Source organism: Pseudoliparis swirei, chromosome 6 (assembly GCF_029220125.1).
Source record: "Pseudoliparis swirei isolate HS2019 ecotype Mariana Trench chromosome 6, NWPU_hadal_v1, whole genome shotgun sequence".
NCBI lineage: Eukaryota > Metazoa > Chordata > Actinopteri > Perciformes > Liparidae > Pseudoliparis > Pseudoliparis swirei.
The window spans coordinates 15,908,758-16,126,571 of NC_079393.1; the positions used below are offsets into that span (position 1 = coordinate 15,908,758).

Sequence of the window (217,814 nt, forward strand, 5' to 3'; positions counted from 1 at the left end):
CCTTTACCTCTGCCTTGCTCTTTCTCTTTTCCTCACTCTTGTATTCCCCTAAAACATCCCTCCCTCTCTTTTCTCCTCCCTCTACAGTAGCTTTCCATGCTTCGCATTACTGGCGTAGTTGTCCCCACATTACCACCGTCTCGTCTTCTGTTTCCTCCTTATTGTTTTTCTATCCTCCATCCTGCTCTGCCCATACCTAGAGGTATTTTTTTCCAACATTCCTCGACTCCTCCTCCTCGACCCCTTGCTCCACTCACCTCCCTAGCTCTCCTCCCTCTTGATAGTGTGATGAATCTGTAGACGGGGGCTAATAATTGTACTTCAGCACAAGTGCTCATTTTTCTTTGTGTTTGAAAGCTGTGACAGGCAGGAGCTCTTTTTTCTCCACCCCCATCCTCTCTTTCTCTCTCTCTCTCTCTCTCTCTCTCTCCTCATACAATGGGTGAGTAAACTAACTCAAGGTTTACAAGGTCATGCTGTCTAGCGGTGAGGACACGCTGGGGATTTGGGGCTGGGAGGATTTCCTCAAAGGTGCCATGTCGAGACCTCAATAAAAACAGAAAAGTTATAGATTGCACAAGCAGATCTACAGGGGGAAATAAGTGCATTTGATAGTGAACAGGCTCACTGAATCACAGCGATCTGGATCCAAATGTTATCAATGCTGCCTCTTTGAAAAGAAGAAAAAGGGAAGTGGAGGGAAACGTCTCCTTGTAGCTTGTGCCAACAGCTCCAGCATCTTCACATTACACAATGTTCATCATTGGCAAAGACAAAACTAATTAAAAGGTTATACTTTCTTTCATATAAAACACCCACATCTTATTTGTAGTGTGCTTCTGAGCAGTGTGTTACTATTTTAGTGCTACTGGTTCGTTACATCTCAGAGAGAAATGCATCCGGCTCAGCGAGACGGGCCAGCCCGGCTGCTCTCGTATCCCTGTAAAGCCTCTCGCGCACGCACACACATATTCAAAAAAGACTACAACACAGGACTCATAGTATAACGATATTTTATTTGGACGAGCAGCCTTTTTTTTTTTAACGTATTAATTAAGTGCAAAGGGAGTCTGAGGAAAAATGAGCATTTTTTTTTCTATAAAACTCCAAGCACATGTGCATATATTGCAAAGAAAATAATATTTCCATCGACTCTGCAGTAACACTTTATGAAAATTGATCACAATATCATCCTCAAAAGAAAGAGGTGGAACGAGAGCACAGGGTAGGGAGGAGAACAGAGAGCAACACTTTATTGCCTGCTGTAGTTAGATGGTAAATTTCCTCCTGGCAGATATTTATTGAGTTAGTTGAGTCTAGAGAGAGCTTTAACATTGATTGTGATCATTAAATATATCCGCTAGAAATGGCAACATGGCATTCCCTCAGTCAATGGAGCCAATAGGAGTAGAACAAAGGCATAATCAAATCAATCCTCTCATAATTATTCTCTGAGAGCTGAAATTAATCACCAGAAGAAATAAAAACAATAATGGAAAATGAAATGGTCAGTCGTAAACAATTACGGCCAAAATTGAAATAAACTCTGTGAAGGGAAAAGAAATCAACTGTAAATCCAACTAATTAAAATAACATTCAAATGTATATTGGTTATTTGGTTTGCAGAGGCTTTCGGTTATTATATTGTCTTGTACTGTTATTATAAGAGTTAAAGTAACAGAGACATGAAGAGCGAAAGGCTGAACATGTGGGTGTATGTGTGTGTATTTGTGTGTGTGTGTGTGTGGGGACTGGGGGGGGGTCAAAGGATCAAGGTCCTACTCTTGTGAGAGCCGTGCTTCTCTCTCCCCCGTGCTCGCTGAGAGGAAGTGTAAGTTATCGATTAGCTATCAGATGATTCCGATAGGCCTGATCGATAGAACTTGGTATGAAAGCCAGGCAGGAACCTCCCTCTTCACTCAGGCACACACCCATGGATCGGCCACTGCAGTGCACAGACATCTGGTGTGTTTGTTCTCCTGAAGATCCTCCTTTGTGTCTTGAGTCCGCCCCTCCAATCGAAGGCTTCCTGAACCGCTGTTTTCTGTTTCCTACAGCTCCGCTTTCATAGAGATGTTGTTGATAAGCTAGACCCTCATTTATAGACACACATATATATATATATCTATATATATATACTGTATATATATATATAGATACATATATATCCACAACCCACCTTGCTCCTTTTACAGGAGGTGGAGGGGAGGAAAACATATTACAGAAAGCTCAGATGTTGAATCGCTCTCTTTAGAACCGTCACAGAAGCAGGTTGTGAGACATGGCAACACAATAACCATCCTAAAAAGTTATTCTGAAGAGAAATCATTTGAATAAAAGTGTGACACAATGCTGGAGTGAGACCCAACATGAGAGACCAGATGAGGCAGGAACTGTGTTTTAGTGTATCGAGTGGTAGCACCGCCTAAGCAGGAAGTCTGCAAATGGAAACAATAAACACACAGCAGGGCTGTAAGCCGCTGGGTCTCACAACAAGCAGAGGGAAACTAAACAGGCTAGAAACTTAGACAAATGTCAGTTTAAAGCTGAACCGGGCCGATCCTGTAGAACAGCACCGTGTTGTTTCACAGAGGTGTCAGGGTGAGGTGGTGCCCCATTAGTAAAGAAAAAGCAGGCACATTCTCAAGTGTGCCAAATGTTTTCATGGAGAGTTTACAGGAGATAGAAGAGACACGAATGAGCCAGAGCCTGAGCAGCACCACGGACAGCGACCGGTGGAATCCTTTGTTCTCATCAGAATGTTTAACATCTTAACAGCGCTGTAGCGAACCCTGTTGTTTACTTTTTGAGTGGCAAAATCACTCGCTGCGCAATAGATTAATGTGATTGTATTTAGGGATGACACCACCAGAGTGAACCTGGACAGAAAAATGTGCTGTTTCTCACTCAATATCCTGCCGGGTGTGTGTGTGTGTGTGTGTGTGTGTGTGTGCATGCTTTATCTCAGTTCCACGTGTGTCCTGTGCTGTGAAAGGACAGTGATAAGACACCTGTCGTCTGGGTACAGTATAGATTATGACAAGGCGGGACATCGGTATCAGTTTCTGGCTGTGTAAAGGCACATCATGTTTCTGACTGAATGTGTGTGAGTGTGTTGGAGGGAGAGAAAAAAAAGAGTCCGGTGAAAGACTGTATACAGAAGAAAAGGAATGATAAAAGACGTCCTAAATTGTTCAGCAGCTCTCTGTGTGTGTGTGTGGGGGGGGGGGGGGGGGGGGGGGGCTACAAGAAGAACAGCAGTTCTGCTGCTTTTCTGATTGGAGCAGTTCAATTCTGAAGGTCGTGTGGGGGCTCGGCGGGTTGACCGGTCTGAGCACAGGGGTTGGACAAGAAGCAAATGAACAAAGCAAAGAGAGAATGCTTTTTAAATTTATTTTATTAAATGTATCATCAAACACAGTGCCATGTTTTCTTCTAAAGAACTGCCCTACTCAGACTTCAGTGTTAGCTAGTTAGATATTTAAACTAATGGCCCCCAAATAAATGGATTTCCACTTTGTCTCAAAAATGATTTCACACAGATGTTTTTGTAAAACAGATTTGCATTAAATGTTCTTTCTCTTTTTGTTCTTACAGATATCATGACACTGGAATGCTGATGTTTCAAGAGCAACCTACGGCACCCGGACTGCCATAAAGCACAATGTCTCCAAAGCGTCCACACAGCAGCTTCAGGGCAACCAATCCACAGCCAACCCAAAGCCAGAGTTCAATATTTAAACAATGATGAAAAAACAACAGCAGGAGACTGAAATCACTCACATTCTTCTCCTCAAACAACAACAAGAGAAGAAACACAGAAATTAAAGATCCTGGACTGTGGAAATAAGATTCTCCACCATCTGTATTTGCTATTCAAATGGACTCGGATCTTCCCAAGAACAACTCCAAATTGTTATTTAGATTTTCCAGAGTATAGATTATTAATACGTAGGTTGATTCAAATAGCAAACATCAAACAGTATGATCTCCTCACCCCTTTAGCACATGCCCAGAAATCAGGATATTGTAAATACTGTACAGAAAACAAATAGGGACATTGATAAGAAATACGATTATTGCAGAATAATGTATATAGCCATGAGAATCATACCCAATGTGTTTATATATCCATGAGTGTCACATGCCCAGTACTCCTTATTTCTTTTATGCCCAAAAAGATTTAGCACAAGATGAACGCTCCCTCTGACGTCTACATAGAACTAGACGGGATCCTTTAATTTGGGAATTTAATTGCGATCACAGTATTCGCCATGGAGTGCACTATTACTGGAAACAGATGCATATGCCAGAGAGTATATGCTTATAAGGTAACCCTGTATTGCGAGATATGAAAGGTCACAGAGACAAACAGAGAAAGAACAAACATTAAAAGATCCCTGAATTCGTCCCAAATATTCTTCGTCCCCCACCTCCCATTGTAAACAACCACAGCAGAGCTGAACATAATTTAAACTTTAATTTATTCAGTCGAGTGTATATGAAATCCCCTCCTGTACTGTATGCGTCGTGTGTTTTAGCCCCCGTAGTGATGTTACATATCCAGATGGACTTGGCAGCTCCTTGTATTATGCAGTCAGAGGACAGTTTCAGACTGAACTGGACATCCCCGTGATCCACCATCTTTGATTCCTGTTTGGCGAGTCCACGTCTTCCTCGTCCTCCTCGTCCTCCTCTCTATCAGAGGGCCTGTATGCCTGCTGACCTCTCTGCAACCAGGCGCTCGCTCAGCTCCCACAGGCTGGCGGCGCTGCTCTGGTCCTGGGCCTGCATGGACGGCAGGCAGCGGAAGCAGTTGTTGAAGTACATGCCGCCCACCCCCTCCAGCTCCGGAGCGACGGCACAGTACACCGTGGTGGCCGCGCCTTGTTGCTGCGGACAGAGGAGCACACGGAAAGAGATGCGAGTTCAGCGGGCGACTCGCGAGACAACGAGACAGCATCGGCCTGCAGGAGGAGACGGCATACAGAGAGCCCGCTCACTGAGTCCTGTCCAGACGGGAGCAGAGAACGAACGGCGGACGCCGACCGCACCGCGACGTCCGCTTTGAGAAGCAGACATCGACACGCGCGCAGAAAGAGAGATCAACAGCGAGGAACAAAAGCACCCGCCGGCGCTCCCCTCTCCCTGCAGCCCATGGTGACTGGGTCATATTACCATGGGAACAGCATAACCCCTTCCTGTACATATATTTATATACATATATTTATTTATTTATTTCTCTACCCGGTGTGTACAGGACCTCTGGCGATATGAGACCATGAGAATGCTACAGATGTAAAGACTCACAGTGGAGAACATGAAAGTTACACCAGCTCATGTCTGGATGGGAATCACGAGGGAAACCACAGCCGTCACGTAGTTTAGTGTAAAAGAACCGGTTTTAATGCCATGGTTATGAACATGTATATTTTCACACGATGTGTATATGGGTTCAGCCAGGCGGTCATAGTTGAGGATACGTATTGAAACGATGCAAGTACACTTCTGTACCTGTTTGGGCTAGAAGTTGGTTATAGATCAGCATTATTTTCACAAACAATAGACAAACATGCTCACGCACACACACACACACACACGGCTTTCCCTCTGGCTCTCTCAGTAAGTCCTCTCATTGTTTAGGCAAGTTTAAATCTGAAGATCACTCAAGTCTCCACTCAGAATTATACTCTGCTTCATGTCTTCTCAAGCTGAGACGCACTAGAGAAGTAAAACAGTCTTTGAACGCAACCTGCTCAGTTCTCTAATACACTCTGTCCCATCAGTCAGTAATTAGTAGGGATATTCGTAGAGGAGGGAAATGTATGTGACATTTGAAAATGAAAGTTGAAACTGCAGCAGAATAAACACGTCAGAGAGAATTACACACATAGCCCAGCTGCTCAAAGAGGGATCTTTCATGTTGCAGCTCGGGCTAAAAGCTGCCGTGACAGCTTCCCCGCGAACTCCGGGCCTGGAGACGACTTCTATACGGCCACATGAAATGGCTCGCCTCTTTATCTCCCAATGAGAGGCAGCAAAAGTGAGATGGAGGGCAGAGAGAGTGAGAGGGATCACTGGTGTGGAGGCTAAGGACTAATGTTTAGCACCGCACTGGCAAACAGTGAGACGGCCTCATATACGCAGGAGTCAGACATGAGCGAGACACACACACATGATGGAGCCACACGACATGCCAACTGTTTGATGAGCTTCTTTCAGCAGCTGTGAGACAAACAGACATGAAGTGGAACGACCCATCCAAGTCTAAAGCATCCACACCGTCACATGCGATACAAGAATATGCACAGAAATGTCAATTGCAATGAATGAAATCCACACACCAACCAGATTCTCAGAAATATGTTTTCCCGTCAACACACACACAGACACACAACCCCCTCTAAGCTCGAAGTAAACTTCCCGCAGGAGGAGCCCCGGTGTGTCACGCCGCCGCAGCAGACTGAGTGTGTTTGAGGTGCGGTGTGACGGGAGAGCTGGTAAACAGCAGATGAAAAGGCAGCATCTCTCTGTGCGTCTCGCCTGCCACCGGGCCGATAACGTCATCCACATCACATGCCGCCATATCAAAGGCAGACAAATGCCAAGCAGTGTCTCGGAGTCGCAGGTTCACACGCGCTCAGTTTAACTACCGTTTCTCAGTAGCCATAAAAGTTAAAAAAGAAGAAGAAAGTAACAGTTCAGTTAGCGGTGCATGGAGCAGTCCATCCAGCCATGTGCTATCTTATTGGTGTTTAGCTCATCCCCCTCACCACTTGACCCTCTGACCTCTGGAGAAGATAAGGCTGATGAGATTAGGCATTAACATTCTCAACCACCCACCACAGCCATCTATCATTGTGTGTGTGTGCGGGTGTGCAAGTGTGAGTGTGTGTGGTAGTGAGAAAGAGAACAAGAGGGGGTGCAACAACCGTAATACACTTACATTACACAATTGGACATACACACATACAGTCTCCATACGTGCATGCCTGAACACGAGCATGCGCCAGCACACGAGCACGAACTGATACGCAAATTAAAATGTGGGACAATCTATATGAAAGGTAATATCACTGAACTAGTGTGCATCATACACATCTGTGGTGTAATAGCCATTTCTAACCCATGTCGAACTGTAGATTATGCTCGTACATTTAGCTGTCTACCAACTGATGGGTTTTGCTGTATGTCTTTCTATCTTCTGCAACTAAATGTGAATCATGCCCTTGTGTACATCGTACAGTAGAGAGTTGTTCTCGACCACCCAGAGCTGTAGACTTTGACAAAAACATTCACGGTTCAAACTGCATAACTCAATGATAATATGTCACAATTTGCCATGTTGCAGGTTAGGGAAAAGGTTTTGTAGCTGTACTAAATAAAGTGCATTTATTTAATAATTGTGAATACATTTATGATTGTTGGGTAGCCCTGCCAATTGCTGTGCAATCGGCCTATTCAGAAAGCCAGTCAAACGGATGCACATGTCCATGTATAGCTATTTCTTCTTATTCTTTCAAAGATCCAACACATGACATTGGGCTCAGCTGTGTACAACATTAATTAAACATGCAATTAATTAGTACAGTCTATATTCAGAGAGACTCTGAGAGACTCCAATGAAGACTTCAGACTTGACCAAATCTTTTTGGAATTCCTTAAGACTTAGCTTGAACATTCCCTCAAAAAGAAAAAACAGCTCTTCTTCTTTCACTCTGCGTTTGGGAGGGCAGCAGGTGGGACAGATGACATGCGCCAAAACACACCTAAATCCAAAATGATCCTTTATGCTAAAAATTAAAGAAAAAAACCAGACGTGACCACAGCAATATGCCAAACCAAAGGAGCAGAACAGTTATTCTGCGTGTAACTGCTTTTGTGGGTAACACAAACACCCAAATGCTGACAAAACACACCCTGCAATAACTGTAGATAAGCAGCGATGAGCCTGCACTTAGCCTGGGATCCACTTCAACGGCTCTGGAACTATTCTGGGATCAGATCCAAGTCTTCCAATCTCAGTATTGACTCAATACCCATGGATCTCATGGACTCGCAATAGAAATGTCCTTGTACAGTGTTACGCAATAACCAGTTGCTGAAAACTCCTTATTGAGCGTATTCAAAAGCAAAAAGGGTACGTGGGGAGATGTGATGTTGTTGATGAACAGTATTGTTACTTTGCCGTGTTCTGTTCTGTGTCTTCATAATACAAGTTGTACTCAACCGTATGAGCTGTTTCTGACCCTATGCATGTGACCCTTCACCCTCACATCTGTAGTTATGACATTGACCTTTCCCTCTGACCTGGATGTAAATAAACCCAGTACTGTAGAGCAGTCTGTTTTTGGCCCGTCCCTGTACATACGAACATGTAAATACAAACAGCTATGCATGCTGAAAACCTAGCAATTCTTTCAGGTACTTTTATAATCCCCAAATTCTCATATGGCATGTGCTGGAAAAAAAAGAACGAATAATTTAAAAAGAAAAAAAATTAAAGCAAAAAAAAAAAGAACGCAAAAAGTTTAAATCAAATGAGTTGATAAAATTGTCAGACAATATCCTCTCATGGACAGTGTGTGTAGAGTCTTCCTGTTTTCTTACTCCTGTGGGTGGTTCTCTTCCTTTGCCTGTCTGTGTTTCTGCTCACCATCTGTGTCAGTTGTTGTCAGTTGGCATTGTTACAGCAGCGAGGGTTGAGGCAGAGCACCGAGAGGGGGAGTGTGCACCAGCTGACCTGTGTGATGGCTCTCCAGCAGTGCTCCATGTTGGCAAAGCTATCTATGCCTGGGACACAATTTGAGAAGTTCAGCTCCTGGCATGAACCACCACTCATTACAGCACATGTCCATGCTCGACATGTGACGGCCAGCTGGATGTGCAGCAGCTCAAAAAGAAAGTTTAGGCTGGAACCCAAAAACATTTTTTTAAATAATTGTTTGTGGCCTATTTGAATTTTGGCAAGCTGTCAATCAAAGACAAGTGACCTCCTTTGATGTGTATACCCACTGTGTAGTTTTGAAAGGTGAACGATTTCTCAGCATTTGATTGCAGATACTATTTTACCCCTGAAAAAGTCACATTTTATGACACCAGTGAACTATAGATCTTTCTCTCATCTATAAGTGGTAAAATACTTGAATTCAAAACATACTTGATGAAGAAAACCAGTTTCCTATGTAATACGGCTACATCATGCATTTGGAAAGTATTTCCTGTCTTGTATCTGCAGAAAAGGGATCAGGAGTGCCGTGTTTGCCTCAGCCCTCTGCCTGGCCTCGTGGACGAGCTATGCTGGAAGTGGGATTGCAAAGGGATTCTGATTCTGTTACAGCCTGTGTGATGTTTCAAATTGATGGAGGTGTCTGATTTTTAATCTGTGCTAAAGATATTTTACATTTAATAAATAACCATTGAAATCAAAAACTTCCTCTGTGTGCAGTTTTTCTGTGACCGTGTGTGTGTGTGCAGAGCCGTCTTTGCCCCACGGTAATCTCTGCGAGCCGACAGCTCAGCTGAGCGTGCCGGGCCCAGCTGTAGAAGGAATCCTGGGTAACGTGGTCCCATCAGATAAACAACCTGTCCCCCCATTCAGCTTGACCACTCAACCAACAGGAGAGTAGATTGGCACCTTAAACACCTCAGCGCACACTTCAGAAAGTACCCTGACACACCCCCCCGAGACTGGGCTGACCTCTGTCACCCTTACTGACGTAGGCCAAAGATCACAGGAGACATAAGCCAGTAACGGCGCCGTGCGTCTTTTCAGTTTCAGCATGATCAAATAATCCACAAGCACTCAACAGATGATTCACCGCTCCACATCCAACAGCACTGAATAAAAGCTAAGGCCTTTATTGGAGTGGGAGCCATGTCCATCATCTGACTGAGAGCTTGTTTAGACCCTCACATTGTGACCAGCTCTCCTCATCATGGGTCTCCCCAGTGATTAGTCTAGCCCTGGTCATCTGTATGGACTAAACTCTGTTTCATACCCTCCATTAGCTCAGTGGCGGATGGCTAATACTTACCTACAGGCAGTTTTCTCCCCTGAGGGGCATTAGGCGTAGGATGGAAGGACACGCCTCCTTTTCTATCTGTTCCTTCATCATGCCCGCTCAATCTCTTTCAGGCTGTCAACCTTGCCCCCTGCTCCTTCCTTAGCCCGGTTCTTTTCCATCAACCCTCCTCAGATCCCTTTTCCCCTGCAGCCCCATCCCCCTCCGGCCTCATAAGTTACAGGACCGGGCATGGTGTAGCCCCGGTCTCATGGGTAAACGGTCATAGGAACGCCTCTTGGAGGTAAATGGATCTTTTTCCCTGGAGTCCCAGATCACAGATGAGCCCTGTTGACATTCCTCTTTCTATTTAAGCAAGGAGAGTGATGTTGTAGAAGATGAGAAGGCAGAGAAAGAAAGGAGTGGAGGAATAAACTATGTAGGAGTGACAGGAACCCAACACAAAGCACAAGAGAACCCCCCTGCGCTATTTCTCTCTCTCTTTCTCTCTGTGGCCATCCCTTTACCCCTTTTGCACCAGATAAGATCAACCGAGTGTCAGTCATCAACAGCCTCCTGTCCCATTGTGATTGTTCATCTGTTTGTGTGGGTGTGTGTGGGTGTTTGTGTGTGTGTAGGTGTGTGTGTACGTGTGCAGGTGTGTTTGTGTGTGTGTGTGTGTGAAAATGTGCAGTCCAATGCGACATCGCTGCATACATTTAATGCCTGCACGTTCGAGGGAACAATAGAAGAGAAAGTGAGGAACGAGGTGCAGGGGATGCAAAGGACAAGAGGTAGAGGAGGAGGGAATGCATAAAGATGAGAGGAGGGACAAGAGGAGCATAGAAGGAAACGAAGGAAAGGAGCTGGCGAGGGACCTAGGACACAAAGCATTCAAGGGGAAAACGACAAGGAGTCAGAAGGACTTGCGCAACGACTGTGAAACTATCTCATTTTTATCTGGCGAGAGGACTTCCGAAGTGATCCGCACAACCTAATTATTTTCCCCTAATAAAAGCAACATATGCTAAGACAATAAAAGGCCTTATTGGACACCTATTCATTAAAGAGGAGCAGTAAAAGGAGCAGGACTCTGGCACAGGGATGAGCTTTTAAAAGGGCTTTTCTCTGGTTGGAAATGGCCTTAGTCTTCCTTTAGCATGCCCATTTGGGTGCATAGCCCATCATAAAATATCTGAATTATACATGAAGAGGCCTGGCTGCTTTATTGGCTGTGATCGTTTTTTTTCATTCTCATCTGATTGCGTCAGTGCACGATACCTCAACGTTTGAACCAAATCACTTGTGGATCTCATCTGCGGTTAAGAACACAAGAGTCTGATCGAAGAAATGCTCAGAAGTCAATATTGGTAACGACAACCATTCAGCTGCAGTAAGATAACCCATAATTCACAAAAGTTGGTCAACTTAGTAAAACACCTGGTTGAAATAACGCATGCTGGTGACTCAAGTCTGACAGTCTGACACAGTGAAGTCATTATTCCATATGGTCAATGTACTGTAAGTGTCAGTAGGTTTCTATTACGAGCATAGCAAAGCTGTCTGTGTGTCGCTGTGTGAGTGTGTGATGGGCTGCTGTAATAGGGCCACACACAGGTGTGTGTATGTTCACCTCCTCACTGATGCACCAGCTAATTGGTCTCCTGCGGCAACCTGACATATTCACACACTCAAACTCTCGAACACACAAACATTTTCAGGTGTGCACATACTAAAAACACACACACACACACACTGTCGTGTGCAATTGTTACATTCACTCATGTGTACAGAGTTTGTAAATAAGCACACATGTGCATACACAACAATGCATGTGTCCACATGCACAGGCAACCCGCAGAGTGCATTTTCCAAATGAACTCATTATCACAATACTGACTCCAAGTGACGACTGACACCGTCACAAACTGAACTGTACACGCATATATACGGTAAAGTACTTTAAAAGAAAGAACAACAATGACCAGACATAATACTGTAATACACAATCTATGAAATAAAATATATCCAAGAGCCAAACCTGTGATGATCACCTTCACTTCCAGAGCAGACCATTACTGCGAATACTATCCCAAAATGTGGGAAAGAAACTTTTGTAAGTAAAGGAAATGTATTTTTATTCAAATGACTGACATGGCTGGTAAATAACTGTGGATGATAAGTAGTATTGTCCCACTGAATGCACAGAAAGTGTGTTACAGTTGCTAATAAAAATGTGTCCTCATTGGCTATATGTTTTATTTTTCTTTCATCATAATCTGCTAATCTTAAATTCCTCTTCCTCTTTGGCTGTAGTAGGAAATAAAAAATAAATCAGTTCACATTGTCTATCCTGCTCATAACAACCCCCCCCCCCCCCCTTCCCTCGTGGTGGAGGTCGTGAGAGGGATGTTCTGTTTTAAATAAGAAGGCAGCGCTGGCCCATTAAACTCTGATAGTAATGATATTAATTTGGCAGGAACGTGTCATTTTCACAGGAGAGCAACTAGCTGAACTGTCATTACGCACACACTTACACACACACTTACACACACAGGCAAGGCTTTCTTTCTCATTCACACCGTCTCTTCTTACACATGCACAATCTCTCTCTCTCTCTTGCCCCCCCGCCCCCCCCCCCCTCTCTCTCTCACTTTCTTTCTCCCTCTCCCTCTCACACACACTCCAACCAGGAACATGTCACAGGAGAGCAGCTAGCGGTAACATTATGAGAGAGTCGGGGAGATCTGCTAATGGGATAGATTAGTGTGTCCTTGGTCACAACGGCTACAATGAAGTGACTGGAGCTGTGACTTATATCCACGTCCTCCCTCTTCACCCCCTTTTTAACCTCCTCTATAGCACTTTCTCCGGCTTCTCTTCCTCTGACCCCTTCTTCCACTCTTCCTTCTGACACTTCAGAGCTTCACATTTATTTTTCTCTTTAGCCTCTATGGGGAAGACTTGTCATCAGCAGGTTTATGAATGGGCGCTGGACACTTCATCAGAACAGAAGCTGCAGAGCAGTGACACATTACTTACATTGTTTTCTTTCCTTTTCCATTCATAGATCTTTGTTAATGGGGCCTAATGAGCAGCAAGGACCTTCCTAATCAATACATGAATAAAAGTGATGGCAATCACAAAGTGTTAGTTACATGCTGAATGAAAATCTGTTACAATCAACAGGATTGCAGTAAATGTTTTTATTATGAAGTATCTTTTATATTGTTAGTCACATTTCAGTTGAATAGATTTCAGATTTACTTTTGTTGACATCTATTGCAGACGTTTGGGTGTGGTCGTGTGTGTGTGTGTGTGTGTGTGTGTGTAAGTGAGAAAACCTGAGAATGAGAGGAGATTGGTCATTTAAATGAAAGAACACATGGTCTCAAGGAAAAATTTGTCATTATTAATAAGAAAACTAAGAAAGCAATAAAGTTACTCTTGGGGCAAAATCCCCAAAGGACTGCAGAGTGCAAGCTGCACGCCTCTGAACGTTGACCTTTACTTGTTCTAAATAATGTAGGCTGCTGTTATCCCGACCAATGAACAGTCAAGGTGGGTTCCTTTAGCTTTAAATGCCTTTTGCGTCTCTGCATGAGAGAGTTTCCCATCAATGATGTCTTCAATAGGTAGGATTGGTATCAATGAGAAAAAGGAAGACTACTACAGCAAAAACATTCACATATGATAACAATATTTTTCTCTGTGTGATCATTTAAGGTCTGTATTTGAGTAACTCTGTTGCACTTATCAGACTATGACACTGATTAGATCTGTTTATTGCCTGTCCCTATAAAACTGCTAATAAATAAATAATGTGTGAGTATATACAGGACTGTCTCAGAAAATTAGAATATTGTGATAAAGTTCTTTATTTTCTGTAATGCAATTAAAAAAACAAAAATGTCATGCATTCTGGATTCATTACAAATCAACTGAAATATTGCAAGCCTTTTATTCTTTTAATATTGCTGATTATGGCTTACAGCTTAAGAAAACTCAAATATCCTATCTCTAAATATTAGAATATCATGAAAAAGTATACTAAAAGATATTAAACAAATCACTTGAATTGTCTAATTAACTCAGGAAACACCTGCAGGTGTTTCCTGAGTTAATTAGACAATTCAAGCTGTTATAAATCTTTTTTATACTTGGTCTGATATTCTAATATTTAGAGATAGGATATTTGAGTTTTCTTAAGCTGTAAGCCATAATCAGCAATAAATCAGAATAAAAGGCTTGCAATATTTCAGTTGATTTGTAATGAATCCAGAATGCATGACATTTTTGTTTTTTTTATTGCATTACAGAAAATAAAGAACTTCATCACAATATTCTAATTTTCTGAGACAGTCCTGTATATGACACCCAAACATGTGACATGTGCATGCTTACGTACATTCAAACACACATTGAGCCTCAAAGAAGTAAAAAACCCACAGAGTGCCACCGCATTGTGCAGGAGAACACACTGGATGTATTTACCTATTTGTATTGGTATGCTGATCCATGTACGTGTGTGTGTGTGTGTGTGTGTGTGTGTATTTGAGCGTGTGTTTCCCAATATGCCCCTGTGGGCATGTTGTGTATGGGTGTGTGTGTGTTTCCTTGTGTGTCCACGCTGACCCCATCTCGGTGCTCCTGACCGGTTGAATGCGGGCTGCATAAATTAGTGCTGATGCTCTGCGATGTAATTATGCTGCTGTCACTACTGCCCCTCTACTCAAATTCATTTTAATAAAGTTGGTCTCCAAGGTTACCGACCAGGGGTCACCTTCGATGTCAGCCCCTATGGATCGCGCCCAAAGAACATTCTGAAAGTCTGCGGTCGGACTACGTTAACACCTTTGCACGACAGCCTGAACCCCCATATCAAAACACACACCTACAACTGACTTACTCAGGATGGAGAGAGGCAGGTGGCAGAAAGGAGCGGGAAGGAAACAAGAGTGAAGGAAATGAAGAGGTGGTACACAGCGAGAGAACACTGTTAAAATGGAAAAGTAAAATAGAAAATGGGGGGTGGGGAGGAGAGAGAGCGAAGGTGTGAGAGGGTGATAAGAGAAAAGTGGGAGAATAAAGGAAGGAATAAAATGAGACCAAAAGGGTAAAAGGAGAGGAGGGGGACAAGGGTAGAGGGACAAGGAGAGGGCGAGGGAGTGTCTCTCTTGGGCAGATGGCGGGGTGTATTCTCATTTGTCCTGCTACAGTGTGTGTGTGTGTGGTTACACTAACCTCCAGGGCAGAGCTGCAGCACAGAACACGCTCTCAATTAGCCAGAAACACAGACCTGCACACACAGCTGGCACGGCTCTGTCTCTGCACATCAAATAGTTAAACACACAGGAACAGCTGTATGAAACCCCAGATTGATAAATCCGAGATTATTTTATACTTATTTAGGATTGGGTTGTTGTGCTTCATGACAGTCGAGGTTATGGGGTGTTGTTCCTGATCCGATGTGAGGTCCCGGGACGGGGTGTCATGTACACACTTGTAAAGCCCTCTGAGGCAAATTTGTAATTTTCTATTCTGGGCTAAACAAAATAAACAGAATGTACCTTCAGCTTTACCAGTCATGCTTGAAGTGATTGAGACAAATACGCCATCAGCAAATATGTTTGCATAGAAAAATTATATATATATATATATACATATATAAACCAGGTTTCTTGTGAGAAATTGTGATGAAAAATTAGTCTGTTGGATGTTCTCGGTGTAATTGAAAATCTAAATGGACAAATGCCGAGCCTTTTACGCTGTATTCATCCTTTTATCAAGTTGTATAATGCTTTTCACAGGTTTTAATGTTTTTAACTTGTTTTACTACATTTCTTCTACTTGCTGTCATAAGTACAGTGGGATATGCTCAGTTTAACATGCATTATAGATAACAGGTTATATTATATAAATGGCAAACAAACAATTCTGTTCTTAAATCAGATAAAGGTTTTGCTGCTTGTTACTGATATAAAGTCATCATCTTCTTCTCTGACTGCACATGTTTCAAGTTGGATGCTACGAATATTGAAATCTCAGATTGCGACCGACCGTTTTCTCTCTCCCTTTGGTCCGCTATCATTCAGTGTGTGAGGAGCTTTAGCCCGGCCGTGTGGGCCGGGGTGACTTTGAGTGCCCGTGTAATAGTTACGGCAGCACGCTTTGTTAGCTGCAGGTAATTTATGGTGGAACTGGCCTGATAGTCGGATACGATCGACTGCCCCGACTGTCTTTACCAGCCGGCCCCAAAGACACAGGGGGAGTCTAAGAAAGAGACCCGGAGGGAGAGAAGACGATTGTAGGGGGCAGGGCCACTTAAACTCTTGCTACAGTATGGAAGAATTCAGATTTACACTAAAAGATGCAGAGAAATAATAAAGCAAGAATGAGTGTGACAAAAGCTCGCAGAGGAATGAGTAATGCAGGTGAAATGAGGGTGAGAGAAATGAAAGAGTTGCAGAGCAGTTAAGTTCTCAACATCTCTCTCGAGGTGTGCTGAGAATTAGATTGCATTAAAGACTGACAGTCCATTCATCTGAACCATAACAAGAAGGAACATTTAGTTAATTGAATGATTAATAAATTCAGCTCAGTCACACTATTTCACTCTGGTGTTGGCTTTGGATAAAAATGTCTGCCAAATGGGAGACGTCATATATCACTTGTTTGAAACCCTTTGCCCCAACTTCAATATAACTTCAACTCGTCCAGCTGTGTATAGAGTGTGAGGCCGATCCAGCAGCAGCAGTGTGACTCGTTTAACCTTGTGCTCTGATCGCCTGTCTGTCTTCCCCTCTGTTGCATCAGAAGATTGTGTTTCGGCATGCGAGGGTTTTTCATTTTGTTGCTGGCTCATCATTTTCTGTGACGCGAGTCCTTCAACTCAAACTAAACTGCAACTGGAGAGCCAACGAATGCCTGTCTTGAACAGACGCACCAGCCTCCACACCCACTTCTTGACACCTTCCATCCCTTAATAAAGACAGGCACAGAACCATGCTCTACATATACCTTTGTTTCACCCCCCTCCCCTAATCCAGTTAGGCAGGAACATCCTCGCCCTTCACTCTCCTCCGCCGTACCTCTTCCTCCAGGATGGGCTCGTCTATTACAGTCAGTCAGGCCAACCAGGTCCCTGACTGCTGTCCTCCTTTCATCGCCCTTCTTCAAACAGAATGAGAATACTTTCACAACGCTGGGCGAGTGACAGGTTGAGGAGTCAGGCCCGTGATATGGACGGTCACTTTGTCCTGTTTAAATACACTAATGGAGGATAAGAGGCCCGTCACAGGCACAGGTGGAGATGGGGCGGGACAGAAGACACAGACACTCATCTTTAATAATGGCCGATTTGTGGATGAAGAGACAAGGATGTGTATTACATCAGATAGCAGAGGATTTTGTACCTGCAGTCTCTTTCACCTTTAAAAGACTGATTTTGCATCCCCTCCGTGGATGATGATGTGAAGTAAAACTAAATTCAATCCTTGTTTGCCGTAAGAGAACGAAACAGTTTCTTAGTTAGCCACAGCACAACTGACTGATGTTCTCAAACACAAGAGTCCGAGAACAGTGTTTCTCTTATTCCTTGGTGGACCACTCCAATTTCCGTGTTACATTAACACACAAATCACTGGCGAACACACACACAGACAAGCACACACGCTGAATCCCGGCGTACACACCCAGTCGGCAGCCTTTTGGATAGATGGCACCTGCATACAAGAGGAGGGGGCACACACGTAGGATTGGAGAGTGGAGGGGGGTGCGTTGTGGGGGCGGGGTGGGGGCCAGTCCCTAAATAGGATTGTGTAGGAAGCAGGGCAAGCTAAATAGGATTGTAATGTACAGGAAGGGATGTATAAATAGGATATGAGAGTCAGAGCTGTGTTCTCACTAGTTCCACGTCCCTGTAGTATAACAGTTCTCGTGGACTAGCTTGCCCTGTGTACGCATGCATGTGTGTGTGTGTGTGTGTGTGTGTGTGTGTGTGTGTGTGTGTGTGTGTAAAGGCCATTAGTGTGGAGGCTAATCTTGAGGCACCTGTCTCCTCAGGCAGCATGTGACCTCCACTAGCTAGGTTCACCCATGTTTGTCCTCCCATTTCTCATCTCCTCCCCCTCCTTCCTCTCCTCCTCCTTCTTTCCCTTCACCTCAATCCTCACATCGCTTTCATTTTTAATTTCTTCTAGCTTTGCTTTTCCCTTTTCATAAATGAGAACGGGTGTGTTGTGCTTCTCTTTCTTACCGCTGGCCCTGTTTGAACAGGTAACCCGTGGCTCCGAGCCTGCTCCCTCCTGCAAGAGAGGTCGGCGGTGAAAGCTCCGTCTCTCTCTCCCTTTCTACTTTTGGGGTCAGTGGGCTTTGGGAGCTGTCAGCTCAGTGCTGGTGTCTACTGGCTGACGGACTACGGTCAAAGGTCAGAGGTCAGGAGTTAGAGGTCAGGATGTGACCCTAAAGACAAACCCCCCCCCGAAAGAGCCTGTCATTCTCCACACAGGGGGTAATGAAGTGTGCGCATACATACAGCGTGTGCACGGAAGTGTTTGGATCTCTCATATTTACACGTTGCTGCCCTCTCTCTCTTTTGCATGGACTTGCACCTGACCTCAACGTACAGTGCGTGTGTCTGTAGTACGATGTGATGTGTGAGACGTGTCATGTTCGCGTGGCATGCATCTATTAGCCTGTTTATGGTTGCTTGTCAGAGCAGCTCCTCTCCTACACTCACGATTACATTACGAACCCCTTTACACGGCCAAGGTCACAATGAAGACATCATCTTCTCCATGAGCCAAGGCAACAACGCATACGAAACTGACAAAGAGACAGGCAGTTAGTCACACGCAGTGAGCAATATATACATACTCCCATACAGCCATATCATCATATTTTAAGCGCCAAGGTAACGGTGTATGTTTGCGTGTGTGGCCCAGGAGAGCCGCTGCCTCCTCATACAGGTAATGGATGGGAGGACTGAAAGAGACTGAGGGGAATTAAGATAAACACACTCTGATAAAACTAACCTGCCCGGCCGGCCCGCTGTCTGTTTACAACGAATTAAAACATATCACATATGCTGCATGCACACACAAGCAGGCAAGCATGAGCACATAAACATAGTTCACACTTAGGGTTTTATGATGGATTTATAAATAAAGGCAGGCTTAAACAGTGGAATAAATGTTTGGACAGTGGTGGCTCTTTGAGTAATTGATCTATGAATCACACACAAGAGATCTTGTAAATTATGAGGACAAATAAACCCTCCATATATCAGGCCCCTATTATAAAATGTTAAGCAGATTTAAACAGATAGAAATGTATCTGCTTAGACAAGGGCATTTCATTTTTGCTCGAAGGTGTCCTGCATACAGATTACTGACCGGGCGACAATCTTATTCTGGGTCCACAGCCAAGCCCGGGTCAGAGGAAGAATGAAATTGCTCCCAAACACATCCTGGAGTAATAGCAGGTGAAAGAGCCCTCACTGTCACGCCACTGTCAACTGTAGATGTTAAGAACTCTTACATAAAACAGATTTATGCTCATTACATACTGAGTATTTCAGAATGTAATGTTATTATCAAACAATATAGTCTGGATTATACATTTTGGGTGACAATAAATAAAGTATATCTCAAAGAAACCCATTGGCCGACCATGGAAGAGCGAAGTTTTGCCAACAATGTGTATAATCTTACACTCCCAAGTGCAAACATACTTCACACGTGCACGCGCTTTATCAAGTTCACGCACCACTGATCCAACTACATAATGAAGTGTGACATATCAAGCAAAGGCGCTAATGGGGTGTGAAGTCATTAGTGAACTCTTTCCCTCACACACACATAAGCAACCTAGTGTGTGACAACAACGCTATCCTTCCAGTCTTTCCTTGAAGGTATGGTTGTGATAAGCCCTTTAGGCCATCCCAACTCCGGGGCAATATCAGTGAGTTATGTTTTACAGAATAGCCTCTCAAAAATAAAATGTACACAGCGTGAACTTATAATAAAAAAAACTTTAATGCAAGCTCTGTCATGTGAAGTGAATATGTGGGAATTGAGAATTGAAATAGTTGCAGGGTTTTCCCTCTTTATTGGTGCTCAGGCACCTGCCACTCAAACAAATGTGCCTGTGTGTTAACCTGACACAGCTGACATAATGTTGTCTGACATACTCCACATTGACAGCTGGTATAGGAATGAGAATGAGAGGGAGAGAGAGAGGGGGGGGGGGGGGAGACTCTAGTCTAAAAGCTTGTCAGTCCCTCTTAATTATTCTAATTGCTGGGCTAAAGCTTCATGCCAAGGCTTAGCCATTCCCCTGGCACAACAACACAAGCCCCCCATCACACACACACACACACACACACACCACAAACACACACACACACAGTCAGTCACTGCATTGCCTTGAAACCTCTCCTTGCTCCTCGTTTGGTCCTCTCCCCTCATCTCCATACAGAACTCCCTCATCTACCTCTTTTCCTCAGCTCCCTCTATCAGCATCCTTCCACCCTCAGAGCACCCTCTTATTCCTCCACTCCTCCTCCTCTCCTCCCATCACAACAGACCCTTCTGCTTCCTCTCCCCAGCCACTCCTCTCCTCCACCCCTTCGTTCCTCCGAACTGGATTAAAAGTACTTTTCATTACCCATGCGGGAGATATGGCACTTAAAAATCACCCCATTATCATTTTTCACCCAGCAAACAGCACATACTCTCACAGAGACATAATTACCACACCCTGTCATACCAGGGAGATGGAGGCTGCTGATTTCCAGCCAGGCCGTGTGTGTCACTCTGTGTGTGTAAATGTGTGTGTGGGTATAAGAAACTGCTGCCCGTCCGCCTGCCTGCCTGCTTCTCTTATTGATATTAAAAGCGCTGCATAAACGAGTGTTTAAAATGGCTGTCAGAGGGGGAGAGAGAGAGGATCCACTCCAATCACAAACTGCAGCACACATCACTGGATCTCTTTCCCGGCTTGGCACATGGTAATGGCCTGGAATAACAGAATACTGCAGGATGATTCCCATTCCCACATTCCAAGTCGTGCTTGTGAGGCTGCAGAGGAGGCAGTTGGAATGGGAGGCGATGAGTGATAGAGCTCGCTTTAACCAGTCAACACTTAGCACATAATGAATTGGGAGTCATTTGATGAATTGGATTTATGGCAACGCTTGTTCTTAATGGCTGAAGTGCTTCAAATTGTAAGGCTGTGGTGGGAAGGGGGACCTGACTCATTCACACTAATATTCATTTAGGAAGCCGGTCCTCATCTAACTGTTAGACCAGTTCTGCAGGGGCCGTGCCTTCACTCACAGCATTCACCAGGGGGTGTTAAGTATATTCGTGTTTAAAACACTCCCCGCACCCCGAAGACATTCATCACTGTGACAACGCTGCGTAGCGGCCCCCCAATATCACTCCGCAGGGGCCTGCCGTTGGCCTGTCACAGGAATGGGTGTCTATAATTATGCCTGTAGATAAAGCAGGGACAAACGTGGGTCCTGCATGATTAACTGGGTTGCTGTTTGATCACATTTGACTAATTTGTGGCATAAATCTTCAGGCTGGCGCCCCTGCTAGAAGCCATTAGCCCTGACACTGACATCCCTGACACACACACACACACACACTAAACCACCTATACACACACACACATGTTCAATACTCATACCTTTAAGAGGAAACGCAAAAAGGAAGGGGTGTGCTGCTGGCCTTTTATTGCTGCTGCGTCGGTGGGGATAAAATGTGAAAACCAAAAACATTCACTCCCTAACAGTTTCAGGCAACATCAATTTCAAAACTCTATCTGCATGAGGTCAAGGGTGGGGGAGTGCGGGTGTAGGTGGGGCAGCTGGTACACCTTAGCACTATAGAGAGGGAAGTGCAGGTGTACTGGATTATAATATTAAGCAAACATGAGCTCTGCGGTCTAATTATGACACAGGGGAGGGTAGAGAGCGCGCGTACGAGAGAGATGCAGTACTGTGTGTTGGAGTGGATGCTGAAGCCAGCAGAACTAGCCTGGTCATTTGTAAACAGGTAACGATGCAGGCCAGGTGTATGAGCATATGTACCAATGAGCAGGGGAGGAAATGGGGGAGAGGGAGGGAATCAGAGGAGAAAGGCAAGACGGGGGAAGAGAATGGGAGGAGTAGAGGGAGGATCTAATTAGGGTGAATTTACAGTGCCCTGTGCCAAACAGCTAAAATGGCCAACTGGGTACAGAGATTTATTACTGGGTTAAATTATGTTGTCTGGTGAGGGTTGGTGAGGCCATCTGCAGCTGTCAATTGTCACAGTGATTATTATAACTGCGGAGAAAGACAACAGTGATGCAACACAAACAACATATGCAAAAGTGCATTGTTACAGATGCAGGCTCAGGAAGAGAAACCAATATTCTTTTGTGTTTAGGACAATATCAATTGAGTGATTAAGAATGATGCTTGAACCCATTTAGCATGAATCAATGAACCTCTGGACAGAAGGTTTCCAGTGCAAGGAGCCTTTGCCTCCATTTGCATCAGTATCCGTGATCAAATCTGCAAGGTAAACAGGTTTAAAACCTGATGGGGGATATTAAACTTGCAGATTGAGCCCGACTCCCCCCTCCCCGGGCTTGTCTGGAGCGCTGGGCTGGCGTTTAGGCCTCTGCATTTGACTCTGGCTGTTGAGTGCAAGGACATGGCACAGCAAGCCAGCCCTGAGCAGCCATACTTTCATGGTCGGTTTCCATTTAAATATCTGACTGACAGGGAACATGGCGCCATTAAGGCGTCCCGAAGGCCCGGCACGAGTGGAAGAAATGGGCAGATAAAACCCCCCCAGGGGAGAGGAGGGGGGTGAGGGAAGGGCCACGCTGCCTACAAAGCCTTTAACAGTAGGACCTGCTCTTAAAACTGTATCGGCACCACTCCATCCATCCAGTCCTCTGTCCCTCCACATCCAAAACAACCTTGTCTCTCTGGAACAAAAGCAGGATTTATCTAGCATGACTTACGGCCCCAACCTGTTGCCAGTATGAGGTCATAGTATGTGTGAGTGCACGAGTAAGTGTGCGTGGGTGTTCACATAAAAAAGTAAAATATTTCTCCAAGCCCCAACTGTACAGTAACTCTCAAACATTCAATACATTGGAGTACAGAGTTGTTGTTGTTGTTGTTGTTGTTGTTGTTAAGACTGGTCATTCGACCAGTCGGCCCCGACGTTGTCTTTCTCTTCGTCCGATTTCCATTTTGGCTCAGTTTCATCTCAATGTTGAACTCAAATTGCGAAATTGTGAAACATGTTTGTCCATCCATGAAGGTAAAAACACCAAGCAATCCCTGGATAACGGGATCTAGACAAATCCATCTCGTCAGGCATCAAGTATTGTGTTTGCATCTGATTCACTGTGGTTCAAACCAATCAGCGCCGTGTGAGGAGCTCGAGGCAGCTATTGGCGTGGCACAGGTGTGTGAGACGTGACACGGAGAGACAACTGTTTGTTCAAAACAACAACGGTGTCTGCTGCAAGAGCAATGGAGTCGGCCTTAGTCTTAAGCAGTCTGGTCTTAGTGGTTGTGGGTCTTGGTCCCATTGGATCATGTCTTGGATACAACACTTGTGTTAACTATGCTGAGCTCCAGCCTTTTAGGTCAAGAATGGAGACTGTGGAAACTGCCCGGCCTAGAGGTTAAGTGGCTGCCAGAAAGGGTGAAACCCCCGCGGCTAATGGCTCTGACACACAGACACAAATGAGCAAAGCCAGCCGGCCACAAGGCAAGACAGTGGCACCATGAAGACACTTAGCAAGACTGAGAGAGGAAGCGATTCAGAGAGAGGAGTATTGTCTGCCAGTGATATACTTTTACCTCTTCACTTCCCACAATTCAGCTTTCAGAGGCTACACTCTACCCCTCCTCCCTCCTTGCGTGCCACTGTCCATACTGCCAGGCCCAATAAAGGTCAAGTCCCTGCCTTCCTCTTAAGGAGCTCATTTGCATCCCGCCGGCAAACAACCAGTCATGGCTTGTTCAAAGGATCTGCTAATCCAATCAGATTGCTCATCTTTGAGGCCTTATCGCCACGGACACCGGCATCTGTGGGAACCACATCACAGGGCATCATGGGGCTGCTGGTTGTGATTGGTGGAGACAGAGAGTCAGAGGGAAGTATGCATCACAAGGCTTCAACACGGCTCGGAGTTAGCCAGGAGTGACAGTCAGAGAGCAGGAAAGGCTTAACCAACACTTCCCATGTGATGACTGCTGCCCCAGGAATGGCACAGATACATATTGGGTGTGAAATATGAATTAGACCAGTAGGATTTCATCTTTATCTACTGTTGAGCACTGAGCGAGCAACCTGTGTGGTGTATGAACAGTATGTAAACCCAAGGATTTTATAGCATAAGTAAATACCCCAAAAGCATTTTTCACAACATACCTTTTTACATGTATTACAGGTTCAGCCAAAAATATTAACAAAGCAAAAAAGTAGGTAAGCTAAATATAATTAGAAAAAGTAAAGATAAAAACACAAAGTCAAATTGAAACACATAAAGAAGACAGAGTATAAAACAACTGAGTATGAAACTGATGTATATGTCCTTCAGCCCTGAAGGGAGGCAGACAAACCTTGCTTTTGTAGGTTAATGTCTAACTTTCTCACACACACATGCACACAAACGCACACACGCATGCACACACGCACAGAGAAATATCACCAGTCCAACAGCCACAAGAGTAAAAACATAGTTTGCTCATAAGCTGCAGAGGTGATCTGACTATGAGAGTGACTTTGTGTCCGGGGACACGGCTGGACATAAAGGTACAAGGGTGGGAGACAACAACTTGGCCGTCCTTGCACACGATCCCACAGAGACCACAGTCCCATCCTTCTCTCCATCCCCTTTTCTGCTCCAGCTATTTCCCCTTCTCCTCCAACTCTCCTGCCACTTCTTCCCATCTTCCCTCTCTCCTGCCATCTGCCCTCTACCAACCCCTCCTGCTTCCCCCCGAGCCAGCGATTGTCTCGCCCTCGCACTTGCACTCGACCCTGGCGATGTCACTATTAGCAGCATCACACTGGGATCACATGGCTGCTGAGGTATGGAGGCTTAGTCAATGGAGCGTGGCACACAAAGACGTCCATACACCCCATCGCTACTGCCTCCTCCTACTCCCTCCTCTCAATAATTCTCTCTCCCGCCTTTTCCCATTCCTTCCCGATCATTAGCTTGGAATGCAGCCAGATTGGATTAAACCAGCCAGACTAACTGTATTTTGTTCACTGTATCCTGTGCTGTCCTCTGAATCCCTCCAGCACATAACTACATACATCATGTTTAAACATCCTGGACCTCAGAAGTAAAACAATTAGAGGTTTTAAAACAGTGGGAATATTATTGTGTAACAGAAGCACAGTTTGTTGGTTACGTGACCTGCTCTTTGTCCCAGCCTCGGCAGACTATTAGACCTGGAGCAGGGAGTCAGAGAGGTGAGACAGGCGTGAGGAGGAGGCAGAGGTGGATCTATAACAGCTCTCCAAGCAGAGCGCTGCTCCAGGAGAGGCAGCTATGGATTCAACCCATCCCTCTCTTTTCTCTTACAGTACTCTCTCCTTTTGTGTCCAAATGTATGAGGCTCATGTGTGCAACGTGTTTGCCGTGTTTGGCGCGTGCGGGTGTGTGTGTGTGTGTGTGTGTGTGGGTGTGTGTGTGCAGCCCGTGCATGTGATAAGCCTGTGGTAGTAGTGGTCCTGTGAGGGACCTAAGGCCCTGTTCTCCTGATTAGTCATTTATCAGGCCTGGCAGCTCAGACCCACCATAATCACTCTTCTCTTACCCCTCCTCCTTTTTCTCCGCTGATCCCCCTCTATCCCCCTAGATCTCCCCTCCGTCCACCCCTACAACAATGCTCTGCATCCCCCCATACCAACGTCTGTACGGCGGTGCATGTACTGTACATGTCTATCCAACTTCTACCTGCCTCTATCCAAGCTGCACCACTCCTTCCAACTTGTCCTCTAAACTCACTCCTCTCTGCCTGAGTGTGTCTAGCTAAGAGCCCCCTTTCCTTCTCTTCTTCGCCAACTGCAATCCAATTTCCCTCCTTGTCTCCCTGCATCGTGCATGAGCTCAGGAGCCAAAGCTGCAGCTAAAGACAAATTTCCAATTTGTCCGTTTGAATTTTGCGAGCTGTGGCTGTTTAATGCCAAAGAAAGAGAAGAAGGGTACATGATGAGAGTACGATGGGAGGGCAAGTGTCGGAGCAGCAGGAGGAGCTCCCTATCAAGCAGCACCACACTCCCTCGCCCTGCCACGTCAACAGAGAGGGATTAGGGTACCAGACATATTGAGGAGTCCAAAATGAGTTAATGCAGTTCACCAGCTGCTTCTTCCCAACCTGTCTTCCCTCGGTTGGGAGAAATTGGAAAAGCTGTCTAGCCAAGGAGAGGGAATGTAATCTGGACGATGCAGACCGGAGGATACGAGCACATGAAAGGCCTGTCCTCCGGCTTCCCATCCCTCTTTTCTCTTTTCTTGACCCTTTCTTACCGTCATTCCCAGTCTCTCTTCCTATCTCTTTAAGAAAGGGAGGGATGAAGAAGAAGGAAGGAGAGAAATGTGGACAGAAAAAAATGAACACATTCAGAGCAGACTAAACCAAAAATGAGGTGAAGACAAATTCAAATAAAAAGAAGGAAACTGGGGATAAAGGGGATGCACAGATATGGGGATAGAGAACAAAGCAAGTGTGTGTGTGTGTGTTATTACAGTGCATGACAGCTGTTTGAACCCTCAGGGAGATAACAGCTGGGTCTCCACCACAAACACACACTCCTTAACATATCGCTCACTTCATCTCACCCTAACCATCTCCATATCCCTCCATCCCTGGTCTCATCTTTTCCTCCAGATCCTCTTTCCATTCATTTATTGGTGATTGCCTGATCAAACTCCTCCTCTGGTTTTCTTGTGGCCTATTTAATGGCTCCCCACTCATTTGATGTGTTTTTTTTAGTTTTGTATCTCTTTTTCCCCCCAATATAACATGTTGTATAAAAGCTCCGCCCTCTTTGTCTCAAATGAATAATAGAAAGCCAGTGAAATGTAGATATCAAATATAATATTAAAATACAAAATGCAGGTATTGTAAATGTGGTTTTTTTCTTGCATTGTGGCTTTATTGATATTATAAAAATGTTGTTTCCCCCAATAAGTATACCATACAAAATTACTGAGATCACTAAAATAAAGCTCTGTGCAAACAACGCCAGTGGTGACAGAGTTTAAAAGGAGGGTGTCGCACTACAATTACAAACCAGGCCTTTAACCACACCTCTCCCCCGCTGACTGTGTCTCTGTATAGAGCAGTCTGCGTAATAGTGTCTCTCTTATAAAACACAGCGCCGTGTCACACACACATTACTCAGCCCACCACCCCTTTAAATGATCCAAAGATGTATGAGGCCATCTGTGGGCCGCAATTAAATACCGACCCTTAATTCAGCTGCATGCTACATTACCGCCCTCCGTCCAAAGCCCTCTAGACCAGTTACGGGATTAAGTCACACGAGTACAGCTAAGTTAGTTGCACTGCCAAACAAAATATATATTCACATATATTTCTGTTTTCAAATACTTTCAAATGACAAAGAATTGACCAATGATGAAATCCCCTTTTCAGTTTTAATTCAAGTCCCTTACTCCTCTCCATCCATGCAAAGGCAATCAGGGAAAGAGCTTCATTAGTCTGCGGTTGAACACATGCTTCCTCTTTCTCTTATTTCACATTTTCGTACTCATAAAAGTATCTCTCTTCTTGTAGTTCATCTAGCTTTGCAAATCTAGAAAGACCATTCCCCAATTATCTGTCTCTCCTTTTTTCTCTCCCTCTTTCTTCCTCCGTCACAATATATTCCTCTGCTAAATTGTCTCTCCCCACATTGCCATTCCTCGTCCATTGACTGCGCTGGCCTTGTCTCTGAGCGCTAATTGTCCCATTCTGAGGACTTAAGGATGCTAGATGGGTGCAAGATGTGTTAAAGAGACGGACTGTGAAACCAGTGTGTGACTGGCAAATTACATCCTTGGCCTTTCTGTGGTTGGCAAAGACACTTAATAAGCTCTCAATGTGTTCAACAGCTAGGTGAATAGTTCACTGGCTCCACTTTTAAATCGGAACATTTCAGAAATATGCTGCAAGTGTGCACTCATGAGGGGAGGTGTGTGTGCATTCAGTCAGGTGCTGTTTGTTTTCTCAGTGCAGTCGACCCGGCGTTCATCCCGGTGACAGGATCGAGGCAGATCAGCGCTCACTTACAGAACAACTCACCTGAGGAAAAATTCTCAGCACGTCGCCCTTTTCTCTGTCTGCTTTCTTCTTCTCCTTTGCTCCCTCTCTCTCCGACTCCTCTGTCTCTGACCCAGACAGAGATCCCCCTGAGCTACTGCACTCAGCTCTCCCTCTCCCCCTTCTTTTTCAGTTTTCGTTCTCTAACCCTATCTGTCTCTTTTTATATCATGCTCTCTGCAAAGAAACCCTGTGGGAGGGCAGTATCTAACAAACACAACCACACACACTGACTCTACTTTGTAACACTGACACACAAACACACACACACACGGGCAAACATGGACACATACAGTATATTCATCACCTCCAACACAACCTTCCACTATAGCTTTCACGGAGAGCAGTGACGGGAATTTAAGATTCTCCCGCTCTATCCCTATTTCTCCCACACACACATGCACGAACAAACACACACACACACACACACACACACTCCCACAACCACACATACACAGACAAGAGTCCAAATGCTCTATTTTCTGCTACTGTGTGGTGATTTATGAAAGGTGTTTCTCACAGCAGGCAGATAGTCCTGTTTGGAATGCTTCATTTCATAAATCTATTCTCCATTCTCATTTCTCTGCATCCCCTCCTTCGCCTCCTCTCTCGTATTACCCCTTTTCTCCCCTGTGCAGGACTCCCTCAGCCTCTGTTGGCACTGTACCCTGTATGTGTGTGTGTGCGTGCGTGCGTGTGTGTGCACGCGCGTGTGTGTGTGTGTGTGTATGGATAGGGAGGGGAAAGAGAGACATAAGTTGGCTTTGTCTGCAGTCAGGGTAATGATGCAGGAACAACCAAAGCCGGTGCAAAAACCCCATTCTCCTGAGGTCTCTCTCTCTCTCTTTCTGTACTCTACTTTCCCCCCCCCCCCCCCCCCACACACACACACACACAGAAATGCCGGCATGCCTCACACAGAGTCAAGTAGCATTAAGTTGTGTAAACAAAAGTGGAACATCAACTGAGATCCAACTCCCCAATGAAGCCACACGTGTAACTAATAAACACACACATTAATAACTCGACATAATACAGCACTTTTATCAACACACACACATTCTCACGAAGAGAAGGACAAACAACAGTGTTTTAGGAGAACAGTAGCGCTGTCACATATATTGGGAATGAGGAACAGCGAAAGTGATATCTGTTTTAAGGAATGTTCAGGTTATTCGGATGATGGAAATAAATACAAAATAACACAGAAGGGAAAACAGCAGGAGATGAAGTAGATGATTTATCAAACAGTCTCTGTTAGACTCAATGTAATCTCTCATTCAGGATCCATCTATCTAGGATGTTTTAGTCAATGTAAAGCAATTAATTAGATTTAACATACAAAAAAAACGACAGGAGCGTTTAGAAAAGTCGCTCACGAGATGTATTGCCTCTTTTGTTAAGGACATTTAACATGCTGACTGACAGGGAGGAAAACACGAAAAAAGGTTTTCTTACTTTTGGAACAGAAACTGTTTTTGTTTTTATACTATGGAAAATCCACTAAATGCATAAGATAGATAAGATATCAAGTTATCAGACGAATGCATATGCATGGGTGAAAATTGCAATCAACAGAAATTGAAGTTATTACAAGGTAGCCATATATAAACCGATGATAACGAGGGTCATTCTGTGGTCTGGGGCTCTGGAGAGTGAGTGCTTTGTGTAAACATGCAGTCAGTTGGGATTTTACAGTTTTTTCAAACTGTTGCACATTTTGCATTTTCGAAGTTGAAGCAGGCATCCTCCTCCACAGTAGAGTGTGTGTGTTTATGCCGGGTTCATCATGGCCGTTGGTAATCAGATCGTGCCACAGTGGTGAACATGGTGGGAAGGAAAACACTTCTTAAAAGCCCAACTCTACATCTGCAGCAGCGTGAGTGTGTGAGAAGAAGAAAGAGGAGAAAATGGAAGAAAGAGATGGGGCCACAGTGTAGATAAGGCAGTCTTGTTCCTTATTTATGTCTTATTATAGCTACAGCGGGGCCAGGCCACAGACACAGTCACCGGGGACACAATGATGAACTACTCGACAAGGCAGCCTGCTCACTCCTGGGAAGACACACTCCCTCTATTCCCCACTCCTCCACTCCTTCGCCTTTAACACTTCCCTCTCCCTCCAGCCTCCTGCTCGGTTTTAACCCTTTTGCTCCCATTCCTTTCAACAACCTCATTCTGTCTGCGTCCCTGCTCCACCTCCACAACTCTCTACCGATTCATCTCAACTCCTCTCCTGCTTTCCCATCATCCTCTCCCCAGTCCTTCTGCAACACCCAGCGCAGAGAGGATGCTCGTGTAAACAGGGAGTTAGCCAAAGGTGCTGCAGTCGAGTGGAACGGCAGGCAGGTGACATGATTAAGACGTCCCCGTTCTCCCTCAAGCACACACGGAGTACCCCTCGCTCTCTCCTGTTACACTCCCTCTGTTGTTTCTAATGCTCTCTTTCTCTCTCTTGTGAGGTGACCTGCAGAGGTGGATGTGACTGAGCTCATTACCTGCTTTAATGAGAAGAAGACAGCACCACAGAGGCAGCAGCTGCAACTTACCTGAACACACACACGGGAAAACGCATGTAAATACCTGCCCCTAACCACTGAGACGAGCAAATAGAGTTGATTATACCTCAGAGAGACAAAGACTCAAAAAGAGTGAAAGAGAGATGAAGGAGGAAGGTGTGTAAAGTCTCCCAGGCCTGCTGCTGATTCCGCCGGCTTTCTGCTGTATCTTAGTTGTTGTTTTATGGAATTACCCTTGTACCAACAACATGCTCTTCCTGTGAGTAAAGCTTTTCTTTTTTTTGCCTGGTTCAGGAAAATTAATGTCTATGAGCGCAAGACAATCCATCATATGCTGAAAGCAGAGGTCATTGAGGAAATGATAGCAGGCAAGATAGGCTTCTCCTCCATGTACAGACACACACACACACACACAGATGGAGAAAGAGTGTGTGTAAGGGGGATATAGAAACATGGGGGGCATAGGATCCTTGAATCGCCAAAACCTACTCTTTGACTTTGGTAAGTCAGAGAAGTTGTGTTTGAGCATGTGGATTCCACACAGGAGAAAAAGACAGAGTTTTTTCTCTCGATAGGGGGGGGGGGGTGCGAGTGACTTTTTCTTTGCTCCGTCCCGATGCGCGCAGACCGGCGTCGGAGTTCTGCGGACGTATTGAGCACCCCTGTATTCAAACATTGAATGGCCGAGAGTTTTTTTCAGCGTGAGAAATACGATGTGTGGCAGGAGTGCGGAAGTTAAGACCGAAATGCGTGAGTCTCACACTCAATGCGTGACACTTGAGAGCCCTGAGAATGTTTAATATTAATTATTACACCATTAGACCACCATTACATTTTTCCTCTCGCGCACCCCCTAGAGACAGCTCGCGCACCACACTTTGGGAATCCCTGGCTTAAGCTGATCAAAACGGTGTAATGGAAACCAAAGTCCTCAAATATCCAATGCGATCTAAACACAAGAGATAAAACCAGAACCTTTCGGAAGACAAATAGTCTAAAATTGACAAATGTTTATTATCTAACAATAAAGGAAGACAATACAAGGAGCCATACACCAGCAACACCTGAGGCTCGTCTTGTTATGCGTTGTCACACGTCAACTCATCAGGATACAGCCAGGTCAACGCAAAGAGTCATTCACAATGCTCACAACGGCTTCACGCTGATCAACAGTTGCCTCACGCGTCAAGAGAGGCAACAATGTGCCAACAAGGCAAAGGAAGAAGAAGAAGAAGAAGAAGAAGAAGAAGAAGAAGAAGAAGAGCGAGCTAGCAAACATCAATGTGAAACCATACTTAGGTCCGCTTTTTAATTAGTTACGAGAACAGAAATGCATTCAACACATGTGGAAGGTCTCAAGGAAACACACGATACCAAGACGAGTAACACTTTTTTAACTTTGCTAAAAGTCAAACCTCATTTAATAGCAGCATTTCGGTCAGCACCCAGCACTCCAAGTGACATTGCTTGTAATTTATTTTCAGTATTGACCGTGTCATCAACTTGGTATGTACAGCATGTGTCCATCTTTCTGATTATTGATGAATGACTTAAATGTAAAAGCTCAAATCAGACGTGTAATGAGAGTGCCATCAGCACATACATGTGTGACTGTCATAAAGTCCCAGAGCTGCACTCTCTTGTGGGAACTCAAGGGGGTCAAGGCCACACACACACACACACACACACACACAAAAGACACCCTTCTCATCCCCACGTGTGAAGTTGTTGACAGATTAATCACATGCATTAATTATTGACAGTAACTTCAATGTGAAAAGCAAACATCTGTCACCCTCGCCCTGTTTTAAATCATTTATACCTTCCCTACATGGATAATCATATGGCTATTGATTAAGATACTTATAGCACAAGGGCGTATTGATAACACATACATGCACACAGCATCCCAGATGAGCTCAGCAAGAGGAAGGAAAAAAGGAGAGAATCCAAATGTGTCTATGTGGACACACATCTGAGCTTTCATGGAAACACACACATACCTGCGTGTTGGGGAACACACACTGATTCACACACAGAAAGCAAAGCGGTCCTACATAAATAAAAATCTGTAATCTTTTGAAAACTGTGTGACAGCGTGACATGGAAAGAAGGACATGTTGACGTGGAGATAAAGACAGACGAAGAACGCTAAGCCTTGTCCTAAAAATGGACGAATGATGGCCTCTCTCTCTTTCTCTCGCTCTTTCTCTCTCTCGCTCTCTCTTTCTCTCAGGGATGGAGCGGTGGGGTTTTATCTGTCTGACAGAGTGAAGGATGTGCGGTCAGATTCTACTCTGATGCTCCTGTCCTTTTAGTAAATCAGCCTTCAGTGTTGTCACCTGGCCGACCCATGGTCACACATCACTGGTGTCACCCTTACATGATGTCGAAACGCCAAGCCCCCCCCCCTCCCCCTCAACACACACACACACATCATATAGTTCCCTTGACTTAATGACATGGAAAGAAGCAAACCAAAGTCACAAACTGAAGCCACAGCGTAAAGGAGCAACAAGATGGAGGTCTGCTTCAGTGTTGAGGTGTACAACTTACAATCCTGTAATATTTCACAATTTCTTCAATAATGTTTCACTCTAAAAAATGTCCTCCCACTTATGTTAATGTTTCTACTTAACCTTAACAGAAGGTGTATTCAGCGGCATAAGCCACACATAAAAAACACCAGCTGGATGATCTACTATACTCAGAGTAGTCCAGCCAATAATTACAGTGATAAAGATTCCACAAGGACCAGGAGTTGTGCAAAGGAAAATATTCTTTTCATTGATCTTTTTAATTGAAATATAACTAGTTTTTAAAACCTGTTAAATCTCGAATTTTAAATGCAATGTATCAATTTATCTCCAAACAAATACTGAGGTCAAATGAAATATGGAGAGAATAATACAAGTTGTTTATTAACATTTTTCAGATGTATTCAAGTATGCAAAGAACTAAAGCACTTTCTTATCTACTTTTCCAATTGAATATTTTACAGAAAATGGTTCTTCTAAAAATCGAAAATTAAATCAATAACAATAAAAAATATGTTGAGAAAAACAAATTGCAGCTTTAAATGCATCTAGTGTCTTTCTTTACAAGACCCTAATGAAATATCCCACGGTAAAAGACAGTAAGGAAATTACGAAAATCACATTTAAACTTTTAAATATCTGAGATATAGATATAGAAGAGATGCTATAATTCGATAAGTGCTCCTCAGACATCAGTAATCTATCCGAGCTGCAGATAATCCCAACAATGGGAGAGGGCGGAGGGATCAATACAGCCCTCTAACAAGATCTATTGCTTTCTGATCGATTTCACACTCTGATCAGACTCTCTGAGATCAACCGTGCTTCCTGTGCAAGGGTCCTGCAGTCTACAATCAGAAGTGAGGAAGGGGTAATACTACTCTTCCTCACATTACATGATGTCTTCACCTGTTTGTATCTTTCTCTTTTCTGCACATTACTGGGAAATTAACTTTGTCACCTTGAGAATGTGATCAATGGAGGGTATTTGAACTCACCATGCACACGTACGTGCAACACTAGTTGCATTCACTGTATGTTGGCGTTTTCAGTGAGATGATGTTTGTTCGTACTGAACCAAAGACGCATCATCAGCTCAGACCTCAGAGAAGCCCTGCTCCTGCACAAAGCAGAGCCCAACATGTGACTTGTATTTTGCTGCAGATACATTCATAGATGTTGAATATGTTTTTCAAAGCAGCATTAATCATCCTGTATTAGGAGTTTTATATCTGGTCTCTATATATTTTTTAATCTATTCTAATTGTAATTGCCTGGCTTTAGTGGTGTTCTGTTTCTTCTTGCACTCCTTATTTGTTGCTGTTCTTCTTTGTTTTGTTGTAGTCTTTACTTTCCGACTACTTCTTGATATACCTCTTTAAAGCGCCGTGTGCCTTTGTTATAAGCTGCTGCGTGCATCTGTCTGTTTCTCCTGTGAGATATGAACATGTGCAGGCTGTAGAACAAATGCCCCTCCATTAAAGGCAATCAATCTAAAATAATAATTATCATTATTATGCATGCATGCGTAAATACTCAGTGAGATTAACCTCATGATCAAAACTTTGGCTGAGAGGTTTCTAACCAATTTTTCATGCAGCTCCCAAATACAAAAGCACTTAAAACCGACCAAGCAACTTAAAATGTATCAAATGATATTAGATTTGTAATCAATAAAGCATGCATAGCTAATCAAATTAATGCTGCTCGATGTCCTGAAATGCAGCCTAAATGTCGTGATTTTGTACTAAACATTAATTCCCTTTGAACCAGTTGTGTTTTAAATGGAAACAAATAAAAGCTGCCGAATAAAGAGTCATTAATGTTCCCATAAAAAAGACCGGTACACTGCCCAGTACAACACGGTACCAGTTACCTATATGACTCCCCCGCTCGTCTCATATGCATCCTGCAGGACAAAGTCATATACACCCCCGCCCCTCCTCCTCCTCCTCCTCCTCCCCTGGGCTCTCTGTGATTGGAATGAAAGGTAATGGTCCTGAAAGATGAAGAAAGGAGACTTTCCTCCACTCTTATCTCTTAACACTGACAGTCAATGGAGCAAACTCTCCACACACTCAGTCAGATGCATCGTTATGTATGTGCGCGCCCACACACACACACGCGCGCACACACACACACAATGTATATCTGCTGCAGGATGATGGCAGAAATAACATTGGTTTAATTGTGAAACACATCAAAGGAAAACACATCTTGCATGAGGCATCTCAGAGGATGAAACTGTATCCTAATAGCAACAATGTTGTCTCTTTGAGAGAAAAAACATTTTAAAAATCCAGAACGATGTAATGCTAAACAGATACAAAGTAATTTAATAGGAAGTTTAAAATATTCATAAATATTGAATTAATCATTTATAACCGATCTTAAATTAACTGCCGTCCTTGAAGTATTAGATGTGAGGAGAGAAGCAAGAGGGAGAAAGTCTGTGATAGAGAAAGAGAACGATAAAGAATGAGCCCTCTAGACATTTTTCCTTCCCTGTACCAACATCTCCTCCGTCTGATGAATGAATATTCATGTTTGATCCAGACACTGCTGCTCGACAAAGCAGGGAAAGCCCTGAAACAGGTCTCGCTCCACTTCCCATGTAGCAGCACCACTCAGATAGCCTCTCAACTGTTAAGTAAGTAGGCTGGGCAATAAGGAGAAAATTAGATAGCACAATATGTTTAACCAAATATCTCCATCACTATACTGTGACGACATTGCGGAGTCCACCATTTGTGCTTTTACAAAATATTAATAATTATTAGTAATGTTGATATAATGACTGAGTGGGTTACGGATAAGGAAACACTTTCGTCTCATATCATGATATCGATATATTAAAGATATACTGGCAGGCCCCCGGTTTAGTGGAGATCAGATAAACATTTCTCCTGCATCACTGTGTGTACTGTGTGTGTGATGTTGTCTCGGATGGTGGATAAGATGGTGCTCTATCAATGGGGCCTCATAGGAAAACAGGGACGACACATTTTGCTGTGGGTCATATGTATTTACATGCTCCTCTGTACCTGTGTGTGTGTGTGTGTGTGTGTGTGTGTGTGTGTGTGTGTGTGTGTGTGTGTGTGTGTGTGTGTGTGTGTGATGGGGGAGACGAAGACACAGAAGAGTTAAGGACAGTGAAGGCCGCTCACGGCCGCTCACGGCTGTTTCTGCTGACACAGCGTCCTGCTCCTGGAATCTAGCTGGTGACCTGAAACTATTCACTCACTTCCCCTGAAATCCCCCTGCGTTAGTGGAACATGTGTGAGAGTGTGTGTGCCTGTGTGCGCGTAAGGATAAAGGCTGAGTTGGCGTTTTGTGAGCCTCTCAGAGATAGCAGTGTCTTACAGTAGATTACAGTGGATCCAATCCATACGCCCACCAGGCTCAAGCAGACCAGCTCTCTATTCCTGTCCATCCCACAGCATTAGGAGGATAATAATGGGGGAGAAGACACACATATTTCCAACATGAATCCTCAAAAATAAGGCTGACAACAGAAGGTGAACTCATCAACAACTGGAGTTGGAGTAATAAACTACCAGTTACTGGTAAAGTAAAACATAAAGAGATGAATATGATATCAGTTATTGGTAGTGTGGCTGTCAGTCTGAATGTGTACTGTATTCATCATGGCTCACACACTGATAGAGGGGTGGAATCTTTCACCACTCATCACATACAGTTGCCTCCCGTCTCCTGAAGAGGAGAGTGAGGATAACAATGACTTTCATGTAGGTAACCTCAACATAAGGTGGATTTCAGTCATGGGACCAAACATGATCATTTGAATCATTGAGACACTCTTTACAAGATAATTGCTATTATTTAAGGATCATAATTCATTAGTAAAAGTTTTTTTCCTGTCTTCAGATGAATTCTTGCTTTTCTGAATGTCTGATCGTTGATTGATGATTACAAGAGTAATTGGTTCGCTAATTTGAGGTGTGACTCTGGCCAACTCTGTATCCTGTTGCTTGCGTTTCCTTATCTCCACTGTGTGTCACCACCGTAATACTGACAAGAGCCGTCTTCAAGAAGTTAAATCCTTCTGGAGACTTTCATGCTATTTCATATACTTGATGTGCTGGAAAATAAGTACACATGGAGGAGGAGTCACAACGACAAGAGAGTGAATGTAAAAGAGTAAGAGAGAGGGAAACGTTGACGTCTTGTTCCTTGAAAGACGTTACGTGTGTGTTTTTGGTGTGACAGGAAAACAAGAGGTGTGTGAAGAAGAGCTCAGCTTGGTTTAGATATACATTTCATCTGGGAGCGCCGAAAAGAGAGTGAGGAGATCGGGTGAGAGCAGAGGGGTTAATAAGGCAGTTGGAATAATACAAGCGTTGGCAGCTCAGTGTGTCGCTGCCCCCTGAAAAAGAGCAGGACACACACACACACACACACACACACACAGCAGGAGAGAAGGACACAGACTGCTCAGTATGCAGCCCTGACATTGTCCACATCTGATACGGGACATTAGCCCCTAACTCCCTCCATACACCGCTGCCCTTCACTTTATATTACTTTATGTTAATAGAAAAATATTACATACAACATCATTTGTCTTTGTTACCACGGCACCCCACAACTGATTTAAATGCATGTGTTTACCTCTGCAGACAGGTGAAGACAGGGGGAAGGTGGGTTACTGACTGTGTGTGTGTCTGTGCCTGTGGGTGTGTGTCTGTGTTTGTGTCAGTGTGTGTGTGTGTGTGTGTGTGTGTGTGTGTGTGTGTGTGTGTGTGTGTGTGTGTGTGTGTGTTTGTAATAGGGAGAGTACATATACACGCATCTTGTTCCGATGTATTGATCCTACCCACCTCTCATCAGGACTATGTTTTAACATTTGTGTGTGTGTGTATGTGTGTGTGTGTGTGTGTGGGTGTGTGTGTGTATGTGTGTGTATGTGTGTGTCTGTGCCTGTGGGTGTGTGTTTATGTCAGTGTGTGTGTGTGTGTGTGTGTTTGTAATAGGGAGAGTACATATACACGCATCTTGTTCAGATGTATTGATCCTACCCACCTCTCATCAGGACTATGTTTTAACATTTGTGTGTGTGTGTATGTGTGTGTGTGTGTGTGTGGGTGTGTGTGTATGTGTGTGTGTGTGTGTGTGTGTGTTGCTGTGCAGGTGGTTGTTGAGTGCAGGACTCGGACATCAACCTGCCATCACCCCCAACTCTTGCTGTATATTGATGACTATCTCTTTTCAGCCAAACAATAGTGGCAAAAATGACTTTGTACACCTTTAAGTTAAATGTGTTTAACTCTGTATGTATATATATATACACACACACACACACACACACTGGTATTCAGTGTGTTTTGATCTATATCTACAAAAATGTAAATATATGCAATGTGGGTGTACAGCAGATTGTTGATTTGACGAGTGACAAAAATAAATATGCTTGTCCTCCAATAACAGTGTAATAAATAAACTTGAATATGGGTGGACAATAATAAAACTTCACACAGTGTTGACTTTTACATTAAATTAACAGCAAATTTAGTAATTTTTTGAATACAGGAAGGAAACATTTCACTCCAGTGTGTCAGCGGTAACTTGGGTTTCTGTTGAGTAACTATGAAACACATCAATGCTTCAGGTGTGAAAACTAACGAACAAAAACTCCCTGTCAACATTCGGCATTAGTCGTCACACAATAGGTGGGGGTAAGACATCTGACAGACAGGTCGATGTCAGACTGTCTCCCACCACACTCATGTCCTCTTTGACCGGATGGTCTCACCTTGGAAGCTTAGAGGTCACCTCAACCTGACTGTCTGGGATTGTGTATGTGACTGTGGGAGTATGTATGTGTGTGTTTATACTGTTTGTCATTACCACATTCTCTCTGGGCTATAATCAGTATTACCATTAATCCATACGTCAATGAATCAATGTTGGGCTGCAAATGAGGCTGAAAGCTCTCAGCCATATCGACCTGTCATTTGAAACCTTGATGATCACTGGACTTCAATGTAAATGCCACCTTAACATCATTCAGACTCACAATGTAGGTATATGGTATCTATCCACGTGCTTTAAGGTGGAGGGGCTTTCTGCTCCAGATGCAGCAGCATCCTCACTTAAAATTTAAAAGATCATTATTTTGACCTGTGTTTTGGTGGTCATGGGTCCAAAGGTGCAAGGACATGCACCTTCTATCAGAGCTGTATGGATGCCATACTGTGAGGCTATTGATCTTGCAAGCGAGTAGATGTGGGAACATTGTCATGCATGTAAATGTTGTTGCATTAACAGAGTGCAAGGGCCTCCTGCTGTAAACGATCCTGCACTTTGTAATCTCTGGGATGTCAAGGCTCATACGTTACACCGTTAAAACAACCCCATCACTCTACCGCGCAATGCTGATCCTATAGCACACTAATATGTACGTGAGTGTGTGTGCATGTGTGCTGTGTGTGTATACTGCATGTGTGTGTGTGTGTTTATACGACATATTGCTCAATCCCTTTAGTGCTGATTATGAAGGTGTAGATTGATAGTTGGCCTCGTCACGGTGTTTAATCATATTGGCATTCCAAAGCAAAGAAAAATGGCAGTTGTAATGAATTAGCACGGTGACATCATGTAGGGGTCATTCATTAGCAGCGGTTGAGAAACTGAGAAGAGCTCCAAGACTGAGGAATTGGATGGATGAATTTAGAATAATGTGAAGGGTAAGAGGGGTCTACTTCAGTTATTCAGATGAGAGGGTTTGACCTTAAGTGTTAAAACACAGTCCAAAAAGTGAGACAGACGGCAGGTTTGTGGCGAGCAGTGAAGTCTACAACCATGAAAGATGAACTCAAAACTCAAGTGTGTTCTAGAAACAGTACGGCAGTCCTGTCGATCAGAGGCAGAGCGGTCTGAACAGGCATCGTGGTGCATTGACACATCAATAAGGAGAATGAATCAGTGGCAATCAGCTTTTCAATCCCCTTCCAACGTGGCCATATAGAGCAGCTTTAAACTCTTACCCCTTGCAACGTCGTGAGCCAGGCCTCCTGCTATGGTTGGATTCAAACAAAGACTGAACCACATCGAACCGGCCTCAGAGCAAAATTGGACATGAGTCTTTCATTTTTAATTCAATTCAATTCAGTTTATTTGTATAGCCCAATTTCACAAATTACAAATTTGTCTCGGAGTGCTTTACAATCTGTACACATAGACATCTGTAGCAGCTCCATGGCCACTACCCGTGGGTTTCCCCCCCCAGCACCAAGGATCAGCCCGGAACCACGAGGTTTGTTTGAACGACATGATTTATTTGTCAGCAAACAACGCACCAGCAGACCGCACACTCTGCGCCTCTGCTCCCTCTCTCTTCCCTCCAGCTCTGCTGCCCTTTTATACAGGCAGCATCGGCTGCTGACTGATTGCCAATCAGTCAGAGCAGCTGACTGATTGTCAACCAGCCAGCAGCCGAGGCCAGATTGGGGACAGCTGCCACATATCCCCACCACCCGATTTAGGCCGGGGCTCCATCCGGCCTAACCTACTCCCCCTCCCCCCCATGAGATCTTGGGCGGAGGAGGGGGCTCTGGGGGACCAGGCTCGGGACGTGGGGGCTCTGGGGGACCGGGCTCGGGACGTGGGGGCTCTGGGGGACCGGGCTCGGGACGTGGGGGCTCTGGGGGACCGGGCTCGGGACGTGGGGGCTCTGGGGGACCGGGCTCGGGACGTGGGGGCTCTGGGGGACCGGGCGGGGGGGGCGGGGAGCTGAAGCCCGCTGGGCCGGGGAACGGGGAGCCGGGACCAGCCGGGATGGAGCCGGAGCAGCGGTAGATGGCACCTCCGACAGGGCCCGGGGATCCGGAGCCGGCCCTCCACCGACGGGTCGGCTCGGGGGTCGACGGCAGCTCCGACGGGTCCTGGACCTCGGAGGTCGGCAGCTCCGACGGGTCCTGGGCCTCGGAGATTGGCAGCTCCGACGAGTCCTGGACCTCGGAGGTCGGCAGCTCCGACGGGTCCTGGGGAACGGGGTTCAACCGCAGAGCCGGCGGGACCAGCAGGGCCTTGAGGAACTGGCGGTTCTCCTCTGCCTGTGCCCGCCCCATCTCCTCAATTCTGGCCAGAATCTGGCTCAAGGTGCTCATCAGCTCCTCCTCTGGTTTCCCAGACTCCATCCCTTCCAGGTGCTGGGTTTCCGGGGGCCCCACGTTGGGCTCCAGTGTAGCAGCTCCATGGCCACTACCCGTGGGTTTCCCCCCCCAGCACCAAGGATCAGCCCGGAACCACGAGGTTTGTTTGAACGACATGATTTATTTGTCAGCAAACAACGCACCAGCAGACCGCACACTCTGCGCCTCTGCTCCCTCTCCCTTCCCTCCAGCTCTGCTGCCCTTTTATACAGGCAGCATCGGCTGCTGACTGATTGCCAATCAGTCAGAGCAGCTGACTGATTGTCAACCAGCCAGCAGCCGAGGCCAGATTGGGGACAGCTGCCACAACATCCCTGCCCCAAAACCTCACATCGGATCAGGAAAAACTCCCAAATAACCCTTCAGAGGTTTCCCAAAAGTGGCACAGAATTAATCGTACAACACTTGAGCCTTTCAAAGACTAGTGAGGATGTCCAGACTTTTACTGATTTCCGCAGCTACCCAATACTCATGTGGACACAGAAGGAATTCATGTCTCCCACACTGCTCCAAACACACGATGAAGGAAACAGGAAGAAGACAGAGAGGATGGGATACTGGGAGGAGGATATAAGAGCTTGTGCTCATTACAATCAATTAGGGTCAAGTTGAGAGCAGTGCCGGGTGGTGAGAGGGGGGAGGGGAAATGAGAAGCAAGCAGAGGGGAAGGACGAGGGCTAGGGGGTGGCATCCTGGCAAATGTGGAAAGAGGGCCAATTAAAGTGAAAGCAAAGGGAAATATGAATGATTTAGTGCTTAAACACGCATGGGGACATATCTGTGTAAAGCACACATCTATTGAATGTAATGTCAAGCTCAGTGTAATCCTACAGGAGCAGCAGTGCTGTGTGTTTTGTTGGTCTGGACATGAAGCCTAATAACTAAAGGATGAGTGAGTAGCCAACATGAAAGGCCTTCTCAGCATCCCCCCGTGAACGCTCCAACTCTTGGCCCTGCTGCCACACATCCACTGCCTGACTGTACCGAGAGTTTCACAATCAGAAGTTGAGGGGAAAAGAGAGCTATTGACGTGAGCTCCATCTCAAATGATAATCTTTTAACTTCCATCACCTCCTTCGGCCATTGAGCTGGATTTCCAATCACCAATTGAATGTGAAGCTTCTTCCTCATTCAATGGTCAATTGAAGGTCTGTAGAAACACAAAGTCAAGTATTTTCCACAAGAGGTTCCCCCAAGGACATTGGTAAATTGGAGGCAGTAATTGCTCCATTGAATCGACTTTTCTCAAGTTGTAAAAACTCAAAAGGTTTTCTTTTCCCTGGCATTGTGACGTACTGCACTAATACATGTTTGTGAAGATGAGCATACGATGTGATCAATCACCTGCTGCGCTGATTCACATCACATCTGAATTTTAATGGAGTGACTTGATGAGTGATTAAACTATCACTGTTGGATATGTAGTTTTTGCTGTTTGACGAAAGAAACCTTAATAACAATCTATGGTCAAATCTGCAGCTGGAAAAGCTTTATTAGTAGTTCATAACCTCAATTGTGAAAAGCTGTGGACTTAAAGAGAAAAGGATACACGTTACCTCGCCCTCATACATCTCTTTCTCTCTCCCACAGCGACACACACGCTCACACAGAGTGCAGCCCGATGTTTGTTTGACTCATCTAAGTGAGATAATCCAGTTTTCCGGATGAATTCGCCTTTGTGTCCCGAGGGCAGAGATTAAGATAAAGATATTAAACAAACAAGAAGCCCAGCTCTCCTCTTTCCCCAGCTGCCCAGCTCTCCCCCAGTATCAGCGTCTTCCCTCCTCTATCACATCCTCCAGTTCCCGCGGATGAGACAAGCTTGTTGCTTCAGTTTTCCGCTATCAGGCCGGATGAAGCCTGTACTTGCCCCATGGAGGTGCAGGTCCTGAGCAGTCAGTCCCATAGTAAGTGAGAGAGGTGAGTGTGTTGATCTGAAGTGACGCTCCCCCCCCCCCCCCCCCCCCCTGCTCTGATCTCATGGCTGAGTTGACAGGCTCCAGATGAGAAGAATAAGAAAACATGTCAAAACCATTTTAAACAGCGCATCAGCTATGATTGAGCTGCCTTCAGAAGGGAAGGAGAGAGGAGCTCTGCGGTCTTTAGTTCCATGTTGCATTGTACAGACAACAGCAAAAGCACCGTGACTGACCGGAAACACATTAAAGACATTAGACTGAGCAGAGCCCGGCCAATGAGACCAGATGACATGAGCACAAAGAAAAGACATTTCTGCCAACAAGTGCTTGAGAAAGAAAATCACTTCCCGCTTCTGTAGTCTGTGAAGTCAGGAGAACTAAGTTATTTACCAAAATATACCTCAAATACAATACTTCAAATCACTCTTAGACTAAAAAAAGTCAATAGAAACGTGTAGGCGAAACATATAAGACTGAACTTTGCTCCTTTAAAATCTGCCTCTCTCCTTTTTATATTTTGATGGTCTATCTCTATTATAGTATACTGTTTAGTGTTTGTTTTGGTTTCAGTACAACTTAAATGCAAATAATAAACGCATTGACCAATATGACAGCTCAGGCATGAAGCAAATTCAGAAACACTGCAAGTTGTCCTTAATCATAAAACTTTACACCTGATGAACTTAGTTAGGAGAAGGCTACTGCTAGGTGTGAGGCCAACAATATCTGAGTCCAACAAGGCTGTTTAACCGACCCAGACCTCGACACATATGATCAATTTAGTTAGTTATGCGGCACATGCTGCCTCTCCTCTCTTTGAACATGAGGTCAATGTTTTATTTCAAGGCAGGAAACCCTCAACTTGCATGGAAAGTGATGGATATAAGGCTAATTTGAATTTGAGAGGCTTTGAGTACCAGCTTGAATTCTTGAATGCCTTGAGAGACACAGAGAGGTAACGGGTGAGAGAGGGAGATATAGGGATGGGGTTTGAGGGGATAAAGTCTTTGCTGAAAACCTCTCTCTCTCTCTCTCTGCAGGAAGACATCGAACAAACACACCTGCCCCCCTGGCCCCGGTCCAATCCCCTCACCGCTGCCCCAACTCTCTTCCTGCCTCCACCATAGACTCACACACACTCCCATTCCTCATTACACACAAAACACATAAACGTACTACACACACACACACCCACACACACACACACACACACACAGTCCCATTCCTCATTACACACACCGAGAGCGGAGCAGTGAGAGATCGCGGAGAGCGAGCGGGAGCGGTGCTTTGGTGTAATGGGAGGAAATGTTGGTGTTTCATCTGGAATTGATGAAGTCTTGTTTCAGCGGCTCTCCCTGGAGCAGGGCCGCCGAGCGCCAGCTGTGTAAATGAAAGGAGCAGCGGAGACCGGACCGGAGGAGCAGAGAGCCAGTCGATAGAGCTACTGGAGAGTAATACTGAGCTGCTTAAGAGACCCGCAGCTTTAGGAGCAGGAGAGGGCTGTTTCACAAAATAAAATGTCTTCATTGGTAACTGACTGGTGGTACAGATAGAGCAGTTTTAAAGAAAAGGAAGAAGCAAGACATATAGCATATCAATGTGGGACACGCTTTGTAATGACATCAGATTGTTATCATCCCAGTAAACATGATCTGAAACACATAAACACTGCGGCTACAATACAAACATAGTTGGTGATGAGATAGAAAACAGAGGGCTGTGGCAATGACGCGCTGAAGAGTCAAAGAAACTCCTGCCCAAACATGTTACCTTTTTCCAACAACATGTGTAGGACATTTGAAAAGCTGCTAAAATAGGCGACAGACTTTCCCATTGACAGCAGACAAGTATATGTATCGCTTCTTTTTTTCTTGTGTATCATGTACAGCGTCACAAACCCACCGGAAAACAGAGTTAGAGTTGATATCTCTCTCTGTCTTGTATCAGTAACTCTGTGCCGACTACTTGGGAACGTTGTTTGAGCGCTGCTCGGACGGAGACGGAGAGCATTTGTCGCTGAGATGACAAAGAGTCACAGAAGTTAGTGCATCGCATATGGCCTCCATGGAAAAAGGGCCAGAAATCACACCCACTAGATGTTAGTGTTTTTGCCACTCAGAAAGGGGCTATGTATATAGTCTGTGTATATATTAAGAACATTTCTCATGCATCTGGTGTATGCATTTTCATGTTTGTAAATATTTCATAACTAAAACGTTTTTTTCTTCATTTTTTTACCTCATCTCTTTTTACCTCAACCCGGACCTGGTATGTAAAGATGAGCGAGAGAAGACTCGTGCATGAGCACGTATCTTCAATGATGTAAGAGGTCTTAGATCTAATAAAGTCGGTGTGGAGGCTGATGTAAATGCTTGTTCTAATAAAACCCTGGTGTTCAGGGGTGTGCAGAAGCAGATCTAAGTGCTTGTTATAATCAAGCTCAACTGTACTCTCCAGTCAGAGAGTGTTGTCTCAGGTTAAGCAGACAGAGATGAAAGGAGGAGGAAGGGGTCACCTCTGCAGACAGACTGCAATCTATTGAGTACTGAAGAGATTCAAACTTGACTTGTCAAACTATAACGTTCAAACAAAATTGCAACAATCTGAATAATTGATCGCTTTTTTGCTGGCTGTAGTGAAAAAATAAGGAGTTTATAACAAATTCAGATGAATGTATGAATTGTGTTATACTATTATACTATTCATACATATTAAAGACAGATTCTAGAAGTATAGAAGATTAGAAATGTCACAACAGGCTTCACAATTCAAGAGAACAACAATAGACATGAAAAGGTGGCACAATATAAAGGTGATAAATAAACAGAGATGGAAATTAATTTAAAAGGCCGACAAATAAAGGAGTGCGCATGCATTGAAAGTATAGGAACAAAATAACTTCAAATGCAAACTCATGTCCTGGACTTTCTAATCTCACATTCACATTGTTTTAGATGAATGTTAAAACACAAATATACACACAAGAAGAGAACCCACAATCATCATTAATTTGCATCGTGAGTTAGAAATAAACAATGTCAGTGTATAGTTTGTTCCGATCAAACATTTTGGACTGGGCCAAATAGAGATGTGCCGAGGAGGCAGACCAAACATTGAGACAGTCCAACAGCGTTCACACACTGAACAGAACAGCTGCCGTGACGGATGGTGAAGACTGACAGAGAGAAAGAGAGAGAAAGAGATAGAGATGATGGGGAGAGCCTCAGTCTCTGAATCCTCACTCATAACTGACCCAACAAAATGCACTTTAGTCGGCACACACACATAGATAAACAGTACATTAGGCCATCGCAGCCTGACTGGGCTAAGAGAGGAAAGATTAATTAACATTTTTATGTAAATGAGGCGTTTGTGTCTAATTATTTCTGTTATTCCAGCGGCAGCAGGCTTTGATGTGCCAGCGGTGGATTTAAATAGAGGGAGATTTCCATCACATCCTCCCTCTGCGTTACAGCCAGGCAGGAGACAGCGACAGCAGAGATTACACACTCCTCTGGGACACACACATATACACACTGTCTTGTCTCTCAAACTCACACACACACACACACACACACAGTTATTTTACCTCAGAGGAAAAGTCCCTCTGCGTTTCTGTGTATTTGTTGCCAATTCTCACAGACCCACACTCCCCCGCTCCTCCCAGCTGAAGCAGTCGAGTGTTGGAGATGGGGAACCCTTAATTGGCAGAGCATTCATCAGTGTGTTATCTATCTGAGGGAGAGAGGGCCTCTATTGCCTGTTTGGTGCTAGTTTATGAGCTGATATTAAAGGCTGTTAAAGTACATAAAGGGGATAAACTTTTACAACCTGAACTTATAGCCAGAAACACAGGCAGCGTCATAAAGGGTCTACATGTACAGTAACTCTGGAGCATCTGTGGATGAAATGACCCAGCTTTATCTGAAGGAATGAAACTCTCAAAAAAAACAAAAAGTAAACGGTGTGGCGGCACCAAGGCAGTTTGAACTGAAATTCATTTCCTACTTTAATGCAAGATTAAATAAAAGTGAAAAGGTACCCTGTAGAGTTTTTTTGTTTCATGTAGTGCTAAGGAGCAATGCTTTCACGAGTTGTGTTTGCACAAGTACACGTGAAGAGGAATGAACCCTGCAGCAGGAATGTGAAACAATACAAATTCCTGCTGCTGGTTTCAGGCTCTGCCCCGATCAACAGTTGGCGCTGGTAATGTGCAGAGAAGTGCAATCTGCTTTCAGAAACCATTTAAATGTACATAATGCAAGATTTTAAATATTTTCAAATGAAAAACACATCTTTAAGACCTAATGAATACACACAAAGTGTGTTAGTAAAAAAAACTACATTTAAACACAACTATTATTTGTTTACAGGTTTAATTGTACATCTTTAAATGTGTTACTATGGACTGATACATGTCATTGATATGTCTAATGTTAATATGTAAATCAATCTCAATATTGAAGGAAAGTCATGGTGAAAACTGGTTGACAAATGTCCCTTTAACTCACTGGTCTCATTCTGATGAAAGCTAGCTTCATTCACAATCTCTTTCCTTGCCCATTGGCTTTTAGTCATGAAGGTGATGCGTCAGGAGATTAGTTGCCCTTTTAAAAAAGGAGACACCCAACAATATGGCCCGGCCTGTGAAGAGCCATGGAGGAGAAGGACAGAGGACTGCCGACAATGAGGCACTCTGAGTTAGAGAGAAAGGCCGACAAGTGTCAGAAAAGGAAGAGGACTGTGGGAGAAAATACATCTAAGAACTGTACAAACAAGTATCGGAGAGGCAGAGAAATGAGGGTTATTCCCAAGGGGGCTTTTGCATCTAATCCTACAAGTGTTCCCTCCATGCCCACTATAATAATGTAAAGGCCATCACACCGTGACACTGGATGCTGTCACTCGGGGCCTCAGGGAGCCAAAATACCAAATATCCTCCTCCTCTTTCATAACTCCTGACACCGCCTGCTCTCCTCCAGAGTTCTCCCAGCTTACATTCATCCTTACATCACTGTCAGATAACACACACTCAAACACAGAGACGCATACACACATGTAATTATATGGCCTAACATGTTCTCCACTCACATACTGCTGCATGTATCTGCTGCTGTTCATAACATCCTGCAAATGTTATGGGAAGTTATATTCTCCACTGACTCTATAGATAAGCACTGTACTTCAATTACATGTAGTCAACCCGTCAGGGCTCTGATCTGCATGTTAGCAAAGGGATAACTAGCTTTCTCTCTCTGTCCAATCTCCCCCTTTTCTTTTCGGTCTGACACTTGTCATGTACTGCTGATAGGATCACAGAGTGTAATATCACAGAGAGTATGCACTCAAAAAAACGATTCAAGCCCTTCTTAGAGGTGACACATTTAAATATTGTTTGATACATTTAAATAAATCAATTACAAAACGAAGATATTTATTTTGAATGGGTGTAACACAAAATGTATGAATACTTTCATTTATTAGATTTATTTAGGTTACACTCACAAAAACGATTCAAGCCCTTCTTCGAGGTGACACATTTAAATATTGTTTGATACATTTAAATAAATCAATTACAAAAATAGATATTTATATTTAATGGGTGGAACACAAAATGTATGAATACTTTCATTTATTAGATTTATTTAGGTTAGATGGTGTGCATATCAACTCAAAATATATGTGTTTCATTGAGGACTACCCTTTGCGCATGCGCCAGCTGAAAATCAGTTGTTTACAAGGTGAAGACACTATCAGGGCTGTACGGTGGTGTAGTGGCTAGCACCGTCGCCTCAAAGCCAGAGGGCCGTGGGTTCAATTCCCAGTCGGGGCGTTCCTTCTGTGTGGAGTTTGCATATTTTGTTAGTTAGTTAGTTTATATTTTGAGTTGGACAAACACAAATTAATTTAATTTAATGAATATCGTTATTTTATTTCAGATGTATTTGATACAAATGAGTTGGACTAACTTAATTACATTTTATTGCACTGATGTGCTAAATTTGAGTTGGAGTTGCATATAATTATTGGATGGAAAACCTACCAACAATTTAATTGAGTTCATCCAATGAGTCATTTCTTTGAGTGTGGGCTGTGCAGTATTACTGGCTGTCTGTGCATGTGTGAGCACATGGCATCTGGGTGTGTGTGTTTGTGGGGTTAATAAACACACTCTCCAGTTCTTGCCTTAAAGGCCCTGATCACCGGCTCCTTAATATTGGCTTCGCAGAACGAAGGTTTATGGTGACATCTTTTTCCAACCCCCTTCAATGCTTTATCGCTCTGCATAGTCATACGTTATTTGGGGGGGGGAATCTGTCTTGTTAAAGGTCTTCCCACTGAAATATGTGCAGAGATTATGTCGGCTTTTTTAATACCATTCGAAGAGATTACAAACATGACAGGGCAACAGAAATAATGTCTTACGAGAACACGTATGATGCAAATAGAAATCCAGGTGTGAGGATCCTCTCTCTGGAGTGTCTGCTCATTATGGGATATGTTCAGCTTTTCTGAATGGTCCATTTTCCATTTCCAGTGTTGAAAACTGCTCATAGAGGCCATTGATCCAGACAAGCTGCCTTGATTGATTGTTGGGAGGAAACGCCTGGCATTATGGGCATGTGTGTGTGTGTGTGTGTGTGTGTGTGTGTGTGTGTGTGTGTGTGTGTGTGAGAGAGAGAGAGGTGTGTGAGAGTGAGAGAGATAGCCAGAGAGAGAGAGAGAGTGTGGAAGGAGGAAAAGCGGGTATTAGTCTGATGAAGTCATACAGGAAATCAATGTGGTATTGAAAGGAGAAAAATGCCCTGCCCAGGGGTGGTTGCACACAGGCCCGCACACAAACACACAGACACACTTAACAATGAGACAAAGCGTGATGTGTTATGAGCAAAAAAGACAAACGGCTTGAGATTGAAAAATGAGTTGGTGATATGTCAGGTTCAAGTACGATGCTAAGGAGATACAGGACCAAATGGGCTTTCAGATACTTCTGTCGGTGGGGAGCTGCATCTGAATGTTGAAGCCATTGTGAGTGTGTACATGTACTTCAGACTCTAGGTTTCCATGTGAGAATCTGTGTGTTTTAGTTTAGTTTAGTTTAGTTTATTTCGATCAGCAATAATATAAAAAAATCAAAATTTCAACAAAAGAAGAAAGTGGCTGACCGAAAGGGTCAAGGCTGAAGCTATCAAGCTTATAAGTGCCCTAACCTATGTTTTCATGAAAATACTTATTTTAGAGAACCATATACATATACCTATATATATATATATACATATAAACATATACACATGCATACAAATTCACACACCCATATAAACATATATACACACACATAAAATACACATACCTACATATACATAATGTGCATTCTGTATATCAAACATCTCAGAGTGCAGGGCCGGCTCCAGGAGAACCAGCGTTTAATAATGTATAGGGCCCAGAAACAGGGCCCTATAGATGGAGATGGACTGGGTGACTGAATTGTCAAGACACACACAGATCTGCAAACACACAAAAGAAAACACACAAACACACACACACACACACACAAACTATACTCCACCTTGCTCTCACTCACATACGCACATAAACATGCACAGCAGTCCATCTTAGCCGGGCTTCTCTTGATCTCCACTCCGACCACATCAATTGTTAATAAAGCCGGGGCCTCAGCTGATTACTAAAGATTATTCTTCTGTTTATTCTGATCAATAGAGCATTTCTATTCCTGCAGGCCCTCGTAGAGCTGTTTGAAGGAGTGAGCGAGGGATGGAAGCAAAGACAGCGAGACAGTGAGAGAAAGAGGTGGGCCCATATCTTAACGACTTTAGTCGCAGCAGTGTCTCCAGTGCCTCCTGGAGCCCAGAGCTCAGAGGGGAAGTTAGGTAGATCTTAGCCTTGGGCTACAGCTCATGATTCCTACCAGCAACTTCAGGACCCGGAGCCCGGCTTAGACTCGAGTGGATATTAATTTCACTGACCAAGTAGCAGACAGGGGTGCTCCATAAAACCATCAGTCACCAGCCCTGAGCTACTCAGCGGCTATTACTATGGTAATCTGTACCCCAGGCCTGCGTGTGCACGTCTGCTTGAGAGTACACAGGTTTGGTGTACACGTGTGCAAGAGGACGGGAGAAAGACAACAGAGAGGGATTGAGCAACTACTGCAAGCGTGGATCAACACTCATTAACAGAGACGCACAATGACGCAGTCCCACACTTATGTTTCTGTTCAACCGGCATATGATGTTCACAGAGTAATTAATCATAAAAGGCGGAGAGAGGGAGGAGATGAGGAAGGGGGCGGGGGTGGGGGGGACAACATTATGAGCCTGGGTAATTGTCTAATTTTCCTTCAGAGAGGCCAACGAGGAATTAGAAAACAAACTGCGAGAGCAGTTGTTTCGTTCCACCGTTGAAGGACGAGGAAAGATATCAAAGCCTCCCCATATTCACAAAGTATAACAACAAAAAGACGTGTTAAAAAGTTACTGTTTCCCATTTGGTCGCTAACGACTGGACCTGATCTACACCTTCGTGTGTGGGTGTGTGTGTGTATGTGTGTTTTTGTGCGGATGTAAGTGAGAGAAAAAAAAGTGAACGCAAGATGGAGTGTAGTTTGTGTGTGTGTGTGTGTTGTGTGTGTGTTTACACTAGGGTACGTTTTTGCACAAACATGCAGCTGTGTATGCGTGCACAGACCAGCTGTCATACAACAACAATGCTAATGTGCTTTTGCACAAAAAGGTACCGTCGCAGCATTGAGGGTTTTGTGCAGCTTATTGGGCCAAGAAGTCAAATTGTCATCACATCTCATAAGAATTACGACGAAATCCGCCATCACTGAAGGAGAGAGGAGGCTGAAGGACGGGCCTCAACGTGACAACTCAGACAGACTGACTGACACAAACTTGTTAGCCTTCCGGTCACCCATACCAAGTTCTGCTGACGGTAGCACTTTACTTTAAAGCGCTCCCTTTTCAGCAGGATAAAATAACAAGGGAAAAGTGTGAAAACAACCTAAAGTTACCTGCACTTCAGTAAAAGCTGTTTCTCCCCCTAAAATTAATTGCTTCTTACTGGGGACATTGAGTGCACATGACGGTGAAAGTCAAAGAGGCAGGAAGGCATCGCCTCGGTCCTCCTTTGTTCGGTAAATGACTAAATATTTAATGTTCCGGGGCTCTTAAGATTAAAGGTAACATGTTGTCAGTAATAGTGGAGCTACTTCAAAGGATGTAAATTATGCATTTCTTCCTTTAGCAGAGAAATCAAAGCAGGTAATGAAGATTAAAGTTTGTGGACCTCCATTCTCTCTCCGTTTGAGGAGAACGCAGGAGAGGAGACGAAGAGAGAAGGAAGAGGACCTGCGTTAGGAAGGTTAATCTATTCGGAGTGTGGGTTATCTGATTAAAGAATCATTGTGTTCATTTAATCTGTTCCAGTGTAGCTGGGTGCTCGCGGTGGGGCAGGGGCCCAGCCGACAGCGTCACGAGGCGCTGAAGCCAAAGCAAAGTGGCAATCAAAGAGCTGCGTGACTTTGGGGAGACGCACACAAACGCACTACGTTGTTCAAAGTTCACTTGTGTTTGAAGTCGACGGGTTGGAAATGGTCAGGGTAGGAATAAAAGACAGGAGGAAGAAGGAAAGAGCTTCCAGTCACAACAGCATTCAAAGTGCAGTTATAAAGCATTTCCCAAAACACGCCATTTGACACAATCCTCCCTTTAACCTTTTCCGCCTTTTGATGTATCCGTGTGTACAGATGGAGACGACACTGCTTCTCTCAGTCCTGCACATGTTTTAGTCTGTGCAGAGCTGTGCTTACGAGTCCCCCGCGGGGCTATATTTTACTCCTCTCCGGCTCGCTAAGACACCAGTTAGAGTACAATCCCACTGGCCACCAGGAGGAGTTGACATTTAGAAACACTGGATTTTTTTCTTGTTCTCTAACAGTCTGTGCTCCTCCATGAGAAATGAGGAAAAAGACAGGAGAAGCTAAAAGGAGAAGAGAAGCGCTTAGCCCCCTCTTCACACCCATCCGCTCTGCGCCAGCCATCATTTAGGCTATCCCACAATGCACCTCACACAGGCCCCAACAGAAGAGTCAAGCCCATTAGCCTAGCGACGGGGGCGCTAATCGTCACATTCCATTACAGCTGATGGCAGCCTGGTGATTCTAATGTCCATTTGGAAGAAGTCACAGAAGGGCCGATGTTGCGTCACCAGAACAAAAAGGGTGACCCAAGCCAGAGAGTGACTTTGAGGTGACTGAGGCTCGGCAATCACAATTATGTATTTACTATTATTACTATTTGAGTGTTTGAGCCTTTAACTATGTTCCTCATGATTTGAAGACACTTTCCTCACACCTGATTCCCCCCCCCCCCCTCCCCCCGATCCAAACCAGCACAACTACAACCCTCTACAGTGTGTTACTACACACAGTGTGTTACGATACACACAGTGGCGGTTCGTCCATAGGGGGCGCTAGGGCGCCGCCCCTCTTAAAATTTGGAGATGAAAAAAAAAGAAGAAGAAGAAAAAAAAAAAAAAATCTGTCAAAAAACATTATATGCCAAATCATTTAAATAGTAAATATACCGTGTTGACGCGCTAAATGTGTGTGGGAGACCGTAAGCCCCGTCAACAACCACTTAAGTTAATGTGAAAAATATAATATATCGCCATTATCATGGAGAGAAGCCCTCGGAGAGAAGCCTTCCGGGGCGCTGGTCTAACGTGTGTACGGCATTGATACAACATTTCAGTCGTTTTGGCAATGACCGCTTCACATTGGCGGATGAAACCGAATCTTGGGGGCACAACAAAAAGTACATTGCGATTGATTATTCGGCAGATCAGAGACCCGTATGTTCCTCAGCCCATAGAGCAGTGTTGCCAGGTCCGCGGTTTTCCTGCGGAATCGCCCACTTTGAAGTTGCGCGGTGTTGATTTTTTTTTGTGTCCTTGGTAGACCTATTTTGCATGCAAATTACATGAATATCTTTAAATAAAAATCCATATTTTAAATGAAATAATTTATTCATACCCAAATCCCCAAACTGACTCCAGATCAGCACGTACACATTTTATTTATGATAATATACTGTATCTAATTACACAAGGCCATTTTAGGACATAGGGAAATAACTGTTTAGGAAAAACTGCTTTAATGCTGGCAAACTAAACATATGTTGTTACTTTGTAGATATTACAATATATTTGGCAATGATAGCAATGCTGTTGGACTTTAAAAGCAGTGTATATGGTTTGGCACGGGCATATTTTGAGTTCTGATATTGGGCTGGTTTTGGGCTGGTTTTGATTGGCCATTGGGCTGGTTTTGTCACACAGACCTGGCAACCCTGCTCACAATGGTTTTATATTGCTGAGGGTGAGTTGAGTGAAAACGATGTTGCACTATTTTGGCTATATTCTTTTATAAAATTAACCGTTTATGTTACATACAGTAATGGTCGCAAATACGATCACGGCGTCCAGCTGTCGTGTCATTTAGACCGTCAACATATACGTTTGGTGGCGGTCTCATTGAGCCACTTTGGCACCGTTTGTTTAGCTACATCAGGTCGCCCGACGTATATTTTCCTTGTGTAAATTGTGTTTTGCGTGTCTAGGAAGTGGAAGTGCAGAGACAGATCAGAAGGCAAATGTGTGTGTTCTGTTGTCTTCTGCAGGTATGTTTTTCTTTGTTCAAAGTTAGAATTTTCTCTGTTTCTGCTGAAATGACTCTAGCTCATGTAGTTATTTATTTTGTCCATTAGGGTCTCTGTTTCCCCTTGTATGTTACATGGCATGGTTTTTGATGAGAATTGTTATTATTTAGATTTAATGTGGTCCTGTCTTCCATGGACAATGGTTTTATTTTGCTGAGGAAGTGGAAGTGCAGAGACAGATCAGAAGGCAAATGTGTGTGTTCTGTTGTCTTCTGCAGAATAAATAAGTGCTGGGAAAATCCACCATCTGAGCCGACTTCTTCCATGCCCGTTCCACATCTGTAACATCTGCTCTGAACCTCTTTCATGTGAGGTGAAACTCTTTATTTTGCAAACCTCTAAAACCCAACCCAATGTTTCTTAAAGAATTCTGCTCTGAACCTCTCATGCCCAAAGTTACAGTGTGTTGATAGTTGTTATTGGACAGTGTTGATGAGCACGCTGTGTTCTTGAAATAAAGCTTTGGTTTTTACAATATTCTACTCAAAACCTCTTTTCTTCTCATTGTTGAGTGCTATTTAAACCGCGTCGCCCAACTGCGCCCCCCCAAAAAAAAAATTCACCAGCCGCCACTGGATACACAGTGTGTTACGATACACAGTGCACTCTGGTGAAGCTGAGACAGTGTCGAGAGAGGCACGCATGAGAAGTGAACAAAGCCCAGCATTATTCTATTGGAATCAGATTCCTCTTTAACTGAACATAGACTTATCTATCACCACGAAACTACACAAGAGCGCTTCCAAATGAAGGAAGGTGTGTGTGAGACAGAAAGAGAGAGAGAGGAGGGAGAGAGATATAAAGAAAGAGAGAGAGAGGAGGGAGACAGAGGGAAAGAAAGAGCGAGGGAGTGAGTTAGGGGTAAATAACATCTTCATCTCCACTCGCGTCTGCAGCAGCCAGTCAGTCAGGCATCATTAATCCAGTGAGGAGCCTCATCCGTTGTGTATTGGTTCACTTTACAACACCATAGTGCTGTCAAAATATTGACAGAGCTCTGTTGTCCGGGTTATTGACTGCCATCCAAATGCTCCCCTTCAGAGTCGAGTGTAAAAGGGAACCATGAAGATCGTATGTGTGTGTATGTGTGTGCGTGTGTGTGTGTGTGGGGGTGAGGTGGGGGCTGCACATGTAACAGCACAGGTTAGCGCCCACAGAAGACGCACACAACGCTTAAGACAGATACCTGCATTGTAGACACAACAACTTACACACACTCAATCGTGGGCGCACAATGAAGGGCTGCAGCTTCTCACAACTTGGCTGTCCTCTAAAATTCACTCACCTCAAATGATTTCTATGCAAATAGAGCTGCAGAGAAAAATGCAGCAGCTGAATTAAATCCAAAACACATTTGGTCAAAAATCAATTCCTGTGATTCTCCCCTCATCCACACAGACAGCCCACTCTTCACTCGCTATCCCACAGCACACAGCCCTGGACAGCTGATAAATATTCATTTTTTTATATTTATGTTACAGAAAAAAGCTGTGATGGGCAAAACAGGAAAGCCTCCCGAACAAAAACCTTCTGCAAACATGCACGCATGAACACACACACATGAGAACACACGTAAAGATGGACTTGTTATTTACAAATAATCAGATAACAACTGAAAATGAACAAGAACATAATAACACTAGATGTACATTGTGGCTTGAGTGTGTTATACCTTAAACAGATTGGATAAAGTGTGATAGCAGCTTTCTGACCTCTGGGCACATGGGGCTTTTAAAGTCCTTCTCCAGCTACCCTCTGTGTGCCAGAGCAACCACAACTCTCCCAACAGCACTTGAAGATTCTCTTTTTCCAAAAAGAGATGGGAATTACTTGACAAACCACGGCCTCTTTTATGTACCAGATGAAAGAGTGTAAATGGAGGGAAATACGCTGGAAATGAAATAAAATATATATTTTTTCTGTTCTCCGTTAAGTGGCCGGAGAGGGAGAACTGGAGATATTTAATGTTGCTTAAATATGCAGTGTGATTCCACCCGCTGATTAAATTATAGCAGATGAAATCTTCTGTTGGCTGGAAACTTGAAAAAGTCCAGAGCTGTTTAAAAATGCATCAAACATGGTGTTGGATTAGCTCTCTGTCTCTGTCTTTCTCCGTCCCACTGACGGGAGGGAGGGAGGGAGGGGGGGCCGAGCCATGCGGAGGGGGAGGAGAGACGCGAAGACAGAATCTACTCCTCTCACAAATGAGACTAATGCCGGTGTGTATGACAGAGAGCACATATGATAATAAGTCAGAGCACACTTAATAATGAAACGAATGGAAAAGGAATTATTTGAATTAAGTCACCCCACTGACAAATGTGACAAAGTGTCTTTGTGTGTGTGTGTGTGTGTGTGTGAGAGAGAGAGAGAGAGAGAGAGAGGATTAATTAGTGTGTTTGCCAAATGGGCCAAGTGAGAGCCCACTGGGTCCTGTGCTCTGCACTTTTTTGCCCTATTCCTCAACTCTCTTCCTCTTCCTCTCCAGAGCCAAGATGGTGCATATGTTTTGGCTGCTTGATTTTCTCCGCTCATAATTGGGCTGACCTGCAGGGGGCCCTCATCCACTGGGACAACACTGTAAACATGAGTTTACTCTCCCTAGTTCTCTCTGGGTGGGAGAGGTGCTCTCAGCTCCCCCCCCCCCCCCCTCTCCCTCTCTCTCTCTCTCTCTCTCTCTCACTCACACACGCTAAAAACACAATATAGCCAACTGATCAAACAAATAAACTACCAACCAAGACGACTATAAAAGGGGCTTTACTCCGACTCTGTATTTCCAGTGATGAACAAAGAAACACAAACTGCTCCGAGCGCTGCTCCTGCTATGTCAATGACAGAAAAAAATAATAATAATTGAGCGCAAGAGAAACTGTTTGAAAAGTCAGAAGCTTCTAGCTCACCACGTTGCATCAGAGGGCTTTCCTGCAGAGAAGGGTAATGAAGGCGGGGGAGAGGGAGGGGAGGGGGGGGGGGAGTTATTCATACAAATCTTACCATGTAAGCACTTGTGTAGAGACATGATGTTTAATTTGTAGTTTGAGCAAAAGAAGTTTTCAAGTCCGGCTGCATACACGGCACAGTAATGTCACACTTGAGTGGGCAAACAGGTCAACCCACCTCCATTGTGCTCCTTCGGGAGCAGCCAAAATGCAGCGTGGGACTGCGGCCCGCGGAGGGTTAACGGATTGAATGAGCTTTGGAGCGGTAATAGGTTGTCCAAAAATGTACTGCTTATCTTATATAGCATATTTCCACAATTTAGATGCTGTTTGCATGTCTGTGTGTACATGTGTTCATTTGTTTGTGTATGTGTACTGCATGTGTCTTGGTGGGGGCTAAAAGTGGTCCTGCCTTGTGTCTGCGCGCGCTGCTGTCTGTGATTGCGCGCTCTTGTGTGCGCGCGCTCCTGTCTACGTGTGCAGGCTCCTGTCTGTGTGTGCATGCTCCTGTCTGTCTGCGCGCGCTCCTGTCTGTGTGTGTGCGCGCGCTCTTGTGTGCGTGCGCGCTCCTGTCTGTGTGTGCGCTCCTGTCTGTGTGTGCGCGCTCCTGTCTGTGTGTGTGCGCTCCTGTCTGTGTGTGCGCGCTCCTGTCTGTGCGTGTTCGCTCCTGTCTGTGTGTGTGCGCTCCTGTCTGTGCGTGCGCGCTCCTGTCTGTGTGTGCGCGCTCCTGTCTGTGCGTGCGCGCTCCTGTCTGTGTGTGCGCGCTCCTGTCTGTGTGTGCGCGCTCCTGTCTGTGCGTCGCGCTCCTGTCTGTGTGTGTTCGCTCCTGTCTGTGTGTGTTCGCTCCTGTCTGTGCGTGTTCGCTCCTGTCTGTGTGTGCCGGCATGCTCCTGAGTTCAGAGGTAGTGACAGCTTTGACAGCTATACCTGCCAATGGCCAGATCCCTGCGATAACCCCTGCTGTCGCCACAAAGCCGACAGAAAGGCTCCAATTCCCCCCCCCCCCCCCCCCCAGACACTAGGCCAGTCTGTGGAGGCAGAATGGGGGGTGTGGGGGGTGTGGGGGGGGGGACAATACACTCTCCTCATTCCACCCCACTAACACATGAATGGGGCCCAATTGATTCTTTTTCACCCCAGTCCATTTTCCCACCCAGCCTGACACAGAGAGAGGATTTTGGGCTCATCTGCCCTTCCTTGTGTACTTCATATCGGGGAGAAGACTTATAGAAAGGGAAGGTAAAGAGGGGGGATCTTTATCAGAAAGCGAATTAACGCTCAAAGTGCTCCATTTGGAAGGTATATCAGGCCAATCCATTAAAAGGGCCTTCAGAAAAGAGCCGGCACGGAGGACACCTTGAGAATGAACAGAAGACCTTGCTGAAACAGCACTCTTTACACAGAGGAGAGAGAGAGAGAGAGAGAGAGAGAGAGAGAGAGAGAGAGAGAGAGAGAGAGAGAGAAAGAAAGAGAGAGAGATAGAGAGAGAAAGATAGAGTGTATTGGGGTTGTGAAATGTGGGGCTGCATAATCACCTGCTAAATAAGGGTTCTACTTGTTAGCTGAAGAAGACAGATATGATATCAATAAACTTGCCTTAAAATCAAATTAGATGAAGAAAAAAATACTTATCAATGATACACTGCTCAGAAAAACTAAACAAAAATTAATTTAAAACCATTCTTTTCTTTCAGATGTTATACCATGAGTAAATAATTTCTTCTCACATATCCAGTCCACATTCTCACTGACACACACACACACACCGGCCGGTGTGCATTTGTTCTCTCTCGCTCTCTCACACTTACACCACCACACATGCACGGACACACCTGCTCCAGCAGTGAGCTCCATTAATCTTCTCCCGGGCCCTGTCCTCTGCGGGCTGACCCAGGTGAGGAAGGGGGAGGCTGGGTTCAGAGGCTAGAGGGGTCCCTCTTTCTGGATGGGGGCCTCGTGAACATTAGCCCCTGCCCAGTGGGGTGGGGGGGTGGTGGAGGGACCACCCCATACTGACTGGGAGGGGTCGGCGATTAGAGAAGGAAAAGTGACTTCTCAGAGAATCTAAAAGGTGGAAGTCACTAAAGACAAATGGAATTACAAATTAAATGATCTGCAGCATGTGACGTTAAAAATAATAAAGACAACATAACAGAAGAAAAATACAGTAATGCTCAACATCCTTTTACTTAAAAAAAAAAGTATTTTTGTGCAATAGGGCCGTGAGGTAAATGTGAGGTACGGTTGGTCCCCAACACATGCAGACCTCCCATGAAGCCAACAGAACTGCATCCACTACTCACAAGCGTCCATGTTTCTACTTTACCCACTAAGACCACACGGTACCCTGCGGTGCTGACGGATGAAGATCACGTCTCGGCTGTTTGATCGGCCGATAGCAGGAGTTAATCCAATCCACACAGATACGTTTCAGCGAGAATGCCCCCAAAATGATCAGATATGGCCTACAGGTGTGCTAGAAAGCCACATTAATAACGGCCATGGTTGCCAGCTTAAGAGGGAGATCAGCAATTCAAGTCTTCAGTTGGATGCATTAATAATGCAATCCTGTAATAATCAATACATACCATGCTCATAATTGATCAATAAAGCTGTCTTATAAAAAGTCAACTTCAATTAAAATATATCTCAGATACAGATTGACTTCATGTATGAAGCCTCCATTCAAAACCTTGATGTATGTCCCCGCGTGACTGGTGGGGAATAAGCAGCCACCGGCCACTAGCCAATAACGATAGCTTGTAGAACATCTTATCAGCACACATCGGCAAAACAGTCATTATTTACCCAAAGTGCTGAGATCACTCATTGATCGAACATGTCTCTGCAGATAAACAACAATAAACAAAGTACCAAAGATGGATCAAGCTAAGTGGTTGTGTCTCTGACAGATAGAGTCTGTGCCACCATGCAGATCCCTCCAGAGCTGACCTCATCCCCGGCTGGAGAACAGAGACCCGGCCCCAGGGGGGATCCTGCCTTTCTGTGCCTCCGCTCCCCCCTTTCTTCTCCAGGGTGAGACCCCAAACAAGCAGCCCCTCTGTCTGGAGCACCTACCAAGAACAGAGACTCAACTCTTCCCCTGGCATTATCAAAAAGCTCAATGAACTGGGAGGACACACAAAAGTTACAGAGACAGGTGAAGGGAAAGAGAAGAAGAAAGAAGTCTCATTTGTATTAGCGTACACACACACACACACACACACACAAGAGACTTGGCAGCAACATTTGAAAGCAACTCTGGTCATTAGGAAATGCTTTATTTAAAAACTCCTCTCTCCACACTCCGTCATGCTGCAATCTCATATTCACTGCTAGGTGTTGACGGTGATGACGGTGACGATGACGCTGGCTGCATGTGGTGTGTGTTCACTGAGTGTTTCTCTGAGGACCGCAGTGATGTGCTGAGAAGGAAGACTGCGGGTTCAAATCCAGAAGTAAGATACCAGACAATATTATGAAAGCAGCGCATAAAATCTTAAAAACACATACTCATCTATTCCTGACTACTACATATCCTCTCAACTACTGCTCAAACACACACACACACACACACACATACACACGCAAACAGAAATGAAAGTATCTGATATGCGAGGCGTGTTGACTGTTTATAATGGCGAGTTTCCTGGTGTAAGCTGTTGGTCTCCCTCTTCTCTCAAGCCCCTCATCTCTAATGCATGAGCCAGGCAGAGAGTCCGCGGAGGCCAAAGAACGAGCAAAAGGGAGAGCGAGGGAGCGAGAGCGGACAGAGGGAGAGGCCAACGCGGGCACTGCGGCGCAACACTTTCATATTCTAATAAACCCAACATGAATACACCCAGACACAGAATGGGAGGAAATTGCATTTCTAAAACTCTCTCTGTATCAAAGGGCATTCCGCTGAACATCTCTCACACACACACACACACACACACACACACACACACACACACACAGACTCAGACACACATAAACATGCAGTCCGGCATTTTCCAAACCGAAAAAAAAAGAAATAACACAAACATACACGAACGCACGCTGTCAAACACAAACACGCACACGCACACACACACACACACACGGGGCAGGCTCAGAGGGATTACAGTCTGCTGACGACAGCAGTTGAATACACACACACACACTTCTGAGGAGAAGTTTTGTTTGAGGAAGTTATAAACACGTGTCAGATGCGTGGGAAGAGTGGGAAACAATCACTCTTGATTGTAATAATGGATCTCTGAGAGCATGTGGAAACAAGTGACAGTTGTGAAACCGCTAAACGGAGAGGTAGACTGAGACAAAGAGCAGATCAAAAAGCAAAGGTCTGGACCAGAGAGGCAAAACACGTACACCGAACTCCCCGCTCAGACGGTTGGCTCATTTCTGGCCCCATCTCCTTTAGAGCAAGCCATTTAATTTCAGGCCGCTGATACCCATCCCTCCTTTCACAAGAGTTAATATCCCATTCTCCCTCCTTCTCCCTGCTGCCGTGTGATGGAGTCTCAGTGACAGCCTGTAATGCAGGCCTGTATGCATTGATTATATGACACCCTCCATTCAGGTGTGCTATTAAAGTTCCCCTCCTCTCTTCCTTTCTGCTCTGCCAGTGGAATAATGTCCAATAATAAGAGGAGCAGGTGACTGGAGCCGAGCGAGAGTCAGGCTGGCCCAGACAGAAACACTGGTTCCCTGGTCAGGACGAGATGAAGACACGCCCATGTGTTTCACCCCGGCACCGAAAGTCAAAGAACAGGGTGGGGGAATGCATAATTGCATTTAAATTACATGAAGGAAGCTTTGACTACCCCTTGTCTGGCTGCCACTCCCCCTGCATATCTGCACCCATGTCAAATCAACCCATCCCACCTTCTGTACAGCTCCCCTCCCCCAGCCCTCAGTGAGGACGCCCTCATGTCTGTCCCTCACATGAGCAGCAGAACAGCACACAGACAATATGCCTTCAATAAGTGTTCAATAATTAGTGAGTCTCTGAGGAAGAACTTGATATGGCAATATAACGAGATGCTCTTGGGGAATGGTGAGGAGGAATGCTGATGGAGGATAAGGTGTTTGAAAGGTGGCTGAACAACAAATACATATGAAAGAATGGATCACATTAATCAAATGAACAAAACTAATTGAAAAAACTGCAAGAAAATAGAGGACCGGGGCCAAATCAAAAACTTGATAACTCAAACAAAACTTGAGTAAACAACTGCACTCATTATGAATAAGAATAGAGCTGTAGAAGGTTATACAAACCTTTTCCCCACCGATACGAGACGGAGATTAGTCTCTGTGTTTGCACGACGCAGTGGAGGACGAAAGAGGGAAGCTCCTCTTCCTCCAGTCTCCAGTGTACCGTAACCAGTGCATTAAACTCTAAACTGGACACAAATATAAAACCAAAAGCAAGGGTCATTGTGGTGAACTGCAAACACAACTGCCTCAAATAATGGAAGAAGTGGTATTTTCTAGCAGTCACCACCCAGCATGGAGCCTCTGATTGGGCGAGTGAGACGGTTAAAGTACCGGGTCATGTTGGCGGCTCAGTGAAGAGGTACATCCTGGAGACAGTACCGCTAGATACCCATTATATACACAAGAGTTACCTTCTCGTCATGAAATTAAATGTTAACACGACATTAAAACCAAGTATTGGTGCTTTTCTTAAATGTAAAGATGCACCATCTCTTTTTAATCATTTCAGGATTTCTTTGTAATCTTTAGAGAAACATTCTCTCCCTTCCTCCTTGAGTATGTTTACGGATTTTAAACTTAAAACATAACAAAGGATTTCATATCCATGTGATTACCTAATGAGGCAATGATGACATTACCACTCCTACAATATTTTAGAACCTGACTGGAAATCGGTCTCTCCTGCAGGTTGGTATATGAACCCATCATAGTAACTAAATCAGGTCATATTATTCCAGCTGTACCAAGCCTGAGACAGACGACATCTTTAAGCCCTCTCACCCACAGTGTTCCTGCTGCAGAGCAAAGCGGTCCACCTTCACCATCTCTGCCTCCTCTCTGTCTTTCTGGGAAGCTCCGGGCCGAGAATAGAGCTCAGAGCTCTATGGTTTACATAAACCACAATACCTTCTCGGCTTGGTGGGGGGGGGGGGGGGGGGAGAGACACAAGCATCTGTTTTTGTTTGCATTTTATTCCAAAACATAAAATTGAATCAATCTTTTAATACTCTGGATTGTATAAACATGGGAGAGAACTGCTTGAATAAATATCAAGAATGAAAATGGATTTCTCGTCGCTCACTATTATCTATCTGGTTTATTTATGAATACCACGGCTGGTGCCAAAATAGGCCAGACATAAAAAATACAGAGATAATGTGTTTAGGCCTTTTTTCATTTTCTTCTTTTTAAGTGAAAGAATAAATATTGGGATTTACATCACATTTACATTTTTATCAAAATCAAGTTGGGTGCCACGAAACCTGTGCGCACCAGTTCCATCTGTGGTTGCCAGGACAACTGTGGAAATAACAAGAGCAACATGACACTGACATCTTTAACAGGAAAATCATTAAAAGCAACATGAGGGGCCAGATGATGCTGTCTGTGCCACAGTCAGTCTGTGACTGATAAACACCACGCTGGATCCATAAATAGACTAATAGCTCTTTCACTGCTCCCACTACAACGCACTCAGTCAGGACGGTTAGTGGGTGTTTTTGTAAAAATGATAGATAAAATCCTCTCAATCACAGAGACTCATAATAGTGGTGTGTAACATCAGACACAGCGTGAGCTGCCAACACACACTCACACACACATAGAAAGCACACACACACCTCAACATATCCCAGGGCCATCTCTCGCTGGCCACAGAACACCCGCCAACGCTTAACTACTGCTCATACACACATATATTCAGAAGGTATTATGCAGAATAACAGTTTTATGGATTTTAAATGGCATTCATTTACGAACACTGTGGCTAGCCATCACATGGAAGGAGTATTTTATCCCCTCTTAATGTAGATTAGTCTTCTTGGGTGAGATGCAGAGGGAGGTCCAGGACATTAGGGAAGTTGGATCTGTCTTCAGCCCCTGATTAAACACTGGGCCGAGGTGAAGGAAGAGAAAGGGATCGCATCAACCGGGACTGAAGCCCGAATGCATAATGGAACCATCACATGAATGCCGCGCCCCCATTTATATCTTTTGAGTGTGAGGATTCTAGATAACAAGAAGCCTTTCCCATCCATATTTCTTCTACCTCCGATTTTTACGAGCAGCGCACTGGTTATTACCGTGCACCGCACAGAGTGAAACAAACCTCACACAACCGCATTGAGAACCACAGCAGATCCTCCACGGCCAGGGAGACGACTTTCTATAGTCTGTGCACGCTCCAGCGTGTGTGTGTGTGTATGTGTGTGACAGGTTTATAGGAGTCATTTATCCTGCTCAGCGGGCTAGTGTAGTGCCGAATGGTGGCCTGAGTGCCAGGCGTAGCTTATTGTTGTGTAGCCTTTATGGGCTACATTAAGTACAGCTGAGTGAGAGGGAAACATACAGTACAATACCCTGAGCTCACACATGTCATACACACAGAGATTAACTACCTCCCTGGGCCCGAGGCAGGCCGACATCCACTCAGCACAAGACCCTGCTGGCACACTCCCTCCACCTCCACGACAGACGTGGGTCAAGCGAGAGGGTGAGAACGTACTGGACGTGCTTCCTGAAACTAATTACAAAACTTTAAGGAGAAGTTCAGTAAGCGTTTGAACTGAGAATCTAAAAAATCCTTCTTATCAATACTTGGTCTTCTTGAGAGCATGGAGACAGTATTTGAGCCAGAAGCGATCCAGATGGTGGGAGATCAGAGCCGGTCATTAAAAAGCCTCCCTCTCCACTCCTCTGATCTATCTGAGCTGTTCTGGACCGCTCACGATTGGCTTTTTGTAATAAATAAATAATAAATAAACACACACGCATGCGCACACACAAACACAATACACACACGTGTTCACTTGTTCTCAGACACACGGGCAGAGACAAACGGGTCCAACAGTTAGGCGATTTGAAAAGCAGTTCTATTCTCTCACTTACCCACTTATAAACCCCCCACCCCACCCCAGCATGTCTGCTTTTTTGAAAGCTTCATAAGCGTCGCCTCTTCAGCTGTGTTCCATCGTGTAAAAATAGAGGCCATTATATTGCCTAATGCCTACCTGCCAGCCCTCGATGCTCCCTCCTGTACACGGAGGCTTTTACATGATGAGGTGGCTGACATGTTCCACACACACCATCCATTACCATATGTACACTGGAGGAGACTCAGCCTGCGCAACTTATACTAATGCATGTTTGGTATGCCCTGTGGGGGTGGGAGACATAGGCGCGCACACACACACACACACACACACTTGAACAAAGGGGATACGCAAACTCTCTCCCATACAAATATAATGGCAGCACTGTGATACTGTGCCACTTGTATTAACAGCAGGACGCTTTTAAAGTAAATAAAAACATTATAGCTGGCTCTCTGGGTGAGGCTTGGTCCTGCTTCTCAGAGGCTGGCTCTGTGTATGTGCGTGTTGGTGTTTGTGTGTCTGCGAGTGACTAGAAGAGGGGGGCAATCCTCTGCTCTGGGGCGGCGGTTCCTCTCTAATTGCCCCTCTAGGTGCCTGTGTGCTGGAGAGCTGAACTGAGGGTAAACACAGATCTAGAGATGATTAATAGCCAGAGGTCAGAGCGGAGCACAAACAGGCAGTGAGGCTGAGACCTCACTCCAGTCTTCCTCGGTTGTCCAAACCTACAGACGCAAACGCAAACGCACACGCGTGTGCGCGTGAGTTTGCGTGTGTAAGCAGATCGCTACATGTGTTCACACTCACATAAAAATCCCAAAACATCCATCCATCCCCGAGTCCTCTGGGCAAAGTGGAGGAGAGAATGGGGATAAAAGAAGAAGTAGAATAAGCAGATCAGTCGGGGCCGAGGGTGAAAGGTGGAGTTGAAGGGTGAAGGGTGAGGGTCACCGCATCCTGATCAATACGTGACCATGAAACCGTGAGGTCCTGTTCCTCCTGCAGCCCTGTGCAGCTGGAGGTGGTCTTGCACAGATTCTACACTGTAGCAGAGAAAGACGCACACACTGCTCTCATTACCTGCCCACTTTGTCTTCTCTGTCCCCTGACAAACACACACACACACACACACACACACACTCACACAATGTTCTCTTCCCTATACTGCATGCACACACACACGTCTATCTCCAGCACCAATCTGCACACAGAACACACACAGCACATCCCTCGCTGAATGGAGTCAGGTTGGGCGTCCCTTCATTTTTCATGCAAACGGTAATTTAGTGAGACTGCCTATTGATTGAGCGCCGCTTGTCTCCCAAACAATGCCACTTCAATCAGCGGACCGTGGGGGGAGGGGGGCCGGGGGGCAGGGAGGAGATGGAGGGGGGGGGGGGGGAGCGGAGGGAGGGCTGCCGATAGCTGCAGTGACTGATTTAAGAGATGGATAAAAAGCAGATACGTCCCCCGCCCCTGTACTGATTAATGACAGTGGCCAGAGCAGCCCTGGACTATGCATCATGATTTAACCACCAGCCCCTCATCTAAAGATTAGCGTGCACGCACGCACACACACACACACACACACTCGATAAAAGACACAGTCCGTACTGTACCACACAGAGACAAGACATGGAAGGTGTGAAGGGAAGAAAGGGAAGTGAAGCAGAGAAAGACAAGTAACAGGATAATGGGGTGAAAGGAGATACTGTGTGACTGTGTTGAGTTGATTTTTCCTCAATGGCAGAAATATGCCTTTCAAAAACCAAACTAACCAACTGTCCGGGGTATGAGGAGACAGATGTGTCCAGTGCATTTAAATAACATCACAATTTCTGGCAAGGAGTTGTTATTTCCGTAGCAATGTAATTTTCTTGCCAGTCATGAGGCTAATTGTGTGCACAGTCAGCTGGACATGACACAAAGTTCAGGGAGAAGAGTGCAGGTGTGTGTGTGTGTGTGTGTGTCTCCTCCGCTAGCCTCTCTGGCGAGTTAGAACTGAACTATGAAAGCATTTAAAGGAGCACTGCAACTGACGGTCATTCTGATCATTGATTGATCTGCAGATTATTTTCTTGATCAAATGGTCTAATCTAAAAAAAATATCAGATTCCAAGGTCACGTCTTCAAATGTCTTGTTTTGTACAAAGTAATGCGGTTGAATCAAAAGCAGAACATATTTTAAATTTATGGCAATAAAAGAACCATCTAGAAAACAAACAACAACACATGATAACATGGTGAGGGTCGTAGAAACTCTGTATTTATATTTGTTTTACAGTTTTTTTCAATCGCTAACAAGCGCTCACCCATACTTCAGATACTTTTTCGAAACTCTAAACACAGACTCACACCTACAAAGCACAATTGGCCAAATGGATAATTTTCTTGTCAAAAGCACATTTTGTTAAATATATACTAACTCTTCATTTCAAAATAGAACACATCTTTTTCTGCAGACACTAACTTTACCAAAACACTGGAAATCTGACTCAAAATGAAATTATTCTGTCAAAGAATAACTAGTTTTCACTTCACAAGCTCATTCCAGTCAATCAAGTTCACCAGGTTTCACAACAATGGCTGTTGCTGATATTACAAAAACTGCATAGACTTTTATGTTTCAGTTTTTCAGGTATTTGCATGGAAAACATGCAATCCACTGTTTTTAAACAAAATTTCTTGGTTGGGAACTGTATGTCCACATGTAATGTTCACATTCAAAAGCATTCCAGTAAAAAACTAATCAGTTTTTTTCTCTTTACTGTTTACTACAGGAGGTATAGTATAAATACTGTTTACAGTCTGATGGAACAGAAACAGTTTTACAGTATTGCTTACAGTGAACAAAATATCCAAGAAACACACAAGAGCAATCTGAACAAAAACACAACGGCAACAAGTCCAGATAAAAAGGGGGGGAACTATTGTTCCTTTAAAAAAGTTACAGTAAATCCAAACTATTTTTTTAATTTTATTTTTTACAAATAAACTTTTGGGGCAACGGCTGCAATAGATGATTGAACAACCTTCGGTTAGTCAATGTAGGCGGTGTCTGTGTGATCAACATCTCAACCGGTCATAATCAAAATGTAAATTCTAATCCAAAACTTGCTAAAACATATTTCACAAAAACATTCCAAACTTACCTACCATCAGGAGGAGATGGAGAATCACTTGTTTGTTTATTATCAGCTGAGATATATTGTTTTAGAACTGATATCATTGCAGAAGAGGTTTTTAGACTGTATCTAAGGTTTGGAATATTGTGTTTGCCATTGTGGGATGTTGTGTGTTAACATTCGTAAATAATACAAAAACAATCCATCGTTTTGTTGGGAGGTATAGCTCGTCTGTTAAGAGAAGGTAAGCATTGTGGAAATGTGTTCACTGACTGCATATTGTTTGAAAACGACATGAAATGTGTGAATGGTACGGCCACAAAACACCGATGCTGTGCTAATTGTGTTTAGAGTTTTGAAAATGTGACCACTGTTTGGACAAACGCTTGGTAGCGCCTGAAAAAAACTGTAAACAGCTGTGAATTGGTATGCTGTATTGTTTCAGGTGAACAGAACATGTGCTGTAGAAATTGCATTTCTCTGTGGCCCAGAAGTTAATCTTTATGCCTTTCCATACACTCATCCCTGAAATCACCTCTGACAGAAACCCATGAGCAATGCCTAACGACAATTGTTCTTCTAATTTTGTGATGCACTTGAATGAACATTCCTCTCGTTCTACATTGAGTCTATTCAGTCTTTGACGATACGGTGTGAAGAAGGTTGTGAAAATATATATCTTGACATCAACATGTAGAACAAAGTACAGCCCCAGTGCCAATCAATGCCGGGGTCCCTAGCCCGGCCCATCGCTGCTGGCCCAGGCTGACACAACCTGTACAAACCAGACAGGACGCAGTCTAATGTCACAGTTTGTGCTCAAGTTCAGTACTAAAACCTAGAGCGCGATGTAAAGTTGTGCGAAGGAAAACACTGACTCTGGTCTATTAGTTGTGTTGGAAGCCGTGGAGGAGGATCGGAGCCCCTCCCTGTGGCTGCTAAAATATTCATCAGACTCCCTGAGAGCATGTCTGCTAATAGTTATACATGGAGCAGGAGAAAGAAGTGAGAAGGAGGAGGAGAGGAGAGGGGTGGGAGCGAGGCAGGAGGAGGAGAAATTGGGGAGATGAGCGATGCTCCCTGTGTGCATGTCAGCTAATAGTCAAACATGAAGCGCTGGGAAGGAGGGGAAAAAACAGAAGAAGAAAGAGAGGGAAGTGAGAAAAGAGGTTGTTTAAATAGTCTGTGGCTGAAATCACAGGGGATGAACCACGTGAAATGAAAAAGTGCAGGAAGAGAGAGAGACAGAAGGAGGAAGAGAGAGAAAGATTGAGAGGGAGTAATCACTCCTTTTCCTCCTCCCCTGCCATCACTCGCTCCTCCGAGCTGCATTCCAGATTGATTAAAAGCCCCTCTTGTAATTGTCAGATCTTGTAGGAACCATCTCAGTGTTTCAGTGTATGTGTGTGAGAAGGAAAGGAGGGGGGGGGGGGGGTCATCTGTGTGAGCACCCAATTTCAATCACGTCAAGCAGTGTAACAGTAGTGACTTCAATAGCCACCAGTCGCCACCACATCAATCAGAACTCCTACTCAAGCAAAGAAATATGGTTGATGTTGTTTTTTTCTCCACAAACAGCAGCCCAGGTAGCCGAGCTCCATCTCTGTGTCTCGCTGAAAGAAGAAAAACATACATGTGCATCAACGCGGACACACTCACAGTCATTTCTCCAGTCATTAAAATGAGAAACGGCCGATGGTGTGGAAGCTGTTGAGATACCATTAAGAAATGGAGACAAATGCAGTGAATCCCAGCCTGCTGTGGGCAACCTTACTACAGTAAATCAGACAGTGACGAATAATACTGAGACCACGCCGCATGCATATGCACACACACACACACACACACACATACACACACGCAGACAAAACACATGTGCAAACAATCTGCGAGGCACCTTCTAAAAAAGCTCCTTCGGTGGATTAATGAGTAATTATCCTAATTAAATGTTTCCTGATCATCCGTTGTGATATATGGATGATTATTATGCTCAGTGATGATTAAATGATAGTAAAACAGAGCAGTCGGATATGATTTCAAATAATTAATGAGCACATGTTCAGAGGAACCTTGTGGAAACAAGGCGCGAATTAAAGATTGAATTAACGATGATTTAATTAATCCTGGACTTATTGTGAGCCGCAGTAATAGAATACGTTTCTGAGATTTAATCACAGGTGGAGATGCGTGCTCTGTGCACTTCTTTTTAAAGACACAACACTGAAAGAGAAAGTTCAACATTTTAAAAAATGCACTCAAGGGCAAAACACTTTGTTTTACGACATCACGGTGCACTTTAGTAGATAGTAACTACAATGTAGAAAAACAATCCACGATATGATGTTCAACTAAACACTCCCACGCAGACTGTACAACAATATAGTGTGAGATGGATGTCAAAATGTACTTATTTTAGTTTTTCTTGAGATGAGCTTGTGAACGGCCTTATTTATATGTTATTTATCCTATTTTTAAAAAGGTTAGATAAAATAAAACAACTGTCTTTCAACCCTTTGAAGACATATCTGCTCTTATGACCAGCTGATTGTGTTACTTAGTCTAATGTAAACCAATAAACGAGGCTAACCTTGTGAGCAGGGTCGATGCTTATTTAAAAGCTCATTGATTAACAGTTGTGATTATTGATCATGCCATGTGGCCCAGACAGGATTGACGGCTCTGATAGGTCAGGGTCCAGATTCACACAGACAGGACAGACGGACAGAAAGGGGGACAGAGAGGACCGGGTTGGCAGGCCGAGAACACAAACACACACACACACACACACAGATACAGTTCCTCTACATAATTCTGAACTGACTTGAAGAGATTACTTGTCGTATCAACTTATTATCTGCGTAGTACTTGAACGGCTTCAATATTTTGCCCTAACCCCGATCTACCGCTCCACCGCCTGATTCACTTCTCAATACAGTTCACGGTGCAGAGCTGAGTAGTTGCATGTGAAGGAGATAGTAAGCAGTAATATTCAATTATTGTATGCACGGCGTCCCCGTCCCGCCCTAAATTGATTTCTTACAGAACGGGAGGCATCGCTCAGCACTGACACACAGCCATGTTTCCCCCATCTACCACATCCCACGCAAATTACTCCTCCATCTGCTCTCCCTCACCGCATCGCGCATTTACCCCTCTCCTCCCTTCTTTCCTCTCCTTCTCTCCTTTCCTCTCCTCTGTCATCATCTCCTCGCCTTCCCCTCTCCTCTCGCAGTCAGGCTGCACAGCTATCGGCAGTTGGCATTGGGCCCCAGCTCCCATGCAGGACGTTTAATCTGTCTTTAATCTCTTTGCAATGTAATGGGAAATGGTTTTGTGTTTTACTATTTGATTGGAGCTGCGAGCCCGCCCCTCACCACCCTGGGACTGAGTGTTTAGGAGTGGGAGGTGTTTTCAATTTTGCCCTTGCCTCAAATTGTCTTTTATCAAAGAATTCATATCAGTAATATGATTCTACATATTAACCAGGCTGTTTGTAAGTGGCCTAATAGGGGAGAGTGGAGAGAGACAGATAGAGCCGGAGAAGAAAATGAAAACTGGCTCGCAGCAGAAAAAAAGGAAATAGACTGAATTAAAAGGCTGCTGAAAATACCCACATTTCTCATCGCAATATTACAGAGAAGCCGAAAGAAAAGGTTGATAAATACTTGGATTGTGGCTCATCTGTTCAAAATAGAGCTGAAGCTGGGACATAAGAGTTGTGAAAGTTTTCTCCTGTCAGGTTATGCCATCATCATAAAGACCTTTACAATTGCACCTTAATAAAGCTCCACAGAGAGGGACTAGTAGGTATAATCAATACTTCATATAGTGGGTATTATTGTTATAAAAACATCTTGGCTTGATTGTCATGTAAAGCTATAATTGATTTGTTCATATAAGCAGTGAAAATGTTGAAGTCACATTTATGTGTTTTTTTCTTCCCAGCATCACATTTTTTATTCAAACGCACATTGTCACTTTAACAAAGAACAGGCCTGCAGTTAACGATGAACGGCATTTACAGTCACTGAGGGTTAAATTCAACACATCCAACATATACACATGCACAAACACACATAAAGGTATGCAGACAGAGACACAGACACACACACACACACACCCTCCAATCTCCTATTCTAATTAAAGGGACCTCTCTGCCCTGGGTGTGTGTGTGATATTGACACTTAGCTCCGTACAATAAACTTTATTGGCAAGCCTGCTTGATTACAGCACTAAACTAGAATAACAAGGAATATGGGAGGAGGGGACGTGGATTATATACTAAACAGACATTAGCAGGCTCCATTCAAATATCTGGTGCATTCTAATCGTGAACCCTGGACCCTGAAAAGCCTCCGCCTCTGAAGAAAGCCTCGGTGTGGACACCAGCAGTGAGATGAAGCAGAAATATACTGTGCACAAATAAAAAAAAGGACATGGGTGAATTATGGTAAAGGTAGAAAAATAGAAAGAGTGGAGATATATATTGTAGGATGGAGGAAGGGAAAGAGGGATAGATTTCCCGTCATTAATGATCTATGGAAAATCCTCTGTCTATTTTCAGATATACTGTTAATGGCTGCTCGCTGCCATTAAAATCGTTGCCGTCCTGAACTCAGCTATTCACATATTGGCTGCTGCTTCATCTAATATTCATCCACCGGAGGTCAATGGCAGTGGTGGCATGCTTAATTTGTAAACACAAATTAAGGGTGGAGCATAGGAGCTTCAAATGAGAATTGTGTTGAGATTCAAATAATTAATTTATTACACCTCAAAATCCTCCACAGTTCCTGTCACCGTTTTTACAAAGAGTTTAACAAAATAATGTGTTTTTCTTTGAGTGGTCACTTAAACAAAAATACTAGATCCAATTTTAACATATTTAAAGGAGTTGGAGAAGTTTATGAAGACGAAACACATGAATGGACATGCAGAGCGGGAGAAAGGAAGAGAGTGTGTCTCTCCTCAGCAGCCCTGTTGAAAGAGACTCTGCAATTATTTCCTGAACAATGGCGTCTCAAACTAAACCTGAAGCAAAGTGTTTGCAAAGCCCTCTACTTCCTGGACTTCAAATTACCAGCCAAAGTGCTAAATCAATTAGTGAAAACCAGGTGAAGCAGAGAGTGGTGTTGTTCATTAATAAGCCTAAACCCGATCTTATTCTCCTTGCACTTCTGGTAACTTGTGTGAGAGCATAACAAGGTATCATAAGAAATCAAATGGAAAGACGCGCTACGCTCTGTAGTGCCATGACTTCAGTGAGTGGCGCACTGTGCATCAAGCCGACTTCAAATGACCCGCAGCGGTCACCAGCTATTAAATGTATGCAACTCGTCTCAAAAAGATGAACAGACTGTAGAAAGATTAGAAAATACGTGCAATACTTAATTAATTCCATACACTCGGTGCCTGTGATACCAGAGCTGTGACTTCGGAGCATATGAACTGCTGCCGTCTGTCCCGCAGCTTCACGGAGTCTTGTTCTGCTCAGTCAGTTGAACTACAATGACCCCTACTGGCCTAAAACGGTACAGGGACTGATGCGCTCCTCAGACAAAGACCTTGCCCTTCAGTGAGAACTTGTGGCTCTAACTCTTCAACACGAGCAGCGCGGTCAGGAGGAGGAAGGACAGAAAAAGGCCGTTCTGTTGTCCTCTGTGGAACATGAACTCCTCCAAACTACATACCAAAGATACGTTTTAAAAGTTTTGAATGTCTTTCTCCATTCTTGATCTCTCTCACTCTCACACTTTCCTCCCTTCTCTCTCTCTCTCTCTCTCTCCCTCCCTTGGCACCCTTGGCGGGGCCTCTGCCGCTGGGCGTGTTGGCAGCGCTCCGTCTCTGATTCACCCACAGCGTGCCCTCTGGCTTCGCAGGCTGCCACAAGGACATGGAGCAGAGTTGAGAGAGGAAGCCAGGACAGTGGCGTGAAGCTGCAGACTGATGGAGACGTGCATTGCTGAGATAATAATCGGTGAGCGCTGTGAGTCGAGTTGAGATCTTAGGCCGGAGGTTTCTGTGAGCAAGGCACACAATGGCACCACTCCGTTCGGTTTGCACGTGTGTCTGGAGCAGAATGGAAGAGCGAGACACACATGCGGCCTCACCTTGAAGAACCACTGACCCCACACACCTTTATTGCATCTCCAATTAGAGGAGAGGGAGGGAGGAAGGGAGAGATACAGAGAAGGAGAGACAGAAAGAGAGAAAGAAAGAGGGGGAGAGATGTATTTCATAAATGTAGTTCCATAAAGAGCACTGACCCAAATGGCATTCAGTAATTCTTCCCTGTGCCAGAGGAGGTGGGATAATCAGAAACTTCATCAAGCTCACTACTTCCTTCTCTCCTTCCCTGCGTCTGCAACACCTCCTTCTGTCCCACCTTCTGCTGGAACCTCTTAAACAAAAATTTCATGTAATAACTGCATAACGTATACATTGCATCCGGAACGCGCATCAAAGAACATCCCTCCATCCCACTTCATCACTTCGTTTTAATTAAACAAGTTTCCTCACTCAGTCTCGCCTTCTCTCATCTCTTTGATCTGTTCCCGTCCGCCTCACAGTATGAGAAACAGCCCTCTCCACTTTGAGAAAGTTGTCAGTGTTTGATTCGGTAGACTTCCAAGCAGCAGCACTACACACTGATGTAATGTACACAAAAAGGCAACAGAGCACTTGCCAAAAAATGTACTGAAAACATTAAAAGACAATTCCTTTGTCGAACACGGCGCTATGACTCCAACCCCTCGTGGTCCGTATGGGTCGACTGGTAGAGGGAGAACAAATTCCTCTTTGAAACTGTTCAATAAATTCAAATCTGTCTTCATGACAATGTCGGCAATACATATCAAATCTGTCACTGCTTCGTTGAGATGGATATGGGAGGGCAGAAATCCTGAAGAAAATAATACAATTAAAGTCTGTCTCAAGCCCCAAGTCCCTATTGATCCATTCGCTCTCTTTTCCTATACACTATGGACTTTACATGGACTTATTCTTTCTTAAGCACAACTGGGACCACTCCCTCCCCCAGGGGTGCAACACTCACACAATGCTTCAAAAGAACATTTTGTTTATATGTTCAATACCAGAAACATCAATGAAATTATCCAATCATTAATTTCCTATTCAATACAAATTTAATGCAGAGCCACGGAGTAGCCAGCTCATATCCAATAAGGACATCTATCCCCAATCACTCAGTTCTGTGCTTCACACACACACACACACACACACACGCATCAATGGGACTGTCCCTAAATAAGCCATTCCTCACAGACTGACTCAATACTGTAGAGGGGGGAAAGAAGGAAAAGAGCAAATAAGGAGGATGGTATGGTATGAGGGGGGATTTATTGTTTCTTAAGCACAACTGTCAAGGTGAGAATCTTGACATTGGATGCTCAGGCACCATTTTGTCTTCTAGTCTACAGACTTTATTCATTTGGAGAGGCTGGTTTGGTCACTTAGGAGTACGGAGCCAGGGATGTAGGACGTATGCAGAGAAGTTAAGCAAAATAAACTGAAATATAAAAAATACTCTATCCGAGAAACAGCCCTGCACTCAAAAGCGTACATGTCCTAAAAGTATGAAAAGTAAAAGTAGGGATAATGCATTTAAACAGACACCGAGTTAGACTATTACATATGACATAAAATGAATATGTAAAGCATTTTAGATTGTAGCAGGTTGTGGCAAAGCTCTTTAAAAAAAGGGAGGTGCGCCAATGTTCTCCCGTCTTGTGAAATACTATCGCTAATGTGAAATTTTTTGCATGAAACCTTTTGTGGACTCACAGCGGGCGAAGAAATAAAAAATGAAAAAAGCCACTCTGTAGCCTCGCTCCTCCGCTCTACGTGAGACTGGAGGCTAAACTAGCCTCTTGCTTAACGCAAGAAATCTCTAACTGAACTGTTGCCCGTCGCGGTTCATTGTGGGGAATGTAGGCGCCGGGTTGTGTGTTGTGGAGAGTAAGAACTATCAGCGTCTCCATCTATCTATTACTATACTATTACACTCATTTGTGAGCCTGACGATGTTGAGCGAGGCTAAATAGGGGGAGTGGTCTTTCAGACACTTTATACCGTTGGGTGGTTTAATTTTGAAAAATTCATTATTTACTGATTGTACGTAAAATCTTCATCTGTAAAGTAATTAAGATGTCAGATAAAAGTAGGGAAGTAAAACAACACAATAAATATGAATACATATACAATAGAAATATAATTAAGTCAAACAGAAGTACTTACATTCCATTACAGGTTTAAGTATGTACAGGAACACGGAGGAATGGGGGTTGAGAAAGACATAATACAAAATAAAAAAACACTCAAAAACCTTTTATACATGGTGGTTTCACTGTGACTTCTTTAAGGAGCTCTTATGCACTCCAATCAACATGCTCATTCCTGGAAAATGTCTAGATCAATGGCAGGTTCAACAGTTCCACGCTCCATGATGCAATCTATAGCTCTCTGATGCATGTGATTAGGAAATGCGTGGAAACGCTATCGGTATTGATAATCATACAGGTAGTGAACCCCGCTGAACCCGCACCTACCAAAACCTCCGCCATGATGCACAGCAGATAGAGCGGTGAGCGGCTTGTGTGTGTTTAACATGTTAGAGCTGGCGAGATGGCGCGAGAGCCTGGGTTCACAGGTCAAGTGGAGTCAAACCAGGTAGGCGATTGGCTGATCAGGTCTGAGTGTAATGACTAATCAATGGTTGAATGCATTAGCCTAATCTAATGGGCCAGGTGGGAGAGGACAACGGCAGACGCATGGAACACATGATTGAGCACAACATGCAACAGCAATGCAATCAATAACACATAGAGTGGTCTAACCCCAGGGGGGGGGGGGGTCCCCACTACTAGAACGACCTGCTCCACATGCATTTAAAACGCGGTCTGTGAGTGTGTGTGTGTGTGTGTGTGTGTGTGTTTAAATATGTATGGTTGGTTGGTTAGGGGAGGACAGAAAAAGAACCAAGCTGTTTTTGTCTGATTGATTGGATTATGAAATCAAATCAAAGATTTTTTGTTTCTGGCCAGCGACCTCAGACGCATCAGTGAGTAGCTAGTGTGTGTTTCTACCCAGCTGAGCGAGAGTGATGCACTAAAAGAAAGAGTGAAAGAGAAAGTTGGATAAGTGATGGGGTGATTATAGAATGCAAAAATGTGGTGATAGAAAAAAAAAGAGCTAAATCCAGGAAATGAATCGGTCTGTTTATACAATCAGTGGAAGAAGAGGTGAGACGTTCTTCATGTTTAGGTTTGTCCCAGGAGATTTGACCTTCCACCATCACTCAGTGACGAGCATTATGTGAACCTGTTTGTGGGTTAAAAGCATTGCGCAGCTCACAGGCACGAGTGTGTGCATGACTGAGGTCACTCACATCTCTCACCCCTATCAGATGAATGAGTTTAATGGAGACGAATAATGCTCACAAACTACTTAAAATACTTATCAGGGACTGGAATTTGTTGAATACAGGACAAAGCCGGCAGATTAAGAAAAACTCTTTTTGAAAAGTGTTAGATAAGAACTATTAAAAGGTGTCAGAACATTGATCAACTCACAAGGAGATCAACCACCAGAGAGAGAAAGAAAGAAAGAAAGAAAGGGAGAGAGAGATAACAAGTTAGGGACAAGAGCCAGTCAGAGCAGAGGACAGGCCTGGGTCAATACTTGCTGCATGCTGCTGACACTGCACTGCTCAACACACACACATGCACGCAAATGCATATGTGCGCGCCACACACACACACACATTTCCACATGGACGTGTACACAAAAGATAGAGAGACATCAGACCAATCAGTCAGCCAGTGTCAATAGTCAAGAGGAGGACAGAGAAAAGGCGAGAATGCAAGTGTGTGTTTGTATATAAGAGAAAGCCAAACATCCCCCACAATTAAGTCACGTTTATAGACTGAATTAGGTCTTTGTGACACCCGTCGTCCTTTCTTATCTTCTCTCGGTTTATAGGAAATATTTACTGCAATGTTCAGCCAGACATAAAAAAGAAACTGTTAGAAGAAGATCCCGCCATTAAAGGGCCAATTGGCCCAAATTAAAACAAAACATGTTCTCACTAAGCTCTGGTGATGTAGCAATGCAGTTACAATTATTCATCTATTTCCCTTTAAATTGTCAAGATATTATTTATCTTGATTAGTTGTTCAAAAATGAAAAAAATTAACTAATTCTAGTATTTTCATGTAAATATTTGGTGGTTTTCTTAAGTCTTTTTATTTTACATATTTCCATTTTTATTGTATTGACAATTAATCAAGTTCATAAAAGGAAGACTCACTACTGAAAATAATAGTTAGTTGCGATCCTAATCTCATGTGTGCAGTTCTGTACGTCACAAACATGAAACGTCAGGTGACTATTTCTTTAATATCTGTGATGCCGTGGACCTGCAATTCAATTCATCTTTATTTATGTTATCTGTCCGTATGTGTGTGTGTGTGTGTGTGTGTGTGTGTGTGTGTGATAGGGGCCTCCATCTTTGAAATGAATTAGCGCGTGGTGCCGTATTGAGTGAGGTGCAGTGTTTAAGTGAAACTGATGAGAGATGTGTGAGCAGCGAGGACTGGGCTATAAGTATGTGGCTGGGGTCAAAGGTTAATCCCTATTGATTTACTCCACAGTCTGCATACAACCACACAGGAAGACAGGGAAGGAGAGGCCTGCGTTACCGGCGATCACAAACGCAGGATAGAAATCACTGCTCCCACACTGTCGGTTACCTGATGCTAAGTAGGGTAAGGACAAGAAAATGAAGTATCATTGAATCTAAATAGGTAGTTAAACACCTTCTACTTAGAAAGATTGCAGGCCACGGCCTCCTGGAGATCAATGAGAGATATGATCAGCGGCCTCATTTACCCGTGATTATACGATCAGGAACACTTGTCCACATTTCTAGCAACATATAAAGCTATATAGAGGTTATTTTAGGTAGAATGTGTTGAACACGAACACGGGGACATATCTGTCATTGTCAGATTTAAATGCTTCCTTCAAACTGTAAAACCGCAGCAACCAAATCACATCGGACCGGAGAGCACTGGATGAGAAATGCAAACAATATCCGGACCCAGCTGCATTTATAAACAAGCTCTTCACAATCTCACCCCAGAGGAGGAAAGGTGAAATATTACATTAATATGAACAACTATTAATAATAACCCCCCACCCTTACCCCATCACTCCTTCTCTCTCCATCTCTATCTCCCTCTCTCTCTCTGCCTCTAATCCTATCATGCGGGCAATAAGTGTATGCACCATGAGCACATTTAATTTTTGCGGTTGGTTTTCAGCGAGCCCAGAGGTGAGCCTTAATAAGGATCAATGGCACTTTATCTGGGACAGCACCCACTTCACAGCATGCAAATTACACAGCAACCCTTAAAAAAAGAAATGGATTTAATTAAAAAATGTAGAACCACGGGCTCTGGAAATTCAATTAAAGGATTTATGCAAAGGTTGGCTAGCTTTTTGTGTTGCAGTTCCTGCTTATATAATGAGCTTTTCATATTAAAAATCAATAGGTAATCTGGGCTAGGGGATCGGCTGCTTATGTACATTTTTGAAATCAATTTGAAAAATAGTCCATCAGCTCCATGTCACAACAAAGAGGGGAGGGAGTGGTGTTTGCGTGTGTGTGTGTGTGTGTTTGTGTGTGTGTGTGTGTGTGTGTGTGTGTCGAGGTGGGGGGTCACAGGAGAAAAAGCTCTAAAGCTCTAAAGGTAAGAGAGATGGAGGGTGAAGGAGGCAACGTGGAAGAGTAGAGGGTAAGTGAGTAAGGATGTCTCTCTGGCCAGGTCGGTTTCTGGCTCTTTGGCCTGTTCTGATCCCTTATATTAGAGAGAGAGTCCCTTGGCAATGAGGGTCTTGCTGGCTCTGACCTGTGGCTCTGGGGTAATTTAGCCCAGCCTCAGCTCAGACTCAGCCCAGACTCAGACAACCCAGGCTGGGGAGAAATCCTAATGGCCTCCCTGAGGTGTCTGGAGCTGGAAGAGCTTGGAGGATGTGGTTCAGGCTTTAACTAATGTAACAAACAAAACTGTCAAAGTCTGTCACAGAAAGACATCTTATTATTATCTTATTATCAACAATTTAAACATTAAGCAGCTACACAGAATTAAATTTATAGAAATGTGGAAAATTAACTAAACTTCTTCTGCTTTCAACGCGGATAATGTTCGTACCTCCTTCACACTCATGTTGTATAACTGTACGCGGGCAGGAGGGGTGAATGACTGCATACAGTAGCAGACTGTCAGCATTTGATTGGTTCTTTATTGATCCAGACACGCTCTCCATCACATCAACTCATCCACAATAAACCATTTACACAGTTTCCCTGTGCAATGGACCACATAACCAGGCCTCAGGCCATCTCTGTTCACCCACTGTGTGCGTGCGCGCGCGTGTCTGAGCACGCGTGTGTGTTTTCTTTAATGAAATGGTATCTCCGTGGACAATAATCCCATAACAGGATTGGGCAGGAACACACATGTCAATACAGCCAAATGGGATTGTATGCTTTTGTCCATCCCCGCACCAACACATCTTTCTCTCCCTCCGTCCGTCTGTCTTCCTCTATGTCTGTCTCTCCGCCTCTCTCTCTGTCTCCCTCCCATTCAGTGCATGAGTACAGCAGGGAATGTCTGGCTGGAAATGCAGGTTCATTATATCTAGTTCCTCCGATATGTTCTAAAAGGATATCAGTGCATCTTCAGTCAGGTCCACTCTGAGGATGTGAACCTCATACCAATTGGCATAATTTGTAATATTCTGTCTCCTCCACCGAGGAGAAACCTACACAGCGTCTCCAGTCAGGCTGGAGCTGACCCCCCTCCTGTGTAGCTCCTAATCATCCAAGAGGACTCTATTACAAGGACCTGGCAGCTCATCTAACCCCACAGAGGAGAAGGGGGGCTGGCGGGGAGATTGGGACCTCTGCTCCTCTTTCTTTCCACATGGTTGAGCACCACACACAACACCAGAGCACACGTACACACTCAGGTTGCCTGGGTGTGCAGCAGAGCCAAAGCGTCTGTGTGCTACACTAGATCACTAGACTCAGAGCACCTGACCTTATGTCTGTCTGCAAGAGAGAAGCTGATAAAGAACACTGTGCCCGCATAGACCACGACGTCTCGCGGTGCGTCTGTTTTATGTAAATGCTGACGTCTTCGTTGCAGGACCTGTCTCTGGGGTTAACCCGCGAGATGCAGGAGAGAGCTCCTGGACACAGTAGGCAAGGCTGTGGCGGTTCCACTGCTACTGACTGAACAACTGCTGCTCTAATACAGTCCCGACTGCTGGTGCTTGGTCAAAAGTTCAGCCTGTGCATATGTAAAAAGGTGGCCTGGTGCCCGAGGCAGGATCCTGAGTAAAATAATCATGCTAAAACGCTAAGAAGCATGGGACTAGACGAGAGCGCTGGTGAAACCGGCCCCTCGGGGAACTAAGATGTCTGATTGGACCAGCGGAGCCTCTTAGGCCTGTACCCACAAAAGCTCCCTCCCCTCTTTCTATCCATTATAGTGGATGATGAGATACTGGAGCTACTGCCCACACTGATCTCCATTCAGCTCAGCCCTGTCTGTGCCTATAGTTAAGGTATAGATTAGATGAGTATAGGCTGAGCACAGCTGCTCAGAGCCGGAGGGTACACTGATCTTGAGGGAGCAATCAGTCAGTCAACAAAATGTCACAGGGTCAGCGTTACAGCGTGACAAGACGGTGACAACTTCACAAAGGTTACAGCCCAACTAATAACTGCAACAGTCACTGAAATTCATTCTGTGCTGGGTAAATGTCTGGGTAAATGTTCAGCTTGAGATTAGATTCAAAGTGTACTGTGTAATAACTTTTACATCATATACCGTATGTTCATAGTCAAAAGCCCAAAATACTATCCTGGAATACTATCCTAGATCAAATAAATCAAACAGAATCTATGTCCATCAAGTTTTGAGCATTAAACAGAACTGTGAGAACGGCTGTTTTTTTCCTTAGTCTCGCTCTCAAACACACACACACACACACACATATACTGTAAATCTGGGCACATACACTCACAGTTCACACCACTGCAGGCCAGATCATTCAATGCTGATAATCACACCAAAGGACACAGGCAAAACTCCCCCTCTAAACACGCTGAATTAAAGAACCAGGAGTTACAGGCCTGGTTGCTCAATCCCTGATAAGCAGATCAAGGCACGGGGAGGGAACATGATGTTAGTGAGAGATAGTTTGGCTGATTAAAATGTCATGGCTCTTTATAGATGCCTTTCTCAACTCAGCAAAATAGAATCCGCTCTGTACATCCAGAGCAGAGTGGGCTGTGCTCTCTGCTAATAGAGAAGTTCCTTTGCCTTAAGTAGAATCTACAACACAAAGGATGCAAAATGTATTTCGGTAAAATACAAGCAAAACGCAAAGATAAAAGTTGAGGGTGAAAGTGAAGAGCTGGTCAAATAAGAGCATGAAGCACGCATGCACATGATTGGATGACATCGGATGACCAAATGTGGAGATTATGGCCTGACGTGACATCTCCTCTCCTTTACTCGACCAATCAAATTAAAGATGTAGGACCACATGGAGCTCCAGCTGTTTCAGTAGTTTACATGTTGTGATTTCATGCGTGTGCGTGTCCATGTATGCGTTTGTGTGTGTGTGTGTGTTTCTTCTCGTGTCGGGCAACTGTATATCACTCCACCTGTGCTCCTATAAATCAAACCTGTGTTTTAAATGAGAGGCTGCTTATTTGCGCAAGAACACACACTGGGGCTTTGTGATTGTTTTTTGGAGTCGACATTCTGCTTATGTTTGCATCCCAGAACAATCTCCATGGATCCCGCAAGCGTACGCAAGCAATTAAAGCGATACAATCTTCATATCCCTGCAACCAATAACTGAAATAATATCACTGTTTTATTAAGCCCTTAATGTGGGGGGCATGAGGAGTGAGGAGTGGGGTGTTAAAGAGGAGACACTTTCAGGGGCCTTATCAACCCCAGATTTAAATAAGAGCAAATGCTCAGCTAAAGGGTGTGCCTCTCTATCTGTGTGTGTCTGTGTGTCTGTGTGTGGCCTTTATCAGACACGAGTTTTAGCTAATCGCTGTGTCAGCACACCAGAATTTAATTACTAGCTCTACCTTTGTCCTTTAATATTTACTAACATCCACACCACGTTTAATTAACCACGTGTAGAAAAGCCACAGCCCCATTCTGGGGGGGAAACCACTCTGCTAATTGCATCTGTGCGCTCACATCCAAAGTTTTACACACCCCTCTCTTAGACACACAAAAAACACACATGTGACATCCACTTCAGGGAACACTTTCAAATATGATTAAAAAGCCTTTTTAACTTTTTAACGAAAAAGAGCGAAGACAAATGCAACAGCAGGTAAAGAGGGAGTGGGAACGGAGTGTTTTGTGATAGAAATAGTACATTGAGGAAATGTTCTGCTTGGCATTTTGCGAAAGGTGCTGAGGAGCAGTTCCTCTCATCTCTCATCCTATGTCAGAAAGAGGGGAGACAAATGACGGCCTGAGGCCTTGTGTCTGTCAAACATGATGGATCAGAATAACGCTTCACTAAAACTCAAACACGCTGCCTTTCAACACATCACACTTTCCCTTCAGTGCAAACACTAAATTGATAAAGTACGAAGAGTAGCTAATGGGAAGATTTAATAGTCAAACTAAAGCATATATTAGGAGGCCATGGAGCCTAAAGGGTAGAGAGGGGCTATCAATTGAAAAGTCTTACAGAGCAGAGGACACAATATAGACCAAGATAAATCATAGTGTTGGATTTTTATCGTTCACACCCAAGGTGTGTGAGAATGTTAACCTCAGGCACCTAACGTCACCTCATAAGTGCACACATGGGCGAAGAACACTTCCATGTGGTCATTTAGTGTACGCCCACACCAGATTCAACCTCACACGCTTTACTCTGAGCTGCACTATCGGGGTTATTGCCTTGAGAGGAGACTATAGCAGTGTGCTTTTATATCTCGTGATCTAATTAGATGCCATTGACAGCAATAGTGACTTTGTACAGTACAAACATGGTTTCACTAAAAGCTGTTTTATCAAAAGGAAAAAAGCTTCATCAGATTCACATCATAATTTAGGAGTAAATCCAGTAAGTCCAATATGAAAACCCCACAGAGGTTCAGATCAGGCAGGCTGCCCCTCCCGATCACCACTCTCCATAGCGTTCTCCACCATTACCCAGATGGGCATTGAAGTACACCCACAGCACCACGGTGGCCAGTGGCCTTGCTTGTGACCACAAGCAAAGACCACGAGAAAGCTGGATCCTCTAAAGTGCACTGGTAAGTGCAAAGGCATCAAAAACAGAGAGGCCAAAACACAGATGAAAAGAGGCCAAACTCCAATCAGAGGAAGACTCCAAACTGGTGCTGCTCAGTATCCCGACACTCGACTAGCTGCTGTCTATTAAACTCTTTAAAAAGAGAAGGTGCTGTACTGTGTGTCGTGGTGACCCCTTTGCACCCCTTAACTGGGACCAGTTGGCCAAAGGGAGAGCCTGCTAGGAGCTGTTAGCTCCAAGGGTCATGCCAACTCCCACCACCATCACACTAGGGAGTTAAGTATCTGATCGAGTTGTATTGTTCAAAATCAAACCTGTAAACAGGTACAAAACAACACAGGTCCCTCTGGCACAGCACCTGGCCACCTCTTTGTATTTCCTAAAAGCAGCCCGCGAAGTAATGAACTGAAGATATTACATCTGAAAATATCTGGTAATACTTTATTCTGATGGGAAAGAGGTAAATGGTGAAATATATTTGACAGAGAGCTTATTATCTTAGTACTCGAGAGTACATGACTGCATAGGAGTAGAGACTGGAGTTTGTGCAGTGCATTTACTGTAACCTGATCGTTGCGGTATACAGGATCTGGAATACCGCCTACCCTTGTGAGAGGATGAGGGAAATGCCTCACAGAGTTAAATAAACAGTGACAGGAGGAAGAGGAAAACAAACCGCAGACTATCTCTCTATCTGTGAAACCCAGACTCTCTCCGTGAGCCTTCAGCACTCAGCAGATCAACCCCTCTCCATCCTTTTCCTCCCCTCTCTCCCAGGAACGTGCCAAGACAAATATATCGGCTGAGTAAAGGACACTTCAGAGCCAGAGCACGAAGATAGTGATACAGTGTGGTGAAGGCAATGACTTGACTTCCATTGAGAACATTACAACTAGCTACAGATCAACTGAAAAGAAAAGTTACCAAACATCAACCAATCCACTGTGGTGGTAATCAACATCTGTAGGTATAATGAAATGACCAGTCAGGTCGTGCTTCCGTATGTGAAGTCACAAGGTTATAGAACTCTTCAAACTGGGTTTGTCTCTTACCATGGACTTGGTGAACGGTCTGGCGAGAGAGAAGACAAAGGTCATCAGCCACCAGCTCCGGTGAATGGAGGTGTACATCATGTTCCCAGGATGCACTGCGTTGGAGGTGACGCCGTGAGGTGAGAGGCGCCGGTGGAGCTCGCTGCTGAAGAGGACGTTACAGAGTTTGGCTCGATTGTAGGACAGCATGGACCAGTACTCCTTCCTTTGGGGTGACAGCAGGGCCAAGTCCACCTTGGCACATGAGTCCAACAGGTCTGTGAACCTGAAACATGGTCCAGACCAAGAGAGGAGTTAGAGTGTGTGTATGCGTGAGTGTATGTGTGTGTGTGTGTTTTCTCCTGGCAGATGTGTGGTGCGGGCTGCATACAAATCAAAGACGTGACATGATGTTCTTTAATTGCCTCCGACAGAGCTGTTAAACTCCAGATGTTTGACAAGGCCCCTTAAACATTACACCACTCGTTGTGTTATTATGCAGTCACGCAATAACATCACAATACATGGGCGCCAAAACTGCACTCCCTGTGTGTCGTGTGTGTTTGTGTATGTGTGGGAGACGTAGGCTCCAAACCGGTGGAACACAGCATACATATTAATCCAGTCATTAGAAAACAACCAATCAAAATGTCACCTGGATTCCTTGTTGTGATTTTACAAGCTCGGCGCCTCTTGTTTACTGTCGCCTTCCGCAACATCCTTGCTTGGCTAAATTACAACATCTGCAGGCTTTTCATTTCATGTGCTGCAACTTTATAACTACTTTAGCAAGTAGAGGTTAATAAATCAATCACTTGAGCACCAAATTAATTTTTCTTCCTCCAAAATGTGTTCACATCTGATAGTGAAGTCGGTCCTGGTTACACCTGGATGTGGTTTTACAGTGAACTGCACTAAATGAATCAGATGCTTCACACACAATTTGCATAATAACTAGGGCTGTCAGCGTTAACGCGTTAATCTATGCGATTAATTTGGCCGCGTTAACGCACTAAAATATTTTAACGCAATTAACGCAACTTTGTTTACTTCCGGTGTTCGTTGAAGTTTTTACACTCCCCTGAGTGTCAAACCGCGGCAGTACGGTTTAACACTGTTTCCGCTTTTAAAACAATTATTTCTCCGCGAAAATAAGGAGCAGAAATCAGTTTAAACTCGTGGATGAATCAGTCGGGTTTCCTCCTGCTCCTCCTTCCTCCCGTCTCCCCCTCTGATACACAGAGGAACGAAGGGGCGACGTGTCGGGTGACGCGGCGCGGAAAGAACTCGTCACACGAAACCTTCACCGTGATTGGTCAATCCGTTTGTCTGTCAACATTTTGTGAAAAAAACAACCAATGAACACTCAGTAAATCACAAAGGACCTCCCACCTCACAGGTGACGCTCATTAGCAGCCTGTCAGTCAGAGAAGACAGAGAACACGGCGCGAGGACAATGAGCCTCATTGAATAGAGCTGAGATTGTTCTGGAATGTTTGATGTAGAACACGTGGGTATGTGTCATATGCAAACGCCTTTAAAAGGTGAATTTACATTTTTTTGTAAAATGGAGAACATGCCCCCAGACTCCAGAGGGTTAACGTGACATATGTATGTCAGTCAGTCACCAAGGCCACTGGTTCTGCTGTTCAGTGTTAAAGATGACAGGACCAATGGGGTCTCAATATACTTCTTTTTTTTACTAATCTGGATGTTTCACTGAAGAAACAATTTATCATCCACAATATTAAATACCTCGCTGGCACTTTATAGGTAGGAGCCTCTTTGAAAACACAGCTCTGTGTGAAGTTTGGTCTTTAAAAAGAAAAGAAACAAACTTTTAATCGCGATTAATGAATTTCAAAATGTGCGATTAATTAGTTAATTTTTTTTAATCGATTGACAGCCCTAATAATAACATATAGAGATTTTGATATAGCCACAATATCTGGTATGGAGCCCGAGTTGCACCGTAGATCTCTCACAGGTCATTTCATGAAGAATATCATCACCCCTTGTTTGACCAGATCAGATGCCGTACGAGGGCAAAGTAAACCACATGGTGTTTCTGTCCCTACTCGCTTCCACTCTTTATCCCACTGACTTTTGAGTTTCATGCGGTGACCGTTACTCATCCGGTTCAACTTCACATTGTTGTTCTCTACCGTCCCCCTGGTTCTTTGGGAGATTTCTTGGACGAGCTAGACGTCCTCCTATCGAACTTCATGAACACGGCCCCCCGCTCATCCTTCTGGGTGACTTTAACATCCAGACAGAGAAGTCATGTGATCTCTTACTCTTACTGTCTTCCTTTAACCTCTCACTCAGTCCCTCCCCTCCTACTCACAAAGCCGGCAACCACCTTGACTACATTTTCACAAGAAACTGCTCTACCTCTAACCTCACTGTGACTCCTCTCCATGTCTCTGACCACTTCTTCATCTCTTACTCTCTCGCTCTCTGGTACTGACAACCCACCCATATCTACAGACTCTGCACCTGTACGCCGCAACATTCGCACCCTCTGCCCCTCCTCTCTGGCCTCCTCTGTCCTATCTGCTCTCCCCTCAACTGACTGCTTCTCACTCATGCATCCTAACTCTGCCGCAGACACTCTCCTCTCTTCCCTGTCTTCATCTCTTGATTCTCTTTGTCCTTTTAAGACACGACCGGTTCGGAAATCCTCTCCGGCTCCGTGGTTGTCGGACTCGGTGCGCCGAGAGAGCCACCCTGCGGCGGAAAGAAAATGGCGCAAATCGAATCAAGCGGAAGACTTGCTCTTCTATCAATCTCTCCTCTCCTCCTTCTCTTCCTCTATATCTGCAGCCAAAAGCTCGTTCTACTTGACCAAAATTCAGTCTTCCTTCTCTAACCCCAAAAAACTCTTCTCTATCTTTTCCAACCTCCTTGATCCCCCCTGCCCCCCCCCTCCTTCCACCCTTTTGCCACTTTGTCGACTACTTTACAAACAAGATAGACGACATACGCTCCTCCTTTACAAATCCATCTTCTATCACCTCACCAACACTAACTTCTTCATCCCCCTCTCTTTCCTCTTTCACCCCCTTGTCTCCCAATCAAGTTCTTAGCTTGGTGACCTCCGCCCGACCGACCACCTGCGCCCTTGACCCCGTCCCGTCTCCCATTCTCCAGGCTATTGCTCCTGACCTTCTGACCTTCCTCACCCATCTTATTAACAGCTCCCTCTCAACTGGCTGTTTCCTAACTCTCTGAAGGAGGCGAGTCAACCCTCTCCTGAAGAAACCCACGCTCGACCCGTCTGAAGTCAGCAACTACAGACCGGTCTCTCTTCTTCCTTTTCTCTCCAAAACTCTGGAGCGAGCTATCTTGAGCCAAGTGTCCTCCTATCTCCACAGTAACAACCTTCTTGACCCTCACCAGTCTGGATTCAAGGCCGGCCACTCGACAGAGACGGCCCTCCTGGCTGTCTCTGAGCAGCTTCACACTGCTAGAGCAGCCTCTCTCCTCTGTCCTTATCCTTCTCGACCTTTCTGCAGCATTTGACACCGTGAACCACCAGATCCTGATCTCTTCTCTTCAGGACCTGGGGATCTCAGGCACTGCACTCGCTCTTTTCTCTTCCTACCTTAAAGACCGCACCTACCGGGTAACTTGGAGAGGATCTGTGTCTGATCCTTGTCCTCTCACTACTGGGGTTCCTCAAGGCTCCGTCCTGGGTCCCTCCTCTTCTCTCTGTACACAAATTCTCTCGGCTCTGTCATTCGTCGCATGGCTTCTCCTACCATAGCTATGCTGATGACACCCAACTGATCTTCTCGTTTCCACCGTCCGAAACACAGGTGGCGGCCGAATCTCTGCCTGTCTGACTGACATCTCTCAGTGGATGTCTGCTCACCACCTGAAGATCAACCCTGACAAGACTGAGCTACTATTCCTTCCAGGAAAGGCTCCCCACCCACGACCTGACTATCACCTTCAACAGCTCTGTGTTGGCCCCTACCCTGACTGCCAGGAACCTCGGGTGACACTCGACAGTCAACTCTCCTGACGGCCAACATCGCTGCGACGACGCGTTCCTGTAGGTACATGCTGCACAACATCAGGAGAATACGTCCTCTTCTTACTCAGAAGGCGGCGCAGGTTCTGATCCAGGCTCTGGTCATTTCACGCCTCGACTACTGCAACTCCTCCTGGCTGGTCTACCTGCTAAGGCCATCCGACCCCTGCAGCTCATCCAGAATGCAGCAGCTCGACTGGTCTTCAGCCTCCCGAAATTCACCCACACCACTCCGCTCCTCCGCCTCTCCACTGGTTACCGTGGCTGCTCGCATCCGCTTCAAAACACTGGTCCTGGCGTCCGTGCTCTAGACGGATCGGGCCCGTCTACATCCGGGATATGGTCACACCGTACACCCCGCACGTTCGCTCCGCCGGCAACAGCCAATCGACTTGTGACTACTGCACCTCGAGCTAATCACTCGAAATCCAGACTGTTTGCTGTCCTGGCTCCTCAGTGGTGGAACGAGCTCCCCACTGACATCAGGACAGCAGAAAGTCTCTACATCTTCCGTCGGAGACTGAAAACACACCTTTTCCGACTATATCTGGATTAAAACACAGATTAGCACTTCAGTGGCACTTAGATAGCACTTACTTATGGTACTTTTGTAGTTCGACTATGTTGAGGAAATGTTACTTCCTGTATTCTTGTTGTTCTTAGTTTGTACTCTAGGTTGAAATGCACTTATTGTAAGTCGCTTTGGATAAAAGCGTCTGCTAAATGACATGTAATGTAATGTAATGTATCGGGCCAATTCCCCAGTAAGCCCCTGTGGTGGAAACTGATAAAGTGTCCAGCCATTCCCCGTGTGTCCATCTCTCCCAGCCCTGTCTCTTATAGGTCAATGCTTTACCAGCAGACAAGGGGCTGAGGGAATACAATATGCTGCCAGGTCAGGGGTCACACACTGCTTGTGAGGGGAGGCTAAGTGAATAAGCGGAAAATCAGCGGATAGTGAAAATAACACAAACAAAAAAGGGAGCAGCTTCAATAGATGTAATATAGGTCTGGAATGAGGTGGACAGAATGGAAGATGTAATATGAGATATTGTCTATTTTCGCTCCTTCTTCCCCTCCCTCTCGTCAGTGTCAGTGTGTAACTGACTCTCTCTGGTCCTGCCTAAGCCCTCTTTGAAGGGGTTAAAGCCACTGCTGCTTGAAGAGGAGAGGAGGAAAGGTGAGAGTATGTGTTGGGGAGGCAGAGAAGGAGAGAGAAGAAGCTGTTGGGCAAAGAGTGAGGAGAATACCTGACCATTCCTAGCCTTTCAATATGTTTATATCGTACACACTGTTTCAATAGCAGCCTGACATTTTTAATACAACGGAAACTTGTGTGACCTTCCCGCTCATACTGTGTCGGAGAGTCTCGCATCAATCAAATGCTGTCAATACTCCCTTCATGCCATGCCTTCTCTCGATAAGCTTTTCCTACTCTCTCTTCCTCTTACTTTTCCTACAGCATGTAATAGCAGTGTGACCCCAAGTGAATCTGAGTCAAGCCTTCCCCTCTGCTGCTCCTGTGCTCTCATGCACGGCAGTCTGTGTAACATAACTCATACGAGGGCCCCTGTAATAGTGCCGCTGTTTGATCTGCTAGAATAACTCTGCGTATGTTCTCCTTGTCTCAGGTCACTCTGCCGAGCTTCAATCAATCACTCTGCTCGGCCGTCTGACTGACTGAAGACTGGATCAATGTTGCGCATGCACACACACACACACACACACACACACACTGACTCTGAAGCACATGGCTCAGGGCTTGGGCTCACAGATCATGCCTGACTACTGAATGACAGGAGAAACAGAAGCCTATGGAGTGGAGTTAACGAAGACTTGAAAAACAATAGCTGGCAGAAGAGGGGAAAAGTAGGGAGAAAGGGGCTGAGTCAGGGGGTCAGACAGAACAGAGCGGATACTTGATCAAAGTTAATTTTAGCTGATAAGTCCATCCATCATGTTGATGATACGTTTAATTCACAGTGACGGCATGTGGAGGGAAATGAGTTTTCAGTGAGTGAGGCTGTCATGTTAGACAATATGCATTAAATCTGAGCTATCAGTTTGTAGTGAAAACTCACCAATGTAGCAGCTCTGACTGCATGACTGGAGATGAAGAGTTGTTGACTTAAATATGGTTTACCACTGTGGAGGGGGGGGGGGATATTGTGTGGTGCTCACGTTTAAAAACTTACCAACTTGCCAGGGGGGGTCATTTATATTATGGCAACCTGTCACATCAGCTTGGCCTAGACACATGTTTTGTCAACCAGGTATGAACCTCTGAAACAATATTTTATCTTAAGAAAGACACCTAAGATTATCTAAGGGTTAAAAACAAGATTCACTCAAAACTGAAAAAGAGGTATTTTTATTTTAAACCACATGAATTGGGATTCACGGATCAGGTAATTACAGCTTCAAATGTGTCTGGCCTTCTTGCATAAGACCAGTTCTGCATGAGTTATAGGTACCCTGTGGAGTCTTTTCTTTCCTCTTAAAGCGCTATGGAGCAGGTTTTTTTTTAATTGGGACCAGGTGTGTGTGTTTCCTCTCAATCCATTCTGCACCATCCTCTGCAGAATTATGAACGCCGCTGCTAAAATTTCACACGACCATTAACATCCGCTGTGTTTCTCGGAGTGAGGGGCTCGGCCTCTGCACACACATCGGTGCTGGCACTTACTCCTGGTGTTCTTCACCACTGTTTTGTGAATAAAAAGTGCTATAAAAGTGAAACATTCTTCCTTTTGAAATAAAAAAATGTTGTGCAAGGATCTTATCTTATTTTATCCCAATGTGAAGAGTGATTCATTTGGATTTTAAAAAACAACGGCTGAATGCTTTTAAATATAAACTTTAAAATGTTACATTTAAAGACGCTACATGGTGTGGTGGTAGAACGGGTGCCACTGGTGTGTCTCGTACATCCACACGTGGACGCACATGTACGCGTGGATGACACCAAGTTTACTTATGTACACAATCGAAATATCATTTTAACAGTCTCCTGTTGAGAACATGTTGATGCACTCACACATCGTCAACTTTATTTTACCTGTGGGACTCAGAAGATACCACCACAACACGGGCGGGGGCGGAGCTACGCAGCACATCCTCGAGGCACTGGACAAGCAGGAAGTGACCGAGATGGCAGATCTGGAAGGTGGACTCCAGGCCGTCCTCCGACAAGCTCCAGGGCTGAGTGCACACTGCTGCATTACACACCAGAATGTGAAGGGGCCTGTGCGGGAGGAATGCAGAAAATGAAACGTGTTTGATTTTGTATTGATTATAAGTGAAAACAAAGAAGACGCAGCAGCATAAAAGCAGGATTTTTATATCATATTAGAGTGAAGAAGAGGTAAGGAGAGACGGGGAGAAGAAATTTAAAAAAAGAAAGACGGAACAGTGAGAAGCGAAGGTATAGAAAGGAAACGGGGTGTCTTATTCCACAGCGTGGTCGACTTTAGAGGTCTACAGAGACGGAGCGTCAGTAATGCTGATATGATACAGAGGTTTCCAGTGCAACTCCCCATGGCTTGACAGGTACTGTAGATACTGAATACAGCTGGCTGGAATCCAACAGCACCAACACATTGAAAAGCAATCTCAAACCGTTTCAACACACTAGGGTGAGGAAGTAATGGGTGTTGATACAGGCTCCGTGTAACTACTCTGAGTAACTAAACCCACCAACACATCGACTCAGAGGCTGAGCAGAACAGAGCCGATGAAAGGAAATACACACACTAGTCATGATATTAAAAACAACCGACTTAATTCAGGGGGCAACACAAAAAAAGCATGCGCTCCAACACACACATGCAATGCATTTCCATTCTTGAAGACTTCCTGTAGGCGAGTGACTAACACTCCCTGCTCGCGTGCCAGTAAATGGAGATTGCTGGATTGGCCAGGGCAGTGAGAGATCCTTGTCGGTGACAGCGTCGCTCCAGCGAGCTCGAAACCACAGTAACACAGCCGAACAATCCAAACACACCCCACCAATTTTTAATTTCTTCCATTAGAATTAATTATGAGGCCGAAGGCAATTTGTGTACCCTGTGTTTAAGACTGCCTACTGGATTAATTAAAAACTGGATGCTGGAAAATTAATGTGTGAATTGTTATGCCTTGCTATAATGAGCCATCCCGTGCTATTACATAGGAGTGTACTGTACGATCACCTTCAGGCCTCCGAACACACAAGGTTCATTAAAGAGCACAAACCTAGTCACAAGTCAACTTGGAGAATGCCGACCACAGCACATTATCAACAGAGCACGCATAAGCAGCGAGATATTGAAAATTTCACCCACAATACAAACGAGGTAAGGGCATCGAACTTAATGGCTTGGTAGAAGAAGAAAAAATGAAATAGATTACTTTTGTGACCTTCACTTAAACCTGATAGAACGAGATAGAGGAGTAAATCACCACAGTTGCTGTGATGTCAAGTTCTGCTCTCAAACAAAACAAAAAAACAGCTTGGTTGTTTTTGGCCCAGTGATCCCCGGTCTAATAGAGTGTGAAGTACAGTAACATTGTGCTGTACAAGGCAACACTCCTGGGTCTGGTAGCAATCTACTGGCTTTAAGATGCTCAATAACCACAGGTATGAACTCTTGACCTAACTTGACTTAACCTTCCACTGTAGCCGTTGTTTTAAAACAGTTACAACTCTTTACATTTATTTATATTTGGTTTGTGACCTTACACTACAAAAGAACCACAGTGTGTCACTCAAAGTATATCACAAATCTGTGATAAAAACTCAAATAACCAACTTTTCTCTGGCCAGTAGAGCGATTTCCCCCACGCAGCTCAGATGGGCCTCTGGTGAGTCTGTTTGTAATGTAAAAGGCCTGTTAATTCAACTGCCCACCAGTTAGTCCCTCTCTCATAAGCGCAGGTCTAATGAATGTCTTTAATAGGCCTATTGCCGCGTACCACAGTCCCTCTTTCCACATTAGGACCTCACACAACACTGTGTGCACTGTGCAATCTTAGCGCTGGTCAAACGAGGGTGTTAACTACCAAACAGGGAGACATCAGTTTGTATATTTACTTTAAATAACCCCCCTGGGTATGACCCCTGACCTCCATTATAATGTGGGCCAGCAGGAAGAGATTGCCTGTGTGAGCTAGGCTCAGACTACTGGTCATTAACACTGCACTTTATTGGCTACAGGAAAAGCAGCACTGGCAACAAACCTATGGATATGTATGCAGCACTCATCCTAATCCATATTCAAAATCACACATCAGAAGTGCATACCTGAAACAATCTGACCGTGTTTCGGTCACCATAAAGGAAAGCATGCGTGTATTTAAACAGACACCAATTACATATAATATGCTTGAAATTAGAACAGGATAAATGCAGTTTAAAAAAAAAAAATCTCAGGTGAAAATAAATTGCATGTGTTAATTACGGGTCGTTCAGTAGAAATTGTATTAGGGGCATTCTGTCAACGCTATCCTCCGTCAATTACATCCCAATGAAATTGCACTGCATTCAACAATATCAATATCCAGGTAATTTCATTTCAAAGGACAGGCAATTAAAGCAGAATCGGGGTCAATGGAACACAAAGCAGCGTGAAAGCCACTGACTAAAGCACTTAAAAGCAAGGGAGTGAGAAACGAGAGAAGGACTCTGATTACATTTCACCTGTCAATGACACGCTGCAGGAACATTATTGTGCGTGTGTATGAGTGTGTTTGTCTCCATGTGTTTACAAAACTCTGTGTGTATGCGTCTGCACACGGAATTGTCTGAGTGTGTGTCTGTGCGCGTTCGCACGCGTGCGCGTGTGTTGTGTGTGCGCGCTCCGGCGGGTTATATGCCTGAAGACATACGTGCAGTAATAGAGTGGTGGTAGACTCAGACAGCTGCCCAGTGCCATTCACAGCTCAGAGCTCCCAGCCTCCACTCTGCTCTGTTCGCCTTCTGATGAGAATTAATGTACTCTGACGTCCCCTGGGAGTCCCCCCCTCCACCCCCGCCCCCCCAACAGCACAGCTAATGAAGAAATACAACCTTGCCAAAATACTGAGGTAGAGAGAGAGAGACAGAGAAAGATGGAGAGACATGATGAGAGAGGGAGAAAGAGAGAGAGCCGAATGCAGATAAACAAATTGCAAAAAGGAATATGCAAAAAAAAATGAAACCAGGCGCAGGGTTCTGGGGACAGCAGGCTGAGCGGGAGGTTAATATAGTGGCGTGTGGATGGGAGGGATACGTGGAAGAGATGGGAAGGGCCTATAGGACACAGGGTGAGGGAAGCCACCGCGAGGTTTGGCTTTGACCCAAGACACGTGTCCTGGACGGCCATACCCTGCCCCAGGGCTGCTACGGGCAATGACTGCCCTGCCTCTCCCCAAGGGGCTCCCCTGACACCAACACACACACACACACACCTGCGGGTGGATGACAGAATACATGACCCCAAAATAGCAACTGAGCGAGCGGCCACGAGACGCAAGACACATGCGCTAAAAGCTGACCACCACAAAATAAGTGCCCTAAAGTCTGGTCGTCCGTTTCCACCAATGTCAAGCAAATCGACACAAATACACCCACTGCCTCCTGGGGCCAGGTCCATATGGTGTCCATCAGGAACAGTGTGTCCTTAAAGTATGGCGTAAGTGGGAAGTAGTGGTGACAAATGCATCGGGTCGAAATGACAGACTCTAGTTCAGTCCTCATTGCTTTTTCATGATGTGTTTCCTTATTTCTGTGTTTCCTTATATTAATCTATTTCTGAGTAAGTATAAGGAAAAAACAGCTTGAAAGTGTAAATGGAACTGAAGGCTACTTAAAGTTAGCCTTGAATAACTCACAGAGTCAGTGTCATGATGTGTTAGTTGGCCGTGCCGCCATACATTTAAATACCAGGTTTCTCTTCTCAATGAAAACTCTTTCGATGGTCTTTCAGATCCAAAAGGTAATTTTCAACTTGTGAGCTTCATCTTAAACCCGGCTACCTATGGTATAAGAGGGACCAGGCTCATTCGGATATTAGTCCAAACACACCCTTGCAACATTGCATCGCGCAATTTTCAGTCACAGCGGTGCTCACTGTTATGATGGTGCCAACTGCACGAAGAGAAAATAGGTTATTTTAAAGGTTTGTCTACTCTTTTACCTTTCAAAACCTAGGTTAAGAAATCTAACGAATGGCAGAACATATTAAAGAAAGATTTTTTTTTTTTATACTCACAGTTTCTTTGCCTTGTAAGACTCAGTGAACTCCCTGACGCTGCGGATGGAGGCCAGGTCGCACATCATGGCTTCTACTCTCGCTTTGTGCTGGAGAGACAGGAAACAGAAAAGCACCATTTTACTAACCAAAAGCAACAGAAAAGCAACAGGATCAGCACCATTTACAAACTGTCATCATCACTAACAACACATCAAAATAAAAAAAGGATGATCATGGAGGCTGTGTTCTGTTTCACCCTGTTTTGAAATGCATTAAATAGGTCTCCTCTGTAAAAATAAAGATCTAAAAATCTCCCTTATTTGTGAATGGGAAACATGTCTGTCCTCCTGAAAGAAGAACCCATAGCCTACTTTAAGTTTTTTTGGAGGAAGATTTTTGGATCAAAATCAGGTGTATATGGATAAATTATGTTTATGCACAACACAGACTGTAAAAACATTCAAAGCAAACTTATTAATTCGTGAATTTATGGTTTGGGGCTATATAAAATAAAATTATTGATACCAATATCATAACATTCATTCAAACTGGTAAAAGAATATCTAAAAAGTGCTGACACGTACTCACAATTCTGTCTGAAGATTTATAAAGAACTCTATACTGTAGCTGTTAACTGCATGTTCTCAGCACAGTGTGTGTGTGTGTGTGTGTGTGTGTGTGTGTGTGTGTGTGTGTGTGTGTGTGTGTGTGTCATCTCACACCATATGTTAGGAGACAGGGAGAGGATAGGAGAGGAGAAGAGAAAGATAAATGACTTTAGAAGTGAATGCATAGCTGCATTTACACACTGAGGAAGAGGGGCTAAATATTCATCATCCTCTCCAACCCACTGTAGCGTTCTACCGCGGGGCAAAGGCCTCGACAGAGTGGAGGCCTAAAGGAGCATATCTCTTTAACAACAGTATACGTTCATGTTTATTTTTGTCCGTGATAAAGCATGTCAACTTAGACCCTCTCCCCCTTCCTGCACTTCTCTACCTCTTTATCAACTCACAACCACGGTTTAATCTCCCTGCAACATACGAGCTCACGCGGGACCGCGGTGTACGAGTGCGTGCAGCGTGAACCGCGGTGGAGGGTGTTCTGCTCAGACTAACGGTCCATTAGACTCATCCCTCATGCTGGGAAAGGGAAAGGGAGTGAGAGATTGCTCCCAGGACTCCCAGCTGGGCTCTGGGTTCAGTACCACCAGGTACTCCCGCTGCTACCTCTCCCCTCCGTCCTGCCCGCCGTCCCCGAGGAACGCCGTCAGCTCACATTACACCCCGGAACAGCGCTCAGCGTTCTGCCCCCCATCCGCCACCAACGCCGCCACCGCTGCTCCTCCGTCAGCCTTTTCCCTGATCTGATCTTCAGTCTGCGGGCGTCATATGGGAATGTCTTTCCTCTGCGTGTCTGTCTCCACAGAGCTAAGTGTACATGACACTCACAGCAAGGACGCTCCATGGAGCAGTGAGCATAAAGAAAACAAGAAAGGGTTAAGAGTGCCTTCTGATGGAAATGTGATTCTTCAGGCATTTTACAGACACCTTAACTGCCCCCGGGCGTATTTATGCATGCATACACAGGCGCACGGGCGCACACACGCACACACACACGCACACACAACAAATTCAGTGTTGTGACTCAAGGGTAAAACCACTCTATCACACCATTATCTACGCCTGAATTATTCTCTTGATGCTACTCTATACCATTATATGGATGCTATTACAAAACATTAAAGGGCTGATTATAGCCATTATAGATATGATTATAGGGTACCTGCTTATATGATCTGCACACAGCAGTAATCACAGGTGAGAGGAGACAACCGTCTAATTTAATGACTTGTGTGTGAAGCATTTACTTTTACACAGTGCACTGACACAGAAATGCAGGTAAATTGAAAAAGGGTGAGCTGTGAAAGAAACGTGATGTCACCGCGTATTCAAACAAGCATATGAGGAGGATGTGTGACATAATAGGAACACTTAATGGTATGAACGTGCGGTAAAAGTTGTTGTGAAATGGGAGAATATAATTTAATAAAATTGAGACAGTCCTTCCAAACAAGGTCAGAGAAGGCAGCAGTGTGGTAATTAACAGGTCAGTACACGGCCTCCTCAACAGGGTAGCCCTCCATGAGGGTATGACCAGCAGAGAAGATGAGCGCAGGTGTCAGCTTGACGAACACATATCCCCTTCTCTGGAGACAGGGGGGGAAAGGGAAGGAGAGATGGAGTAATGGGAGACCAGAGGGAGGATAGAGGGGGGTTGAAGTGGGGCCACTGGAGCAAATCCAGCAGGGAGAAGGTGAGCAGCCTGCCTGCCGGCCCATCTACCCTCCCCCTGCAGATTGAAGTCTTGCGAAGAAAATAAAGTTTATTGCCTGGAAAGAGGGGGGGGAAAGCGTGTAAAAAGCATTAAAGCGATGGAGGTGAACAATTAGACAGATGGCCAGGTTTTGGAAGGAGAAGAGGAAAAAAAAAAGGATAGAAAAAGAAGGGAAGAACGCACGGACGCAATCGTTCAGGGTTTTTATGAGGACCCTGACAACTCCTGGTCTCTTCAAGGGCGAAGCAAAAGTGAGAGGCAGCGAAGCCTCTCTGGTTAACTCCGGAGTAATCGCTGAGTGTGCAACACCACAGAACCCGGCTTGGGGTGACAGAGCTTACCGCCCCCAGCTACACACAACCTATCGCTCCATCGAAACGCAAAAGGCTCATTATGAATGAGACACGCATTGCGTGTAAATAAGCTTTACGGCTTGAAAAATAGAAACTGCGGAGACTGCGTGTCGATCGACGTGACCGAAAGCAGCAAGGTTACCATGCTGAAAACATGGGCATCAGATCCCTCAGCTGTCGGGAACATGACAATGACCTCTGTGACTTTCCCCAGGAGGAGGTGAAGAAGAAAGGAGCAAAAGTGCCGCGTGAGTGGCGGAAGTTGGCCTCTGCAGAGGTTCTCCTCGTCTCTCCTGGTGTTTTCCACGTGTGTTGGGGAATGACATGTGGCCACTGCTGTGGAGTCGGAGTGGGAAGAGCCCTAATACAATTAGAACTGGGGCCATCCAATCCAATAAAATGAAGAGGTATTAGAGCAGGGGAGCCCCATCCTGTTCAATAAGACACTCGACCACTCGACTAACTCTTAAAACACACACATGTAGGCATGCTCACATGCGCACACACAGGTCCACACACTTCACTGACCCCTTTAATAGCACAGCAGTCACCCCTAATGGACGCAAGCAAGTGGAACCGCCAAATAATACACTGTCTTAATGCACTAGGCTCAATCTCATCCCCTCTCTCCTTATCCTTCTCAGCCTTCCCTCTCACACTCTAACCCCCGTTTCCATCTTCACTCACCTGGCGCTGCCCCCTCACCACCTCAGCTCCCCTTATAGATCACCAATGCAAGGACAACACTTAAGAAATCAAAAGTACCCCCATATATACAAAACACTTAGCCTGCAGCCCCCGGTTAACACCTCTGGCATGGAGAAGGATGGTAAAAGAGTCAGTCGGAAGGCAGAAGAGTGTACTACTTGGATAGGTTGATGTGGTTTCTATTGCTCCCTGTGAATACCTGGTATCCATAAAAAGCGACAGCAATGTTACATGACTGCATTTGAACCGGCAGGTGCGGAGTTAAGGTGTTGTAATGGCAGTGAAAGTGAATGAGCAGGGAAGACACCATGTGAAAAGGGCACCTTATAAAAGCAATTAGAGAAATGACTTTGAGCCCCTCTTCTTGCTCTGTAGATTAGAACAGGCCTCGGAGGGAGGACCGCGGAGGAACTCAGATCTCCATGACCTTGTCCGCAACACGCCACACTAAATTGGTCATCAGCTTTTAAGGCTGTATTTTATCATAGATATATTTTTTTTGCAAAAAGAAAAAAGAGAAAAGGACTGAGGGACTGTGGAATGTGCTGCTCGTATATCATCCTGTCACAATTATGACGTTTGTTCATAAATAGCAACCAATCTCCTCCCCACCTGGCTAAGTCACATGCGCTTGTGCTTATGCACGCACAGTACACCAACAAAGAAATATGGACACACACCACGTGCAGTGAACGCACATGCAGTCCGCAAATAAAGAAACAGACACATCTGGCTGGGTGCCCTAGCAGAGGTCTGAGAATTGACCTCCACACAGACAAAGAGACTGAAAACACATTCAGGAAACATGCATTCAAGCACCAAACACACAAATTAATGCACGCGCGCTACACATTACAAACACACACAAACAAACAAATGTGCGTGCACATAGACATCCACTTACTCACAGACACGCACACACGCTGCAATTAATAGGGAGGCAGGTCTCTGGTGAGGAAGAGAAAGTGCCTGTTCAGCACATACAGTACAAGCAGAATATGCAATTTCCTCCAGTTAAGTCTGTATTAAATTGATTTCTTCTTTCTCTGACACGGACTGGGTTTTTCCCCCCTAATGAAAGCTGGATCATCTACAGGTTTTCCCTTTCCTGAAATCAAGTTACAAATCAAGCAATTGCAGGGGCAGATATGAGAAAGGTGAAGGAAGGACACGGGATGATTTTCCAGATGAGAAACATGGAGAATAAGGCACATACGTGCTGATACTCTTAACACAGACATCTCTCTCTCTCTCTCTCTCTCTTCTCTCTCTGTTCTCTCTCTCCACACACACACACACACTCACACTCAAAGGCCAGGCCTCGGTTCAGTACTTGCCGACATTTGCGTTCAGTGACGTAATAAGGCTTCAGCGGGCCATGTTAGTAAACACAGCATAAGTGACTGTAATTAATGAAACATATTAATAAGTAAGCACTTCAATTAGTTAATCACTCAATCAGAGCTGACATGGAGTCGTGTGGAGGCTGCAGAGCAACACTGAGCATGCTGAGAAAAACACAAAGGAGGGAGGACTTGGAGAAAAAAAAGGGGAAATATTTACAGGTAACCAGTGGAGGAACAATAATGTAGCAATGTCACCTATTTCAAATCTTATTTTTAAAAAATTACTTATGCAAATATATTGGTGAGCAATATGTACTTTAAATAAACCAAAAGTACTCATTATGCAAACAAACCGGCAGTGATACATTTTATATTATATAATTATTATTTCTGATGTTTTAATATATGAGCAGAATTTTAATGTTCTAGCTTGTCGAGTTAACGCAATGTTTTACATTTGATGTTACTGAATCATTTATTTTAAACTAGGGATGTATTATATTTGATACCCTCATTAAAAGTTTTACAAATCTTAATCTGCAATGAAGTTATTAACTTTAATTGTCAAATAAATGTGGTAAAATAAAAAGTACATCCCACCCTGTAATGTGGTGGAATAGACGTATATGCTCAAATGGAAATATTTAAATAAAGAATAAAAGAGTAATCCACCACGACATGTGGTATATATTTTAGGCCTTGCTGTATATTAGTAAAAATCAAGCAAAAAATACAATCATATACAAATTTGGTAGGACACAATGTACACAATTATCATTTTAAAAAATCATGATCGTAATAATTATTTATATTATAATTTTATTATTGTTTGTACGAATACATAAACTGCTTGAATAAGTCTGTTGCCAAGAAAGAAAAAATAAAAGGAGAAATTCAAGCGAGAGGTGATGCATGAGTGTGTCTGTGAGTTAAAGGTGCAACAAGAAGCCCGTTATTCAGTTGCTTTTGAGAATTTCTTTACCTTTAAGAAAAGAGAGGTCAAAGAGATAGAAAAATAAAGAAAAAGAGATGGAAAGAGCGTGTGAGAGCCCGAGACAGAGAGAGAGCGAGACAGAGATGGGAAATGAAAAGGACAGGGCGGTCATCATAATTGCATAGTTTGCTTTTCGGATGCAGACAGACCAGGGCCATGGGGCCTGGGGCAGATATCATATTCCACACAAACACACACATACACACATATGTATCAACACACACACTAAATATCCCACAACCTGCGTGTGTAAAGTGTTTTGTCATTACGGCAAAGGACAGCTGATGTCATTTTAAAAGTGTTTTGTGTGCATTTGTGTTCTAGAACAGTGAACGTGTGACTTGAGATGGTGACATCCAGCTTTCAATCCCATCACTGTTATTTTATTAAGCTGCTCTCTGTCTTTCTGTTTCTATCAGTGTGTGTGTGTGTGTGTGTGTGTGTGTGTGTGTGTGTGTGTGTGTGTGTGTCTTCATTTCAGCCTCTGCTTCACTTCTCCCCTCCTTCGTCCAGTGCAGAGTATGATCAGATTTACATTAAAAAGTGATGGAGATTTAAATAATGTGTCTATGTTTTCAGAAAGACATTAAGAGATTTTCATCTTCCTCTCTTCTTCCTCACTGTCTCTTCCTCTTCATTTCCTCACCCTCTCTTGCCCCTATCTCCTCCCTCATCTCACCCTCTCCATCTCCGCCAGATTCGCAGACAGTGCACATTTTTCCTGCATGTCTTCAGTGTAACCGATACCCCTAACAACCAGGATTTTAATGCGATCCATATTGCTCCCTAATATTTCAGATCTCAGAAAAAGCACTGGCAATTACACCCAACTTATTTTGCAATTCTGCACAGGGACTTTAGTGTCTGCCTGAATGGCACGCGCAGACTTAGATGCTGATTATATTGTGGTAAAATAACAATATATTCCTAGACCCTGTGCACTTATACTGTACATACAACTTTCTATTTGGCGTGTCAGCAACAAAGCCCAACACTCGCAAGTAAAAAATAATGTGTTCTTTTCAAGTGTGTCGGTAATGTGATTGCTTTATCTAAACCTGCTAGTTTTACACAGTTTAATTTCTCCTGAAACCCTTTGCATCATCTCTGTATCTGGAGGGCTGGAGGTGGAGCACACACACTTGCAGAAACGCATCTACACATATGTACACTGTTGTGCGTGAACACACATCGCTGCACAGAGATGATACATGAAGCTCCTTTGATTTGGTTACGAAAGCTCTTTTTCTATCAACTTCATAAAAACAAAAGCATCACAGAATTGAATAAGAAAAGAATCTGGCAATTAAGAAACATGGAGGCCTTTGATGTGAGTAAGTGTATAATAGGCCTTTTGATGAGGGAGTGTTTTATACTCCGCAGGGTCTGGTATGCACTTTGATTAAAAGCTCTTTTGTTTGGCAATATTCTAAACTGCTTACCATTTTCCACTGTCACAATAGTTTAGCCTGGAATTACCTGAGTTTATGCTTTTTCTTCTCTTCTCTCTGGGATGAAGTCTCTTGTTTTCTCAGGTATAGAATCACTCATGAGGAGCGACCTCAGATCAAATGTTTTAGAAGGGGAGATAAAGAGCTAACAGTGGCAGTATCAGATATAAAACAATGATCATAATCATTATTATTATCTGGTCATTTTAATATTCATAAACACATGAATTAGTTGTTACAGCACTATTTACATGATCTATTCTGTCTGTTGATAAGGTCATGTCCTGCATTCTGTTTCAGTGTTACACAGATTTGAATAATAGGATTCTCATCATGCGTCTTTAGCCCCTTGTCGCCTGATAATAGCCTGGAAGACGCTCGTTGAACAATGTAATAAATGCATCACGTGACCTCGGCAAAGGTCGGGGGTCAGCGAGCCACGGATTGTCAACGGAGCGCCGGCCTGACAGAGGATAAATGATGCCTTGTAAAGAAATTGAATTATTGCTTTAATTCATGCAGTCTGATTAAATTTGCAGAGAGAAGAGTCCCCCACGAGGGATCAGAGCATCGGAGGAATGACAGCAAAGATGAAGAGAAGAAGAGGAGGAAGAGGAGGAGGAGGAGAGGCAGTGGACGACGGGACGTGCACAGACACCTTCTCCCTCCATCAGTCCGTCCCACTACGTCTCTGGCTCCACTGAGGGAGTAACTACATTAACAATCCCGATCAGCTCACGAGACTGTGGGCTGAGTCTTCCTTTAGTCTCCAGCTAAATGTGATCAGGTTGAGCTGAGGCCCGGCCCTGATGCACAGACGGCAGTTTGTCTGTTGCACAAACATTTTCGGAAGTTTAGATAGTGGGGAAAGAAACGAGTGCGTACATCAGGGTAAAACAGACTGATCTCAATTAGGCTGCAGCTGGGGATTGAGGATGTTAAACATGAAGAAATCGTTTGAAGAAATTTGTGTAAACTTATTGAAAAGGGCAAATGGGAAAGCCCATCTCCTATGGTACACCCCATGAACTTAAAAAACGCAGAATGAAACATCAGTATTAAGTTTGGTCTATCACCCAAAGCTGCATTAGGTCTCTCCTCAGTTTGCTCCTTAATTCCATCCAAGTAATCCCACATTATTGCCCTCTAACAGTACCCTAAACGGAGAATAAAAAGTTTGCTCCCCTCTAGCTGTGTATTACCAGGAAACAACAGGCCCTCTCCTCATTAAGTTATAGATATAAATGCTCCAAAGCATGAAATTACCCCCGAGCCTCCCTCTCCAAATAACCTGGTTTGCAAACAAATGATCCGAGCACAAGCAGTAAAAGGCAGATTATTAAAATAATAGGAGGGATTTAAATTTGCATCCACAGAACAATTCAGCAAAGGACTGTGCAATTACTCCTCCCCCTCCTATTCCCTTGTTCATTCCACCTTTCTACTGGCAAGCTGAGTCCCTCGCACCTTCTTGTGTCCGTCAGGGCAGAGTTTGATATCTGCAGGTGTGTGTGCGTGTGTGTGTGTGTGTGTGTGGGTATGTGTGTGTGTGTGTGTGTGTGTGTGTGTGCATGTGTGTGTGTCTGTGTGGTCATCCACAGGAGTGTGTGCACTTATCTGACAGTATCTAGTTATACCACAGTCTATTTACATGCTCATACGTTCATATTCTCCTCGGCCCTCACCCTTATTTCTCGACCCTACCTTACGCCATGATAAATATCTAACTTTATCTTGAGACAATAATAGTCCCTCCTCCTTTGCTGGAGTAAATGGGGACCGATGAGAGAGTGAGGTGAGCAGGAATGGACGAGGCAAAGGGTGCTCAGGTCTGCATTACTTCTGAGTTATGGCCCCCATTTGCATCTCAATCAGCCTCTTTGGAGAGCCCACCACCTTGGTAACACCCCCATCACACCGCAGCCACCCCTGGTAATCAGGGAGATTTAGTGGGACCGGCAGCCTACCGTGGGCACCCCCTGGCCGGGGCTTGCTGCTCATTCCCAGCCCCTGGTCTCGCTAAGGGCCCTCTGGGCCACATCCAAACACAGGAGAATGGCAGCACTTAACAAGACTGAGGAAGACCGAAATAGACGAGCAGCAGGAACAGGCCATAAAACAGAGGCAAAACAAAGCACCCGCGTGATTGTAATAGATGTTCCTGCATAGATGTCTGCATAGTGTTCTGTATTGCTGCCTCATTACAGGAGGAGAAAAAAAGGAAAACTTGAACTTGTGACCTTAAGTGAGAACATTTTATCTCTGAGTTGATGATGGCGCTGACACCGTCCCACTGTTCCCCTGCAGCAAACACAGGCTCGCTCTGACATGTAATAGGAGTACGTGCACCCACGAACACACACACACGCACACACACGCACACACACGCACACACACACAGCTGCATGGTGTGATTTGCAGATAGTGAATGCTCCACTTGAGAGTTGCCTCTCTAGTTAGCACTGTCTCATGGCTGAACCCTGCTACGGTATTATTACTTACACTCAGCCCTATTGATATTGTGACTCCAGCATCTGTTCACCTCCTTGTTACTGCCTGGACCACAGCCTTCTCTGAACCTGCGTGCGAGTGTGTGTTTCCCGGACCTCTGGGGTAGAGAGTAGTCACTGTGCACAGGAGAAGACTCGAGGCTGAGGAGGCTAATAGAGAAACACTCAACACACCAGGGGCCTAATCAACTGCAAAGACGCGGAGGTTTGGACGCAGAGCTCCAAACCTCTCTCGAACACAAACGCTCTCTGGCCTTTCTTTCTCCCTCTAATCTCAGGAATACTTCAAACTCCACTCTCCACACGCCGGCGCCGCGTCGCACATAGCTTATAGAAAAACAACAATGAAAGGGAAGGCAGGACTAGAAGCCCAACGTAAGCTGAAAACACAGATGGTTCAGGTGAGAGGAGCAGGAGACCAAACAAAAGGAACACAGGAGGAGAGAGGAGAGAGGAGAGACTCAGGATGAGGACCTGAGTTTCAGTTATCAGAATCAAATATTAGTGAGAAAAAAAAACCAGGGAGTGGGCAACATTAATCAAAGTGTTCACCTAGTGGGCAGCCATATGGCAGATCAGCACGCCAACAGAGCAAACTTGCTGATCTTCAGTAACGGGGTGCAATTAATTCCACTGGCTGCATTCATCTCTCCCTCACACACTGAAGGAAGGGAGGTAGAAAAGAAGGAGAGAGAACTGAGGAGGGTTTGTTATAACCCTTTACTCTTCCTCTCTTCCTTTTTCTCTGTGTCTCTCTCTCTCTCTCTCTCTCGGTGCAGAGGAATCAAACCCAGGTGATGAATGAGGTGGACACAAGGGCCTCAGGTAGCCGATGTGGCGATGGTGGGTGGAGGTATGGGGGCACGGAGGGGGTACGAAAAAGTGGATAAATTAGGAAGCTGAAAGAGAAGGACAGCAGTGATGAGAGGGGATTGGTTTATTCTAAAATGTGGCCGAGGCATTTGTAAAATCTTAAAATCCATAATGATGTGCACGTTTATTTTCCCCACCAAGACTTTTTTTCAATTCGGTGCATAATATCAGATCGTTGTCTATATATTTTAATTAAAGGTTATCCTCATTTAGTATCTGCCATTATGACTAAAATATTAAGGATTGCATTTTCTAAAGGTTTATAAAGGGACGTGTATCCACTAAGTCCTCAAAATTGTCATAATGACTATAGAACCATCCTATATGAGCAAGACCACTGTTCAAAGAATAATGCCTTATAAAGTCAATATATTTCCAATTTACTGGCCCACTTAATAGCTGTTTCTACACAAGGCTGTGCTAATAAAACACTGTCCATTAACACTTATCAAAAATCCCTCTATTGCCCATAAAATTCCTTTAAAAGCTGGCAAAGAAAACTTTTTATTAAGGTAATTTGAATATATATGTCAGAGAGTAGGAGCTAAAGTTTCCACTCTGAGCAACTGAGGCACAAAAGAAATGTGCAGTTTACCCTCAAAACACAACCTCAGTTGATTTAGGTTGAAGTCTCTTTGCAAGATACTTTTTATCAGATATAAATTCATTAAAATGTCAGTTAAACGTGCAACATGATAACGATACGTGACGTCATTCTCGGTCAATTCTTCTTTAGTTGGAAAAGATGGTCAGTGCTTATGAGTTCACTTGGTGAGCCGGCAGAATAAAGTGAGCACAGCTTGACCACACACACACACACACACAGAAAAATACACCCACGGCTCTCAACCTCTTTTGATTTTATGTAAAATTAGCTTCTCCCCTGGCTCTTAACACAAGCTCATCTCCATTAGCCGCAACCTAGTAAAACTGACTCCTGCAAATGAGTTGTGGATATGCATTCCCCCGGCCCTCTCATCTCTCCCATCCATACAAATATACTGCATCTGCTATCTCATGTCCATATCTCCGTAACTCAGCTCATCCCATAGGCCTAGTCACCATATCACCCATACCAATATCATAAATGACTGTGGGGGAAGCCTTCATTAGGGCAGCGATGCCCCTCCACCCCTCTAATCAGACTATTTTCCTTGTGCGTGTTGGGATGGTGCTTTATGGCCCAAAAGGGGCTCTGTTAATGAGGAAGTACACATGTCTCCATTTCCTGTCTAGCCAGGTCGGCAGTTCCTGTATTTGGCCCTATTATAATCTTGAGGCTTTTTTAATGAGCTATATTCATCTTGGTCATGCATCAAACACCATGTAGACATACAATAACAGGATAAATGAAAAGACACACAGAATTAATTACACTAATACTCTCGACAAACATCGTGACATGGCCCTGGCCATTATTACCAACCTTTGGATATGAGAGGAAATAAATTACGAAATGGGTGTCGGGAAATAATTGTAGATGTCTTTTATCTCTCTCAAAAGGGAATGAACTATTTAATGCACTCAAAGCAACATGGGTTTAAACCCACATGATGACAGTAAACTACGTTAGTGTTCCCACAAACTCTCAAAGCTTTTCCATGTGGTGCTCTCGGCCAGCTCGTTCTTCTCCAACGCCCTCTCTGTACCTCTGATCTCTCACTGCTCCTCATCTTTCTGTCCCTCCATCATCCCCTCTTCCCTTCCAGGCCTCGTTGACATTAACCTAGAGCACTCACATGTTCCCATGGTTCACCATGTTGCTCTCCGCGTGTCAGAGCGGGAAGCTTTATGGCCCACATCCATCAGCGTCACATGCCAGGAATTATGGGAGATGGAGTCCAAACCTGATCGCTCTGAATCAGTGTTGCTGAAGCCGACCCCTGGGCAGCTGTGGGACGTAATGGATGAGCATCCTCGCCTCCCACCTCACCTCTCTCTGCACACACACTCTGGATTCCCTCTTCCCATCAGTCCAGTCCTCTTCCTTGCCCTCTTTGGCTCGTCTTGGTCATTCGTTCAAACCTAATGAACATTTGGTTACCAAAAGAAGTAATGAGGCAGACCCACTGAAGTGCACATGCACCGCCATACACCCACACAGACGAAAGCTCATCGTTCACTGCTGTGTGTCAGGCTTTATTTGGGCTAATTCATCATGGCACTGTATTAATAGGCAGCAGTGTCCTTCAGACGAGAGATGAGAGGCACCAATTAACTCAGACAGACCTGTAGGAATGACAAGAGTTTGTCAAATGACTCTGTCCTGCAGCAGCTTTGTGTGTCATCAATGTAACTGACGAAGGAGAAGAAGCTTAGGGTGACCAAGTAGAGATCCAGATCCCATACTTTTTCAGACATTTTGAACGAGAAATTTGTACATCTGCAGCAGCTCTCTAAAATCTCAATAGGATTTTTAAATCTTGTCTTCTGAGTCCTCTAAGCCCCGTCCTGATGGTTACTGTTGCTAGGACCGTCAGTAATGCATGCCTCATTGATCTTATTGTTTCACGTCTAAGATAACATGTTAAAGCCAATATGACGCTACACAGAGCGAGTTTGGATACATTTTCTAAAAAGTAAACTTTTTTAACCTTTTTTTAACCTTTAAAAAATAGATTAAAAAAGAAGATGCCACCAACCCATAGCTGTCCCTCTGCAAAAGGCCATGTAGTGACTATTAGTTTTCGAATTGCGGAAAATAAAAGTGTGGATGAGTTTCAAAGCTGATTTCCTTATGTTGCCATATAGTGTCAGTCATTTGTTTTGATCAGCTAATTATGCTTTAAATATAATTGTTAGAACTTAATTAACCTAACTCTGTGCTCTGTGCTTTTTGCATACAACCAGGAGGCGACCTCTGATTCTGAAAAGTGTAGGCAAATGCAGAAATGCCTTAAACTTGCAGTGGCGACTGGTTAAAAAAATAAGTCTGATTGTATAGAAGTATATGAGAAAATGACCCTACTTCTCACTTGACTAATGACCTCAACAAACAAGGTACGCATGAGTGTATGGTCTTAATCGCTAGGACCAAGTCTTCTTCAATACTGCTTCATGTTCATTTAGTAAATGATGATCCACCAGACATTCTGCCTCTTGTGCTCTGCACACGGACTGTTTACCTGCATTCAACCAAAACCTGTGAAAGTGGTTTGTGGTTTTGAAAGACGAGTCAAATCGACGATAAAGCAAGCTACTCTTTAGGGCGTGGCTACCTTGTGATTGACACGTGGCTAAACCATTGTTGTCTTGGAATTTTAATACTTTCAGTCTTTTCAGGTCATTGTAAAAAAAATGTCATCTAATGTCTTATTCTTCACTGTTCAATTGCACATAGATCAACCCTCTCGCGTCACTTCTAGTTCAAAGAAACCAACAGGGCGACAGCCAGAATGAAGACCTGGAGGATTGAAAATAACAGTCCACAAACCACTGGATGATGTCACAGTGACTCCGTCCACTTCTTAGATACAGTCTATGTGTCCAACTCTTTTACTGGAGCTCCTTACACGTCGCTTAGTCATGTGGAGGAACCCGGAGCTTGTCAGGACTGCCGTGCCTCGTCACAGTTGCTCAGCTATGATTGGACATGTACCATTCGGGGGACAGTCAATTACCAAAATAGTGATTGAAACTGTCAACTCAGGGAAAAAAACAATACATTATAACAGCATTGGTGGAATGAAAAAAGCTCAGGGAAGTTTGAAGCATCATGCTTGCTCCTCATGGCGTCCAGCCCTGTGCAGAATGATTAAGCTGAGCCCCTGTGGTCTACATATAATGACTGAGGGAGCTCGAGGTTAAATGTCAAACTGTGTTCACTGGTTTACAGCAGGTTTTATTACAGTTATTTGATATATTTACTCAACCTGTTCACCTCCTAACCTGCCTTTATATAGAGCTGGTGATCTAAAAGTTGCACAACACACACACACACACGCTCATTTCTCAACTGAAACACACAACATAATATTGCCCTGCGGCCCCCCAAACAGATTGGTACCCTAATAAAGGCTTTATACTATGAAAGAAACACAGTGAGGCAGCTCCGACACCTCCGAGCCTCCCTCAGCGTGCGCGAGCGCATGCGCGAGTGCACTCACTCACTCACACACACACACACACACACACACACCACGCGCTGGGCCCGGTCACAGGTCAGGAGAGCCTGTAGCTCTCTGTGGTGCAGGGGAGCAGAGCGGCTTGAACCTGTAATATGCTCCTCTCTCCCCTGGTGCCACTTGTTGGGGTTTTAGTGCAGGGGAAATTACACCTGCTTTCTAGCCTGAGACGAGCCCTCACACACAGAGACGACTGAACCTGGGGATTACGTTACGCACTGACACATGAACACACCTGAGAGGAAGACAGAGGGAGCAGATGTTGTGTGCATGTTTGATGTGGCGTTTATGGCCCCAAATCAATGATGAAAACACTTTACACACGCCATTAAAACGAGTACTGTTTTGAAAGTGTGAGCGGCCCAAACAGCAATAATTAACACCTCCTCCCCATCCACCATCCACACAGGTGACCCACCTCAGTGGATGAAAAGAATAAAGACGTTGGCCTGGCTTTACCATCCAAACAGATTGCATGGCAGGAAAATGAAGTAAAACATTTATGTATTCACTTCTTACACAAGATCAATCATTTGTAACAAAGCACGGTACGATTAGGATGCATTATGCTGCTAACACTGTTCTGTAGGCCTAATCATTTGCCAATGTGTAGGCTTAATCACTGGTTAGACAGGGAGGTCGTTTCATCATTGAAATGTTCATCTAAAATGAACACAACATCCAGCCTACTCTGCAAGTCAAATGTGAGCTGAGAGATAATCATTGATATGGGGCAGGAGAGAATGAAACTAATAAAAAGGCAGTGTATCAAAGTATCGCAGTTAAGCATTAGTCACGTGAGGGCAACTACGCCACAACTCTGGTGTTCTCTAAATGAATCCCCCTCGTCCCATGCTTGATTTATGGACCTGTAAAAACACACGTTGTTTTTAATCTACTGCTGCCTGAATCTGCCCCTCTAATGAAATGTGTGTGTGTGTGTGTGTGTGTGAGTGTGAGAGTGAGTGTGTGAGTGTGTGAGTGTGTGTGAGAGTGAGTGTGTGAGTGTGTGAGTGAGTGTGTGTGTGTGTGTTTGATAATGATGTATGGGCTGAGGTCTGATTCTTTGAACATGAATTTTCTCTCTGATAAATATGCATTCAGTTACACAGACTGATTAAGTTGTAAACCAGTGTTAACTCTGTGTCAAAGCACATACAAACACACACACACACACACACATATACATATGTATATGTACACACACAGACACTCACACACACACACACCCCACACACGTAAATGCACACAACTTCCCAGAAAATAATGATAGCTGTGCCTGGGGCAGGATTGTTTGGATGCCTGGAGCGGTTCACTGATATCAAGTCCATGAGACCTGACGGCAGAGGATATCCTATCAACACAGGACAAGGCTCAGAGACACAGCCATATCAGCAAGAGACATGTTACAGAGTCAAGAATGCTGTTTTGCACCTACATGCTATATATTGATCCTGGGGATGAACAAAAAGTATCACTTTAAAAAACCTACATGTAGAGATGATAAATACATGGCAAGAATAACAAATTGACAAGATCCTCTGGTTCTTTTTTGTTTGAAGAATCAAACTGTTTCTGTTAAGCAAAAAAACACTTAAACAGAGAGTGTTCAACGGCCCATTCTTCTCCTGTTTCTTCTAGAGAGCACTTAAATGTGACTTAGTCGGACGTGGCAGCTGTTGACTTGTTGTGACGCAGTTGTCTGTTCATTAGCGGACAATTCCTCCGTCCTTCACAACAAACACAAAGTGACAGCAGGGTGCGTACATGCATGCACACTTTTCATATGTGAAACGCAATCAGACATGGATGTGTAGGCCACAATAATGCGAGCATGTTCATACCCACACGTACGTCGGAATATTCTCTTGATGAGTTATGAAAGACGATGATAGACAGCATTACACGATTCAAATCTCAAAGAGACATCCAACACAGAACTACATCTAATTAGGCAATTGCATCTTCATTCACTTTATCGTGGGATCTCAGAGGCTGTGCTCATTTCAAACTGTGCTAAAGATGCTAAAAAGCTCCGGGTAGTATCGGATAAATGTTATAGCCAGTTGCCAGATGGTTCCTGCATTCGACATTACTGTGTTTGCTCATTTGGCAGACATCAACTAAGCCTCAGACTATTTGGCTGCAGCTTATTACAACTGGCTCCTCTCCTGATTTAAAACATTACAGTGTGTGCTGGACTTGTCTCTCTGTGGTCAGCACTTCTCAGACTTCAATAAAAAACATTCTCTGCTGGCAGAGAGGAAAAGAGTGAAAGAGATCCAAGCAACCTCTCACCTCTCTCATCATAAGAAGCCCTCATCCCAGGGCTATGCGCCCACCTTCAGAGGGGAGAGTGAAAGAGTGAAGGATGAGAGTCTGTCAGGTTCAAACAACAAAGAGGTGCTGCCTTACACATCCTCCTCAACTTGTCCCCTTCAGTGGCAGTGACATCATTTAAATCATTTAAATCCTCCCCAACATGACCTATGGCAAGTGACCCGTCATTCTAACGCTCACACCTCCATGTGAGACGGCTGCCGAACTGCTTATTTAGCAAAAAATACCACCCGGCTAACAATGTGATTTATTCAAAATTATTCCTCCATGGTGCTCCTTCACACGGAGCACTTGCCCATAGTTCACTGTGGTCCAGGCAATTAGGAGCAGGCCACACCTCTTCAGGAGACAGAGCACCTGGCTGTAGCAGACAGACATAAGGAGGAGGCGAGCTGAGCGGCGCGCAGCTTTCCACGACAAGCAGGAATAACTATGCAGAGCAGTGAGGGAGAGTGAGGAATGCAAGCCAGGCACTTTAGGATTCATTTAGGTTCCCCATCTCCCTGGTCACTTTATTAGCAGTCTGGGAAGAGTGATGCATGTCCCAAAGCTATGCAAAATGCATAATCAAGCATTTAAATCCACACCATGTAGATGGGCGTGTGCAACTTGCATGCATGTGCACATACTTGTGCAAACATACTGTACTTGTAGAGAGTACTACATAGATGCACACACACACACACACACACACACACAACATGCTTACTACTGTAAAACCTCAAGGTATTCAACTCTGTCACATTTATACTAACAGTCTTTACTACACAAAGCCTCCTTTAGTATTCCCACGAGAAGCATTAGAACAGTCACCTGTGTAATGTAAACAAATCCTCAATGGTATATTAAAGTAAATCCTATTGTAGTTCCAGAGCCTTGTGTGGTCGTTTGTTCGAGGAATCAGAGCTGGATGGATTTGAGGGAAAAGGGGTTCCCTCGTCAAATTTACATATTCCACTCTCATTCCATCCATCCTGGCTGCTCTCTCCAGGACCAAGCCAATATAGACTGTCGTAGGAGAAGTGGGAGCTTTTTATTCCCAGTCTTCAGACAGATTCCAGGTAGGAAACAAACAAATAAGTAAATAAAAAGAGATGATAAGGGCTCCCAGGAGAGGTGGACGTATGCTACTAATATGCAAGGAAAGAGATTTGCACAATGCCTCATCCTGGAAATAAGTGGGAGCCGCCACTCCGTCAATGATTCAGTGGCAGAACCTGAGATTAGAGGAGACGATTGGGAGAGCAGCAAGACGTGGAAGTGCAGGTGTAATGTCGGGGAGTCCTGGGACGATTTGAAAAGGGGCTCTAGGGCTGTTTAAGTACGAGCGTCGGCATCACCAACAACAATCTACACTGGATTTATCTGAGCGTAAACAGTGGCGTGTCAGCAAAAACGCATGCAAAAAAATTACTTTTGCCTCTGCTTTTTAATGAAAGAGAGTCCAGGCATTGTAAACCATAAAAAAATGTGCATGCTTTGATCTAAACAATTGACCATATCAGTTCCTTTTGTTTTGGTTGTTGGGAAACATTGGAACATTTTTCGGCAGTTCCGATCAGGAAAAGAAACAAAAGTTTCAAATCCTGCCAGTAATAAGATGTAAATATGACTAACAATGATCTACTGGGATGTCTGGCAGCAGAGAAGAATGGTACAGACCTGCTCACTGACCTGGGAAATGGGCTGCAATTTCCTTAATCATTGTGGGAGGGAAAAAAGGCACGGCATCGAAGGGTGAACGGAAGAGGACAAAAGTCTTTTGAGGCCTTTTGGGAAAAAAAAGGGAAAAAAGGTGCCAGTGAGCAAGGAAGGAGAAGGGGAGAGTGACTAAAAGAGCTGCATCCTGAGGCCCTGGAGGGAGCTGCAACCGACCAGGTCAGCATTTCACATGTGTAGAACTTATCAACTATAACTTTACCAGCCCATGCTATAGGATTGGGTTAGCCATGACGCATAAACATTCATTCTTGGGTATGTGAAAACAGTTTATGTACTGACGTCCTCAAGAAGAGAAGCTTTCCGCCTGTCTTTCAAGACCTTTTCCACCTCTGCTTCATTTCCCCTGATATGGCCGACGCTTGGAGAGAAACATTGTGTGTCACTGATTCTGATGTTATCTTATCCTACAGCATGACAACCAGCGCCAGAGTATCTACAGTACACATATATATGTACACACAAATACACACAGACATGTATATATCCCTCTAGATTTGAAGCTTGAAAGAATATACACTCATCATAACCCATAACAAGCAGAAGAACCGTCGGCCTGTATGAGTGACCGTTGCTCATCGGCTCTCAGTCCGCTCCGCCTCTCCGGCCTGTGATAATGTTGCTGTTTGACATTGCAAGCAGAAGGCTTTTTTTTTCTTTCTCCAGGCATCCTCAGTGGACAGTGGAGCTTTAGCCTAATTGGTTCCAGAGCAGACCCTGACAGAACCCTCCTCAGCAGCACACAGCCATATTAATACCCCCCTGCCACACAAACACACACACACACACACACAACAAAAACAAGCGCAGCAATCAGTGACTCGCTCGCTAATTAACGCCCTTACAAAGCATCTCATTAGCATGTGTTGTAGAACGGGGCAGTGGGGGAAATAAGCATTTTGGATTAAAAAAGGAAAGAAATTACAAAATACGGCCGTGCTGCACAAGTGTGTATGTGTGTGTATTGTATTCTACTCAGGGGCCAAGGGCCTTGGTTGGCCCGCTGGATCTCAGGGGAGTCCATTACAGCTCTCTGAGGGAGACACTGGAGTCAAAGATAAGCAGAATTTTAAAGGCAATCAGGAAGAATAAATCTCTGGCACGCAGGCAACACTTTGGTTGTTAACCAGCAACTTAACCTGTACTGTGAGCGGAATAGGAGATGGATAGGTGAGCGTCTTTGGGAAAACAGCATGCAGTTAAATCATACGGCAGAGGACAAGCACAGCAGAGCTGGGAGATCTGCACACTTGAGTTACCTGATGGACTCGATACGACAAGAATAAGATGTAAAAATAAGTTATAATCAACTCAGTTTAATTTGTTAGAGGACATGAATCAAAGCTGTTGGCTCTGCATGCGTACATGCCTCGTCTCTTTGGTGCAAAACACTTTACTCTTCGTATTTCCTCTTTCCATCTCCTTCTGCTCTCCTTCCATCTCTCCCAGCACCCATCTGCCGGCTAATCCTCCCCTGGTTTAACTGTGGCTTCATCACAGCCTGTAAACACAGCCCCCTTTGAACCCTATAAAGGCAACCAGCATCAGGCTTATTGTAAAACACAATAATAAGGTAAATGTTTATCCCCTCTCCGCCACTCTAAACTCCCCTAATGAGCCTGCTGGAGGGGTTTCTCCTCCCAGCTAGCAAAGAGGGAGAAAACGAAGAAAAACATGTTCTGCGCAGATTAGGCCTGCGGAGGAGATGCAGCTGAAGTCCCATCATGAAAACAGTATGTAGCATAAACACAGCAAGAAACTGATTTTATAATAAAAGGTCAGCAAAAACAAAAAACAGGTGCTACAATCTCAAAAGGGCCAAACAATCTATGATGTCAAGCATGTGTTAACGGTGTGAGTTAAATGTGTTAAATATAGCAACACAGACCTTACATCATATAGAGACGAGGTAGAAGTACCAGAAGCCAAGTGCACTGTGTTGTTTATACTGTAGCAGTTCCTGGCAGAGCACCGTACGATTGGATGGGAAGGATACGCCCTCTGACCCTGCACTTCCTAACAGCCAGTGGTTGTTCTGACCTGCCCATTATCCCTCGCTGACCCCGCTATTATCCCCACTGTCGGTACACGACGCCACGCTGAACGGCACCGCCCTGCGCCGCAGATGAGCCATCACTTTCACTTCTCAACAGCACCGCTCGCCCACACAGACCGAGAGTTAAGAGAAAGAGAGAGTTCAGAGTCAGAGTGAGCAGGTAGTTGGAGGTCAGAGGTCCTGTGCAATCGGGACAGCAGTTCCACTCCTGGCAGCCGGAGCGGAACTCTGCAGGAGACCTGGAAGTAGATATGATGACCTTTTGTACAGAAGACCCCAAAATATACCTTCTTATCAAAATGACCTTAACGCAGGAGCATGGGAAGGCGAGCAGAGTACATCCATCATTTCAAAGATTAATCCTCCTCTCTATTCTTCTGCTGAATCTATTAATAATGTCGCCAGAGGGAAGAATTTGCAGCAAAGATTTATTCTGATATTGTGACTTTTATTCATTAGCCTATAAGAGGGGGATTCCTCGAGAAGGAAATATGACGTGAGCTCAGGGCATGCTAATGCACTGCTCCTGCTCTATTTGAACGACCCAGAACTGTATTCAATCAATCCTTTAATTTACTGACAAGGGAAGATTATCATTCACACTATGAAGTTCACCCAGCATTTTATCTTTTGGAGCAACTCTAAGCAGCTTCCATTTGATAATTCGGAAACATTTAACAACATCTTGGGTAATTCTGTGGCAGGTGTGAAGCTTGAAAATCAATTTGACTACAAAGTCTGGCACTTGGATCAGAGCTTTTCCTCACTCATTTAGACAAAGCAGTTACATTAATAGATCTGTACACTGGATTTCGCACTGTGGAGCAGCACTAACAGCCCCAGGGGCATACTTCAATTAGAGACTTGGGTGAGTTTAAACACTGCAGATCTACTCTGGCTCAAAGTGTTTGTCTCCCTCTTTTCCTCCCTCTCAGCCCTTCTCTCTTTCTCTTTCTCCCTCTCCATATCTGCGCTGAGCACTCACTCTCCTCCGTCTCCTTCGTCCTGCGCTCTGTAATCAACCCAGTGCTAATGGCTTATTCTTTCTGCTCCAGCACCCACATTTCACTTGTTTATTTTCCCACACTCGTAAATCTGGGGACACGTCACAAGCGCAGCGATATTAGAGCAATAATCTCAGGTAATTATCAGATGCCCTCTCTCACTTTCTCTCTCGCTCTCCCCCCTTTATTGCGCTCTCTCTCTCTCTCTCTCGCTCTCTCTCTCTCTTTGCTCTCTCTCTCTCTCTTTCTTTCTCTTTCTTTCTCGCTCTCACTCTCTCTCTCTCTCTAAGCAGAGACATACATAAGTTTCTTCTTCTTTCCTGGGTAATGGGCAGTTTGTGAGAACCTAGATATGAATACTTTTTCTCTCAATCAATAAAGAGGTTCTCTTTCACATGGGAAGCCTGAATATGGATAATTTATTTCTCGTCACTGACGCGTGAATTAATGTAATAAATTGTACCACGCATCTGCTGGTGACATTGAAGTCAAGAGTATTTTCATTTATACAGCCACAGATCAAATAAATAGAGCTTTGTTATATGAACATACAACATCCACTATATTTAGATTCTTCCTTTGGTTCAGGAAAAAGTCGAGAGTCTAAAAAGAAAGACATACTGAGAAAATGGAAACCTCAAAAAGGGGCGGAATCATCACTTATTATTGGGATCAATTCATTGCTGCTCTCTTCATGTAAATGTTTAAAATCACTGTGGCTCAGTGGTGATGAGGGTCGTCCTTCAATCAGAGGATCGGCGGTTTGATCCCCGGCTCCGCTAGCCCATGTCGATGTGTCCTTGGGCAAGACACTTAACCCCAAAATTGCTCCGGTAGCTGTGCCTCCGGTGTGTGAATGGGTGTGAATGTAAGTGACTCCTGGTGTGTCGGTGGAACCGTAGCTCCTCCCATCAGCGTGTGAATGGGTGATGATGTCATGTAGTGTTAAAGCGCTTTGAGTGGTCGGAAGACCAGAAGAGCGCTTTACAAATACAGGTCTGTTTACCATTTACAAGACTTCTACTATCAAGCACAATATTGGGCTTAAAGGATCGCCACTTACCCACTCCTGCTGGATGAGGCCGACTGCCTTGATGGCCCGGGACAGGTTTCGGCACGCCAGGATGACATGGGCGCCATGAAGAGCAAACGACCTGGCTGTCTCAAAGCCTGAGACACGATCATCGAGAGACAGACACACAGACAGACAGACAAAGACAAGAAGAGGAGAAAAAAAGAAGAATAAAAGCGAGCAATGCTTTAAAGATTCGTTTTTGTGAAGATAACTTTGATTCTCAGGGGTTGAGTCAAATGGGCTGTTGGGGGTGGTGATGGAGGGAAGGCAAGTTAAAATCCCTATCAATTTTCCATGTAATTTCTTTCATTGAGTAACCCAGTGGTCTAGTAGAGGGAGTTAATCATTTCTCTCTGAAGTGATGAAACTGATTGAATTATGGTGGTTCAAGACTTCTTCCCCCCTTCTTAGATAAAGTTTTGGATCTGACTGCCAGCTGTCAGGAAGGTATTGCTGCTCACGCTGGTTTGGAGGAAGAGAGGTCAGCTGTTAATTATGTCGGGAATTATACAGTGATGACAGTAATTATGAAAACATGGCTCTTAATGGAGGGAGTCAGATGAACAATCGAACAGAGATGACATTCAAACTGAACCTTGGGGTGATATTTCCGCACATCAAAGTGCCTCTGATAAGGACATTATCCCATGAAACGAGGTCCGCGGATACACACAGAATTTATCAGTCCAAGACTTCATGGCTCCAACCAAATCACGGAGTCACGATAAAACTGACAAAACTGAAGATGGAGGGAGAGAAGTTCATTTCTAAATTACAAGTCTAAATGGGTCATTTCAACCCATAGGTTGAATTAATTTATGAGATTAACTTTTTTCCTTCACCGCATTTTTATTTCCTGTGACATTTACTACCATTTAAAGTTCAACAGCACCGAGCGGCCACACATTTTTCAGTCACACCTCTCCAGTAAATATAACCCTCAGTCTGATACACTCAGATGCTGCACAGAGGGAGGGTCCCCACTGACGGGCACAATAACTGATTGTGGCAAAGAGGGTCTGAGAGGGAGTGTATCAGAGGGTGGATTAATATGAACTGTAATTAGATTATATGTCTTAATCTGATTTCCATTAGGAGCAAAAATGGGAGGCCTAATTGTGAGGAGAGTGTTAGAGACTAATATCTATTAAAACTCAAAATTGGAGTCGGAATGGAAGCCCTCCCTGACGAGTGAAGCATGGAATTAAATTATATGACACCTTATTAGGTGTAATGGAGGGACTGTGGCTTTGAGCAGAGATCATTTCACTCACAGGAAAAGGAAAAGGAAATGAAAATAAAAACAACATGACACCAAAACAGGAACGTTGTGACTCCCGGAGTTAAAATGCTCTTTGAATTTGCTGATGGAGCATCTGTAGAAGACAAATGTCCCAAACTGTCTTCACAAAGTCATTCAACATATTCACTATAATTGAGTAACTATAATGAAAATGAATAGTAGTGAACTCTGCAATACTAAGAATGCTATAATAATAATAATAATAATAAGATCACAGAATAAGATCACAGCATATTTAAAATGTATGCACCAGAAACCATCATAGCAGCTAAATGTGCAAATGAGAAAAAAAGGATTACAAACGTGCCATCATTTAAAAGCTCAATTTGTGTTGCCTTTATAAATTGGACAAGAGTACTGGCTGCTGGTAAACAACAACACCTCACACTCACTTGTTCTGTGTACAAACCATGAAAGTGAAATTAATCGACGCCAGTGTTTCCCATAATGGAGAACAAATTAGAATATGGCAGCAACAACAGCAGCAGCAGCGAAGTCATGTATTTCCAATGACAAATAACAAGGGCTTGACATTAATTGTGAAATAACGAGAGTGGCGTAGCTGTAACAGAGACTCCACGCCCTCTCGCCCATGTTGCCGGTAGAGAGGGCTGCCCTGAAATGAGTTCCTGGTCAGGTGTACAACAATGAGAGTCTGTTTCAGCTCCGTGCGCTGATGGTGGAACATGACAAGAGGTCGGACAGGGGTTCCTTTTGCTCCGGTGGATCGGCAGACGCCACAAGCTGTTTTATAACACACAGGAGGCCCGACTGTTATGCCGGGCTGTAATGATGTTTCAGGTTCTTTTGTCGAATCAGACAATGACTCAGGAAAACAAAAGCTGGGAAATTAAGTTACACAATTCCGCCTGTTCAAAGCGGATCCTTTGCTTGTCTGCTCGTTCAACCTGAATATTCACAACGTTACAAAAATACAGTAAGTGGCTCAGCTATTGTTGAAAATGGGTTTTAGTGTGATGTATAAAATGCATCAAAAATTGTGTAAAATGTCCATTAAGCAGTGAATGCTCTTCATGGTACATTAGGATCCTGGCCCTACTGATAACCCCCAATAATGAGTGTGATTTAGTGATTTCACGCTTTGTTTGTCCTCCCTGGCCCGCCGCCCCTCTCTGGATCCCCCTCGTACACAGGTGTATTGGCTCAATGTAATGAGATCATTACCAGCCTCGTCAGTAAACGTGTTTATTTGGCAAACGAAGCTGCCTGCTCCTTCTCTCTCTGCATCCAAAGAGGCATTTAACTAAAATAAGCTCCATAGTACAATTGGGCAAACAGAAGTCAATTTAGATCATTACAAGACCTTTGGGTAAACAAACATGGTTCCCACAATCCCCATTCGACAGAGCTCAATTTGTGCTGTGAAAAGAAAAACACAAGAGCAACACCGATCATGAACAGAGTACATACCCCCCCCCCCAAATGAATTATATGGCATGTTTAACTGTAACACACAACATAAAAATATGTTGTGTGTTATATTTCTGAAGCAATGAATAATATGATAAATATGTGACTAGTAATTACACAGTTTATGTCCGTGCATCTCTGACTAGTTTGATTCGGTGCAGTCAAACTGATTTATGCATTAAAATGCATTGGTTAGTTTGTTGTTTATACATGTTTATAAATGTGTACATTTATTGAGGGTGATGTGGATCACGTGGAAGTTGCAGTCCCCCTCCTTATTGTCCAATAACCCCACTGCACTGTCACTTCCTAAATCCTACCCCAAGATTACATCTTATCCCCTCCTAACTCTATGGCCGTGTCCGAAATCCACTATATTTACAGCCGAGGGTCATAATTCAGAGAGTGAAATGCAGTAATAGTACCGACAATGGAATGAAAAAATTATCATCCAAATCATGTCGTTCTGCAAGACCCCCAAATCCACAATAAACTGAAAAGGCCTCCCAAAGTGAGCAGAAGAAAACCGAAGGGGAGATGTAAAATGCAGAGAAGTGAGTTCACACATGCAGGTACACAACGGCGTGGAGAACACAACACGGCAGAGTGGAGCAACATTGAGACACACTTCAGGCGTCAAGAGGTCCAGACTGAACAATATGTCTGTGAAATTGTAAATGCTAAACAAAAATGGGACGCTGCTTACATTGATCAATATTAAGCATATGATCCTAATATTTTTATTATTTTATTATTCATGCCACTGAGCGCCCGTTTTTGTGCATATATTTAGTCAAATAAAGCTTCTTCCTTCTTCCTTTGCATTATCTATACTTTAATTGAACAATTCTACATTATATAAGTGCAAATATTACAGTTTTGTAATGAAAGATATCGATTTATAACTTAATATATAGTATTGAAAGACTTTTTTGTAGAACGAGTGATTGAGTGAACACAGTTAGAAACAGGACAACTCTGACTGTCCTCGTGATTAGTGCACCTGTTCCTGCTGCTGCTGCTGCTGCTGTGTATTTCTTTCCCCAAGAAGTGAGGAACCACACAACCCCCCCACTCTTTCTGACTTTTAAGATCCACCTCCCCCCCCCCATTAGTCCAAGAGGAGGGAGACGTCACCCCAAAAGTGGGATGTATTGTTCGTAATTACAGCCCAAGGTTGAGCTGTTCCAGGCCAGAGCACTGGAGTGGTTCTATTGCCCCTCCCTGTCCCCTTCTGCCTCCTTCCTACCCCCCACCCCCTCTCTTCCCCCCACTACTGTCACACCCTCCATACAGCCCTATCTGGTACCCACCCACCTCCCTCTATCTCTGACCCTCTGTGTCAACCTCCAACTCCCTACACAATCTCTCATTATGGCCTCTCGTCGCATTGGTCACCCCGGCTCCTCCTGCGGCCAGCCTTACCTGACTACCTCACACACACACACACACACTGCGGCCAGTAAACTTGATAAACACATACATGCACAAGGATAAACACAGACCCCAGAAGCCTGCTCATGCACATAACTCCTGAGCATTGAGGCTATTTTCATCACTGTCATCAAAATCCGCCCCATCGTGTAACTTTCATCCCATTTTCATTTGCAGACTTTAAACTCGATAGGTCTATAAACTACTTGACTACACACAATAACCCAGTACCCTTTCATTTTATTCTACCTACAGTCTTCAAGCACATGTATGTATTCCATCCTCTCTCTCTAACCACTTGACTTCTATTATATTAGAGCTGTAATCATTATTGAACCCTTCTGGCCTCCAGCATAATACTCTTTGCATGTTACACCAGTTTTGGTCTGCATAGCAAATTCCATCCAAGGTTAATACAGTTAAATAATTTGACTAACCAACCATAACTGGTTCTCATTACGTAGCCAATAAACACATTCATCATTCATCAGAAAGGACATGAAAGGCCCGTTGAGAAAAAATAAATAAAACTCTCCTTGTCTATTCTCAGTGGCTCAGTTCACAAGCTGACACGGAGGAGACGGAGCAGGACACGGGCCGGCCGCTCCCCCAGCGGACACACAAAATACTATCAGACTCCTGGATATAAACACAGATGCACTCTGGATGTCATCTAAACCACACGCAGCCACTCAGAGATGCTCAGAGACACAGGCACCGCATGCCACCCTCACCAGGAACATCTTTTTATCCATCTAATTCCTCCCACTATGAATAATGCATTTCCCTCCTTACCGAGGCTCGGGTTTAACGCATCGCTGCGCGGGTCTTTAAGGGGGTCCTTATTCATAAACAGCAGCGCAGTAAATACCAGAGCTTTGCAGCCAATTTAATGGCAGTTATGCTTAACAAATCTGCCTCAATCTAATGATCAGCCACAAAGCTAGGCTATGGGTTTAATCTGCACACAGAGGCTCCCCCAGCTCTGCGACTCACTGAATATGCTTGGGGATCTCTCCATCCAGAGAGAGGAGAGCACCGGCCTGACACTTAATCCTCCGAACACAACACTGGGATCAACACAAACATGGAACAATGTTAGTCTTTCATGAATAAGAATAACATTCAAAGTCCTAAAACACTGCAGAGACAATGCATAGAGATACCGATACATTATGAAACGCTCATTTCCAAATCCTCGCTATTCCCTGTGTGGACCGCCTGAGTCTTTTCTGCTTCCTATTCCAGCACTGACCCTGACCCTCAGCAGCAATGCCATGTGCAATCTACTGCATGCATTAGATCGAGTAGAGCTTCGCCACTGAAGGTATTGCTCCACAGCGAGCCACTGTACAGAAGGGCCAACGAGTTCAGATACAATTCTTAACATGTCGACATAAAAATAATAAACACTCAGAATGTAGAATAATATAAGTTGTATAATATAAGCTCTAGAAATCGAAAAACTGTTAAAAGTGAAATCGCCCCTAGACATAGTTCTTCGGCCATACGTCAGATATACTGTCCTGCAAGTGAAATAGACATGGAAAATAGTTCTGTCAACATTAATATTTTATTTAATTGAGACAGAGTGTCAATATGTTATTTTTGACCGCTACTCAACATACATTATGCTGACAACATGGCACCTGCTGTAAGAGCCTACGACCGGCGCTGCTCCCCAGGTAGGGGGACACATCTGTATGTAGTTATAGGTCCCAAAAGACATGTCCCAGGGCAAAGATAGCTGCATGTGCAAGGAGAGCACAATACAAATATAGCCAAGCTTTAACCGAAAGAAATATGAAGCTGACTCTAAACCCGGGTTTCGGATTTAAGGATAAGTGTAGGAAAATAAACAATGTCAATTTTAGATTTAGAAATCTAAAAACAATGTTGTGCATTCATTCCATATTTGTTTTTAAGTATTTTGTCTCTGAACCCAGTGGGTGCCCGAGATATTATGACAATGGCCCTTTAAGCACAACTGTTCCATGGTTCCCAGTAAATAACTTGAGAGTTAGCTGATAGGAGGGGAATTAGAGCCCGAGCAGGAGTGTGTAATGGGGATGGATAGGAGGCTCAGGCCTGGGTCAAAGCTGCTTAGGAATCAATGCAGAGGTACAGGTGTACAACCACAGGTCTATAAGAGGAAGAAAACCTTTAGAGAGAAGGGGGAGAGAGGTAGAAATAGGGGTGGGGGTGAGAAACCGTGATCATTCATTTCCATTATCACAATTACAAACACCATTCAGGTTGGTACTGGTTTTTAATTTACAAAAGAAAGCAGAGAGAGGAAGACTAATGTTGTGAACCGAGCGCGGTGATCACATCGGAAAGACAAACCGCATTACTGTCTGGCCTCCCAGCACTATTGCAAAGAGCCTCAGAACTGGTCACAAAACCAGACACTATGACATTTCATGCATAAATAATCTCATATATGTGCATTTCATGTTAACGTGCATTAAGAACTAAATCAAAGAGCTGAAATGTAAATTTGCTAATTAAATAATATCCCACCATTAGTAATAAAAATGTCACATTTCCTGTGGGGGAAATAAGCACTGAAGAAAATGGAAATAGCCTTGACACTTGGATTAAAACACTATTGATGCCATTAAAATGCTAAGTGGGTCCAACCAATTGGCATAACCACATTTCACTAGTGGAATGTCAAAGGAGCACACGAGTAGTAGCAATTACTATTAGAATACAGTTAATTATGGGGGCTGCATATTTAATATGTAATAGAGTAAAACAAAGGTTATGTTAATATGGGTTTATTAAGCATTCATACACTATAAAGATGCCTATGCTTTGGAGCCATTTGATGCTTTATTTTGAGAAAAGCAGTTGTTTTCAGATGAACACATTTTCATAAACTGAATACAACTCAACAAATCTTGAATATGGATTATCTTTTTCATTATATAGTTTTTAAACTAAGGCAAAACCCGGCACATGTGAAGCACTTAATATGATAACGTTTTAATACCCCAACAGCAACATCATGGACCTCCTGTGCCCTCTTGTGGTGAAAACGACATGCAATTTTCGAATTTCCCCCTACATCATTTGTTTTTCATCCCCTTTAACGGAAAGGCCTAATCATTTTGTTTAATTTCAGAATCAATAATATTTTACCAAATATTTCAGAGCATCTCAGAGACCGTCTTGTTACATCGACCCTGCGCCTTTATCTTTTCCCTTCTCCAACATTCTCTAAGATAATGATGGAGTTGTCTGTGACTGGCAGAAAATCTATTTAAGTTATCATTATCTTTCTTTATTCTTAAATTCAAACAGGTATTCCTAATATTTGAGGATTTGGGCGGGAGGTGGGGGGTTGTTTTGCTGAAAAAATATGAATTAAATTTTACACATCACACCGGAAGAAATTGCTGTAGTTATTTGTGTGCAATGCAATACCCAAGAAGGTGAAACATTAACACAAATTAATTGTTTCCAGTTTAAGTGTTTACACTTGCATGCAGTAATCTCTACACAAACTCTCCATTTGCAACCACAACATTCAAGTTTCATTTATCTGACTTTCCCTCCATTTCTGCCAATTAGATTTTGCCAATACTACACTTTTGTACTCGTTATTAGAAACTCTGCTTTTTGCTCTATGTTTAATACATTGGTATTTGTTATTTTCATGATATGTATCTGGGTACAACTAAAAACTAAATGGTTGTCTATATGAAGGTGCCATGATTAAGACTTACTGAACCATTTTCTACACTCCATAAAAATCTGTTTTTTTAAAAGTACAGCTTGCTGATCGAAAAAAAAATGTGGATTCTGTCGAGTGTTGTAATAAATTAAATAATGACATACCTTATTTATAAGTAACTTTCTGTCTGTGTTGTACACTGTATGTTAATAATAAGAATAAGAATAGGAATATTGAACTGTTTATAGTGCAGAAATTTAAAATCATACATCAGGAATTTCTCGAGGACATTAACGTTCCAATATTTATTACTTCTATGTGACTCCTTGAACATGCACAGAGATAAAGGGACTGATAGATTGAAGAACATCAAGGTCAGGAAGGCATTTAAGTTCACAAGCTCAGTGTGGGTCCCCCGGCTGCTGTAAATCTACACTACAGTGCTGCATCTCTTAACACACACACAGCAATTACACTGCTGTGACTTTCCTTGGGACAAAGAATTTGAATATAAAGACAATTAACAGTTTTATGTTTAATTAATTTCTCTCATGCTGTCATGATCTATCCTGAACAAAGCAGCAACTCTGAATAAATGGCCTCTACTTGTGCTAATTTAAACTAAAGGAAAAGGAAAATACATTTGTTTCCCGACATTATAAAGTGAGCAATGCATGTGCTGGGTACAAATGGACACCATTCATTACAGTTAACAATGACATCCAATTCAGCCCAGCTTATGAACTTCAATACAATCATGTTCAGTATTAACCAGTGATTTGTTGAGTCTAAGTGTATCATTTTGGAGGCTAATGTTGATGAATGTCTGGTTGTGGAGAGATGGGGACTTGGAGGGAGCAGAGAGGCTCATGTCAAGCCCCTTTCTACAAAAGTGTAATACCACCACCTAATGGTATTGTCATGGAAGCACACTTTACTACACACTGGCGTTGTTTCGTATAGCTATAACAAAACATTATTGACTCGATAAACAGATTAGGGTTAATGAAACTTACCAATTCCAGAGTTGCCTCCAGTAATGAGGACAACCTTGTCGGAGAAATCACGACCCTGCAGGATCTCAAGGGCAGCAGTGTTTCCATCATACCGTTTTGGCTTCAACACCACATCCTCGACTGTAAATGCCTGCCGCGGGTCAAAATAGGTGGTCCGCTTGTTAATGTGACTGAAAATGACAGAGGAAATAGGATGTTATAATAAAGAGTTCATCCCTGATTTGAACACTTCAGCATATTCTGTGTGGCCAAAGAAAGCAAATTTGGTTCCTCTATTAAGCAAACAGAGGCTCAATCATCAAACTACGTACTCAACATAGATCATCTGTCCTTTTTCGTCTGTTTCTTCCTCCCAACCATATGGCAAATCTGTGGAAAAAGAATAACTCTATAAGAACAAGATGAATAGCTTTGCCGCTGGTGGCAGTTACATAACAATAAGAACAAAGTTTGAGGAAAAGATACACACACAAAAAATCTGATAGTCAGATAGTATGTATGGTTAGAAGAAAAAGGCCATTTGAAAACGTGAAAACATTCCCACATGCCTTGCATGTATGTCTGTCCCTCAAGCAGATCAAATAAGACCCTGAAAAACAAGTGAAAATACAAACCTCCAGCACAACGCTTTTTCTTTCCTGTCTTCGGGTGTTCCCACTGTGTCTTCATCTCATCATGGCTGGGACACAAAGAAAAAATAATTTTGGTATTATTTACCCCACCTTCTTCTTCACTACACGTCATTTATTTATCCAAATGATATCTATATACCGTCATTGGCGTGATGTAATGCAACATTAATATGCCAGATTCAAGTTTCATCGATAGCCTTTTGTTTGGTTGTTTGGTTGTACATTACAAGAAGAAAAAAGACCAAACAAAACATGTTAAATTACATCTAGTTACATATTAAACACAACCTAAATAAGTTATTTAAAATGGCACACACAACAGCAGACCACAAATCCACATATCAGTGGAACACCCTGCTGGACGTGATGAAGAGCTGCAGCTCTATCAGCACTTTTAAAAATAGTCTAAAAAATCAGTTGAAAGCTGTGCTCATCGAGCAAAATTATTATCGTTCGTCTTACTTACTTTTAATGGTTTTATTACTTACTTTTGACAGTGTGTATTACTTACCTTAAATGGTTCTTATTACTTGCTTTTAATGGTGTGTATTACTAACTTTTAATGTTTTTTAATACTTACTTTTAAATAGTATGTTCTTCTTAAATTTAAAATGCTGTACTGTAACTTTGCATTGTGTGTATTTATCCTGTACTATTTGTAATTGTTTAATGTTTTATGTTGTAAGGTCTGTCAGGGGACTACAGACGCAAATTAGCTGAAGCTACACTCTGGTACAGTGCATTGAATGGTGACATTCATGTTTTAACTGTACATGGTCCCTTTTAAATAAAGATAATCATAATAATAAACAAGACAAAGTATTACAAATGACAACAAAAGTTTGCAATTCAAGAAAATACTACACATAACACATTCATATAACAAAACAAAATCAAACAATAAGACAAAAAAAGCCTTTATAAACTTCCCAAACTAGGTCAATGCAAACCAACTTTGCATATGTCTAATCGGTCAATTATATAAATAAGTGTAAAGAGCAAGATTCAATGCAAGTGCCATGTTGGCACTGAAATGTTCCAATCATCAATGTTTTACATTTCCTATGTACAAAACCGGCTGCTGTCTACTTCCTGTCCCACCACCGATGAGAGATTCAGGATGTGATATTCAAAGTGCAACTCTATCACTAAGTTATGGCTCTCACTTCACAGCCTCTGAGCTACAGGGAGCATCTCCTGCAGCTAAAGCACGGATGGGACTCCCAGAGTCACAGTCTTCACGTTAAACGTGTTGCTAAATGTGCACTCGAGGTCTTTATAATCCATGATATCAACTCAGATGTCAGTTTATTTAAACTGGTATGTCGTTAGCTAGCACGCTGTGTGAGCTACAGGCTGAGAACACCTAGCTGTGTGCCTCTGGTCGTGAACTCCTGGATACAGACATTTCGGTGTTGACACATTAGATGAAGGATTGCTCTCACTTTGCAAAGTAGACCCAGCCGTCTTTCGTGGACCTCTCTTCCCATCCGGGAGGTAACTCATCCTCGCTATCGGTATCGTCCATACCGGTGAATTTTAGACCTGCCATAACTGACGCGTTGTAGTTTTATAACGACGGCGTTATAAACCCAAAACCTTTGAGGAATATTTGCTTTCAATAAAATGAATGCAACTGTCAGAGCAGAGAATTACAAACACAGCATTTCACCGGCACTTCCGCAATAACACGCGGTGACGCTAGCCGAATGGCATTCTGGGAAATTGAGGCTAGAGAAACGTGCGGCGTGCGGCCTTTGATTATAACGACCGTTGCTATTTTAAAGATATATAACCGTATTAGTTTCAACCAGAAAGGCAAAAATTCAATTGAGCATTTCTTTAACGCATAATTATAATCCTGAAAGCCAGTGTTGATGTTCTGAAAGCACAGGACGACGCCAAAGGCAGAGCAGCATAAACACATCGGAACCATCAGAACTCAACATACAGAAACAATGACGACTGCTAGCTGACCAAACACAAGCCAATAGGCATGCATCAGGGCTCTCAAGTTTTGAAGACAGGCAAGAGTGACATTTCCATCATATAATGCTTCAAATGGCTCGCATTAAATGAAAGGGAGATAAATAGCCTCCCCATCGTATACAAATATTATATCTTTCGATAATATGTTTGAGAACATTGTTTGTCTCTTTATGTCTTTACAAATCAGCTTACCTTAAACTGCTCCTTGAAGTACAAGTTAAGATTTGCATTGATATATTGTATTTGAATTCAGCCTGATAAACCTGCTATTGAGACATAACCAAAGAAATGGATGGCCATAATCAGGGTCAGAGATTAAACTGCTTCTTCTTCTTCTTCTTCTTCTTCTTCTTCTTCTTCTTGTGCTGCTCTTCTTCTTCCTCCACACTATCAGGTCACTGAATAATTTTACTGGACACATTTTTTTTGCTGTCACTTTTAAAATCTTGTATGTTTTATAAATGTAAACACTGAGTAAATGGTACCAGATTGTAGAAATACGGAACATGTTATGTAACCCTAATCTTTGACTCTTGTAATTTAGGAACTGCTCTTTAAAAAATAAAAGTTCTGAAAATAAGGGGAAACTACCTGCCATGGTGGCGGGTGTCCTGAAATGTGTATCTACTTCAGACAACATGTCCCCTGTATTTGGCAGGTTCCGGTGCTAATTTAATTTTTGGGTCATGACAACAGACATCCCATTAAAGTATATGATGCCTTTTTTTTGTTTAGTCTGGCTTTAAGGCAAACAGTATAGCAGCAGTGAGGGCCACATGAGCATTTACAAAGAAGCTTTATCCAGCCTGCTTTGGAGCTTGACACATTCCCCCGAACAAATTATAAAGAGTGGCAGTATCCAGAGTGAAGCTGCTCTGCACACTTAGCTACTTTTTTCCCTTCTACTCGTGCAACTCCTGTTTTTTAGAGTTGTCATTCAACTAGTATACTGCTTTAAGTAAGCAGTTTCTGCAGAGACAGGGAGAGTGGTCAATATAATGACTTCCAGAGAAACTTGAAATATGTGACACTTGCATGCTTTATTGACTGACTATGAAGAATCTGCTGACATAGGGTCAGCAGGCACCTGGTTTGGTATAATTGACTGCAAAGATGCTTAAGTTCATCCTCCTTATTGCAAACAGAGTCTGACAGTTCCTGCAGATCCAGTTTTCCTTTTCAAAGAATGACCGATGAGCTTCCCTTGGCTACTCCTACCTCCCCAAAAATGTGGAGCAGAGGCCAAGTTGCTGATTAACTAAAGCATGAGGGTCTTGCTGTTATCTAGAATACTTCGTCATGGTGGCACAGACACAAGAATGTATGATATTTTTAGACTGTGCAAATGGTGTGTAGAGCTTGAGATCATTTAGTGGCTGGAAAACACTCCTTGACCTGGAAAAAGTGTACTGCAACCCGAATTACTGCTCACCTACATAGAAACAAATGTTAGAAATCATAAATTGCAAGACTGATGAGCCATTTAACATTAAAATCAGTATTATTTATCAAATACTACAATGTAAACTTGACAACGGCCATTCTCCAGTATACTTTTGCTATTTAGCAGTATCTTTACCGAAGTAAGATATTGAATACATAATTTTCCATTTCTTATGGTATTGCTGCTTTTATTTAAATATAGGATGGGAATTGTTCCATCACTGGCCAATACGCTATAGATGTCAACAGTATCTGGCTTCAGACAAAAGTACTTAATTAATTATGAAATTCAAGAAAATGTATGTTTCACTTTTCATAAAAAACTAACCTTCTCTGCGAAGAATTAGAAGATGTAGGCCGACCATTAAAAAAAAAATAGATTAAAGAATTGGAGGGAAATTCATCTGGTTGTAGATATTTTCTATGACGGAGGTATATGCTCCTGTGTAAGATGGGTTGTGTTGACTTGAGTCTTAGTTTTGGTTTTATTCATGCTGTGATTTTGTTTTGTTTTTTATATTGTCTATCACTGTTTTATGTTGTATTATCTGAAACTTTGTGTGACGTGCTACTGCTGCTGTCTTGGCCAGCACACTCTTTTAAAGGAGATTTGTAATCTCAATGAGGCATTTCCTGGTTAAATACATTTAAAATATTTTTTTTTTTTTTAAAGAAAGCCGATCACAACATTGAAGATCTCGGGAACTTGACAGTATGTGTTCCTCCCTTGGCACAATATGTCCATCTCCCCGGGATGTAGGTGACATCAGTGTGATTCAAAAGGACTATAACGGAACGAACAAGCCATCCAATGTAATGACATTACTTTCCTCTGTGATGGTTAACTGTGGATCCTCAGCCCGGCCACAGCGCATGCCCCTGGGCGGCAGAAGGGGGAGGGGCTAGAACGTGGGCCGACCAACTGTAGGCAAGTGTGTGCGTGCGTGCGTGTGTTTGTGCGCGTTCGTCTCAACGAAGCACGAAATGTGTCTCCTCTCAGCAAAGACACTCAGAGTAACGGGAGACGTGCTGATCAACGGTTATTTTTAATATTCAAAGTTTTAGTTTTTGTCGCCTTGAGACTGTGTCGATGTTCCACTCTGTATATTAAAACATTTCGCCTGTGAAACGCAATATTTATGAGAGCTGCCGACTTCGTTTCTACCAAAGAGTGTCTGCTTCCCCTCCACTCGATGAAGCGCTGCGATGCCCTCTGATTTTATATCCCTCCTCAGCTCGGACCTCGACCTCAATTCTCCCAAATCTCTATACTCAAAAGGTAAGACTTTCCGAAACGCATCATCGGGGCAACGCGCCGGTTGTTTAACTTGACGTGTTGTGAATGTCTCGATCGCTCCCGTTAAGCTGCTAGCTAGCAGGAGTTAGCTTTTCTGCCGTTAGCCGACCAAGCTAGCAGTCAGTTAGCCGCATTTGGCTTGAGCGTTGGCGAGCACCTGGTTGGCTGGCGGTGTCACATGCGTGGAAGACCACGGCGCGTTAGGCGGCTCGTCGAAATATATCAGGCGATACGCGAGATGCCATCGATAGTAGTGGATTCGTCATTTATGTGCGGTCTCGTCTGATGGCGAGCGTTAGGTTAGTTAGGTACGCGCTACCCGCTCGCCACAGTGTCCATTGGTTGGATGTGCTAAATGCCCTGGTCGGATTCTGCGGAGAGGTGTGTGTGTGTGTGTATTCTTATATCGCGAGAAAATGTAGTACATGCATGTTTTGTGTCTTTCTTGGGTGATGGTCCCTCTGGTTTAAAATCATGTGCGGAATTGAGCCATAGTTTGTCCGCCTCTTAATTCAATGCAGTTTGGGGCACATGGCGATTGCCACTTGACAGGGTAAAGGGTGCTGCCACTCGTGCCAACATTTAATCTATAATACATTTCGGACACATGTCAGCCAGCTCTTAATTTTATTTTTAGGAGGGTGTTGCTACATCGATCCAGACCTAGACCGTTAACTCTTAGGTTGGTGGATGTGTGCTGGCTTTCAGCAGCACTCCGTCTCCCCTTCTGTTACCCAGCATATCAACTTCATGTGTAAGGGAACTGTCTGTGAATCTGCCCCTCAACACGGGCATCTATCACGCCATTGCTTATTCATGTACTGGCCTTGTGTGCTATGTGTTGTTGTTGTTTTGTTGCGCTCTTAAAGTGGTAACCTGAAACTTACAGATTTCTGCATTATGATTGGACACTGACTTCCTGTTATTTTACCACCTGGTTTGAGATGTAGTTCACATTGTGATGGTTAACAAATAACATTTACACCGAATGCAATCTGTACCTGCCAGCTGTTGGACCTGCTGTTCTGACATCTGTCTATCTGCTATGTATAGGGTGCTCATGAGCTAGCAGAAAGCACTGCTATCATGTGACCCTGAAATGCTCAGTTGAGCCTACCATATGGCCACACTGTCTCACGCTTATTTATATCTCAGCAATTGGGTGTGTGTTTGTGTAGATTTATATCTCAGCAATTGGGTGTGTGCTTGTGTAGGAGTCAATGTAAGAGGCATGTTCATCAAGAATCTAGTGGGAGACCTCTTGTACTGTATTCCAGCCAGTAAGAGAGACGGAGAGCGTTAAATGTGAATTGTCAATAGTTACTCAAACCGTGATCGCTTAGTAACATTGTACATTTTCAAATGTCATATCTTTTATTTGCCAACTCTGGCTCTGGGGACCACTTTCAGGATTTGTGTCGCCTTGCATCTATGTGAGACACAAATGATAGATTTATGACTGACTGTGTCAGTGAAAATGACATAGGGGCTCTCAAATAATATACATTTCATAATGAATAAACCCACAGCCTATTTGTATGCTATATTGTTTAAAATATAAATTGGAATACCAGGATATTATAAACATGCTTTTATAAATAGTTAAACATGAAATCAGATTTTTGTTTTGGCTCTGTTGTTGTTTAAGGAGCCTGAATTGAATGTATTCACTTCCGTTGATGCATCCATTAGGCTCAATTTACTGTCAGCCACCTGAGACCTATGAGAAGAAATGAAAGTGCCCCCTGGAAAGAATCCTGCCTCATAACTTGTATTGACACATCATGTATATTTGTTTATTCACTGCCCCTTGGTAAGCTAGCCCAGTGGTTTGTTCAGGCTAGGTTGACTACCACAAAGTTTGTGATTAAAAATCAGATCAACATGCATTACTGTAGCTTTTTACGGACATTACAACTAGATGTTCAAAGAAGTAATTGGTAGTAAGCGGTAGTAGAAGTAAGCGGGCGACTGTGGGTCAGTGGGCAGCAGGTCCGTCTTTCAATCAGGGGGGTTGGAGGTTCAATCCCCGCCCTAGTCGATGTGTCCCTGAGCAAGACACTTTACCCTGAATTGCTCCCTGTAGCTGCGTCTACGGTGTATGATTGTAACAGGATTGTAAGTCGCTTTGGATAAAAGTGTCAGCTAAATGACATGTAGTGGTTCATATCTTAAGCTGGAACCACTGATCTGGTTTATCGGCTCTACATAAGCAGGAGCATGGAGAGACAAATATAGCATCTAGTCATTCATTGCCAGTATAATTCAGTGTCGAGGTAAAAAGTGATGGTGTAAATATCCCAAAATGGCATTCTTTGTGTGCAGGGAGCAGCGTGAATTCAAGTGTGTAATTAAAGGAGCCATGTTTGGACACTGAGACACATTCTCAGCCTGCATATTTTTTTAATTTGCAACAAAAACATGGCCTCATGTATTGTCTATTCATCTGTCATCCCCCATCTAAGCCAGCTGCAAAGAATAAAAATGTACTGGTGACCTTGCCATTTGGGAAAACCTTGAAGGCATGTGTAATGTGAGTGCATAACTTAGAGATGAGGTAATTGAATTGTTCTAAGTGTATGTTCAACACAGTCCACCCTCTGGCGAGCCAGTGTGTTGCAGCCTACTTCAAGATTCAAGATGTTTTATTTGTCACATACACACACAGGGTGTGCAGTGAAATGAAAGTGGCAATGCTCAGCAGGAATGTGCAAGGGCAACAAGTACACACTATTTACAATAAAAAACAACACAATATTTACAGTAAGTGTGTGTGTGTGTGTGTGTGTGTGTGTGTGTGTGTGTGTGTGTGTGTGTGTGTGTGTGTGTGTGTGTGTGTGTGTGTGTGTGTGTGTGTGTGTGCCTAAGAGGGGCAGTTGTGTGGGTCTATGTGGGGGTCCTGGTGAGGTCGGAGTTCACAGTCCTGATGGCCTGAGGAAAGAAACTCCGTCTCAGTCTCTCTGTTCTTGCAGCGTGACTACGGAGGCGCCTGCCTGACCGCAGCAGCTGAAACAGTCTGTTGTTGGGGTGGTGAGGATCCTTCATGATCCTGCCGGCTCTGGTTCTGCACCTCCTGGTGTACAAGTCCTGCAGGGTGGGAGTGTAGTTCCAATAGTGCGTTCAGCCGAACGCACTACTCTCTGCAGAGCCTTCCTGTCCTGAGCGGAGCAGTTGCCAAACCAGGCTGTGATGCTTCCTGTCAGGACGCCTCTACAGCTCCAGAGTAGAAGGACTGAAGGATCCTCTGGGAAACTTTAAATTTCCTCAGCTGCCTGAGGTGGTAGAGGCGCTGCCTTGCCTTTCTCACCAGAGTGTCTGTGTTCGTTGACCATGTCAGATCCTCGGTGATGTGGACTCCCAGGTATTTATACCCGCTCACCCTCTCCACAGTAGTCCCGTTAATCCCCAGTGGTGAGTACGTCCTCTGTTGTTGTACCCTCCTAAAGTCCACAATCAGCTCCTTAGTTTTGGTGACATTCATGATGAGGCTGTTGTCCTGGCACCAGAGTGACAGATCAGCAACTTCCTCCAGGTAGGCCTTCTCGTCGTTGTCGGAGATCAGGCCCACCACCACTGTGTCATCCGCAAACTTGATGATGGTGTTGGAGCTGAACCTGGCCACACAGTCATGTGTGTACAGGGAGTACAGTAGGGGCTGAGGACGCAACCCTGGGGGGATCCTGTGTTCAGGGTGAGGGATTTGGAGGTGTGTCTGCCCACCCTGACCACCTGTGGCCTGGCGGTCAGGAAGTCCAGGATCCAAGCACACAGCTGGGTGTTCAGTCCCAGCTCAATCAGCTTGCCGGCCAGTCTGGAGGGGACTATGGTGTTGAAAGCTGAACTATAATCAATGAACAGCAGTCTCACATAGCCCCCTCTGGCTGTCCAGATGAGAGAGTGTGGTGTGCAGTACCTGGGAGACAGCATCATCCGTGGATCTGTTTGGGCGATAAGCAAACTGCAGCGGGTCCATGGAGGAAGGGAGGAAGGCGCAGATGTAGTCCTTTATCAGCCTCTCAAAGCATTTCATGACCACCGAGGTGAGGGCCACGGTCGGTAGTCATTCATACATGCTGGAGAAGCATTCTTGGGCACAGGGACAATAGTGGATCTCTTGAAGCAGGCGGGGACCACGGACTCAGCCAGGAGAGGTTGAATATTGTGGTGAACACTGGAGCTAGCTGGTTAGCACAGGTCTTCAGTACTCGCCCAGATATGCCATCTGGACCTGCAGCTTTCCTGGTGTTCACCCTCAACAGAGCCCTCCTCACACTGTGCTCGGTCACAGAGAGTGTGTTCATCCCCAGCGGTAGAACTCACCTCGGCTACGCTTAACGGTGTTGTTGTTAGCGGCGAGCTAGCGCTGTTGTTGCTAGCCTCAAACCGTGCATAAAATGAGTTCAGGTCGTCCGCTAGGGATGCGTCGGCACTCACCATTGCGCGGGTCTGCTCTGGTAGTCTGTGATAGTCCGTAGCCCCTGCCATAGGCGCCTGGTGTCGCGCTGCTCCATCTGTGATTCCACTCTGTCTCGGTACCTCCTTTGGCGTCCTTCACCGCCTCCTCAGTCCATAGACCGCTGCCTTGTACTCGTCCATGTTGCGGATACAAGACCGGAGTTATAGGCAGCAATACGGGCGTTCACAGCTTCACGGATGGATCTATCAACCCACGGCTTTTGGTTAGGAAAGACCCTAACTTTTACCGTGGGGACGATGGTGTCCGCTAAGCGTTGCTATGAGGCTCATTGCTACTTCATAAACTCGCTGGCGTCACTGGAACTGGATTGGATCATGTCCCAGTCGACGACACGCAGAGCGTCCTGTAGCTCAGCCTCTGATTGGTCAGTCCACCGCTTCACGTTCCTCGTCACTACCGCTTCCAGCGATCTTTTCCGGTACTCCGGAAGCAGAAAAATGGCGGCATGGTCTGATTTGCGAGCGGAGGAGAGAGACAGCCTTGTAGCCTCTCTTGAATGGCGTATAGCAGTGGTCCAACGTTCTTTCCTCTGGTAGCACACGTAATGTGCTGGTGAAAGTTCGGCATGACTTTTTTAGGTTTGCCCTATTAAAGTCCCCAGCCACCACCACAGCCGTCGGGATACTTGTTCTGATGCCGACATAACACATCATGTCGGTCCGATAGTGCTACGTCGGTGTCCGCTTGTGGTGGAATGTAGACGGCTGTGGTGATGACCGAGCTGAACTCCCGGGGAAGGTAGAATGGACGGCATGAGATCGTCAGATGTTCCAGGTTCGGCGAGCAGGAACGAGAAAGAGTCTTAATGTTCTTGGGGTCGCACCACTTGTTGTTAGTCATGAAGCAAACCCCTCCACCCTTAGATTTACCAGACTCTTCCGTTCTGTCTGCACGGAAAACAGAGAAGGACTCGGTTGGGCATATGACTCGATCCGGCACCAGCGGGGTCAGCCATGTTTCCGTCAGACAAAAGATGTTACAGTCCCTTATGTCCCGTTGGAATCTGATCCTTGCCCTAACATCATCCATCTTATTTTCCAGAGACTGGACGTTAGCAAGAAGGATGCTGGGCAGAGGTGGACGGTGGGCTTGAACTCTCAGTCTGTTCCGAATTCCGCTCCGTTTCCCTCGATGTTTTCGTCGTCCCCCCGTAGTAGCGGCTCCACTGTTGTTGTTGTGGTTCGCTCGTACGATCTCGGCCGGCCACGCTGGATCGATGGAAAAAGTGGACAAAAACCCTTGTTTTGCGCAAAAGTTTATGTCCAAAAGTGTGCTGCGGTCGTATGCTGTTAGTGCCGATGTGTTTGTGGCATACTCGGTCAAGCCTTTAGAGTTGTGCACATAAACTGCACAAATGTCATCTAACTTCTATAAAAGCAAATGCAGATCCACGCGCTCATCCCTGAACAGATCCGTGTCAACAATTCAATTGGGAACAGTGAGAAGTTAAACTTCATATTTATTTCCCACTAGGATTTATAAGTATGGATAGCATTATATTTTCTCTTGATAAGTAACAATGCCAGGATGTGTGGTAGTGCACTTTTCTGTCCACAAAATAAAAGACACTAAATTAAGAGACTTTGATAGTTTAAAATGTGTTCTTGTCGGTGGATAGAGCTTTGCATTGAAGCACTTCTTTAAGTCCCAAATGTAATTGGACGCATTGTATACAAACACTGTTTTGTCTCTTGTTCCCTCCCTGACCGGTCTTGCACACGAGTGAATTCAAAATGCTGAATGAAATCCAGACTGTTCATTTACATCTGCAAAAAGCCTTGATTAGTGACGAGCACGTATGCCCCATTTAGACAAACACGTGACACCGTGTATCCCAGTGTAGCCTCCTTTTGATCTGTCATCCAACCTGGACGCCCAGTCCAGTGAACAGGCATCTTTATTATGTAATAGAATTACGTTTTTTTTTTGCACGAATATATAATAACCCACTGCTGCAGATGTCGTGTGGGTCTGTGTGTGGTGACGACATGTATTTATAAGCGAATGCCTGTCATTGCATGTGAATGAGCTCCAGGCAGGTTGAACACGCTCTCAGTCCTGGCGTCGCTTCATACACACACCTCCTGTGTGAAAAGGGTTCTATTCAAACCTGAGGTCACGTCTGGTTGACAGTCGATCTGTAATGCATCCCTGCACAAAGACACTCTCTCTTCTCAGCGTGAACGAAGTGCAACAGACACAGGTGGAGGATTATCGCACACTTTGCTCTTTGTGTAACTACGCTGTCGTGATTTCTTACACGGTCTGTAGGTGTCTTTGTGAAAGTGTCACTGAGACAGGTTTGACTTTATTTTCTGCACACTCTTCACAGCGAGGTCTGTGAATAAGGTTATCGCAACTCTTTCTATCTTTGGATCGAAACATTGCTGATTACATTTTCAAATAAAAAAAATGTGCACTTAAAACCTAATGCCATTCCGCTCCATATTCTACCCATTAGCTTTGGACAAAGAATGGAGCGTGGAGCTGGCCTCCATCTCAGTGCTTTAAGTTTGCCTCTCTGTGAATGAGAGTAGTGTGTGGCTCTTTGTGTGAACTGTGGTGATTTCTGTGTTGTCACTCCCTCGACAGCCTCATTGCCAGATCATGTGTCGAGTCAGTTTCACCGTTCTGCTGGTGCAAAGTCATCGACACATGCCGGGTGCTGGCGATGCACAGCTGAGATATCCCTGTCAGGGTTGGGCGGGTTCCTGTTTCTTAGCAACCACATCATGTGTTTATCTGCAATCGAGTGCAGTTAATTCCAGTGTAGCTGCAGTGGTTGGTAATAAACTACTAGGAGTCATATTACCCATCAAATATCAAGACTCTCTGTGGGTCGTCTTACACTAAACTCGTGGAAGGCTAATTTACATAATTATAAGATGGCCTGTGTTGTGTTACTGTTGAAAGCAAAACATTTTTGTCTACGTAGGAAAAACTGATCACGGGACCCGAGTATGCTTTCATTCCTACTTAAGAATTGCGCACTCTGTTGGGCCTTGAACATTTGTTTTGCCGGTGTCTTGCTGTCTTTAGTGGTACTTCTGTATGCTTTGTGACAGCACACGCAGATACCTCTCTGTCCTCTAAAAATAAATGGTGGGTAATCTGACCATAAAGGTTGTACATGTAAATGGGCTCCATTTCTGAACAGGCTTAAACCACAACTACTGAACTCCGAACATTTCTACGTGTGAAGAGTGAATTATCTCTTTTATTTGTTTGGCCCTGTAGCAAACAATAATCTGATTTCTGTTTTTCAGAGCCTAATTTGTCTTCTCCCGCTCATCCTTTATTACAGAGTCGGTATATGACCTCCTCCCCAAAGAACTCCAGCTCCAGCTGTCGTCCACCCAGACAGACCCACCACCCACCATGAGCCAGAAGAGTGGGGGAGAGGCGGGACCTCCCCCCTCGGCAGCCTTGGCTTCAGGTGAGCTACCTGCGAAGTTCATGAAAACCATGATCGGGTGTCACCCTTCACAAACTCTTCCCCAACTCACATGGTCTTGTTTCAGTGTCTGGGGGCAACTTCACCAGTTCCAGAGACAATATTTGTGACTCTTTGAGATCATAAGATGCTAGTATAGTATTTATCTTTATCAAGTACTTCAATATTGCTCGAATAGCAAGGCAGGGTGATATTAGATTTCCCTTGGGTTTTGCTGGTTCCATGAGGTTAGGGTTGTACCCATTGGAGGGTGGTGGCAGAGTGTTGGAAAGGGATTTTTACAGATGGACTTGAACTGTATATGAATATATTTCGGGCTTCTCAAGCTGTATCCAAGGAACCACCAATTACTTCAAATCTGTTGTCATTGTTTTGCTTAGTCCTGTCTGACTTGTCGATGTCAGGGGACCCTGGAAGATACTTTCTTTTTCAATTCTAGCAGCGTCATAGGAAGAGGCATGGCTTACCATGACTCTGTACGTTAGGGCTTTGATATTCACTCAAGCTGAAACTTCAATACCTGCCTGCAGCTCTTTACCCAACCAATTCACTTTCAAACAATTGTATAGTTTTAGTCTTACTTCTAACTAACCTCTACCTAGATAGTGTTAGTTCCTATAATGTAAGAATCTTAATTGCTTCTATGTACCGTATTTTTTGCACTATAGGGCGCACTAGATTATAAGGCGCACTGTCAATGAATGGTCTATTTTAAAGCTTTTTTCATATATAAAGCGCACCGGACTATAAGGCGCATTAAGCGGAAAAAAAACAGTCAGATAAGTCAGTCGATCAAACTTTATTAAACGCGTTCACAATAATTCTCAACATTATTCAAACGTTAATGAGTTAATTACGTCTTTTCATAAAACGAAAGCACCAAGAAGGACCGCCTCGAAAGTCATTGATATTGTAACGTTATGGACTGATGACACGGAGACGGGACAACGTTCTTACTCCTTCTTTATTGGGCATCCACCGACAGCGTGCTTCTCTCAGCTCCGCAGCTCCAACGTCAACAACCACAGTTCTCCGTCAACCAACCTTAACTTCCCGTTTCCCAACAGGTTAACCCCGCCTCCCCTCTACTCCGCCAATCACAGGCCCGCCCCCTCGACCAGCACCACGGTGCCACACTGCTTGACAGCCACTTCACAGGGTCGCTACAATATTCATGTCCCGTGCTAACGCTGTTGCCTTCAGTCGAATAGAGACTGTAGAGACGCTTCTACCTGCTGCTCTCTGTTCAATAACCCACTGTTCAATTTTGTCCTCTAACTGTGGCCATCTCGCTTTGTTCCCGCGGAAACTCTGTGTGGTCTTCTTTACTTGGCGCAGGTCATCTTCTTGCTTCCTCCACTTCCGTACCATTGATTCATTGATGTTGATTTCTCTCGCAGCTGCTCTATTCCCATGTTCTACTGCGTGACTGATAGCCTTGAGTTTGAAGTCCGCGTCGTAAGCGTGTCTCTTGACAGGTGCCATTTTGGGATCCTTATACACACACTGTAATATTATGGTGAAGCACAGTATGTATTACTCCGCGACGCTCCTGGCTACGGTAGCCGTAATGCTGCAAGCGGTGCGGCTTTGTAGTTTACCAAAGTCGTACTAAAACATTTTGACTTAGCGCCGTGAGCGCCTTGTACCACACAAAATCGCTTAGGTCAGTAAGCAAAACCAGAATTAATCCATATATACGGCGCTTCGGATTATAAGGCGCACTGTCGTTTTTTGAGAAAATTAAAGGCTTTTAAGTGCGCCCTATAGTGCAAAAAATACGGTAGTCAAAGTCATACACAGTCTTTTCCTGGAAAACGCAGCTCTGAATAACGGCTCCAAGTAATGGTGACTGTGCATTAGCTGCATGCTAACACAGCTCGTTCTTTCTCATTTCACTCGTTTCTTTTAGCAGCACTTTGTTTCCATTGTGATGCTTTCATTTAAGTCTGCTTTTTAGCCAGTTAAGAAATATACAGGTGCATGCAGCTTAACCGATCCATGTATTTCCCTTTGGCTTAAGCAGTCATCTCTGACATCCCTCATGTTGTGACATTCTGGGCTCCACAGTCTGTGTATTAGCATTTTTTTTCTTTTTACCAGCACATCTCTCTAATGTTCTTAAATATTAAATATTTCAAAGAGTGCCTGAAAGAGAAAACAGACTGTGGACATTTAATTTCTATGTGCATTGTCATCCACTCATACTCTTTTACACACGCATACATCAGTAGGATATCAAATTCTGTATTGAGGTGTCAAGCTTGTGGAGCTTTGCAGCCAAATGATTCATCTATTCCCGTGTTACAAATCAATCGATTCTCTCAGTAGTTATGAAGGTTCTGTCTCTTTATGAAATGGTGAAGTTGCCCCTAAGAAGCATTGGACTGTCTTTTAAATATCCTTTTAGAAAGCCAAAATAATATGGTCTGATCTTGGATCATGGTTCAGGGAGCCAACATCAGCTGAACTCTGAGGGATTCCAGTCTTGAGTTTCCTCTTGAGAGCAAATTAACTGACGTTAATTCTACCTCTTACCGATCCTGTTTGACCCAGCTGGCCCTAAGCGGTGCTGATCAAAGCACGACGACGTTGAATCATTTCTAACTCGATACAAATGCTTCAAGACGTCTTTAAATGATCAACTTCTTCAGTATATACACTCATCCAATTTACTGATTGGCAGAAGTTGAATCTTGAATGATCAGCTCTCTTGTTGCTCATTGGCTGTCTCGTTTTTATTGCAGGAAGTTCCCTCTGAGGCAGGGAGTGTCTGCATATAAAATGGTCTGCAGTTCACTGCTCCATAGGTCAGAGGCTTGTTTATTCTGTCTCCATGGTTACGCTCAGTCCCAACCAAATCTTCCAATTGGCATGCGCAAATTACTGTTTACTACTGAATGCACATTGCACAAACTGTTCTGTAACCCTGGCAAATTAAATTTGGTGCCACTTTACCAGCTTGCAAATTTGGCCGTACAAGAAAGTTTGACCAGATTTTGTTATGTTTCTTTCTGGCAATGTGTATGTAACAATTTGTAGCTTGCTTTTGTTTTTGTAAACAAAGCATGTCAATTTTGTCACATTGATTTTAATTGAGAATGATTTTGTAGGATTCAGAACATTGTGGGACCTAAAGTACCCTTCTCAACTTTAACTTCAAGACATTTGATCAATTCCTGACAGCTCTGGCATGCACAGTGAGAGCATATGACCCACAACAGTCTGTTGAAATAATAGTTGGGAAGAGGGGAAATCGATACAAATCATGCACACATTCAGCTGCTTGAATCGGACTGCTCGCCTGCTCTGTGCTGAGCATATGTGCTAACTTAGTTATTTGTATATACTACTACAGATGTCAACTCTTCCACCTCCAGCCCTTCTGTCTCTTCATCCTTGTCCATGGGAGACCCATCCACTGGCTCCTCTAACTCATCCTCAGACCATCTCAAGGCTCCCCAGCATCTCCGCTCCACCGGAGGGGATGGGGCTGGAGCTTCAGAGATTCAAGGCATGGAGGGTGCTGTATCTGCCCCCAGCAGAGGCAACAGTGGGGCAAACACTGCAACAGGAGACGTAGGGCCAGGGCTCGGAGTCCAGCAGCCTCAGAACACCCCATCAAAACGGAGGCCTGTGTTGAGCATATCCCCGCCACCCGAGGACCTATTTGACGACAGCCAGATGTCCAGCCAAGACGAGCCTGCCATATCTGGCCCCACAGGTCCAGACTCTGAGCATAGCAGCAACATGTGGGCGGATGACTCCGTCTCCAACTTCAGCTTGAATAGCTCCGTCTCCTACAACGACAACACAGAGGTGCCGCGCAAGTCTAGGAAACGCACCCCTCGCCAACGACCTGGGCCCAAGCCTGCTCCTCCAGAGGACAGCATGGATGTGTTTGGTGCGGACAGCGCCAAGGCCCCTCACTTTGTCCTCTCTCAGCTGGGCACAGACAAGAACAGTCCCATAGTCAGGTGGGGTGACTTGCTTTTAAACTCATTGTACCTCTGTGGGAATACAGTAAATGTCACGTATTATTGGTTGAGTCGGGGGTAATATTAATTTGACCATGGGATTTATTTCTGTACCGCAGCTCTCTTGAATCAGGACCGGCGGGGAAGGGTGGCTCACTGTCTACTCAGTACCCCCCGAGGAGTGATGTGAAAGAGCTAAAGATCCTGGTGCAGCCGGAGACCCAGCACAGAGCGCGCTACTTGACCGAGGGCAGCAGAGGTTCTGTCAAAGACCGCACACAGCAGGGATTCCCCACTGTCAAGGTTTGAAATAGAAGTTCACCAGCTGATTCTTCACACAGAAAAAGTATTATCACCGAAGTTAGAGGTTCTTGAATGAGGCCAAAAATACACAGGACATGTGGTGTGGAGTACTGCGCTCCACATGAGAACGCTCATACCAGTTCAGAAGCATTCACCCACCAAACAATACCCATATGAACATTTGAGTTTTGAGCCACTTTATCTTACAATGGTAGCCTGCTGTTTCCTGTGGTACAAAGTTATTTGGCAGCCCAAATGTACACGGGGCAAATAATATAAAAACTAGATCGTTCTATTGTAGTTGTTGCTGCTAATGTGTGTCAAATACGAAGCGCTCAATAGAACAACCTTGACATTTCTTGGCGTACATGTAGCAAAGATATTATAAGTTTTTACTTTGAACAAATTATTGTTCTTGTCTTATGTGTGCCTTGGGTTTAAAACCAGCTGATTCTATTATTAGGGAAGGTTGTTATTAACACACAAATTATTTATGTCTGTCCCCAGTTGGAAGGTATGAGTGAACCAGTTGTGCTGCAGGTGTTTGTAGCAAACGATGCAGGCAAAGTGAAGCCTCACGGTTTCTACCAGGCATGCAGAGTGACAGGCCGCAACACCACTGCCTGCAAGGAGGTCGACATAGAGGGCACCACGGTCATTGAGATCCCGCTGGAGCCCAGCAATGACATGACACTTGCGTAAGGGGTTCTTTTTGGAGGATAGTTGCAACCAGGTTATGCTTACACCGGGTTGATGTTCAAGCAGTTAATAGTGTGTCATGTATTCCCCATCCATGGCTGTTTTTACAGGGTGGACCGTGTAGGGATTTTGAAGCTCCGTAATGCAGATGTGGAGGCCCGTATTGGTGTGGCAGGGTCCAAGAAGAAGAGCACAAGGGCCAGACTGGCATTCAGAGTCAATATCCCCCAACCTGATGGATCAGTACTGACTCTACAGGTTGCCTCATCGCTCATCCTCTGCAGTGAGTAGTTCAAGCACAATATGAATACAAATATTCTGTAAACACCATAACCTACTCGGGTAACAGCCACTACCAGGCCGCATGAGGCTAAATGCTGAGGGATGTTGAGTTTCCAGTGATTTTTCCCGGTGTTTTTCCGTTGTCAAGCTTTAAAGAGGATGGCCAGAGAGTGTTGGTCTTATCAGACTGTAGAAGTGTTTGAGTTAGTCTTCCACATGCCTTCTGGCCAACACTAGCCTAGATGTTATGCGAGTTGTGATTCATTGACTGTTGTGTCATTCTCCAGCCCAGCCAGCAGGAGTTCCAGAGATCCTGAAGAAAAGTCTTCACAGCTACTCAGTGAAAGGAGGAGAGGAAGTTTTCATCATCGGAAAGAACTTCCTCAAAGGAACCAAAGTTGTTTTTCAGGAGAACATTGCAGGTGCTGTAGCCAACTTGGTGTTGTTAGTGTTTATCTTTGTCTCATTGTAATTTGTGTGGATATAGTTGTCTGCATGTAAACCTCTGATTAAAAGAAGACAAATATTTTGTTTTATTTGCAGATGATAATTCCTGGCAGGCTGAGGCCAAGATCGACATGGACCTTTTCCATCAGGTAAATTAAGCTGCAGTATCAAACCTGCCTGCTTTCTTCGACCATACTCTTCATGGGATGTTACTGAATTTGTGATTGACCTTTTGGATCTTTTTTTTCCAGAACCATTTGATAGTGACAGTTCCGCCGTTCCACAACCAGTCAGTCACTTCTCCTGTTTCTGTGGGGATCTTCGTGATGACCAACGCTGGTAGATCACATGACGCCCAGCCCTTCACCTATACTCCAGACTCAGGTACAGCTGTTACAGCAGATGTATTTACAGAAAGGTGTCTGAAATGCCAGAAATCTTCATCCACTTCCCAGAAAAACTTAAATCACAAGAATCGGTGTTTCCTCTTACACACAGCTGATAAATCAAATGTCCAGACAGTAAAAACAGAGGGGCCCTCCATGGTCAAGACGTGTAAATTTGATGGCCAGATCAAATCTTTATCATCTGAGCAAACTGACGGCTCTGCTGCTCCTTCTAAACGGCTAGAGGACACACCAATGGAAGTGTCTAGTAATCCACCGTGCACTAATGTCTTTAAGGTAAGATCCCATTCATTCTCAATAAAAGAGGAATACAAATATCTATTTCAGAAATGCCGTTTGTAACATCTCTGTTTCCTCCCATAGTCATCCCCTGAGCCCCATGTCACGGTGCAGCAGACACTGGAGCTCAGCTCTAGTCCTCATCCAGGTGGAGAGTCCTTTCAGAGCCCAATGCCTCTCCAACCTGAAGATGTGGAGCTTGCCCAGACACCCCCTGTGTTCCCTAGCCTAGAGTCTCTCAGCACCATAGAAAAACAGGACATTGCCCCCACCACCTCCTTTCCAGTGCCGGGCGATACTACAATCCCCCCTGTGACACCCGAAGTCCCCCAGCAATTCCTGCGAGATCCTCAGGACAGCTTACCTCCTGAGAGTTCCAATAACAGTGGAGGGGTGGTCGTTGTGGCCATGCCCCAGATATCAAGTCCTTCTCAGCCCCAACAGTCCCAGGTTCCCCTGTTCCCCCAAGAAGAGGTGGCCCAGCTGGAGAGGGCAGTGAGGGAGCTACAGGCTGGAGGTAGCACCACCTTCCAGCAGGTGTTGGAGGCGGCTGTAGCCCAGCAGCAGCTCAACTCTGTGCTGTACAGCCCCACCCCCTCTGCAGACTCCCTTCAGCAGCACGTCCAGGAGAACATGAATAGCCTTAGATTGGGAACCACAGATAATTCACTGTCAACACAGCTACAGATACAACAACAACATCAGCTACAACAGCTACAGCAACAACAGCAGATACAACAACAACAACAGATACAACAACAGTTTCAACAGCATCAACAACTGCAGCAACAGCAAATCCTCGGTAACCTTCAGCAGCAACAGCAGCAACACATACAGCAACAACAGCAGCAGCAGCAAGTTCTTGACAACATGCAGATCCAACAGCAACTTATATTACAGCCACAAGACCAGCAGCAGCAAATCATGGAGAATATTCAACAACAACAACAGTTGCAACAAAGTCAGACACAACAAGTCCTTAGCAACATCCAACTTCAGGATCAGCAACAACAAAATCAAATACTTAACAATTTACAACAACATCAGCTACAACAACAACAACAACAGCAGCAGCAGCAAAATCAAGCGTTGAGCAACTTGCAACAACTACAAGAGCAGCAGGTGTTGGAGAACCTACAGCAGCACCTTCAGGCTGAGTTGCTTCAACCCCAAATCCACTCCTCCCCCCAGGTCCAGCAGCCAGTGTCGCTGCTTCAACAGGCTGGAGAGCTGCTCACCATTCAGACCAGCTTCCCGACACAGCCTCCATCACACACCTCTCCCCCACAACAGCTCTTTCATTCGCCCCGGCCCCTGGCCGAGGCCCAGGGCTCCCAGCAGCAGGTCCAGGCCGCTCTGCTCCAGAATACGCTGACAGTTCTGACTAGTGGCAGCCTCAACCCGGAGCAGCAGCCTACCGGGTCGACCCTGTACCTGTCCCCAAACCCTCAGCCCCAACAACAGCAGCTGGCATTCATCTCCTCAATGGAGACATCCACCGGTCAGCCCCAGTCTGTTGCAATGTTTCAGAACCAACCCCAAGCTCAACTTTCCCAAATGCAGCAACAGAGCACCCCCATGGAGCAGCAGCAGTCTCCGCAACAGAATCAACAACAGCCACCCCAACTCGCAATGGGCCAGCAGAGCTCCTTGTTCCAATGTATCCCAAACCACTCCCAGGCCAACCCCGTCCCTCAGGGCCAGCTTTCCCAACCCCAACAGACCGGTCTCCTCCTCTGCACCACCGATCTTAATCCCCAGGCTATTCCCCCAACTATTCTCTTCAGCACCCAGACCCAAGGCCCATCACCTATGGGGAGCATCCGCGTTGGAATCCAACAGGCAGACCCAGCAGAGCCCATGTCCTTCCAAGACCAGAGCTCCTCAGGCAGCAACTCGACATCCACTGAGAACCAACAGCAGAGTCTGTTCCAGGAGCAGCAGCCAATGCAAGTGGGCCCAAGTTCCATCAGCATCCAGAGCACTCAACCCGTGGAGCTGTTCTTGCCACAGACGTCTCTGTCTAGCCTGCAGAGCACGATTGGCTCCCAGGAGCTGAACAACCAGGCTCCGGTCCCTGGCACAACCATCTTTGTGGTCCAGGGGGGTGTGGGTGTGGTAGCCAACCCTGGCCAGCAGCCCCCGGAGCAGCTTTTCCAGACAACTGTGGCTGGGAATGTGGCTCCACAAGGGCAGGCCAATCTATTTGTGTTTGGCATCCAGAATGGTAAGATGATGGTGGTCTTGTCCACCACGACAGTCCAGTAAATCAGAGTTTACTGTGTTGATTTTCTTTTGTAATGCCTTTCAATACTGTTTTATAATAGTGAATATTTCCCTCTTCTCTTCCTCCCAGACTCACCCCAGCTGCTCGGTTCCTCTGGACCCCCCCTTCCAGCTCAGGGCCCGCCCCAGAACTCCAGTCACATGCAGCCTCTGTTGGACCAGCCCATGGTCCAAGCTGCCTCCACAATGCCGACCGCCATGCACAGCAGCTTACAGAACAGCCTTCAGGCCCAAATGCAGACCAGCCTACAGAACGCGATGCAGGCAAACACACAAACTGCTTTGCAGTCCAGTTTGCAAGCGACCATAGAAACGAGCCTGCCGACTCCAATGCAGACCAACCTACAGACACAGATACAGAGCAGCTTACAGAATCAACTGCAGGCTTCGATATCGTCATCCTCCAACATGGATAAAATGTAGGACCTACTGGAAAGCCCACAGAAGCAATGGTTATCGCTTGGACCATGTGGGCGCTATGGAGAGTGACTGACTGATATGTAGCCGTGTAACGTCCTCACGTCAACAAACCCAACACTGGTGTGTGTGATGTTTTGTGTCAATGCCACAAAACGTAGAAACTTTCAAGTATGTAAGATTGAAATGCCCCTTTTACCTAAACCCCAAATTCTGAGGTCACGTAGCTCAGTTTGTATGGAATATTTATAATTAAGTATGGCATTCATACATCCATTGTCCTTGAATTGAAGAATTCGCCTTTGTTATTACCCCTCTTGCAGGATCAGAGAGGCCTGTAATAACTGCTTTATCCATCCCTCTCCGACATGCAGTGTTTTGTTGAGTGTTTTTATTAATGTGAACCTAAGATGATGATGAGGAAGATGATGATGATAAACAGCCTGCCAGGTTTGGTGGAAAAACTGGAAAGGGATAAAGAATGTCAGCGACAAGGAACCCGGGGAATAGTAATGTGATGAGGTGAGTCTGTAAGAGCAGGCAGAGCAGATAAAACCTCCAGAAGTGAATATCAGATTGCCCGTCAGTGTCCGATGGAGGCGGAATCTTATTTTGTGAGCGGGCGAACTCGTCGCTCTGAGGAGCAGCCTGCGAGGTGCGTTTAGGTGTGTTCATCGTGTGGAAATGGGGGACGTTACATGGCGAAAAAGCAGGGCTTGAATAATGTCACAACTCAGTTTAAACTTTTGACATGGATATGCATACGTCAGCGATTTGACTAAAATCTACTCTGAGAGTAAAGACTATTAAATTATACATTTGTAGAATGTTTTGCCTCAATCATGTTTCGGTAGGAACCCGTGCCGACTCGTATCAGGAGTGGTCAAATATTGGTCAACTCCCAAAACAAATCGCACACCAAAATGGTGAGCAATACATTCTGGTGTGCAGAAAGCGGAGGAACTATTTAACACTCACCCTTGTGAATAATGTGACTTGCCTTTTGATTTGGCTCCTCCCAGTGTTGTCATAGGTTACGGCCTCATGACTGGGTTTGTAGAAGCTTTGTTGGTGACATTTTAACAAGCGTTCAACTATATAATGTGTGTATCTTTTATTGTTTTGAAGAAGTTGGTATCACTTACCACTTTAATGTGGATAGAAAGAAACTTTCCACCAGTGAAAATGGAGTATTGTGTGGTTTTATAAACATTTTATCTCAAGCACTTTATAACCTCTAGCTAATCCTTAGGCCTATCCACAGCTCCCTTCTGACCTGGCTGAATTTGTACTTTGTAACGTCCAGTTAAAAACCGAAATAGCATACAGCAGTTGTCTTTGTAAAGGAAAATGCATCTTTACCGAGCATTAAAAAAAGAGTAATTTCTGAATCTGTGTGAGGTTTCGGACGGCTTGGTAGAGAATGTCTCCTTGCTGTGGAGTTCCTCATGTTGCATCTCAGTGGTCCGTCTCCTCAAGCAGACATTCACACACACACATTGTCGTTTTTCAGTGTTGGAGTGGCAAGTCGGCCTTTGTGTTCGTCACACTGACTAAACACCCAAATATGTAACGATGCATTTAGTCTGCAATGAAATGAAGGATTTTATTATTATTTATTTCTGCACTATTTACGGTTACTGTTTTACCTGGTGTTGTGGTAGATATTTTAGTTTGTGTCTTGGTACCGTGTGAAGTTGGCTTCCAGTAACCGTCCCTTGTGGGCCGACTGGTCGAGGAAGCCTCTGTTACATGGAGGCTGCCATGTTGGTTCTGTCTATGGTGCTAGGTGCAGGAAGCCACATTTCTTTCTTCGGCCGGTGAAGCCGTGACCGGCCCGTCTGTCGCAGGTTGGATGCGCCTGTTGCCTTCGTTGGTTGGGTTCAGGCACAAGGAGTGAGATTGGTTCGGATAACAACGTCAGGGTAGGGGGGGTCATGCCTTTGCCATCCTAAAATAAAAAAATGTTAAAGATGCGCAGGAATAGTGGGCTCTTCTGATGTATTTCTAGTGCATAACAGTTTGTACGTATATCCATATTCCTGACATAAACTGTTAGTTTTGAGGGTCAGACTGGAGAGCACCCGGCGTACCAAAGCTCCCGTTGTAAAGCGCGTCATCTTGTCTCATACGTGTCGTCGCAAACGCCCTCATAATGTTTACTTGTTTGTACTCATTTAAGTTATGCAGCTCTTTACGTGGATAGTGATTCAGCATGTTGGTTTAAGTACAAGTTTTATAAAAGTATATGTAACGGTACTTTGTTTTATGGATCAGTTGACCTCTCGAAAACATTTCGACCAATTTGATACATTACTCTATTTTATTATGAACGCAACACTGCTGTACGTTGCATATCTACAACAGTAGCCAATTTGGCGTTATCAAAAAGCCAATTTCTGAGAATTCAACTGTTAGAATAGCATTGCTCATGTGCATTTGTTTGCATTTTCATACTCATACTATTTTGTCCTGCAGCTATTAGTGATCCATTTTAAAGTAACTTATCTTTTTTAGAATTTTGTATCCATGTATCAAAATAGAGTATTTTTGTAAAACTAAACGTTTTAGTTTATGCTCATGGCAAAAGAATATCATTGCTGGTCTGTTTTCCTGAAATGAAGCGCAGGTTCATTGTGGTTATTGTTGTTATAAGTGTGCGACTGAAATTAGAATCAAGCAAATGTGTTGGAACTGAACTCGAAACTGTTTTAACATCGACTTGACCCAACTACCATAATACACGGGCGAGGTGTTTCTTTTGTGTGTGTGCATGTGTGTTTTTCCTTTTTCTTTTTAAAATGTCATGCATCTCAAACGGCACTTTGACTCATCCATTAACTGTAGATCAGGTTCGAGCGCAGTCGTGATGTTTCCAAGCATTCCACTCCTCTCGAGGAGTTTAAGAGCACATGATGTTGTGTCACAGCAATGCCTCTTAAAGCCATAGCAACACAGAACGCCAACCTGTGACTTCAGTTTCATGAATGTAAATGTTACCTCGTGGTGTGGACGTAGAGCTTGCTTTACATCGAGCATCGGACCAATTACAGTTTATAGAACATATATGTGGAGGGGGAGGGTGGATTGGCACCAGCTGTCATCTGTGTCACTGTACATTCGTCAGATTGTTTTGTCTTGGCTCGTGGTGTCATGTCATGTTTTTCACATCCAGTTGTTTCATGTTGAGCAATCCAGGATGCTCAGTCTGACTCTTCAAATAGCCACTTCCACCTGAAAAAACCATGTGAAACATTCATTTAATGGTGGTGAAGATAGCACACGCATCTTTACAAAAATATCAGTTTTGTCCTCGAGTCATGTAAATGAATAACCTTGTATATTTAAATGTGAAATATACTGCAGGGGTATCTTGAACTTCAATTGTGATGCTTTCAACAGAACTGTGTGTGCCTTGATAACTTAACTGTTACTCTGTCGTGTTTACTGGCGTCTCCTTCGTGTCATTTCCCTTCGGCTCCCCGTCCTTTGTCTTCACGAGGACTGTTGAACATCGGAACAATTTCCGTTGATCAGTGAATTATTATTTCTAAACGTAAGCGTAACCCATACAGATATATTTTCATTTCTCATTTTCTCCTTGGAAATCCGTTCCAGGATATCGGTAAGTACTCACGACTTAATATTGTGCAGCGTCACGAGTGAACTGTCAACTTGTCTGTTACTTTTTGTTGAAAATGTTTTTCATGCCTCCTGAGATTTGTGCATGAGGTAAAAGGGACGAGACCGCGGAGATTGTTTTTATGGGAGAGCTTTTGTGTGTTGATGTGCTTGTCAACATTACTATTGTTGCTGTGAAATGCTTGAAAAGGAGCAATCATGATAAATGAACTGTTAATTGCCAATAGTGTGAGCTGTATCTTGTGTGTAATCAGTTTGCTCACTTTTCCTAGTTTGCTTTTTCACATCCTCCAACGGTTCTGTTGTATCCGTTCTGTGTAGCTTGAGCTTTAGTATCTGGCCTTAAGACCCTGCAGTCGGGATACAGGTCAACCCCAGTGTGTTATCATACATCTGAACTATTATTATGTACTTTGCCTTGGTCTGGACATTTGTATACTCTTCTGTTTATATGTAATCCTGCTGCTACATTAAATGAATTAATAAAAATGTAAACATCTTGATTTGCTCCTTAAGCCCTCCCTCTTCCTTTTAGATGTACTAGTTATGAAAAGCTATATTCTTTAGTTTACACACAATGCACCCATCCTCACAATTAATGCTCTGTAACGATGACAAATCTGGCATCAGGTGTTTCTGTATTCGCACAAATGCACTACAGACATTAGGAAAGTGGCTCTTCATAGTTTGCTGGTTCTTTGATGTAGAATCTGTTGGAGGAAGGATAACGGTTCCTCAGAGTTGAAAACATCAAACTCGGGTGTTCTCCGGAGCGCCAGGACAGCAACCAAGATGGCAAACATGGCTGTGAGGCCCCATATTTGATAGTGGGTTCCTGAATCGGGATCCACGAAATCAAAAGAGTGAATCATCCCAGCAGCATCGTGGGCGGCACAGTGGTCCTTGTCACTGGTGAAGAGGTCCAGAGGGACTGTGAACACAGCGCTGACCTCGGCTGGGTTTGGACGGGGTCGAAAGGCCTCGTCTATGAAGCCCACCACCGGGGTCACCAGCAGACCACTCTGGTAAAAGAGATCAACAATGAGAGTGGGTGAGATGGAGAGAAGCGATGGACCCAAGGCAGCCAATGCCATGAAAGGAAATAATTGGTACCGTCTTACCTTGATAATACATTTGATTTATATATTCAACATGCTCAGACACTTTACAAACATTTAAATCATGAAAGAGCTAGACAATAAAAGCATAGAACACACAATCACACATTAAAAGCAGTTCTGAAGGTGGGTTTTAATTTGAGATTTTGAATAAAGAAGTCAGTGCAGTCTGGATGAGTTTGGGGAGAGAGTTCCGGGGGGGGGGGGGGGGCTATGGAGAAGGCTCTGTCACCTTATTGATGATGGGGACCAATCTGCAGATCACCTGAACATCAGCAGGTGGGAGACCGATCTCCTCCTCTGCCTCTCTCAGAGCGGTGTCCACGTCATCTTCATCGCTGGGGTCTCTCTTCCCGCCGGGGAAACACACCACTCCAGGACTGGTCCTCAGCTGCACGGACACACAGGTCAGTCCACCGTAGTTACATTGAAGAAGACGGGCCAGTGCGCACACGCGACTCACCTCCTGTGAGCGCAGGGTCATCAGGGTGCACAGCTCTCCATTCTTCACCATCAGTGGGATCAGCACCGAGGCTTTGCGCAGCGCCGGGAGGGAGGCGAACTTGTTTCCGATGTCGAACTGCTTTAAAATGGCTGTCGTCTCCTCTTTGATATGCATTGTGGGAAAGGGAGAGGACAGCTACACACAGCTCGCGCTATCCCGCATACTCGACGAACAATGATCTAACCGTGGCGCATGTTGCCGCTACACAACTGGGACCACAGATGTCCCTCTCGCTGCTGCGTCCCATCGACTTCCTGCACTATCCGCCCGGTGACGTAAACAAGGGACAACGTGTCATAACGTATATTGCGTTGAGACATCTTGGGGATCTTATTTTGGGACACCAGGCAGCCCAACCTGCCGGTTTGGATAAGGTTTCACACGTGTTGGTTACCATCTAGACTCGACCACCACAATAACGGTGAAGATAGCGCAAAAAACGCTTACAAATGACGTCATTGAATGCGACGAGTTCTCTTGCTCGCGACGTTCGGCTTCCGGACACTGCAGTGATGCGTTTGATGGCAATTATACATTTGCTTCTCAAAGATAAAAACGAGCGTGTAATAAATGTGAATCCAAACAGTCGCATGGTCAGACGGGTCAATCGATGCCCTGTTTGTGTACGTGGTTACGGCTTTAATTGTTTAACACGGTTTAGTTCCCGTTGCTCTCCCGGGATGACGTTAAAGTGCAAAAGAAAAAGGAAAAAAAACTAAATTCAGAGATTGGACGAGATTTATTTATATATTGCTGTGTACAGGTCCTCGATGAAAACGTCACATATGAAATTAAACATACAGTACATTCCAAGTCAGTCACGATCTGGCATAATGCTAAATCCATGGCATGAAGATATATCCGCATTTTAAGTTGAAAGAAACAAACTGAAGGCTCCTTAAATTTGACTGACAGCTCACTGATAACAAATGAATGACATTCTTCTTTCCATCTCCAAGATAAAACTGCAATTTACAGGAAAAGTATACACAAAAAAATAATAAATAATTTCAAATTTAACAACCAAAATATTCACAACACATAACTGATCCCATGTATAGAGGAGACGTTAAATGTTCTTTAGTTATTTACAATCCACAAGTCACATTTTGTGGATTTCTATGTAGAAAGTTAAATAAGATTCAGAACACAGCAAAGTTAAGGAGGGGCATCACAGTGGTCCTAGTCTTGATTTCAGTCATCGCCTCTGCAGCACTTTATCTGCTCATACTTTGTACTTCTCCTTGGCTTGATCATTCAGTATACAGATGTGCTGCAAAACAAATAAACATGACAGTGAATTCATGTTTTATGAATTTCCATTTTCCAGGGATTCTATTTTATACTTTAAGTCAACACATACAGCCTTGCTGTACCCATCAGAGGAAACCAGCTATGGCCTCTGTACTGTTTTTGGGAAAGCAACTTTAAAAAATAAAAGAACTGACGAAGTCTTTACATTCTACACTCAACCACAAAATAGACATTCAATTTAAAAAGACAGGTTTTAAAATAACATTTTTCCTTTCAAAGAAAAAATGGTATTAGACTTGAAAGACATATTTAGCATGTCTCCACGACAGCAGCTTCAAATTCAGCCATTATTATTTTTTATCATTTACACCTGCATCTTTCTGACTTGTCACATCTCAAAATGGGAGAGGGCTTTGAAGCTGCATTCAAAGAAACAATATATATGATGACAAAAATAAAATGCTAAAATGTTGTAAGCTACACCTTCAGTCATCCCTGAACAATGAGAATGCTACAAAATATGTTGCATGTCCCAATGTTATACTAAACACTAATTGACGCGTATTCACACGAGAAAAGCTACAAAATCGATGCTTTTATTTTTTTCTTCTTCCTTCAGTTATTCTGCTAATATACATTATTCTTTCATAATGAAAAAAAGGCAAAATGCAGCAAACTTACACTGAGATCTCTGAAGTACTCATTGTAGTCCAAAGCATAGCCCACCAGAAAGGCATCCGGCACCTCAAAACCAATGTCTGAAATAAATGTAGAGACGACATCAGCGAGTCATAAAGAAAACAAACTACTTAAGTGCAGTGGAAGTAGAACTCTCAGGCCGATAAAAAATGATGAAGAAACATTTCCCCATTATCCTAGGCTGAACCAATAGATGTTGCTCTTACCATCTGTGTGAAGTTGTACTTAAGCCATCAGTGTAGTGGAAGTCAACATGCTTACACAGCGGTCCTTGAGCAACAATCTTAAATAGATTATGAAACTCAAACCTAAAAGCCTTACATAATCAGAGACCGTGTGAGCAGGGGGCTATCAGGCATGCGTTAGTGCATAAGTGACATGCTCCGCTACATTTGGAGTATGTTTTCATAAAATGACTTTTAATCCTGCATGGAAGCTTTAATACCACTTTCACCACCTTTTAAAGAACCAGGGACACATGTGAGTGACGAGCATGAAATGAGCACCGTTGTATACACTTCACAGAGATCGTGTCTTAGTGTGAGTAGAGAGGCACTCACAGTCTGGTCTGTACCCTGAACTCCTGGGGGTCCGCTTCACCAGAAGGCTGGAATTACGAAACAAACAAAATATAGTATACAAAGAAACAAGAGAAATGAACATGTCGAAGACAATTAGCAGTTGTCATAAGCTTTTCATTGCAGGTTTTAATACAGTTAATATAAATAGTATAACGTTAATAGCAAGGCCTACATATGGCCTACAATGGGCACTTTGAGTTCTTCAAACGTAAATATTCAAAGCTTTCAGCACCACGAATAAATACTATTCAGCCATGTTGTATTGAGGTGGCAGACATGTCAGTGGTAGATATTGCTAAATGTCAGCGGCATGAGGAACTATGCATTGCTACAAGCGGAAATGGTTTTTTTGTTAAGCGTGGTGCAAGACATATTCGCTATAAATACAGGGCCAACATCAAAGCAAAATAAATAACGCTACTCATATACAGTTGATCAAAGGAAAAGTATCATCTGTTATGGAAGTATCGGAAGAAGCAAAAATTGCTTCAACACATTTCCTGATTCACCCAGCCATCAGGAATTCATCAGAGAAATGGCCTCTTACGCCACAGCGCAGTTAAACTAGTGCGGCAGATTAACCTTTAAGCTGCTCCCTCCCTCCCTCCCTCCCTCCCTCCATCACATCTCTAATGCAGTGCTAAAGAGGAGTGTCCATGAGCCAACAGGACTGTTCTATGCACTCTTGTGCAGACACACCAGCCAGTTACAGCGGCGGTCTTTTGTTCAGCCTCCTGGACTGTAACCGGTCTCCGACGGTGCCTACCTCACAACTTTAACCGTCTTTGGATTGCATTCACTCAGCAGGGAAAGTAGCGTCTCCATCGTCCTTCCCGTCTCTACAATATCCTTTTTATAATGCACGACACAAGAAGAGTGGTCACATTAAAGTTGAGGCATAAAGGAAAAGCAGCACGGCTTAAAACATGACTCGTATGCCAATCATGTATCACTGTCCGTGGAGTTTTGTATTAAATTACTTTTACTCTCAAATTATGTCTGAGATGTCATTTTTAAAAGATGTACAAATGCAATTGGAATGTAGATCATTACAAAAGGGTTCCAAAACATGACAATTTATTTATATATATACAGGACTGTCTCAGAAAATTAGAATATTGTGATAAAGTTCTTTATTTTCTGTAATGCAATTAAAAAAACAAAAATGTCATGCATTCTGGATTCATTACAAATTAACTGAAATATTGCAAGCCTTTTATTCTTTTAATATAGCTGATTATGGTTTACAGCTTAAGAAAACTCAAATATCCTATTTCTAAATATTAGAATATCATGAAAAAGTATACTAGTAGGGTATTAAACAAATCACTTGAATCGTCTAATTAACTCGAAACACCTGGAAACACATTTTCAAATGTTTGATTTTGTTTTGCTGTTATAAATCTTTTTTTTTACTTGGTCTGAGGAAATATTCAAATTTTATGAGATAGGATTTTAGAGTTTTCTTAAGCTGTAAGCCATAATCAGCAATATTAAAAGAATAAAAGGCTTGCAATATTTCAGTTGATTTGTAATGAATCCAGAATGCATGACATTTGTTTTTTTAATTGCATTACAGAAAATAAAGAACTTTATCACAATATTCTAATTTTCTGAGACAGTCCTGTATATATAGAGAGAGAGAGAGAATAATCAGAATAAAGAAGAAACCACTTACCTCAACAATCAAAACATTCTGCAGAAAAACAAATGATGAAGTAAACAACCAAACAAGAATGTGTGGTTTAAGTATTTCTGCCCCGACAAACTCCAGCGGACTCACCTTCCCGGCGAGACTGGACAGCTCATCCCATCCTATGACTTTGACGCTGTTTGTCGACTTGTCATTCTATGTGAAAGAAAGAGACAACATGATCCATCTCAGCAAACCTAAATGACATTAAACATCTGTACATTGCATTCAGCATCGCCACACTTTGAATACTGCAGTGGCCCATTTCTGCTTGAGGAAGATGGTTCTCATTAATCACACACACCTCTCACATTAGCACAAGTGGTTCCTGGGAATGAAATGAGAAAAAGCGGCTTACGCAGTAGCTCTTCACCCTAATGAAATCCACTGTCAGGGGGAGTGATTTATCACTGTTCTGGTTCAGTACTTTAATGTAGTCCAGGAGGTCTGCAAAGAAGGTGTAGCCTCCTTTCAGCACACACAGAGCTACGATGTGGTGGCCCCCCATGTCCCGGATTATGTCACGGGCCAGACGCTCAGTCCTGCGTCAGAGTAAAGAGAACACAAGGCAAAGGTGAGCGCACTTTGGACAGGGAGGCTTACAATGGCTTACAATGCATTTCACAAAACAGCACGTTCAACTCCCAGCCTCCTAAAGCCACATTCAAATGCACTTCATGATGTGGGCACCAGTGATTTGTTAAACAAACACAGTACACTGCTGTAAACGCACGAGTCTGTGAGTCTGTGAGCATCCGGGACAGTGAAATGGAAAGACAGAAACGATGACTAGACAGAAATGTGAGTCGCTTTCAGTGTTGGGTGCTGGTTGGTTTACCGGTCCATGATGAGTCCGTGCGGGATGATCACCTTGTCCAAATCGTTCTCATAATGTTTGGGGATACAGAAAAGGTCCAAATCGTGGCCCTTCTCATCGTCAGCGATCTGGAACAAGAAGAAGACAACTCTTCAACTCAGAAGAAGACACGCGTGTTGGCTCTGGCGGATAACGTGCGCCAAAGAGGCATTTAATCTCAGTGGAGCCATTGCCCCCGCAACACGGAGCCAGCTCTCAACCACCTATACGCCCCCCCCTCCCCCAGCACACACATGGCTGACACATGGCGGTGTACAGGACACCAGGCGCTCACGCGGCGGAGCACACATGAAAAACACTCAGACATTGATTGGAAAGGTGAAGCTCGTAACGCGCCACCTGCCGCAAATACAAGCAGGCTTCCAGGACACGGTGCACGGAGCTCCACCAGCAGCACCACCAGCAGCACCACCAGCAGCACCACCAGCAGCACCACCACCACACCTTGAACAGGTGAACAAGTTATCGGATCACCAAACAAATGGCCGAACAAGCGAGGAGCAGACAGTTTAGTCTCACCGGCAGATACGAGGCCATGTTGCCGCCCGTCCCGTTCAGTCGCAGTGGCGTGTCTGAGAAGTCATGCTCCGAGAGAGAGAGAGAGTGCGAGCGAGAGAGAGCTGACTGAAGGTGGAACGAGCTGCACTCCTCCAGGAGCGTGCGCGCGAGCAGCACCCGCGATGCTTCTGTCGGGTTTAAACCCTTTACGTCAGAATCCAGTTGACCGAGTCAATAATCTGATTTGCCCGACACAACCTGAGCCGTTCAGAAGCGCTGTGCCGCTGTGCGACCGACTGCTCCCCTCGTTCACCGCGATGCCCGCGAGCCGTTTGGAGAAGCTGCAGATGACGCAGTTTGTTTAAATATAACGGTTATTTCCGCCTGTCGTCGCTGAGATGCCCCACAGTGCGAGTGGTTGCGATGCCTCGGCTCTGTGGTGAGTTCAAGGGCAGTCTGTACATACCTGAACCCGCTGTGCACGTCTGAAGCCCACATAAGTCAATATACGTAGCCACTATTACATCACATGCCATTTTAATACATCTGGTTATATAATGTGTTGCGCTTTTTTTTAAACCATTTTTATTTTGGCGTCCAATTGTGTGACCACCATTTATCTTTTATTGAACTGTTGTGGAGCTTTCACTCTTATCACATGACTCTCATCCGAAGAGGTGGGCTGCCCAGTTCTCAAATGTATTTTAATCAAGGAGTCACTTAAAAACATATTTAAAACGTCTGGACAGTTAACCTAAACACAACCACTTTTGCAGGCCTGTATTTAATTAGCGTGTCAATAAAGCAAATGTGGGTTCATTCTAACTGATTCTTCTTTCCATATTTTAGTATTCTGTTATAGTTTTGCCATTTGTATTATAATATTCATTCATACACAAACATGACAGTAAACTGCCTTTTCATTGCCGTCTGCTCTCTCTCACACCATGAGAAAGGTGCTCTCAAATCACACATCAGTACATAGGCCTACAGACATGTCTATTATACAACAGTTTATACATTTAAAACGATACAATAGGAACAGTGAAAACTGCAAAAACAACCCATTTTTAATATGATCCCAATTTAATGAGTAAAACAGAAACAAAAGTTTTTCCATTATTACAAAAAAGACACCCCAGGTGTTATACCAACACCAGGAGCATGACAACTATGAAAACAGAATAAACATGTTTTCATAGTTCAGAACACCAAAGACGCATACATCATCATCTCTGTACGATAATAACAGTCTTTGAGTGCCACTTGTGACCATGAGGCCAAATCTCAAATGACACCCTTCCCCATATAGAGTCCTACTTTTAGCCTGAGACCCACATACAGAGCTGTGACTGTGAAAGTAGAGCACCATCCAGGTGAAGATGGCATTATTTGAGAGAAGACCTTTAGGGAGAGCACTCATTTCTTCTTCTTCTCATCTTTCTTGACACCATCAGCTTTTTCCTTCTCCTTGTCTTTGTCCTTGTCCTTATCATCTTTTTTCTCTTTGTCATCTTTCTTCTCTTTCTTGCCTTCTTCCTTCTCCTGTCCTTCCTTTTTTTCTGCGTCACGGTTGGAAATCTTGTTGTTGATCAGGTTGTGAAGCGCCACCACAGAGCGTATGAGCGAGGCAAGGTAGACCACCAGCATCTGGTCGTTGGTCTTAAGGTAGAAGGCTTTGGTGAATTCCTGCAACGATAGAAACGTAATATTTAAACTTAATATTCAGGAACACAAAACCATGTCTAAAGCACTACAACAATCTACATCATGTCCATATGAAATTAACACGAATCTGGTAGCTATATAAATTTTTTAATAAGGTGTACTGACTTCTGTTATGCAATTTTAGACAGGGTTGCTGAAACCGTTTGACCAGATAAAAAGAAACCAAAAGATGATCAAATGCAAAACTGGTGGTTGAGTATTTTAGAAATCAACTTAGCAAAGAAAACTTATAAAAAATGAGTTTAAAGTTCAACACAAAACCTATTTTTGAAATCATTTCAGTAAACCTGAACACAAACACAATCCTGCCACCCGTTGACACCTTTCATTGTTGGTTGTTTCATTGTTCATGCTGGTCAACATTTAAGCACAAATTTGCCCTTAAGCAGCGGCCCACAACCCGCGGGCTGCACCCCGGTACCAGTCCGCGGCTCGGTTGGTAACGGGACGCAGAAAAAAAGTGAATACAAAAATTAAAAATCTGTTTTTAAAATCAGTCGAAAAAATACTTTCTTTTGAAAAAGGACCGGATACACACGTGTGTGCGCCTGAGCCGCATTTAGGAGTCTTAAAGTTCGGGTTTATCGCTGCAGGCAAGTCTCATGCGCCGAATCCTCTGCTGACGGAACATTTCAGTGACAAAGAACGGGTCTTAAAACATATGCAACCTGCTCAATGAACTCTGTCACTTCAGGGGAATGACAACTGTTTTCAAGTTGGCCGATAAAGTCGCTGCTGTGTGAGCGAGTGAACAGAGGAACATGAGACATGTTTCACACGTTGACCGGTGGAAGAGGCTTTTAAAGAGTTCGAGCTGTACTTCCCAACCACAAAAGACCCGACTGTCAAAGAATAGACCCGCGACCCATTTGTAAACAAACACACCAGGCGAATCGAGCCCGAAGAAGATCGGCTCGAGATCTCAAATGAAGTTTAAAGTGACATTTCACGCAACAACTCTGCCGCTGTTCTGTAATGACAGCGACCAGAACCAAGTTACGGAGCAGACGTAACAAACACACGTCTAAGTTATTGTCTCCCATCAGTGGCTCGTTGCAGACAAACAAGCGCAGGGCCCACACTAATTCGGCGTAATGGTGAGTTGTATTTTTGCAATTTATGCCAGTCGTATAATTTCATGACATCATATTTATATTGCCGGTCTATGACAATAATTTCTGACACGCTGGTTGGGGACCGCTGCCCTATAGAGACTCAGTTTGCCCTCTAGTGGATACAATTAGAAGCTTCTGCCCAGATAGAGATAACGGTTTAAAAAAGTTTTTAGTTAAAACAAATTGTGCATCAGTTGTAATTTTACAGTACAAATTAAATGACAGGTGTGCCAAAGTTTTTTTTTAAACAAAGATTAATTGGCACAGCTTTAATTCATAGTAAAAATCCAGCTCTTAAAATACAACAACCGATAAGCAAAATAAACTAGATATCAGTTCTGATTAAAGTGACCGTACAATCATTACAATTCAAAACAACTTTCTTTAGAGGTATTACTGCACACACACACACACACACACACACATACATCTTAAACACAAAACAACTTACCAGTAGATTTACATCAGGCAGCAGATTGAAGACATCCTGCAGCTGGTAGATAATCTGGTGGTTGATGGGAAGTTTTCCTGCCGTCACTCTCTCCAGGTAAGAGCGGATTTCCAACAGCTTCGAGTTGAGTCCTTTCAGGCCGTGAACCTGATTTGTGATCCGCTGCGACAGAGTGCCCACTGTGGTATCCTTGATATCTCTGGATATATAATGGGCATCATTGTGAATGTCTTAAATAAATGTATTTATAATGAAGTAGCAGTAGAATTGCTATCATTCATACTCTCTAGTGTAATGACTAAAACGGCATGCATTATTAACAGTGTAGCAAAGTGAGTGAATCAAAGGTTTTATTTGTACCTGAGCAGGTGCTCCACACCCACTTCCTCTGCCTCCTCCGCTCCAATCTCACTGGTGACATGTTCAAATGTCTTGGATGTTGGTGTACCATCCTAGAAATAGTAAATACCAACAATGAAAACAATTCTAAATTCTACTTTAAACCAAAGTTGGTTTTCAACTAATAAATAAAACCCCTCAAAAGAAAAGTATTAGTAGTGTTTGAAGCCAACAGAAGTAAATGGACGACAGCACTGCAGTAAAGACGGTCAACTTTCACTGAAAACCGTTCTAAAAACTCGGAAAAAGAGAAGAAAAAATATACAGTATTCAAATGGCCTTTCAATTTAGTCTCGTTCCCAAATGACCTTGCAGAGAGTCGAAATTGTAAGAGTAGTCGTAAAGCATTATTAATTGTAAATCACCAAACTTATGTCGAGGTAGCCCTACGCCATCACCAAACTCACACAAATGGAAATGTATCATTTAATATAATAATTCAATAAATCAATGCTTAGCAGCGCAGCACCCCCATCCCTTTTTAGTTGAATACAATCAATGATCCACTCACGTCATGAATTTCCTCCACGGAGATGTATGCTTCTGTGGGTAGACCGAGATCTTTGGGCTTCACATCTATAATGACTAACACCTTGAAGATAAAATACAAATATGAGCGACTTTTCTGACATCAGAATGAATATGAGGGGAACAACATGTCCACCTTCAAAAGAGGAAAAAAGTTAAGCAGTTACATACCGAATTGGTACAGTACTGTTTGACGAGCTCATTGATGGCAATGTCATTCTTATGTAACTTGGGTCCTGTGTGGTACCATCCGACTATTCTTTCTCTGGCTGAAGACACGGAAGACAGTTATTAACAAGTATCAAATTAGGGCAACACCATCACATGAAACACAACTGAATCCCATAGATGTAGGCAGTGCATTACCGTTAACTTTCTTGAACATGCCATACATGTTCTCCAAGTAGTCATGATCCAGGAACCACACCGAGTCGTCCCTGTCATCTTCATCAAATGGCACTAAAGGAACATTGACAATGAATTCAAAGAATTTAAAGAAATGGACTTTGGCAAACTAACATTTTAATTAAAATAGTGCTGCAGCAGGAAATGCAGGGTTCCACAGTAAAACAAATTAAGTCTAAGGAATATTGAAAAATCTTAAAAGTGGGCGACTGGTTTTACACATGATTAGCTTACTTATATTATGATAAACTGTGTAGTGTATTCTGTGGTTTTAGAGGAAGCCATCTATAGTTGACACTGCTGATGATGTCATCTAGATTGTCATAGTTTAGGATTGAATAGTTTAGGATATCAGTTATGTGATAAGGATGTGTCACAGAAAGTCAACATTACAACTTGAGGTACATTAAGTTTGAAAGATTAGGGTATTTAACCGGTTGGGTGAGTTAAATAAATGACTGTTGAGTTGCATTATAAGTGAAGAATTCAGTCTTTTCAGAGGTTGTATCACATTAGTGACTAAAACTAACTCTCGGTCACTCTCTCTATTTTCCTGAACTAGTTTCTCCGAAGCCCTCTTAATGCTGTCTTTGTGTCACTCACCTGCAAAACTATTTGAGACGTCAAGAACTTTTTTGTGCCATGATCCCAGAAGGACACCAACAACTCGTTTCTGGTTGCCAACTTTTCCTATCCTGTGGATTGAATTGTCAAATGAACAGAAAGTCTGGTTAAGATTCCCATAGTTCTGTCCATAGAATAACATGTCATATTTATATTCTTTTTCCATGCGTTTCTCAGATATAAACGCCTCGACTCATACAGACTGGGTCGTAAGCTAGCGTTAGGTTACTTGAGGAAGCTAATGCCCACATCTTCATGTAATGAAATAAATGACACAATTACATCCTCAGAGTGTGATCTCTCGTAAACCATAAGCAGCAGAGTCTGCCATTGTTGATTAATTTAACCGTTGTTTTCCGACAAAAGGTGACGAACTAAACAGATTACCCTGCGCTAACTTGGCGTGAACTAGCTCGCTGCTCTCTGCGTTCACTCTCAATGGGGCTCTGACTCAGCAGGGCTAACAGTAGCTTAGCTTAGCAGCTACGTTACGCTTCTGGACATGTGAACATCCATGTCTGTGTAAAGAACAACACACACGCGGAACCACTGACCTGTTAAAGTGATCGACCACGCTGAGCAGTACCAGGGGGTGAACGACCACATTTTCTACTGCTAAATCCGGCATTTTCTCAGTGAAGACACTCAGCAGCTCGCAGCCCACCTCAACACAATGACGGCGACGCTTGACTTCCGCTTGCGTCCGACGTCATTTCCGTTTCTCTTGGCAACAGAGAGATGCGGAAAAGAGTAGAAGAAAAGTTCTCTGTTTCTCAGACAGCCGTGGACACACACCATGGCAGGGATTGGCAACGTAAACTACCGGCTATTAGCTTGTTAAGCGCTTTATGTCTCTTCACGAGACACTTATTGTAGTTTATGTCAACGTTAGATAACCGCAAACCGAAAAAATATATGTGTTATTAACTTTCAGCTAACTTGACTGAAATCAAATCAAACATCTTGTTGCTGTTTATGTAACTGTTTAATTAGCTGTATCTACCAAACGTAAGTCTACATTTCATTGTGGTGGTTTTATTAAATATCTTCCAACTATTTCATTCTGTCTGCAGGCTGATGTTGAGGAAACACTGAAGAGGATCGAAGCCCATAAAAGTGTGATTGGGACCATAGTTGTCAATGCAGACGGTGAGTCAACAAGCAGAGTCTACATCTCCAGGAAAACTGGTCGCCTGTATGTAAAGGTTTTTACTAACTGTTTTATCTTTTCAGGTATTCCCATCAGAACAACTTTAGATAACTCCACGGCAATTCAGTATGCAGGACTTTTTCGCCAGCTCACCGTGATGGCAAGGAGCACAGTGAGGGATATTGACCCTCAGAATGACCTACTTGTTCTCCGCGTCCGCTCCAAGAAACACGAGATCTTGGTTGCACCAGGTGAGTTTGTAGTAGTTACATTTCTTTTGTTTACTTAATGATGACCACAGGAACAGGTATTTATGTAATATTCAACAGCTGTTACTTAAAAGAGGCTGTATATTTTAATCCCCCTTCTTCTCTTGTTTCATCGGTTTCCACAGAAAACGACTTTCTGCTGATAGTCATCCAGAACCTATGTGAATAGCTTCTGGACATTTCCATGAGTCGCCCTTTGTTTTGTCACATGATAGTGCTTTATCCAGGCAAAATGTCATGTGTTATGTTATATAACTGCATAATCCTTGTTTTTCTGCTTTTAACTCAAGTATGTCGCCTCAATCATTGTTTTATCGTATGTAGTCCTATTTCTTTCATTATATTTTTTATATTGAATATGTCTGTAAAATAAAACTGCTGGTGATTGTACAATACTAGATCATCCCCGTTTATTCCGATGGGTGACAAATGCAATTAAAACCCTGAATAAATAGGAAAAGAAACATAACTGCTGCAGATGTTTCCATACAGACAGACAATTAAGAAATGAACTGTAATGTATAAAGATGTATTACTAATCTAGCTTTGTTTATGACTAGATGGCAACAGGAAAACATTTAAGTAAATTAAAAAGAGAGATCATTATTGAGCTTTAGCTACAAAGACTGCTACGTTGACTTCAGCTGGATAATCTTTGTGACTGGAACTCAACAGGAAAAGAGACGAAAGAGCACGCGCCTGAATGCTTGACCCAGTGTGGTTGCTATGGGTTACATTTTCTTGGAATGGTGAGAGTCCACTTGTCCTCTGAGAGACAAGGGTCCCTGAAATCAACGCAAAGTGACTGTTACTGAACACTTTTATCTAGTTGTGGAAGGAGTAGGCTGTGCAATGCACATGTGACAACCTTTACGTGGATGTTGTTGAACCCGTTGGGGCAGGAAAACATCCCCAGTTACTATTCTTAGTGCATTGAATCTGAAGAAACCGCCTGACACAGAGAGATCTTATCAGGTAATTGAAAACACCTGGGGTTGCATAACCTTTATTTGCAAGCTGCCAAATAAATGTAAGTAAAAGATGCAATGTTTTCACATGTAATAGAAGAAGAAAAAGTAGAACAACCCAAGTTAAGTAACTACTAACTCTCCATAGCTGCTTTTGTTCCATGTAGAAACATTTATATCTGGGTGAGCGTGGTCTTTTCCAAGATGACAAGGCTCCCAGCCACATGACTGGTTTGATGTGTATGACAACTATGTGAATCATATGCCTTCCCAGAAACTTGAGCTCAACCCAATCTAACACCCATTTGGGATTTTGGAGCAATTTCTTTTTAATCAAAAAAGACAGACAGGAAACATAGTATGATATGAAAAAAGGGAAATAAGGGTGACATGTAATATGTGTCAGATGTGACAACTCTGTCCCCCCTGATAAATGACAATGACCAATAAGACATTTTACAAATATTTTAATGTAAATTTCCATCAGAATGTACAGCAATATATGTTAATAAATAATTCATCACAATTATACAGCCCAAATAATACATTACATGACAACTGATTGAAACAAATATGCAGGATTTCACAGCAAGATTGAGGACACTTAACAGGTGATGCAGGAAAGTCAGGTGATTTGGGGCAATTGCTACTAGTTTGTGCTTGTAAGAATTGGCTTCTGGGATTTTAACATTCAGAGGGAAAGGGCCAGAAGTTATGCATTTGTGACATTTGTTTTAACTGGCTTGAACAAAAACATCTCATCAAAAGAAAAAGAGAGGAGGAGGTGTTTTGTTATCCACAGAGGGATACTGCCATTCTGATGTTTATGTCACCCATAAACAGTTATAGATATGTTTCAAGTACTCTACCAGTATCAAGTGAAAATATATAGTTTTATCAGGTTTGACAGGCCTGAACTGGAACTGAATAATAATTTGGCTTTTCCGTTTCCTTGACAAAATCCTTTGACTTTTCTACAATAATTTAAGAAGAAATCACCGTCAGATAGGTGTAAACAATGGTAAGGTGGGACAATATGTCTGTAAGTGGTTGTTTCACTCAAGTAATGCCAATTATTAAGAACATGTGTAGAATCTTGCAAAAGGCTGAAAAATATCACAACTTTTATTCTCTTCAAGTTTTATCAACATTTATAGGCATGTGGAGGGACAAAGACTCTGGGATAAACCATCTGAGCGATCGTCATGACAACTTAATCATGAGTGCCATGTTGCCTTGCATCCCCAGTGCATCTTGGGGCATTTTGAGGTCACGTACCATTTCTCAAATACAACTTTCCTAACATCCTTCATTTTCTAAAAATTTTTTATTCTGACCAGCAGCAGTTCAAACAAAACATATGGCTTCCCACAAGAGATGGTTAAAACAATAAAACATACAAAATTCTTCGCCTATCACAAATGACATTACCAATGGAAATTGTATTAAACCTCAAAAAACTTCATTGATACCATTTGCCATTATATAGATAATATCTTTGAGATGTTTCCTATCCTCTGCAGAAGCTTTACAAGCACACAAAACGGCTTCATCTGTGAGATTCAGTGCTAAGTAGACACTACAACATTACACCACACAGAGGACCGTCAAGTGTTCCTCAAATTCCACTGCAAGTGCATCCTATCAAGTTTAAGGCCTGAGGTGTGCTTTGATTCCTTGACTCAATTTTCATTCTCTGAGTAAGATCAAGTGACCTCTGCACGCGTACTCTCTTCTTATTGCTGTCCAGAGAGGCTACAGATGTGTTCCAAGAGTCACATCTCATTTGTGTGAATCAATAGAGTTTATGCAAAAGTGAACATAACATGAGCTAAATGGCATGTAGTCCTCAAAGCGAACTCAAGGACTAGTGGGACTGGTTAGCATTATGAAAAATATGCTGTTTCACCTACACAGTGTTATCAACCAACAACAATAATCCATAGGCTGAATGAGAGAGAGCGGGAATGCCCGGACCACATGGTCACCATGGTTTGCGGTTAGCGTGGCAAACATGGCAGGTAGTCAGTTGAATCTGTAACCAGACAGGTAACACGACTGACCGGCCAGTCAAGTGCAGAGTGATCTGGCTCCAGTCTGTCATGTTGTTGTTACTGTTCCTGTGCTGTCAGAGGCGTATCCGTCAGGGAGTGGGTGTCAGAGGTCACCTTGGCGTGTGCCCGTTGACTTGCCCCCTGCCCCAGTGAATGTTAGGTAGTGTCAAACACCTCCTGAAGTGCTCAAGCTGGGCCTGAAGTCTCTCCCTCTCCTCTCTCACTTTCTGCCTCTGACTCACCAGCTCCTGACAAAAGAAGGACAGACAACAACTCTCATTACAGAACCAAGACTTTCTGCACTAAGCTGCATCCATTACAAACAGTGATAACAAGGGGAAAATGGGAACACTGACATTAAAAGATGAAAGTACACACATCTGCTTACCGCTGTGTTCTCAGATACTTACCCCCATAGTGAGAGTGAGCTGCTCTGCAGTTCTGGTCAGATTGTAATTCTGTGCTTCAAGTCTTTTACACTGACTGTGTAGAACCTGCTGCTCTGTACCCCAGTCTGTAAAGAGGAGAAATTATATCCATTCTAATACCTCTTTCACATAAATGATCTGACAGCATCGTGTAGTCCGTTGATCGGAAAATACATGCATGCAACTGACTGGACATGGACTCACCATCCACATACTCATGGTAGGCCTCAAAGATAGCTTCAATACCCTGCCACTTCCTTGGAGCTATTTCCGTTTCCATCTCATCATCTTCCTCCTCCTGACCAGACTCTTCCTCCTCCTCATCAGACAGGTTTTCCCGTGGTACTGGAGTGTCCCTGCTGGCTACATGGGAGTGGAAGTGGTAGCCATTGATGTGTGCATGCTGAGGGGCATGGATAAGAGTTGAGTTCTTCAGTTGAGAGACGTTGTGAGGCAACGAGCGGTCGGCTTTCATGCCGGTCTCAGGGACACAATTTGAGACTCCTTGGAAGAAACGAGTGAGACAAAAAGGCTAAGTCAGTCATGGTAGTACCTCCTGAGGAGCAAAAATGGTGACGACTAAGATCCATTGAACTTTGAGGATGTTACACATAAACACCACTAGGTGGCAGAACATTGTCATTTCTTAAATTCACCATCAAGCCTAATGATCATGCACCTATAGAGGGGAGGCTAACCTTTGTTCTGCAGTGTGTTGTGCGTGGACTGCAGCACAGCCTGGTGGAAGTGCTGAGCAAAGGCCTCGGGTGTAAACCTCTCCCAGGGCCGATTCCGTCCATTCTGCACTGAATTGGGCTCCTTTTTCTGAGACGAAACAACAACGCCATTCTGGAGGCCCTGGAGCTTCCCGTTTGGCTGAGCCTCCATAAATTCAGCCTTTTCATGATGGGAGTTCAAAGGTGGAGGGTTGCGGGCCGTGCGGGTGTCCATGGAGGGTTTTAATGTGTCGCTATGGGGGACATGTTTGGGTTTGTGTAAGTAGGGAGGGGAGGGGCTGGGAGAGTCTGGGTACTGATGTCCATTTGATTGACTCGGCAGAGGGGCGGATGAGGAGTCACCTAAAAACACATTTTTACAGTTCCTTAGAAATAGTTTTTGAGGCTTTATGCATACAAATATGTGAGTGTGTGTATTTGCTGAAGTGTCTGTGTGTCTCACCAGTTAAGTGAGCAGGAGGACTGCTACACGGAGGTAAAGGATTATATCTGAGTGTGTCTAATGTCACAGACTTCCTCTGAATGGCCCTCAGCAGCTCCTCTGTCCTTTCCTTATCTACAGAGAAAAAGACAGAATGAGAACACCTGTCATTCATATTTGAAAATTGGGCTTAAAATATTGACATGCATGAGGAACTCATGGAAAAAGGTCAGCAAATGGGTGACTTGAGGATACGACACAACCAGAGACAGACTATGGACAAACACATTTAATGAAGGCTTTTAAATCTGTTTTCATCCAGTCTCCTTTATAAAGGATAAACACTATGTCCACATGTACATGCCATCTCTCTAAATATTTAATCTTGCCAGTTTGTATGTGTATAGCTATTTTATTACATAAAAAAGTATTATTTGAACACATTATTAAATTATATTCATACATTTTGATCAGAAACCTTTTTGACTACCCTTGCTGGGGAAAGAAGATCCTACCACAACCTCCTCTCAAGATGCTTCCTAACTTTCTTTCTTCTCACTCCTCCTACAGCCTCGGTTAATAACGAAACTGAGAGAAACTAAGTGTTCCCACGGGGAATCCCACTTCCACTGTGAAGAGAGCAGAGTAACACGTAGGATGTTGTTACCTCTCCTCTGCTGCGGGCTGACGTGGGAGAGGTTGAACATAAGGAGGAAGTCTTTTTTCTCATGCAGTTCCGGGGTGCTGTCCATCTGCTCGGCAGAGTACGGGGTAGTTAAGGGAGTTGAAGGTGCTGAAGGTGAAGAGGCCTTTCTCTTGCCACGCGCGGCCGGCGGAGAGAGGCTGCGCTCTCTCATCATCCGCCTCCTCTTTCTCCTTTTACGCGTCAGGAGCTCATCGCGATGGGCCAGCGTGGTCAGACCACACACACGCAGAAAATCCACTTTCTTTGGAGAGAGACATACGGGCAGGTGAGTATCACTCGAACAAAACATTTTAAAACCTTGTATGTGTATGTGACGTCTGTTATGTTTATGCACCTCGGAGGATGTCTCCAGTTTGAGCGGAGCCTGTTCTGTCACTCTCCTCAAATGGGCTTTCACCTCCTCTTCGTCACTCTCATCATATGACTCGTCGAGTTCAAAGTAATAACCTGGTGCGAGGAGAGAAGTTAGGAGTATGTCGTCATCTCTTCTGACTTTCCACCTCTGTGCCTCTTTATGCGTCACCATTCTGCTCACCTCCTTCTCTGGCCTCCCTCCTCCTCTTCTCCTCCAGGTCCAGTTTGCTGAGCAGCCGACGGTGCTGCTGGAGAACCTCGTCATACACCAGTGTGCTGGCGGGCGGCTGACTATGTCGCTCCCTTACTGGAGACGGAGACGCTGCCTGGCACCGTGCCACCGGGTCAGTACCAATAACAGGAATAGACGGAGGCACAATGGATCTCTGGTGGAGGTTATTGATATGATGGCGGTGATAAAGGCTCTGGATGGCTCTGTCCTGGTCTGCCTTGTTCCAAGACCCTGGTTCTTGTGAACCAGCTCCCCTGAGTGAGGTGTACCTCTCTGTGCCTTCCGCCCTCCTCCTGCCTCCTTCTTCCTGCTTCTCCCCCCAGCTCATCGTGGGCCTGTCGGCTCTGGTCAGTCCTGGAGGTGGCCGACTTGGTGGTGTCGGAGGGTTACGTTTTCTGCGTAAGTCAGCGGGGGTGTCGACAAGGGAGGCTGGGTTCCACAGTGTGGTCGTAGGGGCAGGAGGATGCTGGGGACCTTTAGGGGAGATAAGGGGAGGCGGAGCTCCGAGGCAGGGAGGTACATCTTTGCTTCCTGGGTTGTGATGGACTGAATGGGTTCTGTTTAGGGAAATACAAATAAAATCACATTTTGATTCAAGTTCTCACGGCACTGAGTGGCATTACAGAAGTATGAAATACTTTTTTTATTTTATGTATTTGAGCATTTTCACCTGTGATTGTCTCTCCTCTGCTCCACTCCTTTCCCCGGTGACCTGAGGCCCATCTCCAGCGGACCCTCCCTCTCCTGCCCTTGCCCTCGTTGCCGTGTTAACCACGCTGCCTCACTGGCCCTCTGAGTCATCATCGCAGCTGCCAGAGCTCCATGCATGCCTCCAGAAGCAGCATGATGCTTACCCAAGTGAGAAGGCACCAGGCTGGGCACAGGGTGTGGGATAGAGCCCCTGGAGGGGTGAATGCCCGGCGGCAGGGACAGAGGTTTGGGTGCTGGGAAACCTGTGTGCTCAGAGTCCTTGGTTTTATCTGGTGAAACAGAGGAGTTTGGAAACCAATAATTAGTATTCAGATAGGGACAGCACAAAGTGTCTGTCAACATTTGGATGAGATTTATTCAGACATCCTTCGGCATCTTACATAGCAGTTGGATGGACACCAATAAAAAAGCTAACTAAACTAAAAGTTTAAATGTGTATGCAGTGTTGTGTAGGTTGATTACATTTCAATACATGCACCATTTATATATCTATTTGTAATTTGTAATAAAAATTGAAAAAACAGATTGGAATGCTATATTTTAGGTGTAAATGTAGAGAGAGGAAATCTCAAAATGATTTATGGTTCTGGTCCGGTTCCTGTTCCCAACCGACATGAGTGAACATAAAGTTATACAGAGTGACAGGTAACTTGTTAATTGGACAGTTTTTTCCCAGATGAGGAAATCAAAATGATGCAGTACTTTTTGGTTTTTGATGAGTATATTTATGTATATTTTTATATAATAACAAATTGATTGCATGTTATGAATAATGACGGGGAGAGAAAGGACAAAAGCGCTCCCAATGACTGGTGCGTCGCCATTACTGTGGGATCGGTGTCACACACTTTTTCGTGGACTTAATGAACTGAGAAAGTACATCAAGATGGATACAAACACGGAAGTTTGAAAAGTTTTTGAAATTTAAATCAAAACCAGGGTTACATTGACGGCTCGCCCGGCAGCCCAAACGAACCGTAGTAACCGGAGAAACCGGCTGTAGTGTGTTTGAACATCAGAGAGCAAAGAGTGACACAACAAGTTTCAATGTGCTGCCGAGCCACACCAAGTGCAATTACTGTTTCCGCAGGACCGACTATGCTATAATAACAATAACAATAATAATAATAATAATAGGTCTTGTCTCTATCCATTTACAGTAGAGTGAATGTCAATCTGGTTAAAAGAAAGGCACCCAAAGAAAGCAAATCCTGTATACTTCCGATTTAAAGTTACATTTAAATTTGCTCAAAAGATTGTGATATTTCTTGCATACAAATGTAATTTTTTAAACAATGGATGTGCTAGAGAACAGGACAGTGCAGCAGCATAATCATAAGTATTAGCCCAAACCAAATGTCATGGCAACGTGGCGAGTACAAGAGTTTGAACAAACATATTTTTCGAACCAATATTGGCATCCAGTCTCACATGAGCAGGACCAACAAGTTATGATTTACATCTATTAAAGAACCTAACAGCTGAAGAGTGTCTCTCCTCCCTGGTGGTTTCTATGAGGTAAACATGTCGACAGTCATCTGCACTCAGGACACCTCACTATGGTAACTTCATCCAGAATGCATGTCCCTTCCCTCTGAGGCCGGATCCACACAGTTGTTCAACGCTGGGTGTCAGATTGTGTTTGTGCCTGCATGTGTGCACACATACTTGAGTATGTGTGTGTGTGTGTGTATTTGTGTGTAGGTACCCAGTCTGTTCGGGGTCAGCCTCTCTCCTGGCCTGGCCCTGTCCTCCGGTGGTGCCCTCCGAGCCTGCAGCTCAGCCAGGTAGTGGCTCTCGGCTGCTCTGACCATCTGCTGCTGTCTCTCCCTCTGCCTCTCCTTCTGTCTGTCCAGCTCTCTCTCCCGCTCCTCCTCCCTCTCTCTCTCTCTCTCCCGTTCTCGTTCCAGCCCTGCCTCGCGCTCCCTTTCTTTCTCACGTTCACGCTCTTGCTCTCTCTCTCGCTGGCGTAGCTCATTCTCCATCTGCAGCCTGTGGGGGAGGTTGACAAGTATGCACGCACACACACACACACACACACACACACACACACACAAACACACACACACAGGGGGAGAAGGTGAGAGATGCAACACCCAACATGAGGCAGATATTAACCACACACTGGTGAACCTCACACAAACAATTCTGCTCAAAGACACACACACATACACACTTGCAGAAACACACTCAGTTATTCACACACTCTCTCCACTTACCATGAGGAAAATAATCCATACACAGCATGACTGAGCAAGAGCAGATGAACACTTAATAGGTATCCACAGGAAAAGGACACACACGCACACACATTCAGCAGCAATCAATAGCACACAAACAGACCTACAGGATGGGCAGGAGCCATTACAGAAGCAGACAATAATACCGTCCACTTCAAACACAAACATTTCCCCCGTGCATTATGCCACAGGAAAACAATGTGTATTGTGAAACTGAGAAAGGAGTTCAAACTGCAAAAAGAAAATGCAGAGAAATAAAGGAAGAGAGAGGTGGTAAAAGAGACTTCCCTATGTGTGATTCAATGTGTGCACTGGCTTGCATATGTATGTGGATGGGTGTGCAGTTTGTGTGTGTGTGTGTGTGTGTGTGTGTGTGTGTGTGTGTGTGTGAAGGGCAGCGTGTGTAATGAGTGTATAGGAGGCACTGTTGGGTGTGTGCTAAAAATATCACACTCAGCAACCTATGCCTACCCTGCAGAGAGAGATTACACTGCCTAGAGAGAGGTGGGAGAGAGAGAGAGAGAGAGAGTGTGTGTGTGTGTGTGTGTGTGTGTGTGTGTGTGTGTGTGTGTGTTACCTCTCAGCCAGCGCCGCTGTGTGGTTCAGTTCTCCAGGGTAGCGGCCTCCAGGCATGTGCAAGTGGAGGGCAGAGTGGTGAAGAGGAGAGAAGGCGCCCCCTGCCGGCACAGAGTAGAACTGCGACCGTAGTGCGGAGAGACACAAGGACTCCTCCATCCTGGGACAGACAGACCGACAGACAAGTCACATTATATCTGCACATGCCAAGTGAGGAAAGGGTGGGAGATGTGATACCTGATATGGAAAAATGGCATTGCAGCAGTGACGGTGAAAAGACGAGATATGAATGAAAGTATTTTAGGAGGTAGAATAATAGAGTAATTCACAGAAACTTGAAAGAAGGAGTATTCCTGTATTTTTTAGCAACATGGACAATTTTTTTCATTATCTAGTGCTGCATTTTAAGTAGACGCCAACACACCAGTTGGTCCCTTGTGGACATGTGATGACTGTATCAACACTGCTTTGGATAAAATGTTGAACTGTTCAAACGTTCACATTTTTAGAGCATATATGAGTAAGAAGCAAACTTCAATGCATGTAAAACATTTTCATTATCCATTGCTGCATTTTAACATTTGTATTGATTCATGAATTAAGACCCATTTTAAACGAGTAGCATCAGTTGTATTCCTTCACCTTTTATTGTGATTTGTGCTTTTTACAACATTGTTTCTTTGTTACTTCTCATGCACTTCACTTTCTCACACTGAGTATGAACAATTTTATTATAATAGTGTTTCTTTGACTCTCTGTATACTGTATGTGGTCATTGTTTTAACATGTACACTGACCAAACAACAAGCAGGTACAATGGGAGTACGCTGGTGGAAGTCTACTTACAAGATGAAAGTTTGGTGTAGTTTTAATCATGTGCAAATCTTACGTGTTATCACTGGCAGCTACCAGAATTCCCCTTTAAAATATGCTGTTTAACAACCTCACATGTATCATAAATGATGTACTCTAACTGCTTGTTCCAGCACTTAATTTAGGCTATATTAAATTCATAATGAGAGCCATTCAGTCCAAAGATCTTTTACGACCGCACCTTTTAATCAAATGTCTTCTCTTGATTAGTTTTTAAACAAAAATGATGTGGGTGTTTAGATAACACGAGTTAGAGAGTTACACATTGAGAGTCTAAGGTGGTGTTGTTACCTGGGTAAGGACAGCGGGTGGTGCATGTAGGCAGGATGATAGTAAGCAGCAGCAGCTGCAGCGTGGGCCGCGGCCGCTTGCTCCAAACTCAAGGGTAGGGAGGTCATCCGGAGATCATCTGAGGTGGCAAAGGGCCGCAGTGCTCTCAGGTACTCTTCTGGGATGGCCCCTGAAGGCACCCCGGGGTGCATCTGCCCGGGCAAACTGCAGAACAAGTGCACACAGTGTTAATTTAAAACTTAAAAATGTGCTTTTAAATGTGTTCTGTATGAATACTTTTAGGGGTTATAAAAACAAATAAGGTCAAACTCTGAGTGCATGTTGCACCGACCTGAGGCTCTGTATTCTGGGGTCCTGCATGATGGAGCTTGGGGTGAGGCCAAAGTGGTGGGCCAGGTGGTGAGGTGGAGTCCTCTTATCCTGTTGCGGCTGGCTGTTCTCAGCACACAGGCGCTCCCTGCTGAGTCCCTGGACAGTCAACTCAATCTGACAGGCAGACAGACAGTGTGAGAGCAGACTTTACTACCGATATCCACGTGGTTTGAGTGTGTGCTAGAGTGGGAAAAAAGTTCAGGAAAAGAAGAGAAGGAAATGAGACCGAGGAAACCCCCCCAAGCTGCACCCAGAGGCTCAGCAGATTGTAAAAGGGGGTCCGATAAGTCATAACAGGTCAAGATCAAAGTGGAAAGATGATCCTAATATCTGGCCAACTGCTCTCTCTCTCGTTCTCTCTCGTTCTCTCTCTGAGCTTCCCACTCAGAGAATTGATTACTTATAGTACCGTTCCAACTTTCAAATCACCACCAAGACAAAAGGGAAAAAGAAGAAAACTAATTAATAAAAGATGTTTAAAATAAATTCCCAGCAAATAGCTACTCACTGGGCTGTGCTACATGTGACGGGGTTCTGGGCTTGGCTCTCTCCCAGGTTGGTTAATATGTCATGAAATAAATAAAAAAATATATATAAACCTAAAATCTAGCATTGTGGAAAAACTATCAACTACTCTATTATAAAAGCAAACTAGCTCCCAGAAAACCGTTGACTATAGTATATAAATAATAATAACAACTGTGTTGTATCTTGTTTCTGCAGCAACAGACAGGGGTCAGACCGACCACGGACAACCCACAAACAAATGACTTCTCCCAGCAACATCTGATCTGCTACCATAGTTTTGTACAACACTTGCAGTGAAATATCTGTGCTTTGAATATGTTTGAATAGTTTTGAATCTGTCACTCATGGAAAGCAGATTCAAACCAGCGTTGGACCATCTCTCTCTCTCTCTCTCTCTTTATCATTCAGCAATCTCCGCTGGTTTAAAATGAGAAGGGGAGGACGACAACACACGGAGAGTCTGGAGAGCAGCCATCACATTCCTTGACCTCTGACCCTGCAGACAGCCAACGGCCTTCAGAGATGCAGCAATAGACACACTTAAACCGTCTGTTTCTTTAGCTTGAGTCATTGTATTCTGGGACAAGCGGCGTACAGTAAGGACAAATACTGAATACATGCAAAGATTGAGAGCCCTCTCTCCTCTCTGTCACTCTCCTGCTTATTCTTACTCTCCCTCCCCTCCTTTCTTAACATCCTATTCTCTATTTTCCTGCCTCCCTCCCTCCTTCTTTCTCTCTGAATGTCTGAATGGGAGCCCCAGGCAGGCAGAGCCACAGAGTGGTCTTTGTGAAGGGGGAGAAAGGCAGCTCTGATCCAGGGGGAAGTGGCTACTGTGGGGGCTAACCCCTGCATTGTGTGAGGGGCCTGGTTCCTCGCCCCACCTTAAATTCGTTCACACACCCACAAGCAAACACATCCATAGACTAACACACACACATACACTGGTCCCTCTTCACATCGTGAGCTTTTTGTGGTGAAGGGTCAAGTACACACACACATATGCGCACGCATAGACTCACACACGCACAACCACTGCAGGAAGCTGGACACAATAGGTGCCAGTCTCTGCAGCCTTCAGTGTTTCTTTGCAAACCCCTCATGTGTTGCTGAAAAAGACATGGACTGATTAGTGAGAGGAAGAGGGGGGGTGAGGCAGAGGGGTGAAAGGATGAAAATGAAAGAATGAGACAAGACAGAGAAACAGAGAGTGGGGGGATGGAGAGGAAGAAATGGAGGGATGGCTGGATTTGACAGTTTGATGTTGACAAGCACTGAGACGATTTCTTTCATGGAGGGAGCAGCAGCAGGACGGATGAAGGAGACAGAAAGAGACGGACGACTCATCTGTGCTGAGAGAGAACATGAGAGAGAGAGAGAGAGAGAGAGAGATAAAGAAGAACAAGAGAAACCAGCAAGATGAGGGAATAGAACACACAGATACACAGAGTGAGAGCCGCAGATGTCTCAAACTTGTCTGGAACACCAGCGTGTACGGCGGTTGGTAAAGGACGTCTTACCTGTCTTCCGTCGGTCCTCCACAGGCCGTTGCTGGTCTTGGTGGGGGCAATGGTGACCACCGGAGGGGTGCCGCAGACACCGTGGCCCCGGGTCTGGCCCAGGAGGGGCCCTAACGAGCCCCTTTTAGGGGTGGTGACTGGCGAGCTGTGACTGGTGGCCGGGGAAGAGACTGGAGACGACTCACCACTGACTGCAGAACCTACGGCGGGGAGAGACGGAGTTCACGAGGCGGGAATAAACTGCTGCTATCAGACAGTTGATCAGAGTAAAAAGAGGTCAGGATTAAACAATCCCCCCGTGACATAATACAGATGGTGCACTAAGAAGGGAAAAAAACACTTTTTTGTCAGTGCGCTGGCCTGTGACGACGTAAACAGATTTGATGAAAAGCATTTTGGCAAAAATGTGACATAAATAAAGGAAAGTGTAAAAAAAGAAAGTAGAAGATGATAAAAATGGGACAAAATGAAAAGGTGTGCGTGAGAATTATGTGTGTGTGCACGCTCGTGAAATAGCAAAAATGATATAGAGAGAACACGGAAAGGATGTTAAAAAAAGGAAGGTGTTAAAAGGAGGCTGGGGTGTGACGCAGCAAAGGGGGAGGTGTTAAATGTGATAAGGAGAGAGTACGTGTGTTGTTCGTAACATTCACGCTTCTCTATTACTGTAACACTCACTAACCAGTCAACACAAACACATTCAGAGATGGGAAGACGGGGGAATAATGAGATGGAGGGAAGGTGGGAACGAATGAGTTCACGTGGAGCTAAAGGTAGAGAAAGAGCTACAGGGAGAGAGAACGAGAAAACGAGATGATGATGGAGAGTGGGAGAGAGAGCTTGTTATAATTGGCTGTAATTAGATTCTCATTATTAGGAGATGAATGGAAACGGATGAAGGAAGAGACAGAAAGGGAGAGGTCAGGATAGGCCAGCTCTTATTCAACACCTTCATTAGGACACCAATGAGCTGAGGGAGGACTTACACACACACACACACACACACACACACACACACACACACACATACAAACACACACAAATACCAGGCAGTAAAACATTTCACAATAATCCACAAAACACAACCTTGGTCTGTGTAATGATCTGTTTACACAATTATCGGCACTGTGATGCAACGTGTAATTGTCTGTCATTAGCATCTCGTCTACATCTTAAAAGGAATAGTTCGACATTTTTGGAAATACACTTATTGGCTTTCTGACGGTGAGTCAGATGAGACGATTGATACTGTCACTGGCACTGGTTAACACTTTATAACTTGTTTGTTTAATCTGTCCACAAATAAAAAAGTAAAAATGACAAACTGCATGCAGTTTTAAAGGCTCCTTTTCTCCTTATAAATAATAAATAAGCATTTTTTCCCAACATGTTGAACTATTCTTTCATATCATATGTAGCTCAGATGTAATATTTTATTTATTACTTAATAGGGGTGTTTCTTTTTTGGAAGAGTCTACGTGTGTGTGTGTGTGTGTGTGTGTGTCTTGCGGACACAGGGCCTGGAGCCGCTCTGGATCGTAGAAGCTCACCTCTGGGGTCCTCGGCCTGTTTGGCCAGTTTACGCAGGGCAGCAGCGAATCCGGAGTTTGCAGATTGGGCAACTGCGTTCCCATTGGTTAGTGGGCTGAGGGGACTGACAGTGGCGGTGGTGCGAGTTGCCGTGGAGATCATTCCTAATGATGCCGATTTATGGGACTCATGGTTCATACCTGAGGAGGAGAGCGGTAAGAATATGAGGCGCTTTGACAGACGGACAAATTGCATCATGGCGTTTATCCTTTGATGTCTTTCAATAAAACAATCCGGGAATTCGATCACCACGTCTTTCTAAAAGTAGAAGATGAATCATTTTGTAAAAACATGCATCTTTTTTTTTTACGCAGTAGGTTTCTCATTTGTCCTGAATGAATGAAACTCATCCACAGGTGCTCAAAGAGAAAGGAGAAGTGTGCGTGCGCCTTTGTGTCTGGACATCATAGCGAGCGCGTAAGCGTGGGTCAGCTCCGTCGGAGACGGAGTGGAGGGAGTAGAGCTGTGTCACATAGAGCGGTGACCCTAATAGCAAATGACACACATGAGCGCACACGTGTCCATTTCCTCAAGGGAGCCAGCCGACACATCGTAAGACCTCTGGAGTGTCTCCACGCAAACATTATTAAGTATCACCGCAGTTTTACACCCTCACAGATGTGAGCATGTGAACGCACAAATAAACACACACACACACACACACAAACACACACACACACAGATAACGGGCAAACCCATCGATCTACTGAATAGTGGACACACTTAGACCAGACGGGGTTAGTGTAACCTTTGTCTTCACCCTCTACCCTCTTACTGACCCACTAATGTTAATTACAGCTGGAATTAGCCGCCAGCCCACTGCCTGCTACAGCAATGACCTCATTACCACAACAACGCACGCACACACACAAACACACACACAAAAACCCACAAACACACACACCTTTCAAACATGCATACACACAGCCAAAGCAGTAAACACACTCATGAAAAATTCATACGTGCACATTGAACACCATAACTGAAGGTTGTGCTCATCACATGGGGGATTTTGAAGAAGCAAAAGAATAAACGGCAGTAAGCAGTCAGAGTTTGTTCATTGAAAGAATCGTGAATCTCACATTATTCACAGATTAGATGTCGACATTCTCCCTGCCAGCTTTCACACGTGTGAGGAAGCTGTGGATCGATAAACAAAGTGAGAGGGGAAGACATATGATGAGTAGATTGGGGACAAATACAGGAGAGTTCCTGTGTCTCAATCTACTCTTCATATGTCTTCCATGAGGAAATCACCAAAGCCAAATCTTTAAATTACTGACCACGAAGTGTGGATTAGCAGAGGCTGCTGCCTGGAATAAAGTTATCTGTACATTTCTGCTGCATGTTTTGAAAACCAACAATTAGGTTAAACATTATCCAAGTGTTGCTAAAGCTATTCCAGGTTTTACAACGCTGTCAGTTTAATCAGGTTGTTTCCAGCCGCCTCAAAGCAACACAGACAGATCACTAGTAACCTGTCAACATCCATCGACCTGCCCTCAATGACACATCTAATGACTGGAATATAGACAATAACATGCATCTCTGATGTGCTTGTACATTAGGAAAAGGGTCCACAAGATGTTCTGTAATATTCACTTCTCTTATCTGTTTCGGGACACTCATAATATATTTACTTTACTTTATTAACTATTTTCCTTTATTTCTTTGGCTACTTGTGTATTTACATGCTGATAAAGCAAACTGAAACCGAAAAAGACTGAAAGGGAAAGAATGATGAAGAGAGTAAAAGCTCAGATCCTGACAGCCGTGTGTGTGTGTATGTGTGTTTGTGTGTGTGTGTGTGTGTATTTGTGTGTGTGTGTGTGTGTGTGTGTGTGTGTGTGTATCTCTGTCTCTGCTGAGCCCAGCAGTCAAAGGGAGAGATGATAAGACAGTTTTTATCGACTCTTTCTCTCCTTCCTTCCTCTCTTCTCAATATTTCCTTCCCCCTCTCTTCTCTATCTCTCATTTATCTCAGCACCCTGGAGCTTATTTAACAAAAGCCAATACACATAATCTCTTCGCTGTTTCTTGCTTTCTTTCTTCCTTTCTTCTCGTCACAGGCGATTCCTCTGATGTTCCCCATGCCATTCACAAACACAAACATACTAACATATGCATGTGAGCATAATTCAAACATGCAAACAGACACACTCACCCTCCCGCTCACTGTTCTCCTCCTGCTCGTCGTCTTTCTACTCCTCTGTGAGACTCTTTCTCTCTCTCCCTCTCAGCCTTGCAGCTGCTGTGTGGTCACGTGACCTCTTTTCTATCCACTTCCCTCCTCCTCCTCCTCTCTATCCACTTCCCTCCTCCTCCCCCTCCTCCTCTCTATCCACTGTCCCCCTCCTTCTTTCCCTCCCTCTCCATCTATCACCCCTTCCATCCTACCTCCTCCTCCTCCTCCTCTCGTCTTCGTCACTCTTTTTATCTTTCTATTTTCTCTGCTTAGCTGTCCCTTCTCTTTCTCTCAAACTGTGCTCACTGTCGTTTTCTTTTCTCTCTTCATTCTTCATCCCTCCTTCCTTTTTGCTCGCACTCGCAGGCGGTGGAGGTTGGTTGAGGGGTTGGAGGGGGGAGTAGAAAGAGGAGGAGGGATTAGGGTGATGACGGGGAGGGAGGGTGTGTGGTTTGAGCTCTGTGTGTGTGTGTGTATGTGCCTGCGTGCACGCGCGTGTGTGTATTTGTGTGTGTGTGTGTGTGTGTGTGTGGCAACGGGTAGTGTTAACCCTCCATCCATCACTCTGTCTCTCTGCTAGTCAGCTCTGTCTGCTTTGGGGACAGGGGGAAGGTGGGGACAGGGGGAGGGGAGGTGTCTGACAGTGACCTTTGACCCTTCACCTCTGACCTCTGCTGCCCAGGACAGCAGGAAGTTAGAGGGTGAAACATACAACAGCACTAAATACAAATTAAGACATTTAGCTCCCTTTAGGAGTCTTTTTTAAAAGTGACGACTGGATGAATCAACACAACTCAAAGGTCAGACTGCTTTGCACAAGGCTGCAATGCTCATTGCACGCTAGAAAATTACTACCTTGAAATATGCAAATTTGAGCTGAGGACAGTGCCAGACGTGAAAGGACCATGTTGTGGCCAGAAAGAAAAAATGTCTCCTCTGTGCAGTAGTCACTACATTCGGCTACATCTCAGATTTATCAGGCTCGACATTATCAGACTTAATTTTCAGCTCTTTCCGCTTCACTGTGGTTTGACCTGAAAGCTCGTGTTGGCATGATTCCAGTTAGCGTGTGACAAACAAGCTAACAAACTGTCAGCACTACCAATATGCAAACACATTAATGTCGCTAACAAAAGGAGAAGCTGTAGCATGTTACCATTGATCTCAAACAGAAACCAGAGGTGTGGTCAGACTGAATGAAGCTAACTTTAGAGGACGACTGTACACAAAGTCAACGTGAAGACACAAGTTAAATGGAAAAGATATGTTACAGTTAGCATAGCCAACTAACATTCACACACATTTCCTGTTAATACATCACATTTCCAATATTTACTAAGGACCAAAGTGACCAACTGACCATCGACCAACTGACGCTCCGGTGAAAAGATCCACCAACCTGCTGTCGCTAAAAAGATTCCTATGTACGCCACAAACTAATAAAACTGCCCGCTTTGCCAAAAAGGAAATCCGGGTGTAACTCCATTCATCCACACACACACACACACACACACACACAATCACACTCTGTTCTGCATGGTGTAAGTGATATAGGACATGTCGAGCCCTGTGTCTTTGACACTTTTTTTGTGTCTCTCGCTCTCTCTAACTCTCCCTTTCGCTCCCTCTCTCTCTCAAACACACACAAAAACAGACAAACAGCGACTACACAGGGAGACTGTGAGGACAGCAGGGGGGGACCTGCTCTGCCCCATCAGCTCATTAAAAAAACACTGTGTGTGTGTGTTTGTGTGCGTGTTTGTGTGTTTAAGGGGTGGGTCATTAGGATAGAAGAGGAGGTTGTAACACACCACCTACTCATTAACCCTCATCACGTTGGCATGTCTGAGTGTGTGTGTTCTTTTGTCGGGATACTGTGTTAACAATTAGACATTAAATTGACTCTCCTCATTTGTGTTTACGAACAGTTACCTAACATTAGACCAATCATGAGTGTGCACGCAAACTCTTAACACAAAACATGCTCTATTTAAGTTTTATTATATGATTATTTGGGCTCCCACAGCTGATACTAATCGTAACAACAGCTACTACTGCTGTTACAATAGCTGGCAGACTTTTTGAAATTCCTCTGACAAGCACACACACACTCAAAGAGGAGAAGTAGCCGAATGTTTTACAGCCTCTTAAAGTTGTCTGTAATAGCAGTCAGAGTGGCGTCAACACAGCAGTCTCCAGGGTTACTCCAGGGGCTGCAAAATGGCTTTACTAGCTCCAGTCACTCTGCAGCTCGCACAGAAACACTTAACACTTCCTTACAATCCATAAACAACGAACCCACTCTCCCACTCCGGCATCTCACACACTCACGAATACAGAAATAGGCATGCAAATTAGCATGAATGTCAGAGAGATGACATAAGTCAGAACAACAGAAACACATACATGTAAGCCATCCGTGTAAATGCATGCAATGACGGGCACATACGGAATTAGCTGACTCAAGATTGTGCGTCACAAAATGTATGTATGTGACCCCTCGGGACCAAACAGCCAGCTCGCATTTATGGTCCGGGGATAAATGGAACAGAAAAACCACATAGTGTGATAACCAACACCTCCAGCATTAAAAACAAACAGGAAGCAACATCCAAAGACACACTGGAGCAGAGAATTAGCAGCACACAGCAGGAAAAGAAACAATGGAGATAGGATGGGAAGCGTAGCAGTCATTATTCTGTTTTATATTAAACCCTGTGTCCGGTAGAGCAGAGCCATGTTTATTGTGCAATCATAACAGAGTCGAGATGTTGCTGAAAGGTCTGTAAATTATCACCGCAACAGCTTAGAGCAGAAATGTGGGCTGTCAGCAGACGGGATGGCTAGAAGAAAAACTCCTCCTCTGTTTTGTTCTCTCCTTCCTTGAACTCTCTTCACTCGCACCTCCTCCTGGCTGCAGGACACGTTTTGTCTTTCAGTGAACCCTTCTCCATGTCTCCAATCAGTGTACTCGTCTACGAGCATCTTGTCACTGCCTGTCGGATCCAGAAAGAAGATATAAATAGCAACTGTTTTGGGACCCTTACACTTTTCTGTATTTGTCTGCGTAATCTTTTCTTTGCCTTGTCATTTCCTCCTCACCATCTCTTTTTCAGTCTCCCTCGACAGCCTCTTTGCTCCGAGCCACTGATCTTTTCTGCAGCGCGTGGCTCAATCTCGCCTCTCTGATATGGAGATAATGCTAAAAGATAAAACTGAGGCAAACCAGTCTTGCTCTTTCTCTGTTGGTTTTGGCTCCTGACTGCGCCTGACTCTTGCCCACAGGTTGTGTGTGTGTGTGTGTGTGTGTTCAGCATTGGTGGCGTATACAGAAGGTCGTGTCAGACAGTTGACAGCCACAGTTCGCCCTCCTCTGGCCCGCGGTCGGCTCTGCTCACCAGGTGCCGACACCACGGTGGCTAGACCTCAACCATCTGAACCAACACAAGGGGGGAGAACACACGCAAACACACACTCGTTGCACAAAGCTGTGCAAAGACAAACAGACCAGCAGATGCACATAGACTGGCCCGTCAGGCAGGTGTTTGGTAAGTATAAAGTGCAGGGTGTAATTGAGGTGTGTGCTGCAAAACAACTATCACTGGAGTAAACAAGGATTCCAGTGTTCAAGAGTCACATTCAAGTTGAGTTTTGGGTCAGCAGATCAGAGAGGAGTTGAGGAAATCTAGTTTACAGAGTTTATGCATTATTTTGTCATATTATCGCTGCTTTAACCTCTTCAGCATTTGTTTTCTCAGATCTATATATACATTGTTATAGCATCCAGGATTACAGTTTAAGACCTGACATTTTAAATATCACAACAAAACAAACAATCACCAGTCCATAACAGCACAAAACCATCAAGGACAAAATAAGACTATTTAAATAATACAATACTGTATTTGAGGGTGAAAGTAAATACTATTTTCTAATGGAACAAAAAGGCTAAACAATTCCTAAAGTGGTCAAGAATTAACATTGAATGTGCAGAAGTCCTTAAAGAAACACCAGAACAGATGAAGAGTCCTCTGATAAGATTGTTTGCTGATTCCAAGTTCAAAACAGTATTATCTTCTCAATAAACCACTTCATCAATTGGTCAAATAATGAACTGAATACAAAGAAAAACCTTCATCACAGGTCCCATAGTGATATCTTGAGTTCTGTTTTGTCTGATTAGTCCAAAAACCAAGTCCAGGTCCAAATACAATATATTTTGCAATTATGTGAAACTTAGAAAAGAAGCAAATCCTAATAAATGATCTTAATAAAATAGATTAATTAAATAATTGCCTTATATTTCCTTGTTAATACTCTACGAACTTTGGATCTATTTGTATTGGAACTACAGGAGTTTTTTTAAAGAGTATGATTAGATTACTAGAAACAAATCATGTAGTAATCTACCAAATACACACCATAGAGGAATATGATTGTGATTCATGCTTATAAGGTTTGAACAATTAATTTACCAACGATACATAATTTAAAGAAATAAAAACACTGGGGTTAATCCGAAGTCATGGAGTGTATGATCTGAGTTTTCAGTATCCATATGAGAAGGAGGGAGCTAATTAAAGAGATTGGAGGTTTACTCGGTAACCCCTGCTGAGCAGCTGGTCTACGGCAGGTCAGGAGCAGCACATGGCGCATAGAACGCGCGTGCGCGTATGCGTGTGTGCGCGCGTGTGTCTCTCTGTGAGTGTGCGTGCCTGTGTGTGTGTGTGTGTGCCTATGTGTGTGCGCGTGTGTGTGTGTGTGTGTGTGTGTTGAACTCCACCTGCAGGCTGTGTACACACACAAAAGCGACGTGATCCGCTTGACTGCTGCTAATGCGCCCGGCGGCGGATCTATCTCAGCCAAACAATACAGTCGCTGTTAAAGGTCCCGGATTAAAGAGCGACTCCTAACTCCCATGGGTGCTGTGAGACAAACCATTACAAGGAGACTGGGTGACACACCATGGTGTTTCAGGTCTGTCTTCCTTGTCAGTTAAGTTTACCAAGAGCAAACAGGGGCGGTGTATAATCAACGACAAGTTGGACGAGAAAGATGACATAACAAGGGACCACAAACCTCCTACAAGCCTCACCTTCTGCGGCTGCGTCAAGACAGACGTAGTTAACGGAGTAGAACAGGAAGTGATCTATTCTAATTTCAAAGTAAGTGCAAGTAACGTTCCCGATATGAATATAGCCTATAGGCCTACGATGTAGAAATATTAAAGAGACGAATTGCGTTTTATTGTGCTTGAATTATCATGTCAATACTAAATGTGGTCCTGTTATGAATCAACGTACTAAACGCAAATCGCGCTTTATTTTGAAAGACGTAACCAGAAGCAGTTTTCTCCTTCTGGCCTGACATTGTTCGTCAAACTGAACCAGTTTGACTGATAACACACACACACAGTATTGTCGACTGATTTAATCACACAATGCCCACTTTGACTGTTGTAGTCTACGGCAGGTAGTCTTAAAATAGCCTCGAGGAGAAGCATTCCCTTCCTCCAACAGACTGTAAAGTGAGGATATCTGCCTACAGACTGCTGACACAACACAAACAGCATATAAAGCCACAACTGTCAGGTAAGAGAGATTAAAGACGGTCATAAGGGAGATACAATCAACTTTTAGCATTATCAAAACAATAATTTAGTCATAATTTAACAATTCAATCCGACGGTAACTCCAAAAGAGCCTATACGCATGACTGAATGACTTTATTATTCACTACAACAAAGCAAACATTGCGACGTTTTGAAGCCGACTAAATTACAGGAAATTGACAACTTACCGCCTCACAAAGAAAAGACAATCCTCGGGTTTTGTGCATCCTTAGATGGGTAAAGTACAGTGGGTCTGAGCAGCGATACAGCTGTGATCTCCCCGACACCACCACAACACGCACCGGTGTGATGATGTGGAAAGAAGAAGGACAACACGTTAGCTGTCGAGAGAGAGAGAGAGAGAGAGAGAGAGAGAGAGAGAGAGAGAGAGAGAGAGAGAGAGAGAGAGAGAGAGAGAGAGAGAGAGAGAGAGAGAGAGAGAGAGAGAGAGAGAGAGAGAGAGAGAGAGGCGGGGTATGAGAGGGGAGGGAGGGGGAGGGAGGAGGGCGAGCACCTGCTCCACTGATGCTCCCTGGAGGGATGGAGGGATGGAGAGAAAGAAGATGTGGCCCCAGACTGCTGATACCTCGCTGCCTGGACATGTTAACTGGAGAAAATGAGATCTGTTAAAGTCAGCTCCTCCTGCTGCTGCTACACTCACACAACTCCTCATGATGATACTACTATATTGATCTCCAGCTGATGCAAGAACCCACTCTACTGCTGCTATACCTCTGTCATCCTCATCATCGTCAGTAGAACACATATCTGGTCTGGTGAAGAAGAACTCCTCACTGTCACCTCACTAGGTTGTTATTATTACTAAATATTTGCCGATAGCATTTAGAGTCAAGTTTCTGCGACCGGATGAACGCAAGTCCAATATTTTATCGCAGTTTTTTGCACAAAAATCAAACAGCATTGATGACAGCTGTGATACAAACAGTAAAGTTGGCGACTTTAAAACAAAAACAATGAGCTGAAAGACGCTGAAACACTCATCCCACTCACACTTATGGGTCCATATACAAGCGACACCTTTCAGATTACGCACAGTCAACTATCCATTATAATAGATACACAAATATGGTGTGTCACTGCAGCCTAAGAAGATAAAGTAAAAGTTTAAATAACATTTTCTGTCATTATTTATTCTCCTCAGGATCAGGAGTGACAAATTAATCTTAGATTCTAAAACACATACAGGACAAAATATTTTCAAAGCACAAACATACTGTATGAAGAATCTAGTAATAACATGTTTTATTACCATTCATCTGTCATCATATGCTATAAACTCACTCAGCCTGCTTCATTTAGTTTAATATTTCAACATCTCCCCTGGGCCTCTCTGTCTGTCTCCCGGTCTCTCTCTCTCTTTCTTAATCGTTCCTCCCTTCATCTCTCCATCCCTCTCTCCACGTTTCTCAAGCAGCTGCTCCACTTTGCAGCTATTTAACAGCTGTTTTGCATCGATTTGCGCTTCCAAATGTAGATTTCTACCTTGTCCATCTTCTTCCTCCCTCTCACTTTTTATTTTTCCCCCTCTCTTTCATCTCTTCCACTTGCATATCTAAGTAGCCAGACACACAGTAGCACCAAACAGCCTTGATGTGTTTCTAAATGAATAGACTGTCTCCTTCGAGTCTTTCCCTGAGATCGTTCAGTGATGAAAAACGCTCACACACACACACAAGCATGCATAAATGCAAACTGGCAGGCATGCACTCTAATAGACACACACATGTGCGCACACACGTACACACATGCACCCAGATTAGTGGCACCCTACTTCCTTACTTTTCGATATGGAAACTAGAATGGGCACTCGGTAGAGCGCATACCTTCGCATATCACTAGATTTGGCAATGAATTATGAACATGTTGGCATTAGTTGCATGCCAATTGGATAAAAATTGACCGTGCTATGGTAAAAAGAAGATTTTGACCTTTTCATGACCTTGACCTTTGACCCGATTGATCCCAAAATCGAATCAAATGGTCCCCGGATAATAACCAATCATCCCACCGAATTTCATGCGATTCGGTTTAATACTTTTTGTGTTATGCGAATAACACGCATACAAATAAATAAATAAATACACGGCGATCAAAACATAACCTTCCGCATTTTCAATGCGAAGGTAACAACAAGTACTGAAGGAAGCGGTGAAAAAGAAAAAAGTGAGGCTCCTCTATAATCCTCAAATCCCTCTCTCTTGTACCCAAACCTACACAAAAGGAGAGATGGGGAGTGAGCGATTGTGTGTGTGTGTGTGTGTGTGTGTATGCACAAGCGCATGAGTGTGTGTGCATGTGTGCGTCTGTGTCTTCAGAGACTCGTCAGACTAGCTTGACATGATTTATGGTTTGGCTGTGTACTGCAGGCAGACACTCAGTTTTCTCTGAGGTGGGTGTCTCACCTTCATCCTTTGTGACCTATACAGGTTGCATTTTGTGTGTGCAGGTGTATGTTCCTGTGTGTGTGTCTGTGTGAGTGTGTGCGCGTGTGTAGGTGTGTGTGGGAGTGTGCCTTTGAGAGAGGATAAACTGTCAAATGTACACATGAGCTTGTCTGTGTACGTCTGCAGGTGCATGAAAGAGAGGATAAACTGCTCTGTGTATTTATGGTGTGTGAGCGTGTGTGGGTGTGTGTGTGTGAGCGTGTGTGTGTGTGAGCGTGCGCGTGTGTGTGTGTGTGTGTGCGTGTTTGTACGCAGTGTTGGGGTCAAAGCGCACAGCAGTGTGCGTTCTCTAGGTGGGTTATACTTGGCGGAGGACTGTAGGATCCCCCATTAAGCAGCGTGTAAAAGAGGCCAAGCACAGAGGCCATTATGAACTCCGGCAGTAATAGCTCCAGGAATGCTGCTGCCTCTGGAGACCTGGTCATTAGCCTATTCCTCTCTCATGAAGCCCTCTATCCATCACACACGCAAGCATACACACATTTGTATGCAGACGCAGCCACAGACAAACACACACATGCACGGTGTGTTCCCGTCTCCTGCTTTCTAGCCCTCTGTCCATTCATCTCTGGTGGAGAAGAGAGCCGGGGATGGGGCTTCAAGAACAGTCTGCGAAGACACCGCAGATATCTTCCAAAATAAACACTCACACAAACACACGCTGTTCGCACACGCACACAGATGCTCATTTACAAAAGCAGCGAGGCATAATATCGGCCATGAACCCAAACCGCTGATTATTTAAATGTATTCCTCCGTCCCCATGCAGTGAAAGTGAGACGCTGTCGCAGCCTTTTAGCCGTGGTCAGGTAGGAGACCACAAACAGAAACACCGCCACATACAGTGGCGCTACGCGGCTGGACGAGCGTTACAATGGCAACTAAGTCCATCATCAGAGCGTCACACAAACACACAAACACACAAACACACATACACACATACACACATGTCCACTCTGTGACCGCGAAGACGAACTGAGGCAATGAGGAGGTGATACCCTCTTTTTTTCAGGCAGCTGTACACACACACACACACACATACACACACACACAATACAGGGTAATGGTCACAATCACCCTGCATAACCAAGTGCACGCACCACACGTGATACACACACACAACACAACAATATCACTATTGTATCACCAAACACACATGCTGTGAGTGTGTATTTACTTTCACCGCTACTAACTATAGCCAGAGTAATGAAGGCATGTGCATGTCCACACACACACATACACATTTTTACACAGACACATACACACACACACACACACACACACACACATTGTGTATCAGCACACACAAAGCAAAGGAGCAAAGAAGAGATACCCGGAGAGGGAGACACTGGCTAAGGTAATGCTGGAGTCAGTCGCTCTGTCCTAGGGCATAACACACACACACACACTCACGCAAACACTCACACACACACACACACGCATACACACACTCACACACAGACACGCACACACACACACACTCACAGACACACAGTGCTGTAAAGATAAGCACTAATCCTGTTTATTACCTCCTCCCTCTCTTCTCTCTCCCCCTCTCTTCTCTTATTTTTCCTGTCTCTCCTCCTCAAGCCCATTTCAGCAACACACACACATTCCATGCACACACAAACACACGCGCACACAATGTCAGTTTACTCCTGTGATGTTTGTTGGCCTGGGGCTGAGACGAGGAAACAGGGAGGGGAGTGTTGATGTGCGCAGCTCTTTTCTAGCTCCAGCTCTGTTCACGTCCTGCAGAGAGAATTACCTTCCCTTTGTCTGTGTGAAGGGGCTGCTGCCTTTACCATCTGTGCAGCGGATACAGTGGCAGTGTGTGTGTGTGTGTGTGTGTGTGCGTGTGTGTGTGCGTGCGTGTGTGCGTGTGTGTGTGCATGTGTGTTTGTTTGTTTGTCTCTGTGCCGCTATAATCTTCCAAGATCCGGTGTCTTTAAGGGCACATTTTGGGCGTTGAGTACCGGTAAGATTTAAGGTTATACTTGGTAGTAATACAATGTTCTGGTGCTTTCCATTGGGTGAAGAGTGTTCAGTTGCCATGAGATTTGATATAGATACATTTACATTTTTTCTAATACTTCAATGACTTCTTGACCTTGGAAACAGAATTGACATGTTAGGACAATTTTCCATGAGTAAAGGTGTTTGTAATGTACATCTCTTTTCACAACCATGTACATTCAGCATGTGGTCACATTATTTGAGTTTTCTTCATCACATTTGTGAATTTTTTTCAGTTTGAGACCAAAATCAACTCCTGTTTCTCAATGGATTACTTAACCTTAATTATCTTTTGACATTGAACAAATATAAAGGAACAATACATCAAACCTGACATTAAAGCAGAGGAACATGGGGGGGAAATCTTCAACAAATGTAATATACACAGTCTCATTCCTTCTTTGATACTTTTTGCTCTTTACTTTTCCTTGTTGTCTTATTTTTCTCCTCTTTCTTTACCCGTCAGCATCACTCCTCCCATATGTTGTTTCCTCCACCTTCCTCTCAAACTGTCCTCATTCGTTGATCCCCTTTTCCTTCTATCTCATCCCTTTTTTACTCCTCTATTCGTGTCCTGTCTCAGAATGTTTCTCCTTTCCCCCTTTTTCTCCTCCTCTCTCTCTCTCCCTCCCCCCCCCCCCCCTCTCTCTCCCTTTCTCTCTCTCCAGATGGGTGGCAGGGAGTAGCAGCTTGCTGTGGTCAGGCCAATTATTTACATAATCATGATCTCCCACTTAACCACATGATCCCTTACCTGGGTGTGGGCAATTAAAGCCGGCATCATAATGCAGATTATGCTAATACAGTCGGAAGCGAAACACGGTGGCGTGAGATCACACATGTGCAAACACGTGCCCTGTAACTCTGTGTGTGTGTGTGTGTGTGTCAAAGTATACGTGTGTGTGCAACAGAATGTGGAAACATGTTTGACAGCTTCTTGATTTGTTCTTTTGTTCCGTTGTACCACGTGCTGTCCATAGACTGTCTAAATGTCAGACATCAGACCACAGCTGAGACAATAAAGCTGAGACTGAATGTTCCTCGATATTAAAGGGTCAGTTCACCAAAATCACTCTCTAAAGAAATCTATTTCTCACTATGGCTTTGGATTTATGAGCTGTCCACACCACGCATCGTAAATACAAAGTGTATTGAAATGTGTTAACAGTGATCAACGCATTAACAAACATAACCTTCCGGCATTTTCAATGCGAAGGTAATAATTAGATTATGTCATGGATACTGGACACTAGAACTCTCTGTCAGCAGTTTTCATTAAAATCTCAAATCAATAGCTTAGTATCTATGCCACAAATACTTGTTTTAAGTATTGATTCTTGCTTCAATAGGATCAATGCACAAACTATAGATTTGAGCATCTCTATTGGTGTATCCATGTACTCATTGGTTCAGAAAAGACACATAGTAAACATTAGTGTTAATTATCATGACAGAGGGCTGTTAAGAAAGGAGATTCTAGTGTAACTTCGTACAGATTATATTTAATGTTGTGGTATCTCGGCAACAACAACATTCACCTCCATTGTATTGGAGGGACAGCTAACATTATATGGAAAGACTGTAGGTTACCCTGTGTGTGTGTGCGTGTGTTTGTGTGTGTGTAGCTGAGTAGCTGCTAACATGGTTAGGTGGCAGACAGAGCCATGGCCCTTGTTGATCAACAGGCTCTTCAGTAAAGTGCTATCATTGATTGTGAGTGTATGTGTCTTTGTGTGTGTGTGTGTGTGTGTGTGTGTGTATGTATGTGTGTGTGTGTCATCACATCCCTCCTGGCTGGAGTACCTCACCAGCCAGGACACATCTGCATTATGAACCATACATGCCCAGTCTGGTGGGTATTGCCATCTAACTGTTGGTAACCAGCTCTCTGCAGAGCCCCCTCGCTACACACACACACACACACACACACACACAAAGACACACACTCACACACACACACACGCTCACACTTGCATACACACTGACACATTCAATCAATTAAGTTTTGACATGGTTCATGAACATGCAGATGGTGCAGGACCAGCGGGGCAGAGGAGTATTCTCCCCCCCCCCCCCTCCCTCTCTCTCTCTCTCTCTCCTCCAGTGTAACTCAGTCCTGTGTATATGTGTGTGTATACATGTGTGCGTATATATGTGTGTTTGTGTGTGTGTTTGTGTGTGTGTGTGTGTGTGTTTGAAGGAGTCCACCGCCCACCTCGCTGTAAAAGATATTATTGCTGGAAAATTTTAGCTGCTGTATTTTCATTTGGCTAATCCTTCTGCCATCTGCTCATTATCATACAACGCGCTGCTTATTACAGTTTTACTCTGCATGTTAGCGTATGTGTGTACTTTGAGCATGTGCATGTATGTGTGTGTGTGTTTGTGTGTGTGTGTGCCTGTGTGTGTGTGAAGTGTGTGTATGTGTGTGAAGTGTGTGTGCTCTGTGCAAAATGTGTGTGTGTGTGTGTGTGTGTGTGTGTGTGTGTGTGTGTGTGTGTGTGTGTGTGTGTGTGTGTGTGTGTGTGTGTGTGTGTGTGAAGTGTGAGCTACCATGAGTTGTCGTTATCACCTCGGGTCAAATTCTGCTGGCATTTCTCCCATTCTCCCTCATTTAGTGAGCAGTCAGGCTGGATGCACACCTGTGTGTGATTGCATGTGTGTGTGTGTGTGTGTGTGTGTGTGTGTGTGTGTGTGTGTGTGTGTGTGTGTGTGTGTGTGTGTGTGTGTGTGTGTGTGTGTGTGTGTGTGCGTGCGTACCTGCGTGTGTGTGTATAGATCGTGAGTTTTGGAGTTGTCGTTATCGCTTCGGGTCAAAATCTGCTGGCATTTATCCACTGTACGTACGTGAGTGTATGTGTGTACGCGTGGTGCAACCCTGTATCACAAAAATTACGTTCCCCCAGACCTAAAATGCAATTTGCAGTTACGTTTGACTGAAACGTATTTCTCTCCAAATTACGTTTGACTGAAACGTATTTCTCTCCAGATTACGTTTGTTTTTGACGTATTATAATAACAAATACGTCTCTGATCAACGTATCTTTGCCGTTTGTTATCTCTCTTTTCTACAATGCTGTTATGAATTGTAAAAAGCGTCCTCTAGTCTTATTTATTATTATGTTATATATGTTGTTTCGCCTGCGTATTCTGACAGCAATAAGCGTTGTCGGATCATATGAATTGGCGTGAAGACTTACTGCTGGTGACTCTCCTTTATTTTCTTTTTAGGTGACAATACATTAATTAAAACTCGTAAACTATCACCACCTCATCACCACCTTAACAGAGTCAGTCCCATACGGGTCAAATCAACTATTAAACTTGTTATAAAATGCGCATCTGTCCGTAATCTATACCATAAAGTTCGCATTTTAACCTAAAAAAAGTGCGCTTCCTTGTTACCTTTCAAAATAAAAGTCCGATTTGTCTGTTAAGCGGAAGTAGTATAAAACGTCTATATTTATTCAAACAATACAATATAAAAGGCATACATCAAAATCAATAAGGAAAATGCTGAACAGCCAAACAACTCAAAACAATAAACCCTTCATGGGGTTATTTACAGGGCGTGTTTACTTCTCATCAAACAAAAAGAGCAGGTATCTGGAAAAATCTGGGAAATAATTTGGGAATTGTTAATAAAACATGATTTACCCTTCAACTTCCACTGATATGCATGCAAACTAATACATCGCTTCACACACACACACACACACACACACACACACACACACACACACACACACACACTGACAGAAACACATAGACACTCACATACGTACACACACACACAGGCAGAGACACACATACTCACACACACAGACACACACTCTCATACGCACACTCTTACACACACACACACACACACACACACACACTCACACACACAGAATGACAGACACACACAGACACACACACACACACAGAATGACACACACACAGACACACACTCTCACACACAGACACACACTCAGACACACACATACAGACACTCACATACATAGAAACACAGGCAGAATCACACACACACCCACACACACCCACACACACACAAATACACACACACACACGCATACTCTGCAGACTGACCTTTGACCTCCCAATTGTCTCTCAGATATAACCCTTCTGCTATATATTAAATATATTATATTTACCTAAATATAAGACTTTGAGGTCGTGGGGGGAATCCCCTCCAAAAGATTCACAAGAGAAAATTGTCACCGTGCCAATAACCCTTGTACGATCCTTAAAACCAGTCTTTTAGTTAATTTTGCACACTTTCAATCAACTTAAAGATCTGGATTCTTTTCAGATTCAAAGAAGGGCATCTGAATATGATATACCCTACAGTTTTGGACCGATAGCTCTGAGCTAAGGGCCCCAAAAACAGGTCTAAAGGGTCAAATTGGGCCTTATTCTCTTAAATTTGCATATTTTTTGACAAGTGCAAAAATGGCCATAATCTCCTAAATATTAGTCCTGGAAATCCCAAATTGAACACAGACACTCAGGACAGAGCCTACAATGAGGTGATGGGGTGAAATTTCCTCCGAAACACCCACAAGAGTTAATTGGCTGTCTGAAATCCAGGACTTGAAGAGCGTGTGTGGTCTAACAAATCTGAGACCCTGTTGTGAGTTTGGGCTGATTTTAGCTTCTTTTTTTCTAAACATGTCAGAGCTTAGCTTTCTTTTGCAGGTTGTAGCCCCTCCCAAATGGGTCCCAACCATGTAGGCTTGCCACATATAGCACTTAGCATCCCTGCTTGGGAAGGGTTTAAAAACCCGGAAAAAAACAAAATTCCTTCCTTCAAAGGTTAACAACTCCTCAAATGTTTGTACTATATGAATGTGGCAGCTGTGTCTGATTTGGCCTCGGCTGCTGGTGATTGGCAATCACTCAGCAGCCGAGGCCACCCTTATAAAAGCTCCCACTCGAGAGTGGAGAGGGGGAGGTGAGCAGAGGCACGTGTTTTGCGGTCTGCTCGGTGTCGTGTGTGTGCGCCAATAAATATGTCGTTGAACGAAACGTCGTGCTGTCTGGCGGATCCTTGGTGCTGGGAGGGGAAACCCACGGGTGGCGGCCTCAGGCCTGCTACAATGAACAATTTCAATTGTATTCTACCCCATTTGGGAGTGGCTACAACCTGGAAAAGAAAGCTAAGCTCTGACATGTTTACCCAATTTGACCCTTTGGACCTGTTTTTGGGGCCCTTAGCTCAGAGCTATCGGTCCAAAACTGTAGGGTATTCATATTCAGAGGCCCCTCTTTGAATCTGAAAAGAATCCAGATCTTTAAGTTGATTGAAAGTGTGCAAAATTAACTAAAAGACTGGTTTTAAGGATCGTACAAGGGTTATTGGCACGGTGACAATTTTCTCTTGTGAATCTTTTGGAGGGGATTCCCCCCACGACCTCAAAGTCTTATAGTTAGGTAAATATAATATATTTAATATATAGCAGTAGGGTTATATCTGAGAGACAATTGGGAGGTCAAAGGTCAGTCTGCAGAGTATGCGTGTGTGTGCATGTGTATTTGTGTGTGTGTGGGTGTGTGTGTGCATGTGTGTGATTCTGCCTGTGTTTGTATGTATGTGAGTGTCTGAGTGTGTGTCTGTGTGTGAGAGTGTGTGTCTGTGTGTGTCTGTCATTCTGTGTGTGTGTGTGTGTGAGTGTGTGTCTGTCTGTGTGTGTGAGTATGTGTGTGTCTCTGCCTGTGTGTGTGTGTGTACGTATGTGAGTGTCTATGTGTGTGTGTGTGTGTGTGTGTGAAGCGATGTATTAGTTTGCATGCATATCAGTGGAAGTTGAAGGGTAAATCATGTTTTATTAACAATTCCCAAATTATTTCCCAGATTTTTCCAGATACCTGCTCTTTTTGTTTGATGAGAAGTAAACACGCCCTGTAAATAACCCCATGAAGGGTTTATTGTTTTGAGTTGTTTGACTGTTCAGCATTTTCCTTATTGATTTTGATGTATGCCTTTTATATTGTATTGTTTGAATAAATATAGACGTTTTATACTACTTCCGCTTAACAGACAAATCGGACTTTTATTTTGAAAGGTAACAAGGAAGCGCACTTTTTTTTTGGTAAAAATGCGAACTTTATGGTATAGATTACGGACAGATGCGCATTTTATAACAAGTTTAATAGTTGATTTGACCCGTATGGGACTGACTCTGTTAAGGTGGTGATGAGGTGGTGATAGTTTACGAGTTTTAAGTAATGTATTGTCACCTAAAAAAAGAAAATAAAGGAGAGTCACCAGCAGCAAGTCTTCACGCCAATTCATATGATCCGACAACGCTTATTGCTGTCAGAATACGCAGGCGAAACAACATATATAACATAATAATAAATAAGACTAGAGGACGCTTTTTACAATTCATAACAGCATTGTAGAAAAGAGAGATAACAAACGGCAAAGATACGTTGATCAGAGACGTATTTGTTATTATAATACGTCAAATACAAACGTAATCTGGAGAGAAATACGTTTCAGTCAAACGTAATTTGGAGAGAAATACGTTTCAGTCAAACGTAACTGCAAATTGCATTTTAGGTCTGGGGGAACGTAATTTTTGTGATACAGGCATTTTAGGTCTGGGGGAACGTAATTTTTGTGATACAGGGTTGCGTGGTGTGTGTGTGTGTGTGTGTGTGTGTGAAGTGTATTTGTTTGAATGTGTGCTTGCATGTTGGATCTCACATCAAAGCGTATTGCTGAATGTAAACATCACGAATATTGCATGTATATTGCAATATAGCATGAATATTTGCCTGTGTGAACTTTTGTGTCTGTGTGTGTGTTTGTGTGTGTGTGTGTGTGTGTGTGTGTGTGTGTGTGTGTATGTGCGTGTGTGTGTATGTGTGTGCATTGCAGGGTGTACATGTGCTTTAAGTGAATCTTCTGTTAATTAAGAGCTCATTAGTAACAGCAGCTCTTTGACCAATTAGGGCTGCTTGCTTGCTCACTTGTTTGTTTTCTGGTTGAAACATTACCAAACATATTGTTGTACTCATTCCTTTTATTTTATTTGGGTTTATTTTTCTTGTCTCTGTAGGATAGAAGAAGAAAATGTTTAATCATTTTTATTCTTTTGTTTAATGTTTAAAGAAAGTCTCCCACCTCCCACATGACGTGTGCATGTGTGTGTGTGTGTGTGTGTGTGTGTGTTTGTGGTTTTTTATCTCCTTTGTGTTATCAAGCTGTTGTCATGGTCTTTTATTCATCTCATTAATAACAGTGCCCTTGAGGTGGAGCACTGTGACCCTGTATTCATCGGCACGCGCTAGTGAGTACAAACACGCACACACACACATGCAGACGCGCGCGCATATACACACACATACACAAAATTAACACCACACAAGAGCCTGACAGCAGCTTCCGTTGAGGCAGCACCCATCTCAGTGCCGTGCATAACACACGTACAAACATACAGGATAGAAATATGGCCAAACACATACACTTGAGTGCGTGCCAGCAGCTTCTCCTCCCACTGAAACGTAAACACACAACACCTCATGTCCTACTTAAAATAAAAACTCAAAAGCAGAGATTGAATTCTGGCTCCACAGCACAGAGACCGTATACAAGGCAGAGCCCACCTGGCACCTTCACCAAGGTAAAATGAAAGACAAGGAGGAGAGAGACGCACCACTAACGTATCCTCAATAAGAGTTACACAAAACCACTGGCCATGCGAGACATTCATAGATACCACAATGTGGGCATTTTTGTTTTAATTACACATTTCCTACTCTATTTTGTAATTTGCCCTTTTGCTCAATGTCACTTCAACACTTCTATGAACGATCACATGCATTCTGCAGGTCGCTTGAGGTCATTCCTCTTCTGCGGTAAGAAACAAGTATTTATTTGTTTAGGTAAAACTGCTGCTGGGCAATGGGGGAAAGATATTTGGAGTGAAGTTATGAAATGCCGTACTCCCAGTACAGCAGCTTAAAGTTGAGTGAGAAGTGTATGCGTGTGTGTATTGTACAATGTGTGTGTGTGTGTGTGTGTGTGTGTACGTTCATGTGACATCTGCCGTAAATCATAAGCCACAGTGTCCTTGTAGCTATAACACATATCATGGAAATCAATGCAGAGGTCAAGTCGAACACAGCTACCCGGCCCCCGAAAATACCACAGCAGCCAATAAATATGGCAGGCTAATACACACGTCAACGACCCGGCTCTCTCACCTATTGACTCGCCACATATAATGTGTGTGAGCATGTGAGTGAATGCATACATGGACAGAAAAACACAAATGTCATGAGTGTGTGTTTGAGCCCAGTTCGACCTGCGTTGTGAGAACTGGAGATGATCTCAGCCGGCTGTGCATCTGTGTAATATCTGGTGATTTATTCCCTATTTTTCTTATTGTCTGTGTGACATGTGCCTTCATTGTGATGCACACTGTAGTGTATTCTGAAGTAATCCAACATTTACTGTCCTCCTGCTGTTAATTCTCACTAGAGGGAAAAATGTGTTAATCCACAGCTGAAAATAGTCCCCAAAAATACACGTACTCCCCTTGAGCAACGTTTGTTATAAGCACAGTGTTCAAATAAATAGCTTAGCTATTGTATATAAAAGTATATAATTGTCCACAATGTTAATAAATTAGATCCGAGCTGCCACAGAACAGTGGAGGAAGTAAAAAACAACAAAAATAAAGAATATTGCGTGGCGTATCCTTTAAAAACAGTTAGTTTTATTTATTTCATAATTTACAAACTCCCAGCAGCCTTGATGCACCTTGTCATGGGAATACATCCTGGTTTAAAAAAATTAACATTTATTTGAATAGCGATCATCTGACGAGTCACTGAAGGAACAGTAAACTCCTGAAGTGTGTGTGGCGCAGACCACCGGGGGGTCCAGAAAGTGAGAGATAGCAAAATGCCACTTTCTCTTCCTTATGATACCATGTTAAGGTCACGGTGTGCTCTGGGTAACAACGCGTGAATGCACCACGCACACGCACACGCACGCGCACACACACATGGTATGTAATGTCTCCTTAGACATTTATTCTTTATTTTTTATGGTTTTATGATATATTTACATGTATATAATATTTATCATGAACCTGATTTCGTATTATCGTTTCTAATCTCCATTCCTGTCTCATCCTGCTCTGCTCCACTCCTTCTACCCTGACTAATCACACAGTAATCACTCCAAGCACACACACACACACACACACACACACACACACACACACTCTCTCAGAGAGAGAGAGCGACACACACACACACACACACTTTACCCCTCACCCCCTACATTGTCAAATGATCATTGAGGAGCGAGCGTGTGGCTGACAGTGTCTCCACAGCAACGGCAGTTAGGACCAGGAGGGGGGCTGGGGCATCTTCCAGTGTGTAAATGATGAGAGCACACACACACACACACACACACACACACACAAAGACAGGCGCACACATACGCACACACATCTAGGAAGGTGCTAGCTATGACGAAAACCTTTTTACACATGCATAAAAACACACTCATGCACACAGATAATGAAAAGTACACACACACTACACAGGCATCAAGCAAGAAATGGAAAAAAGAGGATAAAGCGAGAGTGGAGGGAGGGAAATGAGTGGAGAGGAGAGGAGAGGAGAGGAGAGGAGGGAGGGAGGGGAGGGGGAGGGGGAGGGGAGGGAGGGGAGGGGTTGCTTCCTGGAGAGATGTTCTTCTTCCTCTCGTTCACATGCACACGCAGAAATACACGCACACACACAAATATACAAACATTGACAAAGCACCACATAATCACTCTGATTCAATCATTTATGAAAGCAGATGTATAATTCAAAAACCAGCATGAAAGATTCACAAGGCAAAGAACATTGTTTAATCTGCCCTCCGCCCTCTAATTCCCCCATCAATCCCTCCCTCTCTGCTTCTCTATCTCTCTCTGTCTCTCTTTTCACCTTTTGCCACAGCAGATTTTTAATCATTGACCACAGTCTGGCCCAGACAACTATAGGTCAGAGATCAGGGTTAAGGGTCGGGGTAAAGACACATGCCTTCAAACGTTATCCTTCTCATCAATTCCTTTACTGCTTAAATCTATAAAAACCTACTTCACACATCCTTTCTTTCCTCCTCACCTTCTCTTCTTCACGCTGCCTTTTCACTGACCTCTCCCTCCCCCTCCTTTCTCTTTTCAGTGTTGTTCTGTCATGCTGCCATCAGGCATGTTTAAGCACCTTTCTCAGGTAACCTCACACCTGTCTCCACACTGACACTGGCTGCACTCTCTTCTACATCACACCTGAAAGACTAAACAGACAATAGACGCTCAGGCTGTTCGGCTGCAGCAGCTCCACAGCAGAGGAGAGATCAGCCAAGCAAATAAAAACCACACAACCCGCAGAGCAACCTTCATGATGACACACTCTGAGGGCAACACCTCACTTAAAAACAATTATTGATTAAACTGTAAATTGTTGTCTGAATTAATTAATTAACTCTTTGGTCCAGAAGATGTCAGAAATCAGAAAATGCTCTTCACAATTTCCACAAGCTCAAGTTGGCATATTGAAATAGTGTTGGCCCTCCAACAGTCCCAAACCCCAACATTTTCAGCTTAATATCATTGAAGACTATGAATCCTGGCAAATATTCTCATTTTATTTTCTGCATTTATGCTTTAAAAAAGATCGACGGATGATTAAAGTGTTTTGCTGATTAATGTTCTGTGGATTGACTCATACGTGACATAGTTGAGTCGTCGTTTCAGCTATGTAACATTTCAAGTTTTAGTCAACCGTATAGGCCACATCCAAATATTTAAAAGATCCCATCTCTCTTTGGGAAACTAGTAAAACAATAGATTCAAGATTTAAGGGTGTACACAGATATGTTAAAGAAAATATCCACATTTTAAATATACAGTGATTTACACATAGGAGCGAAACTGAAAGCATGCAATATATCTTTTGTTATTTTGACTGATAAAATAAATCCTGCTGGAAATATTAACAATAACAGCTGTAGAGAACTCATGTCGTTGGCTTTCCTGTTTAAGAATAATGATGAATTTATATCAAAATATCATCAACACGGCGGCTGCTGTGACTGCTCCAGAGCCACAGGGTAACTCTCCTTACCTGGTAGAAGACTGTAAATCAATGTGACATCACTCAAGCTATTAATTATGTGTTGAAAGAGTGATTGAATGAAAGGGAAATGTACTCTCTGAGCCATGTGACCAGCTCACAGTTTGACAGCACGAGGAATACCAGCCCAGAAAAATGAAAGACTGTATAAAAGTGGTCTTACCTGGTAGGTAGAAGTGTGGAGTCTTTAAACCAAACATGGTCCTGGATCACTCCTCCACTGACTGAGAGAAGAAGAGGCTACAGGAGGTGGGGAGGGGGGATCGGGCTGTAGGCGGCCGGGTTAAGGAGCTCCTTGTTGGTGTAAGTCATCAGACGGCTCCCTCCTCCGGCTCTGTTTGGGCCCTTCGGGTGCGAGGAGGGATGAGGGGAGAGGTCAGCTTCTGTCTAGCTCCCTCCCCTCCTCTTCACCCTCTGGACTGAACCTGTGTCGAGCGAGCAGGTAGAGGGATCACGGGGAGACAGAGCGGAAGGAGACGCAGAAGTACAGCGATAGAAAGAGAGAAAACGAGGAGGAGAAACCGCTCCACAAGCTGAGGCTGGGTGACAGTGTGCTCATGCCATCTTTAACGGAGGAGCTCGCCTGAGAGGGAGAGCCTCTGAGAGAGTTGGGAGGGTGACACGGAGGATAGGAAGAGGGGGGAGGGAGTGAACGAAAGAGAGAGTAGAGAGAAAGAGAGAGAGTGTTCAGCCGGCGTCCTCTCCTTTTTTTTTGTCCTGCGCTTTGTAATCCCTTCCTTGTTATTCATTCAGCGGCCTCTTGCTCGTTTGCTGTATAATGATCTGTTTTTCTGTGCCTCTGTTCTCTTTTCTGTCTCTATTCTTGCTTTATCCTCCCTCCTTTGCCTCAGTCCCACCACTGACTGCTCAGCTCATCGAGCACAGAGGAGGAGGAGGAGGAGGAGGAGGAGGCGGAGGAGGTGGAGGAGGAGGGAGAGAAAAGAGGGAGGGATGGAGAAAGGAAAAGAGAAGGGGAGGAGAATCATAAGACGGATGAGTGAGGGAGAGATGAATGAGTTTATGTGAGTGTGTCGCGCACCCATGTTTGTGTGTGTGAAATGTGATAGAGGAGGAAGGAGGTCTTAGTTGGCATGTGTGTGTATGAATGTGTGTGTGTGTGTGTGTGTGTATGAATGTGTGTCTGTGTGTGTGAACGTGTGAGTGTGTATGTGTGAGTGAGTAAGTGAGTGAGTGAGTAAAAAGAGATTGAGAGAAAAAGAAAGGAGGAAGAGAGGCGAGAGAGTGTTGATGCAGTTCTCATTATCAGTAGATTGGACTGGTGCCTGAGTGACAGCTGATTCATCATGTGAGAGAGAGGAAGGGAGAGAGAAGGGGAGGGAAATGTGTGTGTGTGTGTGTGTGTGTGTATGTGTAAGAAAGGGGGGTTCAAACCTGCCCTTAAGCATCTGCTTCATTCAGATCTCCTCCTCTTCTCCTCTCTTTTTCGTCCACTCCTCTTTTTCAGCCTCCAGTCCCGAAAATCAACAGTCTGCTGCTTTGGATCGCAGACATGCTGGTGCATACCGTGATGTGACCAGCATAACTGTATCATTCACACACACACACACACACACACACACACACACACACACACACACACACACACACACACACACACACACACACGTAGCACTAAAACCGGTCACATGCTCCCATTGATTAGACAGGCCTCATATGTCTGACACATCACGTTAGCCAGGCTTTCCATCAATTACTGTCCACTCTTGGCGAGCTAACATCCCATCTACTGTCAATGAGACCCAATTCTTTCACAGCAACGTTAGAGCTGGAGCCCAAAACAGTTGCCCACTCACACACACAGCACCAAACCAGAGCTGCATCACAGGGGAATGGTATCCCATCAGGGGCAATTATCTGAGGTTGTTCTGTGGCGTCCTGCTTGTTGGTGGTTTCAAGTCAACGGAGACATTTTGGAGCGTATTTTGCTGCTCATGATTTCTGTGTTTCTGTGTCCATGGCAGCCCGCAGGAGCCTGGCTGCTCTATCACTGTCTGCATCTCGACACGACCGCCCTCATTTCTCTCTGTCATTTCCTTCCTCACACATAATGTGCATCCAGCCACAGAGACACACAGTGTTTTGTTGCATCTGCACACATTAAAATCTAAGAACTCCTCTCCCTTCTCTTGTTTTTCTGTGTGCTGGTGATGAGATTGTGTGGGTCTCAAAGAGATATCTACAACCCATCTGTCAGCTTTGAGTCAATGAAGAGCACACTGTATATATACACACAGATATAAACATAAACACAAGTGTGGAAAAGCAGAACGACACACTGAAAGCACACAAACCCTCGCTCGTGTACACACACACACACACACACACACACACAGACTGATCAACAGCTGTGGGAGCAGTTGTGAAACATCAGCGAAACCACAAACTGACATCAGGGGCAGACTGGAGAGAAGAGATAAAGATTACTAAGGAAACAGCAAAGAGGATGGAGAGGTGGCAGTGGGTGTGTGGGAAAGAGAGAGTCGAAGCGGGTGAGTGTGAGTGAGTGTGTGTGTGTGTGTGTGTGTGTGTGGTGGACGTGATGAAGAGAATGGTTGTCATAAGATAGGATGTTTTTTTGTTGTCACTTCCTTGCCATTACTTCTGAATCGGAATCATTAATTTGATATATATACAGGTATATGTCTTTCTTTCTGTATGAGCAGTCTAGGCTGTTAACACACACACACACAAAGACACCCGCCAACCCTCTGCAAACACCCCTGACCTCCGAGGTCGAGACAGTCGAGACCCTTTGGCCCCCGGGGGTCACGCTCTGCTGCACGGAGCCGAGTCGTCGGGGTCAAGAGAGGAGGAGGAGGAGGAGGAGGGCCAACAAACACACAGCCCAATGTGTGATGATTACAGACAACAGCCAATAACGAGCTTCCACCTCTGACCTCATCGCCCTGGAAACGTGAGGGAATGCCTGTCACCGAGGGAGCAGTCTAACTCAATCTATCACCGAACGGTGACGGAGAGGGAACAAATAAGAGATGTGGTCAATGAAATACCAGCTTCACCCATCCCTCGGCTTTCCTTTTCCTCACGGGCTCTTGTTCTGCCTTCAAAACAGGAGGAGAACCCCCCCCCCCCCACACCCGCCACCCCTTCTCCTCTCTTCTCTCCTGCCTGGCTCTCTCTCTATCATTTGCCTGTCTGATGCATGCTGTGGCAGAATAAGAGCTGACACCCTGGTCTCAGCAGCAACCAGGGGCTGCCATCAGCACTTAAACACTTTCTCTCTCCGCTGCTTCCCCCTTCTCTCCCCAGCGTACATGCAGCACTCTAGCTGCTGACAAGTAACACAGAGAAGATGACAAATAAACGGAAAGAAATGATGGGGGGAAAAACTGAGAAAGCCCTCCTCCATCTTTCTCTTCCCCTCTTGTGTTCTCTTCACACCCTCCCTCAGCCCTGGTGAGGTCACTGACCCTGAGTGAGTGAGCCTCATTACCCAGTCACTCTGTATCCATTCACATAGGAGGGGGGTGTCTATGTATATATATATGTGTGTGTGTGTGTGTGTGTGCGCACGAGTATTTGTCGAGAAGACGAAAAGTATATAATTTGTCGTCACTCTGGCAGTTCCAGAAAAGACGTTAAAAGAGACGCCAGAGGACGGGTGTCATCACCAGAGAGGCACTGAAAGATTAAAAGATGGTGGATCGATGATGACTAGAACGTAGGATAAAGTGACGGGGAGATGAGGGGATGGGTGGTGGGATGTGGAGAGGGTGGAGGGGTAGGGGATGCCTTGTGTTGGATCAAATATAATTGTCAGCGGAAGTCATTATGCACATATTGTATAGAGAAACCCGAGGACGCTTCATTCAAACGATCCCTCTCATCATTTCTCCTCTCCTCTTCATCATCCTCTCGGTGTCTTCCATACCATCAGGGATTTAATTGGACACTGATGGGTTCACTGTGACCTCAATAGAGGGAGAAAAATGAGTTAAAATTGCTGGGACAGGAATTGGTTGGGTACATGAAACTGAAACCACACCATCCGCATCTCTCATGGAAACACTCACACGTGATCCAGAAGGAAGCTCGTTCACGAGGTTTGGACTTCTCTGGCGGACTTGGTCTGTGTGTCTACGTCGTGCACACTGTACACGTGTGATGGTGTCAGCCTCTCTATATGAGTGAATGAGGATGAAATGGGATGCTTAGCCCCCCCCCCCCCCAACCTCAGGACTCAGGCTGTCTGGTGCCTGTCTGGCCACGAAACTCTTCTAAACATGCCATTGATGCATGCTCACATTGACATGTGCTATCAGAGTGTGGCCTGCTGAAACCCTGAATCAGCACACACACACACACACACACACACACATATGCTGACGTCCCACCACAGCGTGCAGAGCAGCATAACTCAAGACTGTTAATGGACCTGAACCAAAGGGCTTCACTGTACTTCTATACGCCTTCAAACTCTCTCTCTCCCTCTCTTAAAGTGACACACATACTGAATGGTAAAATGACCCTGCTGGTGTGACATTCGGTCAGTGTTCCTGGTTATGTACATGATGCACTGTGTATGTACACTACCGTTCAAAAGTTTGGGATCACTTAGAAATGACTTTATTTTTCAAAGAAAAGCACTTTTTTTCAATAAAGATAACATTAAATTAATCAGAAATACACTCTCTACATTGTTAATGTGGTAAATGACTATTCTAGGTGGAAACGTCTGTTTTCTAATGAAATATCTCCATAGGTGTATAGAGGCCCATTTCCATCAACTATCACTCCAGTGTTCTAATGGTACATTGTGTTTGCTAATCGCCTTAGAAGACTAATGTCTGATTAGAAAACCCTTGTGCAATTATGTTAGCACAGCTGAAAACAGTTATGCTGGTGATATAAGCTATACAACTGGCCTTCCTTTGAGCTTGAAGTTTGAAGAACAAAATTAATACTTCAAATATTAATCATTATTTCTAACCTTGTCAATGTCTTGACTATATTTTATATTCATTTGATAAATAAAAGTGTGATTTTTGATGGAAGACACAAAATTGTCTGGATGATCCCAAACTTTTGAACGGTAGTGTATGTCATGTACACATACAGTATGTACACATGATTATTTTATGCTTGATGTTTCTCTTCCTAAGATAACATTTACATAATATGTCCTCTAGTACAACTGAATGTTTTTTAATGATATGAAGAAAATGATTTCTGAGTTGATTTTTAATAAGGTCATATTTGAAATTCTAATTATCTGTCTGTCTGCGTGTCTGACTTTCTGTCTGTCTGTGTGTGTGTGTGTGTGTGTGTGTGTGTGTGTGTGTGTGTGTGTCTGTCTGTCTGTCTGTGTGTCTATCTGTCTGTCCGTCTGTACGAATTAAAGAAAGAACAGAATAAATAAGGTAAAAAACATAATAATTGCTTCCATTTTGGGGCAGTGTGATAGGCAGCGCTCTCCACATGCATCATTATCAAAACAACACATTTTTTTATCTTTTGGAAAAATGTTGTTCCTGTTCTGGTGGCTTGTGGTGGACCAACATCTTACTGAGACACTAAAACATGCTGTTATTTTAATGTGCACTGGAGTAATTTTAGAGGGATTTAGTGGCGTCCTGGTGGATTGGTAGTTAGGACACATACCACCCTTCACAGCAATTGCCATTAGTTAGTGAAACTGCATGATTAAAAAAAAGTTTTTTAATTGTAATATCTGCTGTTCAATAAATTGTACTGGTGCTTTTTACAGACATGTTTAAACATGACCTCTCCATTTATTCCTGGCCATGTTGCTTTGGTCAAGTCATGACATTACAATGGTTTAGAGCTTATGATAAATTATGTTCGAAAAAAGGCAACTAAATTCAGAAATATAACAACAAATATTTATATATTTTCTAAAAACACTATTCTCATCTAAACACTAGAGGGATTCAGACAATATAGCTGGATTTTTTTCATTTTTTATAAGCTTTGTCAATGCGATTTTTAATGAGGTTTTCCTAAGATGTTTTGGTTTTCTTTTGACCCCTCTTGTCTTTCAGACTCCCATGTCGGCTTTCTGATACAAATTTATATATGACTATAACTCTAAGCATCATGGTAATGTCTTCCCTCCAGAGCAACAGAAAACATTGCAGTGTACAGTTTTCACAAGCTGAATAATACCCACTGTGATGAGTACAATTAACTGTGCTAATTTGGTGGAGTTCCCCTTTAATTTGTTCCCCGTTCTTATCCATCTATCTGTCTGTCTGTCCATCTGCCCATTTGCAAGTATGACACCCACTGAGTGGGAAATTAGCCTGCTGCTGTGACATTGGTCTTCAGCGTGTGTGCGTGCGTGTGCGTGCGTGTGCGTGCGTGCGCGCATGTGTGTGTGTGTGTGTGAGAGAGAGAGATACGTGTAGCAGTGTGTGCCTTTGTTTGGCCCCGCTCCGTCTACCCAGATGGTGATATCTAGTGATTATCTCTGTGTGCATCTCCTCCTCCATCCTCTCGGCCAGTCAGGTCCAGCCCTCGACATGCCACCATCCGTGGTGCCCCATCGATTACGCTCCTTTGGGAAACAAAATACACCCTCCCCCCTAGTACTAACATCACATGAGCAGATCTCCACAGGAGACTTTTGAACTTCTCTCAGCATATTTCCTGGCCCCGGCCTGGCCACCGAGGTGACACCCGACCTCTGACCCGGCCTCTAAACCTCTAAATCTGTGTCTGTTCTTTCTGATGCTGTCTGACCTCAAAGGATCATAAATCATTCCCTCAGATTCAGACAGAGCCTCAAGCCTTTCTCTCTGATATATTGTACCCAAATCAGGACATCTTGCCTCAATAAAAATTCAATCAGAATATACATTTTCTCTTGATGACTTTTATAATACATCTTACGCTCATGTCTTATTCTTTTGAGGATCAAGGAAGGGAAGGAGACAACACTGATGAATAAAGTATGAGTAACTATATAGAGGACTGTGTGTTGTATTTCTGACAAAGATAAAAGAGGAAACTGTAAGTTTCATGTGGCGACATCAGCCACTGTTATCATTACAGTGATAAAATATAATAAACTCAAGGTTCATTTATTGGCTTTCTCCAGATCTTTTAACTGCATCATAGGACCATAAGTCATGTAATTACTAGCACAGCAATGGAAAGCATTTTTCACAAAAGCATTTTTCCACAAGAATATATTACTGTTATAAGACAAATCTAATGAAACTATAAGCATGGAAACAGCCAGGTGATGCACTGATGGCATAGGCTTGACAACAAAATATGTTAAATGTGCAAAATGTCGGTCATCATTATCTGTATTCTTTTTTTAATGCTTTAAAAATATATATTTTTAAAATTATCATTGTAAAGATATGAACATCTCCATTGTTTTTGTAGACCAGACTCTTGTGAAAATCCATAAAGAAGGTCACTCTGCTCACCGACGTACATCTAATTTACTGTAAATGTACAACAGAGGTATATACTGATGCATTTCGGTCCTCATACTGTGTCATGACTTTCAGCAAATCGCAGCGTTACCTTCTGGGATGTCTGACATGCTGGTGTGTGTAACCGGGGCTGTCACTTGTCAGTCAGCTGTCACTTAATATCTTGCACAGCTGAATTAAAACACAGAGAGAAAACTGAGGAGAATTTCTACTGAGGGCGAGCAGGTTTTTAAAAATGTTTTCAAGTTATTAAGATGTTTCATTTTCAGGAGCTCTTAAAGGGAAATCCTGGCAGTCTGCACTAACTAACCAGATCAAGGATTATTCCACTGCTGACACACACACACCTTTACACACACACCCACAGACACACACACACACATCCACTTGCACATCCACATTACCTGGGGGGTCCAAGCTCCTCCTCTACAGGCCTTCACCCCACATGCTCATCTCAATTAATCACCCAACAAAACAGATGTCAGGAACAAAGGAACGATCCCCAGGCCCGTCGGGTAAAGGGGGGAGGAGGAGGAGGAGGAGGAGGCAAAGAGAGGAAGAAGATAGGAAAAAGGAGAAGGTGTCAGTGCATTTAGTTCTGGGTGGTTTGCATAAGGCAGGTGATTTGAGTCTGGAGGGTCAGCTAGAGTGGGATGTGTTAGCTGCGTATGAGCTTCAAGCCCAGTGCTACTGTTACTGTACAACACAAGATGAAACTGTAAAAGAGAAAAAAAGAAGTCACGATGCAAGAGGGGGAGAGATGGCAAGAGAGTGAGAAAAATAACAAAGCCCTGAAGATGAAAGACGGTCTACAAAACAATGGATACAAAATAATGCTCTGCGGTGTGCAGAAATAGAGCAAAGATTGAAAACCTGCCAAGATAAAGACAAAGCCCTCTTTTGAACTGTCACTTCAGCGTGATACTGTCAGAAAACAAATGCCAATCTTGACAGGTTTCAGCTGCTTTGAAAGAGGCAGAATCATATTTTATTCACAAACGAATATTGTATGGCTTTTATAGCAAAGATCGTAACCTGTTGTTAATCACTGAATTCTTGAATCCTGCGCTATATTATTGACATCTACATAATGTACAATTGGATAGAGGAGGGGGGGGGGAATAGTGGGGCATGGAGGGGATGAAAGAGGAGGAAATAGGAAGAAAAGAGGAGGGAGTGTTGGAAGAAAAAGAGGATGAGGGGGGGGGGGGTGAAGAGGGAGAACAGAAATCTCTAGAACATGCATTCTGTTATTACATAGATCCATGAAAAACACCACACAGTCTGCAGCCTGCCCATTACAGGGAAAGCCATCAATCTACTGCTGTTATCTCTTCCTTGTTCCTTTTCTTCCATCCTCCCATCCTCCTAGAGCAGCAGTCCGCTGCCTCTCTTTCCGTCTGCCCGTAGAGCGAAGACAGTGAGAGTTATAGCTCACATCAATAACGGGCAGATAACGGCCCGGTCTTCAGTCTTCAAGCACAGCCTTAAATCACATCAGCCCTGGAGGGAAGCAAATGAAGAGAGAGAGGAGGAGAGGGGGAAAGCTTAGCACTTAAAAGGCAAAAGTACAACAACAACAGTGCAGTGCTGGTAAAATACACACAAGCGGAGCAGAGCTGGGGAAAAATAGTAGAATGCATTAATTTATGCAGCATAAAAACAAGGCTCTGTGTTGTAACTGAGAGTTCACACACTGAGCAACACGCTGAGGGAGGAGAGAAAATGACACACATGGACTGAGAGTGTGTGTGTGTGTGTGTGTGTGTGTGTGTGTGTGTGTGTGTGTGTGTGTTTGCATATGTGTCACTGCAAGTCTTCAGGCCCATTTTCTGTATGGATGACAGCAGCACATTACTAAGCTGCAGCACAGGACATGCAAAAGCTCTTAATAAAGCTCTCCATCCCCCTGGCAGCCATTGACCCACAGCACACTGGGAGACTCCAGTTGTATTGAAATGATACACACAAATACACACAAGCGCTTGTGCTTTAATGATAATTCAGTCTTACCACAATTTGGGACTTTTCTTTTTGGATAATTTTGCCCGTCACTCCGGGAAACAAAATCAACTTCCTCATAAAGTAAACAGCAGAGATCTGGATACACGGCTGAATGGAAGTCAGATAGGGAAAGAAACCCCAAAAAAGCCTTCAGATGAGCACACAGCTCGGAAACAAACATTAAGGACACTATAAAATGACATTTACTCACATACTCCCTGGATCAACTTTGACCCACCATACTTGCCATAGTTTTGCCCAAAGAAAATTGTCCTCCACAAATATGGGACTAGCAACGTTTCAAGTGGTTTTGGTCAGTGGCTCCCTAATCCCAAATATTTTAACTATGTTATTTTGTATTTTACTGAAGACTATTTTTGGAGAAATTATTTTACACTGCCATCACTTCCCGTCAAACTACCAACAAAAATACATTTAAATGCAGTAACCAGTTTGTCATTATCATCTTTCAGCAGTACATGAAATCTGTGTGAGGTCGCTACCCGGTTGTGACTGAGATGCACATATATATATCTATATATATATAGATATATATATATATATATGTTA

At 44.0% G+C, this 217,814-nt stretch overlaps 7 protein-coding genes across 14 annotated transcripts; 2 read left to right on the plus strand and 5 right to left on the minus strand.

The window, feature by feature from the left end:
- Nucleotides 1–3,379: 3,379 nt before the first annotated feature.
- On the minus strand, nt 3,380–132,130 carry wwox (WW domain containing oxidoreductase). The gene is made up of 9 exons (XM_056417465.1): nt 131,910–132,130; nt 130,447–130,511; nt 130,144–130,201; nt 129,833–130,002; nt 120,955–121,061; nt 98,095–98,183; nt 93,924–94,109; nt 86,848–87,112; nt 3,380–4,893 (listed from the first exon to the last, which is right to left on the minus strand). The coding sequence occupies exons 1-9, from the start codon at nt 132,014–132,016 to the stop codon at nt 4,702–4,704; spliced, it is 1,239 nt and encodes a 412-aa protein (XP_056273440.1). The 5' UTR covers nt 132,017–132,130; the 3' UTR covers nt 3,380–4,701.
- Nucleotides 132,131–134,880: 2,750 nt separating this feature from the next.
- On the plus strand, nt 134,881–156,366 carry nfat5a (nuclear factor of activated T cells 5a). 3 transcript variants are annotated; one of them, XM_056417603.1, is made up of 12 exons: nt 134,881–135,175; nt 142,975–143,106; nt 146,483–147,101; nt 147,221–147,404; nt 147,912–148,102; nt 148,214–148,386; nt 148,673–148,807; nt 148,929–148,981; nt 149,084–149,216; nt 149,331–149,515; nt 149,603–151,745; nt 151,875–156,366. In XM_056417603.1, exons 1-12 carry the CDS (start codon nt 135,103–135,105, stop codon nt 152,225–152,227), a joined length of 4,374 nt encoding a protein of 1,457 aa, XP_056273578.1. In that variant the 5' UTR covers nt 134,881–135,102; the 3' UTR covers nt 152,228–156,366. The 3 variants fall into 3 exon arrangements, with proteins under 3 accessions (XP_056273578.1, XP_056273580.1, XP_056273579.1); XM_056417605.1 differs by lacking the exon at nt 134,881–135,175 and adding an exon at nt 145,872–145,934 and having other exon boundaries at nt 143,030–143,106; XM_056417604.1 differs by lacking the exon at nt 134,881–135,175 and having other exon boundaries at nt 143,030–143,106; nt 145,872–147,101.
- Nucleotides 156,367–156,482: 116 nt separating this feature from the next.
- nudt7 (nudix (nucleoside diphosphate linked moiety X)-type motif 7) lies at nt 156,483–157,939 on the minus strand. Of its 2 annotated transcripts, none has more exons than XM_056417615.1 (3): nt 157,445–157,939; nt 157,247–157,372; nt 156,483–156,885 (listed from the first exon to the last, which is right to left on the minus strand). In XM_056417615.1, the coding sequence occupies exons 1-3, from the start codon at nt 157,598–157,600 to the stop codon at nt 156,544–156,546; spliced, it is 624 nt and encodes a 207-aa protein (XP_056273590.1). In that variant the 5' UTR covers nt 157,601–157,939; the 3' UTR covers nt 156,483–156,543. The 2 variants fall into 2 exon arrangements, with proteins under 2 accessions (XP_056273590.1, XP_056273588.1); XM_056417613.1 differs by having other exon boundaries at nt 157,214–157,372; nt 157,445–157,934.
- A 267-nt stretch (nt 157,940–158,206) lies between these two features.
- Nucleotides 158,207–163,500, minus strand: hprt1l (hypoxanthine phosphoribosyltransferase 1, like). Its single transcript, XM_056417616.1, has 9 exons — nt 163,110–163,500; nt 162,552–162,658; nt 162,072–162,255; nt 161,804–161,869; nt 161,699–161,716; nt 160,787–160,869; nt 160,000–160,046; nt 159,422–159,498; nt 158,207–158,759 (listed from the first exon to the last, which is right to left on the minus strand). The coding sequence occupies exons 1-9, from the start codon at nt 163,125–163,127 to the stop codon at nt 158,712–158,714; spliced, it is 648 nt and encodes a 215-aa protein (XP_056273591.1). The 5' UTR covers nt 163,128–163,500; the 3' UTR covers nt 158,207–158,711.
- Nucleotides 163,501–164,135: 635 nt separating this feature from the next.
- Nucleotides 164,136–169,019, minus strand: psmd7 (proteasome 26S subunit, non-ATPase 7). The gene is made up of 8 exons (XM_056417612.1): nt 168,893–169,019; nt 168,318–168,409; nt 167,676–167,768; nt 167,481–167,578; nt 167,293–167,373; nt 166,743–166,834; nt 166,383–166,581; nt 164,136–164,777 (listed from the first exon to the last, which is right to left on the minus strand). Exons 1-8 carry the CDS (start codon nt 168,964–168,966, stop codon nt 164,508–164,510), a joined length of 999 nt encoding a protein of 332 aa, XP_056273587.1. The 5' UTR covers nt 168,967–169,019; the 3' UTR covers nt 164,136–164,507.
- A 57-nt stretch (nt 169,020–169,076) lies between these two features.
- Nucleotides 169,077–170,155, plus strand: LOC130195871 (dynein light chain roadblock-type 2-like). Its single transcript, XM_056417617.1, has 4 exons — nt 169,077–169,152; nt 169,412–169,487; nt 169,572–169,739; nt 169,883–170,155. Exons 1-4 carry the CDS (start codon nt 169,135–169,137, stop codon nt 169,924–169,926), a joined length of 306 nt encoding a protein of 101 aa, XP_056273592.1. The 5' UTR covers nt 169,077–169,134; the 3' UTR covers nt 169,927–170,155.
- A 1,020-nt stretch (nt 170,156–171,175) lies between these two features.
- LOC130195867 (genetic suppressor element 1-like) lies at nt 171,176–208,043 on the minus strand. Of its 5 annotated transcripts, none has more exons than XM_056417606.1 (16): nt 207,953–208,043; nt 184,319–184,498; nt 182,769–182,968; nt 180,680–180,834; nt 180,349–180,552; nt 179,186–179,344; nt 178,077–178,360; nt 176,328–176,637; nt 175,607–176,214; nt 175,406–175,518; nt 175,033–175,312; nt 174,387–174,500; nt 173,906–174,286; nt 173,412–173,711; nt 173,190–173,293; nt 171,176–173,027 (listed from the first exon to the last, which is right to left on the minus strand). In XM_056417606.1, the coding sequence occupies exons 1-16, from the start codon at nt 207,987–207,989 to the stop codon at nt 172,890–172,892; spliced, it is 3,567 nt and encodes a 1,188-aa protein (XP_056273581.1). In that variant the 5' UTR covers nt 207,990–208,043; the 3' UTR covers nt 171,176–172,889. The 5 variants fall into 5 exon arrangements, with proteins under 5 accessions (XP_056273581.1, XP_056273582.1, XP_056273585.1 ...); XM_056417607.1 differs by lacking the exon at nt 207,953–208,043 and adding an exon at nt 192,343–192,428; XM_056417610.1 differs by lacking the exon at nt 207,953–208,043 and adding an exon at nt 191,327–191,360.
- Nucleotides 208,044–217,814: the final 9,771 nt, after the last annotated feature.

What these genes read in the sequence shown, in the direction of transcription:
- wwox (XM_056417465.1), bottom strand. Translation starts at nt 132,016, where the DNA reads ATGGCAGGTCTAAAATTCACCGGTATGGACGATACCGATAGCGAGGAT. An exon ending in GAAAAAGCGTTGTGCTGGAG is followed by an intron (nt 130,202 to 130,446) that starts GTTTGTATTTTC and finishes CTTTTTCCACAG; the next exon opens with ATTTGCCATATGGTTGGGAG. An exon ending in GGACAGATGATCTATGTTGA is followed by an intron (nt 130,003 to 130,143) that starts GTACGTAGTTTG and finishes TGTCATTTTCAG; the next exon opens with TCACATTAACAAGCGGACCA.
- nfat5a (XM_056417603.1), top strand. Translation starts at nt 135,103, where the DNA reads ATGCCCTCTGATTTTATATCCCTCCTCAGCTCGGACCTCGACCTCAAT. An exon ending in TTTTCAGGAGAACATTGCAG is followed by an intron (nt 148,808 to 148,928) that starts GTGCTGTAGCCA and finishes TTTTATTTGCAG; the next exon opens with ATGATAATTCCTGGCAGGCT. An exon ending in TGTGTTTGGCATCCAGAATG is followed by an intron (nt 151,746 to 151,874) that starts GTAAGATGATGG and finishes TCTTCCTCCCAG; the next exon opens with ACTCACCCCAGCTGCTCGGT.
- nudt7 (XM_056417613.1), bottom strand. Translation starts at nt 157,600, where the DNA reads ATGCATATCAAAGAGGAGACGACAGCCATTTTAAAGCAGTTCGACATC. An exon ending in TGACCCTGCGCTCACAGGAG is followed by an intron (nt 157,373 to 157,444) that starts GTGAGTCGCGTG and finishes GTGTCCGTGCAG; the next exon opens with CTGAGGACCAGTCCTGGAGT. An exon ending in TGGTCCCCATCATCAATAAG is followed by an intron (nt 156,886 to 157,213) that starts GTGACAGAGCCT and finishes CTCTTTTACCAG; the next exon opens with AGTGGTCTGCTGGTGACCCC.
- hprt1l (XM_056417616.1), bottom strand. An exon ending in TTAGGGTGAAGAGCTACTGC is followed by an intron (nt 161,870 to 162,071) that starts GTAAGCCGCTTT and finishes TCTTTCACATAG; the next exon opens with AATGACAAGTCGACAAACAG. An exon ending in AGTACTTCAGAGATCTCAGT is followed by an intron (nt 158,760 to 159,421) that starts GTAAGTTTGCTG and finishes TTTGTTTTGCAG; the next exon opens with CACATCTGTATACTGAATGA.
- psmd7 (XM_056417612.1), bottom strand. Translation starts at nt 168,966, where the DNA reads ATGCCGGATTTAGCAGTAGAAAATGTGGTCGTTCACCCCCTGGTACTG. An exon ending in GTGGTCGATCACTTTAACAG is followed by an intron (nt 168,410 to 168,892) that starts GTCAGTGGTTCC and finishes TTCAATCCACAG; the next exon opens with GATAGGAAAAGTTGGCAACC. An exon ending in GGTGTGGAGCACCTGCTCAG is followed by an intron (nt 166,582 to 166,742) that starts GTACAAATAAAA and finishes TTATATATCCAG; the next exon opens with AGATATCAAGGATACCACAG.
- LOC130195871 (XM_056417617.1), top strand. An exon ending in CATAGTTGTCAATGCAGACG is followed by an intron (nt 169,488 to 169,571) that starts GTGAGTCAACAA and finishes TTATCTTTTCAG; the next exon opens with GTATTCCCATCAGAACAACT. An exon ending in CGAGATCTTGGTTGCACCAG is followed by an intron (nt 169,740 to 169,882) that starts GTGAGTTTGTAG and finishes CGGTTTCCACAG; the next exon opens with AAAACGACTTTCTGCTGATA.
- LOC130195867 (XM_056417606.1), bottom strand. Translation starts at nt 207,989, where the DNA reads ATGTTTGGTTTAAAGACTCCACACTTCTACCTACCAG. An exon ending in CAGAGGAGAGACAATCACAG is followed by an intron (nt 176,215 to 176,327) that starts GTGAAAATGCTC and finishes TTCCCTAAACAG; the next exon opens with AACCCATTCAGTCCATCACA. An exon ending in CAGCCCGCAGCAGAGGAGAG is followed by an intron (nt 174,501 to 175,032) that starts GTAACAACATCC and finishes TTTTCTCTGTAG; the next exon opens with ATAAGGAAAGGACAGAGGAG.